This window comes from Sphaerodactylus townsendi, linkage group LG12 (genome assembly GCF_021028975.2).
Source record: "Sphaerodactylus townsendi isolate TG3544 linkage group LG12, MPM_Stown_v2.3, whole genome shotgun sequence".
NCBI classification, from domain to species: domain Eukaryota; kingdom Metazoa; phylum Chordata; class Lepidosauria; order Squamata; family Sphaerodactylidae; genus Sphaerodactylus; species Sphaerodactylus townsendi.
This window is the reverse complement of record NC_059436.1, coordinates 21,647,557-21,929,531: the sequence shown is the minus strand read 5'-3', so window position 1 is coordinate 21,929,531 and position 281,975 is coordinate 21,647,557. Positions and strand designations below refer to the sequence as shown.

Below are 281,975 nucleotides of genomic sequence, written 5' to 3'. Positions count from 1 at the left end.
CCTGGTGGGCCACTGCGAGTAGCAGAGAGCTGGACTAGATGGACTCTGGTCTGATCCAGCTGGCTTGTTCTTATGTTCTTATGTTTGGCGGGGTAATGGCTACAGCGGTAGGCAGGCTACTTCCACATGGCAATGATCGATCCTCGATTTAACCAAGGTGTTTGCAATGGCAATTGAGTATCCTTGTGACAGACTCCTGTGCATTTTCTCACCTCAGCTCCCCACCCCCTGCCATTTCTTTCACCCTCACACCCCTAGGAAACTTTTTTAAAATTGGTAATGGGCGAAAGGGATATAATTCAGCTGTAAAACTGGGCAGGGGAGGCAGTAGCGTAACTGGGAGGGCTCAAGCCCGGGGCCACTTGGCCGGAGCACATTGGAGGCACATTGCTGAGCTGCCACCCCCCCCCCCCTGCACCCCAGCCTGAACTCCATGTGGAGTTTGGGAGCAGGGACACAGTTGAACACTGAGCTAGACCCATTTCGTGCCAGGATTGGCTTGCCTGGATCCAGCTTTAAACTGCTGTCTTCGAGCCTGCAATGTAAAGCTCAGCCCAAGCCATGCTGAGCCCAGGATAGAACTAAATGGCTAGGCTGACCATTGTTGAACCCTTTTCTCCAGCGGAAGAGCTCCGGCCCCTTCCACACACGCAAAATAATGCATTTTCAAGCCACTTTCACAACTGTTTGCAAGTGGATTTTGCCATTCCGCACAGCTTCAAAGAGCACTGAAAGCAGTTTGAAAGTGCATTATTCTGCATGTGCGGAATGAGCCTCCGTGTGCGTGTTATGTGCCATCGAGTCACTTCGACTTATGGTGGACCTCCCTGGCCACCAGCCGGGATTGGAATTGGGGTAGTGTTGCCAGGTCCAAGTTGTGAAACTCCTGAAGGTTTGGAGGTGCAGCCTGGGAGGACAGAGGCTCAGTGGACTACAAAGCCTGGATTCCACTCCCAAAGCATCCATTTTCTCCAGTGAGCTCTGTAGTGTGGAAAGGGGCTTCCCCAGGTTTCACCTGGAGGCTGGCATCTTTATGACCCTATGAATTAATGACCTCCCAAAGTGAGCTGGTTGTCCAGCTGATGAAGCTGAGGCTCAGAGCACACTGCTGAAAGCTTTGAGCAGTAATACCCGTTGAGTGTTCATCCGTATCTCCAGTCAGGCGAAGTCGCCTTGGGAGCGCTTGGTGGGGTGAGTGATGTCCACTCAGGCTTCATCAACCAACTGCTGCACTGAGAAGTGTTTTTGTTAAAGTGTAAACTGTCTCATGTATTGTGGATAACAAAGAGAGCTCAACAGGTGGCAGCAGGTGTGAGTGTGTGGTTTGGGAAATACTTGCAGTTTGGGTGGATGGAGCCTGGGGGTGGTGGAGTTTGGGGAAGGGAGGAGCCTCTCCCGGGTATAGTGTCATAAAGGTCACCTTCCAAAGTGGTCCTTTTCTCCTGGAGAACTGATCTGTCCAGTGTGAAGGTCAATTGTAATCCTAGGAGATCAGCAACCACCAATGGAGGTTGACAACTGTATTCACTAGTGCCATGGCCATGCTGGCAGGGGCTGATGGGAATTGTAGTCCATGACATCTGGAGTGCCAAAGGTTCGCCACCACGGCACTAATGCGTCAGGGTGTGTACCCTAGGGGAGACTGGAAGCTCTGGCCATTATGTGTGTAACAACCATATCAGTTGCAGCCCAATACACAAGGAATCCTAGTTTCGCATGGGTGGCTATGTTGAACTGCAGCAGACAAGCAACATTCAAGTCTGGCAGCACCATAAAGAGCAACGAGATTTTGTTGTATTGCAATGAATTAAGAAGAAGAGGAGGAGGAGGATTTATATACCCCCTTTCTCTCCTGTAAGGAGACACAAAGGGGGCATACAATCTCCTTTCCCTTCCCCCCCCCCCCACAACAAGCACCCTGTGAGGCAGGTGGGGCTGAGAGAGCTCCAAAGAACTGTGACTAGCCCAAGGTCACCCAGCTGGCATTTGTGCTGGAGTGCACAAGCTAATCAGGCTCACCAGATAAGCCTCCTCAGCTCAAGGGACAGAGCAGGGAATCAAACCTGGTTCTCCTGATTAGAGTGCGCCTGCTCTTAACCACTTAGTAGAATTAGTAGAGTTAATGACAGGGCAGGGGTGCGAGTGTGTTGTTTTGTAGAACTCTACTGGATAACAACATAAAGTTACACTAAATGTAAGAACAGCAAACTCTATCTATGCAAGTGCTCAGTCCGGGTATCTGTAAAGTCTATCTGTGCCTTGTGTCTGCCTTTCCTCTTTTGCTGGAAGAAGAAAAGAGAGATCTTTCCAGAAGTTCATGTGCTTCTAGTTAACTCTTGCTTGACTGAATGAACCAGGCACTTGTAAAATCCAAACAGATTTCCAAAGTATAAGCTTTGGAGACTCAAAGCTCCCTTTCAGCCCCATCCAAAGCCCTGGCAGCAGGACGGGGTGCAGCAACCATGCCACCCTGTCACCTCCAAGAGGGCTTTCCAATGGGATGGGGTGGCAAACAGCAAAGAAAAAAATCCCCACTGCCAGCGAGCCCTCCATTGGGCTCTATGAATGTACACCACCCAAAAGGGTGGCATAAGTCTAAGACAGGGGTGGCCAACCTATGGTGCTCCAGATGTTTATGGACTACAATTCCCTGTAGTCCATGAACATCCGGAGCACCATAGGTTGGCCACCCCTGGTCTAAGAGGTAACTGCCGCAAACCCCGCATGGAAGCCAACTAATATCAGCTCCATTCCCGGGACTCCCTCCACCCATGACACTGCTGTGCCAACTTGGTTAGTGGTGGCATGGGAGGTGTGACAATGGCCTTTTGCTGACGTTTCTGCCTTTCCACTGGGGTAAGTACCCTGGGGAGGGCAAATCCACTGGCACGAGCATGTGCCACTCCCATGGTGCAATTCAGCCCCCCTCCCCTGGATGGGGCTGTCAGTCAGATACAGGAAATCAGAAGAAATTATTCACACCAGGCCTTTCTCTGGCCCACTCCTCGTCCTTTCTGATTTTTCTTGTAAAAATCTCCAAAACGATTTCCTTCCTGTAGCATCTGAAGGAGCGAGCTCTGACTCACTGAGTTGCATGCCAGAATAAAAGCTGCTAGTCTTAAAAATGCTGCTGGACTCCTGCTTCCCGGCATCCCGTGCGCCCCTGGGAGTCCCATGCAGAATGCTCCAGCCTGCGTTGTTTTCACTGACAGGCTTTTGATCTCAGCGCAAACACTCCTGCCTGTTTGCTCAGCATCTTGGCACTGGGTGAAATGTCTATCGAAGCACCCTGCCCCAATTTAACCCCAAAATTGAGGTCGTACTTGGAACCGTTCCTTGCTGGCTCTAATTGCCAGCTTTGCTCCAACGGGGGCAAATTATTGTGCAATTCCTTGGGAAAGTGACTGTGTCCACCGCACAGACTCTTTCCCGCAGACAAGCCTTGACATGCGTTGGCGCAGAGAGCGGATCAGAGTGTTACGGGAGATGCCAATGGCGTCAAATTGAGGCTGCAGGCTTTACAGGCAAGGCGATGGAGCGATTGACAACCAAGGAAAGAAGTTTTATTTATCTTTTGCCTATTGATGTAGCATTGAGCTGACACCAGAGGACAAGGTAGAAGCTATTCCCACAGATGCTACCTGATACTCTCTAGTGTGCCAGCCAAATCGGGAGCAGGTGCTTCGGAGGTCAGGGAGGAATCCAGCTCCAAGACTCCATCCAAGGCAGCGGAGTTTTCTTTTGCCCTGTTCTCGAGAGGTGCCCTGGGAAGTTGAGGACCCCAGTTTGGTGACATTCTCGATAGCACAGAACTCCTCTTCAAAGATGTGTCTATACTGAATGGCTCTTGAAGGTCTGTTCCAATGTTTAGTCTTTCTGTCCCAATTCCAATTGTTCCAACTGTTTAAACGATCCTCAAATGCCGCCAAATTCTGAATGTCAACAAGCCGATTCGAATACTTTGTATTCAGATCAGCTCGTATTCGGGGCCATTGTATTCGGGCCGAATGTGGCCCGAATATGCCCAAAACGGCCCTGATTCAGGCATATTCGGCGATTCGGGCTACCTGAATTGCCAACCCTAGTTATCTCACTTGTCTGGCTACTTACCAAGCAGAGACCCCATGGGAATTGGGCTGCCAACATACAGTTGGGGGTGGGGGTGGGGGTGGGGGTGAAGATCCCCTAGAATTACAGCTGACCTCCACACCTGGAGGCTGGCAACCCTATATGTGAAGCCACCCAAAATGTGTGCTGTGGATGTGTCCTCAGTACTCTTGAAGAGAACTCCAGAGTTTGAATGCATCCACATTGCTGTTGTGTTCAAGGGATCAGATCTGTATATACAAAGTCAAGCATGGTTGCTTTTCTTTAAACAAAAACGAAGGTGTGAGAAATTGGGCAATGCTGTCTTTTCGCCCCTTCTCAAATCTATGAGCCAAGATCCCCCAGTTGGTTTGTTCTTATCAAAGACGTGGGCTTTCTTTCAAACATATACTTTGTCACCACACCCTTTTGGTCTTTGAATGTTTGTTTTGTCAGTTGTTTTGCAAACAGGAAAAGGTTCCCATTGTAACTTCCCAATGTTTATTTCTTTTTTTTAAAAAAAAACTAAATGGTGTGCACGTGTTTGAAAGTGATTAAATTAGAAAAGCAAGAGGAGGGAAGAAAATAAATGTTTGCCGTGGCTTTGCCCTGCCCCAGTGATGGATTTGTCTCCTGACAACTCCTGATGACAGAGGCGGAGGCGAAGAAGCCGCCGCCTGAGCGTGTCAGCTTTCCCCAATCGTCAATGCGCTGCCATTGGGCAGTTGCTGTGATTCATCTGAAAGTTAAAAAGTCCACTTTCAGCGAACTGGAAAAGAAGAAGTTAAGGGGATTTGGTTGGAGGGTATTTCCAAAGGGCATCAACTCCATGTCCAGCCTGGCTGCCCTCTTGGCCAGGATCAGTGTTAGATTCAAAAGGTTGCTAATTCTGGGTTGGGAAATTTCTAAAGATTTGGAAGTGAAGCTGGGGAGAGCAGGGTTTAGAGACCAGAGGGTCCTCAACATGGTTTAAATGCCATAGGCTGATTCTGCATGGGCCAAAAACAGCAGTGTGAAAACAGTGCGAAAATGGTGTAAATGGGTTTAAAACGGTGTAAAGGGGTTTATACTGTTTTCACACTGTTTTCACACCGCTGTTTTTGGCCCATGCGGAATCAGCCATAGAGTCTGGCCTCCAAAGCAGTCTTTTTCTCCAGAGCAGGGATCTGCAACCTGCGGCTCACCAGATGTTCATCGACTACAATTCCCATCAGCCCCTGCCAGCATGGCCAATTGGCCATGCTGGCAGGGGCTGATGGGAATTGTAGTCCATGAACATCTGGAGAGCTGCAGGTTGCAGACCCCTGCTCCAGAGGAATTGAACTGTAGTTTGGAGAGCAGTCGTAATTCTGGGAGATCCCCAAGCCCCGCATCAAGGTTGCCGGCAACCTTAAAACTCATTATGGCCAGAGACCTGCTTGAGCTTATTGGCCAGAGCAATTTATGGCTTGATCTCTCAGAACTGCAACTGATCTGCAAACCATAGAGATCAGTTCCCCAGAAGAAAATGGCTGCTAGAGGGGGTGGACTCTATGGTATTATGCCCTATTGAAGTTCTTCTCCTCCTCAGACCCCACCCTCCTCAGACTCCACCACCAAATTTCTAGGGGTGTCCCAACCCAAAGATGGCAACCCTGGAGCAAGAAACCCACCAAAACATAAGGAAATAGAATGGGCTTTTCCTTTTTAGAGCGCTGGTGTGGGAATGTAATTTTCAAGCACTTCCTTATACTCAGGTTTAAAAAAAACCCACCCTGTGAATTAAACAACTAACACCTCAAAGGTGAGGAGGGGGAGAAAATGCAGTCATTTGCTGCTTGCAGGGAGTTCTTTTATGTTATGTGGGGAGCAGAGGTGGGATCCAGCAGGTTCTCACAGGTTCCCGAGAGTAGGTTACTAATTATTTGTGTGTGCCGAGAGGGGGTTACTCATTGGTGATTTTGCCATGTGATTTTTGCCTTAGTTACGCCCCTCCTCTCAGCAGTAGTGCACAGAACTTGAAGCAGTCTAGCAGGAGGTGCACTGGTGTGTGTGGCAGCCTGCGCCTGCGTGCATTCGTTTCCCGCCCAAGGACCGGCGCAGCGTCTGCGTCCTTGCCATAGCCCCGCCCAGGAATGCCCCACCCCCAGAATGCCTGGTCACGCCCCCATCATGCCCAGCCCAGCCCCATAGGCGCTACGCCACAGTATGAATCCCACCACCATGGGAACCTGTTACTAAAATTTTTGGATCCCACCACTGGTGGGGAGCGTTTCAAGCTGCGGTCTCCCTCTCTGAAAGCAGCAGAGTCTGTTTCTCCAGCTTAGGACTCTTGTCATCTCGCCTGAGTGTTCCACCGGGCTTATGAAGTTTCTGAGGCAGAACGTGAGAGACACGCTCCTCGGAAACTGGCTAAGTATGTTGATAGAGACTGTTGATATTTTGAACATTTTGGGGAATTTTGGGGAGTCGTGCTCAAACATTCCCTCTCCTGGATAGCAATTAATTACGTTCCCTCTCCTGGCAAAAACAAGACAGCAGCCAGACTCCTCTCTGCTCCTTCGGGAGTCAATGTTTGCACAAACCGTGACAGAGCCATTCATCTGCCCAGCGCAGCTCTACCTTGCCAGGTTGCCCAGGTGCGGAGGGATGCTGCTTGGGTGTTCCTGGCAAGGTGGCTGTTCTTTTTAAAGACCAGCCAGCCATGTTTAACTTGCAGCCCTAAAAGAGATATTCTTGTCAGGGGCCGGCGACCATGATAGCTTTCTAGTGTTTGGCTCTCAGACCTCAAACAATTATTACAGTCTAGAAAAATACCCAGGAAGGAGGGGGCATTGCATCCCATGAAGCTGCCTCAGTGTTAGGTCTTGGACCAGTATTTATTGAGTTGGCATCAAGCACTCATCACCAAAGGAAGCCAGTTCTGAGGGACGTGGCCTACAGTGGCATTTATCCCCTTGTTGGGCCTTGATTCTCCCCCTCCCGTTTTCCCAGAGAATGTGTGAAAGAAAGAGGTGCGAAAGAATTGAAGCTGAGTGTCCCAAGGCCAGGACATAGATAGCCTCCTGCCGGCCTTCCCCCACGGGCTCCAGTGCTTCCTACCCTAACCCTAACCCTAACCCTAACCCTAACCCACAGTCAGTCAATAGCTTACAACCACAACCAGTTGACAACTTATCAAATTCAAAATACAACACCATGTACACAAATTCAAATTCATTTGTTACACAAATGGATTGCCCACCAAACCATCAAGAGACATGCCTTTCAGAATTTGTCCCACTTATCCTAAGTTTAATAACTTAAAGGAGAATACTTTTACAAGTACAGATGTTTCTTATACAATCTAATTATAATGTTATTTTTTTCTATACCTTATCGATTGTTTCTCTTTTCTCCTCTACCCCTTGAAGCTTATCAACATTAATTTATTCTTACCCATATTTCAAGGTAATTTGCTAAATGTGCTAATTGCTTCTTTGTTACTGTTAGACAAAAACAGACTAAAATACTGTCTGTTATAACTCCCAGAGTCTGGAGTTCACTAGCAGCATGATAGTCTGATATGTGACTCGGTGTGGACTTCTTTTGAAGCATTCAAGTAGGTCTATTATGGTCAGTGGGACTTCTCAACCTTCTGCTTCTACAGAGATCTTGAACTGTGTTTGAGTACTTGGTACCTTACATAACTATGAGGCTGATTTGGACTTATCAGACCTTGAATGCATTTGGACTCCTCTTGTATTTCAGCCTTGGCCTATTTGTCAAGTTGCTGCTGGGGAGGGGAGTTACCCTTTGGGGTATGCAAAGCAAATGTGGCCATGAATCTAAATTTCACAGATTTCCTGAGCTTTGATGCCGTGGCACTTTGATACCGCAAAATGCTTCACGTGTGATAACGCTTAACAGTTTCAGATAGGAACAAATCTGAATTATATTTCCTTGTGACTCATGCTGTAGCAAGACTTCAGAATGGCTTTGGGTTTGGCTACAGACCAGGCAGCGCAGAGGAAGTCTTAACAGTTCAATAGCTTCAGCCCTGTAACCTGTAACCTTCCCGGTTACGGAAACATGAGTGCATAGCTGCGTGGCACGCTATGCATTTATAGCAGTTCCCAACTTCGTCATTCATCAGGATTCCAAAACAGCACACCCTAGCAACTATAAAACCTGTAAAACCCACTGTGGTATAGTGGTTGAGAGCAGGTGGATTCTAACCTGTAGAACTGGGTTTGGTTCCCCACTCCTCCACCTGAGTGGCAGAGGCTTATCTGGTGAACCAGATGTGTTTTCACACTCCTGCATTCCTGCTGGGTGAACTTGGATTAGTCACAATTCTTCAGAACTCTCTCAGCCTCACCTACCTCACAAGGTGTCTGTTGTGGGGAGAGGAAGGGAAAGGAGTTTGTAAGCCACCCTGAGTCTCCTTACAGGACAGAAAGGTGGGGTATAAATCCAAATTATTCTTCTTCACATTCTCTCAGCCTAACCTACCTCACAGGGTTGTCGTGAGGATAAAATGGAGAAGAAGAGAATGATACAAGATCCTTTGAGGGACTCTACTAGGAATAATAGCAGAATGTAAATGAATTAAATACAAAAGAAGAGAATAAATACAATATGTTTATTGTCCTCCAACAAAGCATCCTCAATGCTTGCCCAAATGACAATTCTCAGGATCCTGTGGTTGAAGCCAGTATAGCCAAACCAGATTCAATTCAGTTTACACTGCTGGCCCTAAAAGTTACCCCGATAAGATACAAGCACAGAGAAAATGACCAGAAATTTTGTGAAATGGTCTGAAATGCAAGCTTTGACGTTTGCTAATGCCGGCCATTAAAACTTTGGAAGAAAATGTTCAAAATCTTGATTTTGAAATAAGCTTCATCCAAATCCACAAAGAAATCTACACCTCTCACAGCCTAGAAGTCAACATTCAACAATCAACATTCAAGCTTGGGTTTGTGGGGAACGGACTCTGCACATGTTCAAAGGAACTTTTGGTGTGATTCTTGCTTAGCACAAACTCTTCTTTTCCCCCCTTAGCTTCTACACTTGAGCACCCACCCCTGCCACGCCCCTATCAAGGTGTCCGTGTCAAAGAGCCAGTGAAAGAGCTTCTGAAGCGAAAACGTGGAAGCGTTCAGAACACAAACGTGGCTGCAGGAACCACGGTAAGAAACGCAGATTTTGTGATGTCAGCTATCCTAGCAGCCATATTGGGGATGGCGGATTAAAAATCGATCTGGAAGGGAGTTTTCCAGAACTTCTCAAGGAGGCAAAATTGCAACGTGCCTGAGACTGACATTTGCTCCAGGACTTAAGCAAGCCACCGGAACACATGAGAGTGGAAAAGAAAAGATGGTGCCAGAAGTATCCCTTCTCCGTTCTCCAAACCATTTATGTTCACTGCTTCTTGTGCTTGCTTTGGAGTTCATCAGGCTTTGAAAAATGCTGAGAGAAGTTTCCTCTTTGGCCTCTGAGTAATCATGTTTCTGGTATTTGTATCTTGCTTAAACACCTGATGCCAATCTCTTCTTTTCCTGTAGGTGTTTTTCCCCCATCAGCCTCTTCCATCTTATGCACCCGCTGGTAACGTTTTCATAATTCTCCCCCCGCCCTTTAGTTCACTGTTTTGATTTCTGGTCCTCTCTTTGGTGAACTTTCACTGTTGGTCTTTATCGCAGGTCAGGCCTGCACGGAATCAGACTTGGTGGCTTCTTCATTGCCCATTACTGACGAAACGTCACTCTACTCGGGGTGGCTGGCACAGCCCGTGCCCACCTCTTTACAGCCTTTGACCCAGTGGACCACCTACCCCGATTATGTGTCTCACGAAGCAGTCAGCTGTCCTTACACGGCGGATATGTATGTTCAGTCCATGTGCCCCAGTTATACGCTTGTGGGAACATCTTCAGTACTGACCTACGCATCTCAGCCACTGATCACGAACTTTGCGGTAAGTTGGCACAAGTGTGCACATTTGGTTGGTCGGTCGAAAGTGCCACCAATTGCAGCTGACTGATGGCACCCCCACAGGGTTTTCAGATTATATTGACCTTCAGCACTTGTTCCTGCCACTGCCCAACAAGGTGGTGGGGAAAAGTGGAGGTGGGTGATTTGACTCTATGAGGCTTGGGAGAATCTTAGAATGTCACTCCAATGCAATGATGTCATTTCCAGTTTCACACCGGAAGTGACATCACAAGTTGGTGCCCACCAAATTGCCTGCATCTTGAATTCCCCTGCCAGGGTGCAGCTTCAGTTGGCAACACTATCTCAGATGGACTAGGCACCCACAACAGAGCTGCTGAGAAAGATTTAAGGGGGTCCAAAGGACAACTGCTGAAAGATCTTCTCCTGCAGGTCTTCTGGTGTGCCTATATGCAGAATTCGAATGTGAATTTCCCACCCACCCCCATCAAAATCGCACCATTATCAATGATCAAGTATTATAATTTATATCATTACCAAATATTATTTAGAACATTTGCATTTTGCTTTTCTCCTGCCTGGCAGGAGACTGTGAAATTGTGAATGGCCAGTGAATATTTGAATATTATCTGGTGAATGTTCAACATCCGCATTTTAAATCTTGGATGATTCTGAGGAAAATTTGGGGGAACAAAACTCCTATGCTGTTAGTTGAAACACAAATGGTATTAAGCTTCATGTACTGAAGGACTCTTAAGATATAGTTATTTTCAACTGCAGAATAATGAAAGGCTCAGCTTACCCGGAGCCTCGACTAAGCAAAGAAGTCCCATGGTTTTGATTCACAATATTTGAGCTGTTGTAACGGAAGACGGCTATAAATCCCATTGTTCTGTCTATCTACCCAGAATATCAAATATCAGATTTGAATATCAGCAGAGAGGCCTGGATGATATATTTCAGCTTTTGGTTTGCTGCACAATATTTTCACAACGTTGGGATACAGCCGCATTTTCAACTGCAATTAATAATAATTTTCTTCATATAGTTTGCCATCACCAAATGGCACTCAAGGTGTTTTATATAAGCACCCCCAAACACACACACAGAGAGCAGAATAAACCCATTTTGAACAATGGAACTAGCTGTATAGTGTAGAAATGTTTAGTAAACAGTGAAATCTGTAGTCAGGTTGGTCGGCTTCTATTGGCTCTCTAGGGAAACGAGCCAAAAAAAGGAACCTTATCATTGTTTAGAGCATAGGTGTCAAACTCGTGGCCCTCCAGGTGTTATGGACTACAGTTCCTATCATCCCCTGCCAGCATCATGCTGGCAGGGGATGATGGGAACTGTAGTCCATAACACCTGGAGGGCCACGAGTTTGACATCTGTGGTTTAGAGGCTCAATCCATCGCTAAGAGGTAGTATCAAATAATAACATCTCTTTGGCACAACAGCTTGGGACCAGACTATCTATGGGAGCACCTTCTGCCATATGGACTGACCTTGGTGCTGAACGGAGGGCTTTCTCTGCGATAGCCCCCACTTGATGGAATGTCCCCCCCATTAGAGGTCTGGCAAGCGCAGATGTTGTACATCTTTCGACGCCTGGTTAAGACCTCAATTTTCCCCCAGGCTTTTGAGTGATTGATGCCCCCTACTCCCAGTGCACCGGCTTTTTTGCAACCTGCCATACACATGTGTGTATGTGTGGGGGGGAAGTTAGGATGGGAGTTGTGGGTATTGGTTTTGATTGTGGTTAGGTTTGTTTTTAGGATATTTTATATGTTTATGATGATGTTTTTACTGTAATGTTTTCGGGTGTACTTGAAGGGCAGGATAGAAATCTACTATAAATAAATGATTCAGAAACCACCGCTTAGAAAATAAATGTTTAAAACCTCAGTAGAAATCCAGTATAAAGAAACAAGGCCTGCAATCTAAATGACTCAGCAGAAAAACTATTAAATCAAATATCAAAGGCTAGTTGCTACCACCGAGAAGAACCTGCCCCTTGGGGTAGGAAATAGTCTTCTCAACCAGATCTAAACTGATGGACAGGGTGCTGGCCTCCAGTTAAGGATTGGAGATCTCGCAGGCTTACAACTGATCTCCAGATCACAAAGATCAGTTTTGTCATGATATAGTTAGCAGAAGTTTGTCCAACAAAGAGGCCGGAGACAGTCATTCTAGCGTGAAGGAGCTACAGTTAACTTTTAACATGATTGGTGAGTTCAACTGTGACTCTAGACCAATGAGAGGCTGTTGCCGGGGTGGGGGAAAAGTATCCTGCCTGTTGAATGCTTTGTATATGCTAAGTTCAGAAAGAGTCTGAGTCTGAGTTCAGAGTGTTAAGTTCAGTGTGTGTTCACTGTGTTCTTGCTGAAGAGTTCTGTATAGTCTTATAGTCTTGAATAGAATAGACTTGGGTAATTTTGCAACTGCTAAAGTAAAACCTTCCTATGGAAAGAACATTTTGCGTGGAGAGTATTCTTTTCCAAGAGTGGTAGGAGGCTGCAGTGAGTGCAAGAAGACTATAGACCTTCTCATCTTACCAGAGTGACTCCGCTTTAAACTCTGCTGATCAGTTTCCCCAGAAAAAATACCTGCCTTGGCTCTACAGCATTATACTGTGCTCCCCAAACTTGGCCTCCGCTGTGATCCACCACCCCCTGCCCCCCAAAAAATCACCAGGAATTTTCCAACCCAGGAAACTAACAGGCTCTGATAGGAGAAAACAGCCCTTTCACTTCAACGGCCTGAGACTTTTCTTGCACAGATTAGCAATGTTTTTCATTTGACGGCTTTGCGCATTTTCTCAAACAGGCGAGACCCTCCACTCCGGCTGTGGTGCCTCACCTGGACGCAATGGACCAGCAACCGCCCCTGAGCTACTTCCCGTGGACTCAACCCATCTCAACGTTGCCAGCCCCTTCTCTTCAATACCCGCCCGCTTCGACTGCCCTCCCAGGCCCCTCCCAGTTTGTTCCTCCTCCTGTTTCGGTGCCTGAAACAGTCCCCCAGGAGCTGGAGGATCCGCAGAAGGAGATGGGCACGCTGACCATCGAGAAGCTCCTCTTGCAAGACGAAAACAACGGCGCCTACGATTTAAGCAACAGTCTCCCCGTTGAAGGACTTTAAAACCGGCGTATCAGCGTGATTAGGAGGGTCTGGATTTTGTCCTGTGTTTCAAGGAAGGATGTGCAAGCAGGCTTCCTTTTGTGTTGAATTTCCCCCCATGGCCTCATAAATATCAATGAGGAGGTGCCAGCGGCAGAGTGTTCACGGGGACATGTGGGGTCATGTGTCTCCAGGTGCATGCCAGTTGGTCATGTGGGGAGTGGAGAATCGCCCCCACACATTCCCCCTTGGCCTCGTTCTGCCAGGCTGCTCCGTCGCGGGAGCAGAAGCCACCAGTGGAGCTGCTGGCCGAAGGAGCAGCCTGGCTGGGCCGCTGCTGGGAACCCCTCGGCCCTGCTGCACCAGGCTGGCCGGCGGAAACTCCGCTGGCTGAAGGAACAGCCTGGTGCAGGGGGGCCGAGGGGCGCCCAGCAGCAGCCCAGCCAGGTAAGTGGGGCATGGGAGTGGTGGTGGAGAGTGGGGGGCACTCAGAGCAGGTTTTGCCTTGGGTGCCATTCCCCCCCATGCCAACATCTGGGGAGTCCCTTTCATTTCCAAATGTACTGGGTATTTGCCAAAAGTAGTGACTGCCAGCCCCCCAGTGGGGCCTGGAGACCTCCTAGGACCATATCTGATCTCCAGACTAGAAAGATCAGGTCAGTGGTGGGATCCAAAAGTTTTAGTAACCATGGTGGTGGGATTCAATCAGTGGCATAGAACCAATGGGGCTGGGCGGGGCACGACTGGGGTGTGGCCAGGCATTCCAGGAGCGGGGCATTAATAATGTCTCTGTTACTGTAAAAAAAAAAAGTTCCTAATTTCTAGCTGGTATCTTTCTGCCCATAATTTAAACTCATTATAGCAAGTCCTATCGTCTACTGCCAACAGAAACAACTACTTCTCCTCTAATTGACTGCCTGACAAATACTTAATACTTTCAAATACTTAATTTTGTTTCTAGAAATCAAAAGAAGGATACTTTCCTTAAACAAGGAACTTTACCATATTACTAAAACATGTTTTTAAAACAGCCCAACAGGGAGAATTATCCCATTTTCTACCTTCGCTAACCAGCCACATAGGAAACAACAGGACTTTATGATTTTTGGACCTAATGAAGGGAGAAGAGAAGAAGAGTTTTGGATTTATATCCCCCCTTTCTCTCCTGCAGGAGACTCAAAGGGGCTTACAATCTCCTTGCCCTTCCCCCCTCACAACAAACACCCTGTGAGGTAGGTGGGGCTGAGAGAGTTCCGAGAAGCTGTGACTAGCCCAAGGTCACCCAGCTGGCGTGTGTGGGAGTGTACAGGCTAATCTGAATTCCTCAGATAAGCCTCCACAGCTCAGGCGGCAGAGTGGAGAATCAAACCTGGTTCCTCCAGATTAGATACACGAGCTCTTAACCTCCTACGCCACTGCTGCTCCTGCGTTTTAGGAAGGGGCAAGGAATGCCTATTCTCTCTGTCCAGCATCATGAAATACATTTCTAACGGAAAAGCAGACCCAATTAGTAACCCCCTCTCGGCACACACAAATAATTAGTAACCCACTCTTGGGAACTGGTGAGAACCTGCTGGATCCCACCTCTGGTCCCCTGGAGAAAAGGGCAGCTTCGAAGGGTGGACGCTGCACTTGTTGCCGTGTGGCTGTCTGCTTTGCAGTGGAGTTTCCCCATGGGCTCTATGGCATTGTCCCTCCCCACACCACACCTCTGCCCTCCCCCAATTTCCAGGTAGTACAGCTGGCACCCCTTGCTCCAGCAGGAGGGAAGGTTTGCACCTCTCAGTTTTGCTGAGAGCAGCAGTGTGAGGCTTCAGCGGGCCCTGCTGCCTGTCAGGGGAGAGAGCCAAGCCTTCTTTTCAGGTACAGATCTGTTGATGATAAGGAAAAACGGCTACCAGAAGAAGACAATTGTAGTCCCTGAATGCACATTAGCGGCGGGGGGGGGGGGGGGGGTTTCAGCCTGATGTCCTGTCAGAGCAGCAAGAAATAATGAGCAATGAAAGGAACTATAAAGGAACTGAAAAAGAAATGTATTTCATGAGGCTGGACAGAGAGGATATGCATTCCTTGCTCCTTCCTAAAATGCAAACATTTCACAGAAGAAGAGAGGAATTTTTATATCCTGCTTTTCTCAGCCTTTAAGGAGTCTCAACGCTGCTTACAATCTCACCTTCCCTTCCCCACCACAGCCACCTTGTGAGGCAGGTGGGGGCTGAGAGAGTTCAGAGAGAACTGTGACTGGCCCAAGTCTGCCGCTCACGTGGAGGAGTGGGGAATCAAACCTTGTTCTCCAGATTAGACTCCACTGCTCTTAACCACTACGCCACACTGGCTCTCACTACAGAAACCCCGGGCTCTTCTCCAGGAGTAAAACTTAGATGTCTTAGCCATTTCTTTGGGCCAAATTGATGAGTGTCACAGTGGCTGTTGTGAACCTCCCAGTGGGCTCTGCACCTGAAACCTTTTATACATTTTAAAGCATTATATATTCAAGAAACAATCTTCCAATGCTTTTTATTCTCCTTTTAACTACGGTGAACCTCCAGGTGAGGCATGGAGAGCTCCTGGAATGACAACTGATTGCCAGATTATACAGATCAACTCCCCTGGAGAAAATGACTGCATTGGAGGGTTGACTCTTCGGCATTACACCTTTCTGAGCTCCTTGCCAAGTTTCACTCCTAAATATCTCTAGGGCTCACTCTGCACATGCAGAATAATGCACTTTCAAACTGCTTTCAGTGCTCTTTGAAGCTGTGTGGAATAGCAAAATCCACTTGCAAACAGTTGTGAAAGTAGTTTGAAAATGCATTATTTTGCGTGTGCGGAAGGGGCCTAGGAATGGGCAGCCTTGGCATGTACCACATTTGGGAACCACGCAGCAACTTCCGTACAGCGGTCTGGTGCAACATGGAGAACAGTTGAGAACTGTTGAAAATGTGACCCCTCCTCCTCCAATTCTGCAGGTGGCTTTGGCTTGCCTTTGGCCCTGTCGTTGCCCTACTTGTCTGTGGAGGAAAGGAACATGGCAGGATATGCTGCCAGCTGATGCTGCAGGCAGGCACCTCTGGATTTGGTGTGCCAGATCTGCCTCGGACGCCCATTTCAGTTCTTTGTGCCTAAAACTGCCTCCATTTCCCATGGCTCTATTTTGAAGCGGTGGATTCCTGGGATGAAACTTAACCTGTAACTTCCTAAGTAGTCTCAAGCCAACATTGGCTTGCTTGCCCTGCATACTTTTTGGGATGGTCACAACCATTCTTGCAAATCCCACACTGGAGAAAAAATACCTTTCCACGTAAATGCATCTTTGAACTGAAAACAGCCACCTCATACCTCTGGAAACTAAAAAAAATTTTTTCACAACTTTTTGATTCAGGAGTCAGGCATATCTTCTGTGTTGTTTTTTAAACAGACACTCTGTATTCTTTGTAAATATTTAGTTGAGGTAAATGAATTTGTGTTATGAAAAAGTTTCCTCATGTACTTCAGATCTGGCTGGCGTTCAAAGGAACAAGCGCTTTATGTGGTTAGGAGAAAGCAATCAGAATTATCTTTATTCAGGACACTCAAAAGTGTTTCGCATACACAGTCTCATTGGGCTGCTTCACACTTGAGAGATTTCCTACAAAGACTGGCTTCATGGTAAGGAAGTGCAGGCCGGGAGCCTGCCCCTCATTGTGATGTGCAATACACCCATGTCTTTCTTGATGCATATGCGTGCCATGGAAACCAGAGCTAGGCCTTTTCTCACAGCCTCCGAAAGTGGACTAGGGACTCAAGACCACAAGTCAACTGAACACGGGGAGGGGCCACAGCTCTGTGGCAGAAGATCGTCCCAGATTCAGTCTTCGGCGTCTCCAAGAGAAAAGGATCAGGTATAGGTGATGTTAAAGACCTCAGCCTGAGACTCCAGAGAGCACCTGCCAGTCCGAGTAGGCAATACTGACCCGACAGACTCAGCCCCACCTACCTCACAAGGTGTCTGTTGCAGGGAGAGGAAGGGAAGCCAATTGTAAGCCTCTTTGAGACTCCTTATAGGAAAGAAAAGTGGGGTATAAATCCAAACTCTTCTTCTTTTTCAGATGCGTTCTCACTGCTGTCTTGCAAATCACCTTGTTTTCGTTTCCTTCATTGGACAGCCCAAGGTTTTGCACTGCGAAGTTGTAATACTGCAACGGTCAGTCTTTGCAAGACTTACAGGTGAACGAGGAAGAAGGAAGGTGCTTACGATTTTCCCTGCTCTCTCTCCCTGGGAGCTTTTTATATTTTTGGCATGAGCCATTTGCCAGAGACAATTGGCTCTTTGTTTGGAGTGCTGGTGGCAAAGAGCAGCTTGAATTGGATTCTGTGTCGCAATATTTTTGTCTGAAGCACGGGGAAAGGTGACCGACCATCTGCTGGGTTGAGTTCTGTAGTCTTGAACCCTGAATTCTCCAAAAGTTGCTCAGCTGTAAGGGAAGACCTTCACTCTTCCAGACAGCACTTTACCCTCTGCCGGATCTCTTGCTGCCCGCCCCTCCTGATCTGGAATTTCCTCCCAGAAGTTTTCCATCATGCCTCATCCCGCTTCCTCTGTACCCCAGACAAAGCCTTTGATCTGACTTCAGAATTCCCATCCTCTCTTGGTATAACTTAAATTTGCTTGTATTTGTTATTTTTTGGGCTCCCTCTGTGCCCCCCTTTCAATATTTAGACTGCAAGTTCCTCTGGGCAGGGACCTTCCGTTTGCTTGCTTCCTCTGCTAAGCGCCATGTATATGGAGAAAACAATAAACAGTTTGTAAAAGGGACTCCCTGGTCATGTTGCCTCTTCTTTCTGCATGCTGTCTTCATCCTTTGGCAAATGAAGTCTCTCGCACAGAAAAGTGGAAAAATGTTGGTAGCACATTTGTGGGGAAGGTTCTCTAGGGCAGTGGTGGCGAACCTATGGCACGGGTGCCAGAGGTGGCACTCAGAGCCCTCTCTGTGGGCACACGTGCAGAGTTTATCATGTGAGGGGGCAGAAAATCACCCACCCACCCACACACACATATCTAGGCTGGCCTGGGCACGATCCTTTACCTGGGAGTAAGCTCAGTTGCTGGCAATGGGGCTTGCTTCTGAGTAAACCCTCCTAGGGTCGTAATTCACCCATTTGAAGCGTTGCACAGTTGCTTCACCAAGCTTACTCCCAAGTAACATGCAGTTCAGAGCCAACCATTTTTTCTAAACTAAAACCTCAGTATTCAGGTTAAAGTGTCGTGTTGGCACATTGCGATAAATAGGTGGTTTTGGGTTGCAATTTGGGCACTCGGTCTAGAAAAGGTTCACCATCACTGCTCTAGGGTAGATCGTTCCACTTCTGACGGTCTGACAATGTAGGTTTCAGAGCATAGCTCTTTCAGCCAGAGGCATGGGTTTCTCCATTCACTGTTCATTCATTCATCCATGTTCGTTCACTGTTCAGTTCAGGGCAGCAGATTCTTATTTAAATCTTTCAGCATCTCTCCCCACGCAGCAGTGCACAAGAGTGCAGAACTGCACGGTAAAAGCTTTGATGCTTACATTTGCAGGATGTGAAACAGCAGCTCAGAAGCATTCTGCCGTCCAGGACAGACACTGCTTGCTTGCTTGCATGCACTCTCTCTTTCTCTCTGTGTCAGATATTCCTTAGAATTCAGGTCCAGTAGCCCTGTCACACATAAAAAGATTTTGGTTCCCTGAAGACCGGGACTTGCTTAGATTGTAGCAGATGACACGTTCCAAATTCAGACAGACAGCTTTCTCCTTTTTGTCCTGCCAATGTAGAATGCAGCACTTTTATATCTGGGAAATAAATTCTGAAAGTGAAAATGTAAGCATTCTAGATTTGTGTCTCATCCTGGTGCCTTTGATTCCAGCAACCACCAGATATGAAATTTCCTAAGCTGATGGCAGATATCAGTATAAATTGGAGGCAAAGATCTTTGTGCTTTCCCTCTGAGTTGTCTACTTCTGGAAACAGTCTCCGGAGTTTGGATGTGGTGGAGCATCTTGGTTCTTATCACCTGTGCAGTTGTAGCCCAGTTCTAAATATGGTTGCACATCACTGAGGAATCTACCAGCCTTTGGGTGTCTGCTATCAAATACAGAAATAATTCTGTGCTTAAGCAAGAAACGAGGATTCATGGGTCTTAAAAATATGCAGTGAGTAAACCAATGGGCAGTTCTGAAGCTTAATGTGCAGTAAAGAACAGATCCACAGTTCAAAAAGTCATGCACAAGTTGAATTCCATCAGCTCCTGTGAAAGTGACAAACAGCCATGCAAGAAGAGAGCTGTCCAGGTGCCTCCGTCTGCTTTTTGTCTCCTTAAAGACATTCCTGGCAGACGACAAGGTTTAATGTAAGCCAAGGGTGTGCGCGTGTGTGTTCTGTCCCCCAGTAAATGCCACCACGAATCAAAGCGGCAGCTTTTAATTATGGGCCATACAAATATTTACATATAGCTCCGTAGCCTGCAATCTATGTAGACATGCATTTAAGCGGGAGAAAGGCAAGATAGAAACCCAACCCTTGAAAACAATGCATGGCCTGAAGCCACAGTTTACTAGAAGCACAAGGAAAGGGATGACCCAAACTACCTTGATCACATCAGATCGCGGAAGCTAAGTGGGATTGGCCGTGGTTAGAATTTGAGTGAGACACCCCCAAGGAAGACTGGGGTTGCAGAGGAAGGCAACGGCAAATCACCTCTGTTAACTTCCCATCTTTAAAACGCACACAGACAGACACAGAGAAATCTGTTTTCTTGCTTTAAAACAAAAAGGGTTTGCAGCAACCCAAGAGAACTTGTGTGAACTTATGCAGGCAGCAGTGGCTGACTGTGCAGAGGGCAGGTCTAAAGAGCAGCTTTGACTTTGGCTTATAAAAGGCCAGTTGCTGCGTGATTATTATGGTCTTGACAGCCACGAGCTTGTAATAAATAGCAGGAGATCACCAGCTACCACCTGGAGGTTGGCAACTCTATGTGAAGGACATGTCCTTTTTGTGAGTTAGCAGACAGATCTATGTGGCTGTTTTGGGGAACAGGATACTGGGAAGAACCAGCGAGTCCAGCGAGGCAGTTACCTCCAATCTTATCTCAACAGACCACGCAACATTTCCCTGTGACTGAGACCTGTACTATGACAGTGGGAAACATAATACTTCATCTGAGAGCCAGTGTGGTGTGGTGATTAAGAGCAGGTGGATTCTAATCTGGAGAACCAGGTTTGATTCCCCACTCCTCCTCCTCCTCCTCCTCCTCTTCTTCCAGCAAGACAGCAAGCTCATTCAAAGAGTGTGAGGGAAGGGAGTATCACAGACTGGTGAATCCTATGTTAACCTCAGCACATCTTATCTTAATTTCTTCCCCCAGAGACAAGAAAAATAAAAAACTGAATTTAGAAAGCATATTTTGTAATAAACTAGTGTATTATTTGGATGAAAGCAATCTTATTCAGACCGTCAGCATATCTGGATGCTGAGAACCCTTTTAACTGTTTAAAAACGTAACTGTTTAACAAGGTATCATCAAACTCAGTATAACATTAACAGTTGCCCAAATTATTTACGCTAAGCAATAAACAGTATCCTTGGCAATATGTTGTCTGTGTCTACAGTATGTACAGGAGTTATTTATTTATTCGATCAACGGAACTCCCCAAGGCTGATAAAGTTGTGCTTTACAGTTTGGACTCCATTCGAGACTCCTATTATGTAATGCTGTAGGTGGTCTTAGGTCTGAGTAAAACCTTCTCCTAAAAAGCATTTCAATTATTTAGGTACTTTTATTTATAGTCCACTTTTCTCACTGAAACTCAAGATGGACATGTTTTCTGCAATGTTCCACTGGTTGTGGATAAGAAAGGCTGCCTTTTGGGACAGAATGTGCATCTCTGCTGAACATCTTTAATCCAAGAGCTCTAACTGACCCATCTCTCTCTCTCTCTCTCTCTCTCTCTCTCTCTCTCTCTCTCTCTCTCTCTCTGCCTGTCTCACCTTCCTTTATCTTTCAGAAGTTCCTGGTGCAGGCAATAACTCATCCTCAAAACAGCTCATGTCTTCCACTGTCTCGGATAATTCTCTGGGCTCTGTCTTGGTTGATAGAATCACCTGCAGATTGTGGCTTTATCTCTGCAATGTCTCTGGAACATCCATCCCACCTTCTCGCTCCCGATGAAAGGATAATCTTCCGCCCTTCTTCCAACAGAAATATTTGAATAATTTCTGAATCAACACTTCTTCCTTATTTGGTCCAAATTCTTTGGGAGAGCGTCTGCGTTTTGACATGCGTTCCACCCCAGATTGTTCACTGATCCCTTCGCCGTGCAGAGAGCTCTGCCTAGGTTGCAGTTTAAGTAGGGTTGCCAACTCTTGGTTGGGAGATTTCTGGAGATTTTGGAAGTGAGGCTGGGGAGGGCAGGGTTTGGAGAGAGGAAGGAAGGAGAGAGGAATATAAAGCCCTAGAGTCCACCCTCCAAAACAGCCATTTTCTTCAGGGAAACTGATATCTTGTGGTCTGGAGATAAATTGCAATTCCTGGAGACCTCCAGGCCCCACCAGGAAGTTGGAAACTCCAAGGTTAAGGACAAAGACTGCAGCCCCTCTTGGCTGAAACCCAGGCTTGGATTGGAAACTTTCCAAGTTGTTTCAATGGAAAAATAAATGCATAGGAAGAAAGATTTATACAACCTGCCAATTGGCCATGCTGGCAGGGGCTGATGGGAATTGTAGTCCATAAACATCTGGAGAGCCGCAGGTTGCAGACAGACAGTGAATAGACAATTTTGGTGCTGGGTCATGAAAATCCCCAGAGCTCTGATAACTAACCTGCCCGAAACACTGGACTCATCATCTAAAGTTGGTGGCGACTTTTGCACTCCAGATAGCAAGTTGATTATACTTCATCAGTTTTCGCCAGCATGGCCAATTGGCCATGCTGGAAGGGGCTGATGGGAATTGTAGTCCATAACATCTGGAGTGCCAAAGGTTCGCCACCACAGATCTAGGCTGTGATTAGGTTTGCCAGGTCTGGGTTGGAAAATACCTGGCGGGGCTGGGGGGGGGGGAGATCTCTACGAACATTCTAGAGGTGACTCTTGCAGAGGAAAGATGCTATGCGTTCTGTTTAACCAAAAAAGGCTCTGACTGAAATGTTTAATATTCTAGACTATGGCCGTTTCCGCACGGCCAAAAGCAGCGACGCGATGACGTCGCAAATTGCGACGCATCCCGAAAAAAGCGTTCACACAGACAGGCGGAGCTGCGGGCGTCCGCAGCCCCGCAGAAATGTGACGGTTCGCACGGAAGCGCTGCGGAAGCGGCGTCTCGCGATGTTGCGCCTGCGCACTTGCGAAGCCGTGCAGGCCCGACGTCATGCCCACGCAGCAGTGCGATGGACAACGTGACTGCCCTGATGTCCTGCCCGTCCCCCATCTGTCAGTGCCTCCCCTCCCAGCTACTGTCAGTCCCAGTGCATGGGTCTGGGAAAGGTGCTTGGCCATGCAGGGAAGGCAGCAGGGACGGACGGGGGTGTGTGTGGGGGGAAAAGGGTACCGAGCTTGACCGTCTGGGAGTCGCCATTTTGAAGAGGGCTCCCTTGCGGCTGTTCGACGAAAAGCGGCGTCGATGCGTCACAGGGGGAAAAAGAGTGGTTTTAAGCGTTTTCTGAATACGGCGTCTTCGCGCCGGTTTAGCGTTTCCGCGACGGCGAGAATGCGCACCTCCGCCGCTGCGCGTGCGAACGCTCTCGCTATGGCGGTTCTTTTACCGTTGCCACGACGTCATATTTCGCCCGTGCGGAAACGGCCTAAGTTTGAAATTGTAACCAAACAATGAACTGTGAATGGATCAATGTATATAAGTGATACTTTGTTTATGTACAACATAGTCTATTTCTGTCTCAGTTTAAGTAAAGCTTTTTTTGTTTATGATTTCTGAGGTTAAAAAAGGCTGGTCTTTAGCTAGATAACTGATCTTATCACAAAGTGGTGCACAAAGCTACATTCTGCTTGTTACTCTGCAAACAGGATTATATAGAAATATGCCTGTTGACCTTCAGGTTTGGGGAAGGGAAGAACATCAGTGGGGTATAAAGCCATAGAGCACTGATGGTGAACCTTTTCGAGATCGAGTGCCCAAACTGCAACCCAAAACCCACTTATTTATCACAAAGTGCCAACACTGCAATTTAACCTGAATACTGAGGTTTTAGTTTAGAAAAAACAGTTGGCTCCAAGGTGCACGTTACTTGGGAGTAAGCTTGGTGGTAGTCGGTGGCTTTGCTTTGAAGCAACCATGCAACGCTTCAAATGGGTGAATCACGACCCTAGGAGGGTTTAGAAGCAAGTCCCATTGCCAGCAACCGAGCTTACTCCCAGGTAAAGGATTGCGCTTTAGTTCTTCCCATGAAAATCAGTGGAGTTTAATAGCACTTAACAGGGTTACCTACATGTCATGCCCAGTGGCCCAGGTCAGCCTAGATGTGTGTGTGTGTGTGGGGGGGGAATTTTCCACACCCCCATGACAAACTCTGTGCGTGAGTGCCCACAGAGAGGGCTCTGAGTGCCACCTCTGGCACCCGTGCCATAGGTTCGCCACCACTGCCATAGAGTCTGCCTTCTGAAGTGGCCACTTTCTCCAAGTGATCTGATCTCTGCCATCTGGATGGCTGTCGTAATCCCAGGAGATCTCCAGCTACCACCTGGGCGTTGGCAACCCCAACTGTAACAAGAGATCTATTCTGAGCCAAGAGGACTCCACCCCTCCTCCTACACAGGTATCTTTTTTTTTGTTGGATCACAAGTCGGCAACTTCACACAGTCTACCGCACAGGAAGAGTACAGCGTACCATTTGGTTTGGCCTTCAGCCAGCGAGCCGACCACAGATATGGGAATAGCCGGAGGGAAAAGAGATGGTCTCGTCTGTGCTTTATGTATTTCTTTTTTAAAAAATTAACATCTTGTTGTTTTATCAGATCTAAGATCATCAAAGTGGTCAATCATTAACAAAATCCCCCTCGGACTGATTTGAATGGCGCCAGGATATTTATCAGAGCATATTGTTGTTGGTTTTAATGTTGTATTGCGAGGACTACTGCTAGCCACCCTATGCCCACATGGGTAAGGGCAGCCTATAAGCCAAATCCATCCATTAATCAACAAATTATGGAACTTAAAAACAACCCTTGCAAAGAATGGCCTAGCCAGCCCAGTAATAACTACTTGGTCTTCAGGCAGCTAATAGAAAGAAAAAGAACAAGGCCAAATAAATAAATAAATAAAAATAACAATGGCCCCAAACAGTGGTGAGATCCAAAAATTTTAATAATAGGTTCTGACAGTGGTGGGATTCAAACAGTGGCGCTGCCACACACACGTACCTCCAGTTCCTAATGGGCAGGGAGGTTGCTTTAGTAACCGCTTCTCGGCACTCAGAAAAAATTAGTAACCAATTCTAGAGAAGTGGTGAGAACTGGTTGGATCCCACCTCTGGCCCAAACCCCCAAAACATTAAAGTAGGGTTTTCTGTCCAGCTTGAGAAATTCCTGAAGATTTGGAAGCAGAGGATGGGGAGGGTGGCAGAGGAAGCTCAGCAAGGTGGTAATTCCATAGAATCCATCCTCCAAAACAGTCTTTCCACCAGGGGAACTGATGTGAGAGCATGTATTGTCTAGTGGTTAGAGCACTGAGCTAGGATCTGTGAGAACCAGGTTCGAATCCTCCCTTTGTTCTGGAAACTTGGATGGGTAACTTGGAGTCAGTCACACGCTCTGAGCCTGACCTACTCACAAGGTTGAGATGATAAAATGGAGAAGAGGGGGAGGGATTATACAAGCCACCTGACCTACAATCTCCAATGGGATAAAGGGGTGTATAAAATAAAGAAATAAAAATCTCTGTAGTCAAGATCAGTTTGACTTCCGGGAGATCTCCAGATCCTGCTTCGCTTGCCCCTTTGTTCACGGCCAGAAGTCATCACGTGATCTACTCCTATGAATGGAAGTCCTGTTTCCTTCCGAAACCATGCCTTAACAGATGGAAATGGGTTTAATCTTTAATTGGTGTTTGACTTTTATGCTCCAACACTCCTGATAGCTATATAGCAGCTCTCGCGCAAGACTTCCAGCAGCCGCCTGTTTGTTGGCTATGATTCTAGAGCAAACGGTCTGCAGTTTGCAACACCTGTTACACCAGAGTGGGTGGGTGTGTGTAAAATGGCTTTCCTCTCATTCGAGGTGAGGATTCCAAGATGAAGGGCTTCTTTTTTTAAATCCACTACAAAACAAAATTGGAAAAGTTTCCCTTTGCAGTCTCCGTGTGCTCATAGCACTACCTCTCCCCGGGCCAGGGCCTTTTTAGCTCTGGCCCCTGCCTGGTGGAACACCTTACCACCAACTGTCTGGGCCCTGCGGGATCTTGGAGAGTTCCGCAGGGCCTGTAAGACCGAATTGTTCCACCGGGCTTTGGGGGGGGGGGGGCGGCCGCTGATAAGCGCCCCTTTCCCCCACTTTCCTTCCCCTTTACACTCTGGGTCTTAATACTTATGGGGGCCCTCCGCTCTCTTATCTTGTTTCCTTCCAGGGTGGGTTTATGAAGTTTTATGCTGGACGCCAATGTAATTTTGTTAATTTGCTGTTTTAATGGGGGTTTAATGTAATTGTTGTTTTATTGTGCTGTTCACCGCCCAGAGCCCTTTGGGGGAGGGGCGGTATATAAAATTATAAATAAATGAAGGAAGGAAGGAAGGAAGGAAGGAAGGAAGGAAGGAAGGAAGGAAGGAAGAAAGAAAGAAAGAAAGAAAGAAAGAAAGAAAGAAAGAAAGAAAGAAAGAAAGAAAGAAAGAAAGAAAGAAAGAAAGAAAGAAAGAAAGAAAGAAAGAAAGAAAGAAAGAAAGGCCATTTGGTCAAAGTATAAACAGGCTATTACAGCTGTAGGTCTGGTGAACCAGACACGGTGCAGTAGTAGAGTGTCAGGCTAGGATCTGGGAGAACCAGGTTCAAATCCTCACTCTACCATGGAAGCTTGCTGGGTGATCTGGGCACAGTCACACACATTCTGCCCAGCCTACCTCATAGGGGGGTTCTGAAGATAAAATGGAGAACATTTTAAGCCGCTTTGGGTTTCCACTGGAGAGGAAGGCAGAGTCTAAGTAAATAAGTAAAAAAAAATCCATCATTAGATCCAAAGTAAACTCCAGGACAGGGAGCATCAGGGCAGTTGTGTAGACAGATCAGGAGGGGATGTTTGTGATATTTGGATCTTTTCAGAGGCAGATTGTAGAAGGCAATCCAAAATACTAAAAATAGAAGTGAAAGGGTTCAATCCAAGAATGAGCAGTAGATAGGGACAAAGATTTGGCCCTGCTTCTCTGTTGCATCTTTCCTTTGTAACCAACGCAGAGTTCTGTCCGGCCAGGCCTTAAGTTAACAGTCCATTTATCCCTACATGCCTCGGAACCAAAAAATCTTCAGACACACACTCCCACACTACTCTCGGCAGCTTGTACTTCCTTTGACATAGTTGAGGCAGGTTTCTTGGCAGCCCACCAGACAGAAAACGTGGGCTGGGCGTCTCTAGTCACACAACTCCAAGGGGATCAGCCCACTTCGGGTCTTGAAATGGTGGCTTGCAGGAGTTTTTGGCAGGCTGGCTGCTACCATCACCAGCTGCAGTTGGGCGTCCACTTAAAAGGAGGGAGTGTCTTGCAATGACAGGCTAGACTAGGTCACCTGATACTCCTTGGGTTGCCAACCTCCATGTGGCCCCTGGAAATACCCCCAGTATGACACCTGATCTCTAGAGAATAGAGACCCATTCTGTCCCAGAACTTCTTTACACATTCACCTGAAGAAAATAGCTGCTTTGGAGGATTGGGAGTGAGGGTGGGCGTTGTGGTCCTGGTAAGCCCCTCTCAAGGTAACCACCCACCCTACTGTAGACTCACCAGTTCATGCACTTCCCCCAGTACTGTTCTGGGGCCAGCCAAGGTGGCCCTTGCATACAACTGGCCTGGCCCAACCAAGTCACATTTGTGTCATATTTGGCCCTTGTTACGAATGAGTTCAACACCCCTGCTGTAGGGTTTTCAAGGCAAGAGGCATTCGGAGGTGGTTCGCCACTGCTTACTCCTGAACATGAATTCCAGTGAATGGCTCACCACTTCAGATAGGCTGCCTGCAAGTTGCAACAACATGAATAGCTGGAATAGCTAATAACTAATGGCCAGCAGAGGGCACAGCTGGTGCCGGATTCCACAGTGTTTCCACAGAGTCTTGACTCGGACCGGCCAGCATCAACTAAGGAAAAGGCAACAAGTTTACCAGCACCTTTCCTCCATTCCTGTTTCTTGTGTTTTTCTTGAAGCAGCAGCTTTGGATGCAGCAGGGAGGGCTAGGGGCAGGAGGGTGTGTGTGTTTAACCTAGGATGTACCTGCCTGGGGTTCTGTGCCCAAAATCCACCCACCCGGCCCAATCTGCTTCCTCCAACCTGGGTTCCAGGGGTGGGTTTGCACAAAAGTCAAGAATTCACCAGGTAAAGATGTCAGGAATTTCTGAGAAACTGACCTTGGAGTCAGGAGTTCCTGGTGCAAACCACAGAGCGCACCCTTCAAGGCGGCCATTTTCTCCAGGTGAACTCCGTTGCCTGGAGATCAGTTTTAATCCCAAGGAATCTCCAGCTAGCACCTGGAGGTTGACAACCTTTGGTGGGGACCTTCATCGCAGGATGGTCTATGGCTGTGCAATAAAGCAGGCTTAATGATTTGAGAGATATAGCCTTCCGTTTACCAATTGTATTGTTCCCCTATGCCTATCCTTCTTGTATAGCTTCTAAGCTTTCATACCCTTTTTTGTATTTATGCTTTTATCCTATTTCCTTAATGTTCCTAATTTCCTTTTACCAGTAGGGTTTTTTTTCTTTGTAGATATATATTTACTGTTTTAATATAGCTTATATTTTTAGTTTTAGTTTATTTACTTTATGCTGGTCTATGACCATCATAAAGAAGGAAGGAAGGAAGGAAGGAAGGAAGGAAGGAAGGAAGGAAGGAAGGAAGGAAGGAAGGAAGGAAGGAAGGAAGGAAGGAAGGAAGGAAGGAAGGAAGGAAGGAAGGAAGGAAGGAAGGAAGGAAGGAAGGAAGGAAGGAAGGAAGGAAGGAAGGGTGGGTGGGTGGGTGGGTGGGTGGGTGGGTGGATGGGTGGATGGATGGATGGATGGATGGATGGATGGATGGATGGATGGATGGATGGATGGATGGATGGATGGATGGATGGATGGATGGATGGATGGATGGGTGGATGGATGGGTGGATGGATGGGTGGATGGATGGGTGGATGGATGGAGGGATGGAGGGATGGAGGGATGGAGGGATGGAGGGATAGAGGGATAGAGGGATAGAGGGATAGAGGGATAGAGGGATAGATAGATAGATAGATAGATAGATAGATAGATAGATAGATAGATAGATAGATAGGTGGGAACCCTCCCACTGGCCATGGGCCTGGTAACCAAGGGCCCAAGGGGGGGGGGGCTTACAAACATTTTCAGTAGCAGGACGTGTGCCACAAAAGGGCCTCGGAAGAGTGGCAGCATTCAACCTCACCCCTCCCCATTTTCCTCTGACTTTCTTTGGGGGGCTAGTTTCCACTCCCCCTTTTCGGTAGAAGAGTATTTATTCCCTTTTCCACACCATGTCGTTCTTCTCTCCGTCACTCCCCAGAGAACTATCCTTCCTTGTCCTTCTCCATAATTCAGCAGGACGAATCTGCATTGCTTGGCCTCAGAGTACGGACGTAATTTCTAGCATGGGGACATGCCACCGGGCGCTGGTGGAGGGAGAAGGCTGACTAGCCACTGTGCTTGTGCCTCTTGGCCAACACAGTTGCTGACCCTTGGATTGTTTCTTTTGGCTTTCACCCGTGCTTTTTCTTCAGCTTTCAAACAGTTTTTTGCTTCTTTTGATTTTATGTCACTAGCCTGCTGTGTCCTATTGCATTAATAAATATTGTAGGCCTTTTCAGAAATACAATTGTAGGACCCGCAAGTATTTCTATGACATACCTCGTTTTTCCCCCACCCCCGCGATTTCCTCTTTTCCTTTCCCGAAAGCCCCGTAGCCTCTCTTCCTTTCCTGCCACTTCCTTTCCTTCCCCCCACCAGCCAACTATCTTTATCTGCCCTTATCTTCTGCTTTCTCTCCTCCTCCCCGCCCCCCACTGGCCGCCTCTCTCCAGGAAAATTATGGCCCAATTGCATGGTGCCGACAACTGGGACAGACCCAGTTTCAGAGTGGAAAGCCCCCAAGAACACGTACAAGCCCACATCCCCTTCCCCCCAGTTTTACAGAAATGGACTCTAGTGAGTCACAGATTCACTAGATGTGGCTTCAGAAATGGACTCTAGTGAGTCACAGACTCACTAGACGTGGCTTCTACACAGCCAGTATTGCACAAAAGACAAAAAAAGACAAATCCACAGTAAATCGGTCAAAGTTCATTTAATGGAATCTTAAAACAAAGAAAGTGACAGAATGGATGGAAAATAAACACTGTGATGTGGTTAAAAAGTATTATAGCCCTTATGTGAACCCCACAGTAAAAACACCACCGGAAAAAGGCCCAGGGCGGGTTAAGTAGCGAAAGCAGAGGAGAAACGCTCGCTTATCTGATCTGAACTCAAGCATGGAGAGAAGACGTAGGTAAAGTGCTTCCTGCTAGTAGGCAAGCTTTTGAGTTCCACAAAATTCTGCATCCAGCTGAATGAAAAGCAGGCAAAAAACGATTACAGCTCTAACATACAACGAAAGCTAATGACTGGAGAATAACCATTTTGCTTAATAGGCAGACTATGTGTGCCCCCCCCCCCCCATTACTCCCTGCCTGCCTTGAAATATTGGGAAATGTGGAATTATGCTCAGGTAACAGCAAAGAATCTCAAGGTTTTTAATTTTTTTAAAAAAAAGCTTCTGTATCGTATGCTTAAAAAACGCAAGATGTAAGTGCTTGGTAAAATTCCAGAAGTTGGCAAAATTGCTGAAGAAGATACCCAATGGGTTTCCCTGCTCTTCATATCCCTTTGCCCCTCTCCAGAATGATCAGAAACAGAACACGGTATGTTAAAAAAAAATAGATTATACAAAATTGCATGATTTATTGTACAGCTCATGGAATCCAGATTTTCTTGGCTTCCTGGTGCCCACAGTCTAGTCTATAGAAGAGTTAGAGTCAAATCCAGTAGGACCTAACAAACCAACAAGGTTTGTTTCAGATTTCAGAATAGGCTTCTACTTCAGAATAGAAGTTTATGAGAGTCGAAGCTCCCCTCATCTGGCAAAGGGAACTTTGACTCTTGAAAGCCTTCTCCAAAAAAAATCTTGCTGGTCTCTAAAGCGCTACCAAGGAAGACAGTATGGAGTAGCTCGATCTTGGAAGCTAAGCAGGGTCAGTACTTGGGAGGGAGACCACCAAGGAAGACTCTGCAGAGGAACGCAATGGCAAACCACCTCTGCTTCTCTTTTGGAAGACTCTTGCTGGGATCACCATGAGATGGATGTGACTTGGCAGCATTATATATACACACAGAGAGAGTACTTCATGACTTTCTAGCTGTTTTGTGATTCTACTGCAGATCAATGCTCCCTCTAAGCATTGCAGTGTTGCATGGCAGTCCAAAAAGATGCACGGAACTGAGCAGCCCAAGAGAGCGGACCCATGTCTGCACAAAAGCAATACGGTGGCTGAACGGCTGCACACACACGCAGTTTACAGGGAACATTGCTGTAGACCAATATGGTTACCCTCTGAAACAGTGCTGTCCATACAGACTTCAAACGCTGGTCATTGTCCATTCTGCCTGAAGAGGAACTCTGTGGAACCAGGAAGCTTGTGCATTTCAACTCCAACCTGCTGAATACAAGACATCATTTCACCTACTTATTATTTCATATACTTCAGAATCAGAGCAGCCAGTCACAATCTACGTAACTCCGTAGCGCAATGGATACCATTAACTGTAGCAGGTGTCCCAGGCCCTGTCCATTCGGAAGAAGTCATCGGCCACAGAGAGGGAAGGAGTGCAATCCCGGCAGTCTGTGCTGGCATAGGGGAAATATTCGGGGACTCTGAAAGCGTCTAAGCGCTGGGAGCCACAAGATGTGCAGCAACATGTGGACGAGGTGTGGTTGTAGTGGGTGTGGGGGGGCTGTGGGTAGGGACTTCCCTCTGATGATGGAAACATGCAGCTCTTGACATCCAGGCATGGAGAAGAATTGTAACCCAGTGGAGTAAACGAAGGAAGCTGAGGAGGGGAATAGCTGCAGTCAAAGGAACTGGAAGGATCCGAAGAATCCAGAGATGCATGCCCCTAAAATGAGACAGAGAGGAAAGAGAGGCAGGAGGCATTTAATTAAAAACAATCATTCAGATGGCTAGCCACAAAGAGCTGTGAAGTGGTGGTGGTGTTTGTGGAATACACACAAAACTGCCTTTGACTGAACCTCGGTCCATCAAGGTCAGAATAGCATCGTCGAAGGCTTTCACAGCCAGAATCAACTGGCTGTTGTGGGTTTCTGGGCCGTGTGGCTGTGTTTCTGGTAGCTTTTCCTCTTAAAGTTTTGCCCACATCTATGGCTGGCATCTTCAGAGGCAAGCCACACACCAGCCATAGATGTGAGCAAAACATCTGGAGCAGAAACTACCAGACCACAGCCACACAGCCTGGAAAACCCACAACAGCCCTGGTCAGAATTGCCTATGGGATTTGTAGTCCATGAACATCTAGAGAGCCACAGATTGCAGACCCCGCCCTACTCAGATTGGCAGCAGCTCTCCAAGATCTCAGGCAAAGGTCTTCCATCCTCTGGATGGGAGATGCCAGGGATTTTTATCAGAGTCTTCACCCTGTGTGTCTCTAGTTTCACAGGTGAGTACCAGAGACAGGGCCTGTTCCATAGTGGCCCCCCAGCAATGGAACTCCTGGCTAACCAAAGCCTGCCAGGTCTATGAACTCAAGGCCTCAACGCAGTTTACAGTCACCTTTCCTTTCCTCTTCTCAACAACATTTTGTGAGGTACAGAGAACTGTGACTGACCCAAGGTCACCCAGCAGGCTTCATGTGGAGGAGAGGGGAAACAAATCCAGTTCACCAGATAAGAGTCTGCTGCTCATGTGGAGGAGCAGAGAATCAAACCTAGTTTTCCAGACATGAGTCCGCCGCTCTTAACCACTATACCACACTGCCTCTCTTGCATCTCTCCTATTCCGGACAGCTCTATCTTCATGCTTCACACACACTTAGCATTTTTTCACTGTCTGTTCCCTTGTGATTGGGAAGCTGCCTCACAGTGAAGCAAATTTACTGAATGAAACAATGAAATCCAGGTGAGCAAAGATGGAGCGTCAAATTACCAGGCTTTGGTTGAGGCAGGCAGAGTCTGGTTGGAAGATGTCAGGAAAACCATGCAAACTGTCTTGAGCAGCCCCAGTGGATGTGTCGAACGGCATCTCTGTCTGAAGGCAGGAGTCAACAAGCTGCTCCAGGAAGCTGGGGATCTCCTCACAGGAAGTGCAGCTCTGGAACTGCCACGGTTGCACACAGCCGGAGGATGAAGAAGAGACAGAGTCTACATAGGCTCCTAAGAGAAGGAGGAGAGAAGCAACAGAGCGTGGGGTATCAGAACTGCTGCAGGCCACGGTTGGCTCAAAGTGGGTCTGACACACAAAGAGCGTTTCCGCATGGTCAAAATATACCAGGGTGAGCAGGATATACCTGTGCAGCCAAGAATTCTGCACGGTTCCCAAAGCTGAAGCAGGCCTGCCCCAGTCTTGCCCCACAATATTTCCTTTGCCCCGTGACTTTCAAAAATCACCAAATTGGGGGTTCTTTTAAAACACACTATGACGTTTCCCCCAAGTTCTTAGCTTTTGCTATCCTCTCACCTCCTGAGTCAATTCACCACGGCAAATTGAGCTTTTGAAAGCTGTGGATGTCCAATGCAAACCCTGGCTTCCCCTCACATAAAGATCACAGAGAAATGCACTATGAGGTATTTTGCCATCCAATTATTTGCTGAGGTGGCACACATTTTGAAAGGATGGTAACTTGACAAAAATTATCCCATGCTGCAGTTTTTTGTGTTCTCTGTGTAAAGAACAAGAAGAATAGTTTGGATTTATACCCCACCTTTCTCTCCTGTAAGAAAACTCAAAGTGGCTTACAAATGCATTTTCCCTTCTTCTCATCACAACACACCTTGTGAGGTAGGTGGGCCTGAGCGAGTTCTGAGAAAACTGTGACTGGCCCAAGGTCACCCATCAGGCTTCATGTGTAGGAACATGGAAAATGGGGAGTCAAACCCAGTTCTCCAGATTAGGGTCCATCTGCTGTTAACCACTATACCATGCTGGCCAGGGTTTGAGTTGGATACCCCCACTTTCAAAAACTCAGCTGTTGGCCCCTTCCGCACACGCTAAATAATGCCTTTTCAAACCACTTTCACAACTGTTTGCAAGTGAATTTTACTATTCCGCACAGCTTCAAAGAGCACTGAAAGCAGTTTGGAAGTGCATTATTTTGTATGTGCGGAATGAGCCGTTGTTCCAAACTTCACAACAAAGGCTTTTGGTGACTGGAAAAAGGCTTTTGGTGACTGGAAAAAGGAAAATCGTTTTAGGCAATAATACCGGGTTGTCTTTGCTATGGTCACGGCTATTTCAGAAGTCCTGAGAAACTTTTCCTGGTTATATTTTCAAGCATTTTACAATGTAGGCATTGAATATATTAATCATATGCTTGTTCTCTAAGGAGTTCTTGTCCCATTTCATCTTCAAAAGAATACAGTGAGATAAACTTAGGCTCAAAACGACCCTGAGGAATTCATAGCTGAGATTTGAACCCAAGTCTTAGCCTTGGCCTACCTTTTGATGCCACTATGGGCCAAAACAAGTTCAAGTTTTGTAAAAAGGGTGAGTCATATAGAATTATACCGATATGGAGTCATAGAAGAAACTGACCATACATAAGAAACTATTTTCGAAGCCCAAGGCTCTGATCATGTAGATTCTATTTTTTTAAAAAACCACTTCATTTTTGTCATATTTTGAGGACGTCATGAAATGATTCTTCTTGCCTTCTGGTTTGGAACAATAAAGTTCACCTTCAAAACAAAGGTTTATGCCACAAGAAATTGGAGAGTCTTTGTGGTACTGCAACACTCCATTCTATTTCAGCTGCATGGAATTTCTCTTGTGTGTAAAGTTACTTTTTATTTGCATGCATCGGTAGAATCCAAGCAAATGCTGTTTATTTGCCTTTTTTTTTTTTAGATTCCTACTTGGGAAAAAATATATTTTTACAAGCCAGAAGAGAAGGCTATGAATATCTCACATTTCTGTATTAACATAAGCAAATTCATTTCCTGATTATTTCGACATTTCCCTGTCCAAATATATACCTGCAAATATCCCAACCAGAGGTGTTTTTTTTTAAATGTTCATTTAGCTACCAACACATACAGGATATTGAGCTGAAAAAACCAAATTCCAGCTTCTTAACCTGGCCAATTTGATGCAACAAAAAATAACTGTGAAATACTGAGAAGATTTAAAGAGAGAAAGAAGAGATAAGAAAGCAGCAAATTCTGATTGGGAAGAAGCTGATCAGATCACTTGGATCCAGGAGGGGGGAAGAGAGAGGGAAAGAATGGATCCAGGGTGGTCGGCCAACTGACATTTCCTTTGTGACTGATCCTTTGGGAAACACGACAGCCAAAGATAAGCAGCAAATTGAGCTAGAGGGGGAAAAAAACCTTTTAAAAATTGCTCTGCGACCTACCTTCCCCCCCACCCGTCATCTGCATTTAGCAGGCTCTTTCCAAGGTTCTGATTGGTTGCGGCCCTAATGAAATGCAGGTGGCCGACTTCAAGACAGGATTCCAGATGCGGCCCCGAGAAAGTTTGATATGAAGTGGGGCCAAGGGAAAAGGGGGAGGGGGGGCTTTTTGTACCAACCTGGACAGGGAGGGGAGAAAGCTTCCGTGAGCTGGACACTGCCATCGCTGGACACCTGGGAACAGAAGAGAGGACATCAAAAGCCCAGCCAAGCTGGGCAGGTTTCTCCATGGGGATGTCTAATTCTTTCCCTCCCCTTCATCCACTCCCTTACACAGTGGAGGTAAGTCCAGGATTTCTCTCCCTGCAAATGCTGAATTATTGCATGCAAGGGCAGCGGCCATGAGCTCAGGATTTTAAAAAGACGGCTGTGGCTGTTCTCTGGTTCCACACAGTGGGTGCTCAGTGCTCTCTGAGATCAATAATGTACTCCTCAGCTGTTTAAGCATGAGATACCTGACACCTCTTCAGCAGTGCCCTGTTCCGCGCCTGTAGTTTGCCACGGGACGGGGTGCCACTCTTGAAACATATTTTCTACACACTTCTGTAAAACCACCTGGGGAGCAGGAAATCGCAGAGGTAAGAGGAAGGTCAAGAGCCACCAGCAGGTCTTATTTGCAAAGCGGTTCCCCTGGAATTTATAGCCGTCCTTTGCTTGCACACAATCCAGTCCTTCGGGGCAAGTATTTGAGCAGCTGCCTGTGTGTCGGAGGCAAGCTGCCTTTGCCCGGCGCTCCAGCTGTCTGGGATGACAACCGAAACGTTGTTAAAAAGAAGTTCGAAGAAAATGCAAAGGTTTCTCCTTGGACAAATCATCTGGGCGACGTCCAAAAGCTTTGAGATAAGACAAGGGAAAATTCCTCCGGAGGGTCCGCACGTGGGGGTTTCCAGCAAAGTGAATCTTTCCCAACAATTGAACAGGAAGCCAAAGTCATTTTGAAAAGTGAATCTCGTGCATCCTAATAAGAACAGTCCTGCTGCCTTTGAGTGGTGGTTCCTCTGATTTTTCCAGTGGTAACCGTCTCAAACTTGGTATTGGGCCACCACAGAGGAAGAGCAAACCCCTGTGTCCAGAACCAACTCCAGCAGAGATCGGTTGGTAAAATTCTACACAAATTTAAGGTTGCCAATCTCCAAGCAGGCCCTGGAGATCTCTCAGGCTAGAGGGGTCCATTCCCTTGGTGGAAAGGGCTGTTCTGGAGGGTGGACTCTATGGCTTTATACCCTGCTGTTCTCTCTCCCCTCCCCCAAAACCTGCCCTTCTTAGGCTCTAGCCCCAATCTGCAGGGATTACCTCGCCTGGAGTTGGCAACCGTACAAATGTACACAGCAGGACACTCGTGCTAGACCTTCGCTACTAGCAGACTGCAGAGTGCATCTTTCCCCCTACCATGGTGGGATTCAAGTTCCCAGAGTGGCATTTAAATCCAGGTCTCCTAAGCATGCAGAGCCAAAGGGGCAATGCAGTGCACTCCAGGAAATGGGTTCATTACTCCAGTCTTTATCTAAGAGAGCATCACAGTGAATGTTAGAGTTCTTTATATACTGCAAAAACAGCAGCTCTCTGCTAGAAACCAACCTATGTTGCAGGTCTTACACTGTGGCTAGAAACCACTGTGGCTAGAAACCAACCTATGTTGTGTGTCTTACACTGTCTGTCTGATGGCAAGAAGGGATATTTTAGGGTGAATGTGACTTACTGAATACTTTTCTGTTCCAGTGCAAACAAGATCAGATCACATAAAGGCACGGGTTAGGGATGGTGGGAAGGGAGTTGTAAAAACAGGAGTAGTTATGGACGAAATTGAAGCGAATTTGAAACTGAAATGAAGCCATCATCTTGAAGCACAATTAGGTATTGTAATTGGTGTATGTGTGTGTTGCTAAATGAACTGCCAAGTCCTATGGCCTGAATAAAATTTTGATTTCTGTTGGCATGATTCACAGCACTGACTGTACCTGAAAAAATTAAGTTCACCCAAAGGTTTGCTGACCAAGAAAAAAAGAATGCAACCCCATCTTTGTGCATACATGAGTAGAGAGGTTTCCATTCCATCCTCTGCATCCTGTTATTAGTATCTGCTGGAAACGGTGCTGTCTGAAGAAGGGTTCGGTGTAACTCAGAAGGTTTGTGCCTTTCCAGCATTCAAAGCCAAAAGAAAAATTCTCATTCTCCCACCTGCCTCTCTCCTGCCAGGGGATCTAACTGGCTCGCCTACCTGTCTCCTAAAACCTCGCTATTATTAAAAGAGAGCCATGGGCTGTTAACAATGTGGCTAGAAACCAACCTATGTTGCGTGTCTTATACTGTCTGTCTGGTGGCATAAAGGGATATTTTAGGGTGAATGTGACTTACTGAATACTTTTCTGTTCCACTGCAAACAAGATCAGATCACCAAAAAAAAAAGAAAAAAGAAAAAAGGAGTCTCTGTGGTTGCAGGTGACACAGCACAGTTTCCTGCTCCGTCTTCTGCTGTTAGGAGCAACAGGTGGCATGGGGACTAAATTTAGGGGTGGAGGGGGAGGGAGATCCCTCCAGTGGTGCAAACTAGGAAAGAGTAATGGGCTGCCACCATCTTTATGCAAAGAGATGACGAAGCCAGCCAAAGTGAAAGGCGTTCTGGCTTTATAGGGGCTTCCTCTGCATTGATTCGGACATGCCCATTCATCAGTCAATGACTGCAAAACACAGGGATGCTCCCCTTGTATGAATTGGGTCATATCCAACACACCACTGCTGAAAAAACTTGCACAGTGGTTGTCAACATTCCACATGTTCAGCCGCCACTCATCAAGACATCATTTATGCATGCATGGACAGATTTCCCTATGCCATACGGCTACACACTTGACAGCTGGCGGCTGAATGTGTGAACCGACCGCACTTGAAGGCACTGCCACTGAGCCCAAATAACGACAACGCAGATGGCAACCCCTTCACATGTGCAGATTGGTGCTTGAACAAGGCCACATTACTTTGGCGTGGGCATGGGGTGCGTCATAGTGGTGTTTAAAGCAGGGACATGTAGAAGGTGACATGCTGGTAGATCACTGGTTGGTTTTGAATAGAGGGCCTCATGCCAGCTGGCTGATGGGATTATGGCCAGAACGCTGAGCTAGGTGGCAACCTAGTCTTGATGCAGCGAAGCTCATGATGCTTTTGACACAAGCATGCGCACTCAGGACTGCTGAGGAAGGTCAGGTGCATCAATGATGAAACAGTCTTCAATACGCCTGAACCTCAATATGCCTCCTTGTGTTGCAAATTTAAGGCCACGCAGCACGATCTCCTATTACCTCAAACATAACACGTTTAAAAATAAATCAGCCAGGTTTGGTCAAACACGTGGTACGCCCTGCTCACACGTCAAGCAGGGAAATGGATGTCAAATGCTATCATTGGAAGGGGCTATGGAGGGGAGCTCAACTTTCCTCGGACAATGTACTGTTGAAGGTTTTCACAGCCGGATTCAACTGGTTCTGGTGGGTTTTCCGGGCTGTGTGGCCATGGTCTGGTGGATCTTGTTCCTAACATTTCGCCTGCATCTGTAGCTGGCATCTTCAGAGGTGTATCACAGAGAGAAGTCCATTACACACTGTGTCTTCTTTCTGTGATACACCTCTGTGTATCACAGATGCAGGCAAAACGTTAGGGACAAGATCCACACAGTCCGGAAAACCCACCAGAACCAGTTTCCTCGGACACCTCTCCAGACAATCCCCCAGTTTCCTTCCAGTTTGGTCTGTCTGATTGCTTTGAATATTACAAGCATGGCAGGTTTGGAAAGAAATGCTTGGGGCCTGGGTGTAGGGGGCCGAATGCATGTAGCTTTTGTGGGGGGGAGGGGCTGGTCTCTTTTTGAAGTTAACTTCAGACCCCTCCTTTTCATATGAATATGAGTACACTTGAAACATCTTTGTGAGAATTATATTCTCAGCACATAGAAAGCTGGAACATCAAGGGAAGAGTTTTAGCTCCCCCTTTTGTCCCTGACAAACTACTCTTCTAGATGGAGGATTTTCTTCTCTTCCTTTCAAATTTTTTTTGGGGGGTGGGGGTGGGGACTTCACCCTGCAATCCCCACCATCAATAGTCTGGTGAGTTCTTTGTCTCATCTGGTCCACAGCTACAGGCCTTTGCACGAGGAAGAACGAAGGGGCAGGCATGTCTCACTCCTTCCACAGAAAGAAGACACTTCACCATTACAACAGGAAGAGCCACCCCACCCACCCACCCACCCTCCTAAACCCCACATGGAAGAGGGAGGGTGCTTACAGCTTCCTCGGGCACAGCCTGTTTGGCTCTCCTCTGCTGCAGAAGTTCTTTCACGGTGATCTTGACACGGACACCTTGATAGATCTTGGGTTTTCCTGAACGGGTGGAATCAAAAGTGAGAGTGTTGCAGAGAACAGAAACAACAGCAGTGCGGTAGTTATATTACGAATGATGAAGCGTGGCTTGGTGTCACGAATGAGTTGGTTTATTTTGGGCTACAGCATTGTCAGTGAGGTCTGGTTTGCACGCCACATTGCCACGCCTTTCACTGCCACAGTCCTTGGAAAGCCCCTAACCAGCCAGAGCAGAGAAGACTGGAGCTCAGAGGTCATATTTTGTAAGATCTGGTTATTGTGAGCAGCAGGCTTATTCATCAGGCTCACTGTGCCTGGGAAGAGCTCCAGCCAATCAAAAACAGAATGGTCATGGCTCTCAATGCATGTAGGTATCTCCAGCTTGGTGCAGTGGTTAAGAGCAGGTGGATTCTAATCTGGAGAACTGGGTTTGATTCCCACCTGAGTGGCGGAGGCTTATCTGGTTCACCAGATGTGTTTCCACACTCCTTCATTCTTGCTGGGTGACCTTGGGCTAGTCACAGTTCTCTCTGCACTCTCCCAGCCCTACCTACCTCACAAGGGGTCTGTTGTGGGGAGAGGAATGGAAAGGAGCTTGTAAGCCACCATGAGTCTCCTTACAGGACAGAAAGGTGGGGTACAAATCTAAAACTCTTCTCTTCTTCCTCAAAGGGCCAGGACTTGTATCCTGGAAATCTTATTCGTCTTTAAGGTGCAACTGGATTCGTATCTTGCTGTTTAATAAAGGCATCACCATAGATTGTGGGATGAAAGGATTTTATTGGCATCAATAGTTCTGCTATTTGATGATGATATTACATCAAGCATTTTGTACCCACCCTGAGATTTTACACACTAATTGGGCTAAATATCTAACGGGGCATTAAAGAAGACCTTTCTATTGCGACAGGAGTGGCCAAGGATGCTGTTTGGTGCCATTTTCGAACATTTATTTTATTTTCAAATTTTATTTTTCGGTTTATATCCCGCCCTTTCCAACAGGGCTCACGCCGCTCTTTGTGGCGGCATATTTTGACCCAGTACCATGTGATTTGTGGCCTCTAAGTACTGGTAATGAAAAGCCATAAACAGAAGCCATTTCAATTGGGTCCTGTCACTGTCTGCAATCTCTCGTTCATGCTATGGCAAAAGCAAATCTGCTCCCGTCACTTTCAGCAAACGCTGGACATCAAATTGCCCCTGGTAAACACTGGGCACCACTCGGTCGTACGGAGCACTAGTTCCAGCAGGACACCAGACCGATGAACATGTTGCCTGCAATGGGCTGGGATGCCCCCACTTCAAAACTGCCACGATTTACCAGGCCTCAGACCTGCCCACTATGAGCAATGTAGGACTGATAAGTATACCACCCTACATAACAGAACATTTGTCAAGAACAGGGAGAAGAAGAGGAGGAGTTTGGGTTCATACCTTACCTTTCTCTTGTAAGGAGACTCAAGGTGGCTTACAAACTCCTTTTTCTTTTCTCTCCCCACAACAGACACCTTGGCTCATTCCGCACATGCAGAATAATGCACTTTCAAACTGCTTTCAATGCTCTTTGAAGCTGTGCGGGATGGCAAAATCCACTTGCAAACAGTTGTGAAAGTGGTTTGAAAATGCACTATTTTGCGTGTGCGGAAGGGGCCCTTGTGAGGTATGTATTAAATTGTCTGATATTTATTACATTATCTGATTTGAGCAACAGACCAGGTCAGATGGAGGGAGGGAGGGAGGACAAAATATGGGGCTGAGAGAGTTCTGAACAAACTTTGACAGGCCCAAGTGGGGAAACAAATCTAGTTCACCAGATAGGACTCTCTCTGCCACTCATATGGAGGAGTGTAGAATCAAATCTGGTTCTCCAGATTAGAATATACCTGCTCTTAACCACTACAACCCACTCCTGGTTGCCAAGAAAATTAGAGAACCACAGCAATGTCCCCCAATGTCCCCCCCCCCCGCCCCAGAGATGTAGCTTCAGATCAGCTGGAAAAGTCATCTGAAGACATTCCTGATTGTACATCAGGTGAACCAGATTTGTCGTCCCCGCCCCCAGCTCCTACATTCCTGCTGGGTGACTTTGGGCCGGTCACAGTTCTCTCAGAACTCTCTCAGCCTCACCTACCTCACAAGGTGTCTGTTGTGGGGAGAGGGAGGGAAAGGAATTTGTAAGTTGCCTTGGGCCTCTTTGCAGGAGAGAATGGCGGGGTATAAATCCAAACTCTTATTCTCTTCTTTTATATAAGCAGAGAAGAAGTCCATAGGAAAGTTCTAGAGCTGCAGAACATCTTCCCCCGTCTTCTGAATTTGTCACTCAGGTAAAATGAAAGTAGCCAGTGTGGTCATACTTAAGAGAGCTGAACTATGATTTGGGAGATCTGAGTTCAAATCCACCAACGAAGCTGCCTGTTAGAGAGTCATGTCATTGGTCTATCAAGATTAGTATTGTCTTCTCAGACCAGCACCGGTTCTCCAGTGTGTCGGGTGGAGATCTTTCCCATCACCACTTTTTAGCCAGGGAAGCTGGAGACAGACTAAGGCGTGGGACCCTGGCACACAAAGGTGTCCCACCACCGAGCCACAGTCCCTCCCTGGTCAGTCAGGAAGTTCAGTGGATGGCTTTGGACCGGCTACGTTCCCTCAGTCTCACCCACCTCACAGGGTTGTTGTGAGACTCCATCCACAGCTGCTCATAGTGACCCCAGGGAAACATGTTGGTGTTGGTGTGGGGGGAGACAAAGAGCATCCCAAGAAGGACGTGCATGAGTGCAGATGGACTCCGTTCTGGAGAACCAGATTCAGGTCCCCGTTCCTCCACAGGAAGCCTGCTGGGTGCCCTTGGGCTAGTCACAGTTCTCTCTGAACTCTCTCAGCCCCACCTACCTCATAAGGTGTCTGTTGTGGGGAGAGGAAGGGGAAAGGGGTTTGTAAGCCTCCTTGAGACTTTTATGGTTGAAAAGTAGGGTATGAATCCAAACTCCTCTTCCAGCTCTTTGGATCGCAGCGGCCTCTAAACTGTGTGAAGTGAGGCTGAAGTGATTTTTTACTCTCCTGGACGCCTATAACGTTTGGCTGCCCTAGCCCCTAGCTCAGTCTTGTTCCCTGGAGCCACCCCCAAACTCTGCACCCAACAGCCCCTTCAGTTCTCTTGCATCAGTTCTCCACTCCCATCACCCAAGCCGTTGGCTGGGGCCAGACAAGGAGGTGACCAAAGTAGAGGGTCCCTGCAGGAACAATGGGCCCAGCATCCCCTCAGCCAATCAGTAGCGGAGGTGGTGAAAAAAGGGGGCTGGGTTCCATCAAACGTTTGCCCTGCTGCCCCTCCAATCAGCACTGGGGTTGGTGTGAAACCCCTCACAAGTCTTTCAAGTGCAAATTCTCTAGGGCCCCTTCTGCACATGCAAAATAATGCATTTTCAAACCACTTTCACAATTGTTTGCAAGTGGATTTTGCTATTCCGCACAGCTTTAAAGAGCACTGAAAGCAGTTTGAAAGTGCATTATTCTGCATGTGCGGAATGAGCCTTAGTAAGTAAATGTTCTCTCATAAATCTTCTAAACATGAATTCTCAATGCAGTTTGGCTTGAGTTGGCAGCGCTGAAGGATCCTAATTTTAAAAGCCCTGGGGGTGTCTTGGGAGGTCTGAAACTCATTTTGCTCTTCTAGTTTTTGCAATCCTAGGCCTATTGCATTGTTTATGAGACCCTTGATGCTAGTCAGCCATGTTGCATTATATCGGGGTGTCCCACTCTGGCCCTCCAGATGTGCATGGACTACGACTCCCATCAGCCCCTGCTCTCAGGGAAAAAACTGATACACAAATAAGAAAGCACCAATAAAAAGAAATATTAAAGAAAACAAACAAGGATGGGCTGGCCACCACTGGACTCATTCCCCCCCCCCCCCCCCGCAAGAGAACATTTTCTGGCTACGGTCCTGACTGCTGCAATGGGTCGCTGGTGGGGCGTCCCTCTCAGAAGGCCCTGCGGGAAGAGCGGTCGGGCTCTCCCCTCCAAGAGAGGGGTCTGTCTGGCCGGGCGCAGCTGGGAACATCTCGCCCAGCCCCGACTGCCTCCCGGCAAGGTAGGCCAGGCGGGAAGAGCTTGCGCAGCCCCGATTCGCAGCCGCGTCAAGCGCCGGAGCTCTCCGAAGGGCAGGAGCGCCGTGAGTAGGTCGACCGACCGCCGCTGGCCCCGATCCCCCCCCTCAACCGCCTTCCGCGGAAGGGATCGCAGCCACCGAACGGGCCGCCTGTGCGGGGGCGAGTGCGTGCATGCTCCGGACGAGGGAGCTTGAGAATCCAGCCGTGCCCGATCCTAGCCGTGTTTACTCGGGAGTAAGCCCCCGGGTGCAGCAGTCGCCGTGAGCGACAAGCAAGCGGGGAAGGCTCGCAGCCTCCATCGCCGCCTCGATCCTTCCAGATTTGGAAGGGAGGGACTTACTCCCGAGTAAACGCGCGGAGGGTTGGGGCGGGCCCCCACGGTTTAGGCGGGGCTTGGATGGGGTTTAATGGTGAATTTCACACGGGTGGAATAATGTACTTTTCACGCGCTGCGGCGGCTGGATTATAGGGTCTGAAACGGACAGACCCGCTTGCAACCCAGCCTTAAAGTGAACTGAAAGTGGATTATTCAGCACGTGTAAAAGTACCCTTGGGGGGGGGGGTATTTTCCCCCCCCCATTCCGTTTGACTTAACTGAGGTTCAGAGGGTCTTGCTCCCCGGGATGAGGAGAGCTCTCCTCCGATCTCCCCCCGCCACCCCCCAATTCAGGCTTCCCGGTGCAGACTTTTTTGGAGTCGCCACCAACGATTGTAGACAGGAAGGACTCTGCACCGAATTGCAAACTCTCCCCGTAGAGATGCCTCCCACTGGCCCAGGTGCTGATCCGGAGTCTCCCAACCGGTGGCAGCCACGCGCAGGCGCGTAACGTGCTCCTCAAGAGTCGGAGGCGACCGGACGGGGAGTGGGGGTGGAGAGGTCGGCTGCCTTTGCCCGGTTGGGGGGACGCGGGCCCCGCGTGGATTCGGTTGCGCGGCAGCGACGCCCCTGGACGCCGAGGAGATCGCACCGCTCGCTGGGAAGGCAGGGGGACCCTCGCTGCTCAGCGCCTGGCCAAGGAGGGAGCTGGGAGACCCCCCCTCCAAGTCCGAGGGGCCCCCCGGCGCAGCTTGAAATTGGGAGATCCCCCACGGCTGACTTAGCCCCCTTGTTGCGCTCTGAGCATCCCCCGAATATGAACATCCGCAGCAAATCCCCAGCCAGCTTAAACTGCTGGGAGCCTTAAATTGCACCCGTCTGCGGAGGGGGAGACGGGTTAGGGGTTGGTTGGGGATGTGCAGCAGCCCCTGATGCCGTGGCTTGAAATGTGCACAAATGTACCGAACCAGCGGAGGATTAGCATTGTGTGTGTGTGTGTGTTTGTGCGCCTGTTCGAAAATCTCTTTAACAATCGTTTGGAGCAGCCGCATTCCAGAGCCATTCCTGCTGCAGGATTGCTTTCCCCCCGCAGCCCTCGCGTTATGGCGCTGGGTGTGTATATATTTTATGTATATGAGTTTGCATCGTCTGCTTTTAACATGCATGCATTAAAAAAAAACCACACACACACACACGGTTGATTTCATGGCTCATTTCATGCTCCAAACCACTGACTTCCTTTCCACTCTCTGCCTCCCTCTCCCCCCCCCCCTTTTTCTAGTTGAAGGCAAAATGCTCCCAAAAATCACAGGGAAGAGAATTAATCTGCCGCCCCCCCTCTTAAAAAAAAAAAACACCCATGAAGATAAAGACCAAAAATGCAATTTACCTGACATGTTGCAGAAGAGGAGAAACTTTGCACACTAAAACAAAAGTTGTGGAGGAAAAAAGAATCCTTCCTCTGGGCTTCCTAGATTGCAAGCATGGGACACACAAGAAAAGCAGTATTTTACAATTAAAAGAAAAATCCAAGTCCACTGGGCACCTCTCGAGTGGGAAGCAAACTATATTAATGTTTTATACCTACGGATATAAGTTTGAATTTTTCTCCCCACAAGCCAAGTATTTAAAACCTCTAGAAACCAATGATTTGACAATCAATGATTGCGCGATACTTTCAATTTGAATATTCAAAGGCTGCACAAAATGGATTACTTTTGAATGAAACCTACCACTGCCCCACGTAGCTGAGGGGCTCAGGATATAAGATTCACCTCCGCCACCTCCCCGAGACCCCTGCCGGGGGGACATTGTCCGCCTTTTAGCTTCCCCGCCGCAAACAGGGCAGATACCCCTGAAGATAGTCTCTATTTTCTTTGGGGAGACAAAAGATGACTCCAGCCCTTCTCCTCTCCCTCCTGTTAAGATCCGGGGTGCCCCTGCAATGGGCGAGGAGACTTTGGGGGGCCATCGTACATCTTGGGGGGCCGCACTGGAGATTTTTAGGGCAAAGATGGCCCTCAGGGGGCGTGGCATAGCCAGGCACGGCTGTTGAGGCCTGCCAGGAATTGGCGCTGGTGCAGTGGGGCTGTGGCATGGCCTCCCCTGATATTTCCCGCCCTGCTTCCACATGGCATTCCCCCCTTTTCTTTTGCTTCATGTGGGCACATTTGTTTCTCCCCCTCCACAGTCCATGTAGGTGCTGGGGTTTTGTATTCTGGAAAATCGCCTGTGTCGGGATCGCCGTGTTTGCCTGTTCACCTTCAGTTGCACTGAACAGTCCCGGGTCATTTTACCCTTGGGTGAAATTTCAAAAAATTTGCACGGTGTTTTCATGTGTCCCCCCCTTCCCCCGGGGTTGCACTAGATAGCTCGGTGAACCAGAATGTAGGCTGTGCTGTTAATCATCTACCACAAATATAATTTGGCCATTGTTCCAGTTCATTTTTTTTGCAAAAAAATGTTCAACAAATATACATTTGAGCTAGGGAGTGGTCTCCAGCTAAGCTTCAAAATGCTCCTCGGGAATCCTTGGGCGCTCCAGAGTCACCTTTTCACTCCTGCAAATGTACAGCTGCCTCCTCTGGTTCTGAACTGTTCTCTTTCTTTGGAAGAGTGTCTTCAAATTAACTCTTTGGACCACAGAAGAAACCCCCCACCCCTGTGCACTGGGGGCGTGGCAAAATAGGGGTTCTGCCCCCCCCCCCATTCCATAAAGTTCACATAGAGATACTAATGGAAAGAGAGGGGGGGGGTGTTCCGTCCCCTAAGCAGGAAAGGAGGGATCCCGAAAGATGTGGCGATCCCCCCATCCCTTTGAAGTGATCCTATAAAACAGGCCCTTTCTAATAACCACTCAATTGTAAATATCAATAACATCCAGGAAGGGGTGGTTAATTTTTAACCCGATTTGGAGCTGCCGACAGAAGCTGTGTATGCCTGCTTCCAGATGCACAAGGGTGAACTTTGGGTATTCAGGAGAGAGGTGAAAGCACTCTGTGCATGCTCAGAGGCCATTTTCAGCAATTATCTTCTGGGGCTGATTCCTTCGTGACATGTTCTGGGGCATGTCCTGCATAAAACCCCACCCATAATTCTATTTACACCAATCAGGAAAAGAGGAAATCCAACTCCTGAATTTTGGAAATAAAAAGACAGCTTAATTTTTTTTTTTAATGAAAAGGGTGTGTGTGGGGGGGTGGGGGTCTGAATTGTGTGAAAGAGACAATAGGTCTGTTTCCGGACCCTGTATAATAAGCCATCAAGTCATTTTGCTCCCCTCCCCCATTTGCTTGTTAAGGGGCCGTGATCCCACTGTGGTAGGTGTGCATTCCAAATGAGGAAAATACTCCACCTGACAGGTGGAGAGAAATGTCGAAATGCCTCAACAAGAAGACTGGAATTTTCTTTTTAAAGCAACAATTTGAAGAAAAGTGCAGCAGTTCCTTTGACGTAAACTGCCAAGACAAAATGCTAATTAATTTAGGAACTTTTGAGATGAGAAAAGGAAAGGAAACCTAACAGAGGGATTACAGGGGAAATGCCAATGGATTTGGAGGCTTCAAACGGAGAACAGGTATGGAGTCTCCTGGAACAACCCCAATGATTCAGGTGCAATTAACCTTTCTGATGCCCAAATTTAGACTCTGGCTTCTAAACCCAAGAATTCCTTGAAGGCAGAAAGAGGCCCAGAGGCACGGATGGCAGAACCATTTAAAAATACAGCCGGGGAATGCAGTTACAAAACATGGTTTGGCTCTTATTCAGCAGTACTGTAAGATCCCCATGTATTTAAATGGGATGAAGCGCCGGGGAAATCAGTGGAAATTGCTTTTTAGGAAATGTGTGTGCTGTCAGGACAGGTGGAAATAATCTTTGCCCTTTGCAGAGTCATGGTTTCAACCCCTTTAACAGATTCCTCTTCTTTCCTTTTCCTGTTCTCCATTCAAACAGGCGGGAAAGTCATCGGCCACAACTTTGGAAGCTGTTTGCAGTGGAGGAAGGAAGTAAATGAAGGGCAGTTTGCCATTACAGGAGCCATTTGTACCACTCCAGGGGCCAAATGTGTGGTGAATTTGTAGATCGAGCGTGGCAGACCTGAGCATCTGGCACTGACTTGGTTCTGGAACTCAGTTCAATATTTTCAGGACGCCCCCAGAGAGCCCAAGTGAATGGCGGCAAACAGTCCATTTTCACAACAGGGTGATTCAGGTGGCCCAGCCGGTGGGGCTTTGTGCTGGCTTCCACTTCCGGGGGAGACCCATGGCTCAGTGGCAGAGCATTTGCTTGGCATGTTGAAGGTCCCAGGTTCAATCCCTGGCATCTCCAGTTGAAAGGACCAGGCAGTAAGTGATGTGAAAAAACTTCCACCCGAGAACCCTGGAGAGCAGCTTCCAACCTGAGCAGACAATAGTGACCTTGAAGGACTAAATAGCTTGACTCAGTACAAGGCAGCTTCGTGTGTTCACATCTGACTGTCTTAGGGTTGGTTCTCCAGCCAAACCTCTGAAGGGACCTCTGGGGGCGGCCCAGTGGGCAGAGGGAGATGATGTGCCCTGGAGGGGGTGGGGGCACATTTTGGCCAGAGTAAAGTCAAGCCCTCAGCAGCGGCTCAGATTTGATCAGTAGTTGTGTGAGACTGGGAAACGACGGGCATCTCTTGCTTGGGGTGATGCAGTACCCCAAAACAGCCCAGAACTACCTGCATGGAAAAGTCGCTGCAATAGTGACTAGCTTGCAATCTGTGTAGCTGGCTGGGGGCCATTTTCTAACCACCATAAGAAAATCCTGTCAAAGCTGGTCAAATGGCATACTTGAGTTAAGAGATGTTTTGGGGGCTCCTTTGGAGTAAACAGGCTGACGGTTCATGCTCAAAGGCTTGCCCTCCGAAACTCCAAGAATTCCTTATTTCCCAGTTCTTTGGCCTGTATCCTGAACTGCCGCAGCCCATCCTTCTGTCTATCACGTTTACCTCTCATCATTCCAAGATCAGAGGGGTTTACCTGGTTCTCCGTTCTTCTGCCCCAGACTCACAACAACCCTGGTGTGAGGTTGGCGAGGCTGAGAGCGTGTGACGGGTCCCCAGGTCACCCATATGAGCAAAGGAGAATTTGAATTCAGTCCACTCCAGTTCTAGTCCTATATGCTGGCCTGTACACCTGCCTGGCTCTCAGCCCAGTAGAAGGCCAAGTGGGTTGCCAACAAAGGCATGTGCGACCCAGTGAGGGGAGGCATTCGGGTGCCCCCTAGGATTTAGGAAATGTATATATTCCCTGCTCATTTAGCAGACGATCTTATTCATGCCTGAAGTCCACTTGCACACAGCAAATGCAGAATTGACAATAGTGACAGCTAAAGAAAAAGAGCTGCCCTCCTGCTGTGACGGACATTGAAATTTCCCTGCCCTTCTGGAATCTGCGTCCTCCTGCTTTTATCAGATTTTAAACGGGATGGAGCCAGGACAGCGTCTGGTGCTAGACATGTCTTCGTTGTGGAGTGAAATGTGTCTTTGGGGCCCAGTTGATTCATCCTACTGTTTGCAGTTTATGTAATAGATTATCTGGGTTGGCTAGGGGCTTTTTTCCTTTTTTTTTTTTTACACAGAGGTTTAGAAATTACTTTTGTAGGACTAGGGATTTATGCCTGGCTATACTCTTAAGAATGCTGGGCTAGGAGGTTCTGACCCAAATGTGTGTGCTTTGAGAACATTCAGCACAAGACAACAAAGTCGTCACATCAACTTCCCAAAACCTATTTTCTCAAGACTCCTCCAAGCTATATTTCCTAGGGAAGGGCAAAAAATGAAATGTGCTCTGTTCATGCTTCAGCATGCTTTTGCCTTTGCCATTCACTTACATAGTGTAGTGGTTAAGAGTGGTGGACCCTTCTCTGGTGAGCTGGATTTGTTTCCCCACTCCTACACATGAAGCCTGCTGGGTGACCTTGGGACAGTCACAGTTCTCTCCGAACTCTCTCAGCCCCACCTACCTTACAAGGAGTTTGTTGTGGGGAGAGGAAGGGAAGGAGTTTGTAAGCCGCTTCGAGACTCCTTACAGGAGAGAAAGGTGGGATATAAACCCAAACTCTTCTTTTTCTACGTGTCCAGGCGAGGGCTATAGAGAGGATGAGGTCTGCCCTTGTGAGAAAATGGATCCAGCAGGTAGAGGAATGAATTTGTCCTGTATTCTTCTCCTTTATTATTCAGAAATTTCTCCAAGCTGTGTGCTATTCTACTCCCTTTAACTGGCAGAATTTCTGGAAACCAGTTCTGGAATCAGGTCTCGCATAGTTTGCAATGATTGCCAGATCCTGCATTTAGTTTATACAAGACATTCTATGCCACTTTTCGGTCTGTGCATTAATGTGCGGTGTAGTGGTAACAACAGTATAATTCCCTATATTATAATATATCTATCTGATGAAAGGAGCATTCATTCTCAAAACCTTATACTCCCAAAATCTGGTGCACTTCTAAGATACTACTGGATTCGAATCTAACTCTTCCACTGCACACCAACATGGCTACCTTCTCCAAAATATAATTCACACAACCCAGAAAGAATCGACAAAACACTATTTTTGTTCTAAAACTGGATAGAATTGTGCATCAACCTCTTTTCTTTTTCCTGTTGCATGTATGTTCTTGCATCACAGAAAAACAGCACGCAAAAGAACCTCGATGCATCGGTACATCAGATTGATCGCTGTTTACCCATTTTATTTGTATGGATATCAGAGACCTACCTCCAAGATGGAGAGGCAAATATTAATGATTAGAACATTGGAGAATTCCTAACGTGATGGTGTCCCAAGGCCAAATATATTAGAAGTCCAGAACTGCAGAATTGGAGGAGAAATTCAGAGGGGTGGTGGCGGGGTTCCACGGCTATTCTGGACCAGAACATAGTCTACAGTTAAGCCTTTCAACCCTGCCTCGCAGGTTGCGTGCAAAATAGGTTCTCCTTTTGAGCTATCTGGACCGCATCTGGCGTTCACAGCCTGGCCCACCACTGATTGCCTGTTACACCAGCCCGCCTTTCTCGATAGCATGTTTGTCTTGCGGGCAAAGTCCAGGATTTCTTGCTTTTTTGTTGTTGGTTATTTTCCTCTCCAAGACTTGCTTGACTAAAGAAGAAAGGGGCGGGGGATGTGGCAACAGTTCAAAATAACCCAAGGAAGCCAGGCCAGCTATACACACACACAGTCTGCAGAGATTGTGTTTCCATCGAGACAGGTCTCAACAGGATCTCGAAAACCGAGAAATTCCAGGGAGAGGAATGTGCAATTGCCAGTGGGTGTGGAGGTCCAAAGTTATCGGTTTCTTCCCTCGGCAGATAAAGCTCTTAAAAAGTGGATGCAACACATCACATTTCTAAAAAGCGTTTCACTCTTTGCCTAGTCTTCTTAAAAGCTTGAATTCCAAATTGCTTTCCTTGAGGGATTCACATTGGAAATGTTCCTCTTTTTTTTTAAAGCTCCCTGTATGCAGACAGCTAGTGTGACAGGAACAGGGCAAAGCTGAACCCCTTCCTTACAAGCTTGATTACCACATGCAGGGTTTTTTTTTAAAAAAAAAGATTAGAGGACATACAAAATGAAACAGTCGGATGCAGTATATCCCAATGTCTTCCCACCGCAGTCTACCATCTCATTCCACAAAACGTTTACGCCGGCTGTCTCTAAAAATGGACAGGCTGAAGGATTGTCCAGGAATGCAGCACTAGTAGAAGTTGCCACCGGCTCTGACCGGCAACCCTTGGGCAGCCAAGAACCATTTCCCCAATATCCAGGGGCCATGCTGGTTCTATACCTACCAGTTTGTTTGCCAAGCATGCCATGTTCTTCTGTAGAGTTGCAAAATAGGCATACGGGCAATTTTTTTGGCCACCTTTGAACCCCATGGGTACGTCTGTGAATGTGCCACAGTGGAAAAGAGCTGTTTTTGAATGAAATATGTAGTCCATAATTCCTGCATTTGCACCACCAACTCAGAAAGAGTGTGAAAGTCTGGGGTGAAAATGCCTGTGGTGTATGTTGTCCTTAATACACCATGACATGAGGTGGGATCCAACCAGTTCTCACCACCTCTCTAGAAGTGGTTACTCGTTTTTTCTGAGTGCCGAGAAGGGGTTACTAAAGCAACCTCCCTGCCCAATAGGGACTGGAGGTGTGTGCGTGCGGCGGCGCCACTGTTTGAATCCCACCACCACCAGAACCTGTTCTTTAAATTTTTGGATCCCACCTCTGACCTTGACTGATGTTCAGGATTCCTATCTATAACAGTGCATCAGTTTGGTTGGCTTAAGAAGGTGCTGTGGTTAGAGACCCAGGTGTGAATCTCCCCTCTACCATGGAGGCATATTGGGTGACCTTCAGCCACTTATACACTTTCAGTTTAACCTTCCTTGCAGGGTTTTTGTGAGGATGAAATAGCACAGGACAATGATGTAAGCTGCTTTGGGTCCCTATTGCGAAGAAAGGTGAGGCTTAAATGAAATTTTAAAAATCAAGATTCCCTCCCCCAGTTGCATTTGCCATGGAACTGCTGTGTGTTGCAGAGGATTCTGGGGCATATCTTAACATTTGCACTCGGTTCATATGGGGTATTGGCCATACCACGAACTCTGGAGCATGCCCAATTCTGGGAAGCTGAGCACTGCAACAAATGATCCATACATCAGCCCACAGTTGACTGGGGATGCTAATCTGGTCCTCTTGATGTCTTTGATAAATTCTTGATAAGATTCCAAAGACTAGGGTTGCCAGTATCCAGGTGGGGCCTGGAGCACCCCTGGAACTACTACTGATCTCCCAAGGGCAGAGATCAGTTCCCGTGGAGAAGATGGTGGCTTTGAAGAATGGATGCCACAGCATTATACCCTGCTAATGGCCTTCTCCTTCCCAAACCCCATTTTTGCGAGCTTCCACCTCCAAACCTGCAGAGATTTCTCCATCTGGAGATGGCAACTGAACTCAGAGCTCAGTCTTAAAGCCAAAGAGAACTTCCTGTTTGACAGCCTTCTAGTGAGCGAGAAGGAGATTTGCCCTCCAGTCTCCATCCTCACCTGGATCTGCTTTTACCTGCCCAACTTTTAAAATTTAGCGGGTCTCAGTGATAGTAGATGATTCACCATCCTGTTTGTAGTGGATGAATGTATAGTTTTTAAGAATTTTAATTGATAGTACATAGCGATAATTATTGTATAATGGGTGCATATATGGTTGGAAACTGCCCCAAGCCCAAGAGGGCAGGGGCAGTATAGAAATTTAATAAAATAAATACTTTCCAGGTTGTCCTTCACTGTGGGAAGCCAGTAGGGTTTCTTGGCCAACACTGCCACCTAAAGGCCTCATTGGGAACATCTCTTTGCTACATATCTCGCAACGTGAGCTTTGACCGGCTGCTGTGGGTTTTCCAGGCTCTTTGACTGCAGTCTGGTAGTTTTTGCTCCTAATGTTTCACGCGCATCAGTAGATTTAAGGCAGATAAAAGAAAATGCTACTTCACACCCTGGGCACAGTTGACTTGTGGAACTCATGGCCACAAAATGAGGTGACAGCCTTCGGTTTAGATGGGCTTAAAAGGGGCTTGGAAAGATTCATGGGAGAGACATCTATTGTTGGCTATTAGCCGTTACAACTGAACGGACCTCTGGGTGAAATACTGGGGGACAGTCACCAGGTGAGGCCTGTTACCTTCCATGTGGCATCTGGTGGGTTCTAGATGAGCTCCTGCACTGAACCAGCATAGCTATTTTGTTGATCTTCTGAATAGCGAATAAACAATAGAGTGACTCTGAGCATGCACAGAGTTTTATTTGCTTACCATAGACAGCCAAACTTCAAAAAGTAGAGATTTTGGGCCACAACTGTGAATGAGAATCTCCCTCTCACTCAGGGGCACTTCCATTGAATTACAGATGCAGTTTGTGATGTTGGACGGCAGCCCAGCCACTAGAGGGGAGGGGAGCAATCAAATCACACGAGCAGGGCTATTGAACATTTATAACGGACCCCATCGTTATAACGATCGTTATAACGCTGGTCGAGGAGGAACACAAGGGGGGGGGGTGTCGGAGCTTGTAATTCATGACTTTGGCCACTGGAGGGCGGCAGCCTACGGCAGGGGAGCCGCTGAGGATGCTGCTGCTGCCCTCCAGTGGCCAAAGTCATGAATACAAGCTCCGACACCCCCCCCCCTTGTGTTCCCCCTGACCATCGTTATAACGTACCCTATCGTTATAACAATCGTTATAACGATGGTCAGGGGGAACACAAGGGGGGATGTCGGAGCTTGTAATTCATGACTTTGGCCACTGGAAGGCAGCATGCTAGGGCAGGGGAGCCACTGAGGACGCTGCTGCTGCCCCCCAGTGGCCAAAGCCATGAATTACAAGCGCTGAACCCCCCTCCCCCGATCCACGCGAGGGGCGTTCGGGTTAGGCGGGGGCTCTCATTATAACGCTCCCCCCGCGTTATAACGCTGTCATTATAACGCTCCCCCCCCCCGCATTATAATGCTCTCATGGGGGCGGGGAGAAGTAGGAAGTGTCCCTTTCTGCAGGGTTGGCGGCGGCTGCTGCTGCTGCTGCTGGAGGTTCGTTGTTGTTGCCGGGGGGGGACTCTGGCTGCCCTCTCTCCCTCCCTGGCCCTGATGGACGGGGAGGGGCTGTCAGTGGAGGAGGGCTCGGCTGGGATGTCTTGGGTGGGGGAGAAAATCCCCTCTGGAAAGTTGAAAGGGGGGTGGTGGAGGGGGGGAGTGAGAAGGGATGGGGGCCGAGAGCGGCCGGTCTTGGCTGGCATCTTCAGAGGCATGCCACAGTGAGATGCATTCACTGTGTCACAGAAACACATCTCACCATGACATGCTTCTGATGATGCCAGCCATAGACGCGAAATGTTAGGAGCAAAAAACTACCAGGCCACAGCCACACAACCCAGAAAACCCACAGCAGCAGCCGGTTGATTCCAGTTGTGAAAGCTTTTGACAACACACTGTCTCATGAAAACATGGAGTCACAGCCGATTTATGGCGACCCCTTATGGTTTTCAGGGCAGGGGTTTGTTTGCTATTGCCTGCCTCTGTGTATGATCTTGATGATCTTCAACCCTTGATGTAGACTCCCTTGATGATCTTCATCCAAGTACTAAGCAGGGCTTGCGAGATGTGATGAGATTGGGCAAGTCTCAGCAAACAGCATTCAGAAGTGGTTTGCCTCTGTGTGGAGATCCTGGACTTCCTTGCTACTGACAAGGGCCAACCTGGCTTGCCTTCCAAGATCCAATCGGGCCTGCCTGGACCACCCAGGTTGCAAGTCATGAAAGCTTATACCTTGGAGTGACATGAAGGCTATTTAGGAGAAAAATTGATGTTACGGGTATGTAAAATTTGGCTAACTGCAAGGATTGGTGTGCCCAGTTGGAAGACTGTGTACAAGACATGGGCGTAAAGGAGGAGAAATGGTAGCTGGCTGTGTCAAAAGGCTGCCCAAATTCTATACAGAGCTCAAATGGATCCATGATATGGAAAATGAACATTGTGCTGGGAAATCAGTCCCACTGAATTGTTCCACGACTCCTGTTTGGAACCAGACTGGGAAGACGGGCAAGTGAGGCCCCCCCCCCCCCACCCTGAAGTCTGAAATCAACAGCCAGGACTAGAAAATGTCCTAGGGCAGTGATGGTGAACCTTTTTAAGACCGAGTGCCCAAATTGCAACCCAAACCCCACTTATTTATCGCAAAGTGCCAACCTGGCAATTTAACCTGAATGCTGAGGTTTTAATTTAGAAAAAAAAGCTTGGCTCCCTCTTCCTCTGCCCCACCCACTCCAGCAGGGGCCAGCCTGCTCTAGCCTCCAGCAAGTCCTGCATGCACCGCTCTGTGCCTCTGTTGTATCTCTGCCTACTCTGCACACACACACCCTGGGCAGCAGCCACCAGGAGCACAGGCACCAGGCCCGCCAGCCAAGTCCTCCCTGCTCACCGCAGTGCGCGCACGTCGTGCTCAGTGGCCCAGGCCAGCCTAGATGTGTGTGATTTTCCACCCCCACAAGTGATTTTCCACCCCCACATGATGAACTCTGTGTGTGCGTGCCCACAGAGAGGGCTCCGAGTGCCACCTCTGGAACCCATGCCATAGGTTCACCATTACTGTCCTAGCGGGTGTTATCAACCTCCATGACCCATCAGCTGAAGGGGGAAATAGCTGCAGGCATGCAAACAACTATTTATAGCAGGAATGGAGTGCAGGAAAACACCTGCTGGTAGCACATCGCTCAGTGCTTCTGTTTTGATGGAAGGCTGGAACAAGTTGTTTGTGTCTTAACAGCTCCTCCTGCTGGTCCTGAAGTCTCCTTAGAGGCAGCCGACTGTGTCTTCTGCCGTTTGTAGTTCATTCTCTTTGTAAGTTCTTGAACACATTTTAAAACTATGTATTGTCGAAGGCTTTCACGGCCATAATCACTGGGTTGTTCTGGGTTTTCGAAGATCCTGTGCCAGCCACAGATGCAGGCAAAACGTCAGGAGAAAATGCTAGTGGAACACGGCCGTACAACTCGGAAAACCCACAACACCCTATTTTAAAACTGCCTTGGGGAGCGGATAGCTGTAGCCGAAAGAAACAGGAATCCTGCTGCACCTTAGAGATAACATTTTTAAAAATTTAGTACTGGCTTTTGTAGACTAGTGTCTGTGTTATCAGAAGGGCCGTGGCTCCAGTTGTTTCAAGTTATCTGCAAAAGCACTCTCTTCCCAGGGTGTTGTCTGGAAGTCCACAAATTGCAAATCACAGAAGAGGCAGAGAAACTTCAGGCCCACATGGAATCACGAGGGCGGATAAATCAGTGGGAATTTCCCTCCACCCAAAATGTCTCCAGGAGGCATTTATATATTTGTCTGTTTTATTAAATGTGTGTGGTGCTCCTACCCTTGTGGGCTCGGTGCGGCTTCTGACAAGGACAACAATAAATAAGTTGAATCAACATAAAACACTTAAACCCAAAAGCAAACCTAGGTGGCGACACATAATATTTTTCCGAAGGGATAGACTCAGATAAGCCATAAAATGGAATGGAAAACGTGGTGGGGGAGGCTGAATGGAGCAACCGTGGTTGCCTCAACCCTACCCTGGTGGAACAGATTTGTCTTACCAGCCCTGCAGGAACTACATCAGGTCCCACAAAGCCCGGGTCTCGCTTGACAGAGCGTTCCACCAGGTTGGAGCCAGGGCTGGTTGAGGCCAGCCTGATCTCTCCACTGCCAGGGTAACGATAAAACCTTGGGTGATATAAACTCTCAGGGGCTTGCACTGGACAGTTACCTCCTGTTTGTTTTTCCAGTGACTATCAACAGCTCTTCACATCCTAAGGGTAATAGGAATGCACAGTCATCACGTTTTTTTTTTACAGAGACAGATTTTTTAACATTAATAAAATAATTTTTTCAGCATGCTAGGAAAAGCCCCCCCCCCCCCCAACTTTACAGAATCCCCTGTCTGTGGGCAGCTTTCTTTTGCTCCCAACCATCCTGTTTGTTGTTAAAAGCCACGATCCTTTGGCTGCAATGCACACTTACCCAGGAGTAAAGCCCTCTGGATAGTGTGTGATTTACATCCGGGTGTAGGACCACGTTACACACTGGGGTGACTCCTCTAAGGTGTGCTGCTTAAGGCATCAAGCAGAGAGTAAGTGCCAAGTGGCCTTAGATTATTGAGAATTCAAGCATTGTTGAAGTGGGGGAGATAAATGAAGATGTGCCAACTTTAAGATGGGGTCTGGAGATCCAGAGTTTCAACTAGTCTCTAGGGCCCCTTCCGCACATGCAAAATAATGCATTTTCAAACCACTTTCACAACTGTTTGCAAGTGGATTTTGCCATTCTGCACAGCTTCAAAGAGCATTGAAAGCAGTTGGAAAGTGCATTATTCTGCATTTGCGGAATGAGCCAAGGTTACAGAGATCAGACCCTCCTCCCACCTGAAGAAAATGGCTGCTTTATAAGGCGGACCCTGTGACAATATGAGGTTTCTCCCCAAACTCTGCCCTTCCCTAGCTCCACCTGCAAACCTCCAGGAATTTCTCAGCCTCCACCTGGCAACTCCACGTCTCAGCAAGATGCCTTGTGAGGTTTACAGGTTGTTGACTGCTGATGTGTCTCCTCAGTTTTTAATCTCACTGTTCACACCATGAACAGTAGTCTCTGGGTGGATTTATTCTCCATGTGCCATATAACCCTTTGGAAACTGGTCCAACTGGGTGACTTTGTGACAGTGAGTTCCAGAGGGCAACCATTATTATTATTTATTATGTTTGTATACCGCCCTCCCCCGAAGGGCTTAGGTCGGTGTATTATTATTTACCATGCACTTCCCTTTCATGTGTCTTCGGCATGTAGGCCTGTCATTTCAGGAGAGGAACCCAAGTTTTTAAAGGACTGCATTTTCAGCATGGTAGGCATCTGTGGAACTTTCTGGATTTCCAAAACGTTACTGGGCCTCATCTGAGTTTACCGCATCTCAGCCAGATTGGCTGCAAATTCTCTATTCACTTGTATTGTCGAAGGCTTTCAAGGCTGGAACCAATGGGCTGTCGTGGGTTCTGTACGCCATGTGGCCGTGGTCTGGTAGTTTTTGCTCCTAACATTTTGCCCACACCTGTGGTTGGCCCCTGCAGAGGGATTTCATGATGAGATGTGCCTAAAGTTCCCGAATCAGATCTTCCAGAATTAGATTGAGTTGGGCCCTGCCAACCTCTGCCCTAAGACAGCTGCTTCTGTGCTTGGACCGTAGGGACAGTGTTCTTAAGCCTCAGCTACTACAGCTTGGGGCAGAGGGATGGAATAATTTTTGGCTTGTCAACCTCCAGGTGAGGGCTGCAAATCTCTCAGAATTGCAACTGATCACCAGACAACAGCGATCAGACCCCCTGGGAAAAATGGTTACTTTGGAGGGTTGACTCTATGGCATTATATGTCACGGAGGTCCTTCCTCTCCCTAAACTCTACTGTCCTCAGCGAGTGTTACCAAATCTTCAGAGATTTCCCAAGCTGGTGCTGGCACCCCTAACATTTATCCTTCCCAGGTAAGGCAAGCCATAGATGTGTATTATTTTCAGCTTATCTTTTTATTATAGCCTCCTTTAGCACAGAGCCAATTTCTTGCTCCCTCTTCACAAGGAAGAGGAAGAAGAGTTTGGATTTTTCAGCCTTAAGTACTCTCAGACCGGCTTACAAACTCCTTTGCTTCCTTTCCCCACAACAGATACCTTATGAGGTAGGCTCAGAGATCTGTGACTAGCCCAAGGTCACCCAGCAGGCTTCATGTGGAAGAGTGGGGATCAAACCTGGTTCTTCAGATTAGAGTCCATCCCTTTTAACCACTACACCATGCTGGAATATTATCATCTAGAATGATATGAGTGATTCAGGAAGCTGTGTTCAATAAGATTGGGACCCATGCAGGAGCAGGAACTTGAGTGCCAGCCAGACCAAATTATAGGATTTGTTTTGCTATAAGAAGGCAACTTTGGATTTGTCCATCTATTGCCAGTCCCATTTAGAAAGTCCGTCGACATTCATAGGACCCCCAAAGTGGGTTGCCATCTTCCTTTGGCCAGAGAGAGCTGCTGTCGTGGAGAGAAGTGGTGTCTGCAGATTCCTCTGGGACGGCATGGACTATCTTGGGTGTCAGATCGTTGGCCACAGTCATAAAAGATGAGAAGGGGTACGGGGAGCCAGTCGAGTAGCTGGAGGTATAGTGGGCGTCTTCCAGAGCGTGCAGGGAGTAGGACTGAGTTCCAGCAAGGGGGGGATTCCAGCTGGGATTCCTGAACTGGGAAGGCCCTCCCGGCTCATGGGAGGAAAGGCAACCTGGAGCGGAAGAAGTTTGCAGGGAGTCGGGACAGACATCCGGTTGGCCAAGACTGTCGGGCAGGGCTTGCTCCTGAGGACGAAAACAAAGCACATCTTGAATGGTGGGAAGAGGAGGCCTCCCAAAGCAACTAGCTTTTTGGCCATTAAAAAAATAATCAGATTTTCTGCTTCTCCCCAATCAATGCTGAGTTCTCAAAAGATGGCTCTGCTCTAAGACTGTGTCTGTTTCATGCTGCATTAAATTGTTCTATTTAATTTACCTTTCCTGAGTTTTATGTTGTCTTCTGGCTTGATTTTCCCTATGGCTTTATTGCACTATCCCTGGGAGCTATTCCTGAAGCATCGTAGGATACATGCACAAGAGTATAACTATTTTCAGTTTTGAAAAGCGTTGCGAGGAACTGCTGTAAGGGGTATAAAAATCCCCCTTTGGTCCTCATGTGAGTGTGAGAGAATTAAGTCTGATGGGACACAACATGATTGATAGAAGCTGCCACCATGTACCCTGTTTCCCCGAATATAAGACATCCCCTGAAAATAAGACGTAGTAGAGGTTTTGCTGAAGTGCGAAAGTAAGACGTAGCAAAAGTCCGAAAGTAAGACGTAGCAAAGTTTTTGTTTGGAAGCATGCCTGGCTAACAGAACACAGAAAAATAAGACATCCCCTGAAAATAAGACATAGCACATCTTTGGGAGCAAAAATTAATATAAGACACTGTCTTATTTTTGGGGAAACACGGTAGTATCCGACCTGGTAGGATTTGCAGGAGTTGCAGAGGTGGTTTGCCATTGCCTGCCTTTGCATAGTGACCTTGGTATTCCAGGGCTGAACCCGTTTATCTTCTGAGATCTGAGCAGATCAGGCTAGTCTGAGCTATCCATGTTAGGGACAAACAGGGCGACCCCATGGGGTTTTCAAGGGAAGAGATAAGCAGAGGTGGTTTGCCATTGCCTGCCTCTGCAAAGCAACCCTGACCTTGTTTGGTCTTCTCCCCTTCAAGTACTAACCATGGCTAAGGTGACCAGATGGTCACCTTCGCAAACCAGGATAGGCGGGTGGGCGGCCGAGTGAAGCCGCAGGAGTGCACGGCCTTCTGGGGCGCTGCCGTTTCCAGCCCTGTGACAGGGCAGGAAACGGCAGCACCCCAGAAGGCCGTGCGCTCCTGCGGCCTTGCGGGAGGCTGCCGCACTGCCTTGCGCCCCAGAAGGCAGTGCGGCAGCCTTCCAAAACCCGGGACGTTGGAAAAAACCCGTGGAACAAGTTGTTTCAAGGCGGGACTGTCCCGCCCAAAGCGGGACGTCTGGTCAGCCTAACCATGACAACCCTGCTTAGCTTCTGAGATTTGACAAGAACAGGCTAGCCTGGGCCATCGAGGTCAAGGCAAGAGATAAACACAAGTAGTTTGTCATTGCTTACTTCTGCATAGCAACCCTGGACTTCCTTGGGGGTCTCCCATCCAAACAACCTGATACAATACAGTCCTGGAACAGTTGTACCCACTTACTGATATGAGGCGTAGGGTAATTACTTTTTGAATTGTAGTTGTTTTTTGCATTGAGTAAACACAAAGAAACCTGTTCCTTCAGCCCGCACAAGGCTGAGGTGCTCTACTTACACTCAAAAAATGTGAAGAGTCACTGGGGAAAGATGGCACGACAGAAGGCAACGGCGAGGCTCCGAAGAGGGACGTGGTGCCAGAGGTCACTGGGGTGATGCGGTGGTCCCCGTATTGGTCACTGAAATAGGTGTCCAGCAAAGAAGGATAGCCCTGAACCCCGTGCGATTCGTACGCAAAGGGCTTTGCTAGGAGGGACGGTGTGTAGACTTCGCTGGCGATCGGCTTAGTGCTCTGTAAATCCATATCTGCCACCAGGGACCGCCGAACCCCGTAGTAGCCAGACAGAGCCGGAGACCCTTTCAGCAACGGACAAATCAGTTAGTGCCAGATCAGAAATTGACGAGGAGCTGAGCTGAATACGCATGCCTCCAAATACACATTCAAACATGCATGCCTGGAGGATTTCTTTTTTTCCAGGAGCCTCACAGGAAGGAGACGAGTTCGGATTTATACCCTGCTTTTCTCAACTGCAAGGAGTCTTAAAGCATCTTACAAACTCCTTCCGTTCCTCTCCCCATAACAGACACCTTGTGAGGCAGGTGGGGCTGAGAGAGTTTGGAGGGAACTGGGACTGGCCCAAGGGCACCCAGCAGGCTTCATGTGGAGGAGTGGGGATACAAACCCAGTACTCCAGATCAGAGTCTGGTTTCAGAAATAAAGAAGAAATGTTTCTTTTGTGACACATGAGACTATCAGTTTTGATTTCGAATACCTTTAATGGCATATAAATAGTTTAACATTAACATTGCAAGATAATAACAGCCTTTACAACTTCTGACGAGTTAAAATAACACCATTTAAAAATTTAACCACCGCTTCCAACAGCTCGTAGTTGTGGCTGTTTTAAAAGATATATAACCTTCTGTTTATCTGTAATGCCTTCACTTCCGTGCAGGAAGGGGATTATGTGCTTCTTGCTATCTATATGAGACTGTATCTATGTATGGGATGGGATCCAGCTGTGTATACATACACGCAGTATTTAAAGGGCTGTCACTTAGAGGAGGGCAGGGAGCTGTTCCTGTTGGCAGCAGAGGAGAGAACTTGTAATAACGGGCAGAGAGGCTCCGACTGGATGTTAGGGGGAAAAAATTACAAGAAGTGTTGTGCAACAGTGGGACTGGGTGCCTAGGGAGGTGGTGAGCTCTCCCTCACTTGGGGGAGGTGGTCTTTAAGCAGCGACTGGACAAATGCTTGTCTGGGATGCTCTAGGCCAGTGTTTTCCAACCTTGACCTCATGGTACCCCTGCTATCCTCCTGCCACCTTCCCCTCCCAGTTCCCCTGCTTGCCACCCCCCCCCCCCGGGTGAAGGGAAGCATGGGGGGTGGGGGGTGGGAAGTGGCTGCTGACCTTGCGGCAGGCCCTGCCCCCTGGGCTAGCTCCATATCCTTGCTGGTGCCGGCGGGAGACACCACAAAAGTGAGAGGGGCCAGTAGTGTTGCTGCGGTACCCCTGGGACATGCTCACAGCACCCCAAGGTACCACAGAACCCTGGTTGAGAATCGCTGCTCTAGGCTGATCCTGCATTGAGCAGGGGATTGGACTAGATGGCCTCCATGGACCCTTCCAACTCTATGATTCTGTGATTGTATATGCACAAACCAGAACCAAAGGAATGATGTTTGGGCCTTGCATTCCACAGTATATGAAAAAGACCCAAGTTCAGAGCTTTACTGATGAGCCCTGAAACCATGAAGCTTACCAGGTGACCCTGTCGCTTCGCTTTATCTATCTTGTCAGGTGTGAAGGGGCAAGGGTTGCCAATCTCCAGGGGGGGCCTGGAGCACTTCCGGTATTACAATTAACAATCAAGATCAGTTCCCACGGAGAAAATAGTTGAGTTGGAGGGTTGACTCGCTGGCATTGTATATGGCTGAGGGCTCTCCCCTCCCTAGACTCCACCTTCCCCATCACCCCCCACCCCAAAAGCTGCCAGCCACCTGAAAAGAAGGATGGGATGGAAATGAAACGGGGGTATTTGTCTAAAAAAATATGCTTACCTGCAAGCGGGAGAAACGATGACTGCGTGGTTGTGACGCTGCCCTGAAGGGGAAAAGAAGAGCTCAGCCACTCATCTCTAGCAAATTTGACTTGACAAATGTTTTTAGGAGATCTGTGCAGAAAGGGCCGTTGTTGCAGCCCAGCTTGGGTGCTTTCCCCTGAATGATGCAGGCTATAAAGGCCATTAAGAATTTTTCCACCCTGGTGGACCTCCAGGTCTGCTCACAATTCCCTCTTCCCTCAAAAATTGCAATTACAGTCAGTGTAGCTGCACAGAAGTGGGACTCCTGCCTCGGAATGGGATGCTTTTCTGGGGGTTCCAAGGCAGGGAATGGGCCCCCAGAGCAGAGGGCAAATGCAAAGAAGTAAACCACAGATTTCATCCTTCCTATTTTGTGCTCCCTCCCTTCCAAGTGAGCAAGACTGTTGTTGAGAACTGTAAACTAACAAAATGTGCACATGAGTGTAGGCGCAGAGATAGGGTAAAGGGTTTTAATTCTATCTATAAGTAAAGCTGTTCTCCTTTCCCCCATTAGTTTTCCTGTAATGGGGTGATGGCAACCATAAAGCTGCCGACCAAAGAATCATGCTGGCCTTCTTGCTTACTGTTCTTTCACTGCTGCTAACCAGAATTGTAACAACCCTGAAAGAATGCCCCTTGATCTCATTTCTGTAGAATTTGTGAACCAAGTTGTTTTTGAGGTCTCAATGTCTCTGACGGTACCTTGAGGTTGCCCTTTTCTGATACAGAGTTAGGAACATGGCTGAATGTTTAGGCTCTTTGTCTGGAAAATAGGGCAGCTAAGAACAATACTGATAAGGTGAGACAGGGCCTTAGTTCACCAAATGTCAAGGGGTGAAATACTGACATCTTCCAATAAGGGCTTTAGCCTGCCCCAAATGTTTTGGGGAAAGGGAAAATCTCCTCCTTTCTACGTGATTGATTGATGATGAGGGCATTTTGGGGTGTATTCTTTTCTGCCATTTTGATGTAACCTGTCTTTATCCTATAAAAGTAAGAAACTGCAGCCATTTTAGTGTGGCTCCTCTGACGCTAACTTGCCCGTTGTTGGCTTAAATAAAAATTTCTTTGATTTTATTCATTGTCAGCTTGAGCTTTTTGGCTTAAATATTTGAACCCGTTACCCCGTGGTAACATGAGGACGAACAGGCTAGAATGATGGCTCGTGTTTTGGTACCATCCCTCCAAATGGAAGGCAGCACTGGGCTCCTCAGCACTCTCCAGGGCTTCTCTTTTTTTCCCATATGGCTGAATGGCAGCCATTATGTACGAGAAAGTACACGGGGGCATTCACAGACCTTTTCTTTGCTCCCGTGATGCCAGGTGCAGGATTCTTTCCCACCCCCTCCTCTCAAGCTGACTGCAACTTGTTTATTTTGTCCCCATTAAACTGAATGGGGGGTCCTGAGAGCTCAACCTGCCCTTTCTTCCTCATGACGATGCTCGGGGGTCTTTTTCTAGTCACTGCTGAGAAGGGCGGAATTCGGGCTTTGAGGATGGATTGATGGATGGATACTTGAAGATGAGGCAACGGGGATTGGATGCAAAACTGCCTCCCACAACGCTGCCTACCTGATCCGTCTCCCCAGTGGGAGCAGAATAAACAGGAACGAATATTTGCAACCAAGCAAGTCCAGTTGAGTGCTGGCTGAAACTGCGGGTGACGGTGGAGGGGCCTACTTTGTTTTTAGAGCCAAGTCTCTTCTCCAGACTAATTCTGCCCCTTGCTGAACACAAAAAACAAAAACAAAAAACACCAGCAAGAGAAGAAAAGCCCCCACCCACCTTTCCCGGTTATGATCCTGGAGTGGCAGCGTAGAAGCCTCCAGTTTGCATACTGCAAACAGGAGGTTCCTGCCGTGGCAAGCAACCAAATTCAGAGGTTTAGATTTGAATTAAAATTTGCCAGTGTCAAGACTTCCTTTTGGTTGGCGTGCCTAGCTGCCACCTGGCCCAGAGCCGCCTTCGTGGAAACGGGCACAGGAGGGCTCCTCCGTTCCGAGTGAGGTTGCGGCTCACAAATGAAAAGACTGAGGTTCAAGGATGGGCTTTTGGGGGAGGGGGGGCTGCATTGAAACCAATTCAAGCACCCAGACTGAGGGGGGCTCCTTTTCAATTCCTAGGTTTCTTCGGGTTGGCTGGGACTAAACGTGGAGCAGCTGGAACATCTGTCAGAGTTCCCTGCCGCAAACCCAGATTTTGACAGAGCGATTCTTGTGGCAAATGGTGGGTGACCTTGGGCCAGCCACAGTTCTCTCTGAACTCTCTCAGCCCTACCTACCTCACCAGGTATCTGCTGTGGAGAGGGGAAAGGAAGGAGTTTGTAAGCTGCCTTGAGTCTCCGTACAGGAGAGAAAGGCAGGACATAAATCCAAACTCTTCTTCTTCTCCATCATTTGTGCTCCTAACTGCAAACTGCCCAGTGCCATCAAGGAGAGAAGAAGAGTTTGCATTTATACCCTGCTTTTGTCAACTGTAAGGAGGTTCAAAGTGGCTTACATGACCATCTCCCCATTTTCCTGCATGGCAGCTTTGTGGGGAACACCTACAATGTGCCTGAATTGTCTGGCCAGCCCTCTTGGGGGGGTGGGGGGATTGCTACAGCCACAGTGCCAGCTGGTAAGAATTTAGCAGTTCTTTGAGCCCAAAGGGTTTGGCTTCAGCAAAAGGCTGCATTTGCTTGCCAAGTCCCGTCCCAGCCCCGGTCAAGCACCTGGTGAGCGAAGCCTCTTGTAATGATAACACAGCCCATCTGTATTTGCATAGCCCTGCCAGTTATCAGCAAAGTAGACACAAATCTGGCACGGGCACTGCTGGATACTTAAGATCGGGGTCTGCCCAAGTTCGGGGTCTGCCAAAGAGCCAAAGTGTGACACAAAACCTTCTCCTTGTCATGGTTTCCTGTTGTTAATGTGTTGAAAAGGGGAACAGGAACAGAAGTCCAGAATACCTTCATGTTCTCTCCCCATAATACTAGTAGGTGAAGCTTGAATGGCCAACTCTGCCTCGTGCATTCCTTTGTGCTTGGACAGCAGTGTTTATGCTATCCCCCCTTCCTCTGATGCTACATATTTTCATATATGAATGTATGGATGTTCCATACATCTGGGAAGGGGAACTCTGGCTCACAAAAGCTTCTTTCCCAAGCAACCTATTCCTCTTTACAGAACCTCTGGCTTTGCTGCAATAGACGAGGCTGGCTGTACAGGGAGGCAAAGGGAGGTGAGGGTCTCCAGCAGTCGACTGGGAGCCCCCCTCTGCCTTGCCTCTCACACACACTAAATCAAAAATGCAAACAATGCATGTGTCATAATGCAAATAGAACGATTCTTTGGAAAATACAGAGTGGGCCATCATAGTTACTGTTTGGCAGCTCTGGCCGCTCAGTCACCAGCCAGTGGCCCCAAATGCCCTTGCGGATGCTAGATGCACACAGCTGCTGCGGAGAGATTTGTGTTTGACCAAGCAGGAGGGTTTGAACAGGCTCCAAAGACCAGTTCCTAGGAAAGGGCGGCGCCCACCACATTGGGTGTCTGGGCTGGGCCCTGCTCACCTGCTGTTTGCTTTGGGGTTAAGTTATCTGTTTTGTTACCTCTCTCTTTTTTCTTGAGAACAGTGGCAAGTCTGAGCGAACAAGGAAGCTCATCCCAGTGGACTTAGGCAAAGTGCTCGGGTCTAGTCCACACTCCTCCCATCCTGTCTACAATGCAAAGATTATGATAAAACGAACACCTTGCAGGGTTGTTGTAAAGATTAACTTTGTATTGTCGAAGGCTTTCATGACTGGAAACAACTGGTTGTTGCGGGTTTTCCGGAGCGTATGGCTGTGGCCTGTTGGTTTTTGCTCCTAACATTTTGTCTGCATCTAGGCCTGGCATCTTCGGAGGCATGCCACATCGTGTGTGTGTGTGCTCACTCATTTATAACAAAGCGCATCTGTGCAGTGGTGGGATCCAAAAATTTTAGTAACAGGTTCCCATGGTGGTGGGATTCAAACAGTGGCGTAGCGCCAGTGGGGCTGGGCGGGGCACGACAGGGGCGTGGCTGGGCATTCCAGGGGCGGGGTATTAATAATTTCTCTGTTACTGTAAAAAACTCTTACTGTAAAAAAAAAGTTCCTAATTTCCAGCTGGTATCTTTCTGTCCATAATTTAAACTCATTATAGCAAGTCCTATCGTCTACTGCCAACAGAAACAACTACTTCTCCTCTAATTGACTGCCTGACAAATACTTAATACTTTCAAGTACTTAGTTTTGTTTCTAGAAATCAAAAGAAGGATACTTTCCTTAAACAAGGAACTTTACCATATTTCTAAAACATGTTTTTAAAACAGCCCAACAGGGAGAATTATCCCGTTTTCTACCTTCGCTAACCAGCCACATAGGAAACAACAGGACTTTATGATTTTTGGACCTAATGGAATTTCTAACGGAAAAGTAGACCCAATTAGTAACCCCCTCTCGGCACACACAAATAATTAGTAACCCACTCTCAGGAACTGGTGAGAACCTGCTGGATCCCACCTCTGCATCTGTGTAAACATCTGTAGTGAGTTGGCACGCACATGTTGTATCTTTACTTACAGCAACTGCACAGTGGTTTGCACTTGTTCGTCCCTCGATATATCGCAACCCTGCTGGCTTCCAGGTTCTGACAAGTTCTGGCTAATCTGGGCTATTCAAGTAACCAAGTATGTTTAACCCATTGAAGCCAGAGGCTCATTTTTTGAGGGATGCCTTCTTGTTCTGAAAACCCCACTTACATTGAAGCGTGAGCCACTCGTCTGCCTTGATCGCTTTTCTGCCAACAGATCCTTCACCGTGTGCTTCACCCGCACGCCTTGATAAACTCGCTTGCTGTAATCTGCAGGGACTAAAGAAGGGGAGAAAGAAGGGATGAGCAGGTGACAGCAAAGGAAGGCCAGGTAACTAAGGTGGCCCTGAACTCAAATGGACACACAGACACATGAAGCTGGCTTATACCGAATCGGACCCTTGGTCCATCAAGGTCAGTATATTGTCTACAAAAACTGGCAGTGGCTCTCCAACATCTCAGGTTGAAGACTTTCACATCTCCCGATGTCAGGATCTTTTAATGAGGGATACCGGGAATTGAACCTGGGATCTTCTGCATGCAAGCAGAAGCTCTACTACCAAGGCACAGCCCTTCCACAAAGGGGACAATTCAGATTGGCCAGGGATCTGGGAGGTTTTTTGTCTTCCTCTGGGCAGAGAACAGGGGTCACTAGGGGAGGGGAGGGGTTAATTGTGAATTTCCTGCATTGTGCAGGCAGGGGCATACCTGGAGTCAACACCTCAGGCGCCATTTGCTAATGTCACTTGGGGGGCACATTCGGCTGTCCCTTCCCCACATTTTTATAGGTATGCCCTTGCCGCTGCTGCCTCCACTGCCACCTCCTCCTCCTCCTGCATGGCTACCTGCTGCTTGCCCAAAAATCCAAAGCAGGCAGGTTTTCCCAAAATATGTTTACTAATGCTAGAGTTAGAAGATGCATGGCTGATTAAAAAGTCCAAATACTAGAAACTATACCTTTTTTTCTCAGATAGACATCAGTCATATTCAAGGACGGATATGTGTTGGATATCTAAATCCTTAATTATCAATCTAGAGACTGTGAATATACAACCAAAGATTTTTGCAGATCACAATCCAGTAGTTTCCACAGAAGACAGAATGGAAAAGTATATAAAAGGAATACATACTGAGAAGTTCACATATGAATATAGGGATATAGTGAAACAAAACATTACAATTCAAAAAATATTGCAAGACATAAAGGAACAGGGGAAAAAAGACCCATAAGTAAAGAGAAAGTATTGTCATCATTGTAGCAAGAAGCTCACATAACTTTGATTCGTGAAGAAGGTAATGATTCATCGTTACCACAGTCTTATAGATCAATTTTGCTGTTAAATATAGACAATAGAATTTTAAATTCAGTAAGTGTACAAAGATTAAGGAAATTTATAACAAGATTAATCCATGAGGATCAGACAGGTTAAAAGATATATGAAGGGTAACATCTATTTTGTTGTTAACACAATACAGTTCATGAAAAAGAAGAAAAAAGCAGTGTTTCTTTTTTATGCAGAATGCAGAATGCAGAAAAAGCATTTGATAATATGGCCTAGTCTTTTTTTTAATTGAAGACATTTTGAAATAGAAATTGTGGTTCCAGATTAATGAACTGGTACAAAGTATTTATACAAAACAATGTGCAAAAATATTAATAAATGGAGTTTTAACTGATAGATTTCAAATTGAAAGAGGAACACATCAAGGATGTTCATTATCTCCACTCTATTTATTCTCGTGCCAGAAGTACTGGCTACTAAGATCAGACAAGAAGTGGATGGACAACAATTTAAAATGAAAAGCTATACTGATGAGGTGGTACTGACAGTTTCAAATGTAGTCGAGCCACGTGGTCAGCGCAAGAACGAGACGAGACGCGGAGATAACATCTGGTGGAGATCGCCAGCAGCGGGAGCGCGGAGCTCCGTGTTCCTAGCGAGTCTCCCGCGTGCTGGTTCCTGGCACCTTTTATTGTGATTCTATTGGGGGCGTGTAGAGGGGAGGAATGGAGGGAGTTCCGGGAGAGCGGGAGGTCGGGAGATCATCATGTGATGCATGATCTCACCTAGCTACGTGCGGAGAGGAGCGTAAGCGTCTGAGCCTAATCCTCACCTGGGGGCAAGACCATTGTCCCTGCGCCTGGTGACTGAGCCAGACAGTTCATGACCCGTGACTCATAGGGGGATGAGGAGTGGGGGTGCGGTGCGACCAGAAGGCCGTAGGTCCGCTGGTGTGCCAACGTTCTACCACGGTGCTGCTGGGTCAGCAGTGCATTACTACATCTCCTCCTTTTTTACATTTTAGAAGGGGGACCGAAATGCTAGGGGGTGATTTAAAGGGACGCTTGTCTCCTCCGCCGTCTGGTCAAGCTGACTGAGCTGCTTGTGTAACATTAGAACTTGGTTGCGGGGCAGGGGAAAGTCGAGGGGCTTCTTACACACGTTACAGGCAATATTAGATACACATTGAACGATACAAGACCCGACGATGAGGCATACAATCAAACCAATGCAGAGCTGTATGATGGCACTCAACCATCCTCCCGGCAGCCAGCTCCAGAGGGCTGACCACCAATTGGGCAATACATCATACTTTAAACTGGATACAACTTTTTGCAATTCACGCACTTTCATATGAATCAATTGAGAGTTATCAGAAAGATTAAAACAACACATATTATGTACATTCTCACAACCTTGGTGATGTAATAGCAATAAGTAATCAATAGCGGCACGATTATCTAGGGTCGCTTGACGAAGTTCCTGCTGCTCGGAGGCCAGAGCATCCAGAGCAATGGAAGTAGAGTTGATGGACTTCGCAAGGGCACAGGCCAGCCGGCCAATGGTCTTAGCGTTGTAAGAAGTGAGTCCGGGAACTCCCACTAGGGAAGTTGCGAGGGAGACGAACTCCGCTTCGAGAGGGCAACCGCATCGCTCCGGCAAGAGGGGTCGAGGGGCAGAGCGGAGCGGCGGCGGCGGCGCCTGGGCTCCTGGGGTGGAGCCTGAGGCAGGACGATGGTGAGGCGACTAAGGAAACAAAGAGTCCCGGCAGAGAGCCGAGCAGGGATGTAGTTGAAAGTTCTCTCCCCGCAAGTCCAGAACCAACCCTTTGGGAGCAAGATGTTCCCGTACGCGGGGGGAATGTCCTCCGTGCGTGTGCAGTTCCAGTTGGCCGAGCCGGTGAATGGGCCCGGGTCGGTTCCCCGTCTCGTCGCGCCGGAGATGCGGGCGCAGGTGTTGGACTCGTGATTAGCGACAGTCTTGGTGACAAGGGAGAGAGCGCCGGCCGGGAGGGTTTGGACGACGGGTCCCCAGTCAGCGCTCATAGAGTACTTGATGGACGAAGCATTCATAAAGGGGCTTAAGCCAGACTCCGCTAGGAAGTCTCCGGGCGCTTTGCAGACGGGGAGCAGGCAGGAGCTTAGCAAGCTCCCGACTCCTAGGTACTGGCCCAGGCAAAAGGACGAGACGTTGGCAGCGGCGGCGAATTGCTCCCAGATGTTGGTCTGGTAAAAGCTTCGTCAGGGGGTGGCCGATTGCCGTTGGCAGGAGGCAGCAGAGCAGGCAAAGGATGGTGGCCGCTGAGTTGGCAGTGATGATTGCAAAGAGAGCGGCACAGAGGTTCTCGGGTGTCTCAGGGTGGCCTTGCTGGCGCAGCAGCTCTTGAGCTTGGCTGGCGGTCGCCTTGACGTCTCCCCAGGTCATTCGGGTCTTTGGGCGTTGGCAACGGCGTTCCTGTTGAGACCGCTGGGCGGGATCCTTTAGAGAGATGTGTTCCATCTCCGGGATGGGGTTGGTTTCCTCCTGGCGCCATTCCATGGGCTGGCCTGTCATGGCGAGGCGGAGTCCACAGGGACCTGTAGGAAGAAGGACTGAAACACACCCCCTTCCCCAGGTTATGGGAGGGGGCCGGGTCCCGCCAGGCTCGGTTCTAGAGCGGGTGGCGGGAGATCAAGATCGAGTTTTTTTGTTTGAGTTGGGGTTTAGAGTTTAATATAAGAAGGCTTGTTTTGCAGCCTGCGTGAAGGTTGCTTTTAATGCAATCCTACTGGGGGCCGCCTACTCCTCTTTCTTTAATTGTTTGACAGGGAGGGCAGGAGGTAGGCGACCCTGGTGGGAATTGGCTTCAGAGCGTCATCAGGGTGCGTCAAGGCGAGGGTCCGAGCCTCGAGGGGAGGGGACAGGCGGGTCTTGGGGGGATTGTGGGTATGCATGCTTAATCAGCAACACAAAAGGGGCTTTTGGAAGCGCCTTTTTTGGGGGGATGGGTGCATCCGGGGAATGAAGCAATCAGGCGATTAGAGGCAGATCCTCGCACACACACAAAAAAGGGGGGGGGGTTCTTTGCAAGGGAGTTGCACTTACCGTGACCTTGGTGGCTAATGCAGGAAGGCTGGAGTGGCGCGAAATTTGTGATCGAATTATCTTGGGGAATTGCCGCCCGGAGACCGCTCCTTAAGGCGGTTTCGGCTAAGCGCCTGGCTTTGAACGTGGTATTGGTAAAGTTGCCAGGCGCTGGGCAGCCATAACCCAAACAGGTTTGGGTATTAGGGGCATAATGGTGGCAGCCCCTTTTTAACCTGGGGCCTGTCCTGGCAGTGCTGTGGTACCAGGACGGGCCCAGATTTTAATCCAGGGAGGGCCAGTCAGCCAATTGGCCCTCCCGCCTTTACTGGTCGAAAAACAGAAGGAGAAGAGAAGGGGAGAGGGAAACAGTTTCCTTACGGAAATTAGAAAGTAAATTTCGGAAGGCACAATTGGGATCAATGATCTGTGATGGCTTTACCCATCCCAGACCAAAGTCGTTTTGACCTGACTCATGAGGTCCCTTCCCCAGAGATTGACATGGATGTCTAAAACGATGGGCGGACTGTGAGCTGCCGCTCGAAGTCCTGGGCTGTTGACCGTGAGCTGGCGGATGCTCCGTCTCGCTGGGTTTGTCTCCCCACCCCCCAGATGTGCGGGCAAGCCTTGAGTGCGGCCACTGGTCGGGCCACCGGCTGCTCTGATGACGGTAACATCAGCGCCGGTGTCCACCAGGCCCTTGAACATACATCCTTCTATGGCGAGCTCCAGGTATGGGGCGGGAGCTCCCGATAGGCGTCTCCACCGCTGCGATGGTGGTGTGGGCTGCGCCATGTTGGCTGCTGGGGCTTGTAGCCTTTATTGGGGTCGGCAGCTGGCAACGCATGGGGCAAGAGAATCAACTGGCGCAGCTGGCTCCGGCAGGCAATTCCTGTGGGATGTTTGTCCAGACCTGGAGATGGATGGGTCCTTAGTGCGTGGAGTCGATCACTCCGGGGACTATGAACAGTCCCTGTTCAGCGGCAGAGGTCTTTGGCAGCACTAGCCCAATAGTCCCGGTAGGGATGGGTTCGCCATACTGGGTTGGGGCGACAAGAACCTCGTGGGGGAACTTAAAGGAGATAGGCTGGGTGCATGCGGCGAGATGCCACGAGAGGGGTGGTTTTGGCAGGGGCCTTGGTGTTTGGGTCTGCTCTAGTACTCTCCTCCTTGGTCCTGGGCTGGGGAGATGCCCGGGCGGGGGTTTCCCGGCGGGCAGTCGTTTCTCCAGTGGAAGCCTTTCTGGCATCGTGGGCACCGGGTTTTAGGTGGCCTTCTCCTCCTGGGGGAGGACCCGCCTCCCCGGGGTGGTAGGCCCCCCCACCGGGCTGCCTACACTCCCTTCGGAAGTGTCCGGGTCTGCCGCAGTTAAAGCAGTCATCCTGAGGCTGTCTCCCGCCGGTGGAGAGTGCTGCGGCGAGGAGGCGCTAGCTGGTGGGCGGAAGATCCGATGTCCTGGCAAGCCTTAAGCATGTCGGCCAGTTCAGGATCTTTGCCCAGGCCCGTGATTGCTCTGCGGCACTCCGTGGAGGCGTTCTCTTTAGCGAGGCGCATGAGGAGCTTCGTTTGGGCCTCTTCGCTATCTACCTGCCTTTTGAGAGCTTCCTGGAGCCTGCTCACAAACTCGGCATAGGGTTCTTGGGGCTTTTGCCGTATGGCGGAGAAGCTCTGGGTGGGCTGGCCAGAATTGGGGACCTTGATAAATGCCTTATAGGCGCACTCAGAGGTGACCGTAAGGGTGGCCTCAGGCAGGACAATCTGATCGTTGGGGTTGGCGAAAGCATCGAAACCGTAAAGCTGAGCGGCTGTGTAGGCACCGCCGGAGGCGGCTCCCCTGTTGATGCATTGCTGGCGGAACTCGCTTTCCCAGATCACAAATTGTGCAGGGCTCAGGAGCACGCGAAAGGTGGTTTTCCAGTCGTCCGGAACCATTAGGTGATTCCTCGCGATTGCCTCCAGCATGCCTCTCACGTAGGGGCTAGTGATTCCTACGTCTCGCATCGCTTTGCGGAGCTCAGTGAGGATGTTATAGCTTAAAGGGCGGTACTCGACAACCCGCCGAACAATGCCACCCTCCCCTTCGGTATCTGTGAAGTGGACGGGGCACAATGCGCGAATATCGGCATCGTCTTCCGTTAGGGTTTCTTTGCAGATCGTGGCTAATACGCTCTGCGAAAGTTTTGAAACCCAGCGCCATTACGCGGGCGCTTGGACGGAGGTCGCGGTAGCTTCGGAAAATGAAGGCGAACAAGGGGAGGCGGCTGAGCCGCGAGAATTTGAAATGGGCGGAGGAGCAAGGGGGGCAGAAGGAGGACAGGCGTCCAATTTAGCGGATAGAGAAAATTCCGGGGTTGAAATTGAAGGTGAAAGATCGAAGGAGGGCGCCTACGGCAAGGGAGCCATAGGTCTGCAGGCTGATGGCGACATAACATTGTCTCCACGTCAGTAGCAGTGACATCGGCGCGCGAGGCTCTGTGCGAAGAGTGCGCCCGATGTTTTCCCAGTCCTTAAGATTCAATGTCCCCCCCTCTGGGTACCATGGACATTGAGCTTCAATCTCCTCAACCAATTTGCGCAGCTCCCTTCTCTTTACGGGGACCCTGCCGCATTTCGCTAACGCTTTCAGTTCGTCAACGTGCTTGTCATAAGCCCTGCTTTTGCAAGCTCCCATACTCACCGGGTGTTCCGCCGGACGAGAGAGTGTCCTAGGACGCGTGTCTCTGGATGCGCCGATCCAGAGGACAGGCGATACCGAAACGGTGGTCCCTGGATGCGCCGATCCAGCGGACTTCGGTATCGCGGCCCTTTCCCAGGCGACGGTGAGCAGGGTGGAGGTTCGAGGATTCCCGGGTTTCGGCACCAGCTTGTAGTCGAGCCACGTGGTCAGCGCAAGAACGAGACGAGACGCGGAGATAACATCTGGTGGAGATCGCCAGCAGCGGGAGCGCGGAGCTCCGTGTTCCTAGCGAGTCTCCCGCGTGCTGGTTCCTGGCACCTTTTATTGTGATTCTATTGGGGGCGTGTAGAGGGGAGGAATGGAGGGAGTTCCGGGAGAGCGGGAGGTCGGGAGATCATCATGTGATGCATGATCTCACCTAGCTACGTGCGGAGAGGAGCGTAAGCATCTGAGCCTAATCCTCACCTGGGGGCAAGACCATTGTCCCTGCGCCTGGTGACTGAGCCAGACAGTTCATGACCCGTGACTCATAGGGGGATGAGGAGTGGGGGTGCGGTGCGACCAGAGGAACACATCAAGGATGTTCATTATCTCCACTCTATTTATTCTCGTGCCAGAAGTACTGGCTACTAAGATCAGACAAGAAGTGGATGGACAACAATTTAAAATGAAAAGCTATACTGATGAGGTGGTACTGACAGTTTCAAACCCATAACGAAGCAACATATAATGGAACAAATTGGAAAATTTTGATCCCTTTCAGGATATAAAATCAATAAAAAATAAAAATCAATTTTAGAAGACAGAAATAATAAAATCAATTTTAGAAGACTAAAACAATAAAATCAATTTTAGAAGACTAAAATATTTTTGAAATGTTTAATGAAGCACAAAGAAGATATTAGAGCCCAATCCTGATGTGTGTGTGTGTGTGGTGGGGAGGTTTAGGACAGATTTGGGGCCATACTGGCATGTTTGCCATCCCCCCAAGTTACGCTGGTGAGGAAGACAAACAGGGAGGCAGGTGGACACCACAAAACTCCATGGCATCTGACTTTGAAGGAATGGCTGAATCAAATACACAAGTGTTATGGAATGGCGAAAGACCAAGAATTAGATACAAAGTTGTACAATTAGAGAAAAAGATAGGAACCAGTAGGAGTTATATCCTTTTATGTACCACCAATAGAACATTTTGATCCATTTTCTCCTAATGTTTGGCGGGCTATAAATTTTATACCTTTTGCCTGTAAAGCTTCCCATTGCTGAAAGGATATTTCTTCCTCAAAGTTTTGCATCCCCGCTTATGGCAGGAAAAGAAGTTCAGATCTTCCAAGACTTCCCTACCAGTCTTTTGATAAAAAGGAGGAATTCTGTTTTCTTAAGACAAATTCTGCAAAGGAAAGAAATAAGGTATAGTTGGAGAATTCCATTCACTTTGGAAGTTGCGTTACCTGAGGGTAAAAGAACAATTGCTACAATGGGACAAGCAAAACAACCAGCAGAACAATTATCAGCTGAGTATATATCCAAAGAAACTGGGACGGAACCTGATAGAAAATCTCCATCTAATTCTAAAGAGAATTAATTAAAATCATAAATAAGAAATAAAATCAAAGGAGCATCATTTAAGAAGAAGATAAATTATTAGACCATGCTGCAACACTTGGGTAAAATGGACAAAATGAAGATTGTATTGATTAATATGAATGGCCTAAAATCTGTCCTTTTTGTGTCCATTACTGTTTTCATGTCACCAAACATAATTATTTCTTCTTTTTGAAAATCTAATATAGATTTTATTTTTTTCTCATTAAAAATTCTTATCGCATTTGGGGGGACATAAATTGTGGCTAATGTGTAGATTTTGTTTCCTAGAAGCCTAATCTTCAAAATAAGGTATCTTCCTTCCAGGTCTTTTAATTCTTCCACAATATATATGTATGTAAGTTGTTTATATAAACTGCAACCACATTCACCTAGCCCAATTTCTTATTATTTAAAATAAGTTCATGTTTTTTCTTCATATGTGTTTTTTGAATACATAATATATCTGCGCTTTGCTTTTTCATTGCAGATCGACTAGAACCTCATGTGAAAAAAAATGCCAGAGCCGTGATAGGAATATGAATGGGAACTCAGCCAAATATAACATAAACGTCCACATGCTACTCATCGTAAGGCTATACCATGTTGTGCACTCTGGCATTTCACTGATTTCACTGTTGTTCTCTCAAGCTAACAAAAGACATTTATTTGGGCTGCCTTCTTTCTCAAGTTACAGCTGCAGTATGTCTGCAGGAAACACAAGTTGGGTCTGCGGGACTGTAAACATATATCTTGGCCCTCACAAAGCGAATTGCGCTTCTCTAACATTTGATCTGTGGGTTCACACAGTCTGCTTGGTTTCATGTTCCTTTGTCGCTTGAAGACTTAAACATCTCCTTTCTGTGAAAATTAGCTCCACAGCAGCATGCCAAATAAAAGCTAAGGGTGGTTTCATATTTATCCACCCTGTTTAATCCCAAAGTCCCATTTTGATTTCAACTCTCCCTTTTGCAAAGATTGTAAATTTCCTGTATTGTGCAGAGGACTGGACTAGATGACCCTTGAGGTACCTTTCAGTTCTATATGTCCATAATTCTAAAACCAGACTGTCAAGTTCTCTGTTCGTGCCATTTTCTGTTTCCTTGCACTGAAATGTTCCTGTAAAATGTATGCATTTTTCAATATTACTAGAACATCAAATCAGCACTGTATAATACGCACATAAATTTCTCACAGATTGTATCTGGTGTGAAGTAGTGATTTGAGTGTTGGCTTATTTTTATTTTATTAAATTTATATCCCACCCACCACTACTGGCTTAGGATCAGGGAAAGCTAGATTCAAATCCCGCCTCTGCCTCAGTGGGTTACCTTGGGCCACTTACACACACATTCATAGTGTTGTTTTGAGGGCAAAATAGGGAAGAAGGGGTGCCGTGAATTCTGGCACAGGTGTCAAACTCGCGGCATGATGCTGGCAGGGGATGATGGGAACTGTAGTCCATAACATCTGGAGGGCCGCGAGTTTGACACCCATGCATGGATCTCCTAAGTGCTTTTGATTAGTGAACAACAGCTATATACTCACAATTTGGACTGGGGTTGGGGCTGAAGGGGTAACTCTGCCCTGCTCTAACATTATCCCTGCCTTGGGGAGGAGCTGTAGCATAGTGATAGAGCATTTGCTTGGCCTGCAAAAAGACCCGTGTTCAATCCCTGGATCTCCAATTAAAAGGAACAGGCAAGAGGTGATGTGAAAGGCTTCTGTAAGTCCCTGAACAGCTGCTGCCGGTTGGAGTGGACAACTGATTTTGGTGGCCTGGTTCATTTAATTAGGCCCCTTCCACACATGCAGAATAATTAGTGTGACCAGACGTCCCGCTTTTAGCGGGACAGTCCCGCTTTTAAGCAATTTGTCCCGCGTCCCGCAGAGTTTTTTAAATCTCCCGATTTTTGGAAGGCTGCCGCACTGCCTTCTGAGGCGCTCCCCTTTTCCCACCCGGTCACAGGGCGGGAAACAGGGGAGCGCCCAAGTGTGGCAACCTCCACCTAGCGACGCGGGGCGCACTGCCTTTAAGGCTCCCGGTTTCCCGCCCGGTCACAGGGCGGGAAACAGGGGGAGCACCCCAAAAGGCACTGTGCTCCTGTGGGTGTGCGCGCGTCTCACTTTAAAAAGCTGAAAATCTGGTCACCTTAAGAATAATGCACTTTCAATCCACTTTCACAATCGTGTGCAAGTGGATTTTGCTATTCTGCACAGTAAAATCCAGCTGCAAAGTGCATTGGAAGTGGATTGAAAGTGCATTATTCTGCATGTGCGGAAGGGGCCATAGAGCAGCATTAAATGTCATCATTTTCATGCCCTCAAATGGACCCTCAGAGCTGCTTTTTACCCTGAGGCAGCGTCCTGAGCTCCAAGCAGAGGTAAAATTTGAACCCAGGGCTTCCGGATTCCACGGTTCTGTTCCCTTGCCACTCGTCCTTGTTACTATTTCTCACAGTTGCAAAACCTGCTATCTGATTGTTGCCATTTTTTTTATTTTTCTTTAAAGAAACAAAATCTCTCTCTGGTCTTTGGCTATTTTCAGAGAATTGTGTTTGTAATTTTTTTTTGTCTTTTTCCTGCAACAGAAAACTGGTTTGAAATTTTAAATAAGCAGGAGCTACCTTTGAAAGGACACATAAGAACGGAGGGCGGTGCATCTATCAATGAAACATGCGACTGCGCCACACACCGCTCGTCTTCCTGCATAGAATTGTCCCTGCAGAGAGAACCGAACGCCCAAAACAAAAGATATTTTCTCTCCACGACCACCAGCCCCTAAAATGCTTATCAGTGCGATCTGCCTCTTGGGAGTCTGGCTTTTCAACTTGCAGTATGTTTTTATGTTTTGCTTTTGAAGTGCGCCCAACCCTCAGGCCCCTGCTGCCAGCCTAGAATAAAGAGGCAGCTCGCCTTTCAATTCTGCCTCTGCCCTCTGCCCTGGGATGGATTCTGCACCTGTGGCTGCCAGCGTGGGCTCAGAAAGAGCTTTTAGTCAAATGTTACAAATGCGAACATGAAGTCTGGCTTAATCCTTCTGAAAACACAAAAAGACGAGCGTTTCCGGGGCGAAAACAAACACCCGAGGCCCAGGACAGGATTGTTTGATCTTTTCAATTTCTGATTTACCTTTCCAAATCGAGCCCCTTTTTTGCGGATTAGTGATGGAAATGCCGCTCCGTGTGGCCTGTTGTAAGACCAGACTGGGTTTGTAGGAAGGGCAATAAGGTTGCCAACTCCAGTTTGGGAAATTACTGGTGATTTGCATGTAGGGCCTCAGATGGTGGAATTTTGGAAAGGGAGAGACCCCAGTGGGATATGATACTATAAAGTTCATCCTTCAACAGGGGTGTACCTGTCAGAAGGACATGTGGTGCCACCCATTTGATCACTTGGGGGCCGCAACATTGAGCCTTACCCCATGTGATCAAACTGTGGTCAAGGAGCCTGCACATGTCCCTCTGGCAGGTATGCAGCCTCCGATGGAGGGGGGACCGGCCCGACAGTAGCCGGTACCGGGCGGGAAGTAGGCCTGCGGCAGGCTCTCAGCTTGGCGCCAGCTGCTGCCACCCCCACCTCTATCGGAAGCCGCAGTGGCCAGCACCCCCCCCCTCTCAAAGGCCTGAGGGGCGCAAAAAAAATTGCCCCAGGCGCCATTTTCTTCTGGTAGGCCTCTGCCCTTCATCGCAGCCATTTCCACCCTGAGGAACTGATCACTGCACTACGGAGATCAGTTATAATTCCAGGAGTTCTGGAGAGCTGGCCGTGGGACTGGAGCTGTTCAGCTAACACCTGGGCCATAGCCACAAGCTAGGGGTGCCAGCCTCCCGGTTGGGCCGGGGGATTTCCCAGGATTACAGCTCATCTCTGGACTACAGAGATCAGTTCCCCTGGAGAGAATAGATGCTTGGGAGGGTGGATTCTAGGTCATTAGTCCTCACTGTGGTCCTTGTCCTCCCCTGGCTCCATCCCCAAATCTTCAGGAGTTTGTCTACCTGGATTTAGCTACTCAGCAGTGGCTTGGGGGGGGGGGGGTGACCCAGCAACCATAAAGCCAAATGGCTCAAGTTGCATTGCCTGTACCGCAAGGGCTGTTTGGCTCTGCTTGCTCCCAGCATCAGTGTTTCTCCAGCAGTCTCTTCTCCAATGGCCTGATCTGGCTAAATGGGGGTCAGTCCATTTAGTTAGAACTTGGATAGGAGACCACCGAGGAAGCCCAGGATTGCTATGCAGAGGCAGGCAATGGGAAACCACCTATGTATATCTCTGCTCTGACCTGGATGGCCCAGGTTAGCCCAGTCTCATCTAAACTCAGAAGCTAAACAGGGTCACTCCTAACCAGTACTTGGACAGGAGACCACCAAGGAAGTCCAGGGTCACTACACAGAGGCAGGCAATGGCAAACAACCTCTGTTTCTCTCTTGTCTTGAAAACCCTATGGGGACACCATAAGTTGGCTGCGGTTTGACGGCACTCCAGCACCAAATACAGCAAATGCTATAAAAAGTCATAGTCCCCCAGTGCTCTCTTCTCCCAAGGGAACCAATTCAGGTAGTGCTGACCCTAGAATTTCTCAGTGCTCACAACAGTGAAAATGCGTACTAAAAATTAGGATAACCGTGGATGCCCCAAAGCAGTTATATTACTGAACAGTAGAAAACAGAATTGCTTGTTTTAGGTTAGACAGCCAAGGCATCCCATTAAATGAGGGAACGGGATTCAAAGTCATGGCAGATAAAGTGGCTTCAATTTGTGCTTCCCAGAATGCATTTCAGCCGCTGCTTCATTCTCTACCTGGATGTCCTTAAGAAGTATCACCCCACCATGGGGCCCCCCACTTCCCATATTATCGATGGAGATAGTAAATCCCCTTTTAAGACTGATCATTCACCAAAGGCATCACAGATGTGGACAGCGTCACCTACCAGTCTCCATGATTAATGATGGCAGCTTCCCCTTCTGTATTCAGTGGGATTTCCTCCCCAGCAAGCCTCCAGGAGGTTGGGACCTGAGAGTGGAGCTTCTGAGCATGGTGCCCCAGTCGGGTTCCAGATGAGCCTGGCGCAAATGGCCTTTCCCCACAATTTAGGCCGTGCCTTCAAAATGGCTTGCCTGGGATTTGTGTACATGCAAATCCTTTGATGTCTGCTTGGATGCAATTTGCATGATCAGCGAGGGAGCAGGGTGAAAAGGCTCTTTCACTGGACCGAAAGGATGCTTCAGGGGCAAAGAAAAAAAAGTTTCCATTTAAGGATAAAAGAATAACGCTCTCGATATGGCCCGCTTGCACTTAAAGCACTAGGAGTCTGGGATGTTGAAGGATGAAAAGGGCAGCCCAGAATGATTTTGTATGGGTCAGATTCCAGTCTGATAGCACTTTAGATATCAACAAGATTCCCTACAGGGTCACCATAAGTCAGTTGCAACTTGACAGTACTTTATGCACGCACAAGCTTCCGAGAGTCAGATGGTATTTGACAAAGGGAGCATTGACTCTAGAAAGTTGGTCTCCATTACTGGACTCTGGTTGGTCTCCTCTACTGGACTCAAATCTAGCAATTCAACCGCAGACCAACATGGCTACCTCCTGTCTTTGGCCATTTGTTCATGCACTACTAACCCTGAGGCTGTTTGCTTCACTTTGGGTTTTTCCTGCAGTTTTTTTTTTATTTACAAGGGATTCTCCCATTGCAAAGTGTCCCTAACCAATCCTATTGGATTGGAGCACCTTCCCTATGAGGAGAGGCTGCAGCATTTGGGACTCTTTAGTTTGGAGAGGAGACGTCTGAGGGGGGATATGATTGAAGTCTATAAAATTATGCATGGGGTAGAAAATGTTGACAGAGAGAAATTTTTCTCTCTTTCTCACAATACTAGAACCAGGGGGCATCCATTGAAAATGCTGGGGGGGGCGGGGGAATTAGGACTAATAAAAGGAAACACTTCTTCACGCAACGTGTGATTGGTGTTTGGAATATGCTGCCACAGGAGGTGGTGATGGCCACTAACGTGGATAGCTTTAAAAAGGGCTTAGACAGATTTATGGAGAAGTCGATCTATGGCTACCAATCTTGATCCTCCTTGATCTCTGATTGCAAATGCCTTAGCAGACCAGGTGCTCAGGAGCAGCAGCAGCAGCAGGCCATTGCTTTCACATCCTGCATGTGAGCTCCCAAAGGCACCTGGTGGGCCACTGCGAGTAGCAGAGTGCTGGACTAGATGGACTCTGGTCTGATCCAGCAGGCTAGTTCTTATGTTCTTATGTTCTATCTGCCATTTTTCCTGCCCACCATTTCCTTCCATTTGGGGAGGTTGTTTTCCACTTTTTTCCCCCTGTTTCCATCTTTGGTAGGGTTGCTTTGCTACACCATGTCAATGTCATGTCAATTTCAACGGTCTATCACTCCAGTGATAGACCTTCAGTGTTGAAATAAAGAAAAAGCCCCTCTGATTGTTTTGAACTGATGGGCTGAAGAGTGGAAGAAACTACTGTTGTGTGTGCAGGGGAAGATGGGGAGGAGTGAGAAAACCTGAAGAAACCTTATTGCACAGTGATCTCCTTTGCTTTCCCTGTAAAGGGAGAAAAAAATGCACCTTAACAAATTTCAGAAACCACAGGGATTATCTGATCTGACAGCTCAGTGAGTTCCAAACAGGGGAAAATGTGTGCGTAACCAGAAATCAAACCAAAGGGAATGAATGCGCGCTCAGCATAGTAGAATGGTTAAGAGCAGTGGACTCTAATCTGGAGAACCGGGTTTAATTCCCCACTCCACCTGAGTTGTGGACTCTTATCTGGTGAACTGGATTTGTTTCCCTATTCCTCCACATGAAGCCTGGTGGGTGACCTTGGGCCTATCACAGTTCTCTCTGAACTTTCTCAGCCCCACTTACCACACAAGGTGTCTTTTTGTGGGGAGAGGAACAGAAGGAGTTTGTAAGCCACATTGAGATGCCTTACAGGAGAGGAAGGCGGGGTATAAATCCTAAGCCATTGTCTTCTTCTTCAATGCAAAGATCATCACAAGTGTGTCAATGGCCTTTATGTGGGCTACTGTTGACATTACCTAAGGACACAGTTAGACTGCAGGATAAAATATTTAATCGAGGGAGCAATTCTGCCAGGGAGTTTCAAAGACATTCTAGAAGCCAGGTATGGTTGAAAGCTTATTCTAAGCATACTTCAGAAAAGAGCCTCAACTTCACCAGGACGCGATGGTCTTTTTGGTCAAATTTCTGGGAATTTCCTAATGGAAAACAAAATAATAAAGGATGAGCCCATTTTGTGTCTCGCCTTGTACTTGAAAACAAAGCTGAAATATGTATGGGGGTTTCTTTTTAATGGCACCTTCTCAGGGTGAAGATTCAATCTCTGAATAAGCAAAGGAGGATTCTTTGCCAACTGTTGCAGAATGACACTGTCTTTCAGCCTAAAACTGCAAGGTGGATGAACAGGAAAAGAGTGGGTGTGTACTTTGTATTGGTAGCAAGTTACAGCTGCCAGGGCATGGCTTATATTATGGGTTGCTTTAAAAAGCAGATTGCTTACACAAATGCCCACATCATTTTCCTTCTCTGGGGCGACGACCAACTGCGGTGCAGCATAACACAGATCATGTTGCAGGACAAAGGACATTTTTCTACCTGTTGTCAGATTTCACAGAGAAGCTAAAAAACAAAACTGCTCTCTGGAAAGCCCCCACAGCTGAATGCAAGCAGTGTTCCAGAAGTGGAGCATTTCAGGCAGATCGAAAGAAACATCTGCCCTAAGAACCCCTTTACAAGTGTGTCAGCAAGAGGAGCTAGGCAAGAATGAGAATTCTTGGCAAGATTAGAATCCGAAGGGCAGAGCAAACCAAAGAAGGTCTCTCTCTCTCTTTTTCAGCCTTTAAAAAGGCAACTGGTTTTAGTTCTCAGATGTTCAGGGGTGGGGAACAGCTGTGGCTTGAGCTCCTACTTGGCATGCAGGAGGTCCCAAGTTCAATCCTGGCTATCTCCATTTAAGGATCTGGCATTAGGTAGGTGGTATGAAAAAGCTCAGTCTGAGACCCTGGATAGCTGCTGCCAGTCAGAGTAGACAATACCGACATTGATGGACTGGGGGTCTGATTCAGTATACAGTTGTTTCATGCTTCCATGTGACAAGGGGTTTGGACCTTGTCCGCTTCTCCACTGGCACAAGACGGAGACGGGGTTAGGTCTGAGCTGCGAAAAGGCTTTTCTGGGGGTTGTAAGGCCCACACAAACAAAAAACCACCCTGGGCAAAACTGCTTCAGGGAGAAGAATTGGAAGAGACTTCTCTTACTCCCTCTCATGCCAGCAGAAAAGTGAGCAGAATCCAACATGTGGCAGCTTGGTAAACATCTCCCATGAACACAGGAAGCTTCCTTATATTGAACTGGGTCATCAGTCCCTCAAAGCCGCTATTGTCTACTCAGGCTGACAGTGGCTTTCCACAATCTCAGGTAGAGATCTTTCACAACACCTCTTGGCAGGTCTTTTTTTTTTTACTGGAGATGCCAGGGATTGAGCCTGGGCCCTGGGAACGTGCTGTGCAGATGCTCTGCCACTGAGCCTCCAAAATTACACTAATGAAAAAAGGGGCAAGCTTACAACACCCAAGTGCTCATATGGGCGATCATTCTGTGAGATGGGCATCCCTGTCTGTTGCCCATGGCTGCATCCTCTGTCCCACTGGAAGTATGCATTTATTCCGCAACAGCCTGTGCTCTATCAATTGACAAGTCAAGACAATGTTTATACTTTTGGTTATCTGACAAACTTAATTACATGTGTAGGTGCTGTGAGGTTGCAATTGACTTATGGGAACTCCAGTAAGGGGCTTTCAAGGCAAGTAAGAAGCAAAGGTGGCCTGCCTTTGTCTTCCTCTGCATAGTTGTCCTCGATGGTCTCCCTTCCAAGTGCTAACCCTGCTTAGCTTCTGAGATCTGTCACTAACACAGGCAGCTGTCTGGGATTTGCCTACAGCAATTTGCATCGATTTCTGTGTTGTCATTCATAATTTTCAGCTTTAAAATTTAGTTTCTGGGAGGTTCTTGCGGGACATCTGATAGCATTGCATGGGAGGGGAGGGGCCAGTTGCTCAGTGGCAGAGCATCTGCTTGGCATGCACAAGGCCCCAGGTTCAATCACCAGCATCTCTGGTTGAAAAGGAACAGGCAGTAGGCAATGTGAAAGACCTCTGGCTGAGACCATGGACAGCAGCTGCCAGTCTGAGTGGCAATACTGACCCTGATGAACCGGGAACGTGATTCAGTTTAAAGCAGCTTCATGTGTTCATGCACAAAAGCAGTTCTACTTTTCATCCTAGGTTTCATCGGAAGCTATGTTTGGCGGTTTCTGCTAATAAGCACTCCTGGAATGCAGTTGGCCCAGGCTGGAATGCTATCACATTAATGTGTAAGATGTCCCCACTGAATTTAGCAGTGTAATTCTATGTAGAGTTACCCCACTCTCAGCTCATTGATGTCTATGGGTTCTGCCAGGAGTAACTCTGCATAGGATTGTACTGTTTGTTCGTGCATGGGGTCTGGCTACACAGGCCTTGGTATTACTCTGTGCAAAGAAAACCAGAGAGGGACAATCTGCAGTTGTTAAAGGCACCCTCTTTTCCCACCAAGCCTGCATGTGTACACCAAAAAGGGCACAAACAAAGCTAAGGTGTGAGCTGGCAGATATCAGGTCTGCTGCCTCATTCTGAAGCAGGTTCTCTTGCTGACCTTGGCCAGGCAGGCCAGTGTCAAATGAAAATTTGTGCTGAATTTGTGGATTTAACAATGAAAGGGCTACATAAACCAAGCTGGAGGTTGTGTCTTGCATGCGGGCCACAGGCTGGTTTTATTTTGGGTTGCCATTCTTCATGTAGTAGATGGAGATCTGGAATTACATCGGGTTTCCAGGTTACAGAGATCACTTTCCCTGGAGAAAATGGCTGCTCTGGAGGATAGTCTGCATGATGTTATTATACTCATTATACTGTACTTAGGTCTCTCCCCTCCCCAAACTTTGTCCTCCCCAAGCTTCACCCCCCAAATTTCCAGAATTTCACAACGCAGAGCCAGCAACCCCATTTTTATTCCACAATTGTTTTGAGCAGCAGCAGAACAAGGTTATGTCCAGGACTGAAATCTTCTGTTCAGTGAAAGCAATGTAGTATGTAGACAAGTTCTGTGCCTCTGAATCAAGGTACAACAAATGTCTTGATAACATTTTATTTCAGCTATTCCTCGTTCCTCCACCTGAGCTGCGGACTCTTATCTGATGAACTGGATTTGTTTCCCCACTCCTGTTGGGTAACCTTAGGCTAGTCACAGTTCTCTGAGAACTCTCTCAGCCCCAGCTACCTCACCAGGTGCCTATTGTGGGGAGTGGAAGGAAAAGGAGTTTGTAAGTTGCCTTGAGACTCCTTACAGAAGAGAAAAGTGGGGTATAAATCCAAACTCTTTTTCTGCTTCTTCTACAAGTATCCTTAACTCACCAGTAAATAAAGTGGCACCTCTCTACTTAAAAAACTACAAGCCCCAGGATCCCTTGCAGGAGACTCCATCAGAACCACTGTTTCAAACCTGGAAAGTATACATCAGTGATGGCAAACCTATGGCATGGGTGCCAGAGGTGGCACTCGGAGCCCTCTCTGTGGGCACACACAGAGTTCATCATGTGGGGGGCAGAAAATCACCCCCCCCACACACACACACACACACATCTAGGCTGGCCTGGGCCACTGAGCACGACGTGCGCACACCATGGTGAGCAGGGAGGACTCGGCTGGCGGGCCTGGTACCTGTGCTCCGGGTGGCTGCTGCCCGGGGGGGCGGGGGGGGGGGGGCACAGAGGAGGCAGAGATGCTAGAGAGGCACAGAGTGGTGCATGCAGGACTTGCTGGAGGCTAGAGCAGGCTGGCCCCTGCTCAAGTGGGTGGGGCGGAGGAAGAGGGAGCCAGCCATTTTTTTCTAAACTAAAACCTCAGCATTCAGGTTGAATTGCCGGGTTGGCACTTTGCGATAAATAAGTGGGGTTTGGGTTGGAATTTGGGCACTCGGTCTCAAAAAGGTTTGCCATCACTGGTATACATCATATCGCTTGAAACCTTTCCTTTTCCTCGCGTCGCCCCTTTATCGTCCTACTTCTCTTGGCTCACACCTTTTAATAATGATTGCCCTACAGCCCGGAACCTTTATGTTGGACGGTGCCTGTTTCCCGCCGGAAAAGACACGCGGATGGACTGTTTTGACAGCCCCGGTAGGCGCTCTCGCCACCCTATCCTCCGGACGCCCTGATTGGCTGTTAAGGCCAACGCCGGCGTTCTGATTGGCTGAGAGGATTCCTCCGGGCGGTTCGCTTGCGCACAGGTAGGGAAGTTGCTATCGAGGGGCAGGTTGGCGGGGAAGAAAATTGATGGTAACTATGGCGACGGGGCCTAGTGTCCCTTCCCGAAGCCTGCGTTCAAAGGTCCAAAAGGGGTTTCCGCGTCCCGAAAATCGGCTTCTTCGGCTGAGGGGTTCGGGTGGGGTGAGGGAGTTGGACGGGGGGGCTCTTATTATTCCCTGGCTGAAACCGCAAAAAACGTGGCAGGGGAGGCCCGCGAGGCAGGGGCCGATATGGGGAGGGGGCTGGGGCTCTGATGGGGAGTGTCACTTGGTCTTGTTTGGTCTGGGCGGGGAGTGAAAGGGAGCGGTGTGGAAACAGGGTCCAGTTTTGCACGTTCTCCTACCCTACTCTCTGGCCTCATGGTGGGCACGACCACTCACCCTTGGGACGGCTTGTGCGACCCCCCCCCCGCCCCCTCCCACTTTGCACTTTTAAGTGCTTGTAAGAAAAGTGTGAAACTGACGTGGGTTTGAAAGAGTTGGTGCCAAATGCCACGCAGCGTCCCGTGTGCCAGGCTTGCCTTGGCCGAGAGATCCGTTTGGTGACTCCAAGCAAGCCTTTTCTCGCATCCTAAGACAGTGGTCCCCAACCTTTTTTCGGTTGCGTACCCGCTGGCAACTAATTTCTCTAATATTGTACTCCAATATTAGCAAACCCAATACACAAGTTCATTCATGTACCCCCAAATGCTCTAGCACGTGCCCCTGGGAGTGTGCGTACCCCAGGTTGGGAACCACTGTCTTAAGATGCCCTCTGCCGTTTAGAAATGTGAAGAAATATGTGCAGGTTAGCTTGATGTATTTGACAAACGTAGCTTTGTTGTGGTTTGCTCATCAGCTTCAACTTTGGTTATGTTATACTTCTATTTATCCAAGTCAAGTTATATAGTGGTTGTACATAGGTTCAATAAAAATAAGACATGTTATTTTATTTAATAGCTTTTATTATAATACAAAAAATGTAGTACCAAGAAGTGTACTATTGTATTGTTGAAGGCTTTCACGGCCGGAATCACTTGGGTGCTGTGTGGTTTCCAGGCTGTATGGCCGTGTTCTAGCAGCATTCTCTCCTGACGTTTTGCCTGCATCTGTGGCTGGCATCTTCAGAGGATCTCTGGCATCTGCTAGAACACGGCCATACAGCCCGGAAACCACACAGCACAACAGTGTACTATTGGTTTGCACGGACTGACTTGTCTAGCCTCTGCATGGTTTTGGTTTTGTTCTTGATCGTAGTTATCCATGTTGCCTGTTTGCTGTTTGGTCCAAACTTGCGTTGGGCAGGAGATCCCTTTGGTGACTCAAGGGAAGCCTGTTCTCACATTCTAAGATTGCCTCCGTCATTTGAAATGTGAGGATGATAATAATGATTCTGTCCTGTTCTGTAGAGTTGTTGGAGGAGCATTGGAATCAGTGCTTTGAACGTTGTGAGGTGCTGTATAAATAGTTTCACCTTATCACAGGGGTTAGCGCATATGCAGAGTGAATGCAGTCAGAACTGACAGGTTTCTGTGAGCTGTAGAGTTGCCAGCTGCCTGGAGTTTTCTTTCAGTCATTATGAAATTTCTATTTCTGTTATGGTAAAGGATGGCTGGAAACCTGAGCTTAAGATAAATTGTGTTCCTTCTCTGTCTTTTGCCAGTGCTCTTACCATGCCTCCTGGGAAAGTGTGCAGTAAAGAAGCCCTGGTCCTGCAGTGTGAGTGGGACATGTGCACCTTTGTGGTCTCCAAGATGGAAGAGTTCTGTGAGCATGTGTCAAAGCATTTGCAGCAGCACCTCCACGGGAAAGAGGAGGACGAAGATGAAGTGGATTCTCTCGGTAAGGGGCATGCACAGAGTTCATTTTAAAAATCCAAAGTCTGCCCTGAATAGGCCTTCAGTGTAAGTTGCAGTGATATTCTCTGAAAAACGTACTTGTACAGTTGTCATAGCTTAAATTCCAACATCCTTATTCCCCTCCCTTGCTTCAACAATGGTTGATTTTATTCATTAAAACACAGTTCATCAGAATCAAAAGCATTTTTGGAAAAGGGGAGAGCAGGCCTCCTAATTGCAGTTTTCTGTTTTTTTTAAGTCATGGTAACAGTCTTATAAATAGTTAGGACTATGATTCTACAGGGAGGGGAGTGAAGGTCCTTCTCTGCTGGGGACCCATTTATCGTAGTCTGGAAGTTAAATAAACTAGGCTGATGTAGAGGGTGAAGCAAGCCACGGGGGGAATTGTGTGATGGCTGTTAGAGCACCTAAAGAAAAGTAGGAGTCAGACATATATACCAGACATTGTGTTTGTCTATGGGAGGGAAGAGCCGTTAGTTCATTTTTTGTTCAGGGACAATGCTAATAACTTCAATAGAAGGAGCAGTTGTACCACATGTGCACACCTGTTGGGGAGACTGATAACTTGAAAAGGTCTTCTGCCTGCAAGTGTACATACCTGGGACTTGCACATGATGCTGCCTTCCTCAAATGGGAATACTGGTGTTTTTGCCTTCCAGAAGAATACACCTGCCTGTGGCAGGAATGTGGCTTCTGTTCTCCAGAGAGTCCGACAGACCTTGCCCGCCACGTGTACTTCCACTGCTACCACACCAAGTTGAAACAGTGGGGACTTCAAGCCCTACGTAGCCAGTCGGACCTGACCCCCTGCCAGCTGGACTTTCAGAGCCGGAACATTATTCCTGAAATTCAGGAGAACTTCCTTTGCTTATGGGAGTACTGTGAGGTGAGAGGTGGGAATTACTTTCAGGACAAGCATTGTTTCATGTGTGATGGTTGCCTTTTAACCTAACCTGGAGACTTCTACATGCCAAGCAGATGTTCTACTACTAGCCTGTCCCCTCCCACTCAGTGCTATTAAATATCCTGCAGGGTCTTCCCAGTGGTCTGGTCACGTATAGGGATATATTCGGCAGAAAACTAAAACATGTTTGTCAAACCCCTAAAATGTGCTTCAGATTCATTTCATGAACCAAGATGTTTTTAGCTTGAGCACGTCCTTTTATTTTCCTTTCTTCAAAAGCTGCTTGAGAGATTCACAAGATGTCTAAATTCTTCTCCAGAGCCTGTTGTGTTTTTTGTGTGCACGAACCTTTTGATTTCTCTGTCTTCCCTTTTCCCATCAGAGAGCGTTTGATAATCCTGAATGGTTCTATAGGCATGTGGAGGATCACAGCTTCTGCACGGAGTATAAAGCTGTCGGGAAGGAGAATCATGTTGTCTTTTGTGGATGGAAAGGTAGAGATTAGGGTTGCAAAGGAACTGCGGGGATTTGGGAGAGGGAGGGTGTGCACCGTGGGGCTCTGCATTTTTGGCTTGAAGGCCCAAGAAAAAGAGATGTCAAGTTTCCCAGAAAGCCTGTGATTGTGTTTGGCGGTTTTATTAGAAGCATTTATTGGCACTTGTACAAAAGTGAGTGGTGTATCTTGACTCTGTGGAGAAGCTTCATTTATTTATTTTATTGGATTTACACCCTGCCCATTCCTGGCCAAGGCCGGGTGCGGAGCAGCTTACAACTGAGTTAAAAGCGTAATTGATAACTTAAAACAAATCCATATCTAAATCCTAGCATTTTCAACAGCACGCTAATCCGCACAATTCATCTTAAAAATCCCTTCATCCCCTATTCTGACAAGAAGTCCTCTCTATTTGTCAGGCAGGGGAGGGGATGTGCAAGTTGGACGTGCGCAGAATAAAGGAAGCCAACTTCTCATTGGCTAAACGGATTTGTGGATTGCCTCAACCAAAGGCCTGGTGGAACATCTCTGTCTTGCAGGCTCTGCAGAAATTTTTAAAGTCCTGCAGGGCCCTGACAGAGTTCCACCAGACTGGAGCCAGGCCTGAAGAAGCCCTCGCTCTTGTTGAGGCCAACCTGACGTCCTTGGGGCCAGAGACCACCAAGAGGTTACAGTTGGAGGATCGAAGTGTCCTCCGTGGACAATACGGGGAGATGTGGTTTCAAAGGTATGAGCGTCCCAGATGGCTCACAGCTTTAAAGGTTGAAACCTTGAGCATGACCTGAAATTCTATTGACAACCAGTGCAGCTGGCCTAATGCTGGTGTAATATGGTGCCTCACCACTGTACAGGTGAGGAGCCTCTCCACTGCATTCTGGACCAATTTCTGTCAGAGTTGAAAAAAGGCCTCTCTGGCTATGTGACCTGGGCCTCCATAGTCAAGGAAGACTACAAGATCAAACCCAGGCTCTTGACAGAAAAGGCAGGTGTTAAAGCTGCTCCATCTAAACATGGCAGGACATGTAAGGCATTGGGTGTGTGTGTGAGAAGGAATCAAAAGCAGTGAGGAGAGCCTCTTCGAGTTTTCATTCCCTGCCGCAATGCCAAATAAATTAGTCAAGTTGTTTGGGTGCATGCCATATTGGTGCAAAGAAGGCTCTAAGAGTTACCTTTCTTCTAGATTGTGACTGTACCTTCAAAGGCCGGTGCAAGTTGCGCGAACACCTGCGTAGTCATACACAGGAGAAGGTGGTGGCTTGCCCCACCTGCGGCGGGATGTTCTCCAACAACACCAAGTTCTTTGATCACATCCGCCGTCAGACTGCCCTAGAACGTGAGTATCTGGGCAGCCAGTAGCGTAATGCAGAGGAGCAGTGACTGTTGTATATGAGGAAGCACGAATCTTGGTACAGTCAGTTTTCATCTTTGTAAAAATAGTTTGCATCCAAGAGGATTAGACACTTTGGTGGTTTCACGAGCAGTGCTTAAATCTGTGGAGATGTTTCTTGTATTTAAAGGGGGATGTTGCACAGTCCACAAGTATCAACGGAATGTTCTAGAAGGAGGGGCTGTGGCTCTGTGGAAGCCTCAGGTTCAGACCCCAACATCTCCATTTAATCAGGCCAGGCAGTAGGTAATGTAAGAGGTTCAGCCTGAGACCATGGAGAACCACTGCCAGTCTGAGTAGGCAATACTCACCTTGTATTGTCGAATACAATACTCACCTTGCTTGTTTGCTGTAAATAAATAGTAGGATACAAGTTCTCCTCTAAACCACAGATGCAATCTCTCTTGTGCTATGGAGAAGGAAGGGAGAGCACACGCAACACACGTGCCTTATTGTGACTCAGGCCATGGCTTTGTCAAAGTGAGTTTTGCCTATTCTGGCAGGCAGCAGCTCTCCGAGGGGTCAGGACTGTCACATCACCTTCTACTTGATTCTTTTAACTGGAGATTCTGGGAATCGAATCAGGCACCTAGACACTCTACCAATGAAGCACTGCCCCCTTCCCACCAACAGGAGCAACAGAATGCCAGGGTTTGAGACACTAGAGGAAGGGCTTGATATCTGCGTGAGGCTGCCTGCCGCCCCCCTGTGCAGCATGGCAGCCACTCTTGATGTGGAGGAGTCCTCACCCCTGATCCCACTGAGTTTTGCCTCCTGTTCCTCCTCCCCTTCCCCCCGCCCCCATTCTTCCTGCCCCAACTCTCTCTGCTTTACAGAACAGCGATTCCAGTGTTCCCACTGCTCTAAGAGATTTGCCACAGAGAGGCTGTTGCGGGATCATATGAGGAACCACGGTGAGTGGCTGCCCCTTGGCTCCAAAGTGTGCTTCTTCCCCTGCCCCCATCCTCCCTCCCACTGACCTTCCCCTCCCGGTGACCACCCCTCTCGTTTTTTTCGAGCAGTCAACCACTACAAGTGTCCCCTGTGCGACATGACTTGTCCTCTGCCCTCCTCCCTGCGGAATCACATCCGCTTCCGGCATAGTGAGGAGCGGCCCTTCAAGTGCAATTACTGCGACCACAGGTAAAGCCAGGCTGCGCCAGCGCAAGCAGAGAGGAGGGGCCCAGCTATCGAGAAACATGGCTGGTCTCTGTCTTTCTGGAAACTCGACCCGTCCAGTGACATCCTTTTCGATTGCAGGTGTTTTTCCCAGTGTGAGCGCACGAGTGTTTGAACGTGTCTCTCCGTGCTTCTCGCTGCTTGCCGTCTACTTCCATCCGTGCCTGGTTCTGAGATTCCTTCCTTCTTTTTTCCCCCCCTTCTAGCTGCAAGAATCTCATCGACCTCCGGAAGCACTTGGATACGCACAGCAAAGAGCCAGCGTATCGCTGCGAATTCGAGACCTGCAGCTTTAGCGCCCGCTCCCTTTGCTCCATCAAACTGCACTACAGGAAGGTCCATGAGGTGGGAAGGAGATGTGGGGGCTCGGATTGTTTCCTTGTGGATTTTGTTTAAAAGGTCCTCAGTGACCGGCGGGGTGGGGGTGGATTACCAGAATATTTACAGCTGCAGAAACTTCTGAATGGCTGTTAGTACCATATATACCGGCGTATAAGACGACTGGGTGTATAAGACGACCCCCCCACTTTTCCAGTTAAAATATAGAGTTTGGGATATACTCGCCATATAAGAGTACCCAGCGTATAAGACGACCCCACACTTTACAGATGATTTCCCAGGGTTCAAAAGTGGTCTTATACGCCAGTATATACAGTAGTTAGAATCTAAATGAAATTTTCCCAATTTTTCCCACCTAAAACACAGAGGCTTGCTGAGATCAGAAGGCAGACATCTAATCCATGGAATTTGCATGCCTCATACTTGAAAATACCCCCTAAGAGAGGCAAACAGGATGCTGGGCACAGAAGTCCACCACCGCTTTGTCCCTTCTACTGCTTTGAGAGATTTTCCCAGAGATTTCCATACTTTCCTAAGGACTAGAATTTACCTTTAAAAATGCTGAGATTCTCAGGATGCTGAATTTCAGAATCTTTGTTTGTACGCTACAAAAGTGCAATCCCCCATACCTCAGAAACTTTGTTGTAGTTGCTCAGAGATAATGATCCTAAGTTTACTTTTGTGGTCTCAGAATTTATTTCTGTCCTTTTATTACTTGTGTCAGAAAAAACCTGAGTAAAATGTTTCTGCTGTTCAAGAGTTGTAAATCAATGAACTTATCGGAAATGGCAGGAAAGGAGAGGAGCAGAGGTTCCACGGCACCCTGTTTACGCTCTTCAGAAAGCAGTTCTGTGAAACTGAGCTGTTGAAAAGCTTTTAGCCTATCTGAGATGCCACTGCTTTCTCTTCCTCAACACCTCCAGGGCGACTTGGAGCCCCGCTATAAATGCCACGTCTGTGACAAATGCTTCACCCGTGGGAACAACCTCACCGTCCACCTCCGGAAGAAGCACCAGTTCAAGTGGCCTTCGGGCCACCCTCGCTTCAGGTACGTGGGCCTTGACCCAGAGCAAGTGAGGGTATGGATTAGAAAACAGGTTTGCTGTTCCTCTGCTTGCCTCTTCCCAAGGCTGCTAAAGTCAGCAGCCTGTTGGAACCAGGGCCATCAAGGACAGCCGCTGCCGTCGCCTGGCATCCAGAAGGCTGTGCTTAGTGAGTCGGACTATGATCTCGAGGTGTGCCTTGTCTCCTCTTGGTAGCACGAAAGAGGTGCTTCTGGCCTGCGCTCAGGGTTTTTGAGATAACAGTGATTTCTGACTCCTTGCTGCTAGCACAGTGACTCTGTGGAGTCTATTTTTGGAAGAGGAATCCAGAATTGTCACCGTTCTCTCAAATTCCCCTGCCTTGGATGCTTTGCAGGCCTCCAAATTACCACTAGGTGGTGCAGCTCAGTATCTCTGTCCCAGCATCAAAAACATGTCCTTGTTCTCCTTGTCAGAAGTTAGAGCAATTTCCTGTCCCAGTAGATCAGGTGGGATGGCCAGTTGTCACCCTGTAGGACCTCATTGTGCCCCTGAAAGCACCTTCTCCCTTTGAAGTGAGATTCTCTGGAAAGATTTGTGTAAATTTGCCTCCCAGCTACCAATTCTTTTCTGATCTCAGGCGTTTAAAAACGGACTCTCTCCCTATCTGCCTAGTCTGTGTTGTCCAATATTTAGACTCCCTGCTGGCCACCAGAGTTTGCCAGGAGCAGAGAACTGGGTCTCTGCAACTGGGTGCCCCCCCCCTCCCCGCTCCGCTTTGGATCTGCCCTGACCCAGTAACTCCCTCCTCCTCTGCAATTCCCACCCAGGTACAAGGAGCATGAGGATGGCTACATGAGGCTTCAGCTGGTGCGCTATGAAAGTGTGGAGCTCACGGAGCAGCTGCTGAAGGACCGGGAGAAGCAAGGCGAGGTGCTGGACGACACGACCCAGTGTATGGTGCTGGCGGGGTCTGAGGGCAGCCTGCAGGGCATCATCCTGGAACCCCCTGCAGAGGAGGCCGCCACTGCTGTGGACTCGCCGCCAGCCGTGTCCCCCCAGCAGCCAGCAGAGCCAGAAGCCGACGTGTCTTCCGAGCAAGAGCCCAGTGCGCCTTCCAGCCCCATCATCCGCGTTGTGAACAGGACCAATGAGCGCGGGGAGAGCGAAACTGTGTACTATGTGATGGCCAACACACCCTCAGAGGGCCGAGCAGCAGTGCCAGATGAGTTTGCCACGGAGCCTGAGGAGAATGTCATGGACAGGCTGCAGAAGACAGCCGAGGAGCTGGGCATTCAGATTGTCTGACCCTCCTGGTAGCCCCGCCTTTCCCCGTATGGACCTCCAGGTCCCCCTTTTGCCCCTCCTCCCCCAGAGGCGGAGTGTCCTGCTTCCTGAAGGCACATTCTGAGAACCAAAGGCCATCGGTGCTGCCTGGGGAAAGGGAGGAGGAGGGTGACACTCTTTCCCACACACTTCGTGGTCAGCTGGCAGCTTCTGCTGCTGGCCGATCTTGCAGAGGGAAGAGGGGACGCCGCTGCTCTGCCGGTCGGTGCAAAGGGTGGTGGGAAACCTTCCTTCCTTGGATCACCGGCTGGAATGCCTGGCGTGCAGCGCCCTGATCCCATTCTGCGAATGGAAGGATTGGGGCTGATTTGGAGGCGCTCAATGTTCCAAGAGACATTTTTTTTCGCCCCACCCCACAACACTCTTTGGAAGATTCTTCCGTTCTTCGGCAGGCCCCTGGCAAAATGTGTCCATGCCAGACAATCTGCCTCCTTGACATGAACATGACTCCTCTGGTGCATGCGTGAACTGCAACCCCCCCCCCCCCCCGTCTTTTGAAACGTGGCTTATTTTCAGCCTGAAATTCTTTGCTGGGGCAGGAACCCCTGACTCGATCTTTACTTGACCGTGCTGAATTTGAGCATCCTCAGCAACCTCCCTGGGTGATGATGCTTCATTGACTCTCCGGTTCCCGTCTTGCTCTGGGAGAGGGACATTCAGAGGACCTCGTTCCCAGCTGCTGCTCCCCAGTTCACGTGTCCTGCCTTTGAAGCTGCCTCTCACATTGTCTTTGTGACACGAGAGCTGCTGGGTCACTAAGGAAGCCCCGGATCATGTGCTGGAGCTCTTTCCACCCAGCCTGAGAGTCCTTGGAAGACCCGGGCGGTGTGGGGAGAGAAGGCTTCACCCTTGTCACATTATGTTCTCCCAGACTGGGGTTCTAACTCCTGAATTGCAATGTTTGTGTTAACAACAGAAAATAATAAAAAAAATTCAGCTGCCAGCTCTTGCTTGATGCCGTGTTTCCTGCAGTCTCTCCCGGATATTCACACCAGTGGGTTAGATTTGTCAAATCTCAATCAAAGGCTGTCACCAGTGGGGTCCAGTTGATGGAGTTGCACCTCAGTTGGTTCCCCTGCATACATAAAGGGGATGGGGGGAGTCGTGTACAGGGTCTGGTAGCAAGGTTCAAATTTGGTAGCACCTGGTGGACAAGAGTTCTGGGGTGTTTGAGAGCCAGAGCTCCCTTCTTCAGCTACAATGGGAAGAATACTTGAGTAGGAAGGGCTGTTTTGTGGAGGGGAGCGGGGAGAGCTGGTGACGAATTTGTCCAGGAGCAGCAGTGGCGTAGGAGGTTAAGAGCTCATGTATCTAATCTGGAGGAACCGGGTTTGATTCCCAGCTCTGCTGCTTGAGTTGTGGAGGCTTATCTGGGTAATTCAGATTAGCCCGTACACTCCCACACACACCAGCTGGATGACCTTGGGCTAGTCACAGCTTCTCGGAGCTCTCTCAGCCCCACCTACCTCACAGGGTGTTTGTTGTGAGCGGGGAAGGGCAAGGAGATTGTCAGCCCCTTTGAGTCTCCTGCAGGAGAGAAAGGGGGGATATAAATCCAAACTCTTCTTCTTCTTCCTATACAAACCAGTCATTGGACTTCTGCACAAGGCAACTTTTTGAACAGAAGACTCGCTGTATGTTCACAGGCCTTGCATCATTTTGTTTCCACAACCACCCTGCGTAGTAGGATGCAGCAGCTGACGAGTCTTAACATGGCAAGGCTTGCTTTGGGTTGGGCTTTCCCCATCTGAACTCAGTGCTCTGCCTTCTGCCCTTTCACTGCCTCATTCAGGCATCAAATCTGTCAGCTGGCCCCTGTGTATTGCTGGCTGAAAATCATAACAGGAGTTGAAGGAAATGGCTTTATCCTTTGGCTGCTGTGCTGGACTCCAGCCCTGATGGTCCCGTAAGGATGCCAGCAGAGGAAGAAAGTCTAATCGCTTTCTGCTCTGGGATTATCTGTGGGGAAGGAGCAAACAGGTGGTTTGGAGCCGGATTAATGGAAGCTTTTCCTTCTAGGCTTACCCAGTTGGTTTTTTTCCTTGTCCTGCTTAGAGCCTGGGCAAGAAGAAAAACTGCTTTTCCTGGGCCTAGAATCAATGTGGGCTCTCTTAGGGCCCTCGAGCAAACACTCGGACTTGGCCAAGCCCATGGCAGGAAGTGAAAGAGAATCATCTCCTAATTCCATACGCTGTGAAAGGCCGAGGGCTAAAGCAACTCTGGGGAGTGTTGTCTGGAAGCGTTCAGTTGCTGGACCTCTTGGAGGCAGCATGCATCTGGGACTCCTCTTCTTCTTCCTACCTTTGTTTATGTTCCCCTCAGCTGAGGATCCAGAAGGTAAGTGGGGGAGAGAAGGGGGAGGGATCATCCAGGGTCACCTGCATCAGCAGACCTAGTTTTTTTTTAATCGGTTGTTGAGAGACCATCTGGCATCTGGGTGGAGTCAGGGCCTGCCATTTCTCTCGCTCTTTTTTACAAGCTAGCTACTGCAGGGTAGGAATGTCACTTGAACTTGGTACGAAAGTGCCTGTCCCAGAGGACCACAGTGGCCAGGAGGAAACGGGGCCAAGTAGTCCCTTCTGGGTGTCCGCAGTGCTGCAGCGGCTGCTTCGTTGGGATCTGGCTTATGGTGTTGCCCGCACTGCAGGGCACACTTGGCTCGCTTTGTTCCAGGGTTGTGTTGGTGACCCGGTCTGCCTGGCTATCTTCAGCGTGGGTGGAGAAAACTGCCAATCTACTTTTACAAAGTTTTGTCAAAGGCTTTCGAAGGCTTTTGTCGAATGATCCTCTGAAGATGCCAGCCACAGACGCAGGCGAAACGTCAGGAGAGAATGCTGCTAGAACACAGCCATACAGCCCGGAAACCACACAGCACCCAAGTTTTACAAAGTTGCAGCACGAGTTAGCCTGATAATGTAGGCAGAGTGATGACTGGCCGCTGTGTGAGACAGGATGCTGGACCAGAGAGGGGTCACCATTCTGATCCAGCAGGGCTCTTCTGATATTCATGTGGATGCTTCTGATACGAAAAATGGTGGTCTTGCAGCACTAGAGATGGAGCTCTGTGGCCCCTTCCCCAATCTGGCTTGACTTCCATAGCAAAGTCTACTTTGCATCTCTGGTAGCATCTTTCAAGGGCCCACTTGCAACCATCTCCCCACCTAACAAACAGTTAAGAAATGATGCCAATAAAAGCCCACTTAAAGCTGCCGTTCTGCTTTTCAATGTGCTCATCTACTGCCGGGCAAATGTTGGGAAATGCCGTAAACGTTGAGTCGCCAGCTCCAACTTGGAACAGGAGAGAGAGTTAAAATTTGATTTTAATAAGTTGCAGGCGGCATTGGAACACTTTGCAGGGGCTGTACATGAAACAAATGTTGGGAATGTCTGAAAATGCAACCATTCCACTTCCTCCAGCAACCTCGGACTCTTACTGGTCAGGCACAGCTCCGTTCTGTTTCGGAAGCTGCAGAGGGAAGCACAAGGAGGTGAAGCGAAGCCCGTGCGGGGACGGCAGCTGCTGTTGGTTTGGGTCCAAGGCATTTTGTCGAGGTAAGAGTGGCTTTTCGTGCGGGGGCAGCGGGCTGGCGTCTGGATCTGGGAAACCCAAGTCCAAATGCGACTTCATTGGCGCAAACTGAAAACAGTCTGGCTTCTCTGCCTCCCCAGCCCCAAAAGATTCTATGCCGTTAATCAGGACAAAAGGTAATCGAGGTTGTGAAGAAACTGGCCCAGTTCCATAGTAATGCTGAGGCCAGGGTGTGTGTATGTGTGTGTGGAGAGGCCGGGGGTGTGTGTGAGTCTGTGTGGAGAGGAAACCTTGGGGCAAAGTGCAGGATTAAAAAGCCATAATCCTTTTTTCTGAAGGATTAGAGAAATTCATGGAGGATAGTCCTAGCAATGGCTGATAGGCAAAATGGAGCCCCCATGTCTAGAAGCAGAATACCTCTGAAAATCAGTTGTTGAGGCCCTTCCCTCTGCCACCTGTAGATGTCCTTATTTTCACATCCTTTCCAATGCGAATGAAGAAAATCCTGTTTTGGTCCTTGTTCAGCCAGAGCCTTTTCAACTGAGACTGCCCCCCACCCCCACCCCGTCCCTGACCCTTTCATGCTTTCCCACATCAAAATGGCATTGCTGGATCCCATTCTGTTCCCAGAAGCCAGGAGCCTCTGGGGAGCTCATGAGATATAGAAGGAGGGGTGCCAATTCCAGGGTAGGAATTCCAGAAGATGTGGGGTGAGGGATCAGCAGTGATCTGAAGTTGCCACTCCCTCCAACTGGACTGACCTCTGCAGTCTGGAGAATCCTTGTAACTCTTGGAGAGCTCCAGGCCCCGCCTGGAGGTTGGCAACCCTACTTCCCTTGCCACATGGCCGTGGATTCCACAAGCCATCTGTTTGTTGTGTAAAGTAGTCAACTGAGCATTTCCATCCCTGAACGAATCCACGTCAGCACCACAAAATCCACAGATCTGACCCTTTTTCTTTTCCTGTAGTCAACTGCGGGCAACCTGAAGTGGGGCCGAACTCGATGGTCTACGGCAATGACTGGTGGGTGAACTCCGTGGTGCGCTACAGTTGCCAGCCTGGCTTCTTGCCGGTGGGAGATCCTGTGAGCGTCTGCCAATCCGACGGGTACTGGACCCCCAAGCTGACTTGCCTTCGTAAGTGCTTTGGTGCCTGCAGGACCATGAACTGCTCACACTTCTCCCAGACCTTGCTGTGTGTCTGGGAGCAGTGCACACCTGTGGCTCCTCCAGCTGATCTTTGCAAGTAGACCAGTTAGCAGGCAGGTTAGCAGACAGAGTGTTCTTAGCCGAAGATCACCCAGAGGTAGGCGTTGCCAACTTTCTCATGGGACCTGGAGATTGACTGAAATTACAACTGATCTCCAAACTGTTGGAAGTGAAGGAACGTTTCCTGTCTCTTGCCTCAGTGTCAGAGAAGAAGAAGAGTTTGGATTTATACCCCCACTTTCTCTCCAATAGGACACTCAAAGGGGCTTACAATCTCCTTTCCCTTCCCTGCACCACAACAAACACCCTGTGAGGTGGGTGGGGCTGAGAGAACTCCAAAGAACTGTGACTAACCCAAGGTCACCCAGCTGGCATGTGTTGGAGTACACAAGCTAATCTGGTTCCCCAGATAAGCCTCCACAGCTCAAGTGGCAGAATCAAACCCAGTTCTCCAGATCTGAGTGCATCTGCTCTTAACCACTACACCACGCTGACAGACTTACCAGTGAGTCAGATAGCTAGAGGGGGTCAAGACCCTGGGCACCTTTTCTCTACTGCTCTCATACCTTTGATGTGTAGACTGCTGCTCTCTGTGAAACTTCCTTCCTTCCTGCTTCTCCTCCACGCACCACCATTCTTGCACGCATCCCTCCATCTGGCACCATGCGGCAGAAAGGTGCAGATAGCATCCCTCACCATCCAGCTAGTTAGATTAGAATACAGAACCTCCTTCTCCACTTTTCTATCCGGAATGTTCACTAATAAAGACTCCTCACATTAGTTAGAAGCTATGGATGGGCTCGGAGCTTCTTTAGTTTTCAGCACAAACACATTCCCGGGGAAACTCTGCTGTGTTTCGCCTCTGTGCGCTCTGCTGTCATGCAAAGAGATCTCTTACCAGAGAGAATTACCAGCACAGACTACAGAAATCAGTTCGCCTGGAGGAAATGGCTTCATTTGCAGGTGAAACCTATGGAATCTCCCCTCGGTCTGCCTCCACATTTTCATCTCACGCTTCTGCCAAGAAACATAGGGTAACTTGTGCCATTCTTCTTTCTTCCATTTTATCTGTTCAGCACCCTGCGAAGCAGGTTAGTGTGAGAGGGAGTGATTGTTCCAGTGTGCCCTGGTGAATGACAAGGCTGTGTGGGGATTTGAACCCAAGCCTCCCTTGTTGTCACCCAACAGCTCTGCACCACATTGGCTCCCCTGAGTGTCCATCAAATTCGAACAACAGAGTTCTGTGTCAGTCTAAAGCGTTGTGCCTGATTCAAGCACCAGCTGGCCCAGTCTTAACTCAGTGCCTCAGCCTGTCTCTTCGGCAGCCTGGTCCTTTCCTGGAATCCTCCTTTGAATCATTTGTCTGCTCTTTCTTTCTTTCTTTCTTTCTTTCTTTCTTTCTTTCTTTCTTTCTTTCTTTCTTTCTTTCTTTCTTTCTTTCTTTCTTTCTTTCTTTCTTTCTTTCTTTCTTTCTCTCTCTCTTTCTCTCTTTCTCTCTTTCTCTCTTTCTCTCTTTCTTTCTTTCTTTCTCTCTCTCTCTCTTTCTTTCTTTCTTTCTCTCTCTCCGGGCAGGGATTTGCCTCCAAGGCCGTGTTGAAATCAGCAAGCGAGACGTCACTGGCGGCTGCTCCTCCACCTGCCCCGACGTGGTTAACTCGACGGCCATTCTCCAGCACGACTGTGTCAAGATCTCCGCCTGCGTCACAAAGCCAGCGGGTTGGATCTTCTGGTTCAGCCGCTGTGACTTCTGTGAGTGTGACTGTTACGTCCCCTGCGGTGAGTGTTCCAGTAGAATGGGTCCCCCCAGCATCCATAAGGGGTGGCACCTTTTTCTGAGGCTGTGGGTGTCCCGAACAAAGGCAGGTTCCTGGGTTAAGCAAAGAAGGATTCTCTGGCATGCAAACTAACAAGCTTCCATCTGTCTCTGTATCTGAGCTGCTTCGTGCAGAACGGCACAGACACACAAATGCCCAGCCGCTGAAGGGGCCGCTATTTCTGCATTCCCAGACTTCAGCTCGGTGAGAGTTAGGAACTTTCAGAACTGAAGATGGGATTTCTGTCGGTTGGTCATGCTTCTATCTTACCCTTCCACCAAGGAAGAAGAGAAGAAGAAGAGTTTGGATTTTTATCCCCCCTTTCTCTCCTGCAGGAGACTCAAAGGGGCTTACAATCTCCTTGCCCTTCCCCCCCTCACAACAAACACCCTGTGAGGTGTTTGAGCATAGAATAGCATACAGCCCTGCAAGGTAGACTAGTTGTGAGCAAGGGACTGTTGCCAGGTCATCAAGTCTGCACTGGTAAGGATGAGTCCAGGACTCTATTTTCAACAGCAGGATCAAGGCCAGAAATAGTTGAGAGAGATACCTCTGAGCATGTGCAGAGTGCATTTCCTGTGCTTCTCAGCTTTCCCTATTCATACATCCTTCAATTACAAGAAAACTGCATTGGCAGTCCATATGAATCGTCCAGCGCCATATCATTACAGTATCATGATTCGAGTGTACAGCTAAGATCCGGGAGACGTGGGTTCAAATGGAACACTCCTTGTAGAAAGGGCAGGATAAAAAATGAACTCGGTAGAAATGCACCACAGGTTTGAAGGAACTCAGAAGTCCACGGGAGCACAGAGATATGAACTGGGATTTCAGGCCAGAGTATGTGATAATCAGAGAAAGCATTTGCACAGCACCAAAGTTTCCATAAAGCCAAATGGCTGAAGCCAACTCCATGCAATTGACTGGAGGGAGAGAAAGATGCTGGCCACTCTGCCAAGGGGAGGCGTTGCCCCTCCACCCCCACCCCCCGCCCTGTCAAGGCGCACACTCCACCCACCTTGCTCCAATGGTTGAAACCCACTGTGACTTTTCCTTCTTTGTGAGAACCTGGTGACGTCTGTCTCCCCCACAAAAAGCCTTCAAACCAGGGTCAGCAGCCGTCCAAGAGGCTGTGGAAGAAGGGACGTGATGCTGAAATACTGCGACAGAGAACTCTTGGCAGTGAGATCTAAATTTAGAACTGCCAATGCTGCTTGCCCTGGGCACATGCAGCCACGCTCCCTGGCGTTTGCACTGTTGATATGAATAGCAGTACTGGTGGAACCAGAGCTCCCATTCACACCACACAAAGGTGCACTGGTTTAACACCATCATTCGGGAGATGGAGAGGTTGTGAACTGAGACAACATCCTCCCTGAAATGACAATCCCTTGTGGTTAAAAGTATTTTATGTGCTTTATATCTCACGTCTCTTCTTAGATGGGCTCTGAAGCAACTTACGCCATTCTCTTCTCCTCCATTTTATCCTCACAACAGCCCAGTGAGAGTACCCAAGGTCACCCAGCAAGCTTCCATGGCAGAGTGGGGGATCAAACCTGTGTTTCCCAGACCCTTGTCTGATACTTTAACCACTACACCATGCTTGTGTATGTGGTGACAGTTTCAGGTGGGTAGCTGTGTTGGTCTGCAATAGAAGAGCAAGATTCAAGTGCAGCTTAAAGATAAACAAGATTTCCGGGACATAAACTCTCAAGAGTCTCTGAACTTATGCCCTGGAAATTTTGTTGGAGCAGCAGTGGCGTAGGAGGTTAAGAGCTCGTGTATCTAATCTAGAGCAGGGGTAGGGAACCTGTGGCTCTCCAGATGTTCAGGAACTACAATTCCCATCAGCCTCTGTCAGCATGGCCAATTGGCCATGCTGGTAGGGGCTGATGGGAAACAGAGGCCCTGAAAGGCTATCTGGAGAGCTTGCAAGAACCCCTGATCTAGAGGAACCAGTTTGATTCCCAGCTCTGCCAGCCCTGAGCTGTGGAGACTTATCTGGGAATTCAGATTAGCCTGTACACTCCCACACACGCCAGCTGGGTGACCTTGGGCTAGTCACAGCTTCTCGGAGCTCTCTCAGCCCCACCCACCTCACAGGGTGTTTGTTGTGAGGGGGGAAGGGCAAGGAGATTGTAAGCCCCTTTGAGTCTCCTACAGGAGAGAAGGGGGGATATAAATCCAAACTCTTCTTGTTCTTGTTCTTCTTCTTCTTGTTCTTGTTCTTGTTCTTCTTGTTCTTGTTCTTCTTCTTGTTCTTGTTCTTCTTCTTGTTCTTGTTCTTCTTGTTCTTGTTCTTCTTCTTCTTGTTCTTCTTGTTCTTGTTGTTGTTGTTGTTGTTGTTGTTGTTGTTGTTGTTGTTGTTCTTCTTCTTCTTCTTCTTCTTCTTCTTCTTCTTCTTCTTCTTCTTCTTCTTCTTCTTCTTCTTCTTCTTCTTCTTCTTCTTCTTCTTCTTCTTCTTCTTCAAGTTGCCACTGGATTCAAATCTTGCTCCAGTAGTGGTGTGGTTAAGAGCAGTAGTGTAGTGGTTAAGAGCGGCAGAATACTCTGGTGAACTGGGTTTGATTCCCCACTCCTCAACATGAGTAGCAGACTCTTATCTGGTGAGCTGGATTTGTTTCCCCTGCTCCACCACACAAAGCCTGCTGGGTGACCTTGGGTTAGTCACAGTTCTCTGAGAACTCTCTCAGCGCCACCAGCCTCACAAGGTGTCTGTTGCAGGGAGAGGAAGGGAAGGACTTTGTAAACTGCTTTGAGAGTCATTATAGTTAAGAAAAAGGGGGTATAAATCCAAACAGTTCTTCTAGGCCCCTTCCACACATGCAAAATAATGCGTTTTCAAACCGCTTTCACAACTGTTTGCAAGTGGATTTTGCTATTCCGCACAGCTTCAAAGAGCACTGAAAGCAGTTTGAAAGTGCATTATTCTGCATGTGTGGAATGAGCCCTAGATAACCTAGGTGTGGGGCTTTGGATCTTGAGATGCTCTGTGGAAAGGTGGGCATATAAATGTTTAAAAATACGATGAAGAAATAAAGAAGTGGTCTTTACCGCAGAGGTCTCTGGTAAGAATGCAGGTTGCCAAACCCACTGTCTTTTCTTCTGCAGCTGACTTGGCATAAAGGCCGGGACGGACGGGATGTCTGCTGTGTGTGCCCGGACACCCAACTTGCATATGTGCAAGTGAAGTGTGCTGACACTGGTGGATCATAAGCACACTGAGTCTTCTCTGGCTTCTGACCTGCCAGTGAAATGGACTTTACTGGGCTTCTTCCTGGACTCTCATCTTCCTAACTAGTTTGAGGAAACAGATGGATAGAACCAACAGTTCGTGGATTCCTCACTGGCAAAGCACAGTGATTGTTGCGTGGACTGCCTGGGCACCAGTATTTGTTGGAACAAGGCGCCGACTCTGGATGGGCCAGTGAGGAGTAACAGTCAAGGGCTCAGTGAAAGAGCCACGGCTTTGTGTGCAGAGGGACCTGGGTTCAGTTCCTGCCATGTGGCTTCTTATGCGAAAGGAACTCCGGGGCCAAGAGACACAACCTGAGCCACTCCAAAGAGCAAACACAGATCCAACAGCCCAGATGGCTCTTTGAGTGTGTTAAATGCCTTCAAGTCACCTCTGGCTCCTGGCAAACCCATGAACCAATGTCCTCCAAAACATTCTCTTGCTCATGGTGTTACTCCTATCTTGCAAATGATGGGCCGTGGCTTTGTTGATTGAGTCGATCCATCTCACATTGGGACTTCCTCTTTTTCTCTGGCCTTCGACTTTTCCTTGCGTTATTGTCTTTTCCGGTTACTCTTGTCCCTTCATTGTATGACCAAAGTACAACAGCTTCTGTCCAGTCATTTTAGCTTTTAGGGACAGTTCAGACTTGATTTGATCTAGAACCCACTTTTTTTTGGTGGGGGTGGGGGGAATCCGTAGTGGTGGAATCTCCTCCTTTGGATGTTTTTAAACAGAGGCTGGATGAACATATGTCAGGAGTGCTTTGATTGTGTGTTTCTGCATGGCAGGGGGTTGGACTGGATGGCCCTTGGGGTCTCTTCCAACTCTATGATACTATCTCTTCCAACACCACATTTCAATGGAATCTACTTTCTTCCCTTATTGACCAGCTTTCACACCCTCATACATACCGTGTTTCCCCGAATATAAGACAGTGTCTTATATTAATTTTTGCTCCCAAAGATGCGCTATGTCTTATTTTCAGGGGATGTCTTATATTTCTGTATTCTGTTCGTCGGGCATGCTTCCAAACAAAAACTTTGCTACGTCTTACTTTTGGGGGATGCCTTATATTTCGCACTTCAGCAAAACCTCTACTATGTCTTATTTTCTGGGGATGTCTTATATTCGGGAAAACAGGGTAGTAGTAAGGATTATTTGGGGATGAATCAATTTGACTCTTTACCCACACTCTTTCCTGCACTGGATTGTGTGAATGGGTTGAGTGCGTGCCATTAATTTCTGCACACTGGCTCAAAATTAAGATCTCTGCATCTTTAATAATAACCTTGAGTGTCCGAGAACCACAAAGCCCCAAGCGGCATCGTGCCCCCTTTCCCAAATAGCTGCAGTGTTTCTCGTCTTCCCAGCACTGTTGGCCACCCCACCCCCTCGACTTCTGCAGCCTGGATTGTGCCAAGGGGGGCCTGGGGAGAAAAAGAGAGCGGTTGTCTGGCTCCCCTGTTGAAGCAGGCGGAGGGCGTAGCTCAGGATGCTGGATGTTCAAATCTCTGCCAGCATCAGCATTTCTCAGGGCGAGATGCGCACTGGTGATAGGTAGAGAATTTAAAATGATCCAGAGGCAAAATCTGCCAGCTTGTCTCGCTGCCACAGTGTTAGACAGAACTCCTGGGTATGAAGCACTTCGGAAAGCGAGGCTGGTCAGGACGTGGACCTTCTGTGTGGGTCTGCAGCAGATGGGCTGAATTCAAGTCCTGCAGCACTTTAGAGAGCCACAAGATTTCCAAGGTGTAAGCTTTTGAGACTCAAAGCTTCCTCCATCAGATACGAAGATAGCTTTGAATCTCAAAAGCCCGAACCCCCAAAATCTCCGAATGTTAAAAAAGATTTTTTTAAAGAACAGGCTGCCAAAAAAGGTGGGAAACTCACAGCCTTGCTGTTTGAAGTTATACCTCGTAAATCCTCTGGGTCTCTTTCTTAGGTGCTATTCGACTGGAATCTAGATCAGGGAACCTGTTCCCAAATTAGCAACTCAGCAACAGAGGGAGCAGCCTTCCTTAAAACAGATTCCATTCAAATGATTTCGGTTTGCAGTAAAAAAACAGCCGGTAAATCTGAAATCCCGTTGAGAATAAAGACAGGGCAGGATGTAAGCGACATGCTTTCTCACATTCCTTCCAATTTCTCCGAAAATTAAAGGCTGCTTCCACCATCCGTGCCCCGGCAAGTGCCAACTCTGTTTGACTGGCTCCCACAAGGAAAATGTTCCTGAAGATTCCTAGAGTGTTTTGTGCTGGCTTTTGAACAGGAAAAGAAGAGAAGGGGGTGGGGGGGGGGAAGCGAAGGAAGAAGGGACTGACGGGGAATTGGGCTGAGGGGGGAGCCCAAAGATGCTGTTGGGATACACTGCAAGTGAATGTTTGCAGCCCAATTCCTGGGGTCTCCCTGCACATGCAGACGATGCTCTTTGAAGAGACCCCCATGAGGAAGCTGAATGCTTCGTGTCCCAGATTTTCAAACTTCAGCAGAGAGCAAGGCCAAGAGGAAGGCTGGCTGATGCATGCTAAAATACCTCCCAAGTAGTAAATTGTCTGACTGATAAGGAGAATGTGGGGGAAGGGAGGAGACCATGTGGCAAGGATATCAGTGCGCCTCTGGCAGCTATGGTTGCCAACCTCCAGGGGGGACCTGGTCTTCTCCAGGAATAACAGCTGACCTCCAGACTGCCAATGCCTGCAAATCCCCCTGGAGAAAATGGTATGCTCCAGCTTCAAGGTGAAATCCTTTCCCAGATTTCCCTCTCCGCATGCACCGCCCCAAAATCACAATGCCTCTCTCTCTGCAGCAGGAACCCGAGAGCTGTGGGAATTATTTCCTTGTGAAAGCTTCTTTTTTCTTTCTCTGTGTGTCATTTGTTTCATTGTATAATTTAAGATTGTTTGCCACAGTGAGAGGGGGCAAGAAAAGTGAAGAGGTGCAGCTGGGGGCATCTCTTAGACACGGGGGCCACCTTTGCCCCTGCCCTGTCACCCACCCCTCCCCTCCCTGTGGCTTTCTTGCTGCCCCCTACGGTTGCCAATTTCTAGATGGGGGCTGGAGACCCTCTGGGATTATGACTGACCTCCACGCAACAGAGATCCGTTCACCTGGAGAAGATTGTACCCAACTGAAGTCCTGCTAAAAGCCATGGACTCTAATCTGGAGAGCCAGGTTCGAGTCTCCTATCCTCCACATGCAGCCTGCTGGGTGACCTTGGGCAAGTCACAGTTCTCTCAGCTCAGAAGGTGTATGTTGTGAAGAGGGAACAGGAAGGTGATTGTATACCACTTTGAAGCTCCTTATGGTAGGGGAAAGTGGGGTATAAAATCAACTCCTCTCCTCCAGCTCTACCCATAAAATCTCCAGGTATTTCCTAGGCCAGAGTTGCCATCCCTATAGAGAAGAGAGAGAGAAGAGTTTTGGAATTATATTACCCCCTTTCTCTCCTATAAGGAGACTCAAGGTAGCTTACAAGTTCCTTTCCCTTCCTCTTCCCACAACTGACACCTTGTGAGCTAGGTGGGACTGAGAGAGTTCTGAGAGAACTGTGACTAGCCCAAGGTCACCCAGCAGGAATGTAGGAGTGCGGAAACACATCTGGCTAGCCAGATAAGCCCCCACCACTCAGGTGGAGGAGTGGGGAATCAAACCCGGTTCTCCAGATTAGAATCCACCTGCTCATAACCACGACACCACGCTGACTCTCATGGGAACCATTTTTGTGCAGGATGAGTTATTAAAATAAAAACAAAGGGATGCCCCCGAAAGAGAGGAGGAGGAGCACCATCCAGCTGGGTGACTGCTACAGGGCAGGGTTTTGTCCCCGTCCCTCCTGCTTGCCAAATGTGTGTTGAAGCAGTCAGCCTCCATTCTCACCACAAGAGGGCAAAGTGCTGGAATGAGAATCTGTGTATAGGCAGATGGGGTTTATCGACCTTGTGAAATGTTTGCTTGGCTTTCATATGAACTTTCCCCAATTCCCTTGATATCTGCTGCCACCCCTCATGGCGTGGGAAATTTCCTTGTTGGTGTGTGCAAATCCTATGCTGGCATCTTGCCCTTCTCGTTCCTGCATCGTCTGCATAAGGTCCCAGACATCTCTGCTGACTGGGTAATAAATAAGCCCAAGGCAGGTCCCCACCCCTGACTTTGGAGATTTGCAAGGGAAAGAAGGAGCTTTGGACAAGGGCGGACAAAGTTGGGCTGAGGGGTACTAGTCCAAAGCTGCATTCAGAGGGTTGCCCAGTTATCCGTGTGAGTCCCGTGTCATTGGTGCTGCACTGAAAATGCTGTATGGTATCTTGCTTTGCTATGCTTAACCAGTCTTTATAAAGGCCACTGGATTATGTCTGACTCTTTCCTGGTGGGATAAACACAGTGTGGCCAGACTGTGGTATCACCAAATAATCTTTCCCAAGAGCACTTGATTCCCAGGTGGAAAGCACATCTGTGCAGGAAACTCTCTCTTGGGTGCTGTGTGGTTTCCGGGCTGTATGGCCGTGTTCTAGCAGCATTCTCTCCTAACGTTTCGCCTGCATCTGTGGCTGGCATCTTCAGAGGATCTGATGTTGGGAAAGCAAGTGGAGTATATATAATTATAAGTGGAGTATATATAATTATCCCCACCCTGGACACTCCAACAGATATATATATATACTCCACTTGCTTTCCCAACATCAGATCCTCTGAAGATGCCAGCCACAGATGCAGGCGAACCGTCAGGAGAGAATGCTGCTAGAACACGGCCATACAGCCTGGAAACCACACAGCACCCAAGTGATTCCGGCCGTGAAAGCCTTCGACAATACATTAAACTCTCTCTTGTTCGGAAGTGCACAAACTATTAAAACGTTGGCTCTTAGATTGGGAATTTGCAGAATTATATCCAGCAGCTAAACGAACTTGCTCTCCTACACAATTTTTAATTCCATTTGAGCAGGGTCGCACAGCCCATTACTTATATTTTCTAACTAACCCCCGCTCAAGAAGAGCTTTCACAATTGCTAGATTTAATGCCATGCCGTCTGCCCTACTAAATGGCAGGTTTAATAACCTAGAGGAATCTAAAAGGTTGTGTAGTTGTAATACCAACCAAGTTGAAACATTGGCTCACCAGATATTACATTGCACTAGATTTGCCAAAATTAGATCTAAATATGGCGATTTGTGTATCCTCTTCCAACCTGAGCGAACAGATTTTATCAGACTATTTCTCCTGCTGAACAGCCCTGATTCTGTTTTTTGAGAAGAGGTTACAAGCTTTGTTATGGAAATAATTCAGATCTGTATTTATCTGATGTTGTCTTTTTTTGCTTTTAAAATCCTATTTCTGTTTATGCCAATAAAGGCTTTGCTCGCTTGCTTGTGCAGGAAACGTTTTGTTTGTTGTAGCAGTCTAGTCGCTACAGCAGGAAAGTTGAAGGGAACCGCACTGAACACACATCAGTCACCAAATGTTTTAATTGACTTTTGTGAAGACTGCAAGCCAGCTGATTTGGAAAGTTTGTTAATGCATTTAAAATATGCACATGTTCCACATGCATTTGCATTGCATTAACAGCAGTGCAGAGGTGGTTTGTTGCCTTGTTACAGATCTGTGTTCAAAGCCTGTCTTTTCCCAGCTTCTTCCTTCTATCACTCCATTCCCAATGCAAAGGGCAGACGGCATCTGAAAATGCAAGACTGTACATGTGTGCTTCTTCCAGGGAACGAGGCGTTGCTTTTTGTTTATGTGGTCTCAGCATCATCTTGTAGACTGACAGGATCCCTAAATGCTAACGACGACTTCAGACATCATGTGTGCTTTATATTAGTCCTTTTCAACAGTGGTTGTTAACCAGCGTGCTTGAACTGGTGGAAAACTTGCTTTGAGACGCTTTCCAAAATAACTTATAATGATTGTATGAAAATGCACCTGAGAGCCTATGTCCATGTGGGGCTGGAACTCCTGATTCACTAACTCACATCATTCTAGAACAGCGGTTCTCAACCTGGGGGTCACTACCGCTTTGGGGGTCGAACGACCCTTTCACAGGGGTCGCCTAAGACTCCGTGCATCAGTGTTCTCTATCTGTAAAATGGATAAATGTTAAGTTTGGGGGTCACCACAACATGAGGAACTGTATTAAAGGGCCGCGGCATTAGGAAGTTTGAGAACCACTGTTCTAGAATGCCATTTGTTTGCTGAGCCCCGTCATGGTTTTCTTTCACTTTTATTACAGAGAAAAATTTCCATTAATAATGGTCAGAAAATTCTGTTCCCATTGTAAGGCTCTAATAAGGAGATCTCCATTTTAGTATCTAAAACGTTATTAACACTGTTAACCTTTGATAAATAATAAGAAGAAAAGTTTGGATTTATATCCCCCCTTTCTCTCCTGTAGGAGACTCAAAGGGGCTTACAATCTCCTTGCCCTTCCCCCCTCACAACAAACACCCTGTGAGGTGGGTGGGGCCGAGAGAGCTCCGAGAAGCTGTGACTAGCCCAAGGTCACCCAGCTGGCGTGTGTGGGAGTGCACAGGCTAATCTGAATTCCCCAGAGAAGCCTCCACAGCTCAGGCGGCAGAGCTGGGAATCAAACCCAGTTCCTCCAGATCAGAGTGCACCTGCTCTTAGCCACTTTATGGTTACTTACATTCCAGCCTAATGTATTGATTTATTATGTGCTATTTTAATTGGTTTAGTTATTTTATCTATGTTATATTTTAATATTTGTATGAATATTTTTCTTTTGTTATACGGAATGCCATGACTGGATGTTATTTATAGAGGTTATTTTGCTGTTCATTGCATCTGCCAATTAAGACGTCCTGTGACTAATGAAAGAGGCATTTGTCAGTCTTATTTGTTTACTTCATTCATATCCTGCCTATCTCCCCAATCAATACTCAAAGCAGCTTATATTCTTCCCTTCTCCATTTTATCTTCACAACAACGATGCGAGGTAGGCTAGGCCCCTTAGCTCCACTGCACCACACTGGATCAGTTGGATGCCCAAATCAGTCTGTTGTTCTTTAAGAGTTGTTTTGGCCTGTAACGGCTAGAAGGACCCGGAGGCTGACTCAGATCCTGGCAGTTCCATTTGTTCCCAGCTTTCTCCTGGCTTCCTCTCATCTCGTCACCAAAATTCCTCCCTTGCTACAGCTCAGGGGAAGCTCAGCAGCAGGTGGTGGGTGCTAATCTGGCATCGCCAGAAGCCACTCATTTCCATATGCCTTTGGTAATTCTCTTGCTGCTGGAGGTGGGAGAAGCATACGACTGAGAGGGTTGGTGAGATCTGAGCATAAGCACACGTTGGCGCCGATCAGGGGAAGCTGGGCCATGGGCTGCTCTGTTAGGTTCCCATTTGTACACTGTGGCGAAGCATCTGTTCGGCAGGCAGAAGGTTGCAGGTTCGATTCCTGCCATCTCCAGTCAAAGAATCCGGCAGTAGGTGATTCTGGAGGGCTGCTGCCGGTTGAGTAGACAAGGCTGTCCTTGATGGACCAGTGGTTTGGTTCAATATGAGGCAGCTTTAATTGGGTGCTTTGGGTCAGTGGCAGAGCCCCAGACTCAGCCTCTGGCATCTCCGGTGGAAAGAATCAAATATTGGGCTGATGTGAAACACCTCAGTCTGACACCCAGGGGGACACCAATAATCTCGGGCTGTCAGACTGTCCCTTGCTTGAGGTCTTTTAACAGCAGCATGGGGGTGCTCTAGTTCTGCATTTCCTTCCTGGAGGGGGCAGTTGGGTTCATAGTCTAGAACAGTGATGGCGAACCTTTTTGAGACCAAGTGCCCAAATTGCAACCCAAACCCCACATTTATTGCAAAGTGCCAACCCAGCAATTTAACCTGAATGCTGAGGTTTTAGATTAAAAAAACCCGGTTGGCTCCCTCTTCCTCCACCCCACCTGCTCAAGCAGGGGCCAGCCTGCTCTAGCCTCCAGCAAGTCCCATGTGCACCGCTCTGTGGCTCTCTAGCATCTCTGCCTCCTCTGTGCCCCCCACCTTGGGCAGCAGCCACCCGGAGCACAGGCACCAGGCCCGCCAGCCGAGTCCTCCCTACTCATTGTGGTTCGCGCACGTCGTGCTTAGTGGCCCAGGCCAGCCTAGATGTGTGTGTGTGTGTGTGGGGGGGGGGTGATTTTCTGCTCCCCGCATGACGAACTCTGTGTGCGCGTGCCCACAGAGAGGGCTCCGAGTGCCACCTCTGGCACCCGTGCCATAGGTTCGCCATCACTGGTCTAGAAGACCTTGTTGGAAAGGAAGGACTTTACACTGCCCTTTAGCCTCAAACCTTTCACACCTGCTCCCCACCCCTCTTCTGTATCTTGAAACCATGAATGCAGGACCCAGGTCCTGTATCTCCCTCTACCTTAGTTAGACTAGATTAGGAAACTATATTTACTGTATCCTATCTAGAAACTAATAAACCAAGCATTATTTCATTATTATTTTTAGGCGTTGCGTTGGACTTGAAAAAGGTGAACCGAAATAATAACTTATTCGGCAGTTATATCACCCTAAATCATACTGTATTCACATTGAAAAATATATGAATGTTGTTGAGTCTTTTGCTACAGAAAGCCCAGGATTTGTAGGAAGCTTCTGCTATATATGTATGCTAATTTGTAAATAAGACAAAATTAGAGAATGCCAGCATGGTGTAGAGGTTAAGAGCAGGTGCACTGTAATCTGGAGAACCGGGTTGGATTCCCCACTCTGCCACTTGAGCTGTGGAGGCTTATCTGGTGAACCAGATTTGCTTGTGCACTCCAACACATGCCAGCTGGGTGACCATGGGCTAGACACAATTCTTCAGAGCTCTCTCAACCCCACCCACCTCACAGGGTGTTTGTTGTGGTGCGGGGAAGGGAAAGGAGATTGTAAGCCCCTTTGAGTCTCCTTACAGGAGAGAAAGGGGGGAATATAAATCAAACTCCTCCTCCTCCTCCTCCTCCTCCTCTTCCTCCTCCTCTTCTTCTTATTGGAAAATGTTGATACAGTCTTCTTGGCTGAGGTATCTTGATATATTATCTACAATTGTAACAAGGAGTTAAAATTGTTTAAAATGCTGTTGTCGATAAAGACTTACAGGGGTTGATTTTGTTTCGTGCATTTGTGCACAGATGGGGCAGCGTGACATTGGCTTTACCTTCTAGGTTCACCTATCTGATTCATTTATGCCTAAACCTCCATGTGGGGCCTGGAGATGACCTGGAATGACAGGTGATCTCCAATTACAGAGATCAATCCCCCCAGAGGAAACAGGGACTCTGGAGGGTGGGCTGTATGGCATTATACCCCACTGAGCTCCCTGCCTGAAGCCCTGCTCCACCCCAAACCTCCAGATATTTCCCCAGCTGGAGTTGACCACCCTATTTATAGGTGTGCATCTGGTCATGGCAGCCTGGTGTTTGAAGACTCTGAGCATCCTCTGTGTGTGTGTGTGTGTGTGTGTGTGTGTGTGTGTGTGAGAGAGAGAGAGAGAGAGAGAGAGAGAGAGAGAGAGAGAGAGAGAGGTTCAACCCTCTAGGACCAATGACTCAGCTCCGGATCTGTTTGGCTGCCCCATCTTCTGTCAAGCCTCTTCTCATTCTTAATTACATCCAGGAGGTTTGTTTTTATTAATTTGACTTTGGTTTTTTTTTCTCAAGGGCTGATGGATCTTTGCCAAGCGAGGCTGTGTGCCAAAGGCAGCTGGCGCTGTGGGCATTGCCTTGGAATATCCCTATAGGTACCGATCTGGAAAGTATCGCTGTCTTTTCAGGATCCTCGGGTGTGGAACTGGACATTATTCATGTGCCTGTATCCACCTGAACAAAGGCAGATAACAATGTTGGTCACTGTCACCTTCTTAGAACACGAGAGGCCACCTGTGCCTCTGACCGTCATGCAACAAGTTCCACCTTTTAATCACTCTCTGTGTAAATAAATATTTCCATCTTATCCAGCATCCTTTTCCCTGCCGTGGCCAACTGGGTGCCAGGTGGCCTACAATCAGGGTAGAGAGGTCAAGCCTTCCCCCTGACGTTCCATCCCAACAAGATGGAAGCTACACTGCAACTAAACATGGAGGTTCTCTTTAGCTACCACAGCTTAGCCAAAGGTGAGTTCCATTTACAGGAGCAGGTGGATCAAAGGCTCATGAGAGGAACAGGGCACCTTGGTGAAGCTGAATGTATCCTGGGGGGGGGGGGGGGGGCCTGACCTTTATATCTGGATGGCGCAGGTGAGCTCCATCTTGCTGCCACAGATGCCAGCAAAACGTCAGGAGAAAATACTCCTGGAACACAGCCATACAACCTGGAACCCCTACAACGCTCTAATGTGTTTTCCAGTTACTGTAAAAGATTATTGTTTTTGTGTTGCAACTACTGGTCTGGGGGGGGGGGGTGCAGGGTGTATAAATGTTGTAAATGATAAATCCGAGGTGTGGGCAGCAGCCCCATGACAAAAAGTGGTCAGCTGCAGTACTGCCTTCAAAGCTCTGCTCTCGAACAGAGTTCGGTCCCAAGGGAAGTCGGTTTCAGGTAGCCAGTTCAAGGTTGACTTGGCCTTCCATCTTTCCAAGGCCAGAAAAATGACTACGCAGCTTGCTTGGGGATAAAGAGTAGATGACCAGGGAAAGCAGTGGCAAACCACCCAGTAAACAAAGTCTGCCAAGTAAATTTTGTGATGTAATATCAGCTAATGGGTCAGTAATGACCCAATACTTGCGGAGGAGGAAGAGGAAGAGGAGGAGGAGTTTGGATTTATATCCCCCCTTTCTCTCCTGCAGGAGACTCAAAGGGGCTGACAATCTCCTTGCCCTTCCCCACTCACAACAAACACCTTGTGAGGTGGGTGGGGCTGAGAGAGCTCCGAGAAGCTGTGACTAGCCCAAGGTCACCCAGCTGGCGTGTGTGGGAGTGTACAGGCTAATCTGAATTCCCCAGATAAGCCTCCACAGCTCAGGCAGCAGAGCTGGGAATCAAACTCGGTTCCTCCAGATTAGATACACGAGCTCTTAACCTCCTACACCACTGCTACCTTTACCTTTAAGCCTTGGATGTTGGAACAGAAAAGGGCTTAAGACTTGAAAAGATTTCCTTAATCATACAAAATTTGGTCCCTACTAAAGTTCATAGGAGCCAGACCACTGACATAAGTCTGGTCTAGTGCAGCAGATTTTTATAAACTATGATGGACTTGGGCAGTTGGGTTGCCAGCTCCAGGTTGGGAAATTCCTGAAGATTTGGTTGTGGACACCGGGGAGGGCGGAGTTTGAGAAGGGGAGCTCGCCCTCCAAAGCTGCCATTTTCTCCAGCGGAACTGACGTTTGTAGTCTGGACATCAGACGTAAGTCTGGGGGCTCTCCAGACCCCCACCTGGAGGTTGGCAACCCTACAAGCATCTTGCCAGGTGCCTCACAGTTATAGGGAGGGGAGTTGGCAGGAGAAGGAACAGCCAGTTCTGTTTGCTGACCTTGTGTGTGCGTTTCAGTTAAAGGGCAGAGTCACCCACTGTCCCATGCACTGCCGGAGATGTTTGCCCCAAGCAGAAACAACTGGAAGAAGCTGAAACGACTGGAACCGAAGATGCAGGTGGATGCTCTGCTAGGTAAGGGAGAGCTCGGTTCTCCTCCTGATCTGGTGGGTGGAGCAAAGTGATGGATAATGAAGAGCAGCTCTCCGAACAAGTCCATTCTCCATGCTGCCAGCTCTGCCTTAGGGAATACCTGAAATTTGGGTGGTGGAGTCTGGGCTGGACAGTGTTTGGGGAGGGGGGACCTCAGTGGGGTGGGTACAATGCCATACAATCCACCCTCCAGAGCAGCCATTTTCACCAGGGGTATCCAAAAAATCAAAAGGTGCCCACAGCATAAAAGGGGACAGAATGCAAATGCACTCTTGTAATTTATAGAAATAACATAAAAGTTGTGATTTGAGACTTGTGTGATTATTCGAAGGGAGTTACGTACATTTTAGAGAAATTGCTTACAAAACATGCATGGCTCTGTAAAGGAGAGGATCTTAGAACAAGTTTCTCGCATTGTGCATGGGGTTCTAGAAGCTCCCTTGATAGCTCATTATCTTGAGAAAAATGATTTACTCGAAGAATTAAGTTTTTTAGGATTGGCTAAACTAAACGCCAAATCTCATGTCCATTGATCTACACAGGAGGCTCCTTCAGGTGGAATCATTTTCCATTTTCAAGCTCCAAACTATTTAGGCCTGAACTCTGATTTAGATCCGTCATGTTATCTTTAATTTCTTCACTGAACCACTAAAGGATTTTCCAGGTGTTGATGATTACCAGAGCTTAACTTACTTACCAGAGCTTAACTTACTTAAACTTCACATTGTAATACTATACTTGAGGACTTTAGCGAGCCCAAGAGGAATGTGTCAGCATCGCTGTCCCACAGGTGCAATAATTATACTTTACGTGTTGAATTTGTTCTTTTCATACAAATCTTTTGTATTTACATTGATGAATTATATAGGACATATATTTACAGCCATAATTAAGCTATATTTCGCTACTGATCCTGCAAATTGCATTGAAAGAACCTAAGTGAGCAAAGGATTATTACCGGCACGTCGCTATTCAACTGGTGCAGTATTGAGTTTCAATATTGTCACTTTGAACATTGTTAAGGGTATCATAGGTACTTTATGGCCATTTCATATATAGTATTATTTCATTATGGAAAATCTATAGCTGCTTTAAGCCCAATGAGGATTTTTATTGAGGCAAGCAAAAATTCCGGAAGAGCCTGCGGCCCACGACAGCTCATCACAGGGAGAGATTCTCTTTAGCAGCAGTGGCATAGGAGGTTAAGAGCTCATGTATCTAATCTGGAGGAACCAGGTTTGATTCCCTGCTCTGCCGCCTGAGCTGTGGAGGCTTATCTGGGGAATTCAGATTAGCCTGTACACGCCAGCTGGGTGACCTTGGGCTAGTCACAGCTTCTCGGAGCTCTCTCAGCCCCACCCACCTCACAGGGTGTTTGTTGAGAGGGGGGAAGGGCAAGGAGATTGTCAGCCCCTTTGAGTCTCCTGCAGGAGAGAAAGGGGGGATATAAATCCAAACTCTTCTTCTTCTTCTTTATGTCTTCTTTTCAAGCATCCCTACCAGGAGTCGTTCTTTTGATCTTGTCACTATTTGAATTGGTTACTATCTGAACATATTACTTGGGTGGAAAGGGTACTAGTTTAACAGACTACTCATAAGTAACAAAAGTTACCACCCATGAGTAATAAGATTTTGTTTAGTACGGTTAACCATGGAGAGTGTGTCTTTTTATTTCTAACTGAAGCTTGGTTGATTTTCATTTGCTATGTATGTTTTGTAAGCAATTTGTCTAAAATTGTTTCTTGTACTGTCCTTTGAATAATTGAACAAGTCTCAAATCATAACATTTATTTTATTTCTGTACATTGCAAAAATACATTTGTATTTTTGCCCACTTTTTTTTTTTTTGCTGTGGGTGACTTTTGATTTTTGAAATTCAGAAATTATTGGCACACTCTCCCACTCTTTAGCTTTATTTTCTCCAGGGGAGCTTGGGGGGGGGAGGGGGGGCTGGTTCTCCAGTTTCATCAGTGACTAACAGAAAAGTGTACGGTTTTGTTAGGTTTACAACAGCAAATGCCATTTAAGTATCAATAGAAGGATGACAGGTTTGAACTTAATGCAGTACAATAACCACGCCTTCCCTGCTGGATTTCCCAGGTACGAGGAGCAGCCGCCTCCTTAAGAGGATCTTCCACATGGACCGGACTTGGAACTCTTTAAGACCTCCCCTCAGGTAACACGCTGCCCAGGCAAGCAGAAGGTACAAATCTCCAAGCCTGGTGGGAATAGGGCGTGCAGGTCTAGGACTACCAGCTTGACAAATAAAATGAAGGCTCACTGTTACTCAGGCAAAGCCCAAACTTGTCCCAGATGCTTTTTCAGCCCTTCCAGTCAGAGGAAATCTGGGTGGGGTCAACAGAAGTCCAGGAAGAAGTCAGCATGAGTCATGAGTGTCTGAGGCCCTTGCTCAGAGTTGCTTTTTCCAAGAGGTGTTGCGACACACATCCAGAGCTTTTCAACTCTGGCTACTAGCACACTTACTAGGTATGAGCCAGGAGGTGCCAGGAATCTGGATGAATGTTGGCATCTAAGAAAGAAGAAGAAAAGGAGGAGCTTGGGTTTATACCCTGCCTTTCTCTCCAGAAAGGAGACTCAAGATAGCTTACAAACTCCTTTTCCCTTCCTCTCCCCATAACAGACACCTTGTGAGGCAGGTGGGGGTGAGAGAGTTCTGAACAAACTGTGACTATCCCAAGGTCACCCAGCAGGAATGTAGGAGTAGGGAAACAAATCAGGGGTGCCAGATAAGAGTCTGTCACTCATGTGGAGGAATGGAAAATTAAAATGGTTCTCCATTCTACTGCTCTTAACCACTACACCACACTGAAGACCATTTAGCAGCTCCACTATGGGTCACTAGAGATGGTGGGTCTAAGGTCCTATCCATTTCCATTTCCCAAGTATCTTGGCTACACCATTCCTGGGCAGTGAGTGGGTCACCTGCATTGGTTCTCTATCCTGACATCTCCCTTCGTTCTCTTGCAGGGCCTTTGACCGTCATCAAGGAGCCTATCAGGGGGGACCATCTCAAGCTACCTCCACCCGACCAAGCCAGATGGCACTCAAAAACGTGGCCACTTCTGGTAAGCCAGTGTGAGCTTTAGGCATCAGAGGGGCATCTGTGTTGTATATAGAACATATATAGAACATATATCTACAGCCACAATAAAGCCATCTTTTGCTACTGATCCTGCAAACCGCATGGAAAGAGCTGTCTCTCCAGTGTGCTGGTTTTTGTACCCAGGTGGAGATGACTAATTCTTATCCTAAACAGGTCTACTCAGAATCCTGCTTGGACTGAGTTCAGTTTGGGGCGGGGCACCCTTGCAGTGCACCCCCACATGACCATAGGGATTGACAGCGCAGTGATGGCGAACCTATGGCACAGGTGCCAGAGGTGGCACTTGGAGCCCTCTCTGTGGGCACGCAAACACAGAGTTCGTCATGTGGGAGGTGGAAAATCACCCTCCCATACACACATCTAGGCTGGCCTGGGCCACTGAGCACGACGTGCATGAACCGCAGTGAGCAGGGAGGACTCGGCTGGTGGGCCTGGTGCCTGTGCTCTGGGTGGCTGCTGCCCAAGGAGGGGGGGAGCGCAGAGGCACAGAGCAGTGCACGTGGGACTTGCTGGAGGCTAGAGCAGGCTGGCCCCTGCTCGAGCGGGTGGGGTGGAGGAAGAGGGAGCCAACCGGTTTTTTCTAAACTAAAATCTCCAGCATTCAGGTTAAATTGCCGGGTTGGCACTTTGCGATAAATAAGTGGAGTTTGGGTTGCAATTTGGGCACTCGGTCTCAAAAAGGTTGGCCATCACTGCCCTAGCGAAACCATTGCACTTGGATCTACCCAATGGAGATTACTCCCAGGGAAGTGTTCTGAGTGTTGGACTTTAGGAGAGGGCTTTTAGTGGTGTTGAAATGCCTCTTGAGTCTCTGTTCTTTTCTCTCTCCTCCTCAGAAGCCATTGAGAAACACAAGAAGTATCTGGCTGATTGGTTTCGCCAGCAGCCCAATGAGGAGAGGCAGTTCGGGCCGTCCTTTTCACTGGACACCACCCACGTGGACCCCGTCATCCGAGAGAGCTCTCTGGAGGAGATCCTGAAGCCCTCTCCTGAGATGACCATCCATAACCAGCTCCAGGCACCCACAGCACACCAACATCCCTTCCGGTCTTGGGCCCTCGCCGACATGGGCCGTTATTCTTGGCCAGCCAAGTGAAGAGCGATGATTCTATATGCGGCCCGCAGGTGGGCACTGGGAAGAGCACCCTCATCAAGAAGATGGTGATGGACTGGTGCCACGGGCGCCTGCCCCGCTTTGAGCTGCTCGTCCCCTTCTCCTGCGAGGACCTGTCCCAGAACAACGCACCTATCTCTTTGCGTCGTTTGATCACCAAGAAGTACCTGCATCTCCGGGAGGTGGTGCCCATGCTGGGCTCTGCCAACCTCAAGGTGCTTTTTGTCCTCAACGGCCTGGACCGCCTCAACTTGGACTTCCGCCTGGCCCAGACGGAACTCTGCTGCGATCCCAATGAGCCGGTCCTCCCTTCAGCCATTGTGGTCAACCTGCTGAGGAAGTACATGATGCCAGAGGTTTGCATTTCAGGATTTTAGAAACCAGCCGGGGATGCGGGCAGGGATATCTTCTTGCAACAATGGCGTAGTGGTTAAGAGCAGGTGCACTCTAATCTGGAGAAGCGGGTTTGATTCCCCACTCCTCCACTTGAGTGGCAGAGGCTTGTATAGTGAACCAGATGTGTTTCTGCACTCCAGCTGGGTGACCTTGGGCTAGTCACAGTTCTTTGGAGCTCTCTCAGCTCAACCCACCTCACAGGGTGTTTGTTGTTGTGGGGTGGGGAGGGAAAGGAGATTGTAAGCCCCTTTGAGTCTCCTTATAGGAGAGAAAGGAGGGTATAAATCAAACTCTTCTCTTCTTACCTTACCTGCCATTTACCTTTCTGGCCCTTATCTGCTCCTGTTCCCCAGGCGAGCATCATTGTCACCACCCGCCCCTCTGCCGTGCGTTGGGTCCCCAGCAAGTTCGTGGGCCGCTACGTTGAGGTCTGTGGTTTCTCCAACATCAGCAGCCAGAAGCTGTACTTCCAGATGCGGCTGAGCCAACCTGACTGCAGCGGCGTTTCGGGTCCCGCCACAGCCGAAGAGTCGAGAGAGCGGGACAACCTGGTGGAGATGCTCTCAAGGAACTTGGAGCGGCACAACCAGATTGCGATCGCTTGCTTCCTGCCTTCCTACTGCTGGCTGGTCTGCACCACCCTGCACTTCCTTTATTTTACCAAGTCTGTGCCCCCTACCCAAACCCTTACAGGCATTTACACCAGCTTCTTGCGGCTCAACTTCAGCGGGGAGGTGCTGGACAGCACCGATCCCTCCAACATCTCTATGATGAAGTATGCGGCCAAAACGGTGGGCAAACTGGCCTACGAAGGGGTGATGTCCCGACAGACTTCCTTCTCCGAGGAGGACCTTCGCCGCTGCTTGGAGGTAGAGACGAAGGTGGAGAGCGAACTCAACCTGCTGAATGTCTTCCGTAGTGACGTCTTCCGCTTCTTCCTCACTCCCTGTGTACAGCCAGGCAAGGAACACACGTTTGTCTTCACCATTCCTGCCATGCAGGAGTACCTGGCAGCCCTTTATGTAGTCCTAGGGGAGAAGAAGACCCTGACGCAGCGCGTGGGCAAGGAGGTCTCTGAGGTCATTGGCAAGGTGAGCGAAGACGTGGCTGTGGTCCTCAGCATTGTCTCCAAGGTCCTCCCCTTGCGCATCTTGCCGCTCCTCTTCAACCTCATCAAGATGTTCCCCCGCTACTTCATGCGCTTCAGTAGCAAGGACCGCGACACCATCGCTCGCACCATGGCAGTGGAGATGTTTAAGGAAGAGGACTACTTCAATGATGACGTGCTGGATCAGATCAACTTCAGCATCCTTGGGGTGGAGGGCCCCATGCGCCACCCAGATGAGGCCTCTGACGACGAGGTCTTCGAACTCTTCCCCATCTTTATGGGTGGGTTGCTGTCGCGACGCAACCGGGTCATCTTGGACCAGCTGGGTTGCCCAATCAAGAACCTGGCGGCTTTTGAGATTGCCAAGGCCATGAAGAAGACGGTCATCCGCAACAGTCGTAAAGGCCTGCCCCCATCTGAGCTCATGGACTACCTCTTCTTCCTGCATGAGTTCCAGAACGAGCGCTTCACGGCTGAGGCCATCAAGTCATTGAGGACCATCAACCTCTCCTCGGTCAAGATGACCCCGCTCAAATGCTCAGTCCTGGCTTCTGTGATGGGCACCACGAGCCACGAGGTGGAAGAACTGAACCTGGCGTCTTGCCACCTTGACGTCAGTAGTCTGAAGACTCTTTTCCCGGTCTTCCTACGGTGCAGAAAGCTCCAGTGAGTGTTGGTGTCTGCTTGGCTTCATCTTGGCAGCGGATGGGTTCCATTTTTAGCTAAAGGGGAGGTATCCCACCCTGAGCTCCTTGTACAAATAAACGCAAGGGAAGGTGCAACAGGAAACCAACCACTTTGCACCAGGTGGCTGGCAGTACAAGCGTACTGAATAATCACTAAGATAAATGAAAACTTATTCTCCCCACAAACTGCACTTTACAATCTCAATTTAAATCTAAACAAAGAACAAGTTTATGTTCTAAACCTGTCGATCTTCTCCTTGACGCAAACTGCATCTTACAATCTCAATAGCCTTGATGAAGTCTAAACTGGGGCTCATTTAGATTTATTTAGAGCTTATATTTTGCCCACAGTTGGTTTCTTTGAAAGTGTGAGCTTGTGGAATGCACTTTTAAATGCTCCTAGGACTTAGCTTTAAAAAGGGCTTGGATAGATTTATGGAGGAGAAGTCGATCTATGGCTACCGATCTTGACCCTCCTTGATCTCAGATTGCAGATGCCTTAGCAGACCAGGTGCTCAGGAGCAACAGCCGCAGAAGGCCATTGCGTTCACATCCTACATGTGAGCTCCCAAAGGCACCTGGTGGGCCACTGCGAGTAGCAGAGTGCTGGACTAGATGGACTCTGGTCTGATCCAGCAGGCTAGTTCTTATGTTCTTAAGGCCATTGCTTTCACATCCTGCATGTGAGGTTGAGGTCCCGAAAAAAGGCACCTGGTGGGCCACTGCGAGTAGCAGAGTGCTGGACTAGATGGACTCTGGTCTGATCCAGCAGGCTAGTTCTTATGTTCTTAAGGCCATTGCTTTCACATCCTGCATGTGAGGTCCCAAAGGCACCTGGTGGGCCACTGCGAGTAGCAGAGAGCTGGACTAGATGGACTCTGGTCTGATCCAGCAGGCTTGTTCTTATGTTCTTAAGGCCACTGCTTTCACATCCTGCATGTGAGGTCCCAAAGGCACCTGGTGGGCCACTGCGAGTAGCAGAGAGCTGGACTAGATGGACTCTGGTCTGATCCAGCTGGCTTGATCTTATGTTCTTATGACTGTTGTCTTTCCTGTCACCAGAGGGCAGCAAAATATGAAGTGGATGAAACACAGTGTCTGAACTAGTATAAAACACTGACATGTTTCCTCCCTCTGTCACCAGCTTGCAGCTCAATAGTTTGGGGCCAGATGCCTGCAAGGAGATCCGAGACCTGCTCTTGCATGAGAAATGTATGGTGAGCACCTTAAGGTGAGTGTGAAAACTGGAATGGTTAGATGGTGTCATCAATCCCACTTGGAAGGTCAGGGGCCGGGGGCCTTACAATGCTGTGTAATTGGCACCCACTCTGGTGGCTTTCTGGGTGCCAACTAGAATGGTGTTTAAATAGGGTTTGGGTGGTTCTTAATGGCTCAGGTAATCAGTATCATTGTTTTTAGTGACTCCATCAGTTTACTACTTTTAATGGCTCAGTAAGTCAATTTCAGTTAGTCAATTTTACTGCTTTTACTGGCTCAGTAAATCAGTTTCACTGCTTTTAATTGGCTCATTTATTCATTTTCCCTGCTACAGGGGTTTGTGCATGCCTGTAGCTGGTTTTCTGTGTTCCTACTAGAGGTTTTGTAACTGCCATTTTTAGAAGATGAAGGATAATGTTGGAAGCTATAGATTTCTAACAAAAGCAACGTAGAAAAATGTGTACAATATATATATAAATATAGTGTGGGTGAAATTGGGGGGGGGGGATTCTGGTTTGCCACTTGATGAATTTGTGTCAGAGAGTACATTTGAACTCAGGACTGATTTGCAGCCACCACACTTGGCCAATTTGTAATCAAACAAATAGACATTGAGCTCCGCAGCCAGAAACCCCGAACTATTCCACTGTAATCATAATAACTTATGCAGGTGAGGCATCGTTCCCTTCCCTGCTCCTTGTCTTTGCAACTGCAGGGTCTCTTGTTCATGGAAGAAAGGTTGCCAACCTCCAGGAAGAGTCTGGAGATCTCCCAGAGTTACAAATCATCTCCAGACTGCAGAACTTCGTTCTCCTGGAGAAAATGCTACTTTGGAAGCTGGATATGACATTATACCCCACTGCGATCCCTCCTCTCCTCAGGCCTGTGGAGGGACCCAGAAGAGTCTGATGCCATAGAGTCCTCTGCCCAGAGCTTCCATTTTCTTCAGAGGAACTGAGCTCTGTTGTCAGGACATCAGTTGAAATTCCAGGAGATTTCCAGGCCGCTACCTGGAGGTTGGCAACCCTACCTGATGCTCCTACCTGCCACTGAGCAGGAGTGGCGTAGGAGGTTAAGAGCTCGTGTATCTAATCTGGAGGAACCGGGTTTGATTTCCCGCTCTGCCGCCTGAGCTGTGGAGGCTTTTCTGGGGAATTCAGATTAGCCTGTACACTCCCACACACGCCGGCTGGGTGACCTTGGGCTAGCCACAGCTTCTCGGAGCTCTCTCAGCCCCACCTACCTCACAGGGTGTTTGTTGTGAGGGGGGAAGGGCAAGGAGATTGTCAGCCCCTTGGAGTCTCCTGCAGGAGAGAAAGGGGGGGGGGGTTATAAATCCAAACTCTTCTTCTCTTCTCTTGTCACCTTCTGTAGACTTGCAGACAACCCGGTGACTGAAGAAGGCGCCCGCTACCTCGCAGAAGCCATAGCGGGCAACAGGTCCCTTAGCCAGCTGTCGCTGCTGCACACCTCGCTGGGGAATCAGGGCGTGGAGGTGATCACGCAGCACCTGGCCCAGAACAAGCACCTGCGGGAACTGGACGTGGCCTACAACTCTGTGACTGACGAGGCCGCGCTGGCCCTGGTGGAAGAGGCCAAGAGGCATGCGACGCTGGAAAAAGTACAGTGAGTCTCAACTTTTCTCCATGCAACCCGCATACTACCAGCTCTGGGTAGGGGAGATCTGGGGGCGGAGCCTGGGGAGGGCAGGACTTGGGGAGGGGAGGGACTTCTGACTTCTACAATGTCACCCTCCAAAGTAGCCATTTTCTCCAGGGGAGCTGACTTGGTCATCTGGAGATCAACTGTAATAGCGGAAGTTCTCCCTCAGCTTGATTTTCTTGGGCCTGTGCATGGGCGTTAGTTATGCTGTTCCACCTTGAAAAATCCCAGCTACTTGAGAGCCAGCGAGGTGTAGTGGTTAAAAGCAGATTGATTCTAATCTGGAGAACCGGGTTTGGTTCCTCTCTCCTCCACCTGAGTGGCAGAGGTTTATTTGATGAACCAGATGTGTTTTGGTACATCTAAATTCCTGCTGGGTGCCCTTGGGCTAGTCACGGTTCTTTGGAACTCTCTCAGCCCCGCCTACCTCACACAGTGTTTGTTGTGGGGAGAGGAAGGGGAAAAAGCTGGTAGGCCACCTTGGAGTCTCCTTACAGGAGAGATGGAAGGTAGCTCTAGGAACTGCTAGAAATTCTATGGTTTTGCCATAGAATCTACAGCAATTCTTAGAAATATGTTTTGTCACTTCTTAGTTGTCCCTTAAAGCACACACGATGTCACACCCCATGTTCCCCGAGTGTGACCTGGCAAATATCCCATATTAATAGCTTCTCCCATGGGGTATTTTATCCCTAGTCTTCTCTTACTTATTGGGCACAAAGGCTTTAACCTTCCTCCTTCCTGCTGCTTCAAGGTTTCTCTCTCCTTTCTGCCAGTTTGTACTTCAATGAGATCAGCGAGGAAGGTAAGCAGGCCCTGCACGGGCTGCGCAAAGACCGCGACGGCGTCAAGGTGCTCGTCTTCCTGACCATGGGGGCTGACGTGTCTGACTACTGGGCCATCATCCTGAACGTGGTCCAGAAGAACTTGCCCATTTGGGACCGTGAACGGGTGCAGGGGCACCTTGGCCTGCTCCTGAAAGACCTAGAGAGCAGCCGCCGTCAAACCATGAACCCTTGGAAGAAGGCCAAGTTCATGCGGGTGGAGAACGAGGTCAAGAGAATGTTGGGCAAGATTCAGCAGGGGGCTCTTTAAGGCTGTGGGGGCCACTTGTCCCCTTGTAGAGACCCAGGTTTGCAGCTACCATCAACCAAGACTTCCATCTCTCTGAAATCGGGCTGTGTAACTCAGGAAGGCTTGCAGCTTACCCATTCCTCTGGCAGTGGCTGTTCCAAGGTAGCAACCAACTGCTAGTTACAGCCCCCTGCACCAGACAATGCCCACTATCCTGAAACCAATGTCAGTGGTCATATTAGAGAATGGTGATCAGAAGACCCACAGGTGACTCTCAAGCCTTAGCTCCCTGATCTTCTGGAGATGGTGTATCCCAGGGGTAGGGAACCTGCGGCTCTCCAGATGTTCAGGAACTACAATTCCCATCAGCCCCTACCAGCATGGCCAATTGGCCATGCTGACAGAGGCTGATGGGAATTGTAGTTCCTGAACATCTGGAGAGCCGCAGGTTCCCTACCCTGGTGTATCCCAATTCCAGACAGGGAGAGGCAATTTGGGAGCAGGAGAATAAGCTGCAAGGTGCAGACAAAGGTAACTATTGAAAACCAAAGCCCTTGTAGACTTTCTCCTGATCCCTGTGCTTCGCTTCCAGCTGCCTCTGCCAAGGATCAGGAATTGAAATGTCCTGTGCCTCACCTCTTGTCCTGTGCCTCCCCCTGTCCTTCAAGCAAGCTTCCTGAAGCACTGTCTCCTCCTCCTCTCCCTGAGGATGCTTGAGGACACAGGCACCAGCCTCTCCAAACTGGCTTTCCTGGAGCACATGGGGGGCATTCCTGCCATGTAAACAGTTGTTGACCTACATACAGACACAAGCTCTGGGGATAGAGTTCCCACCTCCAGGAAATTCCTAGAGGTTTGGTGGAAGAGCCTGATGAGGGCAGGATTTGGGAAGAGAAGGAACATCAGCCACATATGATGCCTTAAAGTCCACCCTCTGAAGTTGCCATTTCCACCAGGGGGACTGATCTTGGTAACCTGTTGGAATTCTAGGAGGTCTCTAGGCCCCACCTGGAGGTTGGCACCCTTCAGCCTGCTCTCTTCATGTGCTCCCTTTGCGTCTCCAGTGAGCAGACATATCACCAACTTGACCTGGAACCAACAATCCCTTGAAGCATGGTAGGGAACTGCGCTGAACTGAGCCGCCTGCAAGAGCTCCCCCTGCTGGGCGGCTGCCCAATCTGCACACCAACCATATGATGTGTGTGGCTGCTCAGTTGCACAGCTTGCAAGGAACGGCATCTGGAGTGAACCCATTGCACTGCATAGAGTCTGGTGAGAGATCTGGCTTAGGGTCACACGGAGCAAGGAGATAAATAGGACCATTTAAAAGGGAAAAAGGGCTATCCCGTGAGGCTGAGATGGGATCCATCCTGCGGTTCTGTAGCCCAGGCTCAGCAAACTGGCTCTCTTCCTCTTCCCCCATTCCAGACACAAATACCTCACAGAGTTGGCCTTATTCTTCCAATGCGCTTCCCTCACTAGGCGGCCGTGATGCCTCTTGCAGCCATGTCTGAAGCCAAGGGACAAAACAGTTTCTCTACATTGCTAAGGCCGTCGTGTTGGGTTTGGTGCTCTGCTGTTTTAACCTAATTGGAAGGAATTAGCTGGAGACAAGGAGTGAGAAGGGATAACAGAGGTGAAGAACCTATGTATACCAGGACACTCCTGGGTGATTGTGCAATTGAAATTGGTTTTATTAAAGAATAAAAACAAGAAATACATTTTAGGCATTGAACATGCACACACAGAGCATGCAAGAGCTGGTTAAGAGAAAGGGGAAGCAGTTGGATATGATTTCAGGGATGGGTGATAGTTACCAGTTTTGAAGTTTTGAAGCAGCAGAAGGCCATTGCTTTCACCTCCTGCATGTGAGCTCCCAAAGGCACCTGGTGGGCCACTGCGAGTAGCAGAGTGCTGGACTAGATGGACTCTGATCCAGCAGGCTCTTCTTATGTTATCTTATGAAGAGGTATCCAAGGAAAGCAGTACTAATGGGGGGGGGGGGGGAAACGGCATTTGTAGGACCAAGAGAAGAACCCGCATGCAGGTGAGGGTGCGTGCATGGGTCCAGATCACACACACACACAATGAATGGCTAAACGACCAATGTTTGTACCCCAAACACTGAGGAGATATGAAGTAAGCTGGCAGAAAATCATAGAACTGGAAGAGACCACAAGATCTTCCATTTCATTTTTTTCTGCCTAAGTGAAGTATCTTACATGTATTTCTGTTGAAATTCATTTTGTTAGTGTTGGCCCAGCTCTCTAATCTGTCCAAGTCATTTTGAATTCTGACCCTATCCTCTGGAGTACTAGTTACCCCTCCCCATTTGGTATCATCTGCAAATTTGATTAGCTTGCCCTCTATTCCATAATCCAAGTCATTAATAAAAATATTGAATAGCACTGGGCCCAGCGTAGAACCCCATGGCTCCCCACTAGTCACTTCTCTCCAGGATGAAAATGAGCCATTGATGAGCACTCTTTGTGTTCAGCCAATCAACCAATTACAACTCCATCTAACAGTTGCATTGTCTAGTCCACATCTTTCCATCTAACTTGCAAGAATATCATGGGGCACTTTGATCAAAGGCCACACGGCCATACAACCCGGAATACCCACAATACCCTAGTGATTCCGGCTGTGAAAGCCTTCGACAATATCTTCTGGACAGGTGGTTGTTTTCTCTTGACAAAGTAGGTTGTAGGGCTGGGTTGCCCTTCCTGCCTGCACATTTAATTACAGGCACTCTAGGACAAGAGGCTATTTATTGCTAGATCTCCATGTTTACTCAGTACATTTTTCATAATTGTGAGGATTTACAGTGCCTTCATAAGCAGAGGGTGTAACTCAGCTCAGGATGGTGGAACGTGCCGTCAAGTCGCAACTGACATGGTGACCCCGTGGGGTTTTCAAGACAAGACACATTCAGAGGTGGTTTGCCACTGCCTATCTCTGTGTACCAACCCTGGACTTCCTTGGTGGTCTCCCATGATCCAAGTACTAACCGGAGCCAACTCTTCTTAGCTTGTGGGATCGGTCAAGATTGGGCTCAGCCTGGGCCATCCAAGCAGCAGATTTCTGGGCAAGGGTTTGAGTTACATCCTTGGGAACAGCAGCAAACTAATGAATGATGCGAGAAAATAAACTGTTTTGCCGTTGTGCCTCCACAGAACTATAAGCACTTTGTCCCAACTTACCACATATGGTTCATGTATCTTTCTGCTGCTGCCAGAAAAGTTCCCTACGGCTGCTTTCTCATATGGGTATATACGAAATCGAGCTGCTGGGATGGTGACAGCTTGTGAAACATTTCAAAAGCCTATCTCACGCAATGTGGAATGCATTTTAGGAACTCACTGCCACAAGATGGCTGGCATGGTTATGGGTTTTTAGAAGACAAATTCATGGGAGACAGATTTGTCAAGATAGCTGTAATAGCTAAATGGAGCATCCAAGTCTAGAAGCAATATATCTCAAAATACCAGCTTGTGGGCTTTAGGGTTGTCTACTCTGGGTTGGGAAAAACCTGTAATTTGGAGTGGGAGGTGCACCCCCACGGAGAGTTGTTGTGGTTGAGAGCAGGTGGGCTGTAATCTGGAGAACCGGGTTTGATTCCCCCCCTCCTCCACATGAGTGGTGGACTCTTATCTGGTGAACCAGATTTGTTTCTCCACTCCTACATTCCTGCTAGGTGCCCTTGGGCTAGTCCCAGTCCTTTAGAGCTCTCTCAGCCCCACCTGCCTCACAAGGTGTCTATTGTGGGGAGAGGAAGGGAAAGGTGTTTGTAAGCCCTTCTGAGTCTCCTTACAGGAGAGAAAGAAGGGGTATAAATCCGAACTCTTCTTCAGCATGGTTCATTCCATAGAATGCACCCTTTGAAGCGGTTGTTTTCTCCAGGAGAACAGATCTCTGTGGTCAATTGTACTGCTGCGGGATCTCAGGTCCTTTCTGGAGACTGGCAACCAGGTGTGCTTTTTAAAGGCACCTGGCTGGCTCTGTTGGAAGAAGGATATTGGGCTAGATGGCCCGACCCAGCAGAACTTTGCTAAGGAAGCGAGATTTTAAAAGGTATAGCCCATTCCATCCAGTGTCTTCAGGCAAGTTACAAATGGCAAAGCTATTTGACCTACGATAAAGATCTGGAAATCTGCATAGGGGGAATTAAAAAAGAAAAGATCGCAACACTAGTCCCAGAACCTGTTTTGGAACTTGAACTCTGTCCTGGGGCGTATTTCTTTCTGTTGATACATTTTCTTCAGCACCCTTTTAAATCCAGTTTCTTGAAAATCGCGCACGGCAGCAAACTCAAGGATGCCTCTGAACGTGTGCAGGGCGTACACCACACTCTCCGTGCCGGATATCGGTTTTGCGGCGCTCCGGGCTGCGGGTTCTCATTGACGTCCCACTTTTAGAAATGCCTCCTGCTGCTCTGCCTTGCTAGGATGATGTTTATTTCCTTGATCTGTTCCTGGGATGGGAAGAAGGCAGCTTGGTTGGGGCTAAAGATTCCTCACCTGTTTAAACATTAAGCTACTGTGATCTCTTCAAGAAGGCGGGGTCTGCCCTTCACTTTAAGTGGCCTCTTCGCACTGGACCTTGTCCCCAGAACGCCAAGCCAGCCATGAAGCAGAAGGAAGGTAAGCTTCTTTTGAATGAGGGGGCTAGAACCCCCAAAGTGATGAGCAAGGTGTGGGCGGGGCGGGGCGGGGCCCAATTGCACAGGGGTGCAGGAAAGCCAGCACCGGAGCGCATCTTGTCAGAGGGATCTTTCCTGCAGCTCCCAGATGTTGGAAGAACCTTTCCCTAAGGAAGCTATGCTTTTTGGGGGGAGGGAGTTATGGTTTTAAGACCTTCTGGCAGAGCTAGGTGCTATGCAAAATGTACCCCAGTCTCGGGTGTGCAATTCTCTCTAGAGCCCTGGAATCTGCAAGCCTTATTTACTTATTTATTTAGGACATTCATTAGCCATCTTTCGCCCTTGCGGAACTCCAGGCAGCTGACAGAATCAGTGAACCTATAATGAAAGGCAATAAAAGCCCACAATTTAAAACCTCCAATCCAGGCTGACGATGGGTGGGCGAAGTACACCGCCCCGGGCAAGTTGTTCCATAATTTGGGGACACCACCAAAAATTGTGGGGCTGCCACCGAACAATCTTTGACTGGGGGGACAGTCCGCAGGACTTCTCCTTGCAATCTTCATTCCTGAGCATTTGGGACCAAAGACCCCTGTCCCAAACCAGGTAGGGCTTGCCACCTTTTGTGCTGAATCCTGCTCTTGTGCTACCTGAAAGGAAATGTTCAATGGAAGAAAGATCCCCCCATGGTGGAAGCCCTGCCAATACCAGGAAGTACTCCATGTGTTGACTTTTTCAGCTGTCATGTAAAAGTAATTGGCTGCTCGGGAACCAAACACATGGAGGCGTGTCCTCGTTCCTCATTTCCCTTCCTCCCTCCATTCCAGAGGTTGTTTATTTTTTTAAGATGCCAAGACTTGCTCAGGGAATTATTCCAGCTCACCTGGGAAGGCCTGGCTGATCGGTGCAAAAACAACCCTCTGCTTGTGCCCTTACAGGCACCTCGCTTCAAATTGCCAACCCAAGGTGCTCATTTACCTGTTAATGAATCCAAGAAATTGTAAGTCTCCGAATTTGGCTACTGAATGGCTACGCTTGCCGGAATCTCAAATAAGAGCCTGGCCTATGCTGACCTGGCTGTGGAGCACAACATTTTGCACATGTTCAGAAGACAATTTTCCGCTCCTGCTTATTATGCCTCAGCCCTGGCACTGGAAACAGGTTACAGGACACAACTTGGGACAACTGGTTGGCAACTCTAGCCCTTTCCTCCTGTACAGCCTGGCCAGGCACATAGTCCCCTACTGTGGCCAAATTATCCGTCTCAAACTGGAGTGAGTAATAAATACCAGATTAACTGGGCTGTTTTGATGAAGGCTGACCTCCGCCACAGTTCACTGGTTTGTCCACAAAGAGCTCTGGGAAGGGTCACTGGGTAGAGTTGGGTCAATGAGGGGAACCAGGCTGGGTTCTCCAGCCAAGCTACTCAATGACAGCTTAAGGCAGGTCAATTTGGGGGGAGGGCAATGTTCTTCAGGAGTTCAGCTGACTCCCGGCCTTCATTCAAGCAGGAGGGGACTGCCACATTTACCTGGGCCCACACTGCCCCTGACTCCAAGAACAGACCTGGTGGGCAGCAGCTCGGGTTGCCAGTTGTAGGTCGGGAAATAACCTGGAGATTTTGTCTGTGGCGCCACTCTCCCTGTAAGTTTGCTTGAGACTGGTGTCCCCCTGAGCATGTACAGAGAGTATTTTCTCACCCTAATATGTAAACCTTGCCTGATGGCAGCAGGGGGTCCAAGCAAGCCTCAACTCCAAATGCATCTACTACAGTTTAAGTTCTGGATGCTGGATAGCTTCTTCCCGGGAACAAATCCAAGAGGCCTGTGCAGAAAGGGGAGAGGGTGAGAGCGTCTTTTGGATAGGAGAGACCCTCTGCCTCCCAGGATGGGCGTTTGCACACTAACCCCCAGACTCTTCCTTTCGCAGGACTTCCAGAGGCCACGGAGTTAACCCCGTAAGTGCCACGCGCCTTCCTCTTGCTGCTACGCTGAAGATGAGTGTGTGTGTGTTGCTTCGTCTGTTCCAATGCATGCGCGTGCGCCACCAAAATCAGGAAAGGGCCAGCTTGTGTGCAACGGGCGTATCTGAGCATTGGGTTGATAGCACGATGCGTGGGGCGCAGCAATGGTGTGCTGAGACTGGGGCCTAATCGGTTTAATCAGTCAAATGGCTAGAAGGCAGATCATTAACTGGGGTTGTTTTCTTTTGTTTTTAAAGTGTGACCAAAGCTTAATCAGTCAACAGCTCTAAGGGGCTCTTGTGGCTGGATGAAGCCTGTTTGGAAAGCAAAACCTCACCTGCCCCCACCCCCCACCCCCCCAGTCTGGGTAACACGGCCCTTTTCCCATCCCAGGAGCAGCAGTGGCGTAGGAGGTTAAGAGCTCGTGTATCCAATCTGGAGGAACCGGGTTTGATTCCCAGCTCTGCCGCCTGAGCTGTGGAGGCTTATCTGGGGAATTCAGATTAGCCTGTACACGCCCACACACTCAAGCTGGGTGACCTTGGGCTAGTCACAGCTTCTCGGAGCTCTCTCAGCCCCACCTACCTCACAGGGTGTTTGTTGTGAGGGGGGAAGGGCAAGGAGATTGTCAGCCCCTTTGAGTCTCCTGCAGGAGAGAAAGGGGGGATATAAATCCAAACTCTTCTTCTTTTTCTTCTTCTTCTTGATCTTGCAGGAGATTTGAATTTAACCCGAAAAATGGGATCGACAACCCAGCCCTGTCGTTGGCGGAGGACTCCGGTAAAGGGCACGGAGGGGAACGGAGGCTGCAGCTGCTTCCTTTGGGGTGTCTGTTGAGAGGGAAGGTTGTTCTTTATTCCCATGGGAAGGAGGAATTCAAGCCCTGGGGGTGGCTTATTTGGCCCAGCACTGTGGTGACTGCTGATCCCCACCAGCCTCCCTTCCTGGGCCTCATCAAGGTGGGAATAATAAGACTGCTGGGGTGGTCATTTCCAAACTGAGCTGGGCACAGGGGCAATTCAAAAGCCTCGCAGCCAGTAAGCTGATCATCTACCTGGGTGCTAAGAGCCAGCGTGGCGTAGTGGTTAAGACCAGGTGGACTATGATCTGGAGAACCGGGTTTGATTCCCCACTCCTCCACAGTCCACATGAGCAGTGAACTCTTATCTGGTAAACTGGATTTGTTTCCCCACTGCTGTGCATGAAGCCTGCTGGGTGACCTTGGGCCAGTCACAGCTCTCTCAGAACTCTATCAGTCCTACCTGCCTCACAAAGTGTCTGTTGTGGGGAGAGGAAGGGAAAGGGTAAGCCACCTTGTGATTCCTTACAGGTAAGCAATTGCAAACCACCTTTGTTCGTCTCTTGCCTTGAACACCCTATGGCAGTGGTGGCGAACCTGTAGCACTCCAGATGTTATGGACTACAATTCCCATCAGCCCCTGCCAGCTGATGGGAATTGTAGTCCATAACATCTGGAGTGCCAAAGGTTCGCCACCACGGCCCTATGGGGTCGCCGTAAGTCGGCTGAGACTTGGCAGTGCTGTTGCTACCATCTTTCTCACAATACTAGAACCAGGGGGCATTCATTGAAAATGCTGGGGGGAAGAATTAGGACTAATAAAAGGAAACACTTCTTCACACAACGTGTGATTGGTGTTTGGAATATGCTGCCACAGGAGGTGGTGATGGCCACTAACCTGGATAGCTTTAAAAAGGGCTTGGACAGATTTATGGAGGAAAAGTCAATCTATGGCTACCAATCTTGATCCTCTTTGATCTGAGATTGCAAATGCCTTAACAGTCCAGGTGCTCAGGAGCAGCAGCAGCAGCAGCAGAAGGCCATTGCTTTCACATCCTGCATGTGAGCTCCCAAAGGCACCTGGTGGGCCACTGCGAGTAGCAGAGAGCTGGACAAGATGGACTCTGGTCTGATCCAGCAGGCTAGTTCTTATGTTCTTATGTTTAGTTCTGACTAAACGGTGTCCGATTTTGTCCGTTCCAGAGCCAGAAGGAACTGTGCAGGTGCGCTTCTGCTTTCTGAAGAAAGAGGAGGGCGAGAGCTTCGGCTTCTGGCTGCGGCAAGAAGCGGGCAACAGCGGTCATCTCATACGGCAAGTGAAGCCAGGGGGCCTGGCCCACCGCAAAGGGCTAAGAGAAGGTGACCGGATTCTCGAAGTGAACAGAGAATATGTGGATGACATGGAGCATCTCAGGGTAAGGCTTAGAGGTGGGTACAAGGGCTCCACTTGGGCATTTGCTGACAGCTTTCTCTTGTCTCCTATTACTGGAGTCCGGCCAACAACTGGTCCTGGGGAAAATCCTGTCTAAAAATATAATGCGGTGGAAAGTGCTGTCTTGTTGCAACCAACATATGGCAACCTCGTTGGGTTTTCAAGGCAAGAGATAGACAGAGGTGGTTTGCCATTGCCTGCCTCTGTATAGTAACCCTGGACTTCCTTAGTCACCTTCCATCCAAGTACTAACCAGAGCTGATCCTCCCGAGCTTCCAAGATTAAATTAGACCAGAATAGCCTAAGAGGTCAGGGCATTTATGTCACAAATTTTGCCCACATTGTTCAGAAGAAGAAGAGTTTGACTTTATACCCCACTTTTCTCTCCTGTAAGGAGGCTCAAAGCAACTTGCAAACTCCTTCCCTTCCTCTCCGGACAACAGGCATCTTGTGAGGTAGGGTTGAGTCAGCCTTGAGTCAGCCACCTGAAACTGACTTCTTTTGGGATCAAGCTGTGAGCAGAGCTTGCAGGGTAGTACGGCTGTTTAATACTGGCGTCATGGATACAGGCTGATCAGTATTCTCCTTCCTGGATCATGTATGCAAAGACTGAGGCTGAAAAACCAGGATTGGCCTAAGCTCCCCTTGAAAACTAATGGCTGTGTGGAACTTATAGGACAAAGGGGCAATATTAAGCAGGCATCTGGTAAGCACCTGAAAGCTTTTGCTTTAGCATAATGTTTCATTTGAAAAACTCCTCCCTATTCTCACACCGTAGATGAGTGTTTGAGCTCTCCTTCTCCATAGCATAATACGAAAGGCTCTTCTTTCCCACCTGCTCTACGCATCCGCTCTGCAAACTGCTTCCCTGTGTCAGATTCTAAAATAAATTGTGCCAGCCAGCAGGCTGTTTCTTTTTTTTTTTTTTAATGGTAATTGAAAGTTTAATCTCTGGGGGTATCTCTCAGTGGCACCCGTCACCACCAGTGTTCACTTTGAGATGAAGCCCAGGAGTCTCGCAGGCTTGTGCCTGCATGCAAACAACGTTCTTAAAAGGCATCCTTGGCATTTCCCCAAAATGTAACATAGGTATAAAGGAGCCAGGAAAACTAGGAGTGCCCCTGGGCAGATGGAGCAGTTGCTTTGAAGAGTCATCTTTAGCAGTCTCAGTCTCTTTCTGTGGAGTGCAGAGCTTTGAGTAGGGTTGCTAACCTCCAGGTGGCACCCGGAGATTGTCTGCTGTTACAATTGATTGTATCGGCAGGAGTTCCGCAGGGCCTGTAAAAACTGACCTGTTCCACCGGGCTTTTGGGGGGACCCGCCGCTGATTCCGCCCCTCTCATTGCCCTGTCCACTGGCTGTGTATCTGACCATCTGCCAGCCCCCTCCCAGAATTTGACCACTCCCAGGATTTGATCACTGGGGTGTGATGCCAGACGCCCCTTATTATCATTAATTATTAACTATTTATTGACGGATGCTGCTGCTATAGTTCTAAGGTTTTGTATTTTAACTGGGGTTATTCGATTTGTTTTGTTATGTTTGTTGTTGTTTGCTGTACACCGCCCTGAGCCCTTCGGGGGTAGGGTGGTTTATCAAATTGAATTATTATTATTATTATTATTATTATTATTATTATTATTATTATTATTATTATTATTATTATTATTATTATTATTATTATTAATAATAATAGTAATAATAGTAATAATAATAATAATAATATATTCCTACATGGCAGCGGGTTGGACTTGATGGCCCTTGTGGTCTCTTCCAACTCTATGATTCTATTATTCTTCCTGGTTTTAGGAGCCCTCCGGCTGAAAAATAAGCCCCGCTCTTTGTTTGGCTGCTTTTGAAGCTGCCATTATATCCCATTGAAGTCTCTCCTATTCCCAAACCCGGCCATCTCAGACTCCACCTCCAAAGTCTTCGGGTATTTCTCAACCCTGCCTGTCATGCTTGACCGTCTCTTGCAGGTGGTGTGGAAGATCCGGAGCAGCGGCATGCAGATCTTGCTGACCATTCTGGATGGAAATGCCTACTCCCTGGCCAAAGCCCTTGGCCGGAACTTGATTCAGCTCTTGCCCTCTTACCACCGGCCGCGATTGTGCTGTGTGGCCAAGGACCAAAACGGTTTTGGCTTCGCTGTTTCTGCTCCAGAAGGTAGGGAAGGATGGATGCCGGTTCTGTGCTCCTGCTGCACTTGGGCAGTTTGTCATTTTCCCCAGAAACAGGCAAATTTGGCTAGACAACCCCCCGCCCTTCAAATTTTGAGTCAGAATGCATTATGTAAAATCAAGGAGGTCTGGATAGGTTGGCTTATATTTTGCCGAAATCACGATGTTGCCTTTTCCCAAATTCAAATGTTTGCATTTATTAGTACAATAGGCAGAGGGGAACTGAAACGTAGAAGAGGACACTGAAATTCCAGTTACCGGGGGTCAGGATGCAGCAGGACTCACCAGAGAAACCATCCCAGATTCCCTTCTAAAGGCCTGTCTAGACAACCAGCCGACATTGTCATGACTGCTGAGGGTTGTCGGCTTCTAGGCTGTTCCTCAAGCCGGCTGACCCTCCTGCCACGCTCTCCTTTGCAGGTGTGAAAGGTGTCTTCCGAGTATCTGTGGTGAGCCATGGGCCAGCTGACCAGGCAGGGGTGCCGGACGGTGCGTGGCTTCTGGAGCTCAACGGAATGAGCGTGAAGAATTGGACTTATGCCAGGCTGAGCAAAAAGGTACCAGATCACACACATTGTTCCAGATCCAGACAGACGACAGCCAGTTGTCTGATCGATCCAGACCACTTGGCACAGACCACCCACCTGCAGGATCTGGCAGCTCTAAGTGCCAAGCAGTCTGCATCGATCAGACAAGTTGGGAAACATGGAGGTCTGGGGGGGTGGATACTGGGGACGACAGAGACCTCAGTGGGAGTATAATGGGATAAATTCCATCCTCCAAAGCATCCATTCTCTCATTCAGTGTCCTTGCTTTCTTCTCCATGCTTCTGTGTCTGTCTTGAATCCAGCTCAAGCAGAGCAGCAGCCCCATGGGACTCCTCGTGATAGACGCCGAGTCAGAGGAGTTCTACCGACAGCATAACATCAAAATCACGGCCTCCCTGGCCGACAACTTGTGGCTTCCCTTTGAAGTGCGGAAGTTGCAGATGACCAGAGGGCCAGATGGCTATGGGTTCCTGCTGAAGGAAGAAGAATGTGGCTCAGGAAAGAAGGGTAAGGCAGCTGGTCTGGGCATCTGGGTTGGGGCCACTTTGCCCTTTCCCTTCCTAGAGCTCTTCCCCTAGAGCTCCTCTCAGACTTGAAACCATCTGGGAAATGATCCCAGTACTATATGTATAATATCTAAGTTCAAAGTTGCACAGGCTGATAATGGATGGAGTGAGGTCACGAGAATTGGCCTGGGGAGAAAGTGACAGCAGATGCCAACCGAAGGACTTGGGAATTGCCAACCACCACACTTGCATCTGGTACTGCAGGGGTATCAGCCCAACCAGCATGGAACACCGTTAACAGCCATAGGCTGGGAAAGATCAGGTTATACTTCCTATCAAAGCATCCAGTCTGATGCTTTTAGGAGCTCTGTTCTTGCTACAAACACCTTGTCCCTTCATAGCAGGGATCCAACTAACCTCCTAACATGTGAGATTGGAGTCACGTGACTGGAAGAAGCGGAGCTTATCTCTCTGAACCTTCCTCTCCATGCCATGTTGCCATGTTGCTGTCCTGATGCTCCTCTTACTGTGCATGCAAAGAGTGGTAGAGGGTATGTCACCCTTCATCTTTACACATGCGCGCAAGCAACAGGTCCCCTTCCAAAAAGTAGAGGGAGAAATGATAGATCTACAGAGGCAAACAGCCTACATGATGGTCTCCAGCTATAGGTTGAAGACCACTTATCTTCATATATTAAAACAGACCTATTGGTCCATCAGATTAACTAACACTTCATTAGACCAACTGGTCCATCTAGCATGTTATTGTTGACCATGACTGGCCAAGCCTTCCATATAAGACCCGAACTGCTGAGGGTTGATCCTGGTGCTTAGGCATGCGCTGAGCCACTGAAGCATGGATTCTTCCCAAGAGTTCAGAGGCGTCCCTAGAAGCTGCCTCATGGTATCGCCAAGAGAATAAGCCTATTCTGTTTTGTTAAGACTGCATCCCTTAATTCCTTGACTGTTGAAAAGAGGACAACAGACCTCCTGAATGGCTTCCTCATGCGAGCATGGCTAGAGTATCTAATGCTCCATCCCTTATCATAGAGAATCTCCTCCCACTGTTGCCGAAAGAATGGCTTTATTCTCCTCAGAAAAGGAGAGAATTTGGGGATACCTTTGCAGAGGGTGGCACTGTGCAGAGAAAATGATCCAGCATTGCTGAATACGGAGAAGTCAGGCAGGACCCCTCTCCCATTTTTTGCAAGAGGAACAGCAAACGCATTTTGCCTCTGCACGTGTGAACGCAGCCCACTTGTGACTTGCAGGCCAGTTTCTGAGGGAGCTGGATGCCGGCCTGCCGGCCGAGAAGGCAGGGATGAGGGACGGCGATCAACTCCTGGGCGTGAACGGAGAGAGCGTCGAAGGCCTCAGTCACCACAGAATGGTGTCTAAGATCCTCGCCGACAGCAAGCGGGTGACGCTGCTGGTCATTGATTCAGAAGGGAGCCAGTTCTTTGACTTGGTAAGCGTCAGCTTGGGCACTGGGGGAGTGCTGAGGGGTTGGGTTCCAAAAGAAAGAGTGTTCCAACTCTGTTGTTTGGGGTTCCTCTCACTTTCTTAGGTTGGACTGTCACCTCTTGTTTTCTACGATAACCAAGATGCTTTGCCAGGAATGCCTGACACCCGTGGCTCCTCTTCTTCCAACATGCTTCAAGAAAGCTGCCTCTCCACTTTTGCTCCTTGTCCTCCTGATATGGACCTCCCTTGTCATGCCTGGCTGCCCAGAGACGGCTCACAGGACTTCTCCAAAGAGGTAGCAAAGTCCTTTGTGGAATGTAGGGTTGCCAACTTCCAAGCAGAGTTGAGATCTCCAATGTAGGGGTGAGCCCGCGAACCCAGCAGAACCGTAGATAGCGCGCCTGGAATGCCGGTGCCAGTGCCAGCTACGGCCTTCTGGGCGCACACGCTTCCCCCACCCCCCGTTCCCCCAGGTGTGGATTATACCCAGACGCGGACGCTTCCTCCTGCACATAGCAACCCGATGAGATCATGCATCACATGATGATCTCCCGCTCTCCCGCTCTCCCGCCTATCCGACCCCTTTACACGCCCCCAGAGAAACCCTAATAAAAGGTGTCAGGGACTAGCACACGGCAGAGTAGCCAGGATCACGGATCCCGCTTCCTGCTGCTGGCTCTCTCCACCAGATGATATCTCCGCGTCTCGCCTCTTCCTTGCGACCTCGCGGGCACGACTACTCTCCAAGAAGTGACCTGGCAACAGAATTCAGTTCTTCAGAGTAAATGGCAGCTTTGGAAAGTGGGCCCAAGGATAGAATCCATGCTAGAGCTGGGTTTGACAGAACGAGTGAGACTCAAAGCCAACAATGGGGAACAAAAAAAGTTATGAAGATGGACATGCCACCCAACAGTTCTTGTTCTTCATCAGAAGTTGTGTGGGTACTACCATCTGTGACAACGATAAAGTGTAGTAGTTACAGGCCAATTACACTGGGGTTGAACCGGGATCATATATAACTGGGCTATTTTATCCCAGTTTCTGCCTACGCACGGCTCCCCGCTTCTGCCCAGGAGCAGAGTTAGGACCAATAGGAAATATTCCAGTTTACTCCGCACGAGCCGGACTTCTGCATTTACTTCCGAATCACGTCTGAGCATGCCTAATGTCCCATATTCTGATGGCTGTTGTTTTTGAGTGGCAGCTTGAATGGATGTCAGGCGGGGAGATCAGGCGGCTGGGCGGGAAAAATAAACTTGGTCGGCTCCCGATTGGTGTTTTTGTGTATGTACTGTGGGAATGGAAGAAATTGATCTGTTTTTTTAATGGTTTAAAATAAGATTTTTCTGTCAGAGGGAAAAAACTAGTGAATAGGTCTAATTGATTTAAAATAAAGCTTGTACTGAGGAAAATAAACCAAGAGCGTTTCCTCACTTACCTGCTGCTGCGCGCTACTCTCCCCAAGTAGCGCGGGGTCCCCCGGCACTCCCCACTACAGGGGCGGCAACAACGCAGCTGCCCCGACGCTGACGCGCCCCCTCAGCGCGCGACATTCCTGGCGTTCCTTGAAACGGCGCCTTTTGATGACCCCGCGCAGAGCACGGGGTCGTGGGGAAGCCCAGGAGCACGCCAGAAATGACACGCACTGGGAGTAGCGCGCAGCAACCACTCACCCAGGTAAGTGGGGAAATGACCTAAGTGATTGTTCTGATTGGCTGTTGCTTTTGACTGGCAGCTGCCCTTCTCTTACCTACAGTTGGTCTGCAGGTAAGAAGCACAGTTCTAGAAATGCTTGCATGGGGTTCTGAATACTAAACCCACTTTGATGGTAATATGAGCAAGGTGGATTTAGAACTGCATCTCAGCCTTCCTGCACTTTACAATACTTTGTTTTTTGTTCCATGCAGGGGCAGGATGGATTAAGCCAGCCCTTCTAGGACCTGCTGCTCGTTCATCACTACCACCAGCACAGCCGAGTCCCAGCTCAGCACAGACTCCTGATGGTGGGAGAAGTTTTGCCCTTGGATCCCTTGATCCTCAGCCTAACTTTTCCTCTCTTCTCTGCTGCTTCACTGATGGTTCCACCTTCATACTCTGTAAAAGCTTCACACAGATTCTCACAACTGGACCCAGGATTGAAGTTGGGTGGGGAGAGGGAGTGGAGATCTGTTCAAAGCAGGAACCTGCATCAATAGGAACACAGTGTCTAGATCAGGGGTCTGCAACCTGTGGCTCTCCAGATGTTCATGGACTACAATTCCCATCAGCCCCTGCCAGCATGGCCAACCCCTAATTGGCCATGCTGGCAGGAAGGGCTGAAATAAGTATGAATCACTCGAACCACAGATTCATGAACCCCCTGGTCTAGATTGAGGGACATAATAGCACCTCTCTAGTCTGCATTGGTCAGACCTTGCCTGGAATCCTGTGTCAAGTTCTGTGCACCACAATTCAAGAAGGATATTGTCATGCTGGAATGGCTCCAGAGCAGGGTGACCAAAATATTATAATGTCTGGATTCCATGTCCTATGAGGAGAGACTTAGGGAACTGGGAATGTTTAGTCTGAAGAAGGTTAAGGGGTGACATGATAGTTATGTTTAAATATTTGAAGGGATGTCACATTGAAGAGGGAGAAAGTTTGTTTACTGCTGCTCCAGAGACTAGGACCAGGAGTAATGGGTTCAAGGTGAAGGAAAAGAGATTCCACTGAAACATTAGGAAGAACTTCCTGACAGTAAGAGCTGTTCGACAGTGGAATGCACCACCTCGGAGTGTGGTGGAGTCTCCTTCTTTGGAGGTTTTTAAAGAGAGGCTGGATGGCCATCTGTCAGGAGTGCTTTGATTGTGAATTCCTGCATGGCAAGGGGATGGACTGGATGGCCCTGGTGGTCTCTTCCAACTCTGATTCTACTCGACTCCTTGGAAGCCCATGACAGCTTTGAGGAATCTACCCTCTTGGCTGTCTAAGTTGCAAAGATGCCCCAAGTCTCGTTTTGCAACACAGAGATGAAGGTTCTCTCACCCTGTCAAGTTTTAGTGAGAATAGTTATTGTTTTTCTCCAGGGATGACTAATGCCCGCTTTTGGAGCAGAAGACAAGGGACATTTCAGTGATGTTGTCTGCAGTAACTCTTCCCACAAATCTGACTTATGGAAGGGAGGGGATTTGGTTATTGAAGGAAAGGCACTCTGCTCATGCTTAGAGGCACACCCTTTAATTATTGCTTTGCAAGATATAACGGTCCTGAGGTTGAGAACAGTTTACACGGCGGTGCTAAACTGCGTGGACGACGCAGAGGACTTGGCAGCACGTTCTGGTGAATGCTCCTTCAGATCTCCAGCGGATTGAGTCCAAATTCCTTCAGCCGGTCCTTATACTCCAGGTGGAGGGATGTGGCCTCTTTCTCCCAGCCAAGTTTGGCAGCCTCCAGCTTGGACAGCACAAGGTCTAAGCTGCCCTGAAGAAAGGAAAAGCTAAAGGCAGTGAGGGGAAGGAGGAGGGGTGTGTGAATTCTGCAAGTGCCCAGCAAGGATGCAGCAGAAGTGATGCAGCTGGTGCAGAATCACTGCCAGACTGTAACTTGGCAGAATATGCTGCTTTAAGAATGGCTCTTCTGCCCAGCACAACTAAGGGCGTTTCCCCACTCACAAGGATCCCCCCTATGCCGTGCGCCTGGGCATCCCCACAACACCGCGCGGGGTCATCAAAAGGCGCCGTTTTCTCCAGCGTCAGGGATGCCGCGTGCTGAGGGGGCGTGGCAGCGGCGGGGCGGCTGTGCTGTCGCCGCCCCTGTCGTGGGGAGTGCAGGGGGACCCTGCGCTACTTGAGGAGAGTAGCGTGGGGCTTAAGGTAAGTGGAGAAAGGCCCTAAGACATCCTGAGGATAGGAAAGAGGGCATCCTGGGAAGGACGTCCACCCAACTTTTCCCCCCAAGACATCCTCAGAACGGTTTATTTTTGCTTAAACCGTCTTATTTTAAAGTCATTAAAATTTGGACTCTTTTTTTCAGAAGTTGTCCTCAAGACGTCTCCTGCTTGTCTGTGCGAACACAAACAGGCGGGAAACATTTTATATTTCCCGCTTGCCACCCCTTCATGCTGTTAGAGCACTTGCTTTCACTTTTTTGAAAAATGAAACATCCTTTTAAAATGAAACATCCTTTTTAAAAATGTCCTGAGGACATTTTATTTGTGCTGTCCAGAAAGGGCCAATGTCTGTTGCAAAAGTGCTCAATCATTAATGTTCAAAACGATGGCAGGGCACATTTTTCAGGGACGTGCACTGAAAACAACCCCCCTTTTGCAGCATACCTGTGGGACTGCCTCTCCCATTATGCCCCCCCAGCCCCAAGTGAGTGTTATGCTCATTTGCTGGTGGTCTCTGGCTTGAAGAGTGTCCAGCTGTTCTCAACTGGAGCTAGTGCTTTCTCAGCTCCGGCCCTGGCCTGGTGGAACAGTCTGTCAAATGAGACCAGGACCGGGGGGTGGGGGGGTGGGAGGGGTGCTTGTCTCAGTTCTGCAGGGTTTGCAAGATGAGCTGTTCTGCCAGGCCTATAGTTAAGGGCAGCAATGGGCATGTTTCCATTTTAGCCAGCCTCCCTTTCTCTCCCTTTCCTTGTTTTGTTGTTTCTGGGTTCTTGTTTTTAGGTTAAAAGTTGCACATTTCTGAATAGTTTCATCCTAGTTTGATCAAGTACCATCCTATATGTTTTAGAGCACAGTTGTTTATTGTATAATACATGTTATTGTTTTGTATTGTTGTGAACTGCTCTGAGCTCACTGCGGCAGGGGAGAGCAGGATAAACATAAAATAAATAAAGGAAGGAAGGAACGAAGGAACGAACAAATAAATAATTTTTTTCAATGACTGCTTTAACTGACCAGTTTGTATGAGTGTGGAGAAACAATTGGCCACTAAGGATGCCAAAGACATCTCTTATGTCACTTGGGAGAGTTCTCCCTGGATGAAATGAATGATTTGTCCCTGACCTGGGCCTAGATATTTGTCTAGCTCTAGCATATTCTGGAGGCAAATATTAGTCATGTGGGGGAATAATGGTTCCCCTCTCCCTACGCTTCAACAGATGATAACTTATCAGTGGTCTGCTTGAAATCTACCCATCCCCAAACTCACATGGAGGATTTTTTCATATTCGGTTTCCATCGAGTCAATCTTGCGTTGCATCTTCGAGATCGCCTCTTCCTTCTCTTCCTGCATCTTTGCCTTATCGGCTCGGCTTTGCTGCACATCCTCTCGGCAAGCAGCTGCCAAACAGGAAAGGGGGACATATAATAAAAGGAAGCAGAAGGAGGGAAGGAAGGAAAGTTGCACATGTGACAGAAAATGAGACAGCACAGACGAGATATCTCAGAAGGAGGGTTGTCCTGAGAATCTAAGCTTTTGAAAGACCATGGGGTGCAGACCACCATTACACAGGGAGGCACATTCCTACTGCCTTTAAAGCAAAACTGGAATGCTTCAGGCGGTTGTTAAAGGAGACAGCTGCTCATGGCCCACAACTGGCAGAGGCCCACTGTGAATATAAGAGACAAACTATGAATACATGTACAATCCATGTACAGGCAATGCAAGTAAATTGGGACCAAGTTTGTCGGTCCCATTTGCAACTGAGCAACTGCTGGCATAAATTTAATATATTAGCAGAATAGCATAAAAGAAACTAATACACAGTTGCTTTTTATATAAATGAATTTTACTAACTATTAGGGTTACATGGAAAGAAAATAAGAACACCTTTCTATAGCACTACACTTAATTACACCTTACTACCTTGTGGTCACATGGTCCCTCTTCTGCTCAAACAAAGAAACTGACTTTATAACCTCTGACTATGGGACCACAAACATGCAAGCAGTGTCTAACTAGCTGACCAGTAGCTTAATCAATAGACTGGCCATAAAACTGTGACCTCAGTAACTAGTTTGCATCGCCCAGTTAACTCTTTCATGGTCTCAGTGGACGGTATCACTTCTGCATCATTCCTCTTCTATGGCCATTGGTCCATGGATGAATATTGGGCCACAGTGATCCTTGAGGAAACATTTTGCCCAGCCTGTCCTCAATCGAAGAGCCAGTTCTGTTTCTGAGTGGGCCTCTTTAATACAGAGGGCTGAATTCCATGTGGTATGTATCCCGATTAAATCCCAAGTAAGCCAGACCAGAATGTCCCAGTACAAACTGAGGCCAGCATTGAGGGCAATCAATTTGCCACCTCAAACTTGGACAGCGAGGGTTAACTTTCCTTTTCTAATCTAGTCAATTGGACTCATTCCCTCTTCTGCAACAATAGTCATTGTCCGTTGGATAGAGCCCCTGTGCGTTCTGTAACAGGCATGCAAACATCCTGTAATTGGGATAAATGTAATGGTTCATTATAGACAATTTGACAGTTTTTATAATAAATACTGTTGGAAAGGGATCTGTTATGCAAATATCCTTAATGAATTCCAGTTGGGGATGGACTTCACTGGAAACTACGGGATGGCATATGGACAAATTACCAAGTTGTTCCTGCAGGCTCTGAGTTTCTGCTTCTAAGCGCTGTATCCGAGTATCAGTCTGATGCTGAAGTTGCTGAAACTGACGGATCATCTCTGGAATATGTAAGTGGGGAGAGATGCAATAAGGCTAAGGGCCAGGAACGGGGGAAGCCGTGGCACCCCACCCCCCATTCTTGCCTTGGGCTGAAAGTCCCAAGAAGAGTTTGTTTTGTGCACCATCAGCATAGTTGGCACTGGAAAACATAAGCTAAGAAAACAGGCAAGTCCCTGCCCCAAGGAACATGCTGGCTAAAGCCAGCAAAAGAAGGTAACGAAGAGACAGGTAAGTCCTTTTTGCAGTATGAAACACTGCCTTATTGACACGGCTGGGATACGTGGCCTCCCTTCCCGTGGCAGGCTAATTTGGCCTTCGCCTTCCCTAATGATCAGGCTTGGCTCTGCATCCAGGTGGTGGGTCTGCCACCCAGTGTACACAAACACACACCTTCATAAATATCTTGTTTGTCCCCCCGGGCCTCCTTTAGTTCTTGCTCCAGCTCTGCCAGCCTCTGCTTGAGTCCTTCACTGTCAGCCATTGCCTGCCTGGCCACATCCCTCCGGAGAACTGCAGTCAGGAGGCATATGGTGTATGGTTACGTGCATTCAGTTGACACAGAACCTATTCTTATCTTCACAGTTCCTCCTTCCTATCACTTTTAATCTTACAGAGTGATACAAAACAGCTAAAGGTGATCTTTTATTTTTTGGAACCGTACTTCTTGCAACAGAAAATATGACAGCTTCCAAGTTACCCAGTCATGCCCAATCATGCTAGGGCAAATTTTATAATGCCTAAGTCATGGGAAATTATTTCAGTCTGGAGCAAATTAATTAACTAATTCCTAATGACTGAAGCATTATTTAAAAAGCGTTATAATTGCAATTTCTTGACCTTTTAATTACTTATCTCTGCCCATTGAAACCACAACCTTTCTGTTGCTCATTAAGACCAAATGAGTCCAGAATTACAGGCTCATGTCGTGAGCATACAGCCCCACCGTTTGGACAGAATTATTTGCATTGACAGATAGTTGAAGTTCATAAAGAAGAAGAGTTTGGATTCATGCCCCTCCTTTCTTTCCTGTAAGGAGACTCAAGGTGGCTTACAAGCTCCTCTCCCCACAACAGACACTTTGTGAGGAAGGTGGGGCTGAGAGAGTTCTAAATGAACTGTGACTAGCCCAAAGTCACCCAGCAGGAATGTAGGAGTGCAAAAACAGATCTGGTTCACCAGATAAGCTTCTGCCACTTAGATGGAGGAGTGGAAAATCAAAACCAGCTCTCCAGATTAGAATCCACCTGCTCTTAACCACTACATCACGCTGGCTCTCGCGGAACAAGATAGGGGGAGATGTGCTCTTGTACTTCTGGGTTATGCTTTGTTATGCTGATGGGAAAGGCCAGGGTGGGTAGACAGACATTCCTTTCAATTGCTTCTGTGGTCCAGAAAGGAGCAACTAGACCGTCCTCGCAGGTTGGCACAGTGCCAGTCTCTCGAGGGCTTGGCAACCCTTCACTCCCACCCTGATGGAAAGTTTCAAAGCTTGCCTCTCCCTTAGAACCCTTCTCTGCTGTACCAATGAAGATCCCTCACCCAGGTGCTGTTTCAGAGTCTCAACCTCCAGCAGGCTCTTTCTGTATTTTTCTTCATCTGTGTGGGGAGAGAAAGAGAGAGAACGTGTGAAAGAGATCTGGACTGGGGACTGATTTGTCCCTGGCACAGGGGCATTCCTCCCAGGGGGACATAAGGGGTCAAATGTCCCTGGGCTGTGGCTGTTTAGTCACGTGGGGGAGAAATCGCCCCCCAAACCTCTCCTCCTTCCTTTCCCCCGGGTGAGATGACCTGGTGCAAAAAATCATTTTCTGGCTGTGGTGGGAGAAGGGCGGCCATCCATGGTGGGAGGTGCGGAAAACTCAGATTTTGCACCAGGCTACATTTTCCCTAGATATGCCTCTCCCCTGGCATGTGTACATGTAACCTCTAACTGTGGGTTCTGTGGGGCAGAACTTGGAAGGAGTTGCAAAGAACTAAATTTTAAAACAAAATGGTTTACTTCCTTAACAAATAACACTTTTAACATTAACATTTAACTTTTAACAATTTACAGTCCTTCTAGGTTGCATTTCAAGTCCTTATCTTGACAATCTACTGATAAATGCCAAGTCCAATTCTTCCTGCTGGTGGTTGGCTTATGAAGACTTCAGAGGCTTGGTGAATGGGATCCAAGATGATAAAGGTCCCCAAACGAACTCCCATCAATTACATACATAGCAAGCCCGGAAACACGCTGGTAATTTTCCCAGCAATTGGTGGACTTGAAAGGAAAGAAAGAACCCCATGAACTCATTTTCCATGCAGATATTTTCTCTTAAGTGTCGCTATTTCTGGTAAACATAAGGGAGAGAATATATTATAGAGATGTTTTCCATTGATGGTGGGAAGTTCAAGTTGCGATCCTCTAAGGTCTTAAACAAGGTGTTAAGAGCTTATACCAGGGGTAGGGAACCTGCAGCTCAAGAGCCGCATGCGGCTCTTCTGCCCTTGCACTGCGGCTCCACGAGCTGAGCCGCCGGCCCCATCCTTGTCCACCTTGCAGGCAGCAGGGCGGGCATACCAATGGCCCACGGCCGGCTGGGCCGCGCCGCGGGCTTCCCCTCTTGCCCGCGCCGTTCGAGTGGGGCGGGCGCTTTCCCGGCAGCTGGCGAGGCCGAGCCGCCCCATCCTTGCCCACCCTGCATCCATGCGCTTCTCAGAATGAGCGGGGTAAAAGGTTAAAAAACCCCAATATATATAGTGTTATCTTTATTTTAAATGTCAAAAATTATTTGCGGCTCCAAGTGTTTTCTTTTCCCGTGGAAAACAGGTCCAAATGGCTCTTTGAGTGTTAAAGGTTCCCTACCCCTGGCTTATACAGAAATAAATCAAGGTCCCAGGCTGGTAGCCTTGCTTCCTCCAACTTCATGAGTTTTTGAAGCCTCCTGCTGCTTTGAGTCTCCACGCCCTTCTGGGTCAACCCATTCTGAACATAGGGGTTACATACACAATTCAGAACAGGAACTTGAAGTCCAGGAGTTGTTACACTGGCGTAAGTATTTATACATAAACTGGCCCTTGGCCTACAAAAGAATTGCAGGGAGCCCAGACAGAGGGATAAGCAACTGTGGGCTTGCAGAATCCACAGGCCCACGGCCCAAAGTGTACCTGCCACGGTTGTCTTCTTTTGTTTCCCTCCTTTTTTGCCTTTTCCTTTCCTCATGGGGCTCATTCTGGGATGTCGTGTGCAGCCTGCCAATTAGAAAGGATATGAAAGATACAAATCGACTTGTTTTTCTCACTCTTCCTGGTTCCCAACATGATTTCAGCCACTGCCTGCCGTTTAATCTGGAAACAGCAGAGAAAGACCAGAGGACTTCTTCCCAGGGCCCCCCTACAGTGTTTCTGCCCTTCTCTTGCGTTATTTCTAAAAATGCAAGACTATGCTTTTTGTGGAAGAGCAATCTGGAGAAAAATACCTGGAAGCAAATTGCCGATGCCTTCAGAGGACGCAGCCAGCTACCCAGCTGGAAACATTACACTATTTTTTGCAGGAGTGTCATGCCAAGCCGCCAATCGGCAAGGAGGAGGAAAAAATGCCTGCATTTTCAAGAGCCTATCCCAAGTGGCATAAGGCAGGGATCTTTGCGTTGCTAGGCAACCAGCCCTGTTTGGTGCCATGGTTACTGAAGGAAGCTTGGCAGACACCAGCCCTGGGAGAAGAAGGCCCAGAAATAAATTTTGCATCCAAAAAGAAAGCCTGCAAAAAGGACATTTCTTTTGAAACACTTCCAACAGATTCTTTTTTTCCAGACCTGCATCAAATGGCTGCAGAATTATCTCATTTGCAAGTTCTTACAACAAGCCAACTTTGGGGCAGGATAGACAATGACGTTGTATTTTTAAAATACAAAAATCATGATTGTCTAGTTCCTCTAGAAAGCGGTGCCTCTGTCTGAGCTATCAGGGCAGGGGGTTTCCCAGGGCGGGTGGTAGTCCGTTCCCACTTCATTTATTTCAGCGTGGACACAGGATTAGGGGTGTGTGTGTGTGAAGTGCTTTTGACTCATGGCAATCCTTTGAATCAGTTTGCTTCAAAAGGATTAAGTATTGCCAAATAATTTATTTATATACATTAATACTGTGTAAATGAGGTGCGTTTTTTTTCCAGCAAAGTCAATTTGGTTTCTGGGATATGTGGCAGACACAGACCAGCTGACTTGGAATGCTTTTAAAGACATTTCTACTTCTCCCACTCTCAAAACACAGTTCTTTACTATTTACAGTCAGGCTTAGATGGAGGTTTCAGTCAAGTCCTTAAAATGCAGCCTCAATTTGCCTCAAGGTCATACCAGGAAAGGAAAAAGAGTTTAACCCTTTGCTTGCAGGAGAGCCAGTTTTGAATAGCAAAACTGAGCATAGATGGTGGGGTTGTAACTTTACTGCCCCGGCACAACGCTTCCCAAGGCAAACTGAGGCTACATCAGACTGCAATTTGCATGTTATGAACAAGATGAGTTATGTTTTTCTGCCCATCTGTCCAAATCCTCATACCAATTAAAGGCAGTGTGGTATTCACGCATTGCCCAAAATAGGCTAATGAACTTAATAAAATGGGGAGGGGGAAGAGACTGGACGCAGGTCCAAAATTTAGGAATTTCAGGGAAACTTATGGTATGTGGGTGTGCATATTCACCTAGGGTTCAAACTGGATAAGAAGTTCAACCTTATTTTTGTGTTGTCTCTACCCTGCTTATCATATAGAATTTTTTTTTAAATAGTCAAGCCCATATTGCTTCTAGTATAAGAGGTATGAAAGGGGGCAGTTTGAATGATAGATTATGTACAGAGAGGATAACAGAGGACTCATCTCCTTTCGTATGAAACAATCTGGCTGATGCCACCATACCTACTTGGAAAAATTATTAGGAACTGTGGTCTACACTAGTACATATAGCTTGCTGAAACTAGGATCCTACTATGCATTATTTACATCATGTAATCTTTCATGTTAACATTTGTGCTTTGCTTCAGATCAGTATTTAGACTCCTAATTTCTGTTGCATTGTTCATTGCATGTTCCATCCTGTTGATAGTTATCTATTGTTATTTGCCTTGAGTCCAAGTGAGAAAGGCAGACTATGGCCCCTTCCGCACATGCAGAATAATGCGTTTTCAAACCACTTTCACAACTGTTTGCAAGTGGATTTTGCCATTCCACACAGTTTCAAAGAGCATTGAAAGCAGTTTGAAAGTGCATTGTTCTGCATGTGCGGAAGGAGCCAAAAAAATCACATTTTTAAAACAACAACAAATCTAAGGCCCCTTCCATATATGCAGAATAATGCACTTTCAATCCACTTTCAGTGCACTTTGCAGCTGTGTGGAATAGCCAAATTCACTTGCAAACAGTTGTGAAAATGGATTGAAAGTGCATTATTCTGCACTATCCGTGACCCTGGATAGTTGCCGCCAATCAGAGTAGACAGTTCTGAACTAGATGCCCCAGTGGTTTGCCTTGCTGCATCTTCAAGAAAATAGGTTCTTCTGGCTGGAAATGCCCCTTCTTCATAGCTGCTGTACCTCAGCTTCCCTATTCACATTCCCAACAGCAGAGACCACAACTGGTTCATGAGAAATAGCTGCTTGGATCCTGTTATGCGAAGGACAGGGAGTCTCTGTGGCTGCTGGGGGAACGGAAGTGCATAGCGGCTTCTTTTTCACGTTGCCTGACTTGTTTGTTTGTTTATAGGCAGAGAACCGGGGGGGGGGGGGGGAGATCGCAGGAGTGCCTTCTATAAGAGGGTCCCCCACTTGCACAGGCTTTAGTCTTCTCATGCTCCAAATCTTGCAGAGAGACTAAATATATGTCCGTATGCTGTCAAATGCTGACCTGCAACTCGAAGTTACAATGGCCTCCAGCCAAAAAACAGGCCCCTGCCACTGAAACCTGTGGTAATGAGTCTTTTCCACAAAATCCTCTAACTCTGCTTGGACCGGACTCCTGTGGGTTTGCAGCAGAGCTGCCACAGTTACTCAGTGAATAATTTCAAAACAAGCCACACACACCCTTCTCCTTTTCAATTTCCTTATTCAAGGAAATTTCTTTAGCTTCCTTGTCTGCATAGTAGCAGGTCTTTTTCTGTGGTGCGGGAAGGTCAGTTCCACTTTTATTTTCAGGCCTTTCTGTTACAGTAATAAGGGAACATTCTTGATTCTCCCAGGTTGCAAACGTTGTAAAAGCACACCCTGTGGATCCCCACCAGATCCAGAGACCATGGGTGAGACAGAGAGTAGTAAACACAGCTTTATGGCTTAAGCAAGGGAATTAGGTACAAAGGACCAGTCCTCAAATGACACAGCCTTCTTTTATAGAAAAAGCTTGCATACATTAGTGTATCTTTTTCTAATTGGTTACACATGAAATCATCAATTCTGTGATTGGTTCTTATAATTATACAACCACGGTCCTTTTCTTTAATACAATATTAATACTTTAATTAGTTTCTGACAGTTTCTTTATAGTCATCTATGCATTTGTTCCAAGACATTCATCTCCCCATTACCTCTTCATAATGTATCTTTTAGGCATTGAACTTCTATCTGCTCATTAGTGCATCCAGATTTACAAGTTACTTTAAAAACTTTTTGCCCGGTTCTAAAAGAAAGCACAATTAAGTTGACTAAGGAAGTTGACTATTAAAACAACTTCTTTGTTCTTACGATAGCAGAGGTAGAGAGTTAAGTACTGTCGTGATGGATGGCAGGACAATTGTAATGGTTTAAAACAAGTTTATTTACAGTTAACAATGGGAACTATTAGAACTGGAACAGCTAATAGAAGCTCTATGTGATGCATGTTCCTTAAAGGACTGTTTTCCTGGCACACGATGATTATTAAGCCTGGTGTTTTATCATGAGCAGGTTGTGGCTCTCTTGTAGTTCTTGTTCTGGGTCTATGTTCAGAGACTTCATGTCTCCAAGCTTCTCTCTCTATTAAACTCTACTGCTCTCCTATGAACATGTCGAGGATTGTTGCATTTGCTGCGACTAAGAGACATTACACTCTCAGACTTAACTCTCTCAGGTCTCACTGCTTTTCCCAAGTCTCATAACTCTGCCCATCTTTCAGTCTTATAGGCACACATCACCATCAGTTCCATCCTAATTAAGAAGAAGAAAAAGACTTTGGATTTATATCCCCCCTTTCTCCCCTGTAGGAGACTCAAAGGGGCTTATAATCTCTTTGCCCTTCCCCCCTCACAATGTTGCCGCTGCCCCGGTAACTTAAAGTGAGTCTAGGGGTGACCCAAAGCAATTTCAGCTCGTGGCAGCAAAACTGGAAAAAGACAGGCACAGGAGACCGAAGATCCTTCTAAGCAGGGGATTCTTTATAGCCAAATGATTCCTCGAAAGCAGCTCAGCCAAAGACCACACCGCGGAACCCAGCACAAAACCTTTTATACACTCCAATCAAGGGGGGGTAGACCCGGTAAGGGGGCAGGTCCTTCACCTTACAGCAAATAAGAACACATCAATACATTAGCACATAAAACAACATATACAATTACAACTTAATGAATGAAAACTAAAGTCTCGGGGTGAAGCATCTCTTCGTGATTTCACAAGGTCCGAGTGTAGAAAGCGTCCCATTCATAAAACTTGGTTTCTGATGACACACCCAAGAACCCTGTTATCAATGGGTGCTGCATGTTAGTCCTGTCCTGAGGCTCCCGCCTGTTGGTTTTAGAACAAAGGAAAGTTCAAACTGTCCAATGATGGTGCGGGGACGTTCTCCAATGGCTGGAACATCTGGGTGTGCCACCATCAGATTCAATTTGTAATCCAAAAGGGTTTTGTGTTCTGGTGATGAGATTTTCCTGGGTGTTGGCTTCAGTTGTTTTCCAGGGCTGGCTCCCTAGAACCCTAACTCTAGCTAATACAAACTACTGTAACATATACCTATTCTATCAAAATACAATATTTTCCCAAGCAAAATCATAAACGCTATTCACATGAGACCAAATCAAGTAACATCATAGAGAGTACAACGTAACATAATGCATGCACATCAAAGAATCTAGAACATACCAAAAATGCTTATCTATATGTACTGAAACAAAATAAAGAGTTATTTGAGCAATGCTTTGTCCCAAAGGAGTGGTTTCTTTGTGTCATTGACACATATTTTCCTTTTTCCTCAGAGGGTACATTAGGGTTTATGCTTAGACAATTTTTATTCTCAATTCTCTGGCGGTAACAACAACAAACACCCTGTGAGCTAGGTGGGGCTGAGAGAGCTCCAAAAAGCTGTGACTAGCCCAAGGTCACCCAGCTGGTGTGTGTGGGAGTGTACAGGCTAATCTGAATTCCCCAGATAAGCCTCCCACAGCTCAGGCGGCAGAGCAGGGATTCAAACCTGTGGGGGCTTATTTGGGGAATACAGATTAGCCTGTACACTCCCACACACGCCAGCTGGGTGACCTTGGGCTAGTCACAGCTTCTCGGAGCTCTCTCAGCCCCACCTACCTCACAGGGGGTTTGTTGTGAGGGGGGAAGGGCAAGGAGATTGTCAGCCCCTTTGAGTCTCCTGCAGGAGAGAAAGGGGGGATATAAATCCAAACTCTTCTTCTTCTTCTTATGTTTATTCACCAAAAATGTGTTTTTGGTATGTTTTTTGGAGTGCCTAGAATGGATTAATTTGATTTTCATTGTTTGGAAAAGTTTTCCTCGGTTTTTATTGGTTTCAGTTTTCATCGGTTCTTTTCGGACAGATTACCAACGAAAACTGAGGTTCCACTGTGTATATATATATATATATATTCTATGTGTGCTCTTCCAGTTACAAGTGTTTAATACATGTTGTATATGTGCCTATCACAAACCATGCAACTTGATGCCAGGGCAAGGAGTTCCAGATGCCACCCCTACCCCCTTTTCAGTGTTTGGTATTCACCGCTCTCAAAACCTGTTTGCAGCTCCCCTGTCTTTGCCACTGTGCCTCTTTCAAAAAGCAAGCAGAATATCATTCTAGCCAGGCTTGCCCAAAACTGCCATAGCCGAACAGGCTTCCTCCGCCACAATACGCATGCTTAGACTTGGCTCCCTCTGGGAGCATGCGCCCCAGGCCAACACGTTGCCCAGCACAGCTGACCGGAAGAATTGAAGGGGAAAAAGTCCCAAAGGCGTGGCTATGCTAATAAGTCACCGGCGGGGCTTCCACTTTCTAGGCGAGAGGCTGCTTCACTTCCTCCTTCAAGTGGTGACAGGCGGGGGCGCGCCTGAGCAAGCCTCCTTCCCCCATCCATTCTACTAAAGACATAATATTTTATGCAGGCACCGCAAAAACGCTAACCAATCCCAGCCGGACTTGCCGCCTTTTAAAGCCGCCAGGCGGTCGCGCGCACGCTCTCTCTTCCACCGCCCCTCCTTTCGGTCGCGGGCCAATGGGAACGCATTTATCCTCAGGGAGGCTGCCGAAAGCGCGGCCAATCAGCGCGCGCCTTCTCTCGGGGAAGCCGCGCGCCGCGCGGAGGAGGGCGCCGCCTCTTTCCCCCCCTTGCCCGGCCAATCACAATTCTCCGCGGAGGGAGGCTCGCGCCTTCCTGTCACGGGCGGGCAGGCGCGCGCCTGTGCCCCCCCCCCGCAAGCCCTCCGCTCCTTCCCCTCGGGCGCGCCCCCGACGCTCGTGGAACCGCCGCCGCCGCCTCCCCTCAGTCGCTCGGGCAGCCGGCGAAGGAGCGGCCCGGCGGAAGGAAGGAAGGGCCACGCCTCGGCTCCCCGCCGCCTCAGGGCCCCATGTCGGCCCCGCTGAAGAAGGGCCCCGGCGGGCTGATCGGGCTCATGAAGGATGCCTTCCAGCCCCACCACCACCACCTCGGCCCCCACCAGCCCTGCGCCGTCGACAAGAAGATGGTCGATAAGTGCTGGAAGCTCATGGACAAGGTGAGCCAGGGAGGGAGGGAGGCGGTGCCCTCCCCCCGAGAAATAAGAATAGGAACATCGGGGCGGGGGGGGGGGGCTAGACTGGAGGGTCTGGGCCAGGCAAGGGGTCCGCCGGCAGAGTGCGGTGGGTGGCCGTTCATGATAGACCTGTATGTGTCTGTAATACACATATACATACGCCTTCATAGATACGCATATGAAAGTGTGTGTGTGTTTGTGTGTGTATAGATATACAAATTATACAAACATAAATGCAGTGTCTAATACGACATATCATCAAAATCACACCACCTTGAAAGCCTTGAATGCGGTGTGATGTTGATGATATGTTGTGTATATATACACACACACACATATACACACACACATACACACACATGCAGATAGCTATACACACACACAAGAGACATATACTTATATAGATATAAGAAAATTGTATATAATATATGTGTCTATACGCATATATGCACGCCTTTATGATACGCATATGAAAGCAGGTGTCTATATATATATATGTGTGTGTGTGTGTGTGTGTATGAGAAAAACTATCTAATATATGGGAGCATCATTTTTTTTGTGTGTGTATGTATAATACGAAAAATGTGTATAATATATGGTGGCGTTATTTTTGTGTGTGACCGTATATGCACACATATATATGTACACAGATATATAATATACACACATATATATGAAAGGTTAGGGTATTTAGCAGCTGACCCTGGTAAAAAAGGACAGATTGGAATATACAACTCTGTGCTTCTTGCATGCGTAAGGCTTACCTTCTCCTAGAAAACAAGCATGTCAAAGATAGGTTTTGTCTCCCTGCCACTGTGCCTTTTCATCAGTGGGGATTTTTTTAATGGAGGAGAGGAATGGAATCATGTTCTCTGGGAAGGCAGGAGGGAAGCAGAAACGGTGGCCGGTCGTTAGGGTGAGGGTGGATGGCTCTGTGTGAGGCTGATCTGGATTGTGTGTGTATGTGGGGGGTGGAATCTGGTGACCAGACCTGCTTTTAATAAAGGGGCTCTTTGGGATGGGGAAGCTAAAATGGTGAGGAGGATGACAGGAAGTAGGCTGGATGTTCTGCTGAAGCCCTGTCACTGGGTTTATTTCTCAAAACATTTAGATCCCTCTTTTTCTCCTGGTTCAAAGGTGGCAGACAATCATAGTTAAAACATCCCCAGTTAAAACCAAAGATAAACTCATAAGCATTAGAAGGGACCTTATAGACCAGGGATCTGCAACCTGTGGCTCTCCAGATGTTCATGAACTACAATTCCCATCAGCCCCTGCCAGCATGGCCAGTTAGTATAAACCATCTAGTTGAAGCCCCTGCTCATCACAGGATTGGACATAAAATAGCAAACCGAGAATCCCTCCTCCTTTTAAAGGGATTGAATGGAGAAAGTAGGTGAATGGATGAATGAAGAATTGATTTTATGCTGCCATTGGGAAATTTGATGAGAACTGACTGTGTATTTTTAACTATGAAACTTCTGTTGTAAGTCACCCTCAGCCGTCAAGTGAAAGGGCATCCTGTAAATCAAATTACAAATTAAAAAAGACAATGTTGTGTAATAATATGATAATTATCATTAATACCACTCTGCCCCCCTGAAGATTTTCTGGAGTGCCAGTGACATAGTTTGTTGATGTGCTGTTGGAGAGTGTTGGAGTACTCATTCTGAAATTGTCTGAAAAGGCTTAGAATGGATTGAGAGGGGTTTGAACAGGAGATCTTGTGAAGGCTGTTGCTAGTTTCAGGCAGATGGGGCCAGAATGTTTCCAGTTGTCAACGTTGGGCACCAGTCGGCAGGACTGGAGGGCACTCCTTGTGGGCTCCTCTCTGCTCTCTGTTCTAGATCAGCAGGATGTTCTTAAGACTGAGGCAGGCTGAGCATTCTGCACGGGGATATGTGAGAGGATGAGGGAGAAAAACTTTGGGAAGGTGTGATTGCTTTTTGGGCTCAGATATTCAGTATGATACAGGAAATGAAGTGTATCGGTTGCCATGCTAGAAGGTTTTTGAGGTGATGTGCTGGTGCTATGCACAGTGATGCCAAGTAAAAGATGGGCCTCTGCCCTGCTGAGCTAGCACTTATCACATTTAGTTATTTACTTTATTTCTATTCCATCTTTCTCCCCAGTAGGGGCTAAAGCCAGTGGTGGGATTCAGCAGGTTCGCACCACTTCAGCAGAACCGGTTGTTGAAATGGTGCTTGTAAATAACCAGTTGTTAAATTATTTGAATCCCACCGCTGGCTAAAGCTGTTTACATTGTTTTCCTTTTCTCCATTTTGGCCTCACAGCAAATCTGTGAAGCAGGTGAGGCAGACAATGTGTAACTGGCACATGGTTACCCAACAAGCTTCCACAGTGAAGTGGGAATTTGAACCTCAGTCTTTCATATCCTAGCTAGCCGAACAGTAACTGCAGTGCCGGATCTCAAGTTGGGGTGGGGGGCAAAAGCAAGCAAAGAGAACATGGGGTATATTCAAATAAGTGAAGTTAGAGCATTGATGGGGGCAGGGACTGAATTAGGCAATTGGGAGAAGGGGATGTCATGGAAAAGTCCCCCAGGACCGAGCTAAGTTGCAAAAAGAAGTTGGGGTGAATGTAAGTTGTTGGGAAAGCAGGGTGGGTCAAAGCTCATTAGCGAGGTGGTGTTTGAGGAAGGGCCTGATTTGGCTTGGAATCTGCAAGGGTAATAGGATTGATTGTGTGTGGGCTTTGATCTGGGCGGGAACTTGAAGACAGTGTGTCAGTTTTGGAAGGTAAAGAAGTAGGGAGATAGATGTTGTAGTGCTTTAGGGGCAACGGTGGTGCATCTGGCTGAGTTTATGAATCGTTCAACTGCTAGCAGTCCACATATATAGTTTATATTTTTCTGTTCAGCATCCCCTTTAAAATGCCTCAGGAACATGTTAAAGTTTCTTGTTCAGAATAATAGCTGATTTATTCTTGAGCAAAATCACAGTTAATTCAGTCATGCTGAAGTGGGGCAGCTCCTGGAGCACTTCAGATTCAAGTATTTTAGCAGCTTTATTATCATGTTACCAAACAGTAGAATGTGGAGAGGCAGGCTGTCAGTGGTATAATCAGCCATCCCAATCTGGAGGTTGAGACAAAGCTCATAAGCATGTTTGCATTTGCCGAGATATATGTGTGTGTGTGTGTGAGAGAGAGAGAGAGAGAGAGTGACATGAAGAGACAAAAATGGAGAAGGTCCTAAAAATAGGGTAGGTGGTGGGCGGAGGAGGCAGGTGGAATTAGAGGGAATGGTAACCATGGTGCTGATCTTATTGGATGTTGCTGTTGAACAGGAGGAGACTCTGGAAAATGCTGCTCAGAATTAGATTCATAGGAATGAAGGACAGTGGCAGGAAAAGTGGGATTGCCTGTGGAGATTCTTTGGCAGCCTGTTCCAGAAAGAGCTCGTCTTGCTGTTTCGCTTCTTGTTTTATCAGCACAGCCCAAACTCCATGATATGCTGGGAACTGTTTACAGTGACGCCATGGCTTGGACTACCAAGGAAGCACAACTGTATTATCTTGGATGTTTCATGATCCTACCTAGCAAAAGGGTATTTGATACAAGCTTTTATGTTTAATGTCATGAAGATAATAGAACTCGCTTATGAGTTAGTACAGTACACTGTCTCAGGCAGTAAGATAAAAAGTAAGCAGTACTACACTTGCTTGTTTTTCAGAGGTCCTGGAACCCTGTTATGGAAACATCTGGACCCCCACAGAGTAGTATGGTATTATTTTAGAGCTTGCTTGAGCACATGGGTGAGTGGAACAATCAGATTTATATGGGCTTCAGGTTGCTGAATTTAGAATATTTCAATGCTGGGTAACAGCGAAAGACAGAAAAAGTGGTGGTGTTCTCGAACACTTGCTGCAAATGTTCCTGTTATGTATCATCACTTATTTTTCCTTCAGGAAAATGACCTGCATTGTTGTCCACATACCATCTTGCTGTTCTTGAAGCTCATGTTCACCATCTCATCTTCCTCTTTTAGCAGCTATACATAGTTTTGCTTTGCTCAGTTAATGTATTTCTTTGGATCTAGAAAGGGAAGTAAACAGTGCATAACGGTTTCAGGCCACATGAGATCAAGAGGTCATCTAGAAAGCGGGAGTGGTGATAAGTGCACTCTCTTAAGATTATCAGGGAATGTCAGCCGTTGCCTTAACATGGCAAGATGATCTGAGATGTTCATAAAATAGATGTCAACAGCTGTGGTTCTCAAATAAATAGTATTCAGTTCAGCACCATGTATTACTCAGTGTGATGTACAGTCTGAATCTGCGTGTGAATGTATTCTGTAATGTTCAGTGGGACTTACTGCCAATCAAGTGTGCATAGAGTTGCTGCTGGGCAGTACAATCCTGAGAGGGGGTGAATCTGCGCTGTGAATGTGGACAGCATAGCTACGTCGTCTCCAAAGAGGCATGCTGCGTCACAAACAGCAAGGAAAAAGTGATGCTACCCCCTTCCCTGCAAAGGTGGCTTTTGCTGGTGTAAGTCTGCACTGGGGAACGATGGCATTCCTTGGCTGAAAGAGCTCAGGAAGTTGACTGAAGCTAGCCCCACCCCAGGAACTCCCTGTTTGGTGCCAGCGCTGGCTCTTGTGGTGGAGATGCAGTGGTGCCCAGGCACTGTGGAGCTGTGTGGCTTCTCAACAACAGCATAAGTGCCTCTGCAACTCCGCAGGTGGCATTCATTCTGGCTCTGTAGTCACGCCACCTCCTGAGTGGTTTCGGGCCCCCTCCCCATGGATTGCATTGGACTTCAGGCTTTCTTAAAGTCTCAGGTGCTGGTGGGCAGTGCCGTGCGTTCCCATTGTCCCAGGATTTTTCACCTCACCAAAGTGTTGCATATGTTATGTTGGACATACTTACCTAAACCAGGAAAGCAGAATTTGTTCAGCAGGCAGAATGGTTGCCCCCACAGCTGCTTTGGATTGCTTAATAAAAAATGGGAAGTGTGACTGGCACGTTGACAATTCCCTTGGTAGCTGAGTTCTTTTCCATTAAACTATGATGACCAAGAGACGCTGCCATTAGTCCAAATATGGGACAGTGCTGTCAGGTTTCAAGGTTGTTTTTAAAAGCACAAAGTGATGAGTGCTTGAGCATTTCTTGTGTTAATGAAAAGTTCCTCTTTGGGTCTAAGACCCCTAGGAGTCACAAAGAAAATAGCAAAAAAGGGTACAGAAAAATGGTCATTTTTGTACCATAAATAAACTCGGATCTGGTTTCAATCTAGTTCAGCTGCTGTGGCTTTTTCAACAGGGCTTGAGAATTGTAGTTCTGTCAGGGCAAAGATGATTCTGTTAGAGTCCTAGTCTCCTCACATAATTATAATCCCACGGGTTCCTTGGTGGGATGGCATGACAGAAGGCTGGCACCTGACTTGAAACCTGAACAACTCGATGCCAGGGTATTCTTGAACTCCCAAATTAGGTTTCTTAGCTGAGTGTTTGTGTGCCAACCCATGATTTTTAATAATTTCTAGTTGGGTTATATTTCCCTTCCTTATAATTTGTTTTGAATTGCAATACCCTCTTCTGTAGTTTACTCTTGCTTTTTTGGAGGACCTCTGAGCTCAAAGGACGTTGTAGGCCTCTGCACCCCCACTTTCTTTGACCTGCATACCCTCAAACCTGTAGCAAATGTCAGCAGTGTTAGGTGATCTCTCTGTCCTTTGTTTTTGCCATAATTTTACATTTGGGGAATTATTTCCTGCCTCCCCCTTAGCTACAGTTCATGCTCCAGAACATTTTGTAATCCATTGACCAACTTCCTGGGCTCGTTAAAGATTGAGCATGTTGTTAAGAAGACCTAAGGCTGCACTCTGAACTGCATGCCATGGGAACTAGCTCTCATCTGTACCTGTGAAACTCAGAAGTATTTAGAATTTAAGTCCTAGTGCATTTGAATATTGTGTAATACTCTTTGTATAATAGTCCAGGGTTCTTACTATGGCCTTAAAAATTATGCATGGATATTGTTGAATTGTACCTTCACGTTCTTATCCTTTTGTCTGAGCAAATTAGGGGTCTGAGCAAATTATTCTGAAACAATTGAGGCATGCCAGTTGCATTAATATTGCATTCTTGTATGCGGTCTGGGACATGTTTGGCGGCTGCTGAAAAATGCTTTCTTGTATTAGTGTGTCACACTATGGGTGTAACTTGTTCTAGACTATAAGCTCTCTCTTTGCTTATGAAACTTGGTGATGTGCCAGGTTTGCTTATGTGCTGTACACATTAAAAAATAACCTTATGTCTGAATCAGTCCATATGCACAGAGTACCTTTACACCAGAACTCTAGTGGTAGTTGTGTTGGTATATAAATACTGTATGTATTTGGGCTAGCACATGAGTTGAGAGGCTTTTAAATGTTGGTCCTGCTACGTAAAATGCTGATAACAGAAAAAGGCTCTGTGTGGGGTGCAGGTCGTATCCCACTTCTGTGGCTTTGTGCTGATCAATGCTGTTGGACTTTTTCAGCTTGCAGGATATCATAGTATGCAAGTTATTTTAACCCTGCCTGTGCCCATCTTTTATGTTTTATTAAAGGGAATTGCAGCAAAATATGTTCATAGCCAGTGTGTAGGGTTTTTTGGGTGGGGTGGGGGGGTGGGCCGTTGTTCTTTAGCAGTAATAGACCAAGAACCCAAATACAAGCATGAATTCAGTATGTGTTACTCTGCTGGTTTCTTGAAGCTGTGAACATCACTTTTGGAAGAGGTGGTGATCTGCAAATGCATTCGAAGGGTGCTAAATGAAAGACAAATATATACTTGTTTCTCTACTGGATGGTCAATTTCAGCACCATTTTGGAGATAGTTGAAGACAATTGTGGTTTTTGGGACTTCCACTTTTGGATATGGTTGTTCAAATAATTAAACAGACTTATTTAAAGCTTCACTTTATTAAAAGTTAATACTTTTCTGCTTTTCTGGTCTATTAATGATTTACAGGGTATACTTTTATGGGTACTCATATTTTTCTAGAGACCACATGAATACATTTCTTTTGAGAATAATATATAGTGACTGTTCAGTCTGCTAGCTCCTTATCTGGATATTTACAAAAAATACCTCTGTGTTCCATTTCCTACTGCATCAGACCTAGGGAAATGTCTCTTCTCTGTTTTGGATTTCATGTGATTTTCTTGTGTAAGGCTAACTTCAGTCATTCATAATTTGTGTTTTGAATCTGTTGAAATTACTAAGCTAAAAAAAATGTTGCTATTTGGAGTACACTGAAAACAACCAAAATTTGTCTGCTTGTTTTTGACTACTGATACCTTAGTGATTAAGAAAGCATAGCTTTGCCTATATGTTGGAGCATGAACCATAATCCCTTTTGGAGGCACAGTGCACGGATATATCTTCTGTACCTGGTAGTGCTGAACTGAGATCTACACGTCATCCAGTGTCCAGAAGTGTCACTGGCTACAAAAATGCTTTGCGTACATTCAGTGAAACTTTTCAACTTGAAACTGCAGACCATTATGCCAAGTAATACATATTTCAGGAAAAATGTTTTGTCATACACAGTGGCGTAGCACTCAGGGGGATGGGGGGTATCTTGCCCTGGGCGCGCACCAATGGGGTGTGTGGCAGGGGCACAGGGCACACACGTGCCTCGGGCGCAGTTCCACTCGCTACGACTCTGTTTATATATCATGGACAGCTGCTTTCTGAAATGTGAAGTTCTACTGATTGCATAGAATTAGTTTTGCAGTTACCTGGCGGGGGTATGAATGGTAATTGATATGGTGCAATTTCTTCTTGGTTGAGAAACAAGAGGTTAGTAGGCGATCACATGTTCTAAAATCCAGCCTGACTTAGATGGCCCAAGCTTGCCAGACCTCAGAAGCTAAGTAGAGCAGGGCCCTGGTTAGTGCTTGGATGGAAGAGCACCAAGGAGTCCCGGGTCACTAGATAGGGACAGGCAGTGGCCAACTACCTCTGTTAGTCTCTTGTCTTGAAAACCCCGTGAGCGGTTGTCATAGGCTGGCTGTGACTTGACAATACTTCATACATGCAAAAGCTGGGCTTTGATGGTTGTTGTGGGCTTTCTAGGCTGTGTGGCCATGGTCTGGTAGATCTTGTTTCGCTTGCAGGTGAAATGTTAGGAACAAGATGTACCAGACCACGGTCACACAGCCTAGAAAGCCCACAACAACCAGTTGAGTCCGACATGGAAGCCTTCAACAATACCTCATTGACAGCTTAGGTGGAATCCATCTGTATTAAAAGGTGAAATTGTTCTGTGATCTTATGGCTAATGTTCTTGTGGTGTTGGTGGCCAGACCACAGAAAACAAATAATTTACTATTTGCGGTGTTCACTACTAGTCAGGTGTCTTGGACTGGTGTGTTGGTGTTTTCCAGTCTATGTTTTTAGGTAGATTTTTCTAATGCACATTAAAATCTTTGTGGCTATAAGGACCTACGAAAATTGGAGAATACGCAGTTTAGTACTATATGGATATCCTTTTAAAAAGTTTGAAATCTCTGAAGAGAGTACTGCAGTATTTTGGATGTGAATCAGCACTGTCCGTATGTAGAACATGAAGTACTTGTCAGTATTGTGGAGATACATTTGATATAAATAATGTAGTTTATATTTCCGCAGATCCATTTCCTCTCTGATAGTTTTGGGTGCCAAGTGCCATTTATACTTGCGGGTGAATCACAAGCCTTGCAACATTTGGCAGACTATTGTTCTGTGGTAGCTTTTTTTTTTAAACCTCAATCTCAGTAAAAACACAGTTAAGTGTGTATTGTATCATCCTGGAAACTTGTGTTCAGTGGTGCACAATTTGTATTATCACAAGTGTGTCCACTGTGTTGGGAAGCATTATGTGGTTCCTAAGGATTTCCTGTTTTATTTTTGTCAGTGTTTAAGAAAAAAACACCTCTTTTTCATTAGGTTCTCTGAGCAATGGTGTTTAGCTGTGGTCAAAAACAGTACCTTTCTAATTGTGGCAATCAAGATAATTTCTGAGGGAGCCCAGTGTAGTTGCTGCATGCATTACAGAGAAAGCAGCATCTCAAAATGCTGGCTGAAAGCGCTTGTGAGTCCTAATCTTCCTGATTTGAACCTGTAGGAATAGTTTGTTTCCAAATGTGTCCTCTTTCACCAGAAGCCAGAGAGATTGTAGATTTCTGACCATCTCTTTATTCCCTATTCATGGTCATCATGGCTTCTTTGTGGGTTCATTATGTTTCATTCGGGAAGAGTAATTAAAGTGTTCCAAGGTTTGTTGGGAAGGTACTTTCAGCAGTGTTGTTGCTGAGTACTAATTAATACCTTGTGTGATACCGCAGCTAGGCTATCAAGATTGGTTCTTGTCTCAGGGCAGATATGGTGCATATCTTAAATTTAAACTTGTGAAAGGTTAGACAAAAATTTGTAATACTGTAAGTTACAGTATTCATAGTGGATGAGTTTTATAGCTTCTGATAATTCAGTTACGCGTGTTGACATCTTGATGGTGAGTCCCTTGCTGGCATTTCAGAAGATGCTGGCTTCTAAGTCTTATGCTTAAAAAAGTTTGCCTTTTTTTCAGGTTGTACGTTTGTGTCAGAGCCCCAAATTGGCACTAAAGAACAGCCCACCCTACATTCTAGACCTGCTTCCTGATACATATCAACATCTACGAACTATCCTGTCACGCTATGAGGGGAAGATGGAGACTTTAGGAGAGAATGAATACTTCAGGGTGTTCATGGAGAACTTGATGAAAAAGACGAAGCAAACCATCAGCCTCTTCAAAGAAGGGAAAGAGAGAATGTATGAAGAGAATTCCCAGCCTAGGTAAGGCCGTTCTTCACTGGCTAACCATTTATTTATTTGTTTGTTTGTTTATTGAGTTTTTACCCCACCAATCTCCTGAAGGACTCAGAGTGGCTTACAAATAAAAGCATATAAAACAATACAGTAGAATAAATAATATAAAAATATAAACATTAAAACCAGATTACAACATCTTACATAATTAAACCAGGATGGATATTGAGGGTCACTATTAAAACATTATTTAAATTCTTATTGAAATTTTACGTGGCCAGTAATGAATGAGTTGATTTTTCTGTTTTCACAATATTGCATCACTTTCAATGGTGTAGTTGCTGAGGAGTTGGAACTGAAAGCAAAAAAGGCTTGCGAGTGTTATGAATTTTTGCAGTGTTATGCATTTTTGCAGAGATGCATTTTGATGCACAGCTTACAAACTTAATATTAAAGAAAATTTCTCTAATACGGTGCTTAAGTGGTGCTTCAGTGTTTAAAGAAGCTCACTTAACAGTACCTCAGACTTTTCAACAACCATGTAAGTTAGGTCACTTATCTGCTAAGTCCCTCAAGGGGAATACAGCCGAAGAAGAAGATTTACCTCCCTTTCATGAGAACTATTCTCTCTTGGGTTCAAAACACTGTATCACAAAGTTTTCCATCTCTGTCCCCACAGAATTTGGTGATTCAAATGTTGTGGAAAGAAGCAAATAAGCGGATAGATGCTGACTTCCTTTTCCCTACTCCACACTTCCTCTTTTCTCTTACTCCGCTGCCATCCTCAAAGTTTGGAACTCCCTCGCACCCCTATTTTGCATACATTCTGAAGATTATGTTCTTTATGTCAACTTTCCCCCATAATCCTTGTTATGAAAAACAGCAGAAGCAGTAGGTTAAGTTCCCTTTTCACTATGCTTGCTGGTCAAGGCAAGAATTCAAGCTTCTGCTTGTTCTTAGAATAGTGGAAGATTCTTAGTGCTCTGAAGTAAAGTCTGAGAAGATGAGACCAAGACATACTTTCAGTCTACAAACTACAAAGGGTTTGATGCTAGATCTCAGGTAGATTATTCCTAATGGACTAGTGGACACATCACTCATCTCCCAGTGCATGCTTGGGAAAGCACCATGCTGGTTTTATATGTAAATGTGAGAATGGTTCTAGAACCATTCCTTTAGGACCAAAGTAATTCCTCCCAGTTTTGGAATCCTGCATCCTTATAACCCTTGGTGGAGGTTAGGAGGAACCTCTATATGTAGTGCTGTGTGGACAGGTGTTCAGAATGCAACATTTACTTACAAGGCAGTATTTTGATTCAGTGACTGGTAGATATTTTCACAAGTTGAAGTATATCATACAAAACAGTTCCCTGTTTTGTAAATGATATGTCAATGTGAATATGCTTCTGTCTTCCTGTTCTGGTTGCCTTCTGCTCCTCTGGCTTCAAAGGACAGAGGTAGATGGTGTCAGGGCTGCAGGCGCATCTGGAATTTATGCATACTAAGCTGTTCCTGCCGGGTCAGCGCTTTATTTTGTTTGTCAAGCCAATATGCAGCGTTTTCCCTTGTGTGTTTGCTGAGTACTTTTGCATGAGCAAAAGAAGAAAAAAAGGAGGTTGCAGGAATGCAGAGAAATTTGATGAGCATTCATTGTACGCTAACTTGAGGCTGTTCAAAATTTAGTAGCAGGAAAGCTCATTCAGCAAGTTTAGGAAGTGGAGTATTCTTCAGGTTTGTATAACGGTCAGTAATATTTGCGTGTGTCCTAAGGATAATGGCTATGCTTCACGCAGCTGCTGGGGACTTCCTTTCTGGCTCCTCTTGTGAAGGACAGTGGCAGTCTTAGGAGGAGATTTCAGAGTTGGAGATAAAGGTTTTATGACAAGAATAGCTGTATGATGTGGAGGCATTTCCTGTGGGGGTGGGGGAGAGAGCATGACAATGAAACATGCATGTTGAGGGAGGTAGTAGAGACTGTGGGGTCATCCCCTCTTTACCTGGCAGATCCAGGTGGGAACCTGGCAGTTTTCTGGTGACTAAAATAATACTTCAATTAATTGTGGGATTCTAAAACTCTTTATTCTTAAAAACTAAACTTAGCACACACCTTCACCTTTCTGTTTTAGCCTTCATCAGTATGAAATTGAAGTCTTCACTATTTTCTGCTAGAAATGTGATGTCATCTCCATGCCTCAAATGATTAATGTTCCTTCTGCTAATTTTTACTCTGCTTCCATCTCAATCTAATCCAGCTTTCCTTATGATATGTTCTGCATATAAATTGAACAGGTAGGAAGATAAAATACGTCCTTGTCTGACATCCATATTTGCCAATTGGAAACCATCCTGTTTCTCCATATTCTGTCCTAACAGTATCCTCTTGTCCAGAGTGTAGGTTGCACATCAAGAAAATCAGATGTTGTGGCATTTCCATTTCTTTCAAAAGCAATCATAACTTTTCATGATCTACATAGTAAAAAGCTTTCTTGTAATCTAATAAACACAAGCTGATTTTCTTCTGAAAATTCTCTCATATATTCCAGTGATCAGTGTAAATTTGCAATATGATCTTCCATACATGTTCCTTTTCTCAATATAGCGTAGACATCTGACATGTCTCATTCTGTATGTGGTAGCAGTCTTTTCTGTAAGATTTTGAGCTTTGCTTTACTAGCCTGAGAAATTAATGTGAAAGTCTCATTGTTGCTACAGTTTTTGATGTTTCCTTTTCAAGAATATGGATTGAGCATTTTTAGTCTATGAGCCATTGTTTGGTTTTTTGTATTTGCTGGCATCTAACTATTAAGGTTTTGATGGACTCTGTTTCTGTGGCTTGAAATAGCTGTTGATATCCTGTTTACTTCTCGTGATTTATTTTTCCTGACCATTTTCAAGTGCAGTTTTCACTTGCCCCAAATGTACAAAAATAAAATTCTTAACTGATAATTTTGTGCAAAGGAAGAAAAACAGCATACAGCTTACTCTTGCTTTGAAAATCCTACGGGGTTACCATAAGTCAGCTGTGACTTGATTTTGGGGGGGGGGGGGGATGTAGCAAGCTATATATGATTAAAAAAAACTAGTATCCATCCTTCTCCTTATTTCCTTGCCTTTTATCTTGGGGAATTCACAGTTCAAAACCTTATATGGCGGTGACTGTGTAGTTGTGATACTGATGTTCATACTTGAGATCCTTTTGGTATCGGCATTTCTACATCTGAACCAATATACGAATTATTGACACAAGAGTCTTACATGCTGCCAGAGCTGTGTGCTTTACAGTGCAATCCGGAACAGAGTTACTCTAGTCTAAGAGCATTGAAGTCAATGGACTTAGGCTGGAGTAACTCCGTTCTGGATTGCACTGTTAGATGCATTTATAAATGTTGGTCTGAAATTTGTTTAGTGGGAGGAATCATGTTGTAAGCCACTTTGGATCCCCATTGGGGAGAAAAGTAGGGTCTAAATATCGAATGTAAATAATTTTGTTTTTCGTCCAGAAACTTCATTTTGGCTCTTTAGGCTTTTCATCCATTGTGGGTAGTTTTCACACTACAGATATTTTGGTTTGATAACTCACTGGAGAAATTTTTGTGGCTGTAATAGTGATCAGCCGTGGATGATAATCTTGTTCTCTAGTAGAAGAGAATTGAGGAGCTGTGCTATGATTGAAGGCAGCACACCTGCTTTGCTCATATAAACACAACGCAGGATTTGTACGTGTTAACTAGACAGATTCCAGCATCCTCTTTCTCTGCAGCATGTCTGCAGCAACAGTGCCAGGAAGGTTTCTAAATTAGGACTGTTTCCCCTGTGTGAGAGAAGTGGGAAATCCTCTTTTCAGATGGCCTGAGGCACTGGCATTTTTAATTCCCGTTGTAGTGCAGATGATTTACAAATTGGATACAAATCTGGTGCATCTTTTTGAATGACCAGAGATTGTTAGTCAGTTAATCCCACCAATTCAACAACATAGCATTGCAACTCTGCAGCTAACTTACTTGCACCAAGTGTCAAACGTTGTAGGAAACTGTGAATGTTTCTTGAAGGGATGCTTCTTGGGCATGTTCTCCTAAATACTTTGTTGAAATCAATACATCATAAATATTATACTATGAAAAACTTGTGAAGTACTTAGCAGCTCTGTAGTTAGAAGTGCCGCAGGGAAACAGATGCATATTTGATGTGATGCGCTTGTGAAACCCAGCAGTTTCAAAGACATTGACTTGTGTGAACTTAGGGGTTTTTAAATTTTAACTGTAGAATATAAAAAGCCACAACTGAAGGAGCAGTGATTTTTTAAAAGCTTTTATTTCTAAACTTCTGATATTATCACAACAGCCCTATGAAGTTGATCAGACTGAAAGAACATGACAGGCCCAAAGTCACCAAGTGGGCTTCAGGACAGAGTGGGAATTTGAATCCAAGTCTCGGTGCTTAGTCCAGCTCTCTAACAACTGTGTCAGACTGGCTCTCCTTAGGTACCAGAAGGCGTGACTGATTATAATATGTCTCATGAATTCTGTTTGCTGCAGTGAAAAGTCACCCTCTGATCTACTGCCATAATTCTAAATATAATTTGAGCAAGTATTGTGTTTTACCAATACAGTGATACCTCGGTTATTGTTGACTTCAGTTTTTGTCGGTTTCGGTTTTTGTTGACCTTTTCTGGGCAAAATTTGTCTCGGTTTTTGTCGATTGCCTCAGTTTTCGTCCTCAAACACAGAAAAAATTTGCCCAGAAAAAGTCAATGAAAACCGAAACCTACGAAAAGTCCAGGAAAACCGAAACCGGCTGGGGTTTGAGGAAGCCCAGCTGGGAGGCAGAGGGAGCTCCTTATTTGGGCAGTGACACCCCCTGATGTCACTGCCCAAATAAACTCCTGAGCTTCCTCAAACTTAACAACTTCGAGGCAGAGGGAGCTCCTTATTTGGGCAGTGACTCTCCCTGATGTCACTGTCCAAATAAGGAGCTCCCTCTGCCTCCCGGCTGGGGTTTCAGGAAGCCAATTAATCCGTTAGAGGCACTTTTTTGAGTGCCTCGAACGGATTAATTGGATTTACATTGATTCCTATGGGAAATGGTGCCTCAGTTTTCGTCGATTTCAGTTTTCGTCGATTCCTTTCGGACGAATTATCGACGAAAACCGAGGTACCACTGTATGTGTAATTCCGGATTCTGTTGCAGATGCACAAGAATCCTGCTTTAAGATTGTAATAAAGAAGTAACAAATAATTGTAGAATGTGTAATGCTAGTCACATAATTAAAATATTTATGAGACCAGTATTAAAAAATGTGAGGGGAAAAAATCATAACTGCTTCCCCTGCCAAAATCATCCACTCATAGAAATGGAGTCAAAATGTTTGAAGGCATTCTGTGTCTGAGTTGAACTTCTGTTTCTTTGCTTGCAGGTTTATGTTTGCTTCCTGATTCATGCTAGCACCTTGGTGATTCAGTCCACAAAATCAATGTAATGCTAGCTGACTCTGCAGACAGGCATAGGAAGGCCATAGAATTTGATGCCTCTAAAATCTGTCTGGATCATTTCCCTCCTAGTAAGCAAAAGACAATGGATGTTTAATTTTGTACTCTGGTTACTCTTCATTTCTCTCAAAGGTGACTTATGCTGCTGTCAGTAAGAGCTAAGTGGAATTTCATTCACTTCCTGTGTTGAAAGTTTAGTTGAAAGTAGTTCCGTTGTGTATCTATTTTTAAAAGCTGATTACTATGTGAAGCAGTCTGTGAAGCTGCACTGAGTTTGCAAATGTTGACTTAGGATATTTGAGCTTGGCTGTTCGGCACTTGTTTGCAGGGGTCAGTTAAACTGATCGGAGCACAACAGTTTTGACTTACATGGAATATCCAGTTATTGTAGGAATGTGGAGCTGCTGTTCATGTGCCTCTATGAAGTGTGGCATGTTGAAGCAGAGGTGAAAAGCCCATGGCCCGCAACAAGCAATTTCTGGGGTACTTTTGGGAGGCCAGTGTGATCTTTCCAGGATATCCCTGCCAGATTTCTAAGCAATCATTCTTTTTTTAAAAAGTTCACTGACTGCACAGTAGAATAGCAGAGCAGTAATAGCTGAGGAATATCTGGCGATTGAGAAACTCCAGTTCATTGCTGCTCATTGACTTTCACATGGTTTGTTTGCGCTTACAAGCCATCTCTCCCCAAAGACTTCACGAATAAACACAACGCTCCTTTTCAGAAGGGTACAATTTTAAGAAATTGGTGACAGGAGGGCTATTTGGCTGAGGCAAACACAGGTCCAAACTTGTGTCTTCAGAAGACCAGGGAGTCAGCGCAGTCGTAGCTCATCTTAGCTAGGAGGCAAGCTGCTCTAAGGCAGAAGGTGGTTCTCAGTTCCTTGTTTACACTTCCTGGTGGTTCCCAGCTCCTGAATACAGTGACAAATATTGAGTATATTTAAACAGGCTCTGTACCCCAAAATGAGCTTTGGACCACCAAATGTCATGGGGTGATTAGTGATTGGATTCACAAATATGGAATTAGGAAGGACAGAGAAAGAACTAGGAACCCACTTCATCCTCCTCAAACTGCTTCCTTGTGCATGTGGCGAAGCTTTTGAATTGTTTTCAAGGACAGCCCAATCGTTGCAATGAACTGTAAATAGATGCCAACCTGATTTCTGCTCTTGAGTCTTCCTATTGGAGTATAATTCAGATTTGACATGTTTTAAACCTTGTAGCATAAAAAATAAACCAGCTAGAAGGTTGGAGATAGAGAGGATTGCCGTGTGTGTGTGTGTGTGTGTGTGTGTGTGTGTGTGTGTGTGTGTGTGTGTCTGAAACTTAGTGGTGGTGTTTTACCACACTTCAGAAGGGTAGAGTACTTAGAAGCAGATGCTACCATTTGTTCATAGATTCTAAATTAATGCAAAGAAGAATTTCACGATCGCAATCGACTGACTGTTGTGAGTTTTCCGGTCTGTGGTGTGGCAGTTTTAGATGCTAATTTTTTCCTTTACAGTGACCTGTGGACTCCTCACCGGAGGCATGCCATGGTTTCATGTGTTTCTCTGTGCCCCGGAGAGAAGCACATCTTACCATGAAATGCCCCTGAAGATGCCAGCTATGGACAAACATTAAGAGTTAAAACTATCAGACCGTGGCTACACAGCCGGGAAAACCCACAACAGCTAATTTTTTCTTTCTTGATATGGAATCAACAGTGCTTGAAGAGAAATTTGCTTACACATGTTGTCCCCCAGGTACATTTGGCAGTATTCCTCACAGAATGTAAACAAGGAAGCTGCGTTGTTATATTTTAAGAGGATATTTGTGCTTCCAGGAACCTCATCTGTTTTTCTCAACCGATTAATAAAAGTATATATAAAATGTTGGACTCCTCCAATATTCTTTCTGTTTGTGAATAGCAGAGCAAGGTTGTAGCTTTTTAGATGCAGGGTCAGTGGTCTAAGACTGTTACTGTTAATGTCATTATGTTTAAAAATTACACTCTGCATGAATTTGTGTTACATTTGCTAATAGTGATAATGGAGATAATACCTGGCTTTTACAGCCGGTACTGGAATAGTCATTGCCTCCTGAATTGTAATTTTAACTTGAATTGCTATATGAACAAAAAATATTTTTCCTTTTTGAGCAGTTGTTGAATATATAAAGCGTATCTTTGTATTCTCAGAGCGGTGTTCCTGCTCAGGGATTAGACCATCACAAATCTTTCTAATTATGGATGATTATTGGGGCTATTGTATTCCATAAAGACCCTCACTTTGAGCCCTTTGTATGATAACAGGTAGAGAGACCTGCAACAAAATGTTGTGGACTTTGGGTCATATTTCTCTGCACAATTTCCACAATATGACAACCTTTGTCTTGTACTCAAGTGTCCCTGTTGTACAAATTTTGCTACCATTAGAGATGGCTGCCTTTACTGTTAGAAACAAAGATGGGCTGGGGGGCCCATAGGGCATTGAAGGTCAGGCGGGAGTCAGGTGGCATCAAGTAGAGAAGCAGAGGGGGGGATGGGGAACGAACAAACTGATGGCAAAATACTTTCACTTTCCCTGGGTAACCAAGTAGAGGCACCCAGGGCCAGGTGGCATTATCTCAGTCTTCTGACCTTGAGTCCATCCTGCATTCCTGTCTTTCGTGCCTTCTGCAGTGTTTTCTTTTGCATAATTTACTTCTTACTATGTGAAGAGGAGACAAACTGTACAGGTCACTAGCTGAACTCTGGGAGATTTCCCAGCACTCTTATGCTAGAACGCATTTTAGCTGTTGGACTTAATCATCTTTTTAAAATAAACTAAGGATGTCATATCCTCTGCCCTGTTCTAAATTCCACATGCCTTTTTAGTTGCCTGAAAGGAGCACATGCAGTCCTGCTTGGGCTGTAGTTAGTTTCATTTTGTACAACGCATTAGGAATTAGTCTTGTGTTGTGTTAGACAGCTGCATGAATTAGTTCTGGTTCAGATTTTTTTCTGCTGAATCTGAAATTCACAACTATTGAGTTCATTGTTAGCTCTATGAACTGTAAATTAAGAAGAAGCCATTCCAAGAACAAATCCTGCAAGTTAGGATTTTTTTTGTGAAGTACCAGAGATACTGGCTGAATATGTGACATTGCCTGACTGGTGAATTTTTAAAGAAGCGTTACTGGTGCCAATTAAAATGTAACAGTTTAAAACATTTAACTCTGACTTCTGCAAGGCAGACCCTTACAATGGAAGCATGTTTTTTATCCAGCCAACAGGAAGCAGGAAAGGAACAGTCTGCTACGGGTCAAAGGGGAACAGCATCAGAAAGATGAACTAGGGGAAGTGGGGGGCCCATTTCAAGGCTGCTGTGTGTGATTTTGGTAGGACTGGAAATACACGATTGACCCGCTGATTTCCTGGAAGACGCATGGAGCCAAAACAGTGAAGACAGAGGAAGGAAGTTGGGCCACCACAGCACAGACGAAAAAGGCAGTAGAGGGCAGTTATCATTCAGGGTCCTCACAATTGGATCTGGTGTGGCTTGCCTATTTTTACTGCTGGAATTGGATCAACATAGGATGGCTACAGGTGGTTGTTGATGCTTGTATAAGACTGGTTGCTAAAGCAAGAATGGAAAGCAGAAGGCCTGAGGGCAGCTTGTGTTTTCTGCCCTGCCGCCTTCTTGTGGTTTGCAACCTATGTTTTACTTTAGGATTGATTTGGAAGTTCTCACTGATTTGGGGTGTGTATGTGAACATGTTAAGCAGTTTTGAAAGGAAACCATTCCCAGTGGTGATCTGTGTCAGGAATGTGGGAATTTGAATGGTGATAACTTTGAAGTAGATGGGGGGGGGGGGGGCAAGCTGGCCTTGTTTTTATTGATCTTTGGTTGCCCTCAGTTACATCATATGACTTCCCCCAGTGACTTTCCAATGTGATTTCACGGGGAAAAAATGCAAAGATTAGATGGGAAGGAGTGACACAGAATCAGTAGTCAATGTCAGCAAGCAGGATGGTATTAAGATTTTAGTCCAGTATCATCTTAAAGACCAACAAGAGTATAAGCTTTCAAGAGTCAAGCCCCCCTTTATCAGATCAGGGAGCATTGATTCTTGAAAACATGTATCCTGGAAAATCCTGTTGATCTTTAATGTGCTGCTGGACTTGAATCTTGCTCTTATACTGCAGATTACCATAGCTACCTACCTGAAATGATTTTCATGGAAGATTATTGTTATTGCTGTTATTAAGAAAATTTCTGTGCCATCTCTCCAGAGAACCTGGTCAAGGCAGCTTACAACTTAAAACATCTTAAACAGCATGGAAGTAATTAAAAGTGAACAAACTATTTAAAACCCAGCATTAGGGTGTTTTTGCTGGCACTTCAAATTTCCATTGGGACATTGTTGTTTTGGATGACGAACTGCTGAGTGATGGGTGTATCATCTACCTGATAGCTTGAAACTAGACATCATTTATTTGGGCGATTATTCTTATGTGGAATGATTTGGAATGAACTTTGTGTTATAAACATATGCTGTAATGCCCAGCAGAGAAGAACACATCCTTGTTCATTTGCTGAGTGCCTTCTGCCCTGAATCTGTGAGACTTTGTCATGCCCTCCCTGGCCTTCAGAGGCACATAAAATAATTATGCATGGTTTTTAACTTTTCCTCATGCATGTGTAATTTTGTGTCCTAGTTTATAATGGCAAGTAGTGTTTTGACTTTATGCTTCTTAGTTACCTGAGAGCAACTGGTTTAAAAAAAAGTCCGTTTAGCTAATCGCGTTTCTCAGTTATAATTACTTCAGTTTCCTGGGAAAAAAAATACTTTCCATCAACAGAGGCCAGTGAAGCAAGAGATCACTTCCCTTTCCAGACTTCTAAAGAAGCTGGCAGTGAGGTTGCAACAGCTTTGCTAACTCTTATTCTTCAGTTTTTCAAAAAAAAAAAAAACTTGATCCGCTTTGTCTATTGCTTTTTAATTGGTTAGGTCCAAAACGATCCTAATTAATTGTGGGCCCTTTCAAATCTGCGAGCCTTCCCAAAATGTGTGTTGAGCAGCTGTCATCCTCAAAAACATCCACTGGAGAATAATGTTCGGCAGCTAGTTCATATTCAGCTTTAATTAGTGAGACTTGCAGTCTTGTGCTTGAATTGGGCTTAGTACCTTGTGGAAAGTTGCCAGTGCCCGGTTTGTTGGAGATTTTATTTATCTGTGGCCAGTTTTCCATCCTCCTGTGGCAGATAGGCATACTGTGGGGTTTCTGTAGTCTCTTTGTGATCCTAATAAGGACTAAATCTAGAGTGTGTGCACAAGCAAACCTAGTTTCCGTGTGGCGCAACTGAAATAGTTTCCCCGTTATGCAGTACATGTTTTTCCCTGAGCCAGAACTGCCAACTGTCAGGCTAAAGAAAATGGGGGCATCTACACCATTGCAACCCTTCATTTATGGAAGCAAAAATGATGATGTCTTGTTGGACCCAGCCCTGTAATATCATCAAAAAAGGAGGGAAGGCAGGGATTGTCCCTATGCTGGAGCTGATACCTGCACATTTTGATGGTAGAGTATCAACCTCCACCACATTACAAACTGGTCTGGAAAGAGGCTAGGGGAGGAGAGAGTTAGCCTCACTGGTGCTTATGTCCCTTTAAATGAGGTTCATCATTGTTTACATTATTTATAGTCCACCTTCTCAGTGAGACTTGAGGATTACATAGTGTAAATCAGTGCAGTCACTGGCATGCAACATCAGCTAAGCAATGCAGTAGGGCCAGGATTACAGCAATCTGAAAACAAAGCCATAACAATTAGACATGATATATTAAATAATGCACAGAATGATACTACATAACTAGAAAATGCAGTGAGAGCAAGATAATACATCCAGCAAACAGACAGTACCTACAGTATGTTGTAATGTATTAAACCATTCCAGTTTAATATAATCCTGGTACCTTTTAATGGAATCTGCTCAGATCAGCTGAGCCCCATCAAAGATGGGAAGCATAATGTTCTCCTTCAAGATCTCAGGGCTCATGACTTGTGTGACCTCCATCTTGCCAGAATTCAGTTTCAGCTCATTCACTCTTGGCTATTTAACCATGACAGCCAAGAAAGTAGCACAAGGCCTGTATCACATTACCAGGAGATTTAGATAGAAAGAAAGAGCTGGGTGTTGTCAGAACATTGACATCCAGTTCCAAAACAAAGCATGTTTTCTACTGAGTACTTTACGTAGAGATTAAGTAGCGTGGAGTGATTTGAGGAAACCTTTAAGTCTGGTCTGTTGGGAACAATTGAAACTAATCTGGAGCACACACCTTGATACCTACTTCTACTTCCAAATGTCTACAAAGATGTTGTGGGCCACGGTATCAAGACTGCTAATAAGTCCAGTAGGCATGGCTTCAGATGGAGATTCTCAACTTCAGACAAAGATCCTCAAGTAAAGCCACTAGCGCGTTCTCTGTCCCATAGCCCAACCTGAAACCAGACTGAAAAGGTTACAGAGCAGAGGAGTTATCCAAGAAGGCTTGGAATTGGTTTGCTGCAGCTCTCTTAATCACGGGCCTAGTGGGTTTCCTGGGCTGCTTTCCCACAATCACCTTGCCCAGAAAGGTCAGACTATAGACCAGGCAAGAATTTTGTAATATATAAATAGAGGGCAGATAAGGTTCTTTTTGAGTAGCTGAAGACAGCATCCCAAATCAGTGACTGCTTTAGCAGAGACATCAGTGGCTTGTTAATGGAGTCCTCACATGATTTTAGAAACCAGTATGGACAAGGACCCAGAGCACCTGTGGTGGCCTTCACAGATCCCAGGTTCCTGTCAACATCTGTCAGGGCAGCTGGGTCAAAATGGGCAAGATGATGGATCAGATATTTTGTCTGTTTGGGTCATGTAACAGCCAACAACTATGTCTCACTTAAGAACCTTGTGTCCAAATATAAGTACTCAGAAATACCCACCACTGTGATGAGCAACATCTCACCAAACTATCCATGGTATTTGTCTAGAAAAATCTGCTGGGATGTCGTTACCAAGAATCCCCCCTCTCCCAAGTTCTATATCAGTTTGCACTTAACCTGTAGAGAAAAAATGGCTGAAATCAGTAGGATGCTGCATGATGCTATAAATCACTGGTTTCTTCTTACGTTTTTACTGATATGTAACTAGATATTTGTTTTTTGGGGTTTTGCCATCTTGTATATGTTTTAATGGTAGAATGGCAGGATGTAAACCTTTTAAATAAATAATCATGGTTTGCCAATAACAAAATGAAAGGCAACTCATTTAGAGAGCATGGCTTTGTTGATATGCTTTTATTGATACATATTCAGTAGAGTATTCAAGCACTTAACAAATTTCTTCTTGTAAGATGACTTCATTGTTGAGGCTTTTTGTTTCATTCACAAACACCTGCCTATTCTGCAGAAGCTAGCAGTGACATATAATAATTGCTATAGTGACATTTGTAATATAGCAAGGATTCCTATTTGTGGCCTTCTGTGCAGACCTACATGGACCATTGCAGATTTTACCGGTTTGCTCTGATGTACAGACGGTGGCATGCAAGAGCTTTTGGTATTTGCAAAATCCTTATGATAAGTTTAGGTTTTTGGAAGAGGCAGATATCAGCATTGACAGAAGTGAGTCTGGGGACATTATACTGTCAGTTATAGCAGACATGAACAAGTAGTGCTGGTTTTGTAAAAATTAAAACAGTATTGTAATGCCTTTGTACAGAGCTGGGTTATAACTGAATTTGGAATAATACTCTGCAGTTCTGGTTGCCATGTCTCAAATAGGATATTGCAGAGCTGAGGAAAGTGCAGAAGAGGACAGTCAGGATGACTAAGTAGTTGGAACACTTTTCATATGAGTAAAGACTGAAGAGGCTGGGTCTGCAACCTGCGGCTCTCCAGATGTTCATGATGAAGGATTATATAATTATGCAAAGAGATTATCCCCTCCCCCCATAATATTAGAACTCAAGAGCATCCAATAAATTGATGGCAGTAGGCACAGGATGGAGGAACAGAAGTAATACTGTACTACCAAATGAGGAGAATTCACTGACGGTGGATGTAGTCATAGAGGTGCATTTAAAAGGGGGTTGGATGGATTCATGGAGGAGAGGTCTATTAAAGGCTACTAGGTAAGGTGAGAAATTGGAACCTTCTTGGAAGTAGCATCAGAGGAAGGCTGTGGCTTCTGTGCTTCTCTTCTTGACCCTCTTGACTATGTTAAATATGACCCTGAACTAGATGGACCCCTGGTCTGATCCTGCTCAGCTCTTCTTGCAAAGGTATACTGTTGTCAGGTATACTGGGTTAGTTCTGATATTCTTTAGTATTACGGACCCTTTTTATGTTGCTAGTAGACAAAGCAAAACTTCATGAATTTGTGTGTTGCAGGAGGCTTTAGTGGTATTAGTTTGGGAATTTTTACCTGCTTTTCCAAAAACTCATGGAAATCAACCAAGATGAAGCCTTCTAATTGCCTCATAGTCCTGTTTGATAAAAGCTGCATGGAGCTTTAAGAAAAGAACTGGCTAATGAGATAGGCACGAACTGTAGTCTGGCACTGGAGATTAAGAGTGTTAGGCAGAAAAAACAAGACCACTTTGTCTCCCCACTAAATATCATTAATAAGCATAGAACAGCAGTAGGTTCTGCACAGCTGCCGATGAGTCCATTGATGGGAAGGAAATGTGGGTTTGTGGGTTGTGTGTGCAGTGATGGAGATGGGTGTTTAACAACTTTATCTCATTTTATGTTTTATTTGTACAAACTGCCTGATGCACAGAACTGTTTCTTGATAAAGACCACTCCTCCTGGCTTTTGGATCCAAGTTCTTGCTTTTATTATCAAAACTTGTTTTATGGATGCAGAGTGATGTTCATAGTTGGAGAGGATGTTGCAAAAGTAGAAATGTATATGTGAAAGGCAACATCCGCACACTCAGTCTTCACTGTTTGAGTGATCTTGAGTTTGGGTTTGCAGAAATAAGGAACTAGGTCAAAGTTTCCTTATGAAGGTATACTGTTGCCTGACTTGGCATCTGCTGTCAAAGTACTCGGTAGGCAGTATATGGCCAGTGTGGTTGGTGGTGTAATGGGTTAGAACAGGGGTCTGCAACCTGCGGCTCTCCAGATGTTCATGGACTACAAATCCCATCAGCCCCTGCCAGCATGGTCAATTGGCCATGCTGGCAGGGGCTGATGGGATTTGTAGTCCATGAACATCTGGAGAGCCGCAGGTTGCAGACCCCTGGGTTAGAATATCAGACTAGGATCTAGGAGACCCAGATTTGAATCCTCAGTGTGCCATGGAAGCTTGCTGGGTAGCCTGGAGCCATTCAACAGAGCCAGTGTGGTGTAATGGTTAAGAGCAGGTGCACTCTAATCTGGAGAACCGGGTTTGATTCCCCGTTCTTCCATTTGAGCTGTGGAGGCTTATCTAGTGAATTAGATAAACTTATGCACTCCAACACATGCCAGCTGAGTGACCTTGGGTTAGTCACAGTTCTTCGGAGCTCTCTCAGCCCCACCTACCTCACAGGGTGTTTGTTGTGAAGGGGGGAAGGGAAAGGAGTTTGTAAGCCCCCTTGAGTCTCCTTACAGGAGAGAAAGGGGAGATATAAATCCAACTCTTCTTCTTCTCTTGATCTAACCTACCTACAGGGCTGTTATGAGGATAATATAGAGAACAGCAAAAGCCACTTTGGAGTTTCCCCTGACGGAAGAGAGTAGAGCATAAATTATGCAGATAAATAAATATGTCTCCTGCTGGCTTGGAAACTGGAAATGTTGTGGATCTCACACAAAAATCCAGCTAGACAATTTATTTACGTTCAGGATTTCTGATTCTACAGACTTCCTTCCTCCCCTTTTCCTTTTCACTGTCTTTAGATTTGTGAAACTGAAGGTGCTTCCTCTGTGTATTCTCCCTTCTCTAAAAACCATGAATCTTGCAGTTTATTTCCTGTGCTTGGGCAGGCACCACTTAGCAGGAAATGACACTCTGGATTATTCCCTTAATAAAGTATGATTAAATTATAAAATATACACAAACTGGTGTCATGAGAGGAAAAAGTAATCAAATTAAGGTGACGTATTAAGTAGTGCTTTTGCTCTTTAACTTGATCATAGACTTCCTGCAGGACCTCGAATGTGTTTCTGATTTTTCTGTTCCATAGCTAAAATTCTCGCCTACAAGGGATTTGCGAGGCAGAGTTTCCAAAGAGCTGTTTGTTAGAGTGTACTGAGACCCAGGTTTCATTGTTTCAAAACAGTCTGCCCAAATGTGACTTAAAAATTGTACCTTCCTGCATTTCTCCTACTTTGCTTCGAGTCAGATGGAAGGTGGAAAGTAATATTTTGGGTCTTATTTGCTGCTTGCACACATTCCCAATGGTTCCTTGATTCACATTTTAAGACAAATACATGTTTGTGATCTTTCAGGCGCAACCTTACAAAACTGTCCCTGATCTTCAGCCACATGCTAGCGGAACTGAAAGGAATTTTCCCAAGCGGACTCTTCCAGGGAGACACATTCCGGATCACAAAGGCTGATGCAGCAGAGTTCTGGAGAAAAGCTTTTGGAGAAAAGTAAGTGGAGAAATCTTCTACTCAGGATTTGGTAAGTCTTGAAGGACATCTACACTGCTTCTAAACATGCCTGACCTACCTGTTTTGACATCAATCAAGAACATATGAGGGAATCTTATGGGGAGGGCCTCAGGGGAATAGAACTGCTAGCGCCACCTTCAGAGACGTACCTGCTGGCATCTTTTCCAAGCATTTCCCCAAACACTTTCTAGGGCTCACTATAATTACCACTAGCTCCTGGATCCATAGCTTTCAATTCTACTAAAACGTAGGTGTTAAACTCGTGGCCCTCCAGATATTATGGACTACAGTTCCCATCATCCCCTGCCAGCATCATGCTGGCAGGGGATGATGGGAACTGTAGTCCATAATATCTGGAGGGCCACGAGTTTGACACCTGTGCACTAAAAGATCCATTTAGATCACTAGACGTTAATTTACGCATGAGGTTTCATGTGTTACTGGCATATGGATCATGGTGGTTTTTCCTGTGATGCTGCCTTTGTGACCACTTTTTCCCCCTCAAGGCTACTGCCAGTGTGACTTTTGGTAGAACCAAAGAGATCCATCAGTACTAACTAGGGGTTCAAGGCTCTGGCTTCCCTTTCACTTCTATCAATGTGTACAGCACATATTATCTGCGTGTGTGTGTGGTGTAGTGGTTAAGAGCAGGTGGATTCTAATCTGGAGAACTGGGTTTGATTCCCCACTCCTCCACCTGAGTGGTGGAGGCTTATCTGGTGAACCAGATGTGTTTCCACACTCCTACATTCCTGCTGGGTGACCATGGCCCTTTCCGCACGGGCCTTTTACAGCGCCCTAGGGACGGCAAAAACGCCGTCCCTAGGGAGCTGTTCGCATGGGGGGCGCAGCTGCGATGCAGCTATGCCGCCCTCGCTCCCCCCCAGCGGCGCGAAGCCACTGTTTGCAAACCTTGCTCCCCGTGCGAACGGCAGCGGCTGGAAGGCACCATCCCCCCCCTTCTCGATCGACTTACCTTCCCTGCGACCTTCCGGCGCGTCGCCAAGGCCTGGGGACACGCACCCCCTGCCCTGCAACTCCAGAGCGGTCGCGCAGGGCAGGGGGGCATGTCCCCTGGCCTCGGCGACGCACCGGAAGGTCGCAGGGAAGGTAAGTCGATCGGGCGACGGCACAGCACTGCGCCGTCTTCCCTGTCTTTACTGGGACCGTTCGTGTGAACGGTCCCGGGGGGGTGGTGGTGTTGCGTCGGCGTCGTATATGCTGACGCACCCCCTAGCATGGCCGTGCGGAAGCGGCCCTTGTCTCTGTAGAGGTGGTCAAGCATAGCTGGAGGCCAGAATCATATATTCTTACAGAGCTTCTCTTATGCACTGGAATCCTAAGAAAAGGTGCTTGGAAATAGTTAGCTGTCAAAATGTTTGCTTGTGGCGCTTGCTCAGATCCAGTTGGTTTTCTTCTTGCCTTCCACCAATGGTCTTGTCACTGGCTTAATGTCAAAGCAGTTTAGACTTTTTACAGGGAGATTATTGTACATGGAAGGCCTTGCTGCTTCCTTGTTATTTGCCGTTACATAAATAAAGCGACAGGCGCTTTGGGAGGAGCCATGGCTCATTGGTAAAGCATCTGCTTCACATACAAAAGGTCCCAGGTTCTATCCCTGGCATTTCCAGTTAAAAGGACAAACCTTGGAAAGCTGCTGCCTGTCTGAATAGGCCAGGGGTCTGCAACCCGCGGCTGTCCAGATGTTCATGGACTACATGGCCATGCTGGCAGGGGCTGATGGGATTTGTAGTCCATGAACATCTGGACAGCCGCAGGTTGCAGACCCCTGGAATAGGCAGTATTGACCCTAATGTATTAGTGGTCTGGTTCAGTATCAGGCACTTACGTGTTGACTTTGGAAACCAATTCAATCGGTGCATTGACAAATTAAAAAATATAGCTTCTGTTGTCAGCTTGTGTGAACTGTTTCTGTGAGGCAAAAGTCTTAGCTGCATTCGCCTTTCCTCCTCCGTTCATGACTGTGAATCCATATAGGACGTTGTGGCAAAAAAATGTTCTTGTCAGCCCCTTGCATGCTGACTGGTGGGCTGCTCCTTTGTTCCCTGCCAGAACCATCGTCCCCTGGAAGTTGTTCCGTCAGGCCCTCCACGAAGTTCACCCTATCAGCTCAGGCCTAGAGGCGATGGCCTTGAAGTCCACGATTGACTTGACATGCAACGATTACATTTCTGTGTTTGAATTCGATATCTTTACACGACTGTTCCAGGTAAGAGGAAAGAAATATGGCTTGCCTAAAAACACAGGCGTAGCTGAACAATCAAAATAGCTTCCAAAGTACTGTTATGTGTCGCTGCTGTCCTTGTTTGTTGTATGGTAGGCGACTGGCCAAAGGATACAACACCGTAATTAGCTCAGCCCTCTCCTCTAGCACGGGAGGCTGTCTTCTCCTCTCACAGCCAATCTCTGGTCTGTTTTTCTGCCATTTAGACTTCCAGAAGTGTGAGTTTTAGATGCTGACACAACACCACCGTCTCTTGGGTAGCTTTGGCCCCTTCCGCACACGAAAAATAAAGCATTTTCAAACCACTTTCACAACTGTTTGCAAGTGGATTTTGCCATTCCGCAAAGCTTCAAAGAGCATTGAAAGCAGTTTGAAAGTGCATTATTCTGCATGTGCGGAATGAGCCTTTGACAAAAAAGAGTGTTGTGAAATTGTGGACTCTTTTTGACAAGAGTTGCAGGTTCGGATCCCATCTGAATTTTAACTCCTAGCTGAGCGAGCCAGGAATCGTCCAGCCTCTGTTTTGTAACAGGAAAAATACTTGTGAGTCCGAATGAGAGAAAAGTTGTAGCTGCTGTCAGCTTGTGGGAAACCTTGCTCTGTATTTTTGTAATCTCAAAATCCTGGGAGTGAAGCCACCAGAAGCTAAATGGGCTGCTTCTCGTGAATAGGGCACGGGGCCTTGTGGTGTGGGATACAGCCGAGGAGGGCCTGATCTGAGGGGGTGAATTGCATTTCAGTTTTCCTCGGGTGGGGTGGGGGTGGGGGTTGGGGGGGAGAAGGCTGGCTTTGCCGCTGCTGACCAGTTACTGATTGGGCACTTTGTCTTCAGCCCTGGTCCTCTCTGCTTAGGAACTGGAACAGCCTGGCGGTGACTCACCCGGGCTACATGGCATTCTTAACGTACGACGAGGTCAAAGCACGGCTTCTGAAATTCATTCACAAACCTGGCAGGTAAGTGCTTGAAACAGGATCCCTTTTTGCTGATGTGAGGTATCTTGTACCGCTTGCTGTGGCTGGCAAAGTTTAACATAATGGCAACAGGGTGATAAAACGCTTGTTATGCATTTAGAAAGTTCCTTGCTCGCCTTTCAGCCAAAAGCTTTCTCAGAGGGCTCAGGGTTTTGTTGCTGAAGGTCAGTAGGTTGCACTGTGGTGTTCCGTGAGCCCCTGAAGGTGTCTTGTGTCGACTCAGACCATTTGGTCCACTGGGTCAGTGTCGTCTGCCCAGATGGGCAGCGGCTCTGCAAGGTCTGTGCCAGAAGTCTCTCCCATTGACATGACTGCCTTTCAACCGGAGATGCCCTGGATCGAACTGGGGACCTTCTGCATTCCAAACAGATGCTCTGCCACTGAGACACGACCCATCCCCTTCTGTAGTGTTACTGCAGACCTCGAGCAAATCTACTGCAGTCGGGGTGGTCAGCCATGGCTGCCTCCGTGCTCACCTGTTGCCCGGAGAGAAACGAGAGCAGGTTCTCCATAATGCTCCAGTGGTCTCCTCATCTTTCCTTTTCACTGCAGGGCATAGTGTAGAGTTCTGCCTCAGTACGTTATATTGCGCTCCCCCTGCCAGGGAAATGCTACACGAGCTCTGCTTATGCCTTCATGTCTTCTGGTCTTTAAGGGATACCTGCCCTGAGTTCTCCAAGGAAGATGTGCACTGTTTCTTCTGGGGGTGGGAAATCTTATCTAAGTGATGATGGGTGGGCTGTGAGCAGGAGCTCTTGGCCTTTTCGCTTGTTGCTTGGGGGCAGTTTCTGCTCCTAGAACCATTGAGTCGGAAGGGGCCATAAAGGCCATCTAGTCTAACCCCCTGCTCACTGCAGGATCAGCCTAGAACAGGGATCTGCAACCTGCGGCTCTCCAGATGTTCATGGACTACAATTCCCATCTGCCCTCCTAGCATGGCCAATTGGCCATGCTGGCAGGGGCTGCTGGGAATTGTAGTCCATGAACATCTGGAGAGCCGCAGGTTGCAGACCCCTGGCCTAGAACACCCCTGACTAGTGTTTGTTCAGCCGCTGCTTGAAAACTGCCAGTGAGGGGGGAGCTCAACACCTCCCCAGACAGCTGATTCCACTGTGGCGAGTGTGCCAAACAGCAGGCCTTTTTGCGGTCAAGATGTGCCGCATAATAAGTGCTTGTTTTGCAGCTCGCAGTGTCTAGTCCGCAGTTTCCCGTGGTGTGAAAAGGAAATTCTTGTTTGTCAGCAAACCCTCCCTCTTCATTTTATATCACAAAGGTGGGTGGAGGTCTGTGAAAAGAGGCCCGTGTACCAGGAAGCCAGGAAAAATGTCCAGATTCCAAGGAGAAATGTCAGACTGGGGCAGAACCAGAGTGTGTTGGATATGTCTTCAGGATATTATTGCCTTTCATTGGGATCTTAGGCTTTCCCTTCAGTAATCTCATATAATCCAAAGCTGACTTTTAACATCAAAAAAGTTGAGAGCATCTTTGCACTGATGGATGTGGTGAAGTTTCATCTTAGGGGGAGCATACAACTGTTTGAAGTCCTCCTTTCTAGCTGTGGGTGGTCTCCCGATCCGCAGAAACCAATTCTCCAACTGGATGGTTTATCTTTTTAATCTTCAGGAAGAAAAGGTTGCATCCATTTGACGAGTAGCGAAAACTGTATTGAAATCTGTATTCTTTTTGTTTGCAGTTACATTTTCCGACTGAGCTGCACACGATTGGGTCAGTGGGCCATCGGTTATGTCACTGCCGATGGAAACATTCTTCAGACGATCCCCCACAACAAACCCCTCTTTCAGGCACTGATAGACGGCTTCAGGGAAGGCTTGTAAGTGGCTCCTCAGCATGTTTCGTAGCAAATCCTGAACTTTCTGTTAACCGATGTTCTTCAGATGCAGTCTTGCATCGTCATTAGAGGGTGGAATAGAAGTCTTCAGTGTTCTGGTGGCAATTCAGCAGTGGTGACTTTTCCTTGTTCAGGATTTATCAGATTCCATAGCCAAGTGTGCCACTGAGTCTCAACCAATTCGACCCCATGAAGTTCCACCCCACAGGATTTTCAGGGCAAGAGAGGAGCAGAGGTGGTTTGCCATTGCCTTCCTCTGCATAGACGCTCCAGTCTTCCTTGGCTGTCTCCCTTCCAAGTAAAAGAAAGAGAAGAAGAGCTTGGATTTATACCTCCCTTTCTCTTCTGTAGCCATATTGGCAGACAGCTCATTACAAATCCAGTTCACCAGATAAGAGCCTGCTACTTATGTGGAGCAGTGGAGAATCAAACCTGGTTCTTCAGATTAGAGTCCACCTGCTTTTAACTACTGCACCACGCTGTCTCTCAGTATTGACTCTGCTTAGCTTCTGAGCTCTGACAGGGCTACTCTGGGCTGCTAGGACTGCTACAGACCTGCAAACACTTGTAACATATTCCATTCTGCCTTATGGAGCTGCATAATTATTTTGCGGGCCATTCATTTAGACTTCTTTTGCACACCACGATTGCAGGTTGGGTCCATCTTTGTTTCAGTTTAGGCTGTCTGGTTGTGCCGTAAAGAGTAGACTGGAAGCATGCCTCCACTTGTTCAGGTGAAGAAAAAAGTATACCACTGCGATTGGCTGGAAGAGGGGCTTGAGGCTGAGAGCGATTGTTATGTTTCAGCACATTTGTGCTGAAGCTTGTATTGTGGTTCACCAGCTGCTATTTTCAGCCTTCTGGATTTTGCAAAGTGTTCTCTTGATAAGAGAGTTCAAAATGACATTTCCCCCCTCAGTAGCCAATCTTTCCCTGCTGAGGCGACGTGCTACATACAGAGGGCAATGTATTTGTTTATTTAGTTGCGCAATTCCCCTCTTTATCCTCACAACAATCCTTGTAGGTAGGTTAGGCCAGGAGGATGTGACTGGCCCAAGATCACCTAGTGAGCTTCCGTGCAGGGGATTCGAACTTGGGTCTCCCAGATCCTAGTCTGACACTCCAGCCACTGTTCCAAACTGGCTCAGTTGAACCATCTTGTCTTCTCCTCTGTAGCTACTTATATCCTGATGGGAGAAATCAAAACCCTGACTTGACTGGTCTCTGTGAGCCCACGCCTCAGGATCACATTAAAGTTACACAGGTGAGGACAGAATTCCACCTTTCTTTCTTTTTGTTTCATTGCATGTCTTGTCCCCAAGCATTACTTCAGTTCTGTTACACACAGGCTTTTAAAGCTTCTTTAGGTATTGTGCAAAACATGAATTTCAAGAGGAAAAACTGATTCTGGAGCAGCCAAGGAGGCTTTTTCGAGTGGTGACATTATTGTGATTGTTTGGGAAGACAGCTTCTCTTCCTTCTTGCTCCTCTTAAATTGATAGCCTCATAAAAATTGTCCACTGCCAGCTCTGAAGCTGGGCTTTTAAAAGCTGTCCAGGTGACGGACTTCTCTGAAAACATTTTGATTCCAGTCTGCTGTCCCTTCTCCGCTCCTTGCAGGAACAATACGAACTGTACTGTGAGATGGGCTCCACCTTCCAGCTCTGCAAAATCTGTGCCGAAAATGACAAGGATGTGAAGATTGAACCCTGCGGCCACCTGATGTGCACTTCCTGTCTCACGGCCTGGCAGGTGAGGAACCTGTTCCCTTTGCAGCCTCTCGGCCAACCTGTTGTGTTCACTGTGTTTTGACCGAGCTGCTGCTGACTTCACCAAAACTTCTGCATGGAGTGAGCTTGGCCTGCCTGATATTCAGTGCAAATCAGCAGCTCTGTACAGCTGCACATTTGAAGATGTAAATTTGCCCCATGCCTTGAATTTTGCAGGTGTGAACACCCTGAGTCTTCTGAACGAGGCATGGTAGAAGTTGTCCGGTATCTTTCCATATCAAGATGAAGTGGGGGAAACACATGTTGGGCAGCATGTACTATAGCCTGTTGTTCTTTTGTCTCTTGGGCAGGCACAGGGTTACAGATTGTCTGGCACCACACTGTATTATAGTTGGGAAAAGCACACTGCAGGTGTGTGGGTGCCTGGCTTGCCTGGTGTAGTGGTTAGGAGCAGTCTGGAGAACCAGGTTTGATTCCCCACTCCTCCACATGTGGTGGACTCTTATCTGGTTAACAAGATTTGTTTCCCCACTCCTACATTCCTGCTGGGTGACCTTGGGCCAATCATGGTTCTTTCTCTGAACTCTCTAATCCTCACCTACCTCACAAGGTGTCTGTTGTGGGGAGGGGAAGGGAAGGCAATTGTAAGCTGCATTGAGACTCCTTATGGTTGAATAAATGCAGATGATATATAAATCCAAACTCTTTCTACTACTCCTCTGTAGTATTTAGATGCACTTACTGTCAAAGTTTCTGATGCTGATTGTGGACACTCTGTTGTGAATCTCCTTTCTTCCTTCCTTCAGGAATCGGAGGGCCAGGGCTGCCCGTTCTGCCGATGTGAAATTAAAGGCACTGAGCCCATTGTAGTTGACCCATTTGATCCCCGAGGAGGGGGAGGGCTGCTGCGGCAAGGTGCAGAGGGGGCCCCCTCCCCAAACTATGATGACGACGATGACGACAGAGCAGACGAGTCGCTGTTCATGATGAAAGAACTAGCTGGTGCCAAGGTAACAGGGCCTAATGCTCTTTGCAGGGGAACTGATCACAAACGTTGGACATACTTGACATCTTCCTAGCACTTCCTGGCTGCATCCAAATGTTGGCCATCGAATATAAAAATACCGCTGGCGTTATCTGAAATAATTGTTGGAACTTCTCTGTTACCTCATTTGCATTGGATTAAAGGGGAGTGCTGTGGGTCGTTTGGCATTGTGGCAGAGATTGTTCTCGCTTGCTTCTGCCGTAGTCCTCCGTTAGGTGGGTGTGTACTGAACACATTGAAGCTGCCACCTAGTGGTGAGAAAAGCCAGAGTAAGTGTGATGCTCAGATCTACAGATGCTGCAGAGCAGCTCCTTTATCCTGGGTGTAAACGCTTTGGTTTTTGTTTCTGTTCAGGTGGAGCGTCCTCCTTCTCCATTTTCAATAGCTCCGCAGGCGTCACTCCCTCCGGTACCCCCACGATTAGATCTTCTGCAACAGCGAGTATCTAACCCACCTGGAGCTTCAAGTCCAGGGACCACTTCTAAGGTACAAAGTCGTCTCTTTTTCTCTTGTAGAGTGATGAAGTGGAGCCTTCCTGACTGTGGTCTTATTCTGTCTTTATCTTCCATCCCAATCTGGTGCTGGTGACTCTTCCATTGTTCGGTTAATCTCTTTTCTCCCTCTCAGACAATGGGGGTGTTTGCCCAGAGCTCAATTATTAATCCAGCTAAACATCAGGCACCCTGACCTGGACAGTCCAGACTTGCCAAATCTCATCAGATCTTGGAAGCTAAACAGGGTGGGGCCTGGTTAGTATTTGGATGGGAAACCACCAAGGAAGTCCTCGACTGCTACCCAAAGTCAGGCAAGGGCAAACCACCTCGGTTATCTCTTGCCTTAAAAACCTTCTGGGTGCCGTAAATCGCCTGTGATTGGATGCCTTCACCACCAAACATTTATTTATTTTATTTGTTTTATATTCACATTTATACCCTGCCCTTCCCAACTGGGGTCAGGGTGGCGAACAACAGTAAAATTACGATTTAAAACAACTATAAAACATCAATCCAACATTTAAAACGCTAAACACGCGCACGCGCACACGCACACACACACACACACACCCACTCCCCCATGGGAGGCCAGGTCAGGCTGGCCGGCAAGATGGAAATGCCTGATTAAAAAACTCCATCTTACAGGCCCTGCAGAACTCATTCAGGTCCTGCAGGGCCCTGATCTCATAGGGGAGCTTATTCCATTAGGTGGGGGCCAGGACTGAAAAAGCTCTGACCCTCGTGGAAGCCAGCCGGACCTCCTTTGGGCCAGGGATCTCCAGTAGGTTCCCCTCCAATGAGCAAAGGGACCTAGTGGGACAATACAGGGAGAGGCTGCCTTGAACACTGGATTGGCATTTTTCCTGAAACTTAATTTTCAGCAGTGTGACTAAGCCCAAGGCTTTGTTTGACATCCTTGCTTAGTCATTCCAAGTGTGTCTGGAGGAGCTCCTTTCATAGTCTCCTCTGTCATGGCTTCTGTAGCAGGTTCAGAGATCAGGTTCTTCTGAGAATCCAACATCCTGATTACAAGATTCAAGTAGCACCTTAGAGACCAGCAAGATTTCGGGGAGCTTTCAAGAATCAGATAACGAGACATTTCTCTTTGTCAGATAACAAGTTTTTTTGACTCTCAAAAGCTCATACCTTCAAAAATCTTGTTGGTGTCTAAGGAACCGCTGGACTCTAATCCAGCTGCTCCATTGCAGACCAAAACAGCTACTGAAACTGGTGGTAATTGGGGTTATTGCGTGATGTCATCTTTGTTAATCTTATCACTGTGTTTTAATTTTAATTTTAATGGGGTTTTGTTTGTATGTGTTCTAAGAGGAAACTATGTTGTACACTGCTCAGAGCCCTCCGGGGGTATATAAAACCCATACCTACCTACCTACCTACCTACCTACCTACCTACCTACCTACCTACCTACCTACCTACCTACCTACCTACCTACCTACCTACCTACCTACCTACCTACCTACCTACCTACATAAAGACTGAGTCTCAGTGGCAAGATGTGCTGATTCCTTGTTTGCTGTTTTGCAGGCAATGCCCGGTTCCCTTCACAAAGACAAACCTTTGCCGATTCCCCCAACGCATCGAGATCTGCCGCCGCCGCCACCTCCAGATAGGCCACATTCTATCACAGCGCCGGACACGCGGCCTCAGAGGCGGCCCCTGCCCTGCACGCCCGGAGACCTCCCTTCCTGGGACAAGTTGCCCCCCATGCCTTCTAACTGCCAGGGGGAGCTGTGGCCGTCACGGCCGATCCCGAAAGGTCTAGGGATGGCACTCAGTCCCAGTGAGCGTTGGGCAGCTAGGGAGCTGACCAATCGCCACTCGCTCCCCTTCTCGCTGCCTTCGCAGATGGATTCCAGAGCGGATGCTCACAGGCACGGGAGCACTCTTAGCCTGGACACCACCATGGTAAGTGCAGCCCAGACCAGATGGCCGTTTCCCGCTGTTCTGCTCTTGCTCGTAGTCCCAACAGACTGCTTAAAGGTAGAGTAGATGTATTAATTTCTCACCTTAGGGGAGTACAGCCCTAACCTCAAGTGATAATTCAGGGCAATTAGCACCTGGTGCCTGCTCTGTACACTTAACTGCAAGAGGTTGTCTTTATACTGAGGAAGGGATTTGAAGATTGACACATTCCTCCCCCCCCCCCAATAAGTGCAACATAACATGTGATGTGACCAGTAGAAATGTATGTTTGCCTGATTCCTCCCTACTGAGTGGCCTGTCTCACCCATAAAGTAGGTTGATTCCTGGGCCAACATTTGCACAAAGTCAGCCAGAGAGGAAGTGTCAGATTTGGAAGCCCTCTTTGGGAGGAGACGCCTGTTGAAACTATGTGGAGACACCCCCCATTCTCTCATCTGTTGTACTCAATAGCAGCTTTTGGTGGCGTATAGTATTTTAACTGCTATGCTGGGCAGTATCCAAGATTCGGTGAAGCATCTTCATAGCATGTTTACTTACAGATTGTGAACACGTTTTAAAGAGCTTTAACAGTAACATAGGCAGCCCCCCACCCCGCCCCCAGCCACCCTCCATTGCTTTACGCCTTTCCCTGGCCCATAAATGTCAGCCAAGATCTTCCTTGAACTCTTCCTCCCAGCCTCAATCCATATTGGGGTGTGTTTTTCACTGTGCAATAGCTGGTTCAAGGGTGCAGGACAAATGGGCATTTGTCGTGCTGTCATGTTGTGGTTGTTTGGAGGTGCTAAGAAGTGCTATCTAGGAAAAACCCTCTTATTAAAGGGAAATAAGCAAGGCCCGTAGTGAGGATGTCTTTTGTTCAAACCGCCTGCCAGTGGTGGCGTTTGACACAGCGTTTTTTTTTTGCAGACTCAACCCAGTGGGCTGCCGGCTGGTTCGGACACTGAGCATTCTAAAATAAAGCCCTCCTCTTCTGCCAACGCCATCTATTCTCTTGCTGCAAGGTACGTTTTCCTGGGGAGGCTTTTAACAGAAACATCTCAGCATTACAACTAAGCTGTTGGGTTGGTTCACATAGTCAGTAGTTGATGGCTGAGCGTTTTACTATTTTACATGCAGACGTCTACGGTTAGGGCCTTCATCTTTCCTATATCAGAAAATCCGAGAAGCTAAAATAATGGAAAAGAGCATGGCTGGTTTTGTTTTATTTTCTTGGGTCTAACTTGATCACAGTTTTGGTAGTTTAAAATACAGTGGGTTTTTTCCCCCCCTTTGGGAATATATTTTATGCAAGACAGTTCGCTGAAAGAACTGAGACTGTCCAGATTTGTCAGTTGGGAACAATCTGGTAAATCTTCAGAGACGGAGCGGGAGAATTCGGCGAAGATAAAGCTGCCTCCTCTTTGCGAACGGGGCATCTGCTGATTGGGGCGGTTGTTTCATAATGCCAGAGGTCTTGCAATTAGCACAGGTCAGGATAATGGGGATTTGATTTCCGACTATGGAAGTCAGTCCAGTGTCTCATTTGCTACCGTTTTGTCTCCACGCACCTTTGTCTCTGTGCATGCCCTCCCCCTCCCCCCCGCCCCCAAATCTTCTCCATCCCAACAGGCCATTGGTTGTATCAAAGCTGCCCACTGGAGAGCACTCGGAAAACGACGAAGACACCGAGTACATGTCGCCATCTTCCCTGCCCCTTGTACCGCCTGGTTGTGCAGTACCAAAGCAGGAGACCAAGTTGCCTTTGGAGGTGACTCCGAGTTCACGGTAAGGAGACTGGTTCAGGAGAGCCCGTGGGCTCTGTGTTGTTCTTATCTGCCAGGGATTGAATTGCATACTTGCTCCTTTCTGAGTCCATTGAGCGGGCTCTAATTCTTAGATAAGAGGTGTCTAATCCTTCCCTCCAGATGTTTGTGAACTACAATTCCCATCAGCCCCTTCCAGGGGCAGATGGAAATGGTAGTCCACAAATATCTAGAGAGCCAGGATTGGACACCCCTTGACTTAGATCCGAAGCTCTGTCCAGTTTGCATTGATACGAACATGTCATTGAAGGCTGCTAAAGCTCCATCTGCAGAGCTAAGAGAAGAGCCCCTTGGCGATCTTGCCCTTTGCCCAAAAGATGACTCCTTGTCAGCGCCTCTGTCATGCTTCAGATCCTTTAGATGCTTTTTGATATGATAAAATCAGTCTGACATGACTTGTACTGAGTCAGTTGCCTGTACTTGGTGTTTGGAATCCAAATCTCCACAATACAACACTAGGCATGTAAGTGACCAGAGGTATTCGTGCTGGATGAGCATCATCCCAAAGATTGCTCCTGCAGAGCAGCCTGCCAACTCTGCTCCAGCAAGGCACTATGTCTCTTCTAAAGGAACACCTCAAAATCTTTTCATGGTGACTTCTCCCCTGCCCAGGTGTGGACTGGGGTTTGGAGTAGGGATAGTGGACCGTGTTCTGGCAGACAGCTGTAGAGCTTTGTGAGCAATGCATGGGCAGAAAAAAGCCGCATTCCGTGATGCACCTCCATCCCCGTCCTTTGAGATGCAGACCTGAACACTGTCTTCCGCTCGCTCGTTTGCAAAAACTGGCTAAGTTACTGATGCAGATGTACTTTATGCTTTGTGCAGAGTGTTGGAGTGTGACCAGGAATTGGATGGCTGTACCTATGAAGCCATGTTCAACATCCACTCCCAGGCAGTGCCTTCTGGCTCAGAGACGGCCAGCGTTCCTGGTGAGTTTCCTGAAGCAGATTTTATGGTTGTCCCCAAGAGAAAAAGAATTTGTTTTCTACGAAGCTCCTGCTTTCCTCTGCCAGGGATTGAATTGCTGCGGAAGTTCTCTTGACTGTGAAGGGAGAAGCAGGGTTGTGCTAAGAAAAAGGAAATTTTAAACAAAAATATATGTTCATTTGCCTGTCATTCCCACCAGCTCAGTGATATTTTGAAAGCCTTTCCTTACTTGTTGCCTGTTGTGCCGTTCCTTTCTGGGCTGCCCCTTCTGGTTTGGGAAATGGAGAGTTCCCCTTTGAGCCGCTTCCCCTGTGAGTGAGTTTTCAGGAAGTGGGGTTGCAGCTCACGGAGTGTGGCTTTTGTCTTGGTTCTTGTTTCAAGAAGGGGGAGACATGGCAGGCGCCCACGCAAGCAACGGCCCCGAAGAGTTGGAGAACGAAGAGGACGGCTATGACGTGCCCAGGCCACCCATCCCCTTGAGTGTGGCTCGTCGCACGCTCTCTGATATTTCCAACGCAGCCTCCGCCTTCAGTCGCGTGTCTCTGGACGAGGTTGTTCTGGCAGGTGCTTAATCTCGAACTTTGCTGTTCTGTGCAGTGATGGGTAATGCTCCCTGTAAGCCGTGTGGGTGTACAACCACACAGTCATTGTGTTGGTGCTGTGCAGGTAAAGGGCCACCTGGCAGGGGGAACTCTCCCAGGCGGCTCAGTTCTGCTCAGTGTGTGGGAAGTTCCACACAGTGCTGGGGAACAGTTAGAGGGCGTATTGGTGGTGGGTGATAATTCTGAAAGACGGGAGAGAGGGAGATAGATGAGGAGCAGCTGTGGGTGCCTAGCTGCATACGTCTGTACGTTTGTTTCAAAAGGGCAAAATTTGTTCACCTTTGAGATTAGGGGGCAGAGATGCCAGCCAGAGATGCAGGAGAAATATGAGGAGCAAAAACTACCAGACCATGGCCACAGAGCCCAGAAAACCCATCATTGCCAGACATTTGCAGGGGGAAAGTGAGTCACACTTTTGGCTCTGTCCAGGTCCGTCTTGTCTGCTCTGATTGGCCTTGGCTTTCCATGGTCTTGAGCAAAGTTCTTTCATGGCACCTCCTACCTAATTTTATTTCAATTGGAAATACCGGGGACTGACCAAAAGACCTTGTGCATGTGAATCAGATGCTTCTCCTGTGAGCCACAGCCCCTTGCCAGGGTCCAAGCTCTTGCCTTAATGGAGGCGATTTCATGAGCTAGAGCTCTAGAATGTTCCAGAGCTATTTCTGCATAGAGCAGAACCCTTAACAGGACTGCACAGAGAGCATGGAGAGGAATGGATCAGTAGCCTTCAGTATTCATCAGCAAGGGATTGAATAACCTTGGAAATCTAAGCAGAAACGTGTGATGGATTAAAGTATTCCGTGTCAGAGAGAAAAAAAGTGCTCTCTTGCGCCCTTGTTTGTTCTCTCTTCTCCCTCCCTGCTCCTCCCATTAATCACACGGTTCTTTCTCCTTCAGGTTTGTCAGAGAGCTCCCAGGTTCCAGAGAGGCCGCCGAAGCCCTTGCCACGGAGGATAAACTCTGAGCGGAAAGCGGGCAGCTGCCTGCAGGGGGCCGCAGCGGGGCCTGTCGCAGCCGCCCCCCCTCAGCTCTCCGGCGAGATTGAGAACCTCCTGAGCCAAGGCTACTCCTACCAGGACATCCAGAAAGCGCTGCTCATTGCCCACAACAATATTGACATGGCCAAAAATATCCTCCGGGAATTCGTCTCCATTTCCTCCCCTGCCCACGTGGCCACATAGCACACCCCCCCGGCCCCGCCTGGGACACTCCTGTGCATCGACCTGTCTGGGTAGTCTTCTGCCCAGCTTATAACTAGAGGAGGTAATAGCTCCTTGAGAGACTTCCCGCGAAGTCCTGCCTGCCTCTACAGAGAATCGGTCGTCAGGGTTTTATGCGATTCCAGGTTTCAAAGCGAGCAGAATGAAAGGGAGCAGATAGGTGTATCTTCTACGGTCTGTGTGTCTTTCTGGGTTGTCGTCCTCCCCCCACTGCTGTTTTCTAGTTTGAGAGAAGGGGTGCGTTTACGGAAGATTTCTCTGTTCCAGTGCTGGTGGGCAAAGGGTCAAGCGATGTGTTTTTGTGCTGTGAATTCAAAGCAGATGTCAGTGTGTTGAGCGGCGTCTCTGGGCTGAGTGTGACGTGTCCTTTCTTCCTCCCTCATCCCCTGTGGCTCACAGTACCAGATTTGGGCCTTTTCACTGTTGTGTGTTTCAGCCCAGGCTTTGCAGAGCATCTGCTACCGGGTACAGATTCTCAAGCGAGGGAGAGGTTTCAGCTGCTTCCCCTTCATGTTCACCATCAGCTATCATCCACTGCCTTCTTGCTCTGAGTTGGGCCTCTGCGCCGGATCCTTTGGCCAGCAGTGCCTTCCACCCCCTGGGTTTGGAGGCCTCAAAGAGGCTGGACCTTCTGTCCTGTGTCAGGGTTCTTCTTTCTTGAGCATCGCACACTGCTGAGCCCTTGAGTGTTCCATTCTTTCAGCGCACAGACTGTGGTGGATCTCAGCAACCCTGCCACTGGGGCTCTTTGACGCATTGCATAACCTCAGCTGCATTGAGAAGCCTTGTGGCCTTTCTGACCCGTTCTGCCCTCCTTTTTGAGAGTGTTCTGAGAAAGGAAGTTAGCCTGATGCCACTGATGAAGTAGGTCAGTGCGTTCATTGTCCACTGAAGTCCTAGACAGGCTTAACACCCATTCTTCAACTTCCTGTGGAGCTTTTGTGTCTTACAATAAAAGATCCCTACCCCTCCTTGTAGCATCCCAAAAACGTTTGCTAGACAACAGTTCTGAAGAACTATGGAATGATTGCAAAAATTGCTATTCAAAAGTGCAGGTTGAATTCTGCCCTTGTTTACACGTGGACACGTGCTAGGCTCAGAGCGGGTTTAGTGGCGCCTGAGGCAGCAGCACGCCTGGGACACGGCCGCCACTGTCTAGTGGAGACCCGAGCTGCCTGTGGTCAAAGGACACTTTCCACTTTTTCATCTCTTTACCTGCTGTCTTCAGATAGCCTCTGCTGATGTAGTGTTAACCACAACAGTCTTGAACATATTTCTGCATGTTTGGTTTTCCCTGTATTTGCTGGTGCCAGCAGCATCGGCTCCTGGGCTCCAGAGGACCATTCAGATCTTTTCCACAAGGAGAAGGTGGGGGGGGGGGGGGGCAGAGGGAGGCTTTGCTTATGTAGAGCGTGTTCCTTACTCAACCCTCAGCCTTTCTTGGCTACAGGCCTTTGTCTGGGCCTGGACAGGAAATGCAGAGTGGAATGCCAGGGGAGTTCTGTATGGGGTGGGGTGGGGTGGGGGAGGGCTGTGTGACTTTTTAGCGCCAGCCAACATGATGTGAAGACGCAAGAGAAGTCACCAGCCGCTGTCTGTCAGGCCCTGCAACAGAGCTGTTTGGGAGATGCTGTCAGCCGCCCCGTGCCAGGAGGGTTTTTGCTCTTGCAGCCCATTCCACATACTAGAAGTTTATGGGTCAACATTGTAGCATGTATGTCTGATGGACCTTTTTCTGCATGTGTTCTTTTTTGCCCACTTCTGGTGTCTTAAATTTTTTTTCAAAGTGGCTTTCTCATTGAACCGTGTGAATGTCTTTGTTTGCAAGCACCACGGAGGCGGAGCAAAACGCTGAAGTGTGTTTTGGGGTTGCCAGCCCCAGGTTGGGAAATACTAGGGAGATTTTGGGGGAGGGGGCTGAGGAGGGTGGGGTTTGGGGAGGGGCTAACCCTGCCTTCCTCAGGCCCCACCCCCAAAATCTCCAGGTATCTCCCAATCTCAGGTGTGTTTCCTACTGCTCTTTAAGTTTTTGACTCTTTCTTCACCCTTCTGCCTGATGCCTCTTAATCTAAAAAAGGGCAACTTGTTTTTAATGTAAAGCCAAATGTTTAGTGCCTTTCGATGGGGAAACGCTCTATTTCCAGGGAGAAGAGATGGGCTGGAATGTCAAAGTTCCAGGCAAAGTTGCAGAACTGCCACTATGGAACAGGGAATGCTGGCCCCAGAAACAGGGTGGCGTGTGCCAGTTGAGCTGGAATAGATTTGTCCTGCCCTAGCCCTGTGTGGCTTGCTACCCAGAACTTGGCTGGAAGGCAGTGCATCCCTGAGACAGGTTTTTCTTGTTCCATTGTCCCTCCTTCTTTCAGTTTCCCTTTCCAGAAAGAATGAGCAAAACATAAACGTGGTCAAAGGCCAAGCGGCTGCATTGCTGGGTGCCTCCTGGATCCCTTTGTGGTGTCCCTCAGACCCTGCTTGCCTGCCTGCCTGCTGCATGGGGACAGTTCACGGCTAGGAACTCCTCTTGTGCGGTGTGCAGGATGCATAAGGAGCTTTGTGCAGGCTTTTGCTCAGGGCTCATCTGTTCTCTTGGCCCTTGCAGCCTCCCCACGCCGACCCACAGCTGCCTTTGGGGAATCAGGGTGTGGTGTTATGCATTTCACCTGTCTGGTAGTCTACTTTGGGGCAGAGTTACTTCCCACCAAGGAGCATTTGAGCCAGCTAAAGGGGGTGGGGGGAGAGAAACGGCTGCCTGTGTAGCTCAAGCTGCAAAGGGAAGAAGGAGAAAAGCTGCAGGGATCTGCAACCTGCGGCTCTCCAGATGTTCATGGACTACAATTCCCATCAGCCCCTGCCACCGTGGCAGAAGCTGATGGGAATTGTAGTCCATGAACGTCTGGAGAGCCGCAGGTTGCAGACCCCACGTGGGAAATTGCCTCTGGTGGGGTCTTGAGCATGCTAGCTAGAGAGGAGCTATGTTTGTTGAGAACCGGTTTTTAATATCAGTGTTAAAAAAAATTTCAGATTTTCATTGACTTATTTTAAAAGTTATAATAATGTCGTTAATATAAAATATTAGCAGTATTTAATCCTTTGAGACCTGTAAAGAATAAGGACAGAAGGTAAATATTCTTACAGAGTAGCTGAGCTTTAAGGTTCATTTGGTCTAAAAAGTCCTCATTTTGTTCCGCAAATGCATTGTTAATGTTTTAGAGGTTATACTAATGTTATTTATTTTTTATTTTTCATTCTTGTCAGCTGCCCAACTAAAGAGCTTGGAGGGGAGGGAAGAAGAAAATCAGAAACAAAGTTTTATTTTTAAATAAATTTCTTTGTTGTAGCATATCGGCCATGTTGTGTCAATTGGAGCTCGGGGGAGGGGTATTTTGTCTCAGTATGTTGTGGTTTCAGCCAGTGTGTGTTTGAGGCTCACAGTGCCCAGTTTCACCTGTCCTCCCTCACAGGTTGGTCTCTGGATCTTAGTTCTGTTAAAGCATATGCACTGACACACCATACTGTTCCTGAGCATGCATAGAAATGAGGTATGAAAGGTACCATTCTTGAAAACATCGTCTTGGGTTTTCTTTCTTCCTTTCAGTCCTCTCTGCCTTGGAGAGGCAAAGATTAGGTCTGACACGGTCTTGGAGCCAAGTGCCTGAAAGTAGGGGCTTTGGGAGCTACACAGCACCCTTTGGCATTATTGTTCTTGTGTGAATCTTATCTTCATTCTGTGAAGCTTCGCACTGGGTGGCCCAGGCAAGCCTGATCTTGAAAACTAAGCAGGGTTGGTCCTGATGGGAGCCAATCAAGGGAGTTTAGGGTTGCTATGGACAAGCAGGCAGTGGCAAACCCCCAGTTTCCTCCACCCTGGTCTGGGTGGCACAGGCTAGCTCTATCTCGTCAGATCTTGGAAGCTAAGCATGGTTGGCCCTAGTTAGTGCCTGGATGAGAGTCCACCGAGGAAGTCGACGGTTGCTATGCAAAGACAGGCAATGACAAACCCCCTCTGTTCATTTATCTTTCCTTTGACAATTCTATGGGGTCGTCATAAATCATCTGTGACTTGGCACCATTTTTCACCAGCACCAGTCTTCTAAATTGTTGGTGGGGGGTTGTTGTTTTTGAAAGAACATTTCATTAAAAGAGAAGAACACAGTTCCCCCATTAACAATCAAAGGTAGGGCAGCCAAAGATGGACTGTAGCTCCTGGTCTGCTAAACAGGTACGTCAAAGATTGTCAGGCAGGAAGGCAGGCCACACCTTTGTAAACTTATTTCCTGAAGGCTACATGAACCAAGGCTAATAAAGGTTAGTTGGGCTGGGGATTTTCCCACCTGTATAAAGCCCTGAAATGTTGGTGTGGGGAGAGCAGCATTCCCAGTATATAAACCTGGGAAATAGAACGGGTTGTCACAAAAACACTCCCTCTTGGCCTGCAGTACGGAGACGCATGAGATGATCCTAATGTCAGTTGACTGTGCCGCCTAGTGGGACTTCACGAATAACAGCCCATCTCCCAGTGGTGGCAGCTCTTCCCCCTCTCGTGGGCCCCACAGAAAAGGACCAGTGCCAGAAGACCTTTTAAACTTTATTTTCATATACATATATAACATATATAAAAAACCCTGAAACTCAGACACTCTTAAATTTACACACACATCAACAAATATATATATATATAACAAAAGCTTTTTTGTTTGATAACTTTCGAGCTTACAGGTAAAAGTACAACATTCCCTTCTCTCCCTAGGATTTTTTTTTGGGGGGGGGGGGGTTGGGTTGGGTGTGTGAATGAATTTGCCTGTCAATTAGCTGGCACACGACACATTGCCTAAAGCGCAGTCTGCAATCCTTGCAGGTTTTTTTGCACTAGAGGCTGGCCCACTGCTGTGGTTGTGGAGAATTAGAAAAGCAGCCTCCATGAAAATAAATGGGCGCTTTAACTCTACTTCTGTCTGTGTCCACTGAAAACTTGAGATGGGTGCAGGAGGAAAAGAGAAGAGAAGCAGAGAACTTTTGGAGGTGGGACAGAAAAGGGGGCCTTTTTGCTTCTGGCAAAGCGTAATTAAGGAGAATGTCTCTGTGACACATTTTGTGTCCAAGAGCCGTCTTCTTTTAGGCATCTGCCCAAGTTCTTGAAGAAGGTAGGGAATTCAAGGGGAAAAAATAGAAATCTCTACTTCTGCTTGGCATGCATTTACGTGCCTTGTTTTCTGCTGTTGTGAAAAAAGGTTTTGCAAAGTTTTGATGAGACTTTTCAGAAGTGAGCCTGGCCTTCGTTATTTGGGGGGGGGGGGGGGGGGGGGCAAGTACAGATGTAGTTTGGGGGCAAAAAGGAAAAATAAACGTGCTGATGAAGTTTGTACAAAAGGGAGACCATGTCGCTATCATAACTGCTACAGTGCAGGAAAAAGCCCTTTCCGTGTGCTTGCTTAACCGATATACGTTACCCACAAATAAGCCCTCCTGCCGCCAAAATAGAGGGATGCAGGGATTGCAGCTTCACGCAACCACCTCAGTCTATTCAACCGTGTCTTTAACTGTGCACCTTGTGTGCAAAAACCAAGTCCTGAGTGCAAACTGCTCTCTCTGCACAACCCTGGGTGTCAACTGTGCCTCTCCCTGGCCATTCTCTCATTCTGCACTTTCAACTGGAGTTCACTCTCTTAACATTGAGCTTCAGCAGTTGGACAATGAATTCCAATTACAGGCAGATACCTGCCCCACCAGGTCTGGGGAGCATTTAGCTTTTGTAGATCAGTTTCACAAATAAAAGCAACCGGATCTTGCACCAGCAAACACTTTTAGAACATGTTTCCCTACAGTCCAGCTCCAGAACAGAGAGACCCTTTTAAAATATTTTTGGGAGGAGGGGAGGGGGCCTGTAAGGACACCCTGCCTGCTTGGAAAGATCTGGTCACCTAGTCAAAATCCTTCAGCTCAGCGTTCTTCCTCGGGGGGTTATCTCACAAACTCAAGGTGCTGAGCCTGAAAGACTCTGGCTACTCGTGAGCAGGGGGCAAGAGGCAGTCAAAGGGACACGTGAAGTCATCTGGGGGAAAGCGCAGCGCCGTCTCTCTTCCTCAGTTCCTCAAATCGATGTATTTCTCTCCCTTTTCAGGCAGCAAAAGAGAAAAAAAGCCCGTTAGTTACTTGTAACTTACGAGTGACTGACTTCCCCAGAAAAGCATCGACTTTAGCAAGCCTCACAAGTATGTGTTTGTGTAAGAAGCACATTAGCTTGTTGGCGGATTGTGATGATGGCTGTTGTGTTAGTGGACGCTGGGGGTGGGGAATTGCTGAGCAAAGCGCATGCTGGCCCATTTTGCGTCTTGGCATTTGCGAATTCCTGTAGCCAGTCTGCATATTCTTTTGACTATGGAGGCACAACCGTGACTAGGCCAGGAAAGGGGCGGCAGGGCTAGCAGAACGGAAGAGAGAGGCAAATGCGGTTCATGTTCACGCAATATCCAAAAGAAACGTACAGGAAGCTGCTACATGTTATGCCTGCATCACAGACAGGTGGCGACGTGGAGCCTTTGCTGCTATTCCCTGCAGAACAGGGCTGGTTCCAGGTTATGGGGCAAGGCCTCCATCTGCCCAGGATCCTCCTGCTGCTTGCAAGCCCCGCCACTGTCCCTGCTCAGCTACGCGCACCACCTGCACACACTTTCCCTCACGGCAGCTGGGAGTGCTGTTGCTGCTGCTGCCATGTTTGGGCCATCACCGTGACCTGCCCACACGCCCTTCCTTCCGTGACTCCAGGCCACTGAGCGCACGGGTGCAGACAAGAGAGAGGTGTGAGTGGGGTCAGCGGTAGTGGGCTTCACCAGAAGTCCCGGGCCACGGCAGCTGCCCCGCCTTAGGGGATGCTGACGCTGGCCCTGCCGCTTGATACCTGCATGAAGGTGCAAAGCACTTTGGGCCAGAGGGAAGCCCCATGAGAATCCCACTGCCAAGGCAAGGGGGAAAGCCAGGAATGCGTGGATGGGCTCTTCCTGCTTGAAAGCCTGCTCACTGCCAGCTTTTTGCATCTTAGTTCCCAGAATGATCTGATCTGCAGGGAAGGGGCAAGTAAATGTTGACAGCTCAGTGCAGAAGACAGTAGGAGAGGGCCCAGGAGCGTTGCTGAAAGCCTTTCGTCTGGCTACTGCAAGCGGGAAGGGTGGCTTAGAAGGCAGCCCCCTCCCCAACTCTCACCGTGGCAGCAAACAGCCCCTGTGCTTGCTGTTGGACTCCCCATCTGCACAGGCAGGGGCCAGGTAGCACGGTTCATGCAGTGTGGGGGACGTGGTGGTGATGGAACGTTTTCTGAGCTTTCCAGGAAAACCACTGAGAACAGATCTCTTGGATCCCTTCGTCGGCAGCTTTGCAGCTGCAGCCCGCCAAGGATAATCCGGCCTACCTGGTCACCTGCGGATCTCTTCTCGCCGTTGATGCCCTGCAGAAGCCCCGCCTCTTCGGGAAGTTTATCTGACTTAACTTCAACTACAATCTCGTCTTTGTGTGCTTCGGGCCTCGTGCTAGGGAGGAGGAGGGAGGGCGACAGTGTTGAGACAGCTCCAAGCAGGCCCCCAGGGCAGCAATGGGATATTGTGGGGCAGGGGGGGGGAGGCTCTAAAAAGGGACGGTCTTCTCCCCTCCCCATCTTCCTTAGCCCTGGATCATCTGCTGCGTTCTGTTCTGGATAATATCTCACTTGGTGTCTTTTGAAGGGGCAGCACCTCCTTTCTTTCCCCCACCCCAACTCTCCCCCCCAAGTTCCCATTTAGACTAACTGGCTTCTGCCCCAAACATGAGAGATCTTTCTGCTATCCCAGTTCTGAGACTGAAAGCAAACTAAGCTGAAGGCAGTGGGATGTAGATACCCCCTGCCACAAACTATGCACCCACCCGTGACTCTCTGCAGATTTTGGGAGGGGTTTAAAAACTTATTTGGCCACGTTGCAAGGCCACGAGAGGGGAGTGCATGAGTGAGAGCCACAGCCGGAGCGCCACCATCCGCTCCTTTTTGAAACTGTTTTCCTCTCTGTGTCCAGATGCAACTTCTGGGCTGTTCCAACTAGAAATAAGAAATCAGCCAGAAGGTCTCCCCCGACACTGCCTACCCTGATTCACAAAGAAGCGAGCTGCTGGGTGCTATGAGATGGGAAGCGTGGACTCGGGGGGGGTGGGGGGGCTGATGGAAGGGTGGGGCGAAAGACACAGACGCGAAAGGACCAGCAGTGCTTACATCTCTTGCTTGCCGGAGCGTTTGCAGGGGAGCTTCCCTTTCTTATGGAGGAAGTAAAGGACTGCCCCCAACACGGCAATCACCAGGATCCCAACCACGACAGCCACAATGATGACGCCTCTGCTCTCTTGTGTCTGCGGATCTGCTCGGGTTTAAATACACAACGCACACGATCACAATCCTGAACGCGGAAAGCGCCCCTCCAGCGGCCCGTGACTTCCTCCCACAGCTTAGCTTGAGTCTGGAATACAAACAGCCCGCCTCTCAAGGAAGCCTCGTGTCATACCCAGCTTGGAGTTTTGGCACCCCCTTTTTTGGTGGGGGACGACAATGCCAACTGCTGGTCTCAGAATGTCCACAATATCTTTTTGGATGCAGCTTTGCTGTTCGCAGACTGCTTTGGACAAGCTTGCCAACTACGGGAGGAAGAGGGGTGGGAGGGAGGCGTTTCAGAAGAAGCTCAGCAACTTGTCCGGGGCCAACAGGTTGGAAGGAAGGATCTTTTAGGAACACCGGAGAAACAGCACAACAGCAGAGAGGTTGGCAGCGGGGGCACTTCTTAGATCATGTAGCAAAGTTGCCGCTCCCCCCGCACTGGCTCAATTGTTTGCCTTAGGAGGAGTGGAAAGAAATCTTTTTGCTAGGACTTTGTGTCAGTGCACAGACGTGTGCCAGATTCCTTGACTCTAGAAAAGCCATGAAATGTAGCACAAGGTACAAAATTCAGCTTGTCTAAGAATCTCCACTTCTTAAAAGTTTCTAGCTCTTTTACTTTTGACACTCAGCTGGAAAGTCTTTGGAAAGTATTAGGCTGGAAAATATTTGGCCAATACCTGGTGAAATCACCCTGATAACGGAGAATCTCAGAAGCTGAATAAAATTTTGGGGAGGGGTACAGTGCCGGGGTGATTCCTTACCCCTCCCCAGAATTAGCAGGGAAAAAAACACAAAATAAGATTAATCATGCATATCTGCAATAATTTGTACAGCTTTTCATTTTTGCAAAATGAGGAGAGCTGTGATGCAAAACCTATTTTTTCCCTCCTCTCTTAAGCACAAGAGTTCACACAGCCAAAGCTATTGCCTTTTGAATTGCGACTCACGGGGTTGTCCTAGAAAAGGCTAAGGTGGTAAGAACATGCGCTGCGCAGGGTGGCTGGGAAAGCCATCCAGGAACCACGCCGTATCAGTATGGCTGCACTGGGGGGGGAAACAGAAGGGATACCTGGCTCGGTGGTGTTTCCGGCTGTACTGTTCAGTACCACTGTATAATTTTGGGTTGCTTCTGTCTGGTTGAACCCCATATCTGTGATGTTTCCAGCTGTACCCTCAGGTACCCATCCAGGAATCTGGGCAGTTGCTGTCTGGTTGTACCCAACAGCGGTCTCTGTGATGTTTCCAGCTGTACCCTCAGGTACCCATCCAGGAATCTGGGCAGTTGCTGTCTGGCTGTACCCAACAGCGGTTTCTGTGATGTTTCCAGCTGTACCCTCCATTTCCCATCCAGAAGTCTGGGTTGTTGCTGTCTGGTTGAAACCAACAGCCTTCTCTGTTGGGTCTGCTGTTGTACCCTTGGTTACCCATCCAGGAGTCGGGGTTAACGCTGTCTGGTTGAAACCAACAGCTGTCTTTGCAAAGTCTGCCACTGTACCCTTGGTTACCCATCCAGGAGTCTGGGTTGTTGCTGTTTGGTTGTACCCAACAGCCTTCTCTGTCAGGTCTGCTGTTGTACCCTTGGTTACCCATCCAGGAGTCTGGGTTGTTGCTGTTTGGTTGTACCCAACAGCTGTTTCTGTGAGGTCTGCAGCTGTACCCTTGGTTACCCATCCAGGAGTCTGGGTTACTGTTGTCTGGTACAACCCAACAGCCTGCCCTGTAATGTTTCCAGCTGTATTCTCAGGTACCCATCCAGGAGTCTGGGCTGTTGCTGTCTGGTTGAACCTGAATCTTGAAGTTTCATTATCTGATAAGTTGGGGTGAGGAAATATCCACAGAGAGCAGCAAGCGGTGGAAGAAAGGCAGTGCTTATGTTTAGTGCACAGTCCTGTAGGTAATGCCAGTCTTGCTAGGCAGTAAAGGGCTGTGTGTTCGTTTTAATAAAGAGGATTCTAGCTTACAGCAACAGCCAACTTTTTTTGCATGGGAAACATACCATTTTAATTCCAGCCTTCAATTTGAGATTGACTGATTTTGCCTTCAGCTGAGTGGGTTTCTCTTTCTAGCTCTTTGAATCACTACGGAGAGACCCAACGTGGAAAAAAGGAGCGGTCTGATGTTCTTAACAGTTGCACCTGTACAGGGCCAGAAAAAGGTGGCCCCTTCCAAACATGGCTTCTAGACAAAGATGAAAGTGCTCCTGTCTGCCATAGTGGATCTCACATTCCTCTCTCTTTTGTAAGAGTACTTTTCTCTCTCTTGCAATCTGTCTTAGCTCGGGAGGAAGGGTTGTGAGAAGATGCCAAAACCTGACGTGAATTGGTTCAGCAGGTAGATGTTGCACTTGATAGCCCAGATCACTCGGGAGCTGAGCCTCAGGTTTAAATAGCCCCAGCTCTAAAAGTTCTGAATCAGCAAATAAATAACAATTTCCTCTCTTTGCCACTGTCTAATTTCAGCAGTTGCAGAACTGCTGGAACGGTGGCTCATAATTAATCAGACCCTTGGTCCGTCAGAGTCAGTATTGTCTGCTCACGCCAGCAGCGGCTCCCTGGGGGCTCAGGTGGAGTTCTTTCACATCACCTGCTGCCTGTTTCTTTTAACTGGAGATGACAGGGATTGAACTGGGAACCTTTCGCATGCCAAGCAGATGCTCGACTACTGAGCCATGGACCTTTTCTGACCCACCAGAGGAAGACTGATGGCCCCTCCCTATTCTCCATTTCTCAAGCGTTGGGTCTGAACATTAAGGTTGGATCTATGTACGTGACTCTACAACACCCCATGAGACAGTGGTTGCATGGAAGCAGATGCGGAATGTACTACTTCAGTATTCCTGAAAAAGTGAAGACCCCGAGCGAGCATCTTATCTGTCCCACAAAAAACGGTGGCTTCAGACACTGACAAAGCCACGTTGGCACACCCCCACTCGGGGCCCCACTTCCTGACAGTTTGGAGATCCGCTGCTCTTCTCCTTCCCTGACATCCAGGTTACCAGCTAAGGAAGAGTGGGAAGCAGGAGGTAACCCCCCCCCTTCTATTTTACCTGGGTCATGCACATTGTTAAATGTGTATCGCTTTGTCCGGTCTGGCCTTAAAAATATCCCGCAAGGTGATTTCCATGTATAGTTTTAAAAAACAACATAAGTGACAGAATCCCAGACTATTAATAAAAAGCTGGCAACAAAAGTATACTATTAAAAGGATCTGAGGAACTGGACTACAGGGCGTCACCACCAGAAAGGCCCCATCTCCAGTAGTGCTCCCATCGTCTTAGAGGTTGGGGAAACACAAAGAAGGACCTTGGGGCCAGACAGGACTGTACAGTGGGACAATCACTTCAGCACCTCCAGCATCATGAACCCAGACTTGTTTCCCAACCCACCCCCCACCCCTTGGGGGCAGCCACAGAAATCGATGTCATCTAGTAAAACTGTAGGAAGATGCTTACCAATCCTGGTGGGAGGTGTTGTTTCTGGTCCTAAGAAAGAAAGGAAGAAAATCAGATGTGAAGGAGGTGGGTTGTACCTTAGGCTGTTCCCTAATTCTGGGCCACAAAATGGCTACTGGAAGAGGTGGAACCAGCCCCAAAACAATGGCCACAGCTTAACTTCAATAATACAGTGTAGACCAGGGGTCTTCAAACTATGGCCCTCTATTGTTTAGACTACAATTCCCATGAGCCCTACCACTTGGCCATGCTGGCAGGGGCTGATGGGAATTGTAGTCCATGAACATCTGGAGGGCCATAGTTTGATGACCCCTGGTGTAGACCCTTGTGCGGTGGTGGTAGCTGCTGCCAAAGCCACATTTAAAATAAAATCTGCCCCAGCCAATCAGAAGCCTTGCTGGACAAAAGCCAAGCCTGCCCCCACCCACGTCCTAAAAACAGAAAAGGTGTCAGCGGGTGCTGTGGTGCCCATTGGTGACGACTGCGTTGGAGACTTCCCCTTCCCAACCTAAGCAATCCTGACCCGCCCCCCTTTCACAGGTGAGCCCCTCCTGCCTTTGGCATGCAGGCAGCTGCATGCTACTTACTCTTCTGCAGACGGAAATGATGCTCGGCCATGCCAAGGTTATTTTGGGCTGTGCAGTTGAGTCCAGATCTCAGGAGTTCAGGAGTGACCCGGATCTGAAGTGTGCTGTTGACGTGGCCGGTCCGGTGCCAATGTCCACTCTACAAGAGGCAGAGAAAACAATGTGGAGAGGATTCCTCTTTTTAAACGCCAGGGGAGGATGACCCCGGCAAGCCCGTTCAAAGAGACACGCCAGTCGGTCCAGTACATCAAGCCAACCCTTGAGTTTGACAGAGCGACCAGAAGTTAGGAGGGAAAACACGGTGGGCTCAGTTGCAGGGTTGCCTGCTGCAGAAGAAAATATATTTAGGAAAAGCATCAAACTGAGTGTCTCTGGAGACACCAAATACTCCATTTTGTAAAACTGAAGGGCTGTTGTTTTCTACTGAATGGTAGAATACCTCGGCTGGAATGAGAATTGGAACATCTTCTTATCCTTAATCACATATTGCTGCTTTGGGAAATTTGGATTACCAGCATGCTCTTTATGTGGGTGACCTGGGCACATTATGAATGGTAAGCTTGCTGTGGTCCCAAACAGAATTCGGTGTGGAGTCTTGAGATTTAGGGCATGCTGGTTATTATTTAATTCAGTGGAGGCTTCCCCCCCTTACCGTTCCATTGGGTGAGCTCCACAAAATGGCGGCTTTGGGTACCGCAACCGCGATGCAGGAGAAGCTGGCGAGCTCGTTCAGTTGGACGTATTCCTGGTGCACTTCCCCAGTCAGGCTGGGCTTTGCTGCAAAGAGGAAAGATGGTGAACCGTCAGCGTGTCCTCATCACGCAGGGCTGAGGCAGGAAGGGGGCGCTGCGGGGACCTACTTACAATAAACGTTGACAAAGACGTGTTTGGATTGGGTCAGCCCCGCCACTTCCGGCATTGTGACGACACAGCTGTAGTTGCCCAAAGTCTCATGGGTGACGTTGAGCAGTGACAGTTTCTTTCCTCTGGCCATCACTTTCCCTTTCTGCAAAGGAGGACCAGGGTGGGGGAGAGGGATAAGTGAGAAGGCGGAAGAGTGGACTGGAGAGAAGAAAAAACACAGCGGCGGCTTTTCTCTAAGCCCTGAGCAAGAACCTGAGATTCAAACGTTCTTCAAAAACTACCGTACTTTTCACATCATTGCCATCCATTTAATCCTCACAACGGCAACCTTGTGAGGTAGGATGCACTGAGAGACTGGGATGGGCCCCATGCCATCTGGCGGGCTTCCAGGGCTGAGCAGAGGATTCAAACCTGGTTGTCCCAGGTCCTTAGTCCAGCGCCCTAACCACAACACGTCTTGTTCCCACACTCATCTTCTATGCCACTCCTCATTCTATCAGTGTCATTTTGGACAACAAGAGTGTTGGATCAGATCAGTGGTCCACCTAATCCTGTCGCTCACAGTGGCCAGCCAGTTCTTCTAGAGGTTCATCAACAGGGCATAGAGGCTGAGAACGTAAGAAGAGCTCTGCTGGACCAAACCAGTGGTGGTCCACCTAGTCCAGCATCTTGTCTCATACAGCAACCAACCAGTTCCTCTAGAGATCCAAGAACAGGACACAGAGGCCAAGACCATCATAAGAAGATCCTTGCTGAATCAGACCAGTGGTCCACCTAATCCAGCATCCTGTCTCCCATGGGGACAGCCATGCAGAGGATCATCAACAGGGCATGTAGACCAAGCTGAGGCTGCTCAGACAAAGGTGATCCAGGAGCTTCTGAACAGACTGGAGCCCTCCACCACCTTCTGGTCAATCCACTCCACAAAGGGGCCTGAAGTCTTAGCCACGTTGGGCTGCGAAGCCTGGAGGGGAGGAGGCCACCCCCAGTCAAGAGGTATATGGCCACTCTGTCCTTGGAACTGAGCATGGTCATCGATGAATGTGACTGGCAAAAAGCTGGGGAGTCAACCTAGGGCTGCCTGTACCACACTGAAGTGAGGACCCTTCCACTCTGGGGGGGGGGGGGCTCCCCCAATGTCAACCAGCTGGTCAGTAGAGGACTTACTGGCTGAAAAACAGCCTCAGCCCATGTTGCCAGCAACACAGTGATGTCACTTCTGGTGCACACTGGAAGTGACACCACCAGCAATGAAGGAAGCTCTGGTATTTGGGCAAACGTTGTATGGTAAAAATTACTTCTATCATGGAAAGTTTGCCCAAATTTCAGATTTTCACCACATTACCAGTGACACAGGCCTCGGCCTAGCTGTCCTGCCAGTAAGTCCCTCACCCCTCTCCCTGCCGTTATCACGGGACTTGGCAACCAAGGGTCAACCAGCGGGAAACGCCTGGAATATAATGACAATACCCTTTTCCACTTGAATTCCAAATGCTTGGAGCCTTTTGCGTCACAGGTGAGGTGCATATCTTCCCCTTCCTTCAAGGCTTCGTGGTGCTCTGGGGTGATCGTGAGTCCATCAATATCTAGTGGGGAGAGATCAGGTATTCCTTTGACATTAACAAATGGACAACAAGGCAGCCAGCAATTTTTAAAAACATACAATTATGAACCATCATCACTATAGAAGTAAAAAAACCCCAAACAAAACAAACCCTTAAGCACACTAAGTCAGTAATCAAAATTTTGGAAGAACAGAATGGTCTTCGCCTGGCACCTGATCAATCAGAGGGAGGGAGGGAATTGCCTAACTGGGGAGCCACCACAAAAAAGGCCATGTTTCTGGTAACCATCCTTCCTAACCTCTGGAGGGTAGGCCACACAGGCTGAAAGATTGCAGGTGCTGAGCGGGAGTTGGCAGATGCAACAAGGTCATTCTTATCCTGAGCCACAAATTCTCTCGTCCCCATTTTTAAACTGAGGCCAGCTCAGCACCCCCCAACCTCCAGTAGAACTCCAAAGGGTCTGACTGGCTGCCAATCACTTGGATGTGCATGAGGCCAAAATCATGCGGATGGGTCCAGAGCTCTGGAGTTAAGACTGGACTTTGGGGGGATGACTGCCCCCCCTCCCCGCCCCCGGTTATTCAACAGCTTGCCCAAGTCAGGAAGTTTTTCCTGATGTTTAGGTGGAAACTTTTTTCCTTCACCTTGAATCTGTTACTCCTGGTCCTAGTCTCTAGAGCTGCTGAAAACAAGCTTGCTTCCTCTATGACATGACATCCCTTCAAATATCTAAACATGGCTATCATGTCACCTCTTCACCTTCTCTTCACCAAATTAAACATCCCCAGCTCCCTAAGTCTCTCCTCGTAGGGCATGGATTCCAGACCTTTTCCCATTTTGGTCGCCCTACTCTGGACCCGTTCCAGCTCGTCAATATCCTTCTTGAATTCCGGTGCCCAGAACTGTACACAATATTCCAGGTGAGGTCTAACCAATGCAGAATAGAGGTACAATTACATCCCTCCATCTACACTATGTTTGTGTGCTATGTCTGGGTAGTGAGTCCACCTGAGCCTGGCTACTCTTTACTGTCACCTATTTTAAACCCAATTTGTGCATGTGGGGGGGAAGGGGGAATGAAATTGAACCTGCAATGTTAATTTATGGGAAACCAAAGCAAAGTACATCTCTCCTATCAAAATTTGGGAATCCACAAGACGAGCTGAAACCATTTTTCCCAGAGACAACGGACTAGGACTGAAAACCTGACCAATGCCCCATGAGCCTATTCAAGGTATCCTTAGGAGTTTCCTAATACAACTGCCCAGTTGCTTCTACTGTGCCTTCATTAATTTACTCATAGTTACATTACTGATAGTCCGTTTTTGTCAGTGAGACTGTGGGCTAATCACACAGCTTAAATCACTGCAATCAACAGGAGAAGACAATGGGGTTTTCAGGGACTTGGCAATTTCAAACAGAACTTTCTAAACAAACCACCCTTTTCGAAAAAACCCAAACTCCACTTACAGTTAACGGACAAGCTAACGTTGGCTTCCAGCTCTTTCATGCTGTCAAAATCAGTCACCCGGCAGTAGTAAAGGCCACTGTCCTCTTTTGTGACGTGCTCGAGGGTCAGTTCTCCATAGGGGGCATCTAGTGGCTCGTCCTGGGCACAAGAAAAGAGACGGGAGAAACTCAGCAAGATTGTTCAAGAGAAGGACCGGTCAAACAGGGTTCGATCTTCAGCTATTTCCAGCTCAAAAAAATACAAAGAAAGAAAAGGCCAGACCTCTGCCAGAGACCCTGGATATCCGCTGTCAGAGGAGGAAACATTGACCTTCTGAGCCTGTAGAAGGCAATTTGTGAGTTTTCTGATCAGGGTAAGGATTTTCCAAGTCTGAACAGTGATTTGTCTTTGCAGACACACCGTACCTGCCCTCCTTTCTTTGGCTTCTAAGGTTTTCCCCAGACATGATTCACACCCTTTTGGGTGCATCTGTACAATCAACAGAACTAGCCTCTTGCTAGTTTCTAAAAAATAACGCAGGGAAAAAGCTGAAAAGGGTCAGTTTAAAAAATGCACTCAGGATCAAGCTATCAATAGCTGTCAGCCGCTAAAAGGTAAATGTACTGAGGCAGTGAACCTCCGAACACAAGTTGCCGGGGTCAGGGAGCAGGGGAGAGTTGTGGCCTCCTTGCTGGCTCCTCAAAAACATCTGATTGACAGATGTTGATAATGGGAGGCAAGGATGGACAGATGTTAGGTCTACTGGGTGAAGGCGTTTAGGTATCCCTTCTACGCATTGTCGAAGGCTTTTACGGAGGGACTCAACTGGTTGTGGTGGGTTTTCCGGGCTGTGTGGCCATGGTCTGGAGCAGGGGTAGGGAACCTGCGGCTCTCCAGATGTTCAGGAACTACATTTCCCATCAGCCTCTGCCAGCATGGCCAATTGGCCATGCTGGTAGGGGCTGATGGGAATTGTAGTTCCTGAACATCTGGAGAGCTGCAGGTTCCCTACCCCTGGACTCTGGAGGATCTTGTTCCTAATGTTTCGCCTGCATCTGTGGCTGGCATCTTCAGAGGTGTATCACAGAGAGAAGTCTGTTACACTGGACACAGTGTTACAGCCAGCCACAGATGCCAGCCATAGATGCAGGTGAAACAACGGCCATGGCCACACAGCCCAGAAAGCCCACAACAACAAGTACGCCTTCTGCCTTAGGGCTTCCAGCAACGGGTGAACGGGGTTTGAAAGGAATTCCTCCCCAGCACTTCTCTTGGGGGCAAGATCCACTCGCTCACCTCCTCTCTGAAAATGGTGTAATCAGGCTCCGGATTCCCATCGGCTTCGCAGCGTAGCGTCACGAGGTCACCTTCCTTCAGCTCCTTGCTGGGGCTGTCGATGACGAAACTGATGTTCTCAGATGGATCTGTAGGTAGGCGAAGAGAGAAGGGAGATTGCTGAAATTGCTGATGCTTTTCCTCAATTATCTAACCTCCAGCAGGGGTGCCGCAATTTGGTAAAACTGGTCCTTCTGTTTGTCTCTGCCCTCTCTCCCCGAATTATTCTGGAGGGCTTGCACCTGCCAAAGTTTGTTTGTTTGTTTGTTTACATTTCAATTTATAACGCACCCTTCCCTGCAGGGCTCAGGGCAGTGAACAACAATTATAATAAAAACAATACAAAACAGAATAATCATAAAAGCGTTAAGTAGCATAAAACAGCTTAAAAACATTAACAATAGATGGTGCCGCCCCATATACTTATACATTCCCAGGAGACCACAAACAACCAGTTCAGACCCGGCTGGCCAGACGTAAAAGCCTGGTGGAACATTTTACAGGCCCTGCGGAAACTAGTCCAGTCCCACAGGGCTCAGATCTCGCTGGGGAGCCTGTTCCACCAGGTAGGGTCCAAGGCCGTTAAAAGGTCCTGGCCCTTGTGGTGGCCACCTGGATATGTTTTGGGTTTGAGGTGACGGTCCCTCTCCTTTTCTCAAGCACTGAGAATTAGTATTTACTAAGCACTTCCAAGATAATACGCTGTCCTCCATCTTTGTGTCAAAGGTTCTAATAAAAACACAGTCATTTTGGGGGTAACAAAAATGGCCTAAATGTATGTAAGCACTGTCAAGCTACAATTGACTTTAAGGTGACCCCATCAAAGGGCTTTCGAAGCAAGGGAGGTTGGCCATTCCCTTCCTTTGCTGCCCCCAGTCCAAGTGACAACCCTGCTTAGCTTCCCAGTTCCAATGAAATCAGGGCATACGATGCTGCTGTCCCTCCCCTGAAGTCGCTTGCTGCACACAAAAAGGACCTAGCTTTCGGTGTGTGTGTACGTGTGGGACAGAACTGTGGGCCACGTTGCTTTTACAAAACAGCTGTCTTTGAGAGTGCTGTACAGGCAGGTATTAATCTCCTACCACAGTGGTTCCCAACCTGGAGTACGTGTACCCCCAGGGGTATGTGCTTGGGGGTACATGAAAAATTACATCATGGGTTTGCTAGCACGGGGGTACAATTTCAGGGCAATGGGTTGCCAAGGGGCACGCAAGTGAAGAAAGGTTGGGAACCCCTGGCCTACCACCCTGAGAAGAACAAACCCCTCCTTTAGCACCCATCTCCTGCCCCAAAGGTCACTTCCCAAACCGAAATGCCCTCCCTGCCTCCCCAGCCCCGCCTTACAAAGCACTTTGATTTGGAATCTGTCCGTCTGGGATGTCTGGTTGACCCCCATCATGTGGTAGTCAACTTGGCAGTGGTAAAAAGCGTGCCGGTCCTCTTTGGTGACTCGCTGGAAGAGAATACTGCTGACTGTGAAGAGCCCACTGGATTCCCTGGTGACCGCCTTGCGGATGTCAGTATCTGTGGGGAAGGAGGACAAGGAGGAATGACATCGACTCTGAATTACAAAGTTGAAGGAGCTATGGAAGTTCTCCGCTGTTGCACCTCAGTCAACCTCTACATCCCAACGGCAGGAGGAACCATCGGGGAACGCCTCAGTCTCTCTGTTCTGTTTTTGGCCCTACAGAGGAACTGGTTGCCTTCTGTGTGAGGCAGGATGCTGGACTAGATGGACCAGCTGGTCGGATCCAACAGGGATCTGCTTATGCTCTTATCAAGTGAAGGCCTCAGTCTCTAAGAACCAGCGTGGTGCCGTGGTTAAAAGCAGGTGGATTCTACCTGCTCCTTCCCCACTTTGATTCCCCACTCCTTCACCTGAGTGGTGGAGGCTTATCTGGTGAGCCAGATGTGTTTCTGCACTCCTACATTCCTGTTGGGTGACCTTGGGCTAGTCACAGTTCTCTCAGAACTCTCTCAGCCCCATCTACCCCACAAGGTGTCTGTTGTGGGGAGAGAAAGGGGAAGGAGCTTGTAGGCCACTTTGAGTCTCCTTACAGGAGAGAAAGGGGGGCATACATCCAAACTCTTCTTTTTCTTCTCTAAGCCCTTCTTGACCCCCATCATGTGGTAGTCAACTTGGCAGTGGTAAGTGTGGCTGGCCCTCCAGAGGAACTGGTTGGCCACCATGTGAGACCGAAAGCTGGACTGGATGGACCACTGGTCTGATCCAGAAGGTCTCTTCTGATGATCTTATAACCCCAAAGGGCAACTTTTGCTCAGTTAGTCACAGACGTACCTGCTCCATTGGATTCCAGAGGGTGCTGGTCCTTGTACCACGTGATGGATGGAGTTGGGTAGCCATTCTGGCTGATGCATGTCGCAATCTAAGACCAACAAAGAAACTCGGCTACTGCATAAACTTGAACAAGTGTAGCCCAGCAGCTGACGTTTGGGCTGGGATTCAAATCCCAGGTCTGATCTATACCTTTCCTGCTCAGTTTGAAAACAAACATAGATTTGGACATGCCCATCTGTTTCTACTTTTTTTTTGGAGGGTGGGGGTGGGATTGCCTAGACCATGGGTGTCCAACTCAGGCGCTTTAGATGTTCATGGACTACAATTCCCATCAGCCCCTACTGGCATGGCCAATTGGAGAAGGTTAAGAGGTGACATGATAGCCCTGTTTAGATATTTGAAGGGATGCCATTTTAAAGAGGGAGCAAGCTTGTTTTCTGCTGCTCCAGAGACTAGGACCAGGAGTGACGAGTTCAAGGTGAAGGAAAAGAGATTTCACCTAAACATCAGGAAAAACTTCCTGACAGTCAGGGCTGTTCAACAGTGGAATGCACTACCTCGGAGTGTGGTGGAGTCTCCTTCTTTGGAGGTTTTTAAAGAGAGGCTGGATGGCCATCTGTCAGGAGTGCTTTGATTGTGTGTTCCTGCATGGCAAGGGGTTGGACTTGATGAGCCTTGGGTCTTCTCTATGATTCTACTTTTCCCAGGGTGCACCTTGGCCCAGCACCATGGAATGTAAAACGCTGTGCTAGATCCAACCACGTGAGGTGCGACTGCAGACAAGCCAAACCCAGCCATGGACACATCCGTGCTGCTCTCACCTTAGAAAGCTCATCCTTCGAGGCCCCGATCCCCTCGCTCGCCACTGTCACTGATGTATCTGGAGCCTCTAGGAAAGAACAGGAAAAGGTTAGCGGACAGGCAGAGAACGGCATAGCACAGCCTGGTGGCCACTGCAGGAGGTTCCCCTTATGGCAGCTTGCAGGGCTGCTACAAATTTTATTTATTTGTTTGATTATTTATAGTTTCTTTCTCTCCTGTAAGGAGACTCAAAGGGGCTGACAATCTCCTTTCCCTCCCCCCCAACAACAAACACCCTGTGAGGTAGGTGGGACTGAGAGAGTTCAGAGAGAACTGTGACTAATCCATGGTCACCCAGCAGACTTTCTAGAGAGGATCAGGGAAAGCAAACACAGTTCACCAGAGCGGAGTGGTGAATCAAATCTGGCTCTCCATGTTAGAGTCTGCCGCTCTTAACCACGACACAATGCTGGCTATCCCAACTTACTTGAGACACGCAGCTCCGCCTGCTTCTCTGCAAAGCCAGCACTACCAGCTCCGACCTGGCAGAGATATGTCTTGGCATCCTTTGGGGTCACCTTGCTAATGATCAGGGCAAAGCTGTCACTCATGTCTATGCGCTCTTTCATGTCTGACTCCTTGTGCTCCACCCCAACCTGGTTCTTGGACAAAATCTCCTTCCGTTCGTTTTTCTCCATCTAAAGCGGGAACAAAACGGAAATGTTTGTTGTCAGTGCTTTTCCTGTATTAGAAAAGGTACCTCTACTGATGTATCAGGCAGTGCGAATTTCCACCAATTCCCCCATCAGGACATGAGAGAGACCTGAAAAATATGGCTACTGAGTACTGGTGAGTACCAATACCCATATACCAAAAAAGCCCTTGTTTATTATTAGGATTGCCAATCTCCAGGTGGGGCCTGAAGATCTGGAATTACAACTGAACTCAGGTAGCAGAGATGAGCTCTTCTAGACAAAATGGCTACACTGGTGAAGGAAGGAAGGAAGGAAGGATTTATATCCCCCCTTTCTCTCCTGTAAAGAGACTCAAAGGGGTGTACAATCTCCTTTCCCCTCCTCCCCCCTACAACAAACACACTACGAGGTAGGTGCGGCTGAGAGAGCTCTAAAGAACTGTGACTAGCCCAAGGTCACCCAGCTGGCATGTGTTGGAGTGCACAAGCTAATCTGGTTCCCCAGATAAGCCTCCACAGCTCAAATGGCAGAGCAGGGAATCAAACCCTGTTCTCCAGGTTAGAATGCACTTGCTCTTAACCACGACACCATGCTGTCTCACAAATTCCATGGCATTATATTCCATTTGAGGCCCTGCCTTGCCCAAATCCTCCCCTCCCCAGGCTACACTCCCAAATCTCCAGAAATCTCCCAACCCAGATTTGGCAACCCTGTTTTTTATCCGTTTGTTTAAAACATATTGATGCTTCCTACCCCCCCCCCCCCCCCCCCCCAGTTTTGAGTCCTCCAAGGCGGTAAACATAAACATGGAAGAAGGATGTAGGGTTTCCAACTTCCAGGCAAAGCCTCAAAATCTCCTGGAAATACAACTGATCTCCCGATCTGCAAAAGTTGGTTCTTGTGGAGAAAATGGGTGCCTTGGAAAGTGGAATCCATTGGATTACACTCTGCTGAGGGCCCTCCCCTCTCCAAAACCCACCCTCTCCAGGATCCACCCCCCCAAAATCTCCAGGAATCTCCCAAATCCAGAGTTAGCAACACCAGACACATCAGAGAGCCCAAAACTTTCTTTGCATTGCTTGTTTCAAAAACAACCACACCCAGTTTGCAAAGCATCCCTTCTGCAACTTGGTTAGCCTCCATTTCCCCAAATGTTTTGACTAACTTTAAATGGGTTGATGTTCCACTTCCTTTAAAAAAAGAAGAAAAAACAACTTACGCTATTGTTGTTTTACGCCTATTTTATATAAATAATAATCTGTAACTTCAGCTGTGCTCTAAAGCTTGCTGTTTTGGAAGAGTCTGCTTATCAACACCAGTAATAAACAAAGACTCATGAGAATTTATTTTGAAAGGACGATGGTTCAGACATCAGTGGATCAGCACGGAGCCTTTATAATACAGAGCCAGCCTGCATCTAAAGCACGCCAGATGTGGAGTACTGGATTTTATTTAAAGCAAGGGCCAGGTGATGAAAGGATTTTCTTTCTAGTCAACCACTTTTCTTTTCTGGAGTGACCAGTCTGTTACCACCAGGTGGCAGTGCAGGATCTTCAAGCACAGGAAGCCAACTCTTCACTGGTGCAATCCTCAACAGTTATACCCTTCTCAGCTCATAGGCTCATTCCGCACATGCAGAATAATGCACTTTCAAACTGCTTTCAGTGCTCTTTGAAGCTGTGCAGAATGGCAAAATCCACTTGCAAACAGTTGTTAAAGTGGTTTGAAAACGCATAATTTTGTGTGTGCGGAAGGGGCCATAGATTTAAGTGGAGTTAAACTCTTCTAAATTCTGAGATCACAAAGTAGGAAAACTTGCCTGGATCATAAGCAAAATGAAGATTGTGATTTGCCTGGATCATAAGCAAAATGAAGATTGTGATAGATAACAGATACTGAATTCAGCATATTAGTCACTTGTGACTGGCATTGCTTTCAACTACGTAATTCTATTTTAAAAGTTTACACCAATAAATGAGTAGTAAATTGGTCTGTATGTAGAATTGGGGCTATGCTTAGATAAACGAGTACGAATTTAATTTAGTATATCTGATTGGTAAGGTTTTTACCCTAATTTAAAATTCAAATTGTATTTTTGTAGTTTTTAAAATTAATATTTATGAATGTAAATCCCTTTGATATCAATCTGGTCAATAAATATTCATACAGATTTAAGTGGAGTTAAACATTTCTAAGTACGTTGAAATCAACAGGCTCCTAAGGGCTGCAAAGTACGGTGTCTAGTCCTTCTCTGCTGAATTAATCTCACTGTCCCGAACACCTTTCTATCCCAAGATAGTTTCAGAGAGCAGCCACGTTGATCTGAAGTAGAATACCTAGATTTGAGTCCAGAAGCAACTCAGAGAACCAACAAGATTCTGGGGGTATAAGTTTGAGGTAAAAGAATAAGTTGGGGTAAGAGAGAATCAGGTGGTAACAGATGAGCAGAGAAAATGATGCAACAGCTACTCTAAACGGGCATTTAAAAGTTCTCTTAAAATTAGATTTTAGCTGATTATTTAACCCTGCCTTCCTCCTCAATGGACACCCAATAAGCCTGACACTTTATTTATTTTACTCTGTGTATACCCCGCCTTTCTTCCCATTGGGCAGCTTACATCTTTCTCCTCCCTCCCATTTTATCCGCCCAACAATCCTGCAAGGTTGGTTAGGCCGTAACTGGTCCAAGGCGGAGGGGGGATTTGCATCTGGAACTCCCAGATCAGAGTTAGACGCAACACAGAATTCTTCATCAACTTCAGTTAGTAGCCATGTCAGTCCATTTCAGAAAAACCTGAAGAAGAGTTATGTGGCACCTTAAAGACAGAGAAATCTATCAAAGCCATAAGCTTGAGTCCAGGTCAGCAAAACTTGCACTACAATAAATGTGTAAGTCTCTAAAGTATTACAGAACTCTTCTTCTGTTTATACATTTTCTATATTTTTATTGTTTGGTTGAACTGTAAGCTGCCCTGGGAATCCCAATCCACTTGGGAAAGAAGAACACAGTCCAGGAATAGTGAGCAATGCTGCAGAATGCAAAGCAGGAAAGCAGAGTAATAAATTTGCCAACAAACTGTTCCTGATGAGATGTTCTGTGTGACTCAAAAGCTCACATATCCATCGGCCTGATTCTGTAAAATAAGCCTCCAAATCCAGTCAAATCCAATGAACGTACAAGGACATGCCCTGCTGGCACCCCAAACCACTTCCAATGTTTTTTGACTCACATAAAACCACTTGATGTAGGCATACGTGCTGTTCTCGGGGATGGAGAAGTTGCAGGCGATGCTGGCTTCTTTCCCAACTTCTGCCTCTACTACCTTTGGCACGTGAAGTTCGAGGCCATCCGCTCCTGCTGAGACAAAAGACGCAGGTCAGAGGTGGCCAGGCAAAGGAACGCCCATCCTGATGTCTAGCCAGAGCAAATGTTTCTCTCTCCACTATTAGCCAGGGAAGAATATTCTCATGATTCGCAGAGTGATGAAAAAGCCGGGGCCTGGAAAATGTTAGAAATTATTTTAATATTTCCCTGCTTGCAAAGGTACCAGACCTGTTTGAAATTGATGTACTTCCTCAAGGGTGCCTCAAAAGCTACAGGGTTGCTCCCAGAAATACAACTGATCTCCAGCCTAAAGATCAGTCCACCTGGAGAAGACGGCAGCTGTGGTATATCACAGGTTCTAGGTCAGGGGTCTTCAAACTATGGCCCTCCAGATGTTCAGAGACTACAATTCCCATGAGCCCTACCACTTGGCCATGCTGGCAGGGGCTGATGGGAATTGAAGTCCATGAACATCTGGAGGGCCATAGTTTGAAGACCTCTGTTCTAGGTGAAATCTATATCCCCAAATTGCACCTTCCACAGGAACTGCCGCCAAATCTCCAGGCCATAATTGTCACCTCCAGAGCCAAGCCATCAGTTCCATACACCCCCCAGAGCCAATCATACAACAACCCAACATTTATTTTTAAAAGTAGACATATATATGCTAAAAAGTAGAGAGGTAATAAGATGCCAACAAAAGAGGATGGAATTCCGAAAGTCACGGAATATTCAGAAATGGCAAAGTTGATGACACTATTAAGAGACAACAGTTCGAACAATTTTTTAGAAAACTTTTCGGTTTCTCAGAGCTGTTGCGGAGCGGAACATTTTTAGCTGTTTGAGTTGGTCCTAATAACACGATTGCACATAACTATCATTTTAGGGAGCATTTTTCATAGCCAACATGGTTCCACACGATCCTACACAATAGGTGTCCACCTCATCATTTAAATTTCTAGACATCTACAAGGGAAGAAGTAGAAAACATGGGGAATGGCACCTCTCAAATCTCCCATACTCACTTTTTTGAAAAAGGCACCTCACATATTTCCTCACGGAGGCAAACCAGGGACAACCACTAAGCCCAGTGGTTCCCAACCTGGGGTACGCATAAATTACATAATGGGTTTGCTAATATGGGGGTACAGCTTTAGGGAAATGGGTTGCCAAGGGTATAGGGTGAGTATAGAAATTTAGATGACTCAATATTAATTTAAGATATTGTACAGTAAACTTAGTGTGAGGCAGCATACGTTCCAGTAGCACATTAGTAGCACATTTTGGTTCCCTGAGATTGCAAATGCCTTAACAGTCCAGGTGCTCAGGAGCAACAGCTGCAGAAGGCCATTGCTTTCACATCCTGCATGTGAGCTCCCAAACGCACCTGGTGGGCCACTGTGAGTAGCAGAGAGCTGGACTAGATGGACTCTGGTCTGATCCAGCTGGCTTGTTCTTATGTTCTTATGTTCTTACGTGAGTGAACAAAGGTTGGGAACGAACGATCTAGCCAATTAGACCCAAGTAAAAACAGCTGAAAATAGGACCCGTTGGAGCGCCTGCAAACTGGAGACGGAAAGTTTATTCCTTAAGATTCTGAATTAATCCTGGCTGATTGTAACTATAATCCCAGGTCGATTATTCATAATAGCTCCAGCAAATTAGAAAGGTTTTTTTTAAAAAATAATTATGACGTGCTGTGCGTGAATTTTCCATTGCAGGCAGCGGTTGCCAGACAACAGCGAGGCAGAAGGTCCCTGTGGGCCCCACTGCCGGGGGCTGCCCACGAGGTATATCCGTGTCACGGATATTAACGTGTTTCATGCGCCTTCCCTCTCCTGCAGGAAACCACAGCGTCGGGAGGGGGGCAGGCAGATGAGAATCTATTCCAAAGATTTCTCGGCACCGCTCATCAAAATTTAAGTTCCGGAGGTCTTTGAGGGAAATCAGGGCAATTAAATTGGAAGAAAATTAATTTTGGTTTATCATACATTTGTGCTTCTGGAAAGCCATGTGACAGAAGTGAAAGGAGTCTTCAGTGGAAAAAAACCCCCACTCAGTTCTGTGGGGAAAGTACCTCTGAGAATACGCAGAGTGCTTTTCCTTTGTAAAGGGAATGATCCCTTGCTACTCCAGGGTTCTGGTCTTTCCTGTGAATGGGGAGATTCTTTAGATTTGGGGGTGCAGCCAGGGATGGGCAGGGGCCTCAGCACAATATAATCCTGTAGTGCCCACCCTCCAAAGTAGGCATTATCTCAAGAGCCTGGGCCCACGCATCCTTGATCCTATTCCAGCCCTGTTACATTCTTTTCCTCCGAGTTTCTCATTAGCCTCTGGTAAGAGAACACCAGCCTGGCTACGCATCCTCTAGACTGATTTTCTTTATGCTATGAATGCTGAAATTGCAGACTCTTCTGCTTCCAAGCAATATTTTGCTGGCAAGGGCAGGGACGCCAAGAAAGTCTTTGTGGTCTCCTACACTGCACCAGCCAGCAGGGCGTAGTCGTTAAGAATGGTGAACTCTAATCTGGAGAACCAGGTTTGATTCTTCATTCCTCTCCATGAGTTGCAGACTCTCATCTAGTGAGCTGGATTTGTTTCCCCGCTCCTACACATGAAGCCTGCTGAGCGGCCTAGGGCCAGTCACAGTTCTCTCTCAACTCTCTCAGCCCCACCTACCTCACAAGGTGTCTGTTGTGGGGTGAGAAAGGGAGAGGAGATTGTAAGTCGCCTGGGTCTCCTTACAGGAAAGACCGTGGTCGTTTCCCCACTTACCTGCTGCTGCGCGCTACTCTCCCCAAGTAGTGTGCGGTCCCCCGGAACTCCCCACTACAGGGGCGGCGACAATGCAGCCGCCCCGACGCTGCCGCTTTCGCGCCCCCTCAGCGCGCATCATTCCTGGCGCTCCTCAAAACGGCGCCTTTTGATGACCCCGCGCAGAGTGCGGGGTCGTGGGGAAGCCCGGGAGCGCACCAGAAATGACGCGCGCTGGGAGTAGCACGCAGCAACCTTTGGTCGAGGTAAGTGGGGAAACGACCAGTGTGTGTGGGAGGGAATAAATCCAAACTCTTTTTCTTCTTCTTCGTCGTCGTCCTCTGTTCACCTGCTGTGCACAGGGGCAAGCTCTCTGCCCTACCTGCTGGGGAGGGCAGCACAAGTCCTTTCCATCAGTGCTAAGTCACAGAACTGGCTTCCCCTTCCATTTTGGCCCTATTTGGGGTGGGGAAGAGCCGGCAGCTGCGTTTCCTTCAAGGGCTGCTGTTTCCATCAGCCTCAGGAAGGGGAAACGGTTTCTCAGCAGCCAAAGCGCCTTTCCAGATGCTGCCCGCGAGGGAACAGGTGTGGATCAAGAGATTAAGCAGCCCGCACAGAGGGCTCCCTTATTCCAAAACCCTGCCAGCCTTCTCCAATTACTATGGCTTTCCTGCCCACAGCCCCGGCCTCCTGCCCGACCCACCCTGTCTCCCCCCACCCCCGTACAATTGTTCTGGGATGACATCAACTCTCCCCAATCCGGATACAGCCCCTGACGTCTGTGGGAGCCATCCTTTAGCTCAAAATATCTGCTGCTTCTTGAGGTGCTCAGATAGCACGGCTGTGCGCACATGCATGGAAGCAGCCTCAGACTTTCCAGATGCAACCTGGGATTTCCTTTTGGGGTTCCTCTCCCCGCTTCTTCCCCATGCCTCTGTCCTCAGAAGGAAATCCCAAATTACACCAGGAGACGTCCTTTGCTTTATCCAGATATCCGGCAGATGGGCGAACAAACTGGTGGCGTTTCGACTTGCTCTTGCGGCCGTGCTTCCTAAAATGGAAAGCAAAACTCACCCAGGGGAGGGGGCACTGGGTGGGGGGGGGGGCAGAAGACTACAGAGAACAACCTACTGGATCAAACCCAAGGTACACACAGGGAAGTGTTTTCTTTCCAACAGCAGCCAGCTAAAAACATCTCTGGAATGATCACAGCAAAGCACGATGTTCACTGTCTCATAAACAGAGGTATACTGCTTCTGGACATGGGGGCTTCATTCAGGCGTGTTGGGTAATAGCCATCAAATCCTTGCTCTGCCACTAAAGTTTGCTGGGTGGTCTTGAACTGGTTACTGTCTCTCCATCTAACCTCCCTCACAAGTGTAGGTCTTTCTTTGTCGTGAGCATAAAATGATATTGAAAGCTGTGAAATATGGACAAATACATACAAATAAACATTTAATGGCTGCCATCATCACATCTTGGTCCTGATGTAGCCATATAATTTGTCTCTACATTGTTGATTGCCTCTCCAGCATAAAAGACAGTGCAGTGTGGTGGTTAGAGTCTCAAACTAGGAATCTGGGAGACCCGGGTTCAAATCTCGCTCTGCCAGGGAAGCTTGCTGAGTGACCGGGCCAGTCATATACTCTCAGCCTACCATACAGGGTTGTTGAGAGGATAAAAGAGAAGGATAAGAAAATGATGTAAGGCGCTTTGGATCCTCCCTTTGGGGAGGAAGGTATGATACAAGAAAAGTAAATAATTCATTCAATGCATTGTCGAAGGCTCTCATGGCTGGAATCACTAGGGTGTTGTGGGTTTTCCTGGTTGTATGGCCATGTTCCAGTAGCATTTTCTCCTGATGTTTTGCCTGCATCTATGGCTGAAATGGCAGCCACAGATGCAGGCGAAACATCAGGAGAAAATGGTCCTGGAACACAGCCATACAACCAGGAAAACCCACAACACCCTAGATGAATTTACTTGCATTCAGTGCAAGTTTGCAGGTGCAGCTATTTCCTGAGCGTCACGGAGGAGCTGAAGATATACATAATGCTGGAATGCAATAACCTATAATCATCGTATTTAGCATTTCTAATTTGGGGGCAGATGTTTCTACATAAACAAGCAAGGTACACTTACAGCTGACAGCTGTAATGTGTTGCAGAATTGCTAGTTCTGGGTTGGAAGATTTGGGGGTGAGGGAGAAGATTTGGGGAGAAGAGGGACTTCAGCAGGGTATAATTCCAGAGTCCATCCTTCAAAGCAGGCATGACCTCCAGGGTAACTGGTTTTTCTGGCTTGGGGCTGAGTTGGAATTTTGGTAGATCTCCAGGCCCCACCTGGAGGCTGGCAACTCTATGTGACAGATTCTTCAACACTCTCTCTCTCACACACACACACTGATACATGCAGCCAAGGGAATCATTCCCCCCCCCCCCTTCTGATGATCCAAGGGTGGAACCAGGTGGTTCTTCACATCTGACAGGCTTGGTTTGGCTCCACCATAGTCCTGGAGCAAGGAACACGGCACAAGTCGAGCAACCCCTGATGATCCCACATTCCACCACCAGCAACAACACTCAACTACTATCAAGCACACACGTAGGATGGGTGACACCTGGCTTGACAACACTTACATGTGAAAGGGATCTGGGAGTCTTAGTAGACCACAAACTAAACAGTCAGCAGTGTGATGCGGCAGCCAAGAAAGCCGATGCGATTCTGGGCTGTATCAATAGGAGTATAGTGTCTATATTGAGGGATATAATTGTACCTCTCTATTCTGCATTGGTTAGACCTCACCTGGAATATTGTGTACAGTTCTGGGCACCACAATTCTGGAAGGATACTAATAAGCTGGAACGGGTCCAGAGGAGGGCAACCAAAATGGGAAAAGGTCTGGAATCCATGCCCTACGAGGAGAGACTTAGGGAGCTGGGGATGTTTAGTTTGATGAAGAGAAAGTTAAGAGGTGACATGATAGCCATGTTTAGATATTTGAAGGGATGTCATGTTGGTGAGGGAGCAAGTTTGTTTTCTGCTGCTCTAGAGACTACGACCAGGAGTAATGGATTCAAGGTACAGGAAAAGAGAATCCACCTAAACATCAGGAAAACTTCTTCATGCAACTTGTGATTGGTGTTTGGAATATGCTGCCACAGGAGGTGGTGATGGCCACTAACCTGGATAGCTTTAAAAAGGGCTTGGACAGATTTATGGAGGAGTAGTCAATCTATGGCTACCAATCTTGATCCTCCTTGATCTCAGATTGCAAATGCCTTAGCAGACCAGGTGCTCAGGAGCAGCAGCAGCAGCAGAAGGCCGTTGCTTTCACATCCTGCATGTGAGCTCCCAAAGGCACCTGGTGGGCCACTGCGAGTAGCAGAATGCTGGACTAGATGGACTCTGGTCTGATCCAGCAGGCTAGTTCTTATGTTCTTAAAACCTCCTGACAGTAAGGGCTGTTTGACTGTGGAATGCACTATCTGGGAGTGTGATGGAGTCTCCTTCTTTGGAGGTTTTTAAACGGAGGTTGGATGAACATATGCCAGGAGTGCTTTGATTGTGTGTTCCTGCATGGCATAGGGTTGGACCTGATGGCCCTTCTGGTCTCTTCCAACTCTATGATTCTAAGCACCCCAGAACCCACCCTGTATCCAGTCACCACCCATCTGGAGTGCCCGTCAGTGCAGTGAAGACAAATTAGGCAGAAGGCAGATGTGCACTGGTTGCCAGGCAGGATTCAATATTCAGGCCCAGCTGCTAGTCAGTTTCCCTGCACAAAGCGAGCTCCTGTCATCCCCTCCTCCCTCCCCCCACCCCCGCAACTGACAGTTCCTCTGAAGAAGCCCCTGCTGCAGCTGATAGCTGGCCTGAGAAAGGGTTAATGGAGCCTTATAAAGAGAAGCCAACTGAACCATAGAGCCTGAACTCACCCAGGCTTCTGGCTCAGAACTAATCATAAGGGCTGAAGACGATGTTAGCAGCTCTGAGTTTCCAGATACAACCCTGAGGTGCAGACGGAGATTGAGATTGGCCTTCAAGGAGAGACGCCGCTCAGCAAGACTGCAGGCTAGGCATTACCCAGAGCCTTTGCAGGAGCAGCCCCAGGCAAGTAGCTCTGAGGAATAAAAAGCCTTGGGCAGGAGCTGCAATTGTGGTTGCAAAGTGGATTCTCCCTGACCTTGCCTATACACCATTGCTGTCTCCGAACCTGACTGACAACAGACCGCCTTCTGACCTTGATTCTTGGATTCTCCTGGTTGCTGAATGCACTCCTAGCATTTGACTTCTGGCCTGATTGACTTCTCTTTGGATTCTCCCACGGACTTGGTAACCTTGGACTTTATTCTCTGCGAAACTGCCAGCAGCCCAGGCCCAGCTCGGAGCCTCTTCAGTACTGTGCGTTGCTGTGGCAGCGCACCAGCCTTACAGCTCCAGGTTTATTTATTTTACAGCAGGCTCAAAGTGGCTTGCCCCACGTGGAAGCTGGCAACTCTACCCTCTCCCCGCTCACTTGCTAGAAAAAAAAGCTGGTTACCATGCTCAACTCAAAATCTGCGAACCTATGTTCCGTGTCTGCTTCCCAAATACTGGAAGTTCCCATTGCTTTTTCCAACTAATAATAATTGATGTTGTTATATTGTTATTATTATTGGCATTGTTATGGCCAATTTGGGCCCTCAAGAGAGTACATAATTAAGAAACACTAAACACCAGTACATGCACACACCAGTGGCGTATCTGCCACTTGATCCTGGGCGTCCCCCATTGGGTCACATGGGGGCACCCGGTGGGCCCACAGCAAGCTACCAGCCCAGCTGTTCCTAGCAGCCGGCCCAGGAGCCGGCTGCAGGCTGGATTGGCCTGGCCCCACCAGCTGAAGGAGAAGTGTGGCTGGGCTGCCACCAGGCGCCCCCCGGCCTGGCCTAGCCAGGCTACCTGGGACCTCCGCCGACTAAGGTAAGTGGGGTGCAGGGGGAGGTGCCTAGAGCAGATTTTGCAGGCCATTTTCCCCCGGAATGCCTCTGGCACACACACAATTAAACATAAATAGGAAAGAACGCAAATAAGAGAATGTCAAATAAGAATGTCAAATAGGAGAGTCTTCACCTGCTGGCGGAAGATAACAACAGATAAAGATACATGAAAGACCATGAATGGCAAAATCAATTTGAGAAACGCAGATCAAAGCTAATCTTTCTTCCCACGACAGGCACAGTTGTTCGTTATTTCCTCTTACATAGATTTTCCACACATCCTTTTATCAACACCAAAATGGATGACTTGGTCCCCACGACCATTTGTGTGTCTGTTCAGCTAGCAAAATGACCTTTTGAAAATGGAGGGGGAGATAGCGCACACAAGCCTCTAATCTGGAAAACCAGGTTTGATTCCTCACTCCTACACATGAGCGGCAGATTTTAATGTGATGAACCGCGTTTGATTCCCTGCTCCTCCAGATGAAGCCTGCTGGGTGACCTTGGGCTAGTCGCAGTTCTCTCAGAACTCTTTCAGGCCCACTGACTTCACAAGGTGTCTGTTGTGGGGAGAGGAAGGGGGAGGAGTTTATAAGCCACTGTGAGACTCCTTGAAGGTTGAGAAAGTGCGGTATCAAAACCAACCCTTCTTTTTCTCGAGTATAATCTACGCCTCCCTTTTCTCAGCTTTCTAAAGGGTCTTCTCTCACCTGCGCTGACCGAGCAGTTCAGGGGCAAAAGGCAGAGACTTGTGTGGAATCATCATCATGGGATGTTCCTGGTTCCATTCAGTCTCGTATTAGAGGCAGGGGGTCTTGGATGCAGCTTTCCTGCCTCTTTTGGTCCAGCTGTTCAGTCCTTGGCCCTGAAGTCCCAGCCCTCCCTCACCCTCCAAGAGGGGGTCATCCATAGACAAACGTGTCACGGGGGGGAGGGGGACCACACTTACGGCACAGGCTGAGGGTCCTCTGCTTCCACTCCCTTTTCCTCCCCCATCAACACCCACAAGGAGCAGACACGGCTCATTTGCTGGAGCAGGAAAAGGATTTCAAGACCACCCAAATGGGGTGAAGCAGGGCTGGATTAGGTCCAGCCAGACACCTACAGCAGCTGCTGCTTGGGAAATGCAAACAAAGGAGCCAGAGGCCCATTTCAAAGTCCACACGCAGGCTAAAGAACAGCTGGGGTTAACTTGATCCCGTAGATACCCCTGACTTGACCTGGATGGCCCAGGCTAGCTTGATCTTCTCAGATCTCAGAAGCTAAGCAGGGCCGGTCTCGGTTAATATCTTGGTGGGAGACCACCAAGGAATACCAGGGCCATGGCGCAGGGGCAGGCAATGGCAAATGACACCTGAACATCTCTTGCCTTGAAACTCTACAGGGGTCCCACACGTCAGCTGCGTCTTGACAGCACAGACAGAAATTCCTGCCCATCCCAACCATGGCAGGAGGTATCTGAAATTCAAGTATGGATGGAAACTCCCCCCAATGTTCAAGAGCATCCAACCAAAAGGCAATCTGTACTAAACCCAGCAGGCCTGCAGAATTCTTGGAAGACGGCAAGGACAGGCTGGAAAAAGGCAGCGTGTTTAAGTGGTTTGGATGACATTAGGTATTGAAAGAGAGAGAGTGGGAGGGAGGGAGGGAGAGCTGAGTTGACAATTCAGGTGCTCTCTCTCTCCCTCCCCCAGCGACCTTCCACACATCCCAAAAACATCTCCAAAGAGTCATGGAGAACAAACGGAAACCAGCAAGCAAGTGGCAGGCTCCCATCTCAGCACGGGTAATGGAGCGTCTGGCTGGGCTCCAGAGCAGAAGTAATGCGTTTAAATTGATCCAGTGCTATTCTGATCGGGCTGGACTCAGGGGAGCAGATGCAGAGGGAGGCCAGAGTAAACAATCCCAGGCATATAAACAAGAGAGACGACTTTTGGGGAGACGCTCCTCGGCACTGGCCCATCTGTTCCAGGAGATGGAGAAGGGATCCGCCATGCAGACGGCAGTACTCCGGCCCCAACGCTGGATCAAGCCCAACTTTTTGAGTTCGGCCAAAAAAAAATTAGAAGACATGCCTTCCTGGGCAAGAATCCCAAGTGGAGACCTCTGGGCCTGTAGTAGAACAGCTAGATTGAAGTCCAGGACCAATTTAGGCCCCTTACGCACATGCAGAATAATGCACTTTCAATCCATTCTCAATGCACTTTGTAGCTGGATTTTACTGTGCGGAATGACAAAATCCACTTGCAAACAATTGTGAAAGTGGATTGAATGTGCATTATTCTGCATGTGCGGAAGAGGCCTTAGAAACTACAAGATTTTTTGGATGTGATCTTTCGAGAGCCAATGCTTTCTGCCCAGGTTCAGGAAAGTAACCAAGGTGAGACATAAACAGCATAGTCAAAACTAAGTCCAGGTGTTGAAGCACAGGTATTCAACCGTCAGTCATATTTTATTGCATATGGCCACAGGCCCCTGCAGCCCCTGACATATAAAACTAGTACAACATTTAAAAGAATAAATATAGATCTAACTGTAACCCAAAACATACTGCAATATTGCAGGCTAAAACATGAAAATCAAGCTAATCTAGTTATCTTACTACAGGCATTGCATGTTTAAGTCTTGTTTACTTTCAGCATGTTTAGCCCTGATCTTTTTAGCAGCTGCTGCAAAACATGCAACTTAGTAGATAATGAGCAGATCCGTATCGGACAGAAGTTTTACCCATTTTTCCATACATGCTGGACTTCCATTACCTAAAAGGCATTTACTCAAAAATTTAACCCTTAGTCCTTTATGCAAGAGACAGGGAAAAATGCATATTTACCATGTGTTTTACTAAAGATAATGAACAATATTGGGGGTTTTCTGTGAGTGGTTGTATAGGTAGGGACCCAGAACACTTCTTTGCTCGGTGCCCTATAAGGCAGCCCTGACTTGCCTTTTGAATTTGCCTGATTGGTTTTGATACTTGGACTGCAATAAAACGGTTTGGGATCAGGCACTCTGGATAACTCTCCTTAACAACACTAAAGGCTGGTATTCCCTACTGGATAAATCATTAGACTCTTCACTGGCTGGGTTTGAGATTAGGGATTGGATATTTCATTCGGATGCTAGAAAAGGTAATCTAATCATTCCCCAGACAAAGTTCTCACCCTGGTTTTTCGTGATAAAAAAAGATCCCATCAGAGCCTCTTATTTGACAAACACTGCACTTCCAAAACTAACAATGGGTTTTACATTGATCCATTCCTACACTATATTTATTTAGTTGGTTGCTATCAACAAATACCTTCAGAACTGTGATACTGTATTTGTGGAGAAGATGTCTCTGAGGATGTAATGCACTACATTTTCCAATAACAGATGTTCATAGTTTAGTATAGTGTAATATGTATTTGGTGACAGCAAGTCAAAACATGCATAGATTAGCATGGGACCCCCATGCTTGTGGGGCCCCTGGGGCAACCGCTTGGTATGCCCACGCATTGAGATAACCCTGAGTCAGATCATATCCAGGAAGTTAAACACACCAATGTTCGGAAGAAGGAAAGAAATAGTGGCATGCACATGAGATTGTGGACACGCTGCTTCCCCATTGGCTCGGCCTTTCCTGGCTGCTTTTATTAGGGAACCCTGCTAAGATTCCCAGGGACAGGCCCAACTCATCAATGGCTGAACAGCCTCCATGGTTGTAAGCCCTGATCCTGTAGTGACTCAAGCTCCCAAAGATTGACCTGTGTTGAACTGCCAACCATGCGCACCCGCGCCTCCTTCCCAAGGGCCCTGGCAACCCTGGGATGAAGCTGCCAGCTGCTTCTGCTTTAGATCCAGGACTGCAGAGCCGAGGATGTGGCATGTTGGTCTTGGCCCAAAACTCTCTCTCTGCATCTGATGGGTCGTCGTGCAGCATTCAAGGGCTGAAGCCAGCTTCCTCAACCTGTCCTTCACCTAAGGAGGCATCGACAGGCAGACCCACGACACCCTCTTTGTCAGTCGAGTGTCAGAAGCTTCTAGCCCCCCCCCCCCCCAAATCTTGTTGGTCTACCTGAAGGGCTACTGCCCTTGAATCCAAAGCCTCCTGCAACCTCCAGGTAGACTCTCCTCTTAGGACTCTTCTCCAGAGGGTTGTTTTTTCCCCAATTGTCCTTCTGGCTTGCAAGACGCAAGACCTAATTTCATCTAGAGCAATCAGATCTGGAGCACGTCCCTGGGCAGTCAGGACGGGGTCGTTTGAGGCTAATACATTTATCTGGAAGGAGGGAACTGGAACCAGCTGAAGACGAGTCAGGGAAAGCCGGCTTCACACTGGGCGGAGCACACGGTGACAGTGGCTTTGCAAACAGACCAGGTTTGGGTAGGCCAGACGCCACCGCAAGCGGTTGCTACAGACAGGAGTGGGGAGGGCCCGGAGGCAGAGTTGCTGAGTCCACGGTGGGATGCACGAAGTCCCTGAGACAGAGTTGGTCCCAACCCATTTTGCTAAAAATTATAATCCAGCCCACCCCAATTAAGAAGGGGTTTGGTCCACCAGAGAGTTGGGGACCTGAACGTCTCCTTCCTCTTCATCCGTGGAGAGAAGTTCTCCCTCCTCCACAGCATCACCATCACTTCCAGATGCTACAGATGCTCCTCCACGTGGGCTGATCCTCCTGCTCTTTCTGGCTTCCTTGGTGGGCCATGAAGAGCCCCCTCCTGCAGCTGTGTTGGGGCTGATCCCTTTCCTGATGGGAAAGGGGGCTGGTCAGCTGGAAATGGCTCCCAAACGCTGCTGGGATAAGGCAGACATCTGCTCCTGCATTTCTCCTCGTAAAGCATCAACCCACTGAGCCAGCATGGTTTGTGGTTAAGAGCAGGTGCACTCTAATCTGGAGAACCGGGTTTGATTCCCCGCTCTGCCACTTGAGCTGTGGAGGTTTATCTGGTGAATCAGATTAGCTTGTGCACTCCCACACATGCCAGCTGGGTGACCTTGGGCTAGTCACAGTTCTTCGGAGCTCTCTCAGCCCCACCCGCCTCACAGGGTGTTTGTGGGGGGAGGGAGGGAAAGGAGACTGTAAGCCCATTTGAGTCTCCTTACAGGAGAGAAAGGGGGATATAAATCCAAACTCTTATCTTCTTCTTCTTCTTGAATAGGGACAGATGGTCCTGAGTGGGCTATGTTACCCCTTCCCCATCTTGATCTCAGTCTCCTTGGGGGTTGTCAGGGGTTTGGAGAGCTAGACTGCGGTCTCTTCCTCCCTCCGCCGAGCTCTAGAGTCCTCCTGCTGCTCTGGGGCAGGTGCAGCAGTGTTGGGATCAATGGCGGCCATCTTGTCCTCCCGTGGCTCAATGTTCTGGCTCAATGTTTTGGTGCCTTTCCTTGCCACATAGAGGAAGCCTGGCTGGATGAAGCAGGGGTGGGGGCAGCCCTATTGGGAGTGTGCCCACCCAGGAGGCTGCAAGTGCTGTAGCTCCAGTCACAATCGAGACTCCCAAGTCCTCTCCGGAGAGGAATTCGTCTTCCCCCATTGCAACCACTGACGGCATTACTGGTGTGGCTGCCTCTGACTCCTCCTTCCCTGTCTCAGCCAACAGTGCTGAAAAACTGCCCCTCTAACGCCCAAAGAGGCAAAAAGAGGAGAAAAGGAGGTGGAAAGAAAGAATGAGAAATGGAAGCGAAGGTAAAGATAAAGTCTCAGGCAATTGACCCTAAGCGCTCTCCCTGGAGGGGAGAGCACCATCTTGACAAGCAGGGGGGCAAAATTCTACCCCGCCTCCCTGATCGGATAGTGGAAAACACTATCCGAGGGAGAACTGCAAGCCTGTCCCCAAATGCCAGGCTTCCCTTGGCACCAGGAAGGAGTCTGACTGAGCCGAGGTTGACGTCAGAATATCATGTCACCCTGTGCCCCCCCCCCCCATGAGGCCCCCTGGCACAGATAATTTCCTGCCTTTGCCGTGAACTCATGGTCCAGGAATGCCCAGCATGTGCTACCCAACACAAAGCAGAGAACGTGACTTTTGTTAGCCTGCTGTCCCTCATCTTGGCACAGAAGCTCTCGGCTGGCACGTCAGACCAGCTGTTGCCAAGTTCTCAGGAAGGGCCACGTGGGAGGAGAAATGGGAGACTTGGGAGGTTTGGACCCACCAGCAACAAGCTAGATTGTGCCGCCGCCGCATAGGGGTGGCCAACCTATGGTTCTCCAGATGTTCATGGACTACAATTCCCATCAGCCCCAATTGGCCATGCTGGCAGGGGAGGATGGGAATTGTAGTCCATGAACATCTGGAGCACAATAGGTTGGCCACCCCTTATTTATTTATATAGCATATTTGCTATACCGCCCTGCCCTCAAAGGGCTCTGGGCAGTGCCGTGGAGGACGTGGTCTTCACACTGCACAGAAGAGCCACCTTGCCTGCATAATTGGGAGCTAACTCACCCCCAGGTTCACAGGGCAGCTCTTAGCCCTACAGTGGACGTCAGAGGCAGTCTGTTTGTCCATCCTCTTTCCTTCTTTTCAGGAAGGCAGGCTGGGGGGGGGGGGGATCAACACAATCGCTTTATTCAGGGCACCACAGCCACAAGGAGTCTGAGGGGACTTTCGGAGCGAGGGCAGAGGACACAGAAAAAACGGGCTGGGAACAGAGACCTCATTCTCCCCAGAAACCCCTCCCATTCCCAAACGCCCACTGAGCATTGCTTGCTAAAAGTGTGGGGAGTGGAAGGGGGGGGGGAGCTGCCATGGATGACCTCAACAGTGACAACATCCCTGGGCAACAAAAGGCCTCCGTAGCTCTCCAGGACATGGATTGACCCTGTCCGATTAGCCAAGGGACGATAGAGGAGAAAGCCAAAACAGAGACCCTTCTGAAGACGCCGGACGGAATAAGATGAATCTGTTGCAAGCTCTGCAGACAGAAGGGGCTGTGATGTTTGGGGATAGAGACGCAATCCTGTCAAAACAGGGGACCTCCCCAGGGAAGGAAAATAGCAGCCCCGGTTGTTTTCTGTGCCCAGGACTGGATGGGAAAAAGCATTTCCAGAATATGCCCATCACACTCCTCCAAAGCACACCAGTAATACTAACGCATGACATAGAACCCTGGTTAATTTTTGACTTAGTGTATCAGACAATCACATTTATTTACGGTCTTAGACCAAATGTTTAAAATACAATTTAAATAAAAACAACTTTAAAATCCACCTTAATATAAAATATAGTTAAAACATTCATCTTTCTATATTTCAGCAGCAGAGTTTAACCGAGATAGCAAGAACTTATGATGGCAATTGTCATAGCCTATTTAAATAGAATCACTAGATCCTTCAATTCTTTTTTTTCAGATTTCTTCAATTTACAAAGATATAAGCAAAATCTGGCAACTGACAATGTAATGTTAAAATCTACTCCCATTAGCAACCATCTTAAATCTCTCCAATGTCGGGCCCAAAATGTCTTTGCGAGGCTGATCAAGCAAAGGACACCTAAAGAGCATATATGTTCCACGGTATCAATCTCTTTTAATGAACAATTTATTTTTCCCCACTAAACTAAACCCAGATGGAGTCCTGTATTCTCTCTTACTTTTCTCTCTCCCTTTCTAAGGCACTGGTAGGGATGCCCACCTTAGGCTGCAACCCAGTTTTAGGTCACAATCAAGCGGCTGAAGACCATGGGAGACCACGGAGCCAAGGCTAAGAAGCAAAACATCTGTGCTGCAAACAGAAGGTCATAAGAACATAAGAACAAGCCAGCTGGATCAGACCAGAGTCCATCTAGTCCAGCTCTGCTACTCGCAGTGGCCCACCAGGTGCCATTGGGAGCTCACATGAGGGATGTGAAAGCAATGACCTGCTGCTGCTATTGCTCCTGAGCACCTGGTCTGTTAAGGCATTTGCAATCTCAGATCAAAGAGGATCAAGATTGGTAGCCATAGACGGACTTCTCCTCCATAAATCTGTCCAAGCCCCTTTTAAAGCTATCCAGGTTAGTGGCCATCACCACCTCCTGTGGCAGCATATTCCAAACCCCAATCACACGTTGCGTGAAGAAGTGTTTCCTTTTATTAGTCCTAATTCTTCCCCCCAGCATTTTCAATGAATGCCCCCTGGTTCTAGTATTGTGAGAAAGAGAGAAAAATTTCTCTTTGTCCACATTTTCTACCCTGTGCATAATTTTATAGACTTCAATCATATCCCCCCTCAGCCGCCTCCTCTCCAAACTAAAGAGTCCCAAACGCTGCAGCCTCTCCTCATAAGGAAGGTGCTCCAGTCCCTCAATTATCCCGGGTTCAAGCCCCAGCATCCTCCGTTCAAAGGATCAGGTGATGTGAAAAACCCTGGACAGCAGCTGCCGGTCAGAGTAGAGAATACTGACCTTGACAAACCGAGGGTCTGATTCGGTACAAGGCAGTTTTCTGGGTGACCTTTTGTGATTATTTTCTCTTTTTGCCAGCTATTCATATATGACAATCATTAAGTGCTGTACCTTATGATTCTTGACAAATGTATTTTCTTTTATGTACACTGAGAGCATATGCACCGGAGACAAATTCCTTGTGTGTCCAATCACACTTGGCCAATAAAGATTCTATTCTATTCTATTCTATTCATCCTCCTCGGAGATTCGGATGGCGCCTGCGTTCTGCAGTCTGACATCCTTTCTAGTTTTCCGGTCTCCCAAGGTTATGCTATCTGGACACTGTCTTTGGTTCCGTTTTGGCAGGTATTGATCATAGCTGTCCTTTGGCCTTGAATTCCAATGCAGGGAAAACACTTAACCACCTCCCAGTCCCAAGGCCCAAACCAAATCCATTTCCATTCTTAAGTGTGGGCCTTTCAGTCATTCAGACCGCTGTTTTTACAAGCTGCCGCGACATCTCGACTTTTAAATTCTCTGAAAGGGGCTACTTAATGCTCATTAAGATCTCAGGGAACCGAATGAGGGAACAATGTGAGCAGGCGGAGGAACGGGAAGTGGCGTCAGAGCTGGGAGACTGGGCAGCATCAAAGCGGCACCGCGTACATTTCAATGGCTTTAAGAGAATCTGTCCTAACAGGCTGAGCCAATAAATGCATCAAGCAATGCAATAACGTCATAGCAAGACTGGTGTGGACGCCTGGAGACGAAGACGCCCGCAGGTACAAGACCTGCCCTTAGTGCCTCCTCCATCTTAATCCACATCCCAGAAGAAAAATATCACTTACTCCTCCAGCCTTTTAAAACCTCTGTCGTCTGGGGGTGAGCTGTAATTCTAGGGAATCCCCAGGCCTCACCTGGAGGGTGGCATCCCTAGATTGTTGAGAGATGAAAAGAGCCTCCTCCAAGGTGGAGACGAGATACAGATGTCATAAAAGAGCAACGGTGTGACAAGGACAAGTGGCCAGGAGAAGCATTTTCGCCATACTTGCATGATAAGAGGCAGCGTGGTGTAGTGGTTAAGAGCAGTGGATTGTTACCTGGAGAGCCCGGTTTGATTCCCCACTCCTCCACGTGAGCAGCAGACTTTGGTGAACTGGATTTGTTTCCCCACTCCTACCCTCCTGCTGGGTGACCTTGGGCCAGTCACAGTCCTCTCAGAACTCTTTCAGGCCCACCTGCCTCACAAGGTGTCTGTTGGGGGGAGAGGAAGGGGAAAGAGGTTTGTAAGCTTCCTTGAGTCTCCTTACGGGAGAGAAAGCCGGGGTGTAAACCCAAACTCGTCTTCTCTCCTTTTTTGAAATAGCTGCCGCAGAGCAATTGGGAGCTTCTGGTGGAAATAGAGGCCACAGAATAAGCCCCTTGTTCAAGCCCAGGGTGGAGGGGGTCTTCTCTGGAGAGGGACTTTGTGGCCAGTTTGGAACGGGAACAGTCTGGAAGCTGACAGCTTCCACTTCTTTCTGGCTTTGCTGGCTTTCCCAGCTCCGGCCCCATCTGTCGGGGTTTTGCAGCCAAACCCTCCCCAGGTGGCATGCCTCGCAGCCCGACGGCTATCAAAAACAGGCTTTTGTGGCTGAGATTTCCTTGGCAGGTGAACCTGGACTGGCAAAAGAGGCTTTATGACTCCAGGAACTGGGAGCTGCTGGGGGGGAGGGTGGCTGAACTCTGCAAATGAAGAGGAGAGGAGGGGAGGGGAGGGGAGGGGAGGGGAGGGGGCGACCATGAAGTTCAAGCAGCAAACCTTTGTCTGTGTTCTCTGCCCACGTGGCTACTTCCAAATCCTCCTGGAAGGGCACAGAAAAACCAATCAGTCCTTTGAGATCTCTTTCTTTGTAACTTCAAATGCCATCTCCCAAAATCTTAGAAACAGAAGGCATCTGAGGAAGCTGGAAGGCAGTAGACAGACAAAATAAATTCCTTCTTTAAACAGTGATTAGAATGTGAAATTTCTTGCCAGAGGGTATCGGGTGGTCCCAGGCATTCAGGTGACTTATGGCGACCCTGTAGGGTTTTCAAAACTAAAGACGTTTGCTGTTACCTGCCTCCTGCATTAGGACCCCGCTATTCCTTGAAGGTCCGGGTCAAGACTGACCGTGTGTGACTGACCCAGAGTCACTCAGCAAGTTTCCATGCCGGAGTGGGGATTCAAAGCCGGGTTGCCACAGGCATAGACAGCTTTAAAAGGGGATTATAAAGATGCATGGAGGGTAGGGCGATCAGTGGTTTCCAGCTGTGTTTATGAAAAGAGCTTCCACACTTAGAAGCAGTCAACCTCTGGATCCCAGCACCAGGAGGTAACCTCAGAGGAAAGCCTCAGCCTCTATGCCCTGTGGTTGGCCCTCCAGAGGAACGGGACGGCCACTGTGTGAGGCAGGATGATGGACTAGACCAGTGATGACGAACCTTTTCGAGACTGAGTGCCCAAATTGCAACCCAAAACCCACTTATTTATCGCAAAGTGCCAACCCCTGCAATTTAACCTGAATACTGAGGTTTTTGTTTAGAAGGTGTGCGTTACTCGGGAGTAAGCTTGGTGGTAGTCAGTGGCTTTGCTTTGAAGCAACCGGGCAACTCTTCCAACGGGTGAAACATGACCCTAGGAGGGTTTACTCAGAAGCAAGCCCCATTGCCAGCAACCGAGCTTACTCCCAGGTAAAGGATTGAGCTTTAGTTCTTTGCATGAAAATCAGTGGGGTTTAACAGCGCTTTACAGAGTTACCTACACTGCTTCACCAAAACTAGGTCTTAGGTTTAATACTAATAATCGAGCCCAGGCCAGCCTAGATGTGTGGGGGGGGGGGAGGGGGACTCTGTTTGAACATGCCCACAGAGAAGGCTCTGAGTGCCACCTCTGGCACCCGTGCCATAGGTTCGCCACCACTGGACTAGACTCACAGGTGTCAAACTCACGCCCCTCCAGATGTTATGGACTACAGTTCCCATCATCCCCTGCCAGCATGATGCTGGCAGGGGATGATGGGAACTGAAGTCCATAACATCTGGAGGGCCACGAGTTTGACACCTACGGGTCAGAACCAGAAGCAGAGCTCTACCAATGTTTTTTTGAAGGCCTCAGTCCCTTGGCCCTGTAGATAGCACTTCAGAGGAACTGGTTGGTCACTGAGCAAGATAAGATGATTTCCTATGGACCACTGGTCTGATCCAGCAGGGCTCTTTTGTTCTTTTCTAAACTTTAAGATCCTACAAGCTATACAGAAATGGGGCGACCGGCAAAACATAAGGGATTCCTAAAGCACCGGCATCGATCAGACTCTGTAACAACATCAACAGCGAGAACTGGGCTGGACTTGATGGCCCTTGTGGTCTCTTCCAACTCCACGATTCTAATCGCCAAAATCTTACTGCCCTCCTTCATTTCAAACTAACTGGAATCTGCCCTCGCTTAAAAGTCTTGCCTCGCAGTCTTGTCCGTGTGAATCTAAACAGGCTCCGACACAAAGATGACGGTTCTGTTCTAGCACTTCACAGTTTGGAAGTTGCATTTTCATTCAGTGCAAGCCAGCAACCCTCAGTAAAGAAACGGCTCCAAGCTTGCTCGCCTGGTCTTTTCCCAGACGCTTTCCAGAATGCACACACGCAACTCTCGGCAGTGTATGTGCGGAGAGGGCTGCATACTCGGAGAGGCCGGGGTCATGGGAGAAACGTGTGGCCCGGCTCACAGAGACCGCTTCAACAACCCCCGGCTTCGGTTAACCATATTTAGCCTGCCTGGGAATTGTCCAGACACAAACCTCGCAGCTCTGCCAAGCATGACGGCGCATCGTGAGCTCCCCGAGCTGGCTCCGAGGACCACGGCAGAGCAACAAGGGCGGCTGGGATCGGAAGGCCAGAAGCAAGGCGGAGAATCTTCAATCAGAACGTTTTGGCCCAGAGAGGGGGCGAAAAGGGATCCTGGGACGTTGTGGCCCCCTGGGAATTTAGCTCGCTAGCAAAGCGGAAGAAGATGGGGTGGAGGGTCTGAGCCACAAATCAAGGGGGAGGGGGGCAGAGAACACCACACATGCCAGAGGGAGGAAAGAAATAGCATCTGGAGGGGATAAAAAAAGAACGAGTGGGAAAGTCCAAGAGAAAGAGACCACTTGGAGAAGAACAATCCACAGAAGGACCAGGGGGGCGGGGGGTGCTTTCTCCCAACAGAACAAGTTAAGGAAGAGAAGTTTGGCCCGGTTAAGGCTCCCATTTTTCCCTGCAGCACAGTTGCAGGTCGCTGCGTTTTCCTAGCAGCAGATGCAGAACAGAGACAGTCCCTGCCCCAAGCAGCCTACAATCCACATGCCAACGGGGCGAGAGAGAGCCACGGGAGGAAAGAAGCCAAAATACAAATCATTTCAGGTTGGCAACTATCAAAGCTGAAGCTGCAGGTTTCCAGAGAAATGCGGGTTTGGGGGAGGCGTCCCAAAGGCAAGAGGGTGAATCCTGCTGAACGTAGGGATTTCTTTCCCACAAAACATCAGCCAAGTTTCAGGAGCCAAATGGCAAGCGGTTTTTTTGCAGAGCAATTGCCATTAGTGGTTCAAGCCTCCGCAGTGACAGGAAGAACCGAGTCCACCCTGCAGGGATAGACAAAGAGGAAGGGATTTCTCCAGATGCCTCTTGGGGCCTAACTTTATACTCCGTTTGCTCCTGGGATGTCCCTGGGTCTGGGATTGCAGAATGGAAGTTTCTTGTTTCTTCGTTTGTTTTTAGAAAGTTAGATTTATTGGTTTGTTTTTAGAAAGTTAGATTTATTTTACACATGTAGACAACACATACAGAAAGAAAAAGAAAAAAACAAATCTAATATCCCCTCCCCCCATACAATAATAGCAGAAAAAGAAAACACACACACATCCCTACATATATATATGGTGACTTCCAGCTACCTCATTATGGATTTGAACACACATCTAGCTTTGTTCTTATGGTTAAATCTGCATTTCTTTCACTTGTAGTCCTTCTTGTAAAGCTACTTTAGTCCAATCCGCTGTTTTCACTTAAATATCGAATCCTGCCGTTATTTCTCTATTTGTATGTGTTTTCAGTAGGTAGTCCGCAAAGGGTTTCCAGTCCTTAAGGAAACTGTCCAAGTTTTTGTCTCTTATAACACCGTCTGCCTGGAAGTTTCATGCTTCACCAGTTCATGGTGGTGCACACATTTAAGATTCTCCAGTGGGACCAAACAGCAGATCTCAGGAGCATTTCAAGATGGGAGAACAGGGGGCGTGGGGGGGACTTAAGCGTCCCCCTCCTTTGTTGCAGTCACAGTCTGAATCGGGCCAAAACATGCCTGTAAAGCTGAGAGCTCTCAGTCCACATCTGCTGACCTGCCCGGCCAGGGAAAAATAACGCATGGTGTAATTTGACCTATTGGGGCAAGTGCTCTAGTTTAGAATGCATTCCCAGTTTCAGAGAAGGGAGTGGAAGTTGTCCGGGAGGGGCTCCCATACCAAAGCCACACCTTTCCCACCCCCAAACCAAGTGTTTAGCATTCCTGCACGTGCACACACACACACACACTGATTTACACACTGCTCCACACCCTGGGATTCAGCCCTCTCTCCTCCCCACCCTTTTAATGGCTTCACCTTGACCTTGGCTTAGAGGGGCAGGTTTTTTAAAAAACAGAACGGATTCCCCTGGCAAATCACAGAAGTCGTTTCCATCTCTCCCCCTCCCCTAGTTTCCTCCCTCAAGCATTTCTTTTTGGGGGAAGGGGGCTACAGAAGAAAAGCAACACCGCCCAGAGCCCCTCGGGGATTGGGCGGTATAAAAATCCAAATAATAAATAAATAAATAAATAAATAAACTTTCTGGCTTTGAGGGTGCCACACATTTTACAAAGGTGAAGGGCATGTTGTCATTGCCTTGGTAGGTCTACACTGCAAACTCGTCTTCACAATTGTGACCTCATTCCCAGAATTCTCTGCACCATCACATGATGACTTCCCATCATGTATGTAACGATGTCTTTGAAGAAGTGACATGGATGAGGAGGGTTGCCAATCTCCAGGTGGGACCTGAAGATATCTCCCATCACAGCTGATTTCCAATAACCAAGATCAGCTCCTCTGGAGTAAATGGCTACTTGTGGAGGGGGGACCTGATGCCATTCCACCCAGTTTAGGCCCCACCCTGCCCCACCCGCCCCTCCCCAAACCCCACCTTCCCAGGACTCCACTCCCAAAATCTCCAGGTGTTTCCCAACCTCAAACTGGCATCATTATCGATGAGTGTTTCTAGAGGCCACAAGGGGGAAAAGGCTAGCCACTCCACCCCATACCTTGCCAAAGCCAAAAGACCCCCAAATATCTTTGAGAAAGTGCTCAAACCACCACAGCTTTACAGTTGCTAAAAGGTCATCCCTGCGAGGTGGAACACCAGCTTACCCTGAGGATCTGTAAATAATGCACAGTAGATCCCAAGTGGCCAACGTTAACTGCCAATCTGAGAAGATAACGCAGTGCTGATCTTGATCTGGTTCAGTATGAGGCATCTCATGTCTGTTAAAAGGGAGGGGCTGCGTGTGGTTCAGCGTCTGAGAATTTGCACAGCGTGCAGAAGGTTCCTGGTTCAATCCTTGGCAGGGTTTCTGGTGGAGATCTTTCACATCACCCACTGCCTGATCCTTTTAACTGGAGATGCCAGGGCTCGAACCTGGGGCCTTCTGCATGCTGGTCAGATTCTCCACCACTGAACCAAGTGCAGATGAACTCAAGTTTATCGCTCACAATCTGGAGGTCTAAATCTCAAACCAATCCTCATCTGGAAAGCAAATATCCATTCACCCAGGCGCCACATTCAGACATCGAATCAGGAACAAACTTCTGCATGGGAAGCGGGGTAGGCGGAGCAAGGAGAGAAGCCCGCGCATGGCAGCAAGGCGTATGCCCAGCGCGACACATCTCAGTACATCATGGCTGAATGCAGCATTGAGCAAGGACCGTGGCGCTGTGGCAAAGCATCTGCTCTGCACGCAAAGAGTCCCCGGTTCAAACCCCGGCATCTCCCCTTAAAAGGACTGAGCAGGAGGTGATGTGAAAGACCCCTGCCTGAGTCCCTGGACAGCCACCGCCAGCCTGAGAAGCCGAGACCGAAATTGATGAGTCTGATTCAGTCAATATAAAGCAGTTCCATGTGAGAGGTCCCGACCCCCGAGTTCCTCCGCCTTTGCACCAAGTTCACAAGGTAGCCGAGAAGCCCAGCTAGGGTGGGAAATGCTGAACAGGCCTTTCCCATTAAGCAGCAGGCAGAGAGTGGAATTCGGGCTCAAGTCCAGGAACGGAGCCTCTCTGCAGATATTTTACGGCTCAGCTTCTGGGACGAGAGCTAACCGAGAGATCGCCAGCTGCATGGGACGCAGCCTTCCCAGTTATCCATGCAATTCTTCCATTATTCAGACAGCACACACCTCATGCACACAAACAGACACAACTGGGGCACACGTGTTTCCCGGAAGGTGGGGCAGAGGAATTCAAAGGCTAGAGTTTGTTTGTCCAGAAGGAAGCCACCCCCTGAAGTTAGAAGAGCCCCCCAGCCTGTGCAAACACACAAAGCTACTCCGGATTGGCAAAGACACACCTGTCCAGTCCACTAGCATCCAGAGATGCCACCAACTGAATGTACCGTGTTTCCCCGAAAATAAGACAGTGTCTTATATTAATTTTTGCTCCCAAAGATGCGCTATGTCTTATTTTCAGGGGATGTCTTATTTTTCTATGTTCTGTTCGTCGGACATGCTTCCAAACAAAAACTTTGCTACGCCTTACTTTCGGGGGATGCCTTATATTTCGCACTTCAGCAAAACCTCCACTCCGTCTTATTTTCAGGGGATGTCTTATATTCGGGGAAACAGGGTAGGATCTGATCTATGCAAAGGATGAGTTATATGCCCTTATATCGGTCAGACTTCTTTGTTTAGTTTGGCAGTCCGCCAAGAACCGTTACTGGCCCTCTTTCCTGGTTCTGGTGTTGACTGTTTATGTGCTTTTATTGAATATTTGTTTAATTTTAAATGTATTTTAAGTGTTCAATTTTTTAAAAAATAACACATGGCCTTAGAAACTCTGACCGGGTGGAAAGGCCGCATAAAAATGTTTTAAATAAGCAAATAAATAGCGCAAGCAAGAACATCTGTACAGCTGGGGCTTAAGGGGGCACATTTCCAAAATCTCTTGTTTGGAGAAGGCATGTTCTACTGAACAAAATGGCTGGGTTGAGGCAGCAGGGATCTGGGTTCGAATCTGTTCTCTCCACCCCCCCCTCAGGCTAACAGCTGAACCAAGCACTCTCACACACCCATGACAACTGCTGGAAAATCTCTGACCACCAGCATATAGTCCTACTCAGCCTGTGGGTTCTCCACTCACAGAAACGTCAAGCTTCACCACACGTTCAGGGCGCGGGTAAAGAAATCCCTTTATGGGTCTGCTTCTTACAACATCCATCACCTGAAGAGCTACAAAGCGCCTCTTGTTCCGCAGCAGCGCCTGACACATAAGTGCCATCGTTTGATCCTCATTGTCGGATGCTCCTCTTACAGAAAAAACACACAGGCCACCCATTTTCCACCATTCCTACTTTGCGACACACTCAACCCTCTTGCTGAGATCTCCGACAAGTATGGACTATGGGTGAGAGACCCCAGTTGTGGCAGAGGAGAGGAGGCGGTCTTTTCTCCAAGGGAGAAGGTGAAGAAGAGAACCTGCCTGGAACAGGAACAGCACCCAGGGAGAACCCAATGGAGCTACTTTGGGAAAGGGGCGCAGTGGTGGAAGGACCGGGGAGGGGCAGAGCAAGCGGGCAAATAGCAACTGGGCCACAATTACCTGACGCTGCAGCCTGCTCCGATTGTGCTCTCTGTGCCCAGACAGGAGGGAGGGGGGCATCTACTCTGCCACGTGCCCAGAATCAATCCCTCTGTGTCCTCCTTTCAATGGAGGGTGAGAGGCTGGGTGGGGGAGGGGGTATGCAAAGTGGTCCCACCTGCTCTTCCTCTGCTCTTGATCTCCCCTGAGCATCCACCCTGTGCTTAATTCACAGTCAATGCTTGCATCTTCCCAATTTTTTGGAGGGGGAGGGCGATCTGGACAACACCCATTTTTCCCATTTTTTTTGGAGGGTGTGTCCCAATGTTGTTAGGAATCCAGCAACACCTGAGAGAACCTCAAGATTTGGAGGGGGTATAAGGTTCGAAGAGTGCCCTTTGAGTCTCCCCCCCGAATCTTGCTGGTCCCTGGAATGGTCCTGGACTTGAACCCGGCTCTTCTACTGCAGACCAACATGGCTAAGTTCCCCAAAGACCCAGATTCCTTCCTTCTTTCACATCTGTGCCTGCTGCCTCCTTACTGATTTCACCCAGTTCCGAAATCCCATTCAGCCTACTGTGTGGGGGTTATTATGGGGGGTTACTAGGGGTGGGTTAACATGGGGGGGTTAACATGAGGGTCCTTACCCCTCCTGTTTCAGCCACATTTGCTCTAAGCACGCCCAACGAAACATGGCTTGTGTCTGGTGCCTTCTTCAGAGTGGGAGGGGGCTTCATTGCAGAACAAAACCTGCCCACAAACACAGGTTTTTTCCCCTCCTTCTTGGACTACTGGTGTCAGGGACCCGTTTTCTCCAGGATCCCAACCAGACTCTCCATGGTGGCAGCCAGCGACATTTCCAGATCACACCTCCCGCCCGGGGGGGGCGCTCCCAACCCACGCAAAATGGGCATTTAAAAAATGCCTGGCCTGGGGAGGGGCAGAAAAGGGCTGTGCCTCCCTCCCCGCCCCGGTCCCGTTTTGAAGCCTTCTTCACAAAGGAGACATCAAACCCAGCCTGCTGGTGCTTTTATCCTCCGAGATTTATGGGGCGGGGAGACATTTGCAGCGCCTGAAGATTTAATACCTAGATCTCCCGGGGGACGGGGCGGGGGGGGCAGAGATCAAGGGGAGGGGGCTGCGGGCTGCAGAGTCTTCCAAAGCTGTATTTTCCCCCCTTCCCTTGCAAAACAGAAACAGCAGAAACCCGAACCCCCCCCCCCCCGCGCAAAAGCCCCCCGAACCGGTCTGTCCGTCCGCTTCACCGGGCTTCAACCGCCCCTTTTCTTCCTCACCAGTTGCAAACGCCTTCCAGTAGCCGCTCCACACTGGAGTAGTGGGTGTGGACCGGCGGGCGGTTTTGCAAAGTCCTCCCTGCCCGCGGTGTGCAACAGCAAAGGCATCTGTCTACACTGAGGGACGGGTGGTCTTTTTGTTGGGGGGGGGGAGGGGGGATTAACCCCTCAATGTCCCCCCCTCCCCAGCCAGATCTTTGCGCACATCCACCTGAGCGAAGGGCGAGGCGCCCCCAAGGAAGAGAAGCCATCAAGCACCGGTTGGCGAACTGAAAACCCCGCGCCCCTCCCCGGGAATGTGAGGATTGGGAAGGGGGCTGTTTGTTTCCCCTGCGCTCGGCGGTCCCCAAATATCTCAGCCGCAGCTCTCCGGACCGGACCGCGCGCCCAGCCAGAATCGCACTTGCAAAGTCAAGAAAATAAATGCTGTCAAGAAATATCTATGCATGTATTTTTTGCAATGCATTTGCAAACCTGACCCCCCACCCCCACCCGGTCTTCCCTTCCCGGGCACCGGCGCTCACCTTTGCTGCAGAAGCCGGCGAGAACCAGGCAGCCGAGCAGGGCGAGCCGCCACCGGGCCATTGTTCGCCGCGCCCGAGTCCACACTCCAAATGCAAAGGGGAGCTCTGGCAGGAGAAACCCAGGAGCTGACGTCAGGTGCAAGAGGGCGGGGCCTGGAGGCGAGGGCGGGGGGCTGCACCGCTTCCAGGGGGGCCACCCCCCCTCCCACCAGTTCTGGGAGCCCAGCCCCTTCTAGCAACCTTGGGAGCCGAAGCCAACAGGCAAAGCCTATCAGTCTAGCCTGTTCCCCCCTCCTCTTCTGGCAAAGCCCCTTCATTCCTACCTGGGCAAAGGGTCTCTTCTGGGGGGGGTCATGTTAACTCCCCTCCCCCCTTTCCATAGGACAGGGCTAGCAAAAATGATCAGGGCATGCAGCCAAATTTGCACACTGCCTTTTGCCCAAATGGGGACCCGACGCGACTTTACACCCTCTCCTCCGTTTTACCCTCACAACAACCCTGTAAGGTAGGTAAGGCCGAAAGGGTGTAATTTTAATGATTGCATTAAAACGTGAAATACAAAATAAAGAACACTCAGTTTTCTAGCGATGGGTTTTCAACTGCACTCAATGGGCAGTCAATCTTTCTTGTTCTTCAAGAATGTCAGCTTGATCAACTGATAAATCTCTTTACTTCTTTCTTTCTATCCTTTCTTCGCTTCTAGGGGTTAACTCCTGCAATCCGTGCCTTGCAAAAACAATTCTAGCAATCATAATAATGCTACATGGGTTTTGGGGAAACATCAGGTCAGGATATAGTTTAACCAAAGAGCCGCAGTGCCCAAACTCCACTGTGTCTACAAAGGATGGCCAGTTTTTTTAAGCATGTGTGCATGTCCACCTCTCTTAGGTGTCAAACTTAGGTGTCAAAGCGATGCTGGCAGGGGATGATGGGAACTGTAGTCCATAATATCTGGAGGGGTGCAAGTTTGACCAGGGCCAATTTAAAGCCTGCTTGGGAGCAGAGGGCTTGCTATACCCAACTTTACATTTATTCAAGGAAGGCTACATAGTGTGCAGGCTTTTTAGACAAAATAATATAACAATTAAAATACATAAGAAAGATTCAGCACTTTAAGGAAGAAGTAAATATCAAATACCTAAGAGTCAGCATGGCATAGTGGTTAAGAGCGGTGGACTCTGATCTGGAGAACCGGGTTTGATTCTCCACTCTTCCACATGAGCAACAGACTCTTATCTGGTGAACTGGATTTGTTTTCTCACTCCTACACATGAAATCTGCTGGGGGACCTTGGGCTGGTCACAGTTCTCTCAGAACTCTCTCAGCCCCACCTACCCCACAAGGGGTCTGTTATGGGGAGAGGAGGGGAAAGGAGTTTGTAAGCCACTTTAAGCACCCTTACTTCAAGGCGCAGGAAAAGAGATTCCACCTAAACATTAGGAAGAACTTCCTTAACGTCAGGGCTGTTCGACAGTGGAATTCACTGCCTGGGAGAGTGGTGGAGTCTCCTTCTTTGGAGGTTTTTAAACAGAGGCTGGATGAACGTATGTTGGGAGCGCTTTGATTATGTGTTCCTGCATTGCAGGGGGTTGGACTTGATGGCCCTTGTAGTCTCTTCCAACTCTATGATTCTATGATCTTTAAAATATCAAAATAGCCCAAGAATTGCCAGCTGTTTACCGAGGCACTAACTAATGGCAGTAGTTCAAATGTTTAATGCAGCCGAGATATATTTGGCAATTACTTGGGGCTTGCTAAGCATGTGAACTGGGGGTCCCTAGACTTCAATCCCATGAAGGTACCACTGAAGCACCCCCCAAACTGTTTAAGGTATGTCCGCAGCACCAGCTAGACAGACGAAGCCTGTTAACAAATGGCACCATAAGAAGAGTCTGAGCCACCAGCTGCTAGGAATGCTTAATTGACCCACTAACCCAGGCAGCCTCGGATCCGATGAGGGAGGATTAGCAGCGGCAGCCGACAGGGACCCCCTCGGCACCCGGCTGTGAACTCCGAGGCTGGCAGGCGAGACCTCTGAATAGATGCCAGCTTTGGCCAGCCCAACCTGTGTCGGCGACCCCTGTGGCTGCCCTGCCCAATTCGAGGGGTGTGTCTCAGAGTTCTCTGAGACACAGCAAACGATCCTGTGGCCCCCGATCATGCACAGCTGCCGTGGCTCTCCTAGAAAGCACTGTGGCCAGAAGTACTGCTAGTGCCACCTGTACTATCAGGATCTCTCAGGTTATAGCACAGGGGGGGTGGAAGATGCCACCACATCTCAGCTGATTTTATGGCAACCCCTGCAGGGTTTTCAAGGCACAACACAAGCAGGTGATCTGCCATTCCTTGCCTCTTCATAGCAGCCCTTGTGGCCGGACACTGGGGAAACAAGGGCTTGTTTAATTCTTGAAATATTTTTTTGCCTCGAAAACCCCACGAGTCAGCTGGGCCTTGAGGGCCCTTTCCATCCCCAGCGCCACCATACCTGAGAACCCAGTTCCAAGCACAGAATTCCAAAACATTCTCTGTCTTCTGTTGACTGTAGACTTGAGAAAAGCAGAGCACGTGGTTCGGCCCTTTCCCCCAGACTTGTTTATGCCACAGCAAGCCCATCTTTAAGGAACCACAGGGTTATTTTGTGTGCATTTGCCCGACAAGATAACAGGAACTCCTGGAAACAAATAAAGCTGCCCTTCTTCTCTTTTAAGAAACCTGTAGGTGTACCCACAGGAAACTTTACACAGGAAGGAGACTGCTACCCAAACTGAGAATAGCAAGCTTCCTACATTTATAAGTAAAAGGGCTGTATGTGAGCCTCCTCTGGTTAGCATGCTAACTCCTCTAGGACTTTCAGCTGAATCCTTCTCTGAGAAAAGAGAATGCTGGCTTCCTTTTCCGCATCTTCACTGACCTTTCCTAAGCACCTGGTTTTATGACGACTTCTTTCAGCTTTGCATTCCAAAGACACTGGACTGTCTCCATTCACAGCGTATAAATCTGCGATTGCTGATGTACCGGCCAGCTCGACCTATCACCTTGCAAACTACCCAATGGCTGCAAGGAACCCTGGATCCTGTCAAAGCAGGCCTCTGTTCCCACTGGGTGCCGCTTGTCCTAGTAGACTGTCCAGTCTGTTCTGGGGTTATTTTAAATTCTCTCCCACTTTCTGTCTCTTTGCCAATATCCTGGGGTTGCAACTTGGGAGATAGTGGTGTACCTTCCAGAATTTCACAGATAAAAACAGGGACACCCTTGGAACACCCCAGTTTTCATACCAAGTTTTTTTTTTCCCAAAAGGTTTTTCCACTCCAGCAATACACTTTGTTGATGGCTTTTCTCTGCCTGCAGATTTAAAAGGGAATTGAGTTCTTTTCATTAAAGATATGCAAGGAAATTATAAGTGGCCTGCAAGCTCAGATTGTACCAGAGGAGTACAGCGTGGTGTAGTGGTTAAGAGCAGGTAGATTCTAATCTGGAGAACCGGGTTTGATTCCCCACTCCTCCACCTGAGAGGCAGAGGCTTATCTGGTGAACCGGATGTGTTTCCACACTACTACATTCCTGCTGTGTGACCTTGGACTAGCCACAGTTCTCTCAGAACTCTCTCAGCCCCACCTACCTCACAAGGGGAAGGCTTAAGAACATAAGAAAGAGCCTTCTGGAACAGACCACTGTATTTCTAGGAGATATTCAGGACCCTCTTGGAGACTGTTGACCATATCCTACTCACTGTAGCAACATATTCACAAGGCTTCCTTCAAATGCAAAAATATCAGCAGAGCCTAGGGGCAGGCAGTAACAAATAGGGATCCTTCCAAGTGTATGGGGTGGCCCCTTTGCACTGCTGCTGGAGGGCCTGCAGACCTCAGCTTGAATCAGATTGCCCAGTTGTGTAACATCCGGGGTAATCTCCCTCGGCAGCTCTATGATTTCATCACATCTTTCTTTGTCTGCAAGAAGCGTAGAAGAAGAAGAAGAGTTTGGATTTATATCCCCCCTTTCTCTCCTGCAGGAGACTCAAAGGGGCTGACAATCTCCTTGCCCTTCCCCCCTCACAACAAACACCCTGTGAGGTAGGTGGGGCTGAGAGAGCTCCGAGAAGCTGTGACTAGCCCAAGGTCACCCAGCTGGCGTGTGTGGGAGTGCCCAGGCTAATCTGAATTCCCCAGATAAGCCTCCACAGCTCAGGCGGCAGAGTTGGGAATCAAACCCGGTTCCTCCAGATTAGATACACCAGCTCTTAACCTCATACGCCGCTGCTCCTACGCCACTGCAACCTTTCTGTCCTTTAACCATCCTTGCTGTCCTTCTCTGGCCCACATGCCAGGAAAAAAGGTCCGATCTGCTTACGTGCTGGCAAGTAAAATCACAGAGGGAGAAGCTGGCCTTGTTCTTGAGCAGACACATGAAGCTGCCTACTGAGTCAGATCCTCAGAGCGTCAAAGTCAGTGTTTCCTACCCTGATGGGCAGCAGCCCTCCAGCTCCTAGATACAGGCTTCTTTCATATCCCTTATCACCTGTTCCTCTTAATTGGAGATACTGGGGATTGAACCTGAGACCTTCTGCAGACTGAGATCTTTCACACACCCTCCTTTTAACTGGAGATACCGATCCAGGCACCTCCTTCAGACAAAGCAAATGCTCTACCGCCGACCCAAGGTGATACCCCATTATGTTGACCATTATTGTTTCTTTCCCAGCTGGTAACTGGAAACCCCTTTTTCATAATGAGTTGAGAAGTTTTACTGTGCGCAGCAAACTCCTTCACAAAGCCAGCTGCCTGCCAGCGCCTGCACTCTTTTTGCAGCATGAATATGTGGGCTCTCTCGTCTTCCTACTCCAGCCAAACACAGATTCCGGATTGGAAACGCAAAGGGGGGAACGTTGTGCAGGGAGGGAGCCCTTTCTGTGCCACGCGGGTCTCTGCTTCCCATGTGAAATCAGGCATAAGAGTCCGCTCCCCCCCAAACCATGCAGCTGTTGGGTCATGCATAGCGGAACAACTGTGGGAAAGCCGTTATCTGTCCTATAAGTTGGGAGGGCGGGGGGATGTTAAACATGCGGGCTGCTGGAAGCTCTTATGCACGCTCTCAAGAGTTAGACAAGGAGCACACTGTTCGGTCACCAGCGCCTCAACAGAGCTAGCCTCTCCAGCGAGGCCTGTAAAGCGTGGCTGGTTTTGACGCTGGCGTGGGCGCATGGTTATCCTGCCGAGGGGTTCATTCGGCCCTCTCATGCCCAGAATTCTAGCCACAATCTGACGCTATCGAGCCTTTGCAAAGGAGGCGGCAACCACAAATAGCTCCTGACTTCAGCTAGCCTGCACAGGGCAGCACCTCCCCCCTTCTTGCAATAAGTGGCAGCTAACATCTGGCTGCCTTTTTAATGGTGCATGTTTTGTTGAGGAGCCACTGTGGCGGCTGTGAAGTATGGCTGCCAACCTCCAGGTGGGGCCTGGAGTTCTCCCAGGCCCCTTCTTCACAGTACTGGCAGAGCAGGTTGCAGTTGGAATAAAGAAACCTGCTCTCCTGTTTACCCGTTGACGTGCCTCTGTGCAGGTGTAACCCCCATGCTCAGAATGGGTTGACCCAGAAAGGGGTGGAGACTCAAAGCAGCAGCACAAGGCTGCAGACCTCATGTAGTTGGAGGAGACAAGGCTACCAGACTTGGACCTTGATTTGTATAAGCCCTTAACACCTTGTTAAGGTAACTGCAATGTTGTTGGGAACTACTGGGAAGGGAGTTGTTTATTTTTGCTATATTGTAAATGTTGGAGTTTATTGTTTCAGGGTTTTGATGTTTGTAATGGGTGAGAGTTCTCCTGGAAACCTTCATCAGGTTGAATCCTGTTCATCAAGCCCTTGGAGTCTTCAGGAGCCAACCCACTTGCAAAGAAGAATTGGACTTGGCAATATCAGAAGACTGTAAATATAAGGACTTGAAATGAAACCTGAACAGGACCTTGAAGTGTGATGTTAAATGTTGATGTTTGACGTTATATGTTAAGAAGTAAACCATTTTGTTTTTAAAATTTGTCGTTGCAAACTCATTCCAAGTTCTGCCCCACAGAACCCACAGTTAGAGGTTACACAGGCAGTGAATGGAGCCCGTGGAAGCAATGTGGGTTGCCATTGCGCCTTCTCAGAGGCGCTTTCCCCCCTACTCATCTCCCTCTGCTGCGTAGCATGGACCTCCACAGCTATGCTGACGTCCCTGTGCCCTTGCATGGCTATGCAGCTGAGAGGCAGGGACTTTTTAAAAAAGGGAAGCACACCCGAGTAAAGCATTTCCCGAGCAGCCGTTCGCTCGCGAGCGGCTGCAACCCGCATTAAAACTAAAGAATCGTGGATAGCGTGATTCTCGGATAACCCATTTCAGGGGAATTAACACAGGGCAACTTCACTTTAGGGGTGGAAGCCATGCAGAGTTCCCCCCCCCCAAAAAATAGTTTTTTCCCCTGTCCTCAGCCCTGTTTATTGGCCCATGCGGAAGAGGCCTCAGAATTACAACTGATCTCCAGACCACAGAGCTATCACTCTCCCCTGGAGAAAATGGCAGCTTTGGAGGGTGGGACTCTGTGGCTCGATACCCCACTGAAGTCCTCTCCCTCCCCCTCTCCCAGGCTCTACCCCCTTCTCCCCCACTCCAGTGCATTCCCAGGAATTTCTCAACCAGTGTGCAGCCCTTCCAAAGGACCTTGCAGGGTAGAAAATGAGATCACTTCTGTTTACCCAGTCCAGGTCAGAATCTGTGAAGCTTGTGTCAACGTAACACAAGAAGACTACGCTTTTTAGCTCCTAGTTCATTGAGATCTAAACACACGCACACAAAGCACCACTTTTGACCCACTTCTTGGGATCCTCTGGCGTTGAGGTCCTCTGCGTGCCTCGCTTTGCTTTGGAGCCTTTGCGTGGCGCTTTGCCTTTTGGGGGGCAAAATTGGAAAGATGGTCTGGCTTGGCCCTAAAACCTGGCTGTCGAACTTACTGGGTAAACCATTTGTTCTCACAACATGGGATAGAGGGGGAAGGCACACTCAGGAGTTGCTGTTTGCAATACCTGGGGGTGGTTTCTCCAAGGGATGAGACTGATAAAAGTGCAGCAGAGTGAACAACACTGTCATATTTTGAGGGTGGGGGAGTAGCGGGGGTGGGGGGGGCAGCAGCCGCCACCTCTGCCCTGAGTCAGCCACCAGGGAAACTAACAGAGTCAATGAGCAGGGGATAAGGGGGATAAGACCTGCAGATCACAGGCAGACAAAATAGGCTATGAGAAGGGAATATAGGGGGGAAAGATGCAATGGCAGATCGCAGGCAGAAGGGATCTAATGGCAGGGGGGCAAAGACATCTTTTGCATCTAGCCCCCAGGAAGCCGCCGGCTAGATGCAAAAGATGTCTTTGCCCCCCTGCCATTAGATCCCTTCTGCCTGCGATCTGCCATTGCATCTTTCCCCCCTATATTCCCTGCTCATAGCCTCTTTTGTTTGCTTCCCTGGACAATAGAGCCACCATCTGCTTCCTTCCCCTTTTGTTTCGGCAGCGGAGTTTGATGCTGTTGTTTGGACAGATGGGAAGGGGAAACGGGAGACTGGAAGGGCCGGAGGACCGACAAAGAGCCTGATGATGAAAACAGAAGGAAAGAGGGGACGCCCCAAAGGAGTTGCCCCAGGCCTCGTTGATAGGGTGGCCAACCTCCAGGAAAGCGGCTGGATTTACCACTGATCTGTGTACCAAGTGATCGGTTCGGTTCCCCCGGAGAAGAACGGCTGCTACGGAGCACGGACTCTGTGGCCTTATCAATTCACTTCATTCACTTCTTCGAATGCATAGGCTGCCCTTTCCCTCACAGGCTCCAGGCGGCTTCCAACATATAATGAAAGCCATAAAAAGCCATACACTAAGTACACTGAACACATTAAAAACATAGATGGTGGCTGAAATAGTCTCAAAATAAGCTGGAAAAAAATTCAGACTGTAAAAATGGAAACAAGTAAAGGAGGGGTAGAGGGGAGAACAAGGCCAGATAGTCAGCCTGTAGCTGCCTCAACCATATGCCTGGTGGAACAGCTCTGTCTTACGGGGTCTATGGAACTGCGTCAGATACCGCAGGGCCCTGGTCTCATTGGACCGACGGAGGGTTCCACCAGGTTGGGGCCAAGGCTGAGAACCCCAGCTGGATATCTTTCGGGCCAGGGATCACTAGTGGATTGTTATATGTTGAGCTCATTCTTCAGGGGACGTGTTGGGAGAAACAGTCCCGTAGAAATGATGGTCCCAGACTGTTCGGGGCTTTAAAGGTAAGTACGGTACCAAAACCTCGAACCTGATTTGGTACTCCACCCAGAGCCAATGCAGCTGCCAGAACACTGGTTGGATGTGCATCTGCCGCGAGGTCCCAGTGAGGGCCCAGCTGAAGTTTCCGGAGCAGGCCCAAGGTTAGCCCTGCATAGAGCGAGTTGCAATAATCAAGTCCAAGACCATTGCATGGATCACTGTAGACCCCCTCCCGTCCCCAGACCCCACCCTCTTCAGGCCCCGCCTCCAAATTTCCCGGAATTTCCCAAGGTGAAGGAGACAGTCAGCGCAGGGGCACAAGGGACTCACGAAACAACCTTGAAGCCATAAGTCGCCATCTGCCTTTTATCAACTATTTAATTTATTGTTTTAGTATGTTTGTAGGCGTTTTATAGTGTGAGTGTTTAAAATTTGTATTTAAAGGTTTTATTGTGTTTTAATTGTTGTAACCTGCCCTGAGCCCTTTGGGATAGGGCGGGGTACAAACAAACAAACAAAAATACTGAAAGGCACACCAGGTGCACTCAGGAACACTTTTGCATTTATTTAGGGTTTCAAGATGCAATCAGTAGATTAATCAACTGAGTCAGTGGGACCAAATTTCAAAGGGTGTGTGTGTGTGTGTTAAAGGGTAGGTGTCCTTCCTGTTTTGAAACTGGTTTTGGTTCAACCGCATTCTTTCCATCAGAATCGAATAGAAAAGTATTGTAAAACTGGCGTCTCTCATGTAGGAGTAGCAGCTTTTATTTAGTACATGTAAAGTTCATAGTCGCTTTGGGCAATGCTTATATTTATATTACTATGTTAACAAAACCTGCTAAAAGGCAACTCGGTCATCAGCTGCAAATTCTAGCACGGCTGTACCTATACTTCTTCGAATGTTCTGGGAAAGTGCTTTGGTCTGCAGAAATGGAATCGCCAGTCCCAAAACTCCACATTAGTTTGGCCTTCGACGTCTCCATTCCAAGTGCACTTAAACAGACACCCCAAATATTTGAGTTAGGAGAACAGACAATAAACACCTCCCCGAAGTCCCTGGGGACTTTGGGCAATTTGCAAAGCATAGGTGTGCCGAACAATGGAACTGCTGTTCAGATTAAACTCGCAAAGGTCAGTTTTGTCTCCCCCCCCCCCCAACTCCCCTCCGTACCTGAAACAGGTTTCGGTGTGCATTTCTCCTGCAACCCCTCCCTCTATTTTCTCCAGATATATTTTCTGCTTTAGCAACACTGCAAACCTCTCTCCGTTTCTCTTGCAGAGCCGAATGGGTTCATATGATTCATCAGGAATGATTAATTTCCCCCTGCAAATGAGATTAGTTGCTTAAAATGGCATCGTTGGGCTGAGATAAGATTCCGGGCACTGGCGTGTTCCCTTTCACAAAGACAAAGCGACTGGTGGTGCCGCTGGAAAGGGGACGGCGGGAGGAGAGCGAGCAGAGTTTGCACCCAAACAAGGAGGAAAGGAAAGCAAAGTATAGAGAGGGAAGGCAAACAGGCAGCTGTTCATTTCCCCTGGCACCGTCTCGCTTTGGCTGTGCATCAGTTTCAGAACTCTCTGTCAAAAACTGGATGATCGGTTTTGGAACAGAGTGAAATAGTGGCACAAATGCGTGCCCTTTCCTACACAGAAAGATTGGAGCCAGTCCCTCAGGACAACAAGATCCCCCATTGGCTGTTGTGGGTTTTCCGGGCTGTGTGGCCGCGGTCTGGTAGATCTTGTTCCTAACATTTCACCTGCATCTGTGGCTGGCATCTTCAGAGGTGTATCACAGAGAGAAGTGTGCTACACACTGTGTCCAATGAGAAGGGAATGTTTAGTGCAAGGTGACCAGACATCCCGCTTTTGACGGGACAGTCCCGCCTTAAACCAATTTGTCCCGCATCCCACGGGGTTTTTTAACTGTCCCGATTTTTGGAAGGCTGCTGCACTGCCTTCTGGGGTGCTCCCCAAAAGGCAGTGCCCCAAAAGGCAGTGCGCTCCTGCGGCCACGCATGCGCGCCCGGGTCCCGGTTTAAAAAGGTGAAAATCTGGTCACCTTAGTTTAGTGGGATATATATTGTCCATCTCACTGGACACAGTGTGTAACACACTTCTCTCTACGATGCACCTCTGAAGATGCTGGCCACAGATGCAGGTGAAATGTTAGGAACAAGATCTACCGAGCCACGGCCACGCAGCCTGGAAAACCCGCAACGACCAGTTGAATTCGGCCATGAAAGCCTTCTACAAGATCCCCATGTTTCTGCTGAGCTTCTAGGCAATCTGACTTTCTTTTTGTGAGGAAGAGCTCTGCAAGAAATTGCAAAAGGGCCGTGACTTATGAATTGATTAAGAAGCGTACGATGCTTTAGGGTCCCTTTTGCTTAGCAACACAGGGATTGTTTGCATGGACTCTTGCTCGCATGTGGGGTTTGCACATTGTGGTGAGGCACAAGATCAGCCATGTGCGTTCAGTGCTAACAGGATGTCAAGGCCAACTACACCATAACTGATACGGCACGAGATGGCTCTTATGGCGAGGAGGAGGCCTGTTGGGAGGGGGACGGGGCAGGAATAGGCCAACCCTCCCCAGCATCTGTGTGTGCACTAGCATAATACAGAGTTGGTCTCAAATGCCAACATTCATAGGCCAAAAGAGCCCGTGATTTGCCAGCTGGCTTATCTCAATAGTTATCAGCTGGCCTATAGACAAAAGTTCTGTCCCTTTAATGGAGGCTCAAGTATAGGAATGGGTAGCTGAGGCTTTTCATGGCATGGAGGTAAATAATATCCCCTGGTAAATAATATCTTATTAAGTGTCTGTTAAAGGAAATTGATATTTTTTGGTGACCGTTTCAGGTACTCCAAAGCACCACATCCAGAGGTGGGATCCAGCAGGTTCTCACAGGTTCCCGAGAGTAGGTTACTAATTATGTGTGTGTGCCGGGAGGGGGTTACTAATTGGTGATTTTGCCACGTGATTTTTGCCTTAGTTACGCCCCTCCTCTCAGCAGTAGCGCGCAGAACTTGAAGCAGTCTAGCAGGAGGTGCACCGGCGTGCATGGCAGCCTGCGCCTGCATGCAGTCGTTTCCCGCCCAAGGACCAGCACAGCGGCTGCGTCCTTGCCACAGCCCTGCCCAGGAATGCCCCTCCCCCGGATTGCCCGGCTACGCCCCCATCAAGCCCCGCCCAGCCCCATTGGCGCTACGCCACAGGTTGAATCCCACCACCATGGGAACCTGTTACTAAAATTTTTGGTTCCCACCACTGACCACGTTGTTCACTGAGGGAGCCCTACACTGGGTGTCTTTGGCCCTTAGCAATGTTTGTCCCCCCTGAACCCCTCGAGATGACTCCTGGTTGGCAGTATGTGATTCTCACCCTCCTTTTTGAGCGGATAGAGAATCAATGCTTCAGTGGTTCATAGCCTCTTATTGCAACTCTCTGCACCTTGTACACTCGAAGCATCAAGATTATTCCCCCCCCCCCCGTAAAATAAAACAAACAGGAATGATTAAAATAAACAGGCAAAGGAGAATGGAGTGAGCTCAAAAAATGGAGCCAATGAGAAAGTCCGGGGATGGCCCAGCAGTGTGCGAAATGTCTTAAAGAGATCGCACATGCAACTGAAGATGTTTTCAAAACATTTCTACCAAAGAATCGTTTTAAAAGAACATTAATTTAAAACGTTTTTAGGCTGCCAGTAAAACATTTGGGAGTTGGAACAATGTGAAACTCCATGGGGGAAAGATTTTATTTCCTGCCTCAAAAAGTCTTTAAAAGTTTGTGCGGAAAGGACCTCTTTCCATGTATGTGACCAGCTGTCCCTGCCATAGCCAGAGACCTGCACATCAGGAGCCGCCTTGTGTACACCTTGCCTCCTAAGGAAATGCAGTCTGGCTGTATGAGTGCCACGGGGCACCAGAGGGAGCTGCGGAGAGTGGCCGTGGCTGTGTCCATCTGTTGCCCTTATCTCAGTCCCCCTTATTTGAATGGTTTCGTAGGCTTAAGCTCTGCCATTTGCCGTCAAAACAAACAGATTAGAAGCTGAAGAAGGTCACCTGGTCTCTTTCCCACTCAAACAGCCGGACGGCACGAAGGTCAACCCAGATCTGTGTAGAATGATGAGGGCCGGTCCCACTATTGTGGACAAAACCAGAAAGGCTTGTTGTTTTAATGGACTGGCTATCGGCTTGGATGGTAATGATGGTTCTGGAAGAGATCCTACGATCGACACTGGGGCTCTGATCGTAGCCAGTGAAATGCTGCAGGGTAACCCACGAGCAGGTTAGTTAGGTGGTGCCAGCAGCCACAGGATTTTGGTCTCTGCATTTGACCTGGTTGGCCCAGGCTAGTCTGATTGGATCAGCTCTCAAAATCTAAGCAGGGTTGGGCCTTGGATAATGGCAAACCACCTCTGCTTGTCCCTTGCCTTGGAAACCTGACAGGGTTGCCACAAGCTGGCTGCAACTTGCCAGCCCCTTTCCCCACTATCAGGTCATACCATCTCACAATAGTCACACTCCATTTCTAATGGGAAGTGCAGCAGACAGACTGAGTCAGGATTCCCTGTGGAGGTGAAGTGTGTTGAGTGCAGCTTCCCTTTGACCCCTTCCAGGGGATGCCCTGATTTGGCCAGAAGAGAGCATCGCCACACCTGACCAAACAATGCACCACAGCAGAGTCCATCAGCTGCAGTTGGATCTGTTTTGCAGAGATAACTTTTGGATTTTCTGGTGGATTCATTTAAGCCCCGCTCGGTTAGTTTCTAAAATCAGAGATCTCAGAGTTCATATGTGTGTATATGGAAAGCACACGGCCAACTATTGAGTTATAAAACACACCCAAAGCGTGCATTAACTTTCGAGGAAAGTCGGGTATCTCAGCCATCGGTAGAAATGAGTCTCTCCTGTTCGCCAGTTTTCAAGAAGAACCTCTCTAGCCGTGACAGCTAGACATTCGCCAGGGCCTGTGTGCTAGTTGAGGAGTTAAATTCCAAGCTGGCACCGTGAGCAAACAAACACACAGTCCTGATGGCAGACCTGGCGAAAAAAGACAAGAAAGAAAACATTCTTTACCAGCTATTTGAACATATCCCTATTTATTAGAGGGCTTAACAAATCTAAATCAAGAGGCAGGCCGTGATCCACGCCGGGCTGAAGTCTGGGAAAGTTTGGGTCAAGATTTTTACAGCCCTGGCTCGTTTCTTATAAACACATGTAAAAAATGGATTCACAAAATCCCAGACGACAAAGGGTGGGATGCAGAAGAATGATTGGGGGCGTTGCGGGGTGGGGGGGAGTTGACTTTTGAAGCTTCCCAACCCTCTTCAAGCCATCCCCACATACATAGCGTTTTGACCGTTTGCAGAGTGGCCTGTGAATAAACTAGGACAGAGCGACTGTGCGGTCTCTAGACAGGCTTAGGTGGCTGCTGCTCCGCTCCATGGAAATTAAACTGTAATGTCGTAAACATTTATACAAGGATCTGGGCTGTTAGCCACAGCAAAAAAAGAGAAAAAGACCCCAAAGTGGTATTTTTTTAAATCAAAGTAAACATAGAAAGGGATCAGAGGGCAGGTTATGATTTTGGTTGGGAGGGGGGAAATAATGCATCTCCCTCCTCCTCTTTGGTCTTGCCTTTGCATGCTTCACCACAGTTATTAAAGCCCCAAGTGATGAAAATGTGATGGAAACAGGAGAGACTTATCTCTGGGTTTGGATAACATCTGGTTACCATGGAGTTATCAGGCCTCCCAGACTGGTGGGCAAACCCCTTAGGTTAGTGTATTGTCGAAGGCTTTCACGGCCCGATTCAACTGGTTGTTGTGGGTTTACCAGGCTGTGTGGCCGTGGTCTGGAAAACCCACAACAACCCTTAGGTTAGGGCTGCGTAGCTTGTCCCTTTGCGCAAGAGACGCTGGTGAAGCTAGCTATTGACTACAACAGCTTGTTTTTACTGATTTATTTTACTTCATTTGTACCCTGCCTTGTTCCCCAACAAAGCAGCTTACATCATTCTCCTCTCTTCCATTTTATCCTCACAACAGTCCTGTGAAGTAGGCAGTGGCATAGGAGGGCTAGAACTCTGGGCACCATGTTCAAGTGGGGGGGCGCATTGCAGTGCCGCACCCCCTAACCACTGTGCCCTGCCCCAAAATGTAGTTGAATGCTGACCAGGATGTGGAGCTCAGGAGCGGGGACCGGACTGCTACTCCCAGGGGAAATCCAGATAACCAAATTCTGCTTCAAAGTAGCCCAAATCCATCACTAAGGAAAACGGAACAAAATGGTTCACAACAATTAATGCAAATCTGCATATATTTACTGATGCGATTCTATTCCGTTCCAGTTTATTATTGGGTGAGTGGGGGGAGCACATTTATGTCCCTGAAGACTCTGGGAATCCTGCCCCTCCCCATCAGGTATTCCCCACAGACTTTAACATTTATATTCCCAGCAGGAAAGGAAGAAGACCCCACATGAAACGGGTTGACTCGAGCAAGGAGCCTTCCCCCCGCCCCCCCACTTCATTTGCACATTATTAATCACAGCCTTAATGCCTATTGTTTATAGAGCGACTGCCGGAGTCTTGGGAAATGAAGCCAGCGGAGAGTGAGAGAGGAGGAAGGAACATGTGGACAGAAAAGGAAAGAGCTGAGTTTAAAATAAAGCACATCTGGATTTTCAGGTTGGTTCAGCGCGGGACCCCTTTTTGCCCTGGAGAAGCTTGCTTGTTTCACTGCAAAAGGAACTCGAAATTGTCCTCCACAACACGCCCTCCCCAGCCCTCTTGGTTTGCTGCAAAGGGGTGGGGGTGGGTGGGAGGGAGAAGAACAATCCCCTTCTGTCTAAACTCTTGAGACCGACCTCCAGGTGATGGAGATCTGGGTGGAAGGGTCTGTGGATGTGCATGGGGGAGAGAATCAAGCTGACAACAGGGTTGCCAGCTCCAGGTTGGGAAATTTCTGGAAATTTGGGGGTAGAGACTACGGAAGGTGGGGTTTTAGGGAGGGGGGGGAAGCTGAAGCAGGGATGAGATGCAATAAGCCCCCCCCTCCAAAGCAGCCATTTCCCCCCAGGGGATTTGGTCTCTGACATCTGGAGATCAGTCATTCTCTGCCTGGAGGTTGGCAACCCTGCCTGGCACACTCCTACTAGAGTTTCTGGCATGCTCTTCCAGTGCTCCGAAGACATCCAATAGGTGATAGATTAAGAAATAAAGTAGAGATGTGAACAGGGCACTGTCTCCGATGAAGAGTGGGTCTCTTGCCTAAGAGGCATTCTCTTGCCCAAAGGCCCATAAAATCAACAAAGGTTGGGGGAAAAAACTGTGACAGGCTTTTCAGTAACCCACACAACACCCCTATGAGGTAGGCCACTGTGCATTCTTTTCAGCTAAGTCTGACCCCAGCTATTTGGTGCTCAAGACTCCATTTCCAGGAGCCACAATGAAGAACCAAGGAACGAACTTAACCTAGGTACAGCCATGTTGACCTCTGTGGTATCTCTTCTTGAGAGGCAGTGTGGTGTAGTGGTTAAGAGTAGGTGAACTCTAATCTGGAGATCCCAGTTTGATTCCCCACTCCTCCATATGAGCGATGATCTCTTATCTGGTGAACTGGATTTGTTTCCCTGCTCCTATAAATGAAGCCTGCTGGGTGATCTTGGGCCAGTCACAGTTCTCTCATAATTCTCTCAGCCCCACCTACCTCACAAGATGTCTGTTGTGGGGAAGGGAAGGAAAGGGAGTTTGTAAGCTGCGCTGAGACTCCTTACAGGAGAGAAAGACGGGGTATAAATCCAAACTCTTCTCTTTTTCTTCAGGCTGTCCTTGGATGCCAGAGCTTCTCATATTGGTTCAGTGGTGTTCTATTCAGAATCTGTGATGTAACTAAGCAAGTAATGTCCCAAGTCAGGGGTGCCGAACTCTGGCACCCCAGATGTTCATGGCCGTGCTGGCAGGGACTGATGGGAACTGTAGTGTAGTAATGCACCGCTGACCCAGCAGCACCGTGGTCGAGCGCTGGAACACCTACGCTCCTACGGCTCTTCTTGGTCAGCACCGCGCCCGCACTTCACCTCATCCCTACAGTCCGCGGATTGTCAGAACTGTCTGGCTCTCCAGTCTCACCGGGCTTAGGGACAATGGTCTTACCCCCAGGTGAGGAGTTGACAGGCTCAGACGCTTACGCTCCTTCCGCGACGTGAGCCAGGTGAGATCATACATCACATGATGATCTCCCGACCTCCAGCTCTCCCGGAACTCCCTCGGTTCCTCCCCTTCCACACGCGCCCCGATAGAATCACAATAAAAGGTGCGAGGAACCAGCACGCGGGAGACTTCGCTAGGAACACCGCGGACCTCTCCGCGCACTCCCGCTGCTGGCGATGCCTCCACTCAGATGTTATCTCAGCACGTCGCCTCGTTCTTGCATGACCACGTGGAGTCGACTTACAAGCTGGTGCGAAACCGGGAATCCTCGGAACCTCCGCCCTGCTCACATTAGCGCCGCTGGAAAGGGTCAGCGGGTACCGAAGTCAGCTGGATCGGGCGCATCCAGGGACCACCTGCTTTCAGTATCGCCTCGTCCTCTGGATCAGGCGATCCAGAAGACTTCGTGGTCCTAGGACACTCTCGTCCGACGGAACACGGTGCCAGAGTATGGGAGCTTGCAAAAGCAGGGCTTACTGACAAGCACGTTAGCGAACTGAAAGCGTTAGCGAAATCACGACGCGGGGTCTCCACGTAAAGAGAGGAGCTGCGCAAATTGGTTGAGGAGATTGAAGCTCAATGTCCATGGTACCCAGAGGGGGGGGGACATTGAATCTTAAGGACTGGGGAAAACATCGAGCGAGCACTTCTTAGCACCGCAGAGCCCTCGCTAGCGCCGATGTCACTGCTACTGGCGTGGAACAATGTTATGTCGCCATCAGCCTGCAGACCCTACGGCTCCCTTGCTGTAGGCCGCCCTCCTTCGATCTTTCACCTTCAATTTCCAACCCTCGAATTTTTCTCTATCCGCTAAATTGGACGCCCTGTCCTCCCTTCTGCCCCTTGCTCCCTCCTCAGCCATTTCCAAATTCTCAGCGGCTCCCAGCCGCCCCTCTGCTCGCCCTTCATTTTCCTCGAAGCCCACCGCACCTCCGTCAGCGCCATCGCACAATGGCGCGGGTTCGGCTCAAAACCAGGAGAGCCGTATTAGCCACGATCTGCAAAGAAAGAAACCAGCCGGAAGCCGATGCCGATATTCCTGCAGATTGTGCCCCGGGTCCATTCTTCACAGATGATACCGGAAGGGGATGGATACACGTTGTTGGGTTGTCGAGTACCGCCCTTTAAGCTTCTGTAACATCCCCTCACTGGAGCTCCATCCGCAGCGTCGCGGGACGATAACAGGAATCACTTCAGCCCCTACGTGAGAGGCATGCTAGAGGCAATCGCGGGAATCACTTTAATGGTTCCGGACGACTGGAAGAAGACCACCTTCTCCGCATGCTCCTGAGCCCTGCACAATTTGTGATCTGGGAGAGCGAGTTCCGCCAGCAATGCGCATTGAACAGGGCAGCCGCCTCGGGCGGCGCCTCTCTTCACACCGCAAGACGGCTTTAAAGCTTCGATGCATTCAGTAACCCCCCCAACAATCAGACATCCTGCCTACGAGGCCACCCTTACGATGCGCCTCTGAGTGCTAAACACAAAGGCGTTTGTCAAGGTCCCCAATTCCTGGCCAGCAGCCACTCCAGACGCTTCCTGCAATTCATCCGGCCAAAAACCCCTAAGAACCCTATGCCCGAGTTTGTGAGCAGGCTCCAGGAAGCTCTCAAAGGCAGGTTGATGAACCTTGAGGCCCAGGGCGAACTCCTTAAAGCTGTCTTGCCAAGGAGAACGCCTCTCAGCTGAGTGCTCGCATAAGCAGTCACAGGTCCTGAGTGGGAACCCTGGAACAGGCCGACATGCTTAAAACTTGCCGGGACATCGGGTCTTTTAAGCCACTCACGCTGACCCTTAGCCGCAGCCCTCTCCATTGCTAGGAAACAGCCCGAAGCAGGTGTTTCAATTGCCACCAGTCGGACATCTTCCGTGGGGTGCAGGCTACCCAGTGGGGGGCCCTGCCTTCACCGACTGGGGTCTCCCCAGGGGAGAAGACCCCCCAGGGAGGTCCGTCTCCCCGGGGCTTCCACCATTAAGCAGTGAACTATCCCCACTTATTGCAGGGGGCCACTGACTCGCTTGCCCGAACCCAGCGCAAGACACCCCAATGTGGTGGGTGTCACCGCAGGTACCAGCTCATCAGGGCAGCCCGAGCGCCCATGGGCTCCCTCCTACCCAGGGAGCCTCCAGCCGCCCGCTTCATTACACAGTTCCAAGGGCCCAGGTAAACCCCAGGGTGCAGAGAGCTCCGACTGACCATACAGCCAAAGTGACGGCGGCTGCCTGATCAGTGACGAGCTGGGAGGCTGTTGCTTGGCCCTGGGAGAGGGAAGGGAGCAGGCCACACCGAAGCCCCCCCCCAGGGCTCGGGGCGGCAACTCGCCGCCCTCCCATTGCCATGGGAGAGCCCGAAGCTGAGTAAACCCCGCCCCCACTGCCCTCCCCTCACATGGACCACCCAAGACTGGTATGGGTAGGAACAGTAGCCACTGCCCAGAGAAAAATTGACTGCCATGCACCAGCTTCGTGGAGGAACAGCTGGCTGCAGACCACTGATGAAGACCTCAACATCACCATGGAACCGCGCCTACTGTCTTTGGTGACTAAAAAGAAAGAGTGGCCGATGGCGACAAGTGCTAAGCAGGATCTCAGAGCAGTAAATGCCTGCATCCAACCCATGGGCCCTCTTCGTGTGGTTTACCAACTGTACCCATCCTTTTGTCCTCTGACTACCAGGTCCTGGTTGTTGACCTGAAAGATTGTTTCTTTTTGCTATTCCCCTCTCTCAAGACCGAGAGTACACATTTCGCTTTCACGTTGCGGTGCCAATCATCAACATTACGGCCAGATACCAATGCTGAAAGTATTGCCTTTGAGGAGTGCCTTCAACAGCCCCCACCTTGTGCCATTAGTTTTTTTTGTCCATCACGCCTTCGCCCCGTTTAGGTGCCAAAGCCGGAGTATAATCATCCATTACATGGATGATGATATCCTAGTAGCCTCTAATCACCGACCATCCTCCAAGCAGTGGATAGCGCTACAGCTGGGTCAGCACATTAAAACAGTCAGGCCTATACATGGCTCCCGAGGGTGCAAAAGAGCGAGCCATTCTGTGTCTGGGGCATAAACTCCTCCACTCCTACTCCGCCCCACATGCCACCAGAGATGCAAATCCCAGACACACTCCACACTCCTCCAGCTGCAACGGCTGCCGGAACCCTCAACTGGGTCCGTCCTTTCGCACCTCACCACCCTTTGCTCCAGGCTCCCCCCCTGTTCTACCAGCTACTCCCGGCTGCCAAAGCCCAGGGGACAGGATCCCAGCTTTCACCCAGAGGAAGCACAAAGGCGCCTTCGGGCGGTAAAGGGAGGTCCTAGCCCGCCCGATGGGTGGATCGGGTCCCCCCCCAAAGATCAACCTCTCTCTCTCTTCCTCTTAGACACTCCCCTCTCCCAACCTGGGTCCTAGGGAACACCCGACCGCCGCCAAACCCAACCTTCTTGAATTACAGATGGCTCTACCTTACCACACTCATGTGCCCACGCAAAAAATCTCTCCACCCAGACCAGCTTTTCATGAATCTACCATCCAACCAAAGGCGTCGGCGCACCATGGCCAATGGTGGGGTGGGACCCCGGGAAAAAATCATCATTACCTCTAAACAGAGGCAGAATTCCAGCATCTCTCCAGGCACGCTTCTTCACCCCTCCAGCTGGCCCTGGAGGGATTTGGGTGGGGAGATCCTCTTCCACCTCCCCCCCGGATCCCTAGCCTCACTCTCCTCCACTCTACCCCCTGTCCCGCTCTCGACCTTTAGGCAGCCTCTGTCCCACTCCAGCCCCGCCATGTAGCCGGCGGGGGCAAGCTGGCGTCAGCCATTGCATTTCAACAAAATGATCAATGGCAGGCCACAGCCCTACGCCGCCCAAGCCTCCGCTCAGCGGGCGAGCTGCGCGCAGCCATTCTGGCCTTTCGACCTTCCCTCAACCTTTCCAACCTTTTGGTCGATTCCCAATGCATTAAGCGCCGTGTCGCCCACCTACCGATTCGGTAGCCCCGAATCGACTTAAACCTCATGGGTCTCTTCCTGACTATTCCCCGGAACCTACTAGCATCCAGAACCTCTCAATGCCCGTGGGCCATGTCGCAGCCACCGCGCTTCCAGGCCCCTCCAAGCGGGGGGGGGGAACCAGCTGACGCAGACAGGCGCTACCCATATCTCCACCCACCTTCTCCGACCCCCCGCTTTCAATGCCTTGCGATTTCTTCCGCAGGGCCGGCACTTTCGCCCGATCCTGTAGCATCCCCTCAACCAGGCGCAATCCTCAGTTAAATCTTTTATTGCTCAATGCTCCGCTGGCCCTCGTCAGACGGGGTAAACCGAGAGGGGCCCTGGCAAATGACTTGTGGCAAATGGACGTAACCCTGGTTCCTGCCCTAGCCCCCTGGAGCACCTGCATGTAACTATAGATGCCACCGAGAGTGCGTCTGGGCCACCCACTCCGAGGCAGGAAACCACCAATCCGTCATCCCAGCACCTCTTTGCATGCGCCAACCTGGTCATGGAATAGCCCCTCCGCTAAAAGCGGATGAAATCGCCGCATATTCCTCCACAGCCTTATGCTCAGTTTTGCACCAACTGGGAATCGTGCCAACACGAATTCCCTACAACAGCACCCGGGCAAACAATTGTTGGGAAGGCAAAATGCGGCTTCAAAGAGATTTCTAGCCAAACAAACCAAAGAGGGAGGTAGCCCCCCCCCCCCATTTAGATACATACAACAGACGGTATCAAAGTACTCTTCACCATCAACCATTTTAAGCTGCGCCCAGCCCACCATCTCCAGACAGCAGATCACCCGTGAAGAAGACACTTCGGGCGGTCAGACCCCCCCCTCCCCGCCAAGGGTCTACTACCGCCAGCTCCCAGACCCGAACCTGGGGACCGGCCCCCCCCTCATAACCTGGGGAAGGGGCGCTGTTCAGTCCTTCTTCCCACAGGCCCTCTATGGATCCCAACCCGACATGTCCGATAGCTTCGAGGCGATGCCGAGCGGCATGAGCCGCTGCGAAGATGGAGCAGATCCCAATTGTTACCCGTCCATAGCTCCAGCCAGACCACAATCAACAGCCGGGCGACCTGAGATCCAGAGGGATCCATAAAGGCTGGAGCTCTGATCAGTCTAACGAAGGTTCCCGCAGCAACCCGACCCGCCTCAGGACACCCAAGAATCCCAGGTTGCAACCTCTGCGGCTATGGCTGCAGATTTCACAGCCATCAGCAGCTACTCCCGCACAACTACCTCCGCCGGTGACAATCGATTCACCCCCCTGCAGGATCTTCATCTACAACGCCATTCTCTCTTCCTCCCGCCGCCCCGGCTGGAATTTGGGTACAGCCGGGAACGTGATAGGTTAACCCCTGGAACTCCAGCGCCTCCAGCCACTGATGCGTTAGCCGGACATGCTTTCTCACCGCCCAGTTTTGACCGTGAGAGCCACCAAACCATGCTCTAACTCTAGAGTGATGTTGGTTACTTCTTCTTCGATCCGTCTGCCCGAAACTTCTCTGCTGCCGCTATCTCCCTGCCTCAAGCGCCATCCCGAGCCCACGCTGCCGTCGCTCCCCCCTCCACCTCAACTCTGGGCAGCCCTGGCCTCAGACAGCGGGAACTTAGATGGCGACTCTGGATGATGGTGCAGCTATTGATTACTTGTTGTTATCCCGCATCACCAAGGTTGGGAGAATGTACATAATATGTGTTGTTTTGAATCTCTCTGATAGTCCCAGTTGATTCATGAAAGTCGCGTGTGCAAAGAGTTGTATCCAGTCTAAATTGCTTGATGTATTGCCCATTGGTGGTCAGCCCTCTGGGCTAGCTGCGGGAGGATAGTTAGTGCTATTATTTTAGCTCTGCACATTGGTTTGATTGTATGCGCATGCGTCGGATCTTGTTTCCGTTCAATGTGTATCTAATGTTGCCTTAGCGTGTGTAAGAAGCCCCTCGACTTTCCCCTGCCCGCCAATCAACTGGGTTCTAATGTTGCATAAGCAGCTTCGGTCAATTCGACCAGACGAAAGCGGAGGGGAACAAAGCGTCCCCTAAGTAAGCCCCTCAGCAATTGGCCTCCCTTCTAAAATGTAAGGAGGGAGATGTAGTAATGCACGCTGACCCAGCACCGTGGTGGCTGGAACACCCTACGGCTCCTACGGCTCTGTTAGCACGCACCCCCCACTCCCTCATCCCTGAGTCCGCGGGTCATGAACTGTCTGGCTCAGTCACCCGAGTATGGGGACAATGGTCTGCCCCAGGTGAGGATTAGGCTCAGGCGGCTTCACGGCTCCTCTCCGCTGCGTAGCCAGGTGAGATCATGCATCACATGATCTCCGACCTCCCGCTCCCGGAACCCTCGTTCCTCCCCTTCCACCGCCCGATAGAATCACAATAAAGGTGCCAGGGAACCAGCCGCAGCGGGACACACGCTAGGAACACGGACCTCCGCGCTCCCGCTGCTGGCGATCTCCACCAGATGTTATCTCCGCGTCTCGTCTCGTTCTTGCGCTGACCACGTGGGTCGACTACACTGTAGTCCATAAACATCTGGGCCGCCAGAGTTCGGCACCCCTGCCCTACGTCAACCATCTCTTCAGGGTAGTACACATTGGTTGCAAACCTCCAGATAGTCCAATACAAACCAAAGCTGTACCAAAAATACCAATCACTAGGTTATTATTAGTTATAAGCAGAGCTGGGGTCCAACCAGTTCTCACCACTTCTCTAGAAGTGGTTACTAATTTTTTCTGAGTGCCGAGAAGGGGTTACTAAAGCAACCTCCCTGCCCAGTAGGGACTGGAGGTGCGTGTGTGTGGCGGCGCCACTGTTTGAATCCCACCACCATCGGAACCTGTTATTAAAATTTTTGGATCCCACCACTGGTTATAAGTGATTCTGTTTTATAAAACAAAACGCTATCTCATAAATAACTCATTTGTTTCTTGTACACACTTTAAATCCTAAAGATAAAGCGTATGTCAGAGCTGAGCAAGTTACTTATAAGATAGTGTTTTCATTTTATAAAAAGAATCGCTTAACAGCTATTAATAACCAAGCAATTGGTATTTTTGGGGTACATTTTTGGATTGTATTGGATTATTATTGTACCAACCCTACCTTATTTGTGTTTGGTTAACCTCCCGAGGGTGGCTCAAGATCTCCCAGAATTCCAGCGGTTCTCCAGCCAATGGGGATCAGCTCACCTGGCGAAAAGGGCCGTTCTGGACAGTGGCCTCTATGGAATTACACCCTGGCCTCCCCAAACCCCACCTTCAAATTCTGCTCCTGAAATCTCCTGTCATTTCCCAACCTGGAGCTGGCACCTCTAAACCTGTGTGCCGTCTCCACAGCAGCAGCTAACATCTGTTCACACAAAGGGTTCTCCATCTCTCGTTCGCTTCCTCTTGATTAAACAGCACATCAAACGGCCTCGGGGAAAAGGCAGGAGGGATCAGAAAGAGGGAGACAAGAATCAGCAAGCAACGGCTTACTGGTTGCATGCGATGTTTTTTCGCCTCCTTTTCCCTTGCAGATCAAAGCAGCTTACAGAAACAAGGAACAGAGGAAGGAGAGCCTTAATTAAACGGAATGAGAAATAAAAGGACAGGGTTGGGGTGGATGCAGTGATGCCGCCACGTGGCACAGGTAACTTTAAAAGGGGGATCCAACAGCTCCTTGGAGGAGAAGTGTGTCTATGACTGACTACTAGTCAAGATGATGAAAGGGAACCTCCACAAGCAGAGGCAGTCAACCTGTGAATATCAAGTGCTAGGAGGCATCTTCAGGGGAAGACCCAGTGGGATCTGTGCCTTGTCTACGGGTTATCCAGGGTAGCTGCTTGGCCCCTGTGTGAAAAAGGAGGCTGGACTGCAGAGACTGATCCAATTGGGCACCTCTAATGCTCTTATTAGAGAGGCAGCATGGTGTAGTGGTTAAGAACAGGCGCACTCTAATCTGGAGAACCGGGTTTGATTCTCTGCTCTGCCGCTTGAGCTGTGGAGGCTTATCTGGTGAGCCAGATTAGTTTATGCACTCCAACACACGCCAGCTGGGTGACCTTGGGCTAGTCACAGTTCTTTGGAGCTCTCTCAGCCCCACCCACCTCACAGGGTGTTTGTTGTGGGAGGGGAAGGGAAAGGAGATTGTAAGCCCCATTTGAGTCTCTGTACAGGAGAGAAAGGGGGGATAGAAATCTAACTCTTCTTCTGATTTAAGCAGCCACATGTTAAGACACATGCAAAATGAAGCCATTAAAAGATGCTTTAGCAAAGGGAAACGTACTGTGGGCTGTACTACTATGTGTAGTACATTCTATCAGTTTGTTACATTTATGGCTCTCATCTTGTTTTCTATTGGTGTCACACCACTTTTCTCCCTTACGTCCATTCTCTGTTTCATGCTCACCATGGTATGTTCATCCAGATTTTAGTAATCTCCCGTCTTCTAATTCCAGAACACAAGCCCCCACCTAGAAATTGGCAACCCTACACAGCGGGACACTGAAGTGATGAAGAGAAGGAACAGTTTTGGGGAAAAAACATGAAACCTTTTTTTTATGTATGACATTGCCTGTGAGATTACTATATGTGCAAAAGTGGAAGCCTGCATCCACACCTACTATAGAAGAACGGTTTGTGAAGTTACTGGAATTGGTGAAGGAGAGGACCAAATGTACCTCACTGATTAGAGAAAGCAACATCTAAATTCATTGGCAGTTTGAAACCCCTGGTAGATTTTTGATTGAAACAGAAAGAAATGAACTGATAATTTGTGGTTTTGAGAACAAGAAAGTAGAATCTATATATAATAGAAGAAGGTGTGATTGGTATTGGTAGTGTCAATTAAGAATTTATTCTTTCACACTTATTAAAGAGCAAGTGGTATAATCATTATTTATAATTATATTTATGCAGAGGAAATTGGGGGGGGGGGGCTTCCCTTTCCCTTCATTAATGTAGCCTTTTCTGTGTGCTCTTGGTTGTTGCTTTTGTTTGTCTTTTTAAAAGCCTTAATAAAAAGGAGTAAACGAAGAAGGGGTGAAGACAGTGATTGCACAGAGCTCATGCTCTGCACAGTTGTGAGCACTACCGCAAGATAGGGGGTGGAATAGAGTGAGGAGAACTGCAAAACGGTGGGGTGATGCTCCAATCCTGCTCCCAGAAAAAGTGCCACTCTTTTGGAAACAGGCTGCAGAAACCCAGAGAGCCTCTATTTTTACATTCTTCCTTCGGAAAAAGCTCTTGCGTTCATCTTGCCCTTTAGCATGTACATGAGCAGAAAGACCCCATTGTCTTGGAGCCAAAGAGATGCGTGAGGCGCCCATCGGCCACAAAGGCTGGGGTTATGCTGCCAGCCCAAGTGAGTGTCGTGGGCGGTGGGGAGGGAAGAGAGGCCACAGGCAAGAGAGCAGCTGCCCGGTCTATTTCCTGTGCTAATAAACTAATTAATTGCAATAAATAGGGCTGGCAATCAACTCCCACCCTAGAAGATCATGGCAGGTGGAAGCCACGTGGGGGAAGGCCCAGGTGGCAGGCTGGTAGACGGAGGCGATTCATCTCTGCAAATGGGAAATCCCTGGGCCCTGGATGAGGACAGGGATGGCATGCTGCTGTCAATCAGTGCCCCGCATGATACTGAAACCCTGCTGGTAGCTTGCGGCACACAGACACGCCTGTCAAACATCCTCCCGAGGCCCCTCTCTGTAGAAACCGGCTTTGTCAAAACCCCAGTAGCCATGTCAGCTAGGTTGCCAACATCCAGATGGGACCTGGAGGTATCCCAGAATTCCAAGTGAGCTCCAAATGATAGAGGTCAGTTGCCCTGGCCAAAATGGCTTCTCTGGAGGATGGACTCTGTGGCATTATGCCCTGCTGAGAACCCTCTGCTCACCAGGCTCCAACCCCAAATCTCCAGGAATTTCATTTCTAAGAGTTGGCAACTGAAATGTCAACCCATCAAGATGAAAGGGTTGTTTTTTTTAATGAGCACCATCCCATATCTGGAAGCACTAAGGCAGGAGAGAGGGATGGGATCGTGGAGTAGGGATAAGCACAATCTTTATTTGGTAAATTTCAAGTCTGGGTTTTTAAATTCTGGAAATTTTCAGTAAAGCTGAATAAAGCTGGTAACTATTGTTACTGAATTTTTCGGGTTTCTAAACCCCAAATATCACCAAATAAAAAAGACTGTGCTCCCTCTTGCTGCAGGAGTTATATACCATCTGAAAAACATTTCATGCCAATTCTCTTTTAGCATTTGGCTTGCAGTACATTTAATATTTTTAGTCCACAATGTTTCCCGTTGTTGTAAGGTTATCTCTTCTTTTAAAGTTTTGCATCCATTTTACCATGCATATCTTTACTTGTTCCGTTTCTGTTTGAGTTTGCAGCAGAATCTTATACATTCTTCCGATCAGATGTTGTTTCTGTGTTGTAATCACTTTTTCAAAATCTCATAATTCCTGTAGCATTCCTCCTTGTGGTATTAATTCTCTTCTAAGTCAGGATGCTAATGGGAAATATGTCAACCGTTGTATTTTTTTTACCCTCCTCCGTTATCTCTTGCCGTGATTTGATATTCCCTTGTTTATTGATCATTTCCTTATAAAGTACATTGTCATTCTTCTTCTGTATTTCAGTATCATAATAGGCTTCTATAGGAGATTTTCAAGGTGAGGTCAGGGGGCTAAGTCATAAATATGTTTTTTTCCTGATTTCAGCAGAGAGTGGTGTAGGAGCAGCAGTGGCGTAGGAGGTTAAGAGCTCATGTATCTAATCTGGAGGAACCGGGTTTGATTCCCAGCTCTGCCGCCTGAGTTTTGGAGGCTTATCTGGGGAATTCAGATTAGCCTGTACACTCCCACACACGCCAGCTGGGTGACCTTGGGCTAGTCACAGCTTCTCGGAGCTCTCTCAGCCCCACCCACCTCAAAGGGTGTTTGTTGTGAGGGGGGAAGGGCAAGGAGATTGTAAGCCCCTTTGAGTCTCCTGCAGGAGAGAAAGGGGGGATGTCAAATCAAACTCTCCTCCTCCCTCCTCCTCCCCTCCCTCCTCTCCCACTCCTCCTCCCTCCCTCCTCCCTCCCTCCTCCTCCTCCTTCTTCTTCTTCTTCTTCTTCTTCTTCTTCTTCTTCTTCTTCTTCTTCTTCTTCTTCTTCTTCTTCTTCTTCTTCTTCTTCTTCTTCTTCTTCTTCTTCTTCTTCTTCTTCAAGTCATTTTCTTATTACATGAGGGTCTAAGTGAGACCATGCCTTGATGTGGATCCATTCCAAAATTTTGAAAAAAACCCCAAAGCCTTGCCTGGAGGATCAGGAAAACGGAACGAACACCAGTGGAGCATATTTCCCTTGGAACAAGTCCCAGGGTTTAATTTCTAAAACAAGAGGCTTCACGGTTCAAGCGGGCTGGCAAGGGATGCCACCTGAACTGGACCGCCTTTTGGGCTTGGGCCCAGGTGTTGTGAGCCTCTTTGCAGCCACGTTGTGGTCCGGAGAAAAGGTCTCTCTGTACATGACTGGACACATTCTCATCACCGGCACATGCATTAGACCTCGGGTTGCCATCTCAGGGTGGGGAAATTCCAGGAGATTTGGGGGTAGAGCTGGGGAAGGGGGAGAACCTCAGGATGGTAATCCACCCTCTAACGCAGCCATTTTACTCCAGTGGAACTGATCTCTGCCATCAGATCTAGGAGATCTCCAGGCTCCACCTGGAGGCTGGCAACCCCAGTTAGAGCTCTGGCATGCAAAGCAGATTCTGGAGCTCAGCATGCTTGCAGTCCTGATCTAACTTTCAGAGCTGGCATCGGCAGACCCGGAGGTGGGGCAGCTGCCGAGGTCCAGCAATTCTGCCAGGACAGCTGTGATTACCTACACACTTCCTCTGTCGCCTGTCCATGGGCCGCCCTCTGACCATTTGTGCACCACCACCTGTGCTTCCCTGGGTTGGAGGGGAAGTGCACGCTGCACTCCCAGCAGCCAAAGAAGTAGAGCTCCCAGCTGCACGTGCCAGCCAGAGCTGCTGGGGAAAGGACATGAATGGGAAGCTGGCAACTGCGATTGCAGGCCAGAGAAATGGTGCAAAGAGATCATCTCCTTTATTTAAAAGCCTGCAGAATACACGGGGCGCGTCAATTCCTCTTTAGCTAGACCAGTGTTTCAGCACTGGCTTCTCCCCAGACCGAACCAGCTCTCTGGCCCTCCTGTGTTTTCTCTGCAGCATCTTCCTCGACAATGATGGATGCTATAATCGCTGGCAGGTGGGCAGCAGCAGACAGTAACAGCCTCCTCCTGCCCGCTTGGCCCTTTGTGCCAACAGCAACCCATGAGCGTCACTTCACAGCCGTAGTAGCAGGGAAATGGGCAGAAGGAGGAAGCCAGGAAGCCCGGCTCTGTAATATGTCATCCTTCCGGCTGGGCTGTTAAATCACTTGGCCGAGCATCGCTTTTGATTCTTTGGTGCGGCAGAGCCGGCCCTCAGCATCCGAGAGCTCTCAAAGGGGCCGTGAGTTCGAGGGCTTCCACCTTCCAGTGGGTTGATGGTTCTGGAAACGAGTGACCTATTCCATGGGAGGATTTTGTGCGAGAAAAAATTGGAACCGTTCTTTGTTCTTCCTAGCGAGGCTGACAGTCAGCTCCCTCGCTGTCTAGGGTGCTGCTGGCAACAGCTCAGGCTGCTGCCCTTTCAATGGCTGCTGGGCAAAGCCTCTCAGAAGAAGGCAAAAGAGCTTCGACCCATGGGCTGACAACCCCCCCCCCCTCCACTGCCACAGCCACCAGCAAGGAGTGGGGTGGGGTAATGTCCGATCCAGACTGGGAAACCCCTGGAGATTTGGGGCTCTCTGCAATCTGGAGGCGAACTGTCATTCTGCGGGTTCCCCAGGTCCCACTTGAAGGCTGGCATCTCTGTTTGACCCTTTAAGGCCCCTTCCACACAGGCAGAATAATGCACATTCAATCCACTTTCACAACGGTTTGCAAGTGGATTTTGCTATTCCACACAGCTGCAAAATGCATTGAAAGTTGATTGAAAGTGCATTATTCTGCATGTGTGGAGGGGGCCCTAGTTTTCCAGCAAGGCTGAGAAGGAGAGTTAATCTGGAGAGCTTTGGGGGAAACCTACGGTTAGGGAAACTCTCTGGGGGAAACATAAGTGGTTTTCAAAAATATTTTTTTAATCCTGTTTTTACACCTGTTGTTTTAATGTTTGCTTAATCGAGTTGTTTTCCTATCGCTGTTTCCCCCTCGGGCTCACGAGATGCTCAGCTGCAGGGTCTCTGGCTTCCTGGTGAGGTGTGGAGATCTTTTGTCACTACAAGAGATCTCCAGACTTCAGAGATCAGCTCCCCTGGAGAAATAAATCAAAGCAAAACAGAAACAAAGGGGAACTGATCTCTGTTAATCTGGATATCTCCAATTCCAGGGAATTCCCAGATTTCACCAAAATCTCCAGGGGTTTCCCAGTCTGCATCTGGCATTGCCCACCCACCCCTTGCTGGTGGCCCGGGGGGGGGGGGGGGGGGGGGCAGCCTTTGGGTCAGAGGCATATCTAGGGAATATGCAGCCCAGTGCAAAATTTGAGTTTTCCACCCCACTTCCCTGTATGGGAGGCTGCCCTCCATGACCAAACATGCACCAGGTCATCTCAAAGTCACCATCACATTATAGAACATGCCCCAACTCATAAATCTGAACACAGCAATGGTCCATGCCACACAGTGGGGGGAAGGAGGAGGGGTGTGAAGGGTGATTTTCCACCCACCCCCACATGACTAAATGGCCACAGCCCGGGGGCATTTGACTCCATATGTCCCCCTGGGTGGTACGCCTTCTTTTGCCTTCTTGTGAGAGGTTTTGCCCAGCAGCCATTGACAGCAGTCTGAGCTGTTGCCAGCCGCACCTTTAGACAGCAGGGGAGCTGCTCCCTATCCAAGCGATGGGGGGTTTCCTTGCTGGAGGGCAGCTCTGCTCCTCCAGCTTTTCTTCCTGAATCAACACATGTGCTGCCTCCAGACTGAACACCACATGCTTCTCTGCTGCTCCCCTGCTGTGCATTTGATTGCCTTTTTTTTTGCAGCTTTACCATATCACTTCTTTTAAGGTCAAGCTATTTATTCATGCTTCAAAAACTGCTCCAAAATTTTGAGGAGGGTGGTGTTGAGACTGACAGAAGGGTCAGCCAATCAGCACTGTTTTGGCTCCAAATTGTTGGAACATCCATCCTCTGATTGCAGTGGAGAGGATTGAGTCTCTGTGCAAAATATGCTCACTGGAAGTCTGTGTGCACTATCCTGAATTGCTCAGTATCCTCTGAAGTGTATCTCTAATGTTTATAGACATCATATGTTCATTTCCCACAGCTTTGATAACTGTATCTATGCTCCCGAGGTTGTAGCATTTCTGATGCAGAAGAGCAAAGGGATTTGTGTACTTTATCTTTGCAATGTGATTTCCAGAATCTTCACAATAAAATGCAAATGAAGCTTCCCAAAACCTCTGCTTTTTTTCTTTTTGTTGGAACGATTCTTTTCTCTGTTTCTTCGGCCCCTTCCGCACACGCAAAATAATGCGTTTTCAAACCACTTTCACAACTGTTTGCAAGTGAATTTTGCTATTCCGCACAGCTTCAAAGAGCACTGAAAGCAGTTTGAAAGTGCATTATTTTGCATGTGCGGAATGAGCCTTTCATTGCTTGTATTTCAGCATTTGATGAGGCACACACCCGATCTTTTCTTTCCAGAGATATCTGAGTGTCTTTCAGCAAAACACAAGCAAACACAAGGTCCAAATACCATGGGAATGGAGAAAAAGGAGATGGTCAACAGGTAGAAGATCTGTATTTTCAAGAGGGTTGGTTTTGTACTCATGACATCACCTAGAATCAAGAATCTCTGAAATAGCATTAAAATGACCACGTAAGCCTTCTTCCTGCAAAGATCCAACACTGAG

At 48.1% G+C, this 281,975-nt stretch overlaps 10 protein-coding genes across 16 annotated transcripts in view; 6 read left to right on the top strand and 4 right to left on the bottom strand.

Moving 5' to 3' along the window:
- The window catches only part of POU2AF1 (POU class 2 homeobox associating factor 1), a 16,351-nt gene extending 3,211 nt beyond the window's left edge, over positions 1–13,140 (top strand). Inside the window, exons 2-5 of the mRNA XM_048513573.1 lie at positions 9,112–9,239; positions 9,615–9,657; positions 9,753–10,024; positions 12,826–13,140. Coding sequence (XP_048369530.1) covers positions 9,112–9,239; positions 9,615–9,657; positions 9,753–10,024; positions 12,826–13,140 — 758 coding nt within the window. The remainder of the gene's footprint in view (positions 1–9,111; positions 9,240–9,614; positions 9,658–9,752; positions 10,025–12,825) is intronic.
- A 16,469-nt stretch (positions 13,141–29,609) lies between these two features.
- Positions 29,610–45,599, bottom strand: COLCA2 (colorectal cancer associated 2). 2 transcript variants are annotated; one of them, XM_048513076.1, is made up of 7 exons: positions 45,519–45,599; positions 45,176–45,256; positions 39,287–39,381; positions 35,131–35,185; positions 32,530–32,756; positions 31,128–31,486; positions 29,610–31,026 (listed from the first exon to the last, which is right to left on the bottom strand). In XM_048513076.1, the coding sequence occupies exons 2-6, from the start codon at positions 45,180–45,182 to the stop codon at positions 31,130–31,132; spliced, it is 741 nt and encodes a 246-aa protein (XP_048369033.1). In that variant the 5' UTR covers positions 45,183–45,256; positions 45,519–45,599; the 3' UTR covers positions 29,610–31,026; positions 31,128–31,129. The 2 variants fall into 2 exon arrangements, with proteins under 2 accessions (XP_048369033.1, XP_048369032.1); XM_048513075.1 differs by having other exon boundaries at positions 29,610–31,029; positions 45,519–45,598.
- Positions 45,600–59,322: 13,723 nt separating this feature from the next.
- On the bottom strand, positions 59,323–81,532 carry POU2AF2 (POU class 2 homeobox associating factor 2). Its single transcript, XM_048513345.1, has 6 exons — positions 81,430–81,532; positions 76,155–76,307; positions 68,061–68,170; positions 63,274–63,316; positions 61,270–61,568; positions 59,323–59,723 (listed from the first exon to the last, which is right to left on the bottom strand). Exons 2-6 carry the CDS (start codon positions 76,210–76,212, stop codon positions 59,337–59,339), a joined length of 897 nt encoding a protein of 298 aa, XP_048369302.1. The 5' UTR covers positions 76,213–76,307; positions 81,430–81,532; the 3' UTR covers positions 59,323–59,336.
- A 6,263-nt stretch (positions 81,533–87,795) lies between these two features.
- LOC125442165 (histone H4 transcription factor) lies at positions 87,796–97,347 on the top strand. Of its 3 annotated transcripts, none has more exons than XM_048513344.1 (10): positions 87,796–87,877; positions 89,538–89,716; positions 90,393–90,619; positions 91,020–91,131; positions 92,311–92,463; positions 93,354–93,431; positions 93,540–93,660; positions 93,903–94,041; positions 94,959–95,083; positions 95,888–97,347. In XM_048513344.1, exons 2-10 carry the CDS (start codon positions 89,548–89,550, stop codon positions 96,363–96,365), a joined length of 1,602 nt encoding a protein of 533 aa, XP_048369301.1. In that variant the 5' UTR covers positions 87,796–87,877; positions 89,538–89,547; the 3' UTR covers positions 96,366–97,347. The 3 variants fall into 3 exon arrangements, with proteins under 3 accessions (XP_048369301.1, XP_048369299.1, XP_048369300.1); XM_048513342.1 differs by lacking the exon at positions 87,796–87,877 and adding an exon at positions 87,882–87,926; XM_048513343.1 differs by lacking the exon at positions 87,796–87,877 and adding an exon at positions 87,904–87,977.
- A 1,133-nt stretch (positions 97,348–98,480) lies between these two features.
- On the top strand, positions 98,481–106,862 carry LOC125442043 (sushi, von Willebrand factor type A, EGF and pentraxin domain-containing protein 1-like). The gene is made up of 5 exons (XM_048513145.1): positions 98,481–98,741; positions 99,822–99,956; positions 100,903–101,070; positions 102,715–102,918; positions 106,068–106,862. Exons 1-5 carry the CDS (start codon positions 98,504–98,506, stop codon positions 106,079–106,081), a joined length of 759 nt encoding a protein of 252 aa, XP_048369102.1. The 5' UTR covers positions 98,481–98,503; the 3' UTR covers positions 106,082–106,862.
- Positions 106,863–117,666: 10,804 nt separating this feature from the next.
- NLRX1 (NLR family member X1) lies at positions 117,667–129,892 on the top strand. The gene is made up of 10 exons (XM_048513597.1): positions 117,667–117,779; positions 119,898–119,973; positions 120,786–120,883; positions 121,758–121,968; positions 122,010–122,391; positions 122,785–124,205; positions 125,370–125,456; positions 126,818–127,069; positions 127,882–128,446; positions 128,628–129,892. Exons 1-9 carry the CDS (start codon positions 117,704–117,706, stop codon positions 128,198–128,200), a joined length of 2,922 nt encoding a protein of 973 aa, XP_048369554.1. The 5' UTR covers positions 117,667–117,703; the 3' UTR covers positions 128,201–128,446; positions 128,628–129,892.
- Positions 129,893–132,698: 2,806 nt separating this feature from the next.
- Positions 132,699–144,794, top strand: PDZD3 (PDZ domain containing 3). The gene is made up of 11 exons (XM_048513549.1): positions 132,699–132,822; positions 134,751–134,778; positions 135,500–135,564; positions 136,787–136,998; positions 138,995–139,181; positions 139,616–139,752; positions 140,046–140,250; positions 141,521–141,717; positions 141,817–142,008; positions 143,621–143,716; positions 144,779–144,794. Exons 1-10 carry the CDS (start codon positions 132,807–132,809, stop codon positions 143,648–143,650), a joined length of 1,269 nt encoding a protein of 422 aa, XP_048369506.1. The 5' UTR covers positions 132,699–132,806; the 3' UTR covers positions 143,651–143,716; positions 144,779–144,794.
- A 119-nt stretch (positions 144,795–144,913) lies between these two features.
- CCDC153 (coiled-coil domain containing 153) lies at positions 144,914–151,904 on the bottom strand. Of its 3 annotated transcripts, none has more exons than XM_048513551.1 (7): positions 151,789–151,904; positions 151,478–151,561; positions 149,870–149,926; positions 148,721–148,840; positions 148,237–148,329; positions 146,849–146,979; positions 144,914–145,188 (listed from the first exon to the last, which is right to left on the bottom strand). In XM_048513551.1, exons 2-7 carry the CDS (start codon positions 151,539–151,541, stop codon positions 145,087–145,089), a joined length of 567 nt encoding a protein of 188 aa, XP_048369508.1. In that variant the 5' UTR covers positions 151,542–151,561; positions 151,789–151,904; the 3' UTR covers positions 144,914–145,086. The 3 variants fall into 3 exon arrangements, with proteins under 3 accessions (XP_048369508.1, XP_048369507.1, XP_048369509.1); XM_048513550.1 differs by having other exon boundaries at positions 144,914–145,172; XM_048513552.1 differs by lacking the exon at positions 148,237–148,329 and having other exon boundaries at positions 144,914–145,172.
- Positions 151,905–157,881: 5,977 nt separating this feature from the next.
- Positions 157,882–202,359, top strand: CBL (Cbl proto-oncogene). 2 transcript variants are annotated; one of them, XM_048512977.1, is made up of 16 exons: positions 157,882–158,254; positions 167,854–168,101; positions 184,016–184,162; positions 186,257–186,413; positions 187,261–187,382; positions 189,094–189,231; positions 190,426–190,513; positions 190,870–191,001; positions 191,786–191,989; positions 192,379–192,510; positions 194,065–194,445; positions 195,370–195,464; positions 196,072–196,227; positions 197,091–197,194; positions 197,574–197,756; positions 198,695–202,359. In XM_048512977.1, the coding sequence occupies exons 1-16, from the start codon at positions 158,108–158,110 to the stop codon at positions 198,976–198,978; spliced, it is 2,718 nt and encodes a 905-aa protein (XP_048368934.1). In that variant the 5' UTR covers positions 157,882–158,107; the 3' UTR covers positions 198,979–202,359. The 2 variants fall into 2 exon arrangements, with proteins under 2 accessions (XP_048368934.1, XP_048368935.1); XM_048512978.1 differs by lacking the exon at positions 157,882–158,254 and having other exon boundaries at positions 167,967–168,101; positions 184,016–184,166.
- Positions 202,360–203,589: 1,230 nt separating this feature from the next.
- MCAM (melanoma cell adhesion molecule) lies at positions 203,590–250,665 on the bottom strand. The gene is made up of 16 exons (XM_048512917.1): positions 250,544–250,665; positions 223,681–223,805; positions 220,243–220,453; positions 219,776–219,843; positions 218,955–219,042; positions 218,000–218,179; positions 216,617–216,744; positions 215,341–215,479; positions 213,776–213,891; positions 212,306–212,447; positions 212,094–212,218; positions 211,442–211,580; positions 210,855–210,884; positions 207,248–207,389; positions 206,420–206,537; positions 203,590–205,127 (listed from the first exon to the last, which is right to left on the bottom strand). Exons 1-16 carry the CDS (start codon positions 250,602–250,604, stop codon positions 205,098–205,100), a joined length of 1,842 nt encoding a protein of 613 aa, XP_048368874.1. The 5' UTR covers positions 250,605–250,665; the 3' UTR covers positions 203,590–205,097.
- Positions 250,666–281,975: the final 31,310 nt, after the last annotated feature.

Excerpts from the sequence above, each read along its gene's own strand:
- COLCA2 (XM_048513076.1), bottom strand. Across the intron at positions 35,186-39,286 it reads AGGCTGTGCCCGAGGAAGCT|GTGTCCAGCGATGGCAGTGT; the intron begins GTAAGCACCCTC and ends TTCTGTTCCCAG. Across the intron at positions 32,757-35,130 it reads TTTCTCCCCTCCCTGTCCAG|GAGCCTATGTAGACTCTGTC; the intron begins GTTGGTACAAAA and ends TCCTTCTCTTAG.
- POU2AF2 (XM_048513345.1), bottom strand. The coding sequence starts at position 76,212 with ATGCAAAACTTTGAGGAAGAAATATCCTTTCAGCAATGGGAAGCTTTA. Across the intron at positions 63,317-68,060 it reads CGAGTGGCTCACGCTTCAAT|GGCAGCGTCACAACCACGCA; the intron begins GTAAGTGGGGTT and ends TTTCCCCTTCAG. Across the intron at positions 59,724-61,269 it reads ACTCTTCACATTTTTTGAGT|GAGCAAGCCCTGCCCGACAG; the intron begins GTAAGTAGAGCA and ends TTTCGTCCTCAG.
- LOC125442165 (XM_048513344.1), top strand. The coding sequence starts at position 89,548 with ATGCCTCCTGGGAAAGTGTGCAGTAAAGAAGCCCTGGTCCTGCAGTGT. Across the intron at positions 92,464-93,353 it reads CCGTCAGACTGCCCTAGAAC|AACAGCGATTCCAGTGTTCC; the intron begins GTGAGTATCTGG and ends TCTGCTTTACAG. Across the intron at positions 93,661-93,902 it reads TGCAATTACTGCGACCACAG|CTGCAAGAATCTCATCGACC; the intron begins GTAAAGCCAGGC and ends CCCCCCTTCTAG.
- LOC125442043 (XM_048513145.1), top strand. The coding sequence starts at position 98,504 with ATGTGGGCTCTCTTAGGGCCCTCGAGCAAACACTCGGACTTGGCCAAG. Across the intron at positions 98,742-99,821 it reads CTCAGCTGAGGATCCAGAAG|CAACCTCGGACTCTTACTGG; the intron begins GTAAGTGGGGGA and ends CACTTCCTCCAG. Across the intron at positions 101,071-102,714 it reads CCCCAAGCTGACTTGCCTTC|GGATTTGCCTCCAAGGCCGT; the intron begins GTAAGTGCTTTG and ends CTCTCCGGGCAG.
- NLRX1 (XM_048513597.1), top strand. The coding sequence starts at position 117,704 with ATGTTTGCCCCAAGCAGAAACAACTGGAAGAAGCTGAAACGACTGGAA. Across the intron at positions 121,969-122,009 it reads GCACACCAACATCCCTTCCG|CCAAGTGAAGAGCGATGATT; the intron begins GTCTTGGGCCCT and ends ATTCTTGGCCAG. Across the intron at positions 125,457-126,817 it reads TGTATGGTGAGCACCTTAAG|ACTTGCAGACAACCCGGTGA; the intron begins GTGAGTGTGAAA and ends CACCTTCTGTAG.
- PDZD3 (XM_048513549.1), top strand. Across the intron at positions 135,565-136,786 it reads GTCGTTGGCGGAGGACTCCG|AGCCAGAAGGAACTGTGCAG; the intron begins GTAAAGGGCACG and ends TGTCCGTTCCAG. Across the intron at positions 141,718-141,816 it reads GGAGCCAGTTCTTTGACTTG|GTTGGACTGTCACCTCTTGT; the intron begins GTAAGCGTCAGC and ends TCACTTTCTTAG.
- CCDC153 (XM_048513550.1), bottom strand. The coding sequence starts at position 151,541 with ATGAGCCCCATGAGGAAAGGAAAAGGCAAAAAAGGAGGGAAACAAAAG. Across the intron at positions 148,841-149,869 it reads GACTCTGAAACAGCACCTGG|TTCTCCGGAGGGATGTGGCC; the intron begins GTGAGGGATCTT and ends TCCTGACTGCAG. Across the intron at positions 145,173-146,848 it reads AATATGAAAAAATCCTCCAT|GGCAGCTTAGACCTTGTGCT; the intron begins GTGAGTTTGGGG and ends TCCTTTCTTCAG.
- CBL (XM_048512977.1), top strand. The coding sequence starts at position 158,108 with ATGTCGGCCCCGCTGAAGAAGGGCCCCGGCGGGCTGATCGGGCTCATG. Across the intron at positions 184,163-186,256 it reads AGAAAAGCTTTTGGAGAAAA|AACCATCGTCCCCTGGAAGT; the intron begins GTAAGTGGAGAA and ends GTTCCCTGCCAG. Across the intron at positions 186,414-187,260 it reads TCTTTACACGACTGTTCCAG|CCCTGGTCCTCTCTGCTTAG; the intron begins GTAAGAGGAAAG and ends CTTTGTCTTCAG.
- MCAM (XM_048512917.1), bottom strand. The coding sequence starts at position 250,604 with ATGGCCCGGTGGCGGCTCGCCCTGCTCGGCTGCCTGGTTCTCGCCGGC. Across the intron at positions 210,885-211,441 it reads TCATTTCCGTCTGCAGAAGA|GACCAGAAACAACACCTCCC; the intron begins GTAAGTAGCATG and ends TTTCTTTCTTAG. Across the intron at positions 207,390-210,854 it reads AACACCTCCCACCAGGATTG|ATCCGCAGACACAAGAGAGC; the intron begins GTAAGCATCTTC and ends AAACCCGAGCAG.